The sequence below is a fragment of the Sceloporus occidentalis genome, unplaced genomic scaffold (assembly GCF_023333645.1).
Source record: "Sceloporus occidentalis isolate IW3139 unplaced genomic scaffold, rSceOcc1.0.p SCAF_220, whole genome shotgun sequence".
Classification (NCBI taxonomy): domain Eukaryota; kingdom Metazoa; phylum Chordata; class Lepidosauria; order Squamata; family Phrynosomatidae; genus Sceloporus; species Sceloporus occidentalis.
In genome coordinates, this window is record NW_028317200.1 from 299435 (window position 1) to 583377 (window position 283943).

General features: G+C 42.8%; 74 non-coding genes across 74 annotated transcripts; all 74 read left to right on the plus strand.

Moving 5' to 3' along the window:
• The first annotated feature begins 23488 nt into the window (after positions 1–23488).
• LOC149277048 (U5 spliceosomal RNA) lies at positions 23489–23603 on the plus strand. Its single transcript, XR_016279190.1, has one exon. It is a non-coding gene; the product is annotated as a U5 spliceosomal RNA (small nuclear RNA).
• Positions 23604–25214: 1611 nt separating this feature from the next.
• On the plus strand, positions 25215–25329 carry LOC149277049 (U5 spliceosomal RNA). The gene has a single exon (XR_016279175.1). It is a non-coding gene; the product is annotated as a U5 spliceosomal RNA (small nuclear RNA).
• A 1593-nt stretch (positions 25330–26922) lies between these two features.
• LOC149277050 (U5 spliceosomal RNA) lies at positions 26923–27037 on the plus strand. The gene has a single exon (XR_016279201.1). It is a non-coding gene; the product is annotated as a U5 spliceosomal RNA (small nuclear RNA).
• Positions 27038–28648: 1611 nt separating this feature from the next.
• LOC149277051 (U5 spliceosomal RNA) lies at positions 28649–28763 on the plus strand. Its single transcript, XR_016279264.1, has one exon. It is a non-coding gene; the product is annotated as a U5 spliceosomal RNA (small nuclear RNA).
• Positions 28764–30374: 1611 nt separating this feature from the next.
• On the plus strand, positions 30375–30489 carry LOC149277052 (U5 spliceosomal RNA). Its single transcript, XR_016279275.1, has one exon. It is a non-coding gene; the product is annotated as a U5 spliceosomal RNA (small nuclear RNA).
• A 1611-nt stretch (positions 30490–32100) lies between these two features.
• On the plus strand, positions 32101–32215 carry LOC149277053 (U5 spliceosomal RNA). The gene has a single exon (XR_016279191.1). It is a non-coding gene; the product is annotated as a U5 spliceosomal RNA (small nuclear RNA).
• Positions 32216–33826: 1611 nt separating this feature from the next.
• On the plus strand, positions 33827–33941 carry LOC149277054 (U5 spliceosomal RNA). The gene has a single exon (XR_016279285.1). It is a non-coding gene; the product is annotated as a U5 spliceosomal RNA (small nuclear RNA).
• Positions 33942–35552: 1611 nt separating this feature from the next.
• On the plus strand, positions 35553–35667 carry LOC149277055 (U5 spliceosomal RNA). Its single transcript, XR_016279287.1, has one exon. It is a non-coding gene; the product is annotated as a U5 spliceosomal RNA (small nuclear RNA).
• A 1611-nt stretch (positions 35668–37278) lies between these two features.
• LOC149277056 (U5 spliceosomal RNA) lies at positions 37279–37393 on the plus strand. The gene has a single exon (XR_016279157.1). It is a non-coding gene; the product is annotated as a U5 spliceosomal RNA (small nuclear RNA).
• A 1593-nt stretch (positions 37394–38986) lies between these two features.
• Positions 38987–39101, plus strand: LOC149277057 (U5 spliceosomal RNA). Its single transcript, XR_016279288.1, has one exon. It is a non-coding gene; the product is annotated as a U5 spliceosomal RNA (small nuclear RNA).
• A 1611-nt stretch (positions 39102–40712) lies between these two features.
• LOC149277058 (U5 spliceosomal RNA) lies at positions 40713–40827 on the plus strand. The gene has a single exon (XR_016279289.1). It is a non-coding gene; the product is annotated as a U5 spliceosomal RNA (small nuclear RNA).
• A 1611-nt stretch (positions 40828–42438) lies between these two features.
• On the plus strand, positions 42439–42553 carry LOC149277059 (U5 spliceosomal RNA). The gene has a single exon (XR_016279290.1). It is a non-coding gene; the product is annotated as a U5 spliceosomal RNA (small nuclear RNA).
• A 1611-nt stretch (positions 42554–44164) lies between these two features.
• LOC149277060 (U5 spliceosomal RNA) lies at positions 44165–44279 on the plus strand. Its single transcript, XR_016279140.1, has one exon. It is a non-coding gene; the product is annotated as a U5 spliceosomal RNA (small nuclear RNA).
• Positions 44280–45890: 1611 nt separating this feature from the next.
• Positions 45891–46005, plus strand: LOC149277061 (U5 spliceosomal RNA). Its single transcript, XR_016279291.1, has one exon. It is a non-coding gene; the product is annotated as a U5 spliceosomal RNA (small nuclear RNA).
• Positions 46006–47616: 1611 nt separating this feature from the next.
• On the plus strand, positions 47617–47731 carry LOC149277062 (U5 spliceosomal RNA). The gene has a single exon (XR_016279238.1). It is a non-coding gene; the product is annotated as a U5 spliceosomal RNA (small nuclear RNA).
• Positions 47732–49342: 1611 nt separating this feature from the next.
• On the plus strand, positions 49343–49457 carry LOC149277063 (U5 spliceosomal RNA). The gene has a single exon (XR_016279239.1). It is a non-coding gene; the product is annotated as a U5 spliceosomal RNA (small nuclear RNA).
• A 1611-nt stretch (positions 49458–51068) lies between these two features.
• LOC149277064 (U5 spliceosomal RNA) lies at positions 51069–51183 on the plus strand. Its single transcript, XR_016279279.1, has one exon. It is a non-coding gene; the product is annotated as a U5 spliceosomal RNA (small nuclear RNA).
• Positions 51184–52794: 1611 nt separating this feature from the next.
• On the plus strand, positions 52795–52909 carry LOC149277065 (U5 spliceosomal RNA). Its single transcript, XR_016279292.1, has one exon. It is a non-coding gene; the product is annotated as a U5 spliceosomal RNA (small nuclear RNA).
• A 1611-nt stretch (positions 52910–54520) lies between these two features.
• On the plus strand, positions 54521–54635 carry LOC149277066 (U5 spliceosomal RNA). The gene has a single exon (XR_016279154.1). It is a non-coding gene; the product is annotated as a U5 spliceosomal RNA (small nuclear RNA).
• A 1611-nt stretch (positions 54636–56246) lies between these two features.
• LOC149277067 (U5 spliceosomal RNA) lies at positions 56247–56361 on the plus strand. The gene has a single exon (XR_016279158.1). It is a non-coding gene; the product is annotated as a U5 spliceosomal RNA (small nuclear RNA).
• A 1611-nt stretch (positions 56362–57972) lies between these two features.
• LOC149277068 (U5 spliceosomal RNA) lies at positions 57973–58087 on the plus strand. The gene has a single exon (XR_016279293.1). It is a non-coding gene; the product is annotated as a U5 spliceosomal RNA (small nuclear RNA).
• A 1611-nt stretch (positions 58088–59698) lies between these two features.
• Positions 59699–59813, plus strand: LOC149277069 (U5 spliceosomal RNA). The gene has a single exon (XR_016279197.1). It is a non-coding gene; the product is annotated as a U5 spliceosomal RNA (small nuclear RNA).
• Positions 59814–61270: 1457 nt separating this feature from the next.
• On the plus strand, positions 61271–61385 carry LOC149277070 (U5 spliceosomal RNA). The gene has a single exon (XR_016279259.1). It is a non-coding gene; the product is annotated as a U5 spliceosomal RNA (small nuclear RNA).
• Positions 61386–62996: 1611 nt separating this feature from the next.
• LOC149277071 (U5 spliceosomal RNA) lies at positions 62997–63111 on the plus strand. Its single transcript, XR_016279159.1, has one exon. It is a non-coding gene; the product is annotated as a U5 spliceosomal RNA (small nuclear RNA).
• Positions 63112–64722: 1611 nt separating this feature from the next.
• On the plus strand, positions 64723–64837 carry LOC149277072 (U5 spliceosomal RNA). Its single transcript, XR_016279294.1, has one exon. It is a non-coding gene; the product is annotated as a U5 spliceosomal RNA (small nuclear RNA).
• A 1582-nt stretch (positions 64838–66419) lies between these two features.
• LOC149277073 (U5 spliceosomal RNA) lies at positions 66420–66534 on the plus strand. The gene has a single exon (XR_016279278.1). It is a non-coding gene; the product is annotated as a U5 spliceosomal RNA (small nuclear RNA).
• A 1611-nt stretch (positions 66535–68145) lies between these two features.
• Positions 68146–68260, plus strand: LOC149277074 (U5 spliceosomal RNA). The gene has a single exon (XR_016279160.1). It is a non-coding gene; the product is annotated as a U5 spliceosomal RNA (small nuclear RNA).
• Positions 68261–69871: 1611 nt separating this feature from the next.
• LOC149277075 (U5 spliceosomal RNA) lies at positions 69872–69986 on the plus strand. Its single transcript, XR_016279202.1, has one exon. It is a non-coding gene; the product is annotated as a U5 spliceosomal RNA (small nuclear RNA).
• A 1611-nt stretch (positions 69987–71597) lies between these two features.
• On the plus strand, positions 71598–71712 carry LOC149277076 (U5 spliceosomal RNA). Its single transcript, XR_016279295.1, has one exon. It is a non-coding gene; the product is annotated as a U5 spliceosomal RNA (small nuclear RNA).
• Positions 71713–73323: 1611 nt separating this feature from the next.
• On the plus strand, positions 73324–73438 carry LOC149277077 (U5 spliceosomal RNA). Its single transcript, XR_016279296.1, has one exon. It is a non-coding gene; the product is annotated as a U5 spliceosomal RNA (small nuclear RNA).
• A 1582-nt stretch (positions 73439–75020) lies between these two features.
• On the plus strand, positions 75021–75135 carry LOC149277078 (U5 spliceosomal RNA). Its single transcript, XR_016279161.1, has one exon. It is a non-coding gene; the product is annotated as a U5 spliceosomal RNA (small nuclear RNA).
• A 1611-nt stretch (positions 75136–76746) lies between these two features.
• LOC149277079 (U5 spliceosomal RNA) lies at positions 76747–76861 on the plus strand. Its single transcript, XR_016279237.1, has one exon. It is a non-coding gene; the product is annotated as a U5 spliceosomal RNA (small nuclear RNA).
• A 1611-nt stretch (positions 76862–78472) lies between these two features.
• Positions 78473–78587, plus strand: LOC149277080 (U5 spliceosomal RNA). Its single transcript, XR_016279203.1, has one exon. It is a non-coding gene; the product is annotated as a U5 spliceosomal RNA (small nuclear RNA).
• A 1611-nt stretch (positions 78588–80198) lies between these two features.
• LOC149277081 (U5 spliceosomal RNA) lies at positions 80199–80313 on the plus strand. Its single transcript, XR_016279204.1, has one exon. It is a non-coding gene; the product is annotated as a U5 spliceosomal RNA (small nuclear RNA).
• Positions 80314–81924: 1611 nt separating this feature from the next.
• On the plus strand, positions 81925–82039 carry LOC149277082 (U5 spliceosomal RNA). The gene has a single exon (XR_016279148.1). It is a non-coding gene; the product is annotated as a U5 spliceosomal RNA (small nuclear RNA).
• Positions 82040–83650: 1611 nt separating this feature from the next.
• Positions 83651–83765, plus strand: LOC149277083 (U5 spliceosomal RNA). Its single transcript, XR_016279205.1, has one exon. It is a non-coding gene; the product is annotated as a U5 spliceosomal RNA (small nuclear RNA).
• Positions 83766–85376: 1611 nt separating this feature from the next.
• On the plus strand, positions 85377–85491 carry LOC149277084 (U5 spliceosomal RNA). The gene has a single exon (XR_016279298.1). It is a non-coding gene; the product is annotated as a U5 spliceosomal RNA (small nuclear RNA).
• Positions 85492–87102: 1611 nt separating this feature from the next.
• On the plus strand, positions 87103–87217 carry LOC149277085 (U5 spliceosomal RNA). The gene has a single exon (XR_016279299.1). It is a non-coding gene; the product is annotated as a U5 spliceosomal RNA (small nuclear RNA).
• Positions 87218–88810: 1593 nt separating this feature from the next.
• On the plus strand, positions 88811–88925 carry LOC149277086 (U5 spliceosomal RNA). Its single transcript, XR_016279206.1, has one exon. It is a non-coding gene; the product is annotated as a U5 spliceosomal RNA (small nuclear RNA).
• Positions 88926–90536: 1611 nt separating this feature from the next.
• LOC149277087 (U5 spliceosomal RNA) lies at positions 90537–90651 on the plus strand. The gene has a single exon (XR_016279300.1). It is a non-coding gene; the product is annotated as a U5 spliceosomal RNA (small nuclear RNA).
• A 1611-nt stretch (positions 90652–92262) lies between these two features.
• LOC149277088 (U5 spliceosomal RNA) lies at positions 92263–92377 on the plus strand. The gene has a single exon (XR_016279301.1). It is a non-coding gene; the product is annotated as a U5 spliceosomal RNA (small nuclear RNA).
• Positions 92378–93988: 1611 nt separating this feature from the next.
• On the plus strand, positions 93989–94103 carry LOC149277089 (U5 spliceosomal RNA). Its single transcript, XR_016279176.1, has one exon. It is a non-coding gene; the product is annotated as a U5 spliceosomal RNA (small nuclear RNA).
• Positions 94104–95696: 1593 nt separating this feature from the next.
• On the plus strand, positions 95697–95811 carry LOC149277090 (U5 spliceosomal RNA). Its single transcript, XR_016279207.1, has one exon. It is a non-coding gene; the product is annotated as a U5 spliceosomal RNA (small nuclear RNA).
• A 1611-nt stretch (positions 95812–97422) lies between these two features.
• On the plus strand, positions 97423–97537 carry LOC149277091 (U5 spliceosomal RNA). Its single transcript, XR_016279149.1, has one exon. It is a non-coding gene; the product is annotated as a U5 spliceosomal RNA (small nuclear RNA).
• Positions 97538–99148: 1611 nt separating this feature from the next.
• LOC149277092 (U5 spliceosomal RNA) lies at positions 99149–99263 on the plus strand. Its single transcript, XR_016279210.1, has one exon. It is a non-coding gene; the product is annotated as a U5 spliceosomal RNA (small nuclear RNA).
• Positions 99264–100874: 1611 nt separating this feature from the next.
• On the plus strand, positions 100875–100989 carry LOC149277093 (U5 spliceosomal RNA). Its single transcript, XR_016279150.1, has one exon. It is a non-coding gene; the product is annotated as a U5 spliceosomal RNA (small nuclear RNA).
• A 1611-nt stretch (positions 100990–102600) lies between these two features.
• Positions 102601–102715, plus strand: LOC149277094 (U5 spliceosomal RNA). Its single transcript, XR_016279211.1, has one exon. It is a non-coding gene; the product is annotated as a U5 spliceosomal RNA (small nuclear RNA).
• Positions 102716–104326: 1611 nt separating this feature from the next.
• Positions 104327–104441, plus strand: LOC149277095 (U5 spliceosomal RNA). Its single transcript, XR_016279302.1, has one exon. It is a non-coding gene; the product is annotated as a U5 spliceosomal RNA (small nuclear RNA).
• Positions 104442–106052: 1611 nt separating this feature from the next.
• LOC149277096 (U5 spliceosomal RNA) lies at positions 106053–106167 on the plus strand. The gene has a single exon (XR_016279183.1). It is a non-coding gene; the product is annotated as a U5 spliceosomal RNA (small nuclear RNA).
• Positions 106168–107778: 1611 nt separating this feature from the next.
• On the plus strand, positions 107779–107893 carry LOC149277097 (U5 spliceosomal RNA). The gene has a single exon (XR_016279303.1). It is a non-coding gene; the product is annotated as a U5 spliceosomal RNA (small nuclear RNA).
• Positions 107894–116975: 9082 nt separating this feature from the next.
• Positions 116976–117090, plus strand: LOC149277098 (U5 spliceosomal RNA). The gene has a single exon (XR_016279240.1). It is a non-coding gene; the product is annotated as a U5 spliceosomal RNA (small nuclear RNA).
• A 1611-nt stretch (positions 117091–118701) lies between these two features.
• On the plus strand, positions 118702–118816 carry LOC149277099 (U5 spliceosomal RNA). Its single transcript, XR_016279069.1, has one exon. It is a non-coding gene; the product is annotated as a U5 spliceosomal RNA (small nuclear RNA).
• A 1611-nt stretch (positions 118817–120427) lies between these two features.
• LOC149277100 (U5 spliceosomal RNA) lies at positions 120428–120542 on the plus strand. The gene has a single exon (XR_016279241.1). It is a non-coding gene; the product is annotated as a U5 spliceosomal RNA (small nuclear RNA).
• A 1611-nt stretch (positions 120543–122153) lies between these two features.
• Positions 122154–122268, plus strand: LOC149277101 (U5 spliceosomal RNA). The gene has a single exon (XR_016279304.1). It is a non-coding gene; the product is annotated as a U5 spliceosomal RNA (small nuclear RNA).
• A 1611-nt stretch (positions 122269–123879) lies between these two features.
• LOC149277102 (U5 spliceosomal RNA) lies at positions 123880–123994 on the plus strand. The gene has a single exon (XR_016279305.1). It is a non-coding gene; the product is annotated as a U5 spliceosomal RNA (small nuclear RNA).
• A 1611-nt stretch (positions 123995–125605) lies between these two features.
• Positions 125606–125720, plus strand: LOC149277103 (U5 spliceosomal RNA). Its single transcript, XR_016279261.1, has one exon. It is a non-coding gene; the product is annotated as a U5 spliceosomal RNA (small nuclear RNA).
• A 1611-nt stretch (positions 125721–127331) lies between these two features.
• Positions 127332–127446, plus strand: LOC149277104 (U5 spliceosomal RNA). Its single transcript, XR_016279306.1, has one exon. It is a non-coding gene; the product is annotated as a U5 spliceosomal RNA (small nuclear RNA).
• A 1611-nt stretch (positions 127447–129057) lies between these two features.
• On the plus strand, positions 129058–129172 carry LOC149277105 (U5 spliceosomal RNA). The gene has a single exon (XR_016279270.1). It is a non-coding gene; the product is annotated as a U5 spliceosomal RNA (small nuclear RNA).
• A 1610-nt stretch (positions 129173–130782) lies between these two features.
• LOC149277106 (U5 spliceosomal RNA) lies at positions 130783–130897 on the plus strand. The gene has a single exon (XR_016279188.1). It is a non-coding gene; the product is annotated as a U5 spliceosomal RNA (small nuclear RNA).
• A 1612-nt stretch (positions 130898–132509) lies between these two features.
• On the plus strand, positions 132510–132624 carry LOC149277107 (U5 spliceosomal RNA). The gene has a single exon (XR_016279108.1). It is a non-coding gene; the product is annotated as a U5 spliceosomal RNA (small nuclear RNA).
• Positions 132625–134236: 1612 nt separating this feature from the next.
• LOC149277108 (U5 spliceosomal RNA) lies at positions 134237–134351 on the plus strand. The gene has a single exon (XR_016279280.1). It is a non-coding gene; the product is annotated as a U5 spliceosomal RNA (small nuclear RNA).
• A 1611-nt stretch (positions 134352–135962) lies between these two features.
• Positions 135963–136077, plus strand: LOC149277109 (U5 spliceosomal RNA). The gene has a single exon (XR_016279307.1). It is a non-coding gene; the product is annotated as a U5 spliceosomal RNA (small nuclear RNA).
• A 1612-nt stretch (positions 136078–137689) lies between these two features.
• On the plus strand, positions 137690–137804 carry LOC149277110 (U5 spliceosomal RNA). The gene has a single exon (XR_016279281.1). It is a non-coding gene; the product is annotated as a U5 spliceosomal RNA (small nuclear RNA).
• Positions 137805–139415: 1611 nt separating this feature from the next.
• On the plus strand, positions 139416–139530 carry LOC149277111 (U5 spliceosomal RNA). The gene has a single exon (XR_016279309.1). It is a non-coding gene; the product is annotated as a U5 spliceosomal RNA (small nuclear RNA).
• Positions 139531–141142: 1612 nt separating this feature from the next.
• LOC149277112 (U5 spliceosomal RNA) lies at positions 141143–141257 on the plus strand. The gene has a single exon (XR_016279195.1). It is a non-coding gene; the product is annotated as a U5 spliceosomal RNA (small nuclear RNA).
• Positions 141258–142879: 1622 nt separating this feature from the next.
• Positions 142880–142994, plus strand: LOC149277113 (U5 spliceosomal RNA). Its single transcript, XR_016279310.1, has one exon. It is a non-coding gene; the product is annotated as a U5 spliceosomal RNA (small nuclear RNA).
• A 1612-nt stretch (positions 142995–144606) lies between these two features.
• On the plus strand, positions 144607–144721 carry LOC149277114 (U5 spliceosomal RNA). The gene has a single exon (XR_016279311.1). It is a non-coding gene; the product is annotated as a U5 spliceosomal RNA (small nuclear RNA).
• Positions 144722–146336: 1615 nt separating this feature from the next.
• LOC149277115 (U5 spliceosomal RNA) lies at positions 146337–146451 on the plus strand. Its single transcript, XR_016279196.1, has one exon. It is a non-coding gene; the product is annotated as a U5 spliceosomal RNA (small nuclear RNA).
• A 1612-nt stretch (positions 146452–148063) lies between these two features.
• LOC149277116 (U5 spliceosomal RNA) lies at positions 148064–148178 on the plus strand. The gene has a single exon (XR_016279198.1). It is a non-coding gene; the product is annotated as a U5 spliceosomal RNA (small nuclear RNA).
• A 1612-nt stretch (positions 148179–149790) lies between these two features.
• On the plus strand, positions 149791–149905 carry LOC149277117 (U5 spliceosomal RNA). Its single transcript, XR_016279199.1, has one exon. It is a non-coding gene; the product is annotated as a U5 spliceosomal RNA (small nuclear RNA).
• Positions 149906–151517: 1612 nt separating this feature from the next.
• On the plus strand, positions 151518–151632 carry LOC149277118 (U5 spliceosomal RNA). Its single transcript, XR_016279119.1, has one exon. It is a non-coding gene; the product is annotated as a U5 spliceosomal RNA (small nuclear RNA).
• Positions 151633–153244: 1612 nt separating this feature from the next.
• On the plus strand, positions 153245–153359 carry LOC149277119 (U5 spliceosomal RNA). The gene has a single exon (XR_016279312.1). It is a non-coding gene; the product is annotated as a U5 spliceosomal RNA (small nuclear RNA).
• Positions 153360–154970: 1611 nt separating this feature from the next.
• LOC149277120 (U5 spliceosomal RNA) lies at positions 154971–155085 on the plus strand. The gene has a single exon (XR_016279313.1). It is a non-coding gene; the product is annotated as a U5 spliceosomal RNA (small nuclear RNA).
• Positions 155086–156698: 1613 nt separating this feature from the next.
• On the plus strand, positions 156699–156813 carry LOC149277121 (U5 spliceosomal RNA). The gene has a single exon (XR_016279174.1). It is a non-coding gene; the product is annotated as a U5 spliceosomal RNA (small nuclear RNA).
• Positions 156814–283943: the final 127130 nt, after the last annotated feature.

The window sequence follows — 283943 nt, forward strand, 5'->3', positions numbered from 1 at the left end:
AGTCAGGACCGGACTGACTGGGCCTATATGGCCGCATTAAGGCAGAGCCCCTTAAGCCCGCCGCAACTGCAACCGGGTCCGCCACTCTAAGGCAGAGCCGGCCTTAGGTGTTCTGGCGCCCTGTGCGGACTACTCCTCTGGTGCCCCCCCATCCCAAAAAAAGAAAGGAATAAAAACTTGTAACAAAACTCCCCTTTCTCACTATCTATCCCCCTGTATCACTATCTACCACCTCTGCCTCTTCTCACTGTTATCATTATATACTGAGGCAGACATTGACGGTGGTACAGCATAATACTTATCACTATATACTGAGGCAGAAATTGACGGTGGTACAGCATAACACCTACCACTATATACTGAGGCAGACAATGACGGTGGTACAGCATAACACCTATTACTATATACTGAGGCACACATTGACAGTGGTACAGCGTAATCCCTATCACTATACATTGAGCCAGACATTGACAATAGTGCAGCATAACCCCAATCACTATATACTACGCCAAACATTGTTGTGGTGTAGGCCTACCACTTCATTGTCTGGCTTAGTAGTAGGGATGCACCGAAACGAATTCTGGACTGAAACCGAAAATGCAGCATTTACCTGTCCGAAACCGAATATGACCTCCCCACACCATAAAAAAACCCTTTTATTTAAAGTAAGTAACACACCAAAATAGGACAAAACAATTAAAAAACAATATTATATGTATATATATATGATTGTTAACAGCAATCACATTCCTATCATGCCCAGGCATACCCAGATTCCAGGATGTACTCGCAGACTTGGCATGATAGGAGTATGATTGCCCTATCTACCCCTTCTCACTCCCTTCTGCCCCATCTACCCCTTCTCACTCCCTTCTCCCCTATCTACCCCCTTTCCCCCTATCTATCCCCTTTCCCCCGTCTCACACCCTTCTCCCTATCTACCCCCTCCTAACTATCTACCCTCTCCCTCTTTGAAGTTCACTTACCTTTCAGGAGTCCTGCGGTGAGGGTGCAAGGCCTCTGCCTCCCAGCTCTGCCACTGTATGGAACAGTATAGAGTGATGGGAGTTATGATGTACTTTTAGAGCATAATTAGATCATGAAAAAGACATTGGAAATGGTACAGCATAACACCCATCACTCTCACACACTTACCAATCCACACATATATACCAATCCACACATATATACCAATCCACACACATATACCAATCCACACACATATACCAATCCACACGTATATACCAATCCACACGTATACCAATCCACACGTATATACCAATCCACACGTATATACCAATCCACACGTATACCAATCCACACGTATATACCAATCCACACGTATATACCAATCCACACACATATACCAATCCACACCTATATACCAATCCACACGTATTTACCAATCCACACACATATACCAATCCACACACATATACCAATCCACACGAATATACCAATCCACACGTATACCAATCCACACGTATATACCAATCCACACGTATATACCAATCCACACGTATATACCAATCCACACGTATATACCAATCCACACGTATATACCAATCCACACATATATACCAATCCACACATACACCAATCCACACATATATACCAATCCACACATATATACTAATCCACTCTCACTGAATATTTTCCTACCTTTCCTCTTTTCTCCTTACAGCTCCTTTTCCTCCTCTTCGCTCCTCTTCTTCAGTTCTTCTGTCTTCTCTGTCTTCTTCCGGTTCAGAGGGCACGGACAGCGGTGGGCGCGGCTTCAGTGTTGTGCGCCGGGATCTAACAACAAACCCCGGCGCACAGCAGCTGTTGCCGCGCGGATCACAAGGGAGCGGTATCGGAGGTCTTTAGCAGACCTCCGGCTCCCTTGAGTGATTTTAAGCCGGGTTGAACCCGGCTTAAAATCACTCAAGGGAACCGGAGGTCTGTTAAAGACCTCCGATACCGCTCCCTTGCGAGCCTGCTCCTCCAGCGGCGGACATTACTGTCCGTCTCTGGAGGGGTGCCGGGTGCCGCAAGTTGGCACCCCCTGATGAGCGGCACCCGGTGCGGACCGCCCCCTAGAGTGTGACGCCCTGTGCGGTCGCACACCCCAAAGGCCGGTCCTGCTCTAAGGGGCCGGGAAGCCCCCACCAGGGCCGGCCTTAGGGGTTTGCGGCCGCACAGGGTTTAAATTAAAACATCGGGGGTTTTTTTCAACTTTATTTAACATCCTCCATGTTAAATAAAGTTAAAAAAAACTTTATTTAACATGGAGGATGTTAAGTAAAGTTAAAAAAACCCCGATGTTTTAATTTAAACCGTAAGGCCGGCCTTGGTGGGGACTTCCCTGCGTTAATGCGGCCGTAGGTAGGGTAGGGGCCTGGAGCTGCAGCTCCATCAGCCCCTAAGTCAATGCGGCCCTGCCGTGGCCCGGGTGGTTATCAATTACATTTGATGCCTTCAAAAGGGTCTGGATATTTTTTTAGAAAGACATGACATACAGGGCTATAAATTAATAAATTAATATTTTAGAGCTTCTTGATCCAAGGAGAAATCCAATTGTCTTTTGGAGTGAAAACTGATTTTTTTTCCCCTGATGACAGAATTGGAGGTAGCTTAATTAGGGGTATTTTCACCTTCTTTGGATCAAGAATAGAAGGGTTGAACTTGATGGACGTAGGTCTTTTTTCAATCTTAAGTACTATGTAACTATGTAATTTGAATTGGCCAGCTTTGAAGATGTCCCAAATATGACATGAGTGCGGGATGCGACAGATGTAAAAATTCTGAGTTGAAAAACTAAATTGTGCATGTCCCAAAATTGGCCTTTTAGTCCCCAAACAACCCGACAAACGCATGCTTGGCTATTAGCACTGTACATGGGAGATGTTGCTGAACACATTTTAGGTGTTGTTTGGAAGTGACATATACCAGGAGCTGCAAATTCATATTGAAAGTAAAGTGTGTGCTTTAGCTGCTGGGGGCGCTGCCATATTATATATATAAGGCATATAGCCTTTTAATATGGTCAATACAGTCGGTTCCAAGAGTGGTCTAAGGAACCCCTAAATTTTTTGGTGTTTGCAGCAACACCAGCTGAGCAAAGAAAGCAATTATTGGTTGCTCGCTCTGCTCGTTTAACCCCATGACATACCAGGCACGTCAATTGTCATTAAGGGGATGCATTTCCGTGACGTGCCTGGCATCTCCATTGTTGTTAGGTTAAAAGCCCCACCTTAGTACACATATAATGTATATCTAAACCCCAAAAACATGACTTTCCACATTGTTTCTCCATATATGTCAAATCAAAAGCAAAAAAAACATATTACATCCCCTTATTACACGTATCTCATATATTTAGTGGTACATAAAGCCAAAAGAAACAAAATATAGGTAGAAAATAAACATTTCTACAAGTGTGATTATTTGAAATGTGGTGCATCCAATTTAAAAAGATTTAGGCTGAGGATAATAGGAGTAGAAAACAAAACTAATCGGCCCATCTTAAAAGTTAAAGTAAAAGTAAAGCCGCCACTTTTATGCATGGTGTCCCCTCGAAATGTCAAATAGATTCATGTATTTGCCCCATAACCTTTTGTGGGGTTGTGTGAGCTCTAAGGGCACAAATGACTGCATGTGATCAGAAAATACCGGCAGACAATTTGCATTCTTCCGCGTGAAAGCTGCGCATGGGATGCTCCTGGACTTTCCAACATGACAATGGCCCTGAGCACAAGCGCCAATACACAGTGTCAAGAACTAACGCTATGCAGACTTTTGAACGGGGAGGGGGGTATTTTATTTCTGTCTTTGTTGCTGCTAAGTTTTATGTCTCTGACGTTCCGTTATAACTTCCAGCCGAATATGAATCCCATAAAAATAAAAGAAATGTATTGTTTTGCTCACTCATGTATTCTTTAAATATAGTACATATATTACCAATTATCCACAACCTTTGATCACAACTGCAAATCTCTTCTCATTGTTAAATGTGCAAGAGGGACCAGCGACCAATCAGGATGCAGAAAGGGCAACCGTTTCATTATAATGAATGTCTATAATTTAATGAAATCAGATCAATACGTAACGCGCTCAACAAAGCAAAGAGCAGAACCTGAATATCCATCCAGTGCTTTGTAAGATATTTGCAACCAAATATCTGAACCTCCATACTGTGCAACTTAGTTTCCTTGGGACACAATCGGGAACTTGATATTCTGTGTCTGTTTTCTTGGAAACAGAATCACTTTCATAATATACAGAAAATCAAATGGATTTGCAAAAATATCAAGAAAAACTCAAAAAGGGGAATTTTATCGGCTAAAGTGTAAATCAGTAGCAAGCGGCTCAACTACATTAATGGCACAATTTAGATAAACGAAGGAGATTGTTGGTGATCTGGTCAGTGAAGATCAGGAGAAGGCAGACATTCTAAATATTTTTTCTTGGTATTTACCAATAATTCACGCACAGCTGCAGGTTTGCTAATTCATTCTACAGAAAAGCTGGCAGCAAACATATGATTGGCTGAAAGAGGACAAAGTGCCAGATCTGCTAAATAAATAAAGTAGAACAGATAATGCCCCGGGGCCGGATGGTATATACCCTCTGGTACTTAAACACTTGGCGTAAAGCAGAAGCGCTAACAATACAGACCAAAATCTCAGCCGGGTGGTTATAGACCCAGCAGTAGCGGGGACATTTTGGAAGCCGGTTAAGGGATAATATTTAAAAAAAAAAAACCTATTTATTATTATTTAACTCGGGTTTATGAAGCAGAGATCGTGCCGGACGAACTTAATTGCTTTCTATGAAGTGTTGAGTAAAACCCAGAACAGAGAGTTTCAGTGGATGTGATTTATTCAGATTGTGTGAAAGCAGGCGATACGGATCCACATACAAGGTTATTGAGCGAATGGAAGGAGGTCGGCTTAGGGAGCGCTGCTGGGATAGAAAACTCTCCAAATGATAGCAGTCCGAGAGTTCATGGAGAATTATCCAACGGGAGAAAGGGGGTGAATGAAGTGAAATGAAGAGTTCATGGAGAATTATCCAACGGGAGAAAGGGGGTGAATGAAGTGGAATGAAGAGTTCATGGAGAATTATCCAACGGGAGAAAGGGGGTGAATGAAGTGAAATGAAGAGTTCATGGAGAATTATCCAACGGGAGAAAGGGGGTGAATGAAGTGAAATGAAGAGTTCATGGAGAATTATCCAACGGGAGAAAGGGGGTGAATGACGTGAAATGAAGAGTTCATGGAGAATTATCCAACGGGAGAAAGGGGGTGAATGAAGTGAAATGAAGAGTTGGCATGTGGGCCGGGCATCATTAAAACGAGATTCTGGCTTCCTTGATGATTAGGAAACCATAGTCAAGTTTAGAGTCTGTTTGCTTTGCCCTCCATGACTTTCATTTCCTAAATTTTTTCAGTTTTTTTGCGATGTTCAATTTAGGTTTCTTCATTTTCTTCATTTTCTTAATTTTCAATTTTGCCTTTGACTTCAATTTCCGCTGTTCGCGTTGAAGTTTGGCTTTGGCTTTCTTAGATTCTGCTTTCACCTTATGTCGCATCTTTTTGATCTCTTTGATGCTTTTTTCTTTAAGATCTTTTTTCCTTTTCTTCATTCGCTCCTTTCTCTCCTTTTTCTCCCTTTTTTTCTTTTCCTCCATTGTATGTTTTTTCTCCCTTTTCTCTTTTTTCTTCACTTCCTTCTTTTTCTCCATTTGCTCCTTTCTCTCCTTTTTCTCCTTTTCCTTCTTTTCCTCCATTTTCTTCTTTTTCTCCTTTCTCTCTTTTTCCTTCATTTCCTTCTTTTTGTCCTTTCCCTCCCTTTTCTCCTTTTTTTCCTTTTCCTTCTTCTCCTTCTTTTTATCCCTTCTCTCCTTTTTCTCCTTTTCCTTCTTTTCCTCCTTCTTATCCTTTCTCTCCCATTTCTCCTTTTCCTTCTTTTCCTCCTTTTCATCTTTTCTCTCCCTTTCCTCCCTTTTCCTCCCGTACTTCTTTTCCTCCTTTTCATCTTTTCTCTTCCATTTTTCCTTTTCCTTCCTGTCCTTCTTTTCCTCTTTTCTCTCCCTTTTCTCCCTTTTCTTCCTCTCCTTTTCTGTCTCCATTCTCTCACATTCCTCATTTTCTTTATAGTCCTCCTTTTCCTTATAGTACTTCTTTCTCTTCATTCTCTCCCATTCCTCCTCTTCACTCTCCTCTCCACCCTTCTCTTCATCATAAATCTTCTTTTTCCTTCTGTCAGTGTGGTCTCTTCCTGACGATGCCATCAAGTTCCGAAAGAAACTGCTGGATGTTTTAGGTTTCCTTTCAATTCTTTCTTCACTCTCCTGTTCTTGGAGACTGGAAATTGATGGACTTACTAAAAAAAATAAAAAAAAATAAAAGAAAGCAAATCGGTTAATATGTTACGGATCGTCCCTCGACAACGTGTACATAAAAAACGTAAAAACCCTATGATTCCCAAGCTTCAAAGAAATGTTTCCTATAATGTGACTTTCAACCTTATTTTTCATTTTTTTTAACAGTAGCAAATAATTGATATTCTATTTATATTGGGAAATCATTCCTTTTTAAGACGGGTGAGTTAAGTTCCAGCAATGAATTTTAAAAGTCCAAGTTTGATGACATCATACGGTCAAAATGAACGTATACTCTTTCTATTATTCATTATTGTTAATATATGTTACCCAAGGAAGTTAAGAAGCGGAGGGACTCTTCATCCGGTGGTCTCAGTCCAGTTTCTCCTGCATACCGTTCAGAAATGTTTTTTTGTTGTCTACAACGGCGAAACCTGAAATAAGAATAATAAACCCGTTAAGGAAGAAATGGATTCCAGCAGCATCGGAGTGTTTCTCCCCGTATATAGTATACATGCTGTTTGGTCATTTTTTATATAGTGCGTTGCGTTGGATGTCTCTCCGCAGCATTTGAATTTCCAACAATTTGTATAACTTACTGTACGAAGAAATAGACCCCCAGTCCGGTTGCCATCGCGCATATAACACAGATGAATGCGTTCTGCACGATCCTCAACACCGGTCGTGAATGAACTGTAGAGAGAGCAAAAATATTTCTTAGCACAAGAAGAATGTGGAGATAAATACATATTTATATATTAAAGCTTAAAGAAAAATAGGATCTGCTACTAAATGAGATACGAGAAAATTGTCATTTCTGTCCTCTTCTGAAAGTAGGACACATTGTCGCTTCCAGACCTTCCTCTCCCCGAAGGCATTAACAGAACATGTCTTTTATCTCTAACGTTGTGCTTCTATCTTAGTGTAGAGGAGTTAGAAATGACACGTTTCTTTTTCCGGGTCCAGTTACTCCACTATGAGGGCATTTTCTATTATTGTGTAGTTTGCTATTCCATACGGTTATCATTAATGTTAAAAGAAAACACATAGCGTACCTGATTGTGCCATTCGTGTAATCAGTGAACGGAATCCTCCGATCGCCAGAGATCCTTTGTGAGATAAACAGGAAAAAGGAATGTTAGCTGCATGTTCTCTATACAATATCTTTCTATTATCCCCGAGTTACAGATAAAGCCAGCCCCAAATGACAGTTACATGAGGAGCGGATACTGTAACCTCTCTTATCTAATATTCAACATTTCATCTTTCTTACGGGTAATGAAATCATGCGTGTGCATTGTACACATACACACATAACACGGATCACACGCTTCTGAAGCATGGATGCCCATCTGAGAGACGTCTATATCTTACCATTAGATGTTGGGTTGGATTCTCGTGGCTGGAAATTCCCGTCGGCCCCTGCAAAAAAAAAAACAACAGCGGAGTCATCAACGGCCAACAAACTTCTTCATTCATAGGAACCTTAAGGTTTTTGTGTTTAGGAAATGCAGGAATATCATTTGACTTTTTGGGTATAGACTTTCTGGATTGCACGAATATTAAGGCAGGACCGCGTTCCCGCAGGCAGATTAGCTTCCTTCTCATAAAATGAATCAGATGTACTATAGATGCAGATCCTATCAGCGGACTTACTGGATCTCATTCTTTTGTGGGTTTTAGTGTTTTAAAGCTGATAATAAATCCTACGAATAACCGAAAGAAATCACGCGGTTTCAGTGCAGTCAGGAAGAGACGCGCAATTCCTTTGTGCCCTAAAAACATTTCTAAATATCATATGTTGCCCATTGTAAGGTGAAGAGCCCTGTTTTCATTGGATTTGTAACGGATTTAACTGATATTTTTTCTACCAAACCGCCTCGAGTGCAGCTGCAGGGCAGCGATTCCGGCAGCTGCCGATACAAAGAGAATTATACCACTGTTTTTACTCAACAATATAACCCGCTATCAAGAAATAGTTCATGGAAACATTTGCCGCTGATCTGCTGCGGTCACCGGGAGCGATTCAAATCTAACCCAGAAAGCCGATATTCCCCAGTTTTATCCGGATCTCGAGTTATTCGGATTCTTTACCTTTCGGGCGCGGAACAGGAAAAGTCTCAGAAGTCAAACAGCAAATAGCAAATAGCAAAGCTACTACGATCCGCATCTTCTCTGTTAGGAGGCTACAGTAGAAGTGTCCTTCTGCTCTCTGATGTGCTGTATCTGTGTACTGCACCTGTGATGTCACAATGAAGACATGACATCATCGTGTTCCGTGATCTCAAGGTAATGAAACGATAGAGGTTTTGTACGTTTGCAATGTTACAAAAACACTTTTGATACAAAATAAAAATCTAGTAAAGATAGAAGAAACCTTTAAGGTTTTTTCCGGCCGGATCAGAGTCTATTGCTGGGCGCTGTGAGGATTATTATTTTCTTGTTATTTGTCCGTTTGCAGGGAATTAGGGAGCCGATCCGTTTATTGTTCAGTTAATTGTTGTTAAAGTTAATTCTCCCAAGATGTAGTATTTGAGGTGTCCTGATTTGGGAAGCAGCTGATACTCAGGAGACGGAATTCTATTCTCTTTCTGGCAGTAATGGGGCAAACATTACGAGGGATACATTGTTACTCGCTGCTTTTTTTGCAGGTTTTATGGTTATTTTGCTGATTTGAAACGGTAATGATGACCGCTGGAAACATTTATCACCCAAACAGATATATATTTCTGGAAAGCAGACTGCCCGGGGGGTTTCACTGGGATTCCTGGGCAATCAGGGGGCAGCTATTTGGCAGCCAATCTCTATAAATTTAGCCAAAACGTGATTTTTGGGGCTTCTTCCACCAACGCATTGCTCTGTATTTTTTCTGTAGGTTTTTGTGCAGAAATGTATACACTTTTTTCAGCTTTTCTTCCAGCGTAGATAGATTATTAAAGTATTTTGGAAGTTATTTGCTACAGTTTTCCACCATTTCATAAAAGAATAATGTTAGCCGGCCGCAGGATATATTCATTATAATTACACCAAACTGAGAATGAAGGGAAGGATGTGTGATATAACTGATTGATATATACTGATTGATATAGCGCCATCATATACTGCAGCGCTGTACAATGTTCTTTTTCATGTAAATAGCGCCATTATATGCTGCAGCTCTGTACAGTGTCTGATGTTACTGATTTATATAGCGCCATAATATACTACAGCGCTGTACAATTTCTGATATTACTGATTGATATATACTGATTGATATAGCGCCATCATATACTGTAGCGCTGTACAATGTGTTTTTCATTTACATAGCGCCATCATATACTGCAGCGCTGTACAATGTGTTCTTATTAATTTCAATAGCACCATCATATACTGCAGCGCTGTACAATGTATGATATTACTGATTGATATATACTGATTGATATAGCGCCATCATATACTGCAGCACTGTACAATGTGTGATATTACTGATTCATATAGCGCCATCATATACTGCAGTGCAGTAAAACGTGTGACATTACTGATTTATAAAGCACCATCATATGCTGCAGCGCAGTTCAAGGTGTGATGTTACTGATTTATATAGCGCCATGATATACTACAGCGCTGTACAATTTGTGATATTACTGTTTTATATCGCGCCATCATATGCTGAAGCGAAGTACAATGTGTGATATTACTGATTGATATATACTGATTGATATAGCGCCATCATATGCTGCAGCGCTGTACAATGTGTGATGTTACTGATTTATATAGCGCCATCAAATGCTGCGGCGCGGTACAAAGTGTGATCTTACTAATTGATATATACTGATTGATATAGCACCATCATATACTGCGGTGCTGGACAATGTGTGATGTTACCGATTTATATAGCGCCATAATATGCTACAGCACTGTACAATGTGTTGCTTTTCATTTAAAATGCGCCATCCTATGCTGCAGCGCTGTACAATGTGTGATATTACTGAGTGATATATATATATATAGCGCCATCATATACTGCAACGCTGTACAATGTGTTGTTTTTCATTTAAATAGCGCCATCATATATTGCAATGCTGTAAAATGTGTGATATTACTGATTTATATAGCACCAACATATGGTACAGCGCTGTACAATGTGTTCTTATTAATTTAAATAGCTACATCATATACTACAGCGCAGTACAATGTGTGATATTACTGAGTGATATATATATATAGCGCCATCATATGCTGCAGGGCTGGACAATGTGTGCTGTTACTGATTTATATAGCGCCATCATATGGTGCAGCGCTGTACAACGTGTGATATTACTGAGTGATATATATATATAGCGCCATCATATGCTGCAGCGCTGTACAATGTGTGATATTACTGATTTATATGGCACCATCATATGCTGCGGCGCAGTACAATGTGTTCTTATTAATTTCAATAGCACCATCATATATTGCAGCGCTGTACAATGTATGATATTACTGATTGATATATACTTATTGATATAGCGCCATCATATACTGCAGCGCAGTACAATGTGATCTTATTAATTTAAATAGCGCCATCATATGGTGCAGCGCTGTACAATGTGTGATATTACTGAGTGATATATATATATATATATATATAGCGCCATCATATGCTGCAGCGCTGTGCAATGTGTGATATTACTGAGTGATATATATATATATATATATATATAGCGCCATCATATACTGCAGCACTGTGCAATGTGTGATATTACTGATTGATATATACTGATTGATATAGCGCCATCATATACTGCAGCGTCGTGCAATGTGCGATGTTACTGATTTATATAGCGCCATCATATACTACAGCGCAGTACAATGTGATCTTATTAATTTAAATAGCGCCATCATATGGTGCAGCGCTGTACAATGTGTGATATTACTGAGTGATATATATATATATATATATATATATATAGCGCCATCATATGCTGCAGCGCTGTGCAATGTGTGATATTACTGATTGATATATACTGATTGATATAGCGCCATCATATACTGCAGCGTTGTGCAATGCGCGATGTTACTGATTTATATAGCGCCATCATATACTACAGCGCAGTACAATGTGTTCTTATTAATTTAAATAGCACCCTCATATATTGCAGCGCTGTACAATGTGTTTTTATTAATTTAAATAGCTACATCATATACTACAGCCCGGTACAATGCGTGATATTACTGAATGATATAGCGCCATCATATACTGCAGTGCAGTACAATGTGATCTTATTAATTTAAATAGCGCCATCATTTGGTGCAGCGCTGTACAATGTGTGATATTACTGAGTGATATATATAGCGCCATCATATGCTGCAGTGGTGTACAATGTGTGATATTACTGATTTATATAGCGTCATCATATACTGCGGCATCATGCAGACAAACAGCAGCCTGGAACGTGTTTGTAGACAGAGCGACAAATCCTGTATTTGCAGGCATACAATAATAATGTATGGAAACAGAGCATCGCAGGTAAAGAGCAACAGAATAACACACAAACCCAGCAATGCAGGTATAGATCACCCCCTCTCACTATCTACCCCCTCACCCTCCCTTCTCACTTTCTACACCCTCTCCCCCACTTCTCACTAGCTACCCCACTTTCTACCCCTCTCCCTCCCCTTTCACTATCTACCCCCGCTCCCCCAGTTCTTGAAAATTGAAGTAGCCGGCTGCAAAGATGTCCCAAATAGGACATGGGGCAGGATGGCCACTTTGGAAAATAGAGTTTTGAAATAGCGATATGCTATTGCTAAAAAAACAAAACATTAGATATTTCCAAACATTAGAATCTATTTTGAAGTTTTTTCAGATGAGTAAAAGATTTTAAAAATAAAATAAATGTATATAGTGATTTGATGATGACTATACTGTGAGGGAGATGATGACTGATTGAGGAAGTGAGCAATAAACATAATCTTTCCATCATGGAGTAAATGTAATATTAGCTGCTTGCTTGACAAAGACCCTGTTTGGCCGAAACGTTGCTTTTTTGCTTTCTCTATATAAAGTATCCTAAAGATTGGAAGCCGTTTGGAGTGCTGGGATTCGTTTTCTTTGTGTGCTTCAAGAGGGTTTATGCTGCCCCTGTTTTTCCTGCTAGCACCCAGCTTCCTGCGAGTTGAGTGCAGAACCATTTTTTCTTTTTTTACGTTAAATGTAATATTATGGTAGTCGGACGTCATGACATAACCACGCATGTTTGGGGCGGGTCGGAGGGTTGGAGGCGTGTGACGCGGCGAGAAACGAGCATGCACTTTGGAACGGACTGAACGGGCCGAAACTTACCATGCGCCGGTACGAATTTATCCTCCCGGTTTATTTATCCTCGAGGCCTCTCTATTATCGGCTTTATTGCCGTTGCTCAGATTTATAATTTCAACTGCCTGACTTCAGCTCGGCTCCTACGGCTCCTATGGTGATTCGAGAACCCTGATTACAAACTGCGATTTTTATATTATCTGCTCTGTCTTGGTCTGCTCTTGCCACTTGCAACTGCTACTAGAGAGTAAACTTCTTGGACTACCTATGGAGAGAATTTCTCTTTTTACAAACGACCTATGAAGCAAGACAGAAGCAGTATATACATATATATATATATACATACAATTATTATTATTATTATTATTTATTTATTTTTTTCCAACTCTGAATAATGAAATTGAATACTGAATACGCCTCACATATATATACATAAGCTTTCTTATGTTCTGAGATTAAAGGATTTATATGATTGTAATGCTTACAGGTCTAATACAATAAAAATTATGGCGCCAAAAGGTGATAAAGATGATAAAGGAGATAAAGATGATAAAGACAAAGAAGAAAAATCAAAAAATGCTACATTTAGACAGAGTTAGGGGCTCGGCGTGCAGGTGGCAGATGAGGTTCAACATAGAGAAATGCAAAGTTACGCATTATGGTAAAATAATAACAATGCGACCTATTCTTTAATTGGAATATCCTTGGGGGAAACTACCAATGAGAATGAATTAGGAATAACGGTTGACAACAGACTTGGTAACAGTGCCCAATGCCAGGGGGCAGCTGCGAGGGCCAATAAGGTTTTGGCATGTATATAACGGGGTATTGATTCACGGGAGGAGGATATTATCCGCCTCTTTACAGGTCATTGCTAAGACCTCACCCTGAATATGCGATAAAATTCTGGGCACCGGTCCTTAAAAAGGACATTATGGAATTAGAAAAAGTGCAAAGGAAGGGAATAAAATTAATAAGGGGATTGGGAGATACTCGTTATGGAGAGAGACTAAAAAAGTTAAAATTATATACACTAGAAAAACGGCGTTTCAGAGGGGGTATGATAACAAATAAATATATATGCGGGGCGATATAAATTATATAAATATACACGGGGCCGATATACATTATATAAATATACGCGGGGCCGATATACATTATATAAATATACGCGGGGGCCGATATACATTATATAAATATACGCGGGGCCGATATACATTATACAAATATACGCGGGGCTGATATACATTATATAAATACATACATGGCCAATATACATTATATAAATAAATGTGGGGCCGATATACATTATATAAATAGATGTGGGGCTGATATACATTATATAAATATACGCGGGGCTGATATACATTATATAAACATTCGCAGGGTACTGACAGCTTGGTAAGCGAAAACCGCTCGGCTCCCCTTTCTCTTTCGCTTTAAAAAAAAAAACAAAAGGGCTTGGGGTGGCAAAGTGTCGCCCCTTCAAAAGTGCCGTCTGGAGCGGGGCCGATATACATTATATAAATATATACGAGGCCAATATACATTATATAAATATACGCGGGGCCGATATACATTATATAAATATACGCGGGGCCGATATACATTATATAAATATATACGGGGCCAATATACATTATATAAATATACTCTGGCCGATGTACAATATATAAATTTACGCGGGGCCGATATACATTATATAAATATACGCGGGGCTGATATACAATCTATAAATATATAAGGGACTGATATACATTATATAAATATACACGGGGCCGATATACATTATATAAATATATACATTATATAAATATACGCGGGGCCGATATACAATATATAAATATATGCCGGGCCGATATACAATCTATAAATATATAAGGGACTGATATACATTATATAAATATACGCGGGGCCGATATACATTATATAAACATACGCAAGGCTGATATACATTATATAAATATACGCAGGGCCGATATACAATATATAAATATACGCGGGGCAGATATACATTATATAAATATAAACGGGCCGATATACAATATATAAATATACGCAGGGCCGATATACATTATATAAATATACGCGGGGCCGATACACATTATATAAATATACGTGGGACCGATATACATTATATAAATATACGCGGGGCCGATATACATTATATAAATATACTCTGGCCGATGTACAATATATAAATTTACGCGGGGCCGATATACATTATATAAATATACGCGGGGCTGATATACATTATATAAATATACGCGGGGCCGATATACAATCTATAAATATACGCGGGGCCGATATACATTATATACATATATACGGGACCAATATACATTATATAAATATACACGGGGCCGATATACATTATATAAATATACGCGGGGCCGATATACAATATATAAATATATGCGGGGCCGATATACAATCTATAAATATATAAGGGACTGATATACATTATATAAATATACGCGGGGCCGATATACAATCTATAAATATATAAGGGACTGATATACATTATATAAATATAGACGGGGCCGATATACATTATATAAATATATACATTATATAAATATACGTGGGGCCGATATACAATATATAAATATATGCCGGGACGATATACATTATATAAATATATGCGGGGCCGATATACATTATATAAATATATGCGGGGCCGATATACATTATATAAATAAATGCGGGCCGATATACATTATATAAACATACGCAGGGCCGATATACATTATATAAATATATGCGGGGCCGATATACGTTATATAAATATATGCGGGGCCAATATACATTATATAAATATATACGGGGCCGATATAAAGAGCTCTTCAGTGAACTGTTCATTAACAGAAATGTACAAAGAACAAGAGGTCGCCCTCTGAGACTGGAAGAGCGGAGATTTCATAGACGACAAAGAAAGGGATTCTTTACAGTGAGGACAATAAAGGTATGGAATGCACAGCCAAGAGAGGTGGTTATCAATTACATTTGATGCCTTCAAAAGGGTCTAGATATTATATCATGACATACAGGGCTATAAATTAATTAATTTATATTTTAGAGCTTCTTGATCCAAGGAGAAATCCAATTGTCTTTTGGAGTGAAAACTGATTTTTTTTCCCCTGATGACAGAATTCGAGGTAGCTTAATTAGGGGTATTTTCGTCTTCTTTGGATCAAGAATAGAAGGGTTGAACTTGATGGACTTAGGTCTTTTTTCAATCTTAAGTACTATGTAACTATGTAATTTGAATTGGCCAGCTTTGAAGATGTCCCAAAAATGACATGAGTGCGGGATGCGGCATGTCCCAAAATTGGCCTTTTAGTCCCCAAACAACCCGACAAACGCATTCTTGGCTATTAGCACTGTACATGGGAGATGTTGCTGAACACCTTTTAGGTGTTGTTTGGAAGTGAGATATACCACGAGCTGCAAATTCATATTGAAAGTAAAGTGTGTGCTTTAGCTGCTGGGGGCGCTGCCATATTATATATATAAGGCATATAGCCTTTTAATATGGTCAATACAGTCGGTTCCAAGAGTGGTCTAAGGAACCCCTAAATTTTTTGGTGTTTGCAGCAACACCAGCTGAGCAAAGAAAGCAATTATTGGTTGCTCGCTCTGCTCGTTTAACCACATGACATACCAGGTATGTCAATTGTCATTAAGGGGATGCATTTCCGTGACGTGCCTGGCATCTCCATTGTTGTTAGGTTAAAAGCCCCACCTTAGTACACATATAATGTATATCTAAACCCCAAAAACATGACTTTCCACATTGTTTCTCCATATATGTCAAATCAAAAGCAAAAAAAACATCTTACATCCCCTTATTACACGTATCTCGTATATTTAGTGGTACATAAAGCCAAAAGAAACAAAATATAGGTAGAAAATAAACATTTCTACAAGTGTGATTATTTGAAATGTGGTGCATCCAATTTAAAAAGATTTAGGCTGAGGATAATAGGAGTAGAAAACAAAACTAATCGGCCCATCTTAAACGTTAAAGTAAAAGTAAAGCCGACCACTTTTATGCATGGTGTCCCCTTGAAATGTCAAATAGATTCATGTATTTGCCCCATAACCTTTTGTGGGGTTGTGTGAGCTCTAAGGGCACAAATGACTGCATGTGATCAGAAAATACCGGCAGACAATTTGCATTCTTCCGCGTGAAAGCTGCGCATGGGATGCTCCTGGACTTTCCAACATGACAATGGCCCTGAGCACAAGCGGCAATACACAGTGTCAAGAACTAACGCTATGCAGACTTTTGAACGGGGAGGGGGGTATTTTATTTCTGTCTTTGTTGCTGCTAAGTTTTATGTTTCTGACGTTCCGTTATAACTTCCAGCCGAATATGAATCCCATAAAAATAAAAGAAATGTATTGTTTTGCTCACTCATGTATTCTTTAAATATAGTACATATATTACCAATTATCCACAACCTTTGATCACAACTGCAAATCTCTTCTCATTGTTAAATGTGCAAGAGGGGACCAGCGACCAATCAGGATGCAGAAAGGGCAACGGTTTCATTATAATGAATGTCTATAATTTAATGAAATCAGATCAATACGTAACGCGCTCAACAAAGCAAAGAGCAGAACCTGAATATCCATCCAGTGCTTTGTAAGATATTTGCAACCAAATATCTGAACCTCCATACTGTGCAACTTAGTTTCCTTGGGACACAATCGGGAACTTGATATTCTGTGTCTGTTTTCTTGGAAACAGAATCACTTTCATAATATACAGAAAATCAAATGGATTTGCAAAAATATCAAGAAAAACTCAAAAAGGGGAATTTTATCGGCTAAAGTGTAAATCAGTAGCAAGCGGCTCAACTACATTAATGGCAACAATTTAGATAAACGAAGGAGATTGTTGGTGATCTGGTCAGTGAAGATCAGGAGAAGGCAGACATTCTAAATATTTTTTCTTGGTATTTACCAATAATTCACTCACGGCTGCAGGTTTGCTAATTCATTCTACAGAAAAGCTGGCAGCAAACATATGATTGGCTGAAAGAGGACAAAGTGCCAGATCTGCTAAATAAATAAAGTAGAACAGATAATGCCCCGGGGCCGGATGGTATATACCCTCTGGTACTTAAACACTTGGCGTAAAGCAGAAGCGCTAACAATACAGACCAAAATCTCAGCCGGGTGGTTATAGACCCAGCAGTAGCGGGGACATTTTGGAAGCCGGTTAAGGGATAATATTAAAAAAACCCAACTATTTATTATTATTTAACTCGGGTTTATGAAGCAGAGATCGTGCCGGACGAACTTAATTGCTTTCTATGAAGTGTTGAGTAAAACCCAGAACAGAGAGTTTCAGTGGATGTGATTTATTCAGATTGTGTGAAAGCAGGCGATACGGATCCACATACAAGGTTATTGAGCGAATGGAAGGAGGTCGGCTTAGGGAGCGCTGCTGGGATAGAAAACTCTCCAAATGATAGCAGTCCAAGAGTTCATGGAGAATTATCCAACGGGAGAAAGGGGGTGAATGAAGTGAAATGAAGAGTTCATGGAGAATTATCCAACGGGAGAAAGGGGGTGAATGACGTGAAATGAAGAGTTCATGGAGAATTATCCAACGGGAGAAAGGGGGTGAATGAAGTGGAATGAAGAGTTCATGGAGAATTATCCAACGGGAGAAAGGGGGTGAATGACGTGAAATGAAGAGTTCATGGAGAATTATCCAACGGGAGAAAGGGGGTGAATGAAGTGAAATGAAGAGTTGGCATGTGGGCCGGGCATCATTAAAACGAGATTCTGGCTTCCTTGATGATTAGGAAACCATAGTCAAGTTTAGAGTCTGTTTGCTTTGCCCTCCATGACTTTCATTTCCTAAATTTTTTCAGTTTTTTTGCGATGTTCAATTTAGGTTTCTTCATTTTCTTCATTTTCTTAATTTTCAATTTTGCCTTTGACTTCAATTTCCGCTGTTCGCGTTGAAGTTTGGCTTTGGCTTTCTTAGATTCTGCTTTCACCTTATGTCGCATCTTTTTGATCTCTTTGATGCTTTTTTCTTTAAGATCTTTTTTCCTTTTCTTCATTCGCTCCTTTCTCTCCTTTTTCTCCCTTTTTTTCTTTTCCTCCATTGTATGTTTTTTCTCCCTTTTCTCTTTTTTCTTCACTTCCTTCTTTTTCTCCATTTGCTCCTTTCTCTCCTTTTTCTCCTTTTCCTTCTTTTCCTCCATTTTCTTCTTTTTCTCCTTTCTCTCTTTTTCCTTCATTTCCTTCTTTTTGTCCTTTCCCTCCCTTTTCTCCTTTTTTTCCTTTTCCTTCTTCTCCTTCTTTTTATCCCTTCTCTCCTTTTTCTCCTTTTCCTTCTTTTCCTCCTTCTTATCCTTTCTCTCCCATTTCTCCTTTTCCTTCTTTTCCTCCTTTTCATCTTTTCTCTCCCTTTCCTCCCTTTTCCTCCCGTACTTCTTTTCCTCCTTTTCATCTTTTCTCTTCCATTTTTCCCTTTCCTTCCTGTCCTCCTTTTCCTCTTTTCTCTCCCTTTTCTCCCTTTTCTTCCTCTCCTTTTCTGTCTCCTTTCTCTCACATTCCTCATTTTCTTTATAGTCCTCCTTTTCCTTATAGTACTTCTTTCTCTTCATTCTCTCCCATTCCTCCTCTTCACTCTCCTCTCCACCCTTCTCTTCATCATAAATCTTCTTTTTCCTTCTGTCAGTGTGGTCTCTTCCTGACGATGCCATCAAGTTCCGAAAGAAACTGCTGGATGTTTTAGGTTTCCTTTCAATTCTTTCTTCACTCTCCTGTTCTTGGAGACTGGAAATTGATGGACTTACTAAAAAAAATAAAAAAAAATAAAAGAAAGCAAATCGGTTAATATGTTACGGATCGTCCCTCGACAACGTGTACATAAAAAACGTAAAAACCCTATGATTCCCAAGCTTCAAAGAAATGTTTCCTATAATGTGACTTTCAACCTTATTTTTCATTTTTTTTAACAGTAGCAAATAATTGATATTCTATTTATATTGGGAAATCATTCCTTTTTAAGACGGGTGAGTTAAGTTCCAGCAATGAATTTTAAAAGTCCAAGTTTGATGACATCATACGGTCAAAATAAACGTATACTCTTTCTATTATTCATTATTGTTAATATATGTTACCCAAGGAAGTTAAGAAGCGGAGGGACTCTTCATCCGGTGGTCTCAGTCCAGTTTCTCCTGCATACCGTTCAGAAATGTTTTTTTGTTGTCTACAACGGCGAAACCTGAAATAAGAATAATAAACCCGTTAAGGAAGAAATGGATTCCAGCAGCATCGGAGTGTTTCTCCCCGTGTATAGTATACATGCTGTTTGGTCATTTTTTATATAGTGCGTTACGTTGGATGTCTCTCCGCAGCATTTGAATTTCCAACAATTTGTATAACTTACTGTACGAAGAAATAGACCCCCAGTCCGGTTGCCATCGCGCATATAACACAGATGAATGCATTCTGCACGATCCTCAACACCGGTCGTGAATGAACTGTAGAGAGAGCAAAAATATTTCTTAGCACAAGAAGAATGTGGAGATAAATACATATTTATATATTAAAGCTTAAAGAAAAATAGGATCTGCTACTAAATGAGATACGAGAAAATTGTCATTTCTGTCCTCTTCTGAAAGTAGGACACATTGTCGCTTCCAGACCTTCCCCTCCCCGAAGGCATTAATAGAACATGTCTTTTATCTCTAACGTTGTGCTTCTATCTTAGTGTAGAGGAGTTAGAAATGACACGTTTCTTTTTCCGGGTCCAGTTACTCCACTATGAGGGCATTTTCTATTATTGTGTAGTTTGCTATTCCATACGGTTATCATTAATGTTAAAAGAAAACACATAGCGTACCTGATTGTGCCATTCGTGTAATCAGTGAACGGAATCCTCCGATCGCCAGAGATCCTTTGTGAGATAAACAGGAAAAAGGAATGTTAGCTGCATGTTCTCTATACAATATCTTTCTATTATCCCCGAGTTACAGAAAAAGCCAGCCCCAAATTACAGTTACATGAGGAGCGGATACTGTAACCTCTCTTATCTAATATTCAACATTTCATCTTTCTTACGGGTAATGAAATCATGCGTGTGCATTGTACACATACACACATAACACGGATCACACGCTTCTGAAGCATGGATGCCCATCTGAGAGACGTCTATATCTTACCATTAGATGTTGGGTTGGATTCTCGTGGCTGGAAATTCCCGTCGGCCCCTGCAAAAAAAACAACAACACCGGAGTCATCAACGGCCAACAAACTTCTTCATTCATAGGAACCTTAAGGTTTTTGTGTTTAGGAAATGCAGGAATATCATTTGACTTTTTGGGTATAGACTTTCTGGATTGCATGAATATTAAGGCAGGACCGCGTTCCCGCAGGCAGATTAGCTTCCTTCTCATAAAATGAATTCGATGTACTATAGATGCAGATCCTATCAGCGGATTTACTGGATCTCATTCTTTTGTGGGTTTTAGTGTTTTAAAGCTGATAATAAATCCTACGAATAACCGAAATATGTTGCCCGTTGTAAGGTGAAGAGCCCTGTTTTCATTGGATTTGTAACGGATTTAACTGATATTTTTTCTACCAAACCACCTCGAGTGCAGCTGCAGGGCAGCGATTCCGGCAGCTACCGATACAAAGAGAATTATACCGCTGTTTTTACTCAACAATATAACCCGCTATGAAGAAATAGTTCATGGAAACATTTGCCGCTGATCTGCTGCGGTCACCGGGAGCGATTCAAATCTAACCCAGAAAGCCGATATTCCCCAGTTTTATCCGGATCTCGAGTTATTCGGATTCTTTACCTTTCGGGCGCGGAACAGGAAAAGTCTCAGAAGTCAAACAGCAAATAGCAAATAGCAAAGCTACTACGATCCGCATCTTCTCTGTTAGGAGGCTACAGTAGAAGTGTCCTTCTGCTCTCTGATGTGCTGTATCTGTGTACTGCACCTGTGATGTCACAATGAAGACATGACATCATCGTGTTCCGTGATCTCAAGGTAATGAAACAATTTTGTACGTTTGCAATGTTACAAAAACACTTTTGATACAAAATAAAAATCTAGTAAAGATAGAAGAAACCTTTAAGGTCTTTTCCGGCCGGATCAGAGTCTATTGCTGGGCGCTGTGAGGATTATTATTTTCTTGTTATTTGTTCGTTTGCAGGGAATTAGGGAGCCGATCCGTTTATTGTTCAGTTAATTGTTGTTAAAGTTAATTCTCCCAAGATGTAGTATTTGAGGTGTCCTGATTTGGGAAGCACCTGATACTCAGGAGACGGAATTCTATTCTCTTTCTGGCAGTAATGGGGCAAACATTACGAGGGATACATTGTTACTCGCTGCTTTTTTTGCAGGTTTTATGGTTATTTTGCTGATTTGAAACGGTAATGATGACCGCTGGAAACATTTATCACCCAAACAGATATATATTTCTGGAAAGCAGACTGCCCGGGGGGTTTCATTGGGATCGCTGGGCAACCGGGAGGCAGCTATTTGGCAGCCAATCTCTATAAATTTAGCCAAAACATGATTTTTTGGGCTTCTTCTACCAACGCATTGCTCTGTATTTTTTCTGTAGGTTTTTGTGCAGGGAAGGATGTGTGATATTACTGATTGATGTAGCGCCATCATATGCTGCAGCGCTGTACAATGTGTTCTTATTAGTTTAAATAGTACTGTCATATGATGCACAATGTGTGATGTTACTGATTTATATAGCGCCATCAAATGCTACGGAGCTGTACAATGTGTTCTTTTTCATTTAAATAGCGCCTTCATATACTGCGGCGCAGGACAATGTGTGATATTACTGATTTATATAGCGCCATCATATGCTGCAGCGCTGTACAATGTCGGATGTTAGGGATATATATAGCAACATCATATACTGTAGCGCTGTACAATTTGTGATATTACTGATTGATATATACTGATTGATATAGCGCCATCATATACTACAGCGCTGTACAATTTGTGATATTACTGATTGATATATACTGATTGATATAGCGCCATCATATGCTGCGGCGCTGTACAATGTGTGATATTACTGATTTATATAGCGCCATCATATGCTGCAGCGCTGTACAATGTGTGATATTACTGATTTATATAGCACCATCATATGCTGCAGCGCTGTACAATGCCATCATATACTGCGGAGCTGGACAATGTGTGATGTTACTGATTTATATAGCGCCATCATATACTACAGTGCAGTAGTTAGAAAGATTTGATTTGTGGAAAAGATATATTTGCTTTCAAAGGAAACAGCATCAGGCAACTTGGTATTTGTGAAGCCGATGGGTTCAGCACGCCACCATTGGGGAAAAAGAGTAGTAATCAGATTCCATCCCGAAGCCTTACCCCTAACCTTGTAACACAGCCCAAAGCATGTGTGCCAGGAACTTCTGGTGGCTGCAGCGGAAGGGGAAGTTGCGGGCCCCCGTAGGCAAAGCGGTGGGGGAGGAACAATCTTCAGCTTTTCTTTTCTTAAAGCAAACAAAATTGTTTCAGAGAAGCAAGCTCGCGCCCCGGTCACTAAGACTGCTGGAAGGTTTGTTTGAGCTGCCGCCTCATTTGAATACCCATGATGCACTGGGAAACGCCCCACCTTATTGTTAGTTTAATAAGACTTTAAAGCAGCCCAATATTAAATGGTTCCAATCCCTTTGCAATCGTGTTTTGCATGTGTTAAAGGTTCCAATGATCAGGCAAGAGCTGGGTGGGATTAATTAAACACACCTTAACCTCGAGGAGCACTGCCTGTGTCCGGGCCGTTGCCCTGCGGCATGTTTGGGTATACTCTGGTTTCTCTTCAGACCGAATAAATCTTTCGCCTTTTACTAAAGATTTCCGTGGGGAGGAATGACCATGAGTCGTAACCAATTTTTTGATGCCTGGCGTTTGCTGGGCTTCTTTGCTGTTGTTAACGATGGATCAAAAAGATTGCTTGCTCTAGTCGCAAGCTTTCCCCTGGCTGAGGACTGTGTCGCACCCAGAAGCGCAAAATATCCTGCCTGTGTCATGCTATGTACTGTTTGGGGTTGTAGAAATGCTTTAAGGAGGCAGGGTTAGACCACGCCCTCCAGACTCTATGCAAATAAGCCTGTGCATACGCTTTCAAACATGTTCCCAATTGTTCTTTATCGTAATACACAAACCAAACAACAAAAAACTGCCCTTAAATGTTTAACATTGAGATCTCTGTTCCTCACATGTGCAGTTGTATTATTCATTTCCTCAAATAGCAACAGTGAAACATCTGGAAAAAGCACTCACCACGTGCTTAAGGGGCCGCTTTTCAGCATGGAAAAGACTAATGCGCTCTTTGTAGGTTCAGTGATCATAGCTTTTTTGCTGTTTGTTTAAAAGCTTTCCGACACGAGTCGGGAAGCTCTATGCGTGTGGAAAGATCAGGTTGCAGACTTCGTTTTTGGCAAAATGTCTAGTGTGCTGCGTTTGGGTTGAGTTTTGCCGCTCCAATGCCGCGCTGCGCTCCTTCTTTGTGGCGGTGCTGGGGAGTCCGGTCGTCCGTGCGCTGCCGCTAGTGAGCCTTTCGCTCGTTCGTCGCGAGGCATACAGACAGGTGAACTGTCCGAGATTTTGTGCGGTTTTAAAACGGAAACAATTTTGCTAGGTACTTTTTATAATCTTAGGTGCAAAATGTTGGCACTGGCGATGCTGCTTAAGACAAAAAGAAATTGAAGGCAATCAGGCTTTTTTGGTGTTTGGGAAAAGGATGGGCTAAACACGCCACAATGGGGAAGGATTCTAAGCCTTACCTAACCCTAAACTGTCAACCGTAAACCATTAACAGTACTCCGACGCTAACTGTAACTGTGCCTCTTCAAAGCCATGAGCTTAACCCGCCCCTAACCCAAGCTCTATCACCAAACCTTTCCATGCTTAAGCGTTTCTAAGCGCTAACTTTGGAAAGGTGGTTTAATTAGAAAGATTTGATTTGTGGAAAAGATATATTTGCTTTCAAAGGAAACAGCATCAGGCAACTTGGTATTTGTGAAGCCGATGGGTTCAGCACGCCACCATTGGGGAAAAAGAGTAGTAATCAGATTCCATCCCGAAGCCTTACCCCTAACCTTGTAACACAGCCCAAAGCATGTGTGCCAGGAACTTCTGGTGGCTGCAGCGGAAGGGGAAGTTGCGGGCCCCCGTAGGCAAAGCGGTGGGGGAGGTACAGTCTTCAGCTTTTCTTTTCTTAAAGCAAACAAAATTGTTTCAGAGAAGCAAGCTCGCGCCCCGGTCACTAAGACTGCTGGAAGGTTTGTTTGAGCTGCCGCCTCATTTGAATACCCATGATGCACTGGGAAACGCCCCACCTTATTGTTAGTTTAATAAGACTTTAAAGCAGCCCAATATTAAATAGTTCCAATCCCTTTGCAATCGTGTTTTGCATGTGTTAAAGGTTCCAATGATCAGGCAAGAGCTGGGTGGGATTAATTAAACACACCTTAACCTCGAGGAGCACTGCCTGTGTCCGGGCCGTTGCCCTGCGGCATGTTTGGGCATACTCTGGTTTCTCTTCAGATCGAATAAATCTTTCGCCTTTTACTAAAGATTTCCGTGGGGAGGAATGACCATGAGTCGTAACCAATTTTTTGATGCCTGGCGTTTGCTGGGCTTCTTTGCTGTTGTTAACGATAGATCAAAAAGATTGCTTGCTCTAGTCGCAAGATTTGCCCTGGCTGAGGACTGTGTTGCACCCAGAAGCGCAAAATATCCTGCCTGTGTCATGCTATGTACTGTTTGGGGTTGTAGAAATGCTTTAAGGAGGCAGGGTTAGACCACGCCCTCCAGACTCTATGCAAATAAGCCTGTGCATACGCTTTCAAACATGTTCCCAATTGTTCTTTATCGTAATACACAAACCAAACAACAAAAAACTGCCCTTAAATGTTTAACATTGAGGTCTCTGTTCCTCACATGTGCAGTTGTATTATTCATTTCCTCAAATAGCAACAGTGAAACATCTGGAAAAAGCACTCACCACGTGCTTAAGGGGCCGCTTTTCAGCATGGAAAAGACTAATGCGCCCTTTGTAGGTTCAGTGATCATAGCTTTTTTGCTATTTGTTTAAAAGCTTTCCGACACGAGTTGGGAAGCTCTATGCGTGTGGAAAGATCAGGTTGCAGACTTCGTTTTTGGCAAAATGTCTAGTCTGCTGCGTTTGGGTTGACTTTTGCCGCTCCAATGCCGCGCTGCGCTCCTTCTTTGTGGCGGTGCTGGGGAGTCCGGTTGTCCGTGCGCTGCCGCTAGGGAGCCTTTCGCTCGTTCGTCGCGAGGCATACAGACAGGTGAACTGTCCGAGATTTTGTGCGGTTTTAAAACGGAAACAATTTTGCTAGGTACTTTTTATAATCTTAGGTGCAAAATGTTGGCACTGGCGATGCTGCTTAAGACAAAAAGAAATTGAAGGCAATCAGGCTTTTTTGGTCTAAACACGCCACAATGGGGAAGGATTCTAAGCCTTACCTAACCCTAAACTGTCAACCGTAAACCATTAACAGTACTCCGACGCTAACTGTAACTGTGCCTCTTCAAAGCCATGAGCTTAACCCGCCCCTAACCCAAGCTCTATCACCAAACCTTTCCATGCTTAAGCGTTTCTAAGCGCTAACTTTGGAAAGGTGGTTTAATTAGAAAGATTTGATTTGTGGAAAAGATATATTTGCTTTCAAAGGAAACAGCATCAGGCAACTTGGTATTTGTGAAGCCGATGGGTTCAGCACGCCACCATTGGGGAAAAAGAGTAGTAATCAGATTCCATCCCGAAGCCTTACCCCTAACCTTGTAACACAGCCCAAAGCATGTGTGCCAGGAACTTCTGGTGGCTGCAGCGGAAGGGGAAGTTGCGGGCCCCCGTAGGCAAAGCGGTGGGGGAGGAACAATCTTCAGCTTTTCTTTTCTTAAAGCAAACAAAATTGTTTCAGAGAAGCAAGCTCGCGCCCCGGTCACTAAGACTGCTGGAAGGTTTGTTTGAGCTGCCGCCTCATTTGAATACCCATGATGCACTGGGAAACGCCCCACCTTATTGTTAGTTTAATAAGACTTTAAAGCAGCCCAATATTAAATGGTTCCAATCCCTTTGCAATCGTGTTTTGCATGTGTTAAAGGTTCCAATGATCAGGCAAGAGCTGGGTGGGATTAATTAAACACACCTTAACCTCGAGGAGCACTGCCTGTGTCCGGGCCGTTGCCCTGCGGCATGTTTGGGTATACTCTGGTTTCTCTTCAGACCGAATAAATCTTTCGCCTTTTACTAAAGATTTCCGTGGGGAGGAACGACCATGAGTCGTAACCAATTTCTTGATGCCTGGCGTTTGCTGGGCTTCTTTGCTGTTGTTAACGATAGATCAAAAAGATTGCTTGCTCTAGTCGCAAGCTTTGCCCTGGCTGAGGACTGTGTCGCACCCAGAAGCGCAAAATATCCTGCCTGTGTCATGCTATGTACTGTTTGGGGTTGTAGAAATGCTTTAAGGAGGCAGGGTTAGACCACGCCCTCCAGACTCTATGCAAATAAGCCTGTGCATACGCTTTCAAACATGTTCCCAATTGTTCTTTATCATAATACACAAACCAAACAACAAAAAACTGCCCTTAAATGTTTAACATTGAGATCTCTGTTCCTCACATGTGCAGTTGTATTATTCATTTCCTCAAATAGCAACAGTGAAACATCTGGAAAAAGCACTCACCACGTGCTTAAGGGGCCGCTTTTCAGCATGGAAAAGACTAATGCGCCCTTTGTAGGTTCAGTGATCATAGCTTTTTTGCTATTTGTTTAAAAGCTTTCCGACACGAGTTGGGAAGCTCTATGCGTGTGGAAAGATCAGGTTGCAGACTTCGTTTTTGGCAAAATGTCTAGTCTGCTGCGTTTGGGTTGACTTTTGCCGCTCCAATGCCGCGCTGCGCTCCTTCTTTGTGGCGGTGCTGGGGAGTCCGGTTGTCCGTGCGCTGCCGCTAGTGAGCCTTTCGCACGTTCGTCGCGAGGCATACAGACAGGTGAACTGTCCGAGATTTTGTGCGGTTTTAAAACGGAAACAATTTTGCTAGGTACTTTTTATAATCTTAGGTGCAAAATGTTGGCACTGGCGATGCTGCTTAAGACAAAAAGAAATTGAAGGCAATCAGGCTTTTTTGGTGTTTGGGAAAAGGATGGGCTAAACACGCCACAATGGGGAAGGATTCTAAGCCTTACCTAACCCTAAACTGTCAACCGTAAACCATTAACAGTACTCCGACGCTAACTGTAACTGTGCCTCTTCAAAGCCATGAGCTTAACCCGCCCCTAACCCAAGCTCTATCACCAAACCTTTCCATGCTTAAGCGTTTCTAAGCGCTAACTTTGGAAAGGTGGTTTAATTAGAAAGATTTGATTTGTGGAAAAGATATATTTGCTTTCAAAGGAAACAGCATCAGGCAACTTGGTATTTGTGAAGCCGATGGGTTCAGCACGCCACCATTGGGGAAAAAGAGTAGTAATCAGATTCCATCCCGAAGCCTTACCCCTAACCTTGTAACACAGCCCAAAGCATGTGTGCCAGGAACTTCTGGTGGCTGCAGCGGAAGGGGAAGTTGCGGGCCCCCGTAGGCAAAGCGGTGGGGGAGGAACAATCTTCAGCTTTTCTTTTCTTAAAGCAAACAAAATTGTTTCAGAGAAGCAAGCTCGCGCCCCGGTCACTAAGACTGCTGGAAGGTTTGTTTGAGCTGCCGCCTCATTTGAATACCCATGATGCACTGGGAAACGCCCCACCTTATTGTTAGTTTAATAAGACTTTAAAGCAGCCCAATATTAAATGGTTCCAATCCCTTTGCAATCGTGTTTTGCATGTGTTAAAGGTTCCAATGATCAGGCAAGAGCTGGGTGGGATTAATTAAACACACCTTAACCTCGAGGAGCACTGCCTGTGTCCGGGCCGTTGCCCTGCGGCATGTTTGGGTATACTCTGGTTTCTCTTCAGACCGAATAAATCTTTCGCCTTTTACTAAAGATTTCCGTGGGGAGGAACGACCATGAGTCGTAACCAATTTTTTGATGCCTGGCGTTTGCTGGGCTTCTTTGCTGTTGTTAACGATAGATCAAAAAGATTGCTTGCTCTAGTCGCAAGCTTTGCCCTGGCTGAGGACTGTGTCGCACCCAGAAGCGCAAAATATCCTGCCTGTGTCATGCTATGTACTGTTTGGGGTTGTAGAAATGCTTTAAGGAGGCAGGGTTAGACCACGCCCTCCAGACTCTATGCAAATAAGCCTGTGCATACGCTTTCAAACATGTTCCCAATTGTTCTTTATCGTAATACACAAACCAAACAACAAAAAACTGCCCTTAAATGTTTAACATTGAGATCTCTGTTCCTCACATGTGCAGTTGTATTATTCATTTCCTCAAATAGCAACAGTGAAACATCTGGAAAAAGCACTCACCACGTGCTTAAGGGGCCGCTTTTCAGCATGGAAAAGACTAATGCGCCCTTTGTAGGTTCAGTGATCATAGCTTTTTTGCTGTTTGTTTCAAAGCTTTCCGACACGAGTTGGGAAGCTCTATGCGTGTGGAAAGATCAGGTTGCAGACTTCGTTTTTGGCAAAATGTCTAGTCTGCTGCGTTTGGGTTGACTTTTGCCGCTCCAATGCCGCGCTGCGCTCCTTCTTTGTGGCGGTGCTGGGGAGTCCGGTCGTCCGTGCGCTGCCGCTAGTGAGCCTTTCGCTCGTTCGTCGCGAGGCATACAGACAGGTGAACTGTCCGAGATTTTGTGCGGTTTTAAAACGGAAACAATTTTGCTAGGTACTTTTTATAATCTTAGGTGCAAAATGTTGGCACTGGCGATGCTGCTTAAGACAAAAAGAAATTGAAGGCAATCAGGCTTTTTTGGTGTTTGGGAAAAGGATGGGCTAAACACGCCACAATGGGGAAGGATTCTAAGCCTTACCTAACCCTAAACTGTCAACCGTAAACCATTAACAGTACTCCGACGCTAACTGTAACTGTGCCTCTTCAAAGCCATGAGCTTAACCCGCCCCTAACCCAAGCTCTATCACCAAACCTTTCCATGCTTAAGCGTTTCTAACCGCTAACTTTGGAAAGGTGGTTTAATTAGAAAGATTTGATTTGTGGAAAAGATATATTTGCTTTCAAAGGAAACAGCATCAGGCAACTTGGTATTTGTGAAGCCGATGGGTTCAGCACGCCACCATTGGGGAAAAAGAGTAGTAATCAGATTCCATCCCGAAGCCTTACCCCTAACCTTGTAACACAGCCCAAAGCATGTGTGCCAGGAACTTCTGGTGGCTGCAGCGGAAGGGGAAGTTGCGGGCCCCCGTAGGCAAAGCGGTGGGGGAGGAACAATCTTCAGCTTTTCTTTTCTTAAAGCAAACAAAATTGTTTCAGAGAAGCAAGCTCGCGCCCCGGTCACTAAGACTGCTGGAAGGTTTGTTTGAGCTGCCGCCTCATTTGAATACCCATGATGCACTGGGAAACGCCCCACCTTATTGTTAGTTTAATAAGACTTTAAAGCAGCCCAATATTAAATGGTTCCAATCCCTTTGCAATCGTGTTTTGCATGTGTTAAAGGTTCCAATGATCAGGCAAGAGCTGGGTGGGATTAATTAAACACACCTTAACATCGAGGAGCACTGCCTGTGTCCGGGCCGTTGCCCTGCGGCATGTTTGGGTATACTCTGGTTTCTCTTCAGACCGAATAAATCTTTCGCCTTTTACTAAAGATTTCCGTGGGGAGGAACGACCATGAGTCGTAACCAATTTTTTGATGCCTGGCGTTTGCTGGGCTTCTTTGCTGTTGTTAACGATGGATCAAAAAGATTGCTTGCTCTAGTCGCAAGCTTTCCCCTGGCTGAGGACTGTGTCGCACCCAGAAGCGCAAAATATCCTGCCTGTGTCATGCTATGTACTGTTTGGGGTTGTAGAAATGCTTTAAGGAGGCAGGGTTAGACCACGCCCTCCAGACTCTATGCAAATAAGCCTGTGCATACGCTTTCAAACATGTTCCCAATTGTTCTTTATCATAATACACAAACCAAACAACAAAAAACTGCCCTTAAATGTTTAACATTGAGATCTCTGTTCCTCACATGTGCAGTTGTATTATTCATTTCCTCAAATAGCAACAGTGAAACATCTGGAAAAAGCACTCACCACGTGCTTAAGGGGCCGCTTTTCAGCATGGAAAAGACTAATGCGCCCTTTGTAGGTTCAGTGATCATAGCTTTTTTGCTATTTGTTTAAAAGCTTTCCGACACGAGTTGGGAAGCTCTATGCGTGTGGAAAGATCAGGTTGCAGACTTCGTTTTTGGCAAAATGTCTAGTGTGCTGCGTTTGGGTTGAGTTTTGCCGCTCCAATGCCGCGCTGCGCTCCTTCTTTGTGGCGGTGCTGGGGAGTCCGGTCGTCCGTGCGCTGCCGCTAGTGAGCCTTTCGCTCGTTCGTCGCGAGGCATACAGACAGGTGAACTGTCCGAGATTTTGTGCGGTTTTAAAACGGAAACAATTTTGCTAGGTACTTTTTATAATCTTAGGTGCAAAATGTTGGCACTGGCGATGCTGCTTAAGACAAAAAGAAATTGAAGGCAATCAGGCTTTTTTGGTGTTTGGGAAAAGGATGGGCTAAACACGCCACAATGGGGAAGGATTCTAAGCCTTACCTAACCCTAAACTGTCAACCGTAAACCATTAACAGTACTCCGACGCTAACTGTAACTGTGCCTCTTCAAAGCCATGAGCTTAACCCGCCCCTAACCCAAGCTCTATCACCAAACCTTTCCATGCTTAAGCGTTTCTAAGCGCTAACTTTGGAAAGGTGGTTTAATTAGAAAGATTTGATTTGTGGAAAAGATATATTTGCTTTCAAAGGAAACAGCATCAGGCAACTTGGTATTTGTGAAGCCGATGGGTTCAGCACGCCACCATTGGGGAAAAAGAGTAGTAATCAGATTCCATCCCGAAGCCTTACCCCTAACCTTGTAACACAGCCCAAAGCATGTGTGCCAGGAACTTCTGGTGGCTGCAGCGGAAGGGGAAGTTGCGGGCCCCCGTAGGCAAAGCGGTGGGGGAGGAACAATCTTCAGCTTTTCTTTTCTTAAAGCAAACAAAATTGTTTCAGAGAAGCAAGCTCGCGCCCCGGTCACTAAGACTGCTGGAAGGTTTGTTTGAGCTGCCGCCTCATTTGAATACCCATGATGCACTGGGAAACGCCCCACCTTATTGTTAGTTTAATAAGACTTTAAAGCAGCCCAATATTAAATGGTTCCAATCCCTTTGCAATCGTGTTTTGCATGTGTTAAAGGTTCCAATGATCAGGCAAGAGCTGGGTGGGATTAATTAAACACACCTTAACCTCGAGGAGCACTGCCTGTGTCCGGGCCGTTGCCCTGCGGCATGTTTGGGTATACTCTGGTTTCTCTTCAGACCGAATAAATCTTTCGCCTTTTACTAAAGATTTCCGTGGGGAGGAATGACCATGAGTCGTAACCAATTTTTTGATGCCTGGCGTTTGCTGGGCTTCTTTGCTGTTGTTAACGATAGATCAAAAAGATTGCTTGCTCTAGTCGCAAGCTTTGCCCTGGCTGAGGACTGTGTCGCACCCAGAAGCGCAAAATATCCTGCCTGTGTCATGCTATGTACTGTTTGGGGTTGTAGAAATGCTTTAAGGAGGCAGGGTTAGACCACGCCCTCCAGACTCTATGCAAATAAGCCTGTGCATACGCTTTCAAACATGTTCCCAATTGTTCTTTATCGTAATACACAAACCAAACAACAAAAAACTGCCCTTAAATGTTTAACATTGAGATCTCTGTTCCTCACATGTGCAGTTGTATTATTCATTTCCTCAAATAGCAACAGTGAAACATCTGGAAAAAGCACTCACCACGTGCTTAAGGGGCCGCTTTTCAGCATGGAAAAGACTAATGCGCCCTTTGTAGGTTCAGTGATCATAGCTTTTTTGCTGTTTGTTTCAAAGCTTTCCGACACGAGTTGGGAAGCTCTATGCGTGTGGAAAGATCAGGTTGCAGACTTCGTTTTTGGCAAAATGTCTAGTCTGCTGCGTTTGGGTTGACTTTTGCCGCTCCAATGCCGCGCTGCGCTCCTTCTTTGTGGCGGTGCTGGGGAGTCCGGTCGTCCGTGCGCTGCCGCTAGTGAGCCTTTCGCTCGTTCGTCGCGAGGCATACAGACAGGTGAACTGTCCGAGATTTTGTGCGGTTTTAAAACGGAAACAATTTTGCTAGGTACTTTTTATAATCTTAGGTGCAAAATGTTGGCACTGGCGATGCTGCTTAAGACAAAAAGAAATTGAAGGCAATCAGGCTTTTTTGGTGTTTGGGAAAAGGATGGGCTAAACACGCCACAATGGGGAAGGATTCTAAGCCTTACCTAACCCTAAACTGTCAACCGTAAACCATTAACAGTACTCCGACGCTAACTGTAACTGTGCCTCTTCAAAGCCATGAGCTTAACCCGCCCCTAACCCAAGCTCTATCACCAAACCTTTCCATGCTTAAGCGTTTCTAAGCGCTAACTTTGGAAAGGTGGTTTAATTAGAAAGATTTGATTTGTGGAAAAGATATATTTGCTTTCAAAGGAAACAGCATCAGGCAACTTGGTATTTGTGAAGCCGATGGGTTCAGCACGCCACCATTGGGGAAAAAGAGTAGTAATCAGATTCCATCCCGAAGCCTTACCCCTAACCTTGTAACACAGCCCAAAGCATGTGTGCCAGGAACTTCTGGTGGCTGCAGCGGAAGGGGAAGTTGCGGGCCCCCGTAGGCAAAGCGGTGGGGGAGGAACAATCTTCAGCTTTTCTTTTCTTAAAGCAAACAAAATTGTTTCAGAGAAGCAAGCTCGCGCCCCGGTCACTAAGACTGCTGGAAGGTTTGTTTGAGCTGCCGCCTCATTTGAATACCCATGATGCACTGGGAAACGCCCCACCTTATTGTTAGTTTAATAAGACTTTAAAGCAGCCCAATATTAAATGGTTCCAATCCCTTTGCAATCGTGTTTTGCATGTGTTAAAGGTTCCAATGATCAGGCAAGAGCTGGGTGGGATTAATTAAACACACCTTAACATCGAGGAGCACTGCCTGTGTCCGGGCCGTTGCCCTGCGGCATGTTTGGGTATACTCTGGTTTCTCTTCAGACCGAATAAATCTTTCGCCTTTTACTAAAGATTTCCGTGGGGAGGAACGACCATGAGTCGTAACCAATTTTTTGATGCCTGGCGTTTGCTGGGCTTCTTTGCTGTTGTTAACGATGGATCAAAAAGATTGCTTGCTCTAGTCGCAAGCTTTCCCCTGGCTGAGGACTGTGTCGCACCCAGAAGCGCAAAATATCCTGCCTGTGTCATGCTATGTACTGTTTGGGGTTGTAGAAATGCTTTAAGGAGGCAGGGTTAGACCACGCCCTCCAGACTCTATGCAAATAAGCCTGTGCATACGCTTTCAAACATGTTCCCAATTGTTCTTTATCATAATACACAAACCAAACAACAAAAAACTGCCCTTAAATGTTTAACATTGAGATCTCTGTTCCTCACATGTGCAGTTGTATTATTCATTTCCTCAAATAGCAACAGTGAAACATCTGGAAAAAGCACTCACCACGTGCTTAAGGGGCCGCTTTTCAGCATGGAAAAGACTAATGCGCCCTTTGTAGGTTCAGTGATCATAGCTTTTTTGCTATTTGTTTAAAAGCTTTCCGACACGAGTTGGGAAGCTCTATGCGTGTGGAAAGATCAGGTTGCAGACTTCGTTTTTGGCAAAATGTCTAGTGTGCTGCGTTTGGGTTGAGTTTTGCCGCTCCAATGCCGCGCTGCGCTCCTTCTTTGTGGCGGTGCTGGGGAGTCCGGTCGTCCGTGCGCTGCCGCTAGTGAGCCTTTCGCTCGTTCGTCGCGAGGCATACAGACAGGTGAACTGTCCGAGATTTTGTGCGGTTTTAAAACGGAAACAATTTTGCTAGGTACTTTTTATAATCTTAGGTGCAAAATGTTGGCACTGGCGATGCTGCTTAAGACAAAAAGAAATTGAAGGCAATCAGGCTTTTTTGGTGTTTGGGAAAAGGATGGGCTAAACACGCCACAATGGGGAAGGATTCTAAGCCTTACCTAACCCTAAACTGTCAACCGTAAACCATTAACAGTACTCCGACGCTAACTGTAACTGTGCCTCTTCAAAGCCATGAGCTTAACCCGCCCCTAACCCAAGCTCTATCACCAAACCTTTCCATGCTTAAGCGTTTCTAACCGCTAACTTTGGAAAGGTGGTTTAATTAGAAAGATTTGATTTGTGGAAAAGATATATTTGCTTTCAAAGGAAACAGCATCAGGCAACTTGGTATTTGTGAAGCCGATGGGTTCAGCACGCCACCATTGGGGAAAAAGAGTAGTAATCAGATTCCATCCCGAAGCCTTACCCCTAACCTTGTAACACAGCCCAAAGCATGTGTGCCAGGAACTTCTGGTGGCTGCAGCGGAAGGGGAAGTTGCGGGCCCCCGTAGGCAAAGCGGTGGGGGAGGAACAATCTTCAGCTTTTCTTTTCTTAAAGCAAACAAAATTGTTTCAGAGAAGCAAGCTCGCGCCCCGGTCACTAAGACTGCTGGAAGGTTTGTTTGAGCTGCCGCCTCATTTGAATACCCATGATGCACTGGGAAACGCCCCACCTTATTGTTAGTTTAATAAGACTTTAAAGCAGCCCAATATTAAATGGTTCCAATCCCTTTGCAATCGTGTTTTGCATGTGTTAAAGGTTCCAATGATCAGGCAAGAGCTGGGTGGGATTAATTAAACACACCTTAACATCGAGGAGCACTGCCTGTGTCCGGGCCGTTGCCCTGCGGCATGTTTGGGTATACTCTGGTTTCTCTTCAGACCGAATAAATCTTTCGCCTTTTACTAAAGATTTCCGTGGGGAGGAACGACCATGAGTCGTAACCAATTTTTTGATGCCTGGCGTTTGCTGGGCTTCTTTGCTGTTGTTAAAGATAGATCAAAAAGATTGCTTGCTCTAGTCGCAAGCTTTGCCCTGGTTGAGGACTGTGTCGCACTCAGAAGCGCAAAATATCCTGCCTGTGTCATGCTATGTACTGTTTGGGGTTGTAGAAATGCTTTAAGGAGGCAGGGTTAGACCACGCCCTCCAGACTCTATGCAAATAAGCCTGTGCATACGCTTTCAAACATGTTCCCAATTGTTCTTTATCATAATACACAAACCAAACAACAAAAAACTGCCCTTAAATGTTTAACATTGAGATCTCTGTTCCTCACATGTGCAGTTGTATTATTCATTTCCTCAAATAGCAACAGTGAAACATCTGGAAAAAGCACTCACCACGTGCTTAAGGGGCCGCTTTTCAGCATGGAAAAGACTAATGCGCCCTTTGTAGGTTCAGTGATCATAGCTTTTTTGCTGTTTGTTTCAAAGCTTTCCGACACGAGTTGGGAAGCTCTATGCGTGTGGAAAGATCAGGTTGCAGACTTCGTTTTTGGCAAAATGTCTAGTCTGCTGCGTTTGGGTTGACTTTTGCCGCTCCAATGCCGCGCTGCGCTCCTTCTTTGTGGCGGTGCTGGGGAGTCCGGTCGTCCGTGCGCTGCCGCTAGTGAGCCTTTCGCTCGTTCGTCGCGAGGCATACAGACAGGTGAACTGTCCGAGATTTTGTGCGGTTTTAAAACGGAAACAATTTTGCTAGGTACTTTTTATAATCTTAGGTGCAAAATGTTGGCACTGGCGATGCTGCTTAAGACAAAAAGAAATTGAAGGCAATCAGGCTTTTTTGGTGTTTGGGAAAAGGATGGGCTAAACACGCCACAATGGGGAAGGATTCTAAGCCTTACCTAACCCTAAACTGTCAACCGTAAACCATTAACAGTACTCCGACGCTAACTGTAACTGTGCCTCTTCAAAGCCATGAGCTTAACCCGCCCCTAACCCAAGCTCTATCACCAAACCTTTCCATGCTTAAGCGTTTCTAACCGCTAACTTTGGAAAGGTGGTTTAATTAGAAAGATTTGATTTGTGGAAAAGATATATTTGCTTTCAAAGGAAACAGCATCAGGCAACTTGGTATTTGTGAAGCCGATGGGTTCAGCACGCCACCATTGGGGAAAAAGAGTAGTAATCAGATTCCATCCCGAAGCCTTACCCCTAACCTTGTAACACAGCCCAAAGCATGTGTGCCAGGAACTTCTGGTGGCTGCAGCGGAAGGGGAAGTTGCGGGCCCCCGTAGGCAAAGCGGTGGGGGAGGTACAGTCTTCAGCTTTTCTTTTCTTAAAGCAAACAAAATTGTTTCAGAGAAGCAAGCTCGCGCCCCGGTCACTAAGACTGCTGGAAGGTTTGTTTGAGCTGCCGCCTCATTTGAATACCCATGATGCACTGGGAAACGCCCCACCTTATTGTTAGTTTAATAAGACTTTAAAGCAGCCCAATATTAAATAGTTCCAATCCCTTTGCAATCGTGTTTTGCATGTGTTAAAGGTTCCAATGATCAGGCAAGAGCTGGGTGGGATTAATTAAACACACCTTAACCTCGAGGAGCACTGCCTGTGTCCGGGCCGTTGCCCTGCGGCATGTTTGGGCATACTCTGGTTTCTCTTCAGATCGAATAAATCTTTCGCCTTTTACTAAAGATTTCCGTGGGGAGGAATGACCATGAGTCATAACCAATTTTTTGATGCCTGGCGTTTGCTGGGCTTCTTTGCTGTTGTTAACGATAGATCAAAAAGATTGCTTGCTCTAGTCGCAAGATTTGCCCTGGCTGAGGACTGTGTTGCACCCAGAAGCGCAAAATATCCTGCCTGTGTCATGCTATGTACTGTTTGGGGTTGTAGAAATGCTTTAAGGAGGCAGGGTTAGACCACGCCCTCCAGACTCTATGCAAATAAGCCTGTGCATACGCTTTCAAACATGTTCCCAATTGTTCTTTATCGTAATACACAAACCAAACAACAAAAAACTGCCCTTAAATGTTTAACATTGAGGTCTCTGTTCCTCACATGTGCAGTTGTATTATTCATTTCCTCAAATAGCAACAGTGAAACATCTGGAAAAAGCACTCACCACGTGCTTAAGGGGCCGCTTTTCAGCATGGAAAAGACTAATGCGCCCTTTGTAGGTTCAGTGATCATAGCTTTTTTGCTATTTGTTTAAAAGCTTTCCGACACGAGTTGGGAAGCTCTATGCGTGTGGAAAGATCAGGTTGCAGACTTCGTTTTTGGCAAAATGTCTAGTCTGCTGCGTTTGGGTTGACTTTTGCCGCTCCAATGCCGCGCTGCGCTCCTTCTTTGTGGCGGTGCTGGGGAGTCCGGTTGTCCGTGCGCTGCCGCTAGGGAGCCTTTCGCTCGTTCGTCGCGAGGCATACAGACAGGTGAACTGTCCGAGATTTTGTGCGGTTTTAAAACGGAAACAATTTTGCTAGGTACTTTTTATAATCTTAGGTGCAAAATGTTGGCACTGGCGATGCTGCTTAAGACAAAAAGAAATTGAAGGCAATCAGGCTTTTTTGGTCTAAACACGCCACAATGGGGAAGGATTCTAAGCCTTACCTAACCCTAAACTGTCAACCGTAAACCATTAACAGTACTCCGACGCTAACTGTAACTGTGCCTCTTCAAAGCCATGAGCTTAACCCGCCCCTAACCCAAGCTCTATCACCAAACCTTTCCATGCTTAAGCGTTTCTAACCGCTAACTTTGGAAAGGTGGTTTAATTAGAAAGATTTGATTTGTGGAAAAGATATATTTGCTTTCAAAGGAAACAGCATCAGGCAACTTGGTATTTGTGAAGCCGATGGGTTCAGCACGCCACCATTGGGGAAAAAGAGTAGTAATCAGATTCCATCCCGAAGCCTTACCCCTAACCTTGTAACACAGCCCAAAGCATGTGTGCCAGGAACTTCTGGTGGCTGCAGCGGAAGGGGAAGTTGCGGGCCCCCGTAGGCAAAGCGGTGGGGGAGGAACAATCTTCAGCTTTTCTTTTCTTAAAGCAAACAAAATTGTTTCAGAGAAGCAAGCTCGCGCCCCGGTCACTAAGACTGCTGGAAGGTTTGTTTGAGCTGCCGCCTCATTTGAATACCCATGATGCACTGGGAAACGCCCCACCTTATTGTTAGTTTAATAAGACTTTAAAGCAGCCCAATATTAAATGGTTCCAATCCCTTTGCAATCGTGTTTTGCATGTGTTAAAGGTTCCAATGATCAGGCAAGAGCTGGGTGGGATTAATTAAACACACCTTAACATCGAGGAGCACTGCCTGTGTCCGGGCCGTTGCCCTGCGGCATGTTTGGGTATACTCTGGTTTCTCTTCAGACCGAATAAATCTTTCGCCTTTTACTAAAGATTTCCGTGGGGAGGAACGACCATGAGTCGTAACCAATTTTTTGATGCCTGGCGTTTGCTGGGCTTCTTTGCTGTTGTTAACGATGGATCAAAAAGATTGCTTGCTCTAGTCGCAAGCTTTCCCCTGGCTGAGGACTGTGTCGCACCCAGAAGCGCAAAATATCCTGCCTGTGTCATGCTATGTACTGTTTGGGGTTGTAGAAATGCTTTAAGGAGGCAGGGTTAGACCACGCCCTCCAGACTCTATGCAAATAAGCCTGTGCATACGCTTTCAAACATGTTCCCAATTGTTCTTTATCATAATACACAAACCAAACAACAAAAAACTGCCCTTAAATGTTTAACATTGAGATCTCTGTTCCTCACATGTGCAGTTGTATTATTCATTTCCTCAAATAGCAACAGTGAAACATCTGGAAAAAGCACTCACCACGTGCTTAAGGGGCCGCTTTTCAGCATGGAAAAGACTAATGCGCCCTTTGTAGGTTCAGTGATCATAGCTTTTTTGCTATTTGTTTAAAAGCTTTCCGACACGAGTTGGGAAGCTCTATGCGTGTGGAAAGATCAGGTTGCAGACTTCGTTTTTGGCAAAATGTGTAGTGTGCTGCGTTTGGGTTGAGTTTTGCCGCTCCAATGCCGCGCTGCGCTCCTTCTTTGTGGCGGTGCTGGGGAGTCCGGTCGTCCGTGCGCTGCCGCTAGTGAGCCTTTCGCTCGTTCGTCGCGAGGCATACAGACAGGTGAACTGTCCGAGATTTTGTGCGGTTTTAAAACGGAAACAATTTTGCTAGGTACTTTTTATAATCTTAGGTGCAAAATGTTGGCACTGGCGATGCTGCTTAAGACAAAAAGAAATTGAAGGCAATCAGGCTTTTTTGGTGTTTGGGAAAAGGATGGGCTAAACACGCCACAATGGGGAAGGATTCTAAGCCTTACCTAACCCTAAACTGTCAACCGTAAACCATTAACAGTACTCCGACGCTAACTGTAACTGTGCCTCTTCAAAGCCATGAGCTTAACCCGCCCCTAACCCAAGCTCTATCACCAAACCTTTCCATGCTTAAGCGTTTCTAAGCGCTAACTTTGGAAAGGTGGTTTAATTAGAAAGATTTGATTTGTGGAAAAGATATATTTGCTTTCAAAGGAAACAGCATCAGGCAACTTGGTATTTGTGAAGCCGATGGGTTCAGCACGCCACCATTGGGGAAAAAGAGTAGTAATCAGATTCCATCCCGAAGCCTTACCCCTAACCTTGTAACACAGCCCAAAGCATGTGTGCCAGGAACTTCTGGTGGCTGCAGCGGAAGGGGAAGTTGCGGGCCCCCGTAGGCAAAGCGGTGGGGGAGGAACAATCTTCAGCTTTTCTTTTCTTAAAGCAAACAAAATTGTTTCAGAGAAGCAAGCTCGCGCCCCGGTCACTAAGACTGCTGGAAGGTTTGTTTGAGCTGCCGCCTCATTTGAATACCCATGATGCACTGGGAAACGCCCCACCTTATTGTTAGTTTAATAAGACTTTAAAGCAGCCCAATATTAAATGGTTCCAATCCCTTTGCAATCGTGTTTTGCATGTGTTAAAGGTTCCAATGATCAGGCAAGAGCTGGGTGGGATTAATTAAACACACCTTAACCTCGAGGAGCACTGCCTGTGTCCGGGCCGTTGCCCTGCGGCATGTTTGGGTATACTCTGGTTTCTCTTCAGACCGAATAAATCTTTCGCCTTTTACTAAAGATTTCCGTGGGGAGGAACGACCATGAGTCGTAACCAATTTTTTGATGCCTGGCGTTTGCTGGGCTTCTTTGCTGTTGTTAACGATAGATCAAAAAGATTGCTTGCTCTAGTCGCAAGCTTTGCCCTGGCTGAGGACTGTGTCGCACCCAGAAGCGCAAAATATCCTGCCTGTGTCATGCTATGTACTGTTTGGGGTTGTAGAAATGCTTTAAGGAGGCAGGGTTAGACCACGCCCTCCAGACTCTATGCAAATAAGCCTGTGCATACGCTTTCAAACATGTTCCCAATTGTTCTTTATCGTAATACACAAACCAAACAACAAAAAACTGCCCTTAAATGTTTAACATTGAGATCTCTGTTCCTCACATGTGCAGTTGTATTATTCATTTCCTCAAATAGCAACAGTGAAACATCTGGAAAAAGCACTCACCACGTGCTTAAGGGGCCGCTTTTCAGCATGGAAAAGACTAATGCGCCCTTTGTAGGTTCAGTGATCATAGCTTTTTTGCTGTTTGTTTCAAAGCTTTCCGACACGAGTTGGGAAGCTCTATGCGTGTGGAAAGATCAGGTTGCAGACTTCGTTTTTGGCAAAATGTCTAGTCTGCTGCGTTTGGGTTGACTTTTGCCGCTCCAATGCCGCGCTGCGCTCCTTCTTTGTGGCGGTGCTGGGGAGTCCGGTCGTCCGTGCGCTGCCGCTAGTGAGCCTTTCGCTCGTTCGTCGCGAGGCATACAGACAGGTGAACTGTCCGAGATTTTGTGCGGTTTTAAAACGGAAACAATTTTGCTAGGTACTTTTTATAATCTTAGGTGCAAAATGTTGGCACTGGCGATGCTGCTTAAGACAAAAAGAAATTGAAGGCAATCAGGCTTTTTTGGTGTTTGGGAAAAGGATGGGCTAAACACGCCACAATGGGGAAGGATTCTAAGCCTTACCTAACCCTAAACTGTCAACCGTAAACCATTAACAGTACTCCGACGCTAACTGTAACTGTGCCTCTTCAAAGCCATGAGCTTAACCCGCCCCTAACCCAAGCTCTATCACCAAACCTTTCCATGCTTAAGCGTTTCTAACCGCTAACTTTGGAAAGGTGGTTTAATTAGAAAGATTTGATTTGTGGAAAAGATATATTTGCTTTCAAAGGAAACAGCATCAGGCAACTTGGTATTTGTGAAGCCGATGGGTTCAGCACGCCACCATTGGGGAAAAAGAGTAGTAATCAGATTCCATCCCGAAGCCTTACCCCTAACCTTGTAACACAGCCCAAAGCATGTGTGCCAGGAACTTCTGGTGGCTGCAGCGGAAGGGGAAGTTGCGGGCCCCCGTAGGCAAAGCGGTGGGGGAGGAACAATCTTCAGCTTTTCTTTTCTTAAAGCAAACAAAATTGTTTCAGAGAAGCAAGCTCGCGCCCCGGTCACTAAGACTGCTGGAAGGTTTGTTTGAGCTGCCGCCTCATTTGAATACCCATGATGCACTGGGAAACGCCCCACCTTATTGTTAGTTTAATAAGACTTTAAAGCAGCCCAATATTAAATGGTTCCAATCCCTTTGCAATCGTGTTTTGCATGTGTTAAAGGTTCCAATGATCAGGCAAGAGCTGGGTGGGATTAATTAAACACACCTTAACATCGAGGAGCACTGCCTGTGTCCGGGCCGTTGCCCTGCGGCATGTTTGGGTATACTCTGGTTTCTCTTCAGACCGAATAAATCTTTCGCCTTTTACTAAAGATTTCCGTGGGGAGGAACGACCATGAGTCGTAACCAATTTTTTGATGCCTGGCGTTTGCTGGGCTTCTTTGCTGTTGTTAACGATGGATCAAAAAGATTGCTTGCTCTAGTCGCAAGCTTTCCCCTGGCTGAGGACTGTGTCGCACCCAGAAGCGCAAAATATCCTGCCTGTGTCATGCTATGTACTGTTTGGGGTTGTAGAAATGCTTTAAGGAGGCAGGGTTAGACCACGCCCTCCAGACTCTATGCAAATAAGCCTGTGCATACGCTTTCAAACATGTTCCCAATTGTTCTTTATCATAATACACAAACCAAACAACAAAAAACTGCCCTTAAATGTTTAACATTGAGATCTCTGTTCCTCACATGTGCAGTTGTATTATTCATTTCCTCAAATAGCAACAGTGAAACATCTGGAAAAAGCACTCACCACGTGCTTAAGGGGCCGCTTTTCAGCATGGAAAAGACTAATGCGCCCTTTGTAGGTTCAGTGATCATAGCTTTTTTGCTATTTGTTTAAAAGCTTTCCGACACGAGTTGGGAAGCTCTATGCGTGTGGAAAGATCAGGTTGCAGACTTCGTTTTTGGCAAAATGTCTAGTGTGCTGCGTTTGGGTTGAGTTTTGCCGCTCCAATGCCGCGCTGCGCTCCTTCTTTGTGGCGGTGCTGGGGAGTCCGGTCGTCCGTGCGCTGCCGCTAGTGAGCCTTTCGCTCGTTCGTCGCGAGGCATACAGACAGGTGAACTGTCCGAGATTTTGTGCGGTTTTAAAACGGAAACAATTTTGCTAGGTACTTTTTATAATCTTAGGTGCAAAATGTTGGCACTGGCGATGCTGCTTAAGACAAAAAGAAATTGAAGGCAATCAGGCTTTTTTGGTGTTTGGGAAAAGGATGGGCTAAACACGCCACAATGGGGAAGGATTCTAAGCCTTACCTAACCCTAAACTGTCAACCGTAAACCATTAACAGTACTCCGACGCTAACTGTAACTGTGCCTCTTCAAAGCCATGAGCTTAACCCGCCCCTAACCCAAGCTCTATCACCAAACCTTTCCATGCTTAAGCGTTTCTAACCGCTAACTTTGGAAAGGTGGTTTAATTAGAAAGATTTGATTTGTGGAAAAGATATATTTGCTTTCAAAGGAAACAGCATCAGGCAACTTGGTATTTGTGAAGCCGATGGGTTCAGCACGCCACCATTGGGGAAAAAGAGTAGTAATCAGATTCCATCCCGAAGCCTTACCCCTAACCTTGTAACACAGCCCAAAGCATGTGTGCCAGGAACTTCTGGTGGCTGCAGCGGAAGGGGAAGTTGCGGGCCCCCGTAGGCAAAGCGGTGGGGGAGGAACAATCTTCAGCTTTTCTTTTCTTAAAGCAAACAAAATTGTTTCAGAGAAGCAAGCTCGCGCCCCGGTCACTAAGACTGCTGGAAGGTTTGTTTGAGCTGCCGCCTCATTTGAATACCCATGATGCACTGGGAAACGCCCCACCTTATTGTTAGTTTAATAAGACTTTAAAGCAGCCCAATATTAAATGGTTCCAATCCCTTTGCAATCGTGTTTTGCATGTGTTAAAGGTTCCAATGATCAGGCAAGAGCTGGGTGGGATTAATTAAACACACCTTAACATCGAGGAGCACTGCCTGTGTCCGGGCCGTTGCCCTGCGGCATGTTTGGGTATACTCTGGTTTCTCTTCAGACCGAATAAATCTTTTGCCTTTTACTAAAGATTTCCGTGGGGAGGAACGACCATGAGTCGTAACCAATTTTTTGATGCCTGGCGTTTGCTGGGCTTCTTTGCTGTTGTTAACGATAGATCAAAAAGATTGCTTGCTCTAGTCGCAAGCTTTGCCCTGGTTGAGGACTGTGTCGCACTCAGAAGCGCAAAATATCCTGCCTGTGTCATGCTATGTACTGTTTGGGGTTGTAGAAATGCTTTAAGGAGGCAGGGTTAGACCACGCCCTCCAGACTCTATGCAAATAAGCCTGTGCATACGCTTTCAAACATGTTCCCAATTGTTCTTTATCATAATACACAAACCAAACAACAAAAAACTGCCCTTAAATGTTTAACATTGAGATCTCTGTTCCTCACATGTGCAGTTGTATTATTCATTTCCTCAAATAGCAACAGTGAAACATCTGGAAAAAGCACTCACCACGTGCTTAAGGGGCCGCTTTTCAGCATGGAAAAGACTAATGCGCCCTTTGTAGGTTCAGTGATCATAGCTTTTTTGCTGTTTGTTTCAAAGCTTTCCGACACGAGTTGGGAAGCTCTATGCGTGTGGAAAGATCAGGTTGCAGACTTCGTTTTTGGCAAAATGTCTAGTCTGCTGCGTTTGGGTTGACTTTTGCCGCTCCAATGCCGCGCTGCGCTCCTTCTTTGTGGCGGTGCTGGGGAGTCCGGTCGTCCGTGCGCTGCCGCTAGTGAGCCTTTCGCTCGTTCGTCGCGAGGCATACAGACAGGTGAACTGTCCGAGATTTTGTGCGGTTTTAAAACGGAAACAATTTTGCTAGGTACTTTTTATAATCTTAGGTGCAAAATGTTGGCACTGGCGATGCTGCTTAAGACAAAAAGAAATTGAAGGCAATCAGGCTTTTTTGGTGTTTGGGAAAAGGATGGGCTAAACACGCCACAATGGGGAAGGATTCTAAGCCTTACCTAACCCTAAACTGTCAACCGTAAACCATTAACAGTACTCCGACGCTAACTGTAACTGTGCCTCTTCAAAGCCATGAGCTTAACCCGCCCCTAACCCAAGCTCTATCACCAAACCTTTCCATGCTTAAGCGTTTCTAAGCGCTAACTTTGGAAAGGTGGTTTAATTAGAAAGATTTGATTTGTGGAAAAGATATATTTGCTTTCAAAGGAAACAGCATCAGGCAACTTGGTATTTGTGAAGCCGATGGGTTCAGCACGCCACCATTGGGGAAAAAGAGTAGTAATCAGATTCCATCCCGAAGCCTTACCCCTAACCTTGTAACACAGCCCAAAGCATGTGTGCCAGGAACTTCTGGTGGCTGCAGCGGAAGGGGAAGTTGCGGGCCCCCGTAGGCAAAGCGGTGGGGGAGGAACAATCTTCAGCTTTTCTTTTCTTAAAGCAAACAAAATTGTTTCAGAGAAGCAAGCTCGCGCCCCGGTCACTAAGACTGCTGGAAGGTTTGTTTGAGCTGCCGCCTCATTTGAATACCCATGATGCACTGGGAAACGCCCCACCTTATTGTTAGTTTAATAAGACTTTAAAGCAGCCCAATATTAAATGGTTCCAATCCCTTTGCAATCGTGTTTTGCATGTGTTAAAGGTTCCAATGATCAGGCAAGAGCTGGGTGGGATTAATTAAACACACCTTAACCTCGAGGAGCACTGCCTGTGTCCGGGCCGTTGCCCTGCGGCATGTTTGGGTATACTCTGGTTTCTCTTCAGACCGAATAAATCTTTCGCCTTTTACTAAAGATTTCCGTGGGGAGGAACGACCATGAGTCGTAACCAATTTTTTGATGCCTGGCGTTTGCTGGGCTTCTTTGCTGTTGTTAACGATAGATCAAAAAGATTGCTTGCTCTAGTCGCAAGCTTTGCCCTGGCTGAGGACTGTGTCGCACCCAGAAGCGCAAAATATCCTGCCTGTGTCATGCTATGTACTGTTTGGGGTTGTAGAAATGCTTTAAGGAGGCAGGGTTAGACCACGCCCTCCAGACTCTATGCAAATAAGCCTGTGCATACGCTTTCAAACATGTTCCCAATTGTTCTTTATCGTAATACACAAACCAAACAACAAAAAACTGCCCTTAAATGTTTAACATTGAGATCTCTGTTCCTCACATGTGCAGTTGTATTATTCATTTCCTCAAATAGCAACAGTGAAACATCTGGAAAAAGCACTCACCACGTGCTTAAGGGGCCGCTTTTCAGCATGGAAAAGACTAATGCGCCCTTTGTAGGTTCAGTGATCATAGCTTTTTTGCTGTTTGTTTCAAAGCTTTCCGACACGAGTTGGGAAGCTCTATGCGTGTGGAAAGATCAGGTTGCAGACTTCGTTTTTGGCAAAATGTCTAGTCTGCTGCGTTTGGGTTGACTTTTGCCGCTCCAATGCCGCGCTGCGCTCCTTCTTTGTGGCGGTGCTGGGGAGTCCGGTCGTCCGTGCGCTGCCGCTAGTGAGCCTTTCGCTCGTTCGTCGCGAGGCATACAGACAGGTGAACTGTCCGAGATTTTGTGCGGTTTTAAAACGGAAACAATTTTGCTAGGTACTTTTTATAATCTTAGGTGCAAAATGTTGGCACTGGCGATGCTGCTTAAGACAAAAAGAAATTGAAGGCAATCAGGCTTTTTTGGTGTTTGGGAAAAGGATGGGCTAAACACGCCACAATGGGGAAGGATTCTAAGCCTTACCTAACCCTAAACTGTCAACCGTAAACCATTAACAGTACTCCGACGCTAACTGTAACTGTGCCTCTTCAAAGCCATGAGCTTAACCCGCCCCTAACCCAAGCTCTATCACCAAACCTTTCCATGCTTAAGCGTTTCTAACCGCTAACTTTGGAAAGGTGGTTTAATTAGAAAGATTTGATTTGTGGAAAAGATATATTTGCTTTCAAAGGAAACAGCATCAGGCAACTTGGTATTTGTGAAGCCGATGGGTTCAGCACGCCACCATTGGGGAAAAAGAGTAGTAATCAGATTCCATCCCGAAGCCTTACCCCTAACCTTGTAACACAGCCCAAAGCATGTGTGCCAGGAACTTCTGGTGGCTGCAGCGGAAGGGGAAGTTGCGGGCCCCCGTAGGCAAAGCGGTGGGGGAGGTACAATCTTCAGCTTTTCTTTTCTTAAAGCAAACAAAATTGTTTCAGAGAAGCAAGCTCGCGCCCCGGTCACTAAGACTGCTGGAAGGTTTGTTTGAGCTGCCGCCTCATTTGAATACCCATGATGCACTGGGAAACGCCCCACCTTATTGTTAGTTTAATAAGACTTTAAAGCAGCCCAATATTAAATAGTTCCAATCCCTTTGCAATCGTGTTTTGCATGTGTTAAAGGTTCCAATGATCAGGCAAGAGCTGGGTGGGATTAATTAAACACACCTTAACCTCGAGGAGCACTGCCTGTGTCCGGGCCGTTGCCCTGCGGCATGTTTGGGTATACTCTGGTTTCTCATCAGACAGAATAAATCTTTCGCCTTTTACTAAAGATTTCCGTGGGGAGGAACGACCATGAGTCGTAACCAATTTTTTGATGCCTGGCGTTTGCTGGGCTTCTTTGCTGTTGTTAACGATAGATCAAAAAGATTGCTTGCTCTAGTCGCAAGCTTTGCCCTGGCTGAGGACTGTGTCGCACCCAGAAGCGCAAAATATCCTGCCTGTGTCATGCTATGTACTGTTTGGGGTTGTAGAAATGCTTTAAGGAGGCAGGGTTAGACCACGCCCTCCAGACTCTATGCAAATAAGCCTGTGCATACGCTTTCAAACATGTTCCCAATTGTTCTTTATCGTAATACACAAACCAAACAACAAAAAACTGCCCTTAAATGTTTAACATTGAGGTCTCTGTTCCTCACATGTGCAGTTGTATTATTCATTTCCTCAAATAGCAACAGTGAAACATCTGGAAAAAGCACTCACCACGTGCTTAAGGGGCCGCTTTTCAGCATGGAAAAGACTAATGCGCCCTTTGTAGGTTCAGTGATCATAGCTTTTTTGCTATTTGTTTAAAAGCTTTCCGACACGAGTCGGGAAGCTCTATGCGTGTGGAAAGATCAGGTTGCAGACTTCGTTTTTGGCAAAATGTCTAGTCTGCTGCGTTTGGGTTGACTTTTGCCGCTCCAATGCCGCGCTGCGCTCCTTCTTTGTGGCGGTGCTGGGGAGTCCGGTCGTCCGTGCGCTGCCGCTAGTGAGCCTTTCGCTCGTTCGTCGCGAGGCATACAGACAGGTGAACTGTCCGAGATTTTGTGCGGTTTTAAAACGGAAACAATTTTGCTAGGTACTTTTTATAATCTTAGGTGCAAAATGTTGGCACTGGCGATGCTGCTTAAGACAAAAAGAAATTGAAGGCAATCAGGCTTTTTTGGTGTTTGGGAAAAGGATGGGCTAAACACGCCACAATGGGGAAGGATTCTAAGCCTTACCTAACCCTAAACTGTCAACCGTAAACCATTAACAGTACTCCGACGCTAACTGTAACTGTGCCTCTTCAAAGCCATGAGCTTAACCCGCCCCTAACCCAAGCTCTATCACCAAACCTTTCCATGCTTAAGCGTTTCTAACCGCTAACTTTGGAAAGGTGGTTTAATTAGAAAGATTTGATTTGTGGAAAAGATATATTTGCTTTCAAAGGAAACAGCATCAGGCAACTTGGTATTTGTGAAGCCGATGGGTTCAGCACGCCACCATTGGGGAAAAAGAGTAGTAATCAGATTCCATCCCGAAGCCTTACCCCTAACCTTGTAACACAGCCCAAAGCATGTGTGCCAGGAACTTCTGGTGGCTGCAGCGGAAGGGGAAGTTGCGGGCCCCCGTAGGCAAAGCGGTGGGGGAGGTACAATCTTCAGCTTTTCTTTTCTTAAAGCAAACAAAATTGTTTCAGAGAAGCAAGCTCGCGCCCCGGTCACTAAGACTGCTGGAAGGTTTGTTTGAGCTGCCGCCTCATTTGAATACCCATGATGCACTGGGAAACGCCCCACCTTATTGTTAGTTTAATAAGACTTTAAAGCAGCCCAATATTAAATAGTTCCAATCCCTTTGCAATCGTGTTTTGCATGTGTTAAAGGTTCCAATGATCAGGCAAGAGCTGGGTGGGATTAATTAAACACACCTTAACCTCGAGGAGCACTGCCTGTGTCCGGGCCGTTGCCCTGCGGCATGTTTGGGCATACTCTGGTTTCTCTTCAGACCGAATAAATCTTTCGCCTTTTACTAAAGATTTCCGTGGGGAGGAACGACCATGAGTCGTAACTAATTTCTTGATGCCTGGCGTTTGCTGGGCTTCTTTGCTGTTGTTAACGATAGATCAAAAAGATTGCTTGCTCTAGTCGCAAGCTTTGCCCTGGCTGAGGACTGTGTCGCACCCAGAAGCGCAAAATATCCTGCCTGTGTCATGCTATGTACTGTTTGGGGTTGTAGAAATGCTTTAAGGAGGCAGGGTTAGACCACGCCCTCCAGACTCTATGCAAATAAGCCTGTGCATACGCTTTCAAACATGTTCCCAATTGTTCTTTATCATAATACACAAACCAAACAACAAAAAACTGCCCTTAAATGTTTAACATTGAGATCTCTGTTCCTCACATGTGCAGTTGTATTATTCATTTCCTCAAATAGCAACAGTGAAACATCTGGAAAAAGCACTCACCACGTGCTTAAGGGGCCGCTTTTCAGCATGGAAAAGACTAATGCGCCCTTTGTAGGTTCAGTGATCATAGCTTTTTTGCTATTTGTTTAAAAGCTTTCCGACACGAGTCGGGAAGCTCTATGCGTGTGGAAAGATCAGGTTGCAGACTTCGTTTTTGGCAAAATGTCTAGTCTGCTGCGTTTGGGTTGACTTTTGCCGCTCCAATGCCGCGCTGCGCTCCTTCTTTGTGGCGGTGCTGGGGAGTCCGGTCGTCCGTGCGCTGCCGCTAGTGAGCCTTTCGCTCGTTCGTCGCGAGGCATACAGACAGGTGAACTGTCCGAGATTTTGTGCGGTTTTAAAACGGAAACAATTTTGCTAGGTACTTTTTATAATCTTAGGTGCAAAATGTTGGCACTGGCGATGCTGCTTAAGACAAAAAGAAATTGAAGGCAATCAGGCTTTTTTGGTGTTTGGGAAAAGGATGGGCTAAACACGCCACAATGGGGAAGGATTCTAAGCCTTACCTAACCCTAAACTGTCAACCGTAAACCATTAACAGTACTCCGACGCTAACTGTAACTGTGCCTCTTCAAAGCCATGAGCTTAACCCGCCCCTAACCCAAGCTCTATCACCAAACCTTTCCATGCTTAAGCGTTTCTAACCGCTAACTTTGGAAAGGTGGTTTAATTAGAAAGATTTGATTTGTGGAAAAGATATATTTGCTTTCAAAGGAAACAGCATCAGGCAACTTGGTATTTGTGAAGCCGATGGGTTCAGCACGCCACCATTGGGGAAAAAGAGTAGTAATCAGATTCCATCCCGAAGCCTTACCCCTAACCTTGTAACACAGCCCAAAGCATGTGTGCCAGGAACTTCTGGTGGCTGCAGCGGAAGGGGAAGTTGCGGGCCCCCGTAGGCAAAGCGGTGGGGGAGGTACAATCTTCAGCTTTTCTTTTCTTAAAGCAAACAAAATTGTTTCAGAGAAGCAAGCTCGCGCCCCGGTCACTAAGACTGCTGGAAGGTTTGTTTGAGCTGCCGCCTCATTTGAATACCCATGATGCACTGGGAAACGCCCCACCTTATTGTTAGTTTAATAAGACTTTAAAGCAGCCCAATATTAAATAGTTCCAATCCCTTTGCAATCGTGTTTTGCATGTGTTAAAGGTTCCAATGATCAGGCAAGAGCTGGGTGGGATTAATTAAACACACCTTAACCTCGAGGAGCACTGCCTGTGTCCGGGCCGTTGCCCTGCGGCATGTTTGGGTATACTCTGGTTTCTCTTCAGACTGAATAAATCTTTCGCCTTTTACTAAAGATTTCTGTGGGGAGGAATGACCATGAGTCGTAACCAATTTTTTGATGCCTGGCGTTTGCTGGGCTTCTTTGCTGTTGTTAACGATAGATCAAAAAGATTGCTTGCTCTAGTCGCAAGCTTTGCCCTGGCTGAGGACTGTGTCGCACCCAGAAGCGCAAAATATCCTGCCTGTGTCATGCTATGTACTGTTTCGGGTTGTAGAAATGCTTTAAGGAGGCAGGGTTAGACCACGCCCTCCAGATTCTATGCAAATAAGCCTGTGCATACGCTTTCAAACATGTTCCCAATTGTTCTTTATCGTAATACACAAACCAAACAACAAAAAACTGCCCTTAAATGTTTAACATTGAGGTCTCTGTTCCTCACATGTGCAGTTGTATTATTCATTTCCTCAAATAGCAACAGTGAAACATCTGGAAAAAGCACTCACCACGTGCTTAAGGGGCCGCTTTTCAGCATGGAAAAGACTAATGCGCCCTTTGTAGGTTCAGTGATCATAGCTTTTTTGCTATTTGTTTAAAAGCTTTCCGACACGAGTTGGGAAGCTCTATGCGTGTGGAAAGATCAGGTTGCAGACTTCGTTTTTGGCAAAATGTCTAGTCTGCTGCGTTTGGGTTGACTTTTGCCGCTCCAATGCCGCGCTGCGCTACTTCTTTGTGGCGGTGCTGGGGAGTCCGGTCGTCCGTGCGCTGCCGCTAGTGAGCCTTTCGCTCGTTCGTCGCGAGGCATACAGACAGGTGAACTGTCCGAGATTTTGTGCGGTTTTAAAACGGAAACAATTTTGCTAGGTACTTTTTATAATCTTAGGTGCAAAATGTTGGCACTGGCGATGCTGCTTAAGACAAAAAGAAATTGAAGGCAATCAGGCTTTTTTGGTGTTTGGGAAAAGGATGGGCTAAACACGCCACAATGGGGAAGGATTCTAAGCCTTACCTAACCCTAAACTGTCAACCGTAAACCATTAACAGTACTCCGACGCTAACTGTAACTGTGCCTCTTCAAAGCCATGAGCTTAACCCGCCCCTAACCCAAGCTCTATCACCAAACCTTTCCATGCTTAAGCGTTTCTAACCGCTAACTTTGGAAAGGTGGTTTAATTAGAAAGATTTGATTTGTGGAAAAGATATATTTGCTTTCAAAGGAAACAGCATCAGGCAACTTGGTATTTGTGAAGCCGATGGGTTCAGCACGCCACCATTGGGGAAAAAGAGTAGTAATCAGATTCCATCCCGAAGCCTTACCCCTAACCTTGTAACACAGCCCAAAGCATGTGTGCCAGGAACTTCTGGTGGCTGCAGCGGAAGGGGAAGTTGCGGGCCCCCGTAGGCAAAGCGGTGGGGGAGGAACAATCTTCAGCTTTTCTTTTCTTAAAGCAAACAAAATTGTTTCAGAGAAGCAAGCTCGCGCCCCGGTCACTAAGACTGCTGGAAGGTTTGTTTGAGCTGCCGCCTCATTTGAATACCCATGATGCACTGGGAAACGCCCCACCTTATTGTTAGTTTAATAAGACTTTAAAGCAGCCCAATATTAAATGGTTCCAATCCCTTTGCAATCGTGTTTTGCATGTGTTAAAGGTTCCAATGATCAGGCAAGAGCTGGGTGGGATTAATTAAACACACCTTAACATCGAGGAGCACTGCCTGTGTCCGGGCCGTTGCCCTGCGGCATGTTTGGGTATACTCTGGTTTCTCTTCAGACCGAATAAATCTTTCGCCTTTTACTAAAGATTTCCGTGGGGAGGAACGACCATGAGTCGTAACCAATTTTTTGATGCCTGGCGTTTGCTGGGCTTCTTTGCTGTTGTTAACGATAGATCAAAAAGATTGCTTGCTCTAGTCGCAAGCTTTGCCCTGGCTGAGGACTGTGTCGCACTCAGAAGCGCAAAATATCCTGCCTGTGTCATGCTATGTACTGTTTGGGGTTGTAGAAATGCTTTAAGGAGGCAGGGTTAGACCACGCCCTCCAGACTCTATGCAAATAAGCCTGTGCATACGCTTTCAAACATGTTCCCAATTGTTCTTTATCGTAATACACAAACCAAACAACAAAAAACTGCCCTTAAATGTTTAACATTGAGATCTCTGTTCCTCACATGTGCAGTTGTATTATTCATTTCCTCAAATAGCAACAGTGAAACATCTGGAAAAAGCACTCACCACGTGCTTAAGGGGCCGCTTTTCAGCATGGAAAAGACTAATGCGCCCTTTGTAGGTTCAGTGATCATAGCTTTTTTGCTGTTTGTTTCAAAGCTTTCCGACACGAGTTGGGAAGCTCTATGCGTGTGGAAAGATCAGGTTGCAGACTTCGTTTTTGGCAAAATGTCTAGTCTGCTGCGTTTGGGTTGACTTTTGCCGCTCCAATGCCGCGCTGCGCTCCTTCTTTGTGGCGGTGCTGGGGAGTCCAGTCGTCCGTGCGCTGCCGCTAGTGAGCCTTTCGCTCGTTCGTCGCGAGGCATACAGACAGGTGAACTGTCCGAGATTTTGTGCGGTTTTAAAACGGAAACAATTTTGCTAGGTACTTTTTATAATCTTAGGTGCAAAATGTTGGCACTGGCGATGCTGCTTAAGACAAAAAGAAATTGAAGGCAATCAGGCTTTTTTGGTGTTTGGGAAAAGGATGGGCTAAACACGCCACAATGGGGAAGGATTCTAAGCCTTACCTAACCCTAAACTGTCAACCGTAAACCATTAACAGTACTCCGACGCTAACTGTAACTGTGCCTCTTCAAAGCCATGAGCTTAACCCGCCCCTAACCCAAGCTCTATCACCAAACCTTTCCATGCTTAAGCGTTTCTAACCGCTAACTTTGGAAAGGTGGTTTAATTAGAAAGATTTGATTTGTGGAAAAGATATATTTGCTTTCAAAGGAAACAGCATCAGGCAACTTGGTATTTGTGAAGCCGATGGGTTCAGCACGCCACCATTGGGGAAAAAGAGTAGTAATCAGATTCCATCCCGAAGCCTTACCCCTAACCTTGTAACACAGCCCAAAGCATGTGTGCCAGGAACTTCTGGTGGCTGCAGCGGAAGGGGAAGTTGCGGGCCCCCGTAGGCAAAGCGGTGGGGGAGGAACAATCTTCAGCTTTTCTTTTCTTAAAGCAAACAAAATTGTTTCAGAGAAGCAAGCTCGCGCCCCGGTCACTAAGACTGCTGGAAGGTTTGTTTGAGCTGCCGCCTCATTTGAATACCCATGATGCACTGGGAAACGCCCCACCTTATTGTTAGTTTAATAAGACTTTAAAGCAGCCCAATATTAAATGGTTCCAATCCCTTTGCAATCGTGTTTTGCATGTGTTAAAGGTTCCAATGATCAGGCAAGAGCTGGGTGGGATTAATTAAACACACCTTAACATCGAGGAGCACTGCCTGTGTCCGGGCCGTTGCCCTGCGGCATGTTTGGGTATACTCTGGTTTCTCTTCAGACCGAATAAATCTTTCGCCTTTTACTAAAGATTTCCGTGGGGAGGAACGACCATGAGTCGTAACCAATTTTTTGATGCCTGGCGTTCGCTGGGCTTCTTTGCTGTTGTTAACGATAGATCAAAAAGATTGCTTGCTCTAGTCGCAAGCTTTCCCCTGGCTGAGGACTGTGTCGCACCCAGAAGCGCAAAATATCCTGCCTGTGTCATGCTATGTACTGTTTGGGGTTGTAGAAATGCTTTAAGGAGGCAGGGTTAGACCACGCCCTCCAGACTCTATGCAAATAAGCCTGTGCATACGCTTTCAAACATGTTCCCAATTGTTCTTTATCATAATACACAAACCAAACAACAAAAAACTGCCCTTAAATGTTTAACATTGAGATCTCTGTTCCTCACATGTGCAGTTGTATTATTCATTTCCTCAAATAGCAACAGTGAAACATCTGGAAAAAGCACTCACCACGTGCTTAAGGGGCCGCTTTTCAGCATGGAAAAGACTAATGCGCCCTTTGTAGGTTCAGTGATCATAGCTTTTTTGCTATTTGTTTAAAAGCTTTCCGACACGAGTCGGGAAGCTCTATGCGTGTGGAAAGATCAGGTTGCAGACTTCGTTTTTGGCAAAATGTCTAGTCTGCTGCGTTTGGGTTGACTTTTGCCGCTCCAATGCCGCGCTGCGCTCCTTCTTTGTGGCGGTGCTGGGGAGTCCGGTCGTCCGTGCGCTGCCGCTAGTGAGCCTTTCGCACGTTCGTCGCGAGGCATACAGACAGGTGAACTGTCTGAGATTTTGTGCGGTTTTAAAACGGAAACAATTTTGCTAGGTACTTTTTATAATCTTAGGTGCAAAATGTTGGCACTGGCGATGCTGCTTAAGACAAAAAGAAATTGAAGGCAATCAGGCTTTTTTGGTGTTTGGGAAAAGGATGGGCTAAACACGCCACAATGGGGAAGGATTCTAAGCCTTACCTAACCCTAAACTGTCAACCGTAAACCATTAACAGTACTCCGACGCTAACTGTAACTGTGCCTCTTCAAAGCCATGAGCTTAACCCGCCCCTAACCCAAGCTCTATCACCAAACCTTTCCATGCTTAAGCGTTTCTAAGCGCTAACTTTGGAAAGGTGGTTTAATTAGAAAGATTTGATTTGTGGAAAAGATATATTTGCTTTCAAAGGAAACAGCATCAGGCAACTTGGTATTTGTGAAGCCGATGGGTTCAGCACGCCACCATTGGGGAAAAAGAGTAGTAATCAGATTCCATCCCGAAGCCTTACCCCTAACCTTGTAACACAGCCCAAAGCATGTGTGCCAGGAACTTCTGGTGGCTGCAGCGGAAGGGGAAGTTGCGGGCCCCCGTAGGCAAAGCGGTGGGGGAGGAACAATCTTCAGCTTTTCTTTTCTTAAAGCAAACAAAATTGTTTCAGAGAAGCAAGCTCGCGCCCCGGTCACTAAGACTGCTGGAAGGTTTGTTTGAGCTGCCGCCTCATTTGAATACCCATGATGCACTGGGAAACGCCCCACCTTATTGTTAGTTTAATAAGACTTTAAAGCAGCCCAATATTAAATAGTTCCAATCCCTTTGCAATCGTGTTTTGCATGTGTTAAAGGTTCCAATGATCAGGCAAGAGCTGGGTGGGATTAATTAAACACACCTTAACCTCGAGGAGCACTGCCTGTGGCCGGGCCGTTGCCCTGCGGCATGTTTGGGTATACTCTGGTTTCTCATCAGACCGAATAAATCTTTCGCCTTTTACTAAAGATTTCCGTGGGGAGGAACGACCATGAGTCGTAACCAATTTTTTGATGCCTGGCGTTTGCTGGGCTTCTTTGCTGTTGTTAACGATAGATCAAAAAGATTGCTTGCTCTAGTCGCAAGCTTTGCCCTGGCTGAGGACTGTGTCGCACCCAGAAGCGCAAAATATCCTGCCTGTGTCATGCTATGTACTGTTTGGGGTTGTAGAAATGCTTTAAGGAGGCAGGGTTAGACCACGCCCTCCAGACTCTATGCAAATAAGCCTGTGCATACGCTTTCAAACATGTTCCCAATTGTTCTTTATCGTAATACACAAACCAAACAACAAAAAACTGCCCTTAAATGTTTAACATTGAGGTCTCTGTTCCTCACATGTGCAGTTGTATTATTCATTTCCTCAAATAGCAACAGTGAAACATCTGGAAAAAGCACTCACCACGTGCTTAAGGGGCCGCTTTTCAGCATGGAAAAGACTAATGCGCCCTTTGTAGGTTCAGTGATCATAGCTTTTTTGCTATTTGTTTAAAAGCTTTCCGACACGAGTTGGGAAGCTCTATGCGTGTGGGAAGATCAGGTTGCAGACTTCGTTTTTGGCAAAATGTCTAGTCTGCTGCGTTTGGGTTGACTTTTGCCGCTCCAATGCCGCGCTGCGCTCCTTCTTTGTGGCGGTGCTGGGGAGTCCGGTCGTCCGTGCGCTGCCGCTAGTGAGCCTTTCGCTCGTTCGTCGCGAGGCATACAGACAGGTGAACTGTCCGAGATTTTGTGCGGTTTTAAAACGGAAACAATTTTGCTAGGTACTTTTTATAATCTTAGGTGCAAAATGTTGGCACTGGCGATGCTGCTTAAGACAAAAAGAAATTGAAGGCAATCAGGCTTTTTTGGTGTTTGGGAAAAGGATGGGCTAAACACGCCACAATGGGGAAGGATTCTAAGCCTTACCTAACCCTAAACTGTCAACCGTAAACCATTAACAGTACTCCGACGCTAACTGTAACTGTGCCTCTTCAAAGCCATGAGCTTAACCCGCCCCTAACCCAAGCTCTATCACCAAACCTTTCCATGCTTAAGCGTTTCTAACCGCTAACTTTGGAAAGGTGGTTTAATTAGAAAGATTTGATTTGTGGAAAAGATATATTTGCTTTCAAAGGAAACAGCATCAGGCAACTTGGTATTTGTGAAGCCGATGGGTTCAGCACGCCACCATTGGGGAAAAAGAGTAGTAATCAGATTCCATCCCGAAGCCTTACCCCTAACCTTGTAACACAGCCCAAAGCATGTGTGCCAGGAACTTCTGGTGGCTGCAGCGGAAGGGGAAGTTGCGGGCCCCCGTAGGCAAAGCGGTGGGGGAGGAACAATCTTCAGCTTTTCTTTTCTTAAAGCAAACAAAATTGTTTCAGAGAAGCAAGCTCGCGCCCCGGTCACTAAGACTGCTGGAAGGTTTGTTTGAGCTGCCGCCTCATTTGAATACCCATGATGCACTGGGAAACGCCCCACCTTATTGTTAGTTTAATAAGACTTTAAAGCAGCCCAATATTAAATGGTTCCAATCCCTTTGCAATCGTGTTTTGCATGTGTTAAAGGTTCCAATGATCAGGCAAGAGCTGGGTGGGATTAATTAAACACACCTTAACCTCGAGGAGCACTGCCTGTGGCCGGGCCGTTGCCCTGCGGCATGTTTGGGTATACTCTGGTTTCTCTTCAGACCGAATAAATCTTTCGCCTTTTACTAAAGATTTCCGTGGGGAGGAACGACCATGAGTCGTAACCAATTTTTTGATGCCTGGCGTTTGCTGGGCTTCTTTGCTGTTGTTAACGATAGATCAAAAAGATTGCTTGCTCTAGTCGCAAGCTTTGCCCTGGCTGAGGACTGTGTCGCACCCAGAAGCGCAAAATATCCTGCCTGTGTCATGCTATGTACTGTTTGGGGTTGTAGAAATGCTTTAAGGAGGCAGGGTTAGACCACGCCCTCCAGACTCTATGCAAATAAGCCTGTGCATACGCTTTCAAACATGTTCCCAATTGTTCTTTATCATAATACACAAACCAAACAACAAAAAACTGCCCTTAAATGTTTAACATTGAGATCTCTGTTCCTCACATGTGCAGTTGTATTATTCATTTCCTCAAATAGCAACAGTGAAACATCTGGAAAAAGCACTCACCACGTGCTTAAGGGGCCGCTTTTCAGCATGGAAAAGACTAATGCGCCCTTTGTAGGTTCAGTGATCATAGCTTTTTTGCTATTTGTTTAAAAGCTTTCCGACACGAGTCGGGAAGCTCTATGCGTGTGGAAAGATCAGGTTGCAGACTTTGTTTTTGGCAAAATGTCTAGACTGCTGCGTTTGGGTTGACTTTTGCCGCTCCAATGCCGCGCTGCGCTCCTTCTTTGTGGCGGTGCTGGGGAGTCCGGTCGTCCGTGCGCTGCCGCTAGTGAGCCTTTCGCTCGTTCGTCGCGAGGCATACAGACAGGTGAACTGTCCGAGATTTTGTGCGGTTTTAAAACGGAAACAATTTTGCTAGGTACTTTTTATAATCTTAGGTGCAAAATGTTGGCACTGGCGATGCTGCTTAAGACAAAAAGAAATTGAAGGCAATCAGGCTTTTTTGGTGTTTGGGAAAAGGATGGGCTAAACACGCCACAATGGGGAAGGATTCTAAGCCTTACCTAACCCTAAACTGTCAACCGTAAACCATTAACAGTACTCCGACGCTAACTGTAACTGTGCCTCTTCAAAGCCATGAGCTTAACCCGCCCCTAACCCAAGCTCTATCACCAAACCTTTCCATGCTTAAGCGTTTCTAACCGCTAACTTTGGAAAGGTGGTTTAATTAGAAAGATTTGATTTGTGGAAAAGATATATTTGCTTTCAAAGGAAACAGCATCAGGCAACTTGGTATTTGTGAAGCCGATGGGTTCAGCACGCCACCATTGGGGAAAAAGAGTAGTAATCAGATTCCATCCCGAAGCCTTACCCCTAACCTTGTAACACAGCCCAAAGCATGTGTGCCAGGAACTTCTGGTGGCTGCAGCGGAAGGGGAAGTTGCGGGCCCCCGTAGGCAAAGCGGTGGGGGAGGTACAATCTTCAGCTTTTCTTTTCTTAAAGCAAACAAAATTGTTTCAGAGAAGCAAGCTCGCGCCCCGGTCACTAAGACTGCTGGAAGGTTTGTTTGAGCTGCCGCCTCATTTGAATACCCATGATGCACTGGGAAACGCCCCACCTTATTGTTAGTTTAATAAGACTTTAAAGCAGCCCAATATTAAATAGTTCCAATCCCTTTGCAATCGTGTTTTGCATGTGTTAAAGGTTCCAATGATCAGGCAAGAGCTGGGTGGGATTAATTAAACACACCTTAACCTCGAGGAGCACTGCCTGTGGCCGGGCCGTTGCCCTGCGGCATGTTTGGGTATACTCTGGTTTCTCATCAGACCGAATAAATCTTTCGCCTTTTACTAAAGATTTCCGTGGGGAGGAACAACCATGAGTCGTAACCAATTTTTTGATGCCTGGCGTTTGCTGGGCTTCTTTGCTGTTGTTAACGATAGATCAAAAAGATTGCTTGCTCTAGTCGCAAGCTTTGCCCTGGCTGAGGACTGTGTCGCACCCAGAAGCGCAAAATATCCTGCCTGTGTCATGCTATGTACTGTTTGGGGTTGTAGAAATGCTTTAAGGAGGCAGGGTTAGACCACGCCCTCCAGACTCTATGCAAATAAGCCTGTGCATACGCTTTCAAACATGTTCCCAATTGTTCTTTATCATAATACACAAACCAAACAACAAAAAACTGCCCTTAAATGTTTAACATTGAGATCTCTGTTCCTCACATGTGCAGTTGTATTATTCATTTCCTCAAATAGCAACAGTGAAACATCTGGAAAAAGCACTCACCACGTGCTTAAGGGGCCGCTTTTCAGCATGGAAAAGACTAATGCGCCCTTTGTAGGTTCAGTGATCATAGCTTTTTTGCTATTTGTTTAAAAGCTTTCCGACACGAGTCGGGAAGCTCTATGCGTGTGGAAAGATCAGGTTGCAGACTTCGTTTTTGGCAAAATGTCTAGTCTGCTGCGTTTGGGTTGACTTTTGCCGCTCCAATGCCGCGCTGCGCTCCTTCTTTGTGGCGGTGCTGGGGAGTCCGGTCGTCCGTGCGCTGCCGCTAGTGAGCCTTTCGCTCGTTCGTCGCGAGGCATACAGACAGGTGAACTGTCCGAGATTTTGTGCGGTTTTAAAACGGAAACAATTTTGCTAGGTACTTTTTATAATCTTAGGTGCAAAATGTTGGCACTGGCGATGCTGCTTAAGACAAAAAGAAATTGAAGGCAATCAGGCTTTTTTGGTGTTTGGGAAAAGGATGGGCTAAACACGCCACAATGGGGAAGGATTCTAAGCCTTACCTAACCCTAAACTGTCAACCGTAAACCATTAACAGTACTCCGACGCTAACTGTAACTGTGCCTCTTCAAAGCCATGAGCTTAACCCGCCCCTAACCCAAGCTCTATCACCAAACCTTTCCATGCTTAAGCGTTTCTAAGCGCTAACTTTGGAAAGGTGGTTTAATTAGAAAGATTTGATTTGTGGAAAAGATATATTTGCTTTCAAAGGAAACAGCATCAGGCAACTTGGTATTTGTGAAGCCGATGGGTTCAGCACGCCACCATTGGGGAAAAAGAGTAGTAATCAGATTCCATCCCGAAGCCTTACCCCTAACCTTGTAACACAGCCCAAAGCATGTGTGCCAGGAACTTCTGGTGGCTGCAGCGGAAGGGGAAGTTGCGGGCCCCCGCAACGCCCCACCTTATTGTTAGTTTAATAAGACTTTAAAGCAGCCCAATATTAAATAGTTCCAATCCCTTTGCAATCGTGTTTTGCATGTGTTAAAGGTTCCAATGATCAGGCAAGAGCTGGGTGGGATTAATTAAACACACCTTAACCTCGAGGAGCACTGCCTGTGGCCGGGCCGTTGCCCTGCGGCATGTTTGGGTATACTCTGGTTTCTCTTCAGACCGAATAAATCTTTCGCATTTTACTAAAGATTTCCGTGGGGAGGAACGACCATGAGTCGTAACCAATTTTTTGATGCCTGGCGTTTGCTGGGCTTCTTTGCTGTTGTTAACGATAGATCAAAAAGATTGCTTGCTCTAGTCGCAAGCTTTGCCCTGGCTGAGGACTGTGTCGCACCCAGAAGCGCAAAATATCCTGCCTGTGTCATGCTATGTACTGTTTGGGGTTGTAGAAATGCTTTAAGGAGGCAGGGTTAGACCACGCCCTCCAGACTCTATGCAAATAAGCCTGTGCATACGCTTTCAAACATGTTCCCAATTGTTCTTTATCATAATACACAAACCAAACAACAAAAAACTGCCCTTAAATGTTTAACATTGAGATCTCTGTTCCTCACATGTGCAGTTGTATTATTCATTTCCTCAAATAGCAACAGTGAAACATCTGGAAAAAGCACTCACCACGTGCTTAAGGGGCCGCTTTTCAGCATGGAAAAGACTAATGCGCCCTTTGTAGGTTCAGTGATCATAGCTTTTTTGCTATTTGTTTAAAAGCTTTCCGACACGAGTCGGGAAGCTCTATGCGTGTGGAAAGATCAGGTTGCAGACTTTGTTTTTGGCAAAATGTCTAGTCTGCTGCGTTTGGGTTGACTTTTGCCGCTCCAATGCCGCGCTGCGCTCCTTCTTTGTGGCGGTGCTGGGGAGTCCGGTCGTCCGTGCGCTGCCGCTAGTGAGCCTTTCGCTCGTTCGTCGCGAGGCATACAGACAGGTGAACTGTCCGAGATTTTGTGCGGTTTTAAAACGGAAACAATTTTGCTAGGTACTTTTTATAATCTTAGGTGCAAAATGTTGGCACTGGCGATGCTGCTTAAGACAAAAAGAAATTGAAGGCAATCAGGCTTTTTTGGTGTTTGGGAAAAGGATGGGCTAAACACGCCACAATGGGGAAGGATTCTAAGCCTTACCTAACCCTAAACTGTCAACCGTAAACCATTAACAGTACTCCGACGCTAACTGTAACTGTGCCTCTTCAAAGCCATGAGCTTAACCCGCCCCTAACCCAAGCTCTATCACCAAACCTTTCCATGCTTAAGCGTTTCTAACCGCTAACTTTGGAAAGGTGGTTTAATTAGAAAGATTTGATTTGTGGAAAAGATATATTTGCTTTCAAAGGAAACAGCATCAGGCAACTTGGTATTTGTGAAGCCGATGGGTTCAGCACGCCACCATTGGGGAAAAAGAGTAGTAATCAGATTCCATCCCGAAGCCTTACCCCTAACCTTGTAACACAGCCCAAAGCATGTGTGCCAGGAACTTCTGGTGGCTGCAGCGGAAGGGGAAGTTGCGGGCCCCCGTAGGCAAAGCGGTGGGGGAGGTACAATCTTCAGCTTTTCTTTTCTTAAAGCAAACAAAATTGTTTCAGAGAAGCAAGCTCGCGCCCCGGTCACTAAGACTGCTGGAAGGTTTGTTTGAGCTGCCGCCTCATTTGAATACCCATGATGCACTGGGAAACGCCCCACCTTATTGTTAGTTTAATAAGACTTTAAAGCAGCCCAATATTAAATAGTTCCAATCCCTTTGCAATCGTGTTTTGCATGTGTTAAAGGTTCCAATGATCAGGCAAGAGCTGGGTGGGATTAATTAAACACACCTTAACCTCGAGGAGCACTGCCTGTGGCCGGGCCGTTGCCCTGCGGCATGTTTGGGTATACTCTGGTTTCTCATCAGACCGAATAAATCTTTCGCCTTTTACTAAAGATTTCCGTGGGGAGGAACGACCATGAGTCGTAACCAATTTTTTGATGCCTGGCGTTTGCTGGGCTTCTTTGCTGTTGTTAACGATAGATCAAAAAGATTGCTTGCTCTAGTCGCAAGCTTTGCCCTGGCTGAGGACTGTGTCGCACCCAGAAGCGCAAAATATCCTGCCTGTGTCATGCTATGTACTGTTTGGGGTTGTAGAAATGCTTTAAGGAGGCAGGGTTAGACCACGCCCTCCAGACTCTATGCAAATAAGCCTGTGCATACGCTTTCAAACATGTTCCCAATTGTTCTTTATCGTAATACACAAACCAAACAACAAAAAACTGCCCTTAAATGTTTAACATTGAGGTCTCTGTTCCTCACATGTGCAGTTGTATTATTCATTTCCTCAAATAGCAACAGTGAAACATCTGGAAAAAGCACTCACCACGTGCTTAAGGGGCCGCTTTTCAGCATGGAAAAGACTAATGCGCCCTTTGTAGGTTCAGTGATCATAGCTTTTTTGCTATTTGTTTAAAAGCTTTCCGACACGAGTTGGGAAGCTCTATGCGTGTGGGAAGATCAGGTTGCAGACTTCGTTTTTGGCAAAATGTCTAGTCTGCTGCGTTTGGGTTGACTTTTGCCGCTCCAATGCCGCGCTGCGCTCCTTCTTTGTGGCGGTGCTGGGGAGTCCGGTCGTCCGTGCGCTGCCGCTAGTGAGCCTTTCGCTCGTTCGTCGCGAGGCATACAGACAGGTGAACTGTCCGAGATTTTGTGCGGTTTTAAAACGGAAACAATTTTGCTAGGTACTTTTTATAATCTTAGGTGCAAAATGTTGGCACTGGCGATGCTGCTTAAGACAAAAAGAAATTGAAGGCAATCAGGCTTTTTTGGTGTTTGGGAAAAGGATGGGCTAAACACGCCACAATGGGGAAGGATTCTAAGCCTTACCTAACCCTAAACTGTCAACCGTAAACCATTAACAGTACTCCGACGCTAACTGTAACTGTGCCTCTTCAAAGCCATGAGCTTAACCCGCCCCTAACCCAAGCTCTATCACCAAACCTTTCCATGCTTAAGCGTTTCTAACCGCTAACTTTGGAAAGGTGGTTTAATTAGAAAGATTTGATTTGTGGAAAAGATATATTTGCTTTCAAAGGAAACAGCATCAGGCAACTTGGTATTTGTGAAGCCGATGGGTTCAGCACGCCACCATTGGGGAAAAAGAGTAGTAATCAGATTCCATCCCGAAGCCTTACCCCTAACCTTGTAACACAGCCCAAAGCATGTGTGCCAGGAACTTCTGGTGGCTGCAGCGGAAGGGGAAGTTGCGGGCCCCCGTAGGCAAAGCGGTGGGGGAGGAACAATCTTCAGCTTTTCTTTTCTTAAAGCAAACAAAATTGTTTCAGAGAAGCAAGCTCGCGCCCCGGTCACTAAGACTGCTGGAAGGTTTGTTTGAGCTGCCGCCTCATTTGAATACCCATGATGCACTGGGAAACGCCCCACCTTATTGTTAGTTTAATAAGACTTTAAAGCAGCCCAATATTAAATGGTTCCAATCCCTTTGCAATCGTGTTTTGCATGTGTTAAAGGTTCCAATGATCAGGCAAGAGCTGGGTGGGATTAATTAAACACACCTTAACCTCGAGGAGCACTGCCTGTGGCCGGGCCGTTGCCCTGCGGCATGTTTGGGTATACTCTGGTTTCTCTTCAGACCGAATAAATCTTTCGCCTTTTACTAAAGATTTCCGTGGGGAGGAACGACCATGAGTCGTAACCAATTTTTTGATGCCTGGCGTTTGCTGGGCTTCTTTGCTGTTGTTAACGATAGATCAAAAAGATTGCTTGCTCTAGTCGCAAGCTTTGCCCTGGCTGAGGACTGTGTCGCACCCAGAAGCGCAAAATATCCTGCCTGTGTCATGCTATGTACTGTTTGGGGTTGTAGAAATGCTTTAAGGAGGCAGGGTTAGACCACGCCCTCCAGACTCTATGCAAATAAGCCTGTGCATACGCTTTCAAACATGTTCCCAATTGTTCTTTATCATAATACACAAACCAAACAACAAAAAACTGCCCTTAAATGTTTAACATTGAGATCTCTGTTCCTCACATGTGCAGTTGTATTATTCATTTCCTCAAATAGCAACAGTGAAACATCTGGAAAAAGCACTCACCACGTGCTTAAGGGGCCGCTTTTCAGCATGGAAAAGACTAATGCGCCCTTTGTAGGTTCAGTGATCATAGCTTTTTTGCTATTTGTTTAAAAGCTTTCCGACACGAGTCGGGAAGCTCTATGCGTGTGGAAAGATCAGGTTGCAGACTTTGTTTTTGGCAAAATGTCTAGTCTGCTGCGTTTGGGTTGACTTTTGCCGCTCCAATGCCGCGCTGCGCTCCTTCTTTGTGGCGGTGCTGGGGAGTCCGGTCGTCCGTGCGCTGCCGCTAGTGAGCCTTTCGCTCGTTCGTCGCGAGGCATACAGACAGGTGAACTGTCCGAGATTTTGTGCGGTTTTAAAACGGAAACAATTTTGCTAGGTACTTTTTATAATCTTAGGTGCAAAATGTTGGCACTGGCGATGCTGCTTAAGACAAAAAGAAATTGAAGGCAATCAGGCTTTTTTGGTGTTTGGGAAAAGGATTCTAAGCCTTACCTAACCCTAAACTGTCAACCGTAAACCATTAACAGTACTCCGACGCTAACTGTAACTGTGCCTCTTCAAAGCCATGAGCTTAACCCGCCCCTAACCCAAGCTCTATCACCAAACCTTTCCATGCTTAAGCGTTTCTAACCGCTAACTTTGGAAAGGTGGTTTAATTAGAAAGATTTGATTTGTGGAAAAGATATATTTGCTTTCAAAGGAAACAGCATCAGGCAACTTGGTATTTGTGAAGCCGATGGGTTCAGCACGCCACCATTGGGGAAAAAGAGTAGTAATCAGATTCCATCCCGAAGCCTTACCCCTAACCTTGTAACACAGCCCAAAGCATGTGTGCCAGGAACTTCTGGTGGCTGCAGCGGAAGGGGAAGTTGCGGGCCCCCGTAGGCAAAGCGGTGGGGGAGGTACAATCTTCAGCTTTTCTTTTCTTAAAGCAAACAAAATTGTTTCAGAGAAGCAAGCTCGCGCCCCGGTCACTAAGACTGCTGGAAGGTTTGTTTGAGCTGCCGCCTCATTTGAATACCCATGATGCACTGGGAAACGCCCCACCTTATTGTTAGTTTAATAAGACTTTAAAGCAGCCCAATATTAAATAGTTCCAATCCCTTTGCAATCGTGTTTTGCATGTGTTAAAGGTTCCAATGATCAGGCAAGAGCTGGGTGGGATTAATTAAACACACCTTAACCTCGAGGAGCACTGCCTGTGGCCGGGCCGTTGCCCTGCGGCATGTTTGGGTATACTCTGGTTTATCATCAGACCGAATAAATCTTTCGCCTTTTACTAAAGATTTCCGTGGGGAGGAACGACCATGAGTCGTAACCAATTTTTTGATGCCTGGCGTTTGCTGGGCTTCTTTGCTGTTGTTAACGATAGATCAAAAAGATTGCTTGCTCTAGTCGCAAGCTTTGCCCTGGCTGAGGACTGTGTCGCACCCAGAAGCGCAAAATATCCTGCCTGTGTCATGCTATGTACTGTTTGGGGTTGTAGAAATGCTTTAAGGAGGCAGGGTTAGACCACGCCCTCCAGACTCTATGCAAATAAGCCTGTGCATACGCTTTCAAACATGTTCCCAATTGTTCTTTATCATAATACACAAACCAAACAACAAAAAACTGCCCTTAAATGTTTAACATTGAGATCTCTGTTCCTCACATGTGCAGTTGTATTATTCATTTCCTCAAATAGCAACAGTGAAACATCTGGAAAAAGCACTCACCACGTGCTTAAGGGGCCGCTTTTCAGCATGGAAAAGACTAATGCGCCCTTTGTAGGTTCAGTGATCATAGCTTTTTTGCTATTTGTTTAAAAGCTTTCCGACACGAGTCGGGAAGCTCTATGCGTGTGGAAAGATCAGGTTGCAGACTTCGTTTTTGGCAAAATGTCTAGTCTGCTGCGTTTGGGTTGACTTTTGCCGCTCCAATGCCGCGCTGCGCTCCTTCTTTGTGGTGGTGCTGGGGAGTCCGGTCGTCCGTGCGCTGCCGCTAGTGAGCCTTTCGCTCGTTCGTCGCGAGGCATACAGACAGGTGAACTGTCCGAGATTTTGTGCGGTTTTAAAACGGAAACAATTTTGCTAGGTACTTTTTATAATCTTAGGTGCAAAATGTTGGCACTGGCGATGCTGCTTAAGACAAAAAGAAATTGAAGGCAATCAGGCTTTTTTGGTGTTTGGGAAAAGGATGGGCTAAACACGCCACAATGGGGAAGGATTCTAAGCCTTACCTAACCCTAAACTGTCAACCGTAAACCATTAACAGTACTCCGACGCTAACTGTAACTGTGCCTCTTCAAAGCCATGAGCTTAACCCGCCCCTAACCCAAGCTCTATCACCAAACCTTTCCATGCTTAAGCGTTTCTAACCGCTAACTTTGGAAAGGTGGTTTAATTAGAAAGATTTGATTTGTGGAAAAGATATATTTGCTTTCAAAGGAAACAGCATCAGGCAACTTGGTATTTGTGAAGCCGATGGGTTCAGCACGCCACCATTGGGGAAAAAGAGTAGTAATCAGATTCCATCCCGAAGCCTTACCCCTAACCTTGTAACACAGCCCAAAGCATGTGTGCCAGGAACTTCTGGTGGCTGCAGCGGAAGGGGAAGTTGCGGGCCCCCGTAGGCAAAGCGGTGGGGGAGGTACAATCTTCAGCTTTTCTTTTCTTAAAGCAAACAAAATTGTTTCAGAGAAGCAAGCTCGCGCCCCGGTCACTAAGACTGCTGGAAGGTTTGTTTGAGCTGCCGCCTCATTTGAATACCCATGATGCACTGGGAAACGCCCCACCTTATTGTTAGTTTAATAAGACTTTAAAGCAGCCCAATATTAAATAGTTCCAATCCCTTTGCAATCGTGTTTTGCATGTGTTAAAGGTTCCAATGATCAGGCAAGAGCTGGGTGGGATTAATTAAACACACCTTAACCTCGAGGAGCACTGCCTGTGGCCGGGCCGTTGCCCTGCGGCATGTTTGGGTATACTCTGGTTTCTCATCAGACCGAATAAATCTTTCGCCTTTTACTAAAGATTTCCGTGGGGAGGAACGACCATGAGTCGTAACCAATTTTTTGATGCCTGGCGTTTGCTGGGCTTCTTTGCTGTTGTTAACGATAGATCAAAAAGATTGCTTGCTCTAGTCGCAAGCTTTGCCCTGGCTGAGGACTGTGTCGCACCCAGAAGCGCAAAATATCCTGCCTGTGTCATGCTATGTACTGTTTGGGGTTGTAGAAATGCTTTAAGGAGGCAGGGTTAGACCACGCCCTCCAGACTCTATGCAAATAAGCCTGTGCATACGCTTTCAAACATGTTCCCAATTGTTCTTTATCGTAATACACAAACCAAACAACAAAAAACTGCCCTTAAATGTTTAACATTGAGGTCTCTGTTCCTCACATGTGCAGTTGTATTATTCATTTCCTCAAATAGCAACAGTGAAACATCTGGAAAAAGCACTCACCACGTGCTTAAGGGGCCGCTTTTCAGCATGGAAAAGACTAATGCGCCCTTTGTAGGTTCAGTGATCATAGCTTTTTTGCTATTTGTTTAAAAGCTTTCCGACACGAGTCGGGAAGCTCTATGCGTGTGGAAAGATCAGGTTGCAGACTTCGTTTTTGGCAAAATGTCTAGTCTGCTGCGTTTGGGTTGACTTTTGCCGCTCCAATGCCGCGCTGCGCTCCTTCTTTGTGGCGGTGCTGGGGAGTCCGGTCGTCCGTGCGCTGCCGCTAGTGAGCCTTTCGCTCGTTCGTCGCGAGGCATACAGACAGGTGAACTGTCCGAGATTTTGTGCGGTTTTAAAACGGAAACAATTTTGCTAGGTACTTTTTATAATCTTAGGTGCAAAATGTTGGCACTGGCGATGCTGCTTAAGACAAAAAGAAATTGAAGGCAATCAGGCTTTTTTGGTGTTTGGGAAAAGGATGGGCTAAACACGCCACAATGGGGAAGGATTCTAAGCCTTACCTAACCCTAAACTGTCAACCGTAAACCATTAACAGTACTCCGACGCTAACTGTAACTGTGCCTCTTCAAAGCCATGAGCTTAACCCGCCCCTAACCCAAGCTCTATCACCAAACCTTTCCATGCTTAAGCGTTTCTAACCGCTAACTTTGGAAAGGTGGTTTAATTAGAAAGATTTGATTTGTGGAAAAGATATATTTGCTTTCAAAGGAAACAGCATCAGGCAACTTGGTATTTGTGAAGCCGATGGGTTCAGCACGCCACCATTGGGGAAAAAGAGTAGTAATCAGATTCCATCCCGAAGCCTTACCCCTAACCTTGTAACACAGCCCAAAGCATGTGTGCCAGGAACTTCTGGTGGCTGCAGCGGAAGGGGAAGTTGCGGGCCCCCGTAGGCAAAGCGGTGGGGGAGGAACAATCTTCAGCTTTTCTTTTCTTAAAGCAAACAAAATTGTTTCAGAGAAGCAAGCTCGCGCCCCGGTCATTAAGACTGCTGGAAGGTTTGTTTGAGCTGCCGCCTCATTTGAATACCCATGATGCACTGGGAAACGCCCCACCTTATTGTTAGTTTAATAAGACTTTAAAGCAGCCCAATATTAAATGGTTCCAATCCCTTTGCAATCGTGTTTTGCATGTGTTAAAGGTTCCAATGATCAGGCAAGAGCTGGGTGGGATTAATTAAACACACCTTAACATCGAGGAGCACTGCCTGTGTCCGGGCCGTTGCCCTGCGGCATGTTTGGGTATACTCTGGTTTCTCTTCAGACCGAATAAATCTTTCGCCTTTTACTAAAGATTTCCGTGGGGAGGAACGACCATGAGTCGTAACCAATTTCTTGATGCCTGGCGTTTGCTGGGCTTCTTTGCTGTTGTTAACGATAGATCAAAAAGATTGCTTGCTCTAGTCGCAAGCTTTGCCCTGGCTGAGGACTGTGTCGCACCCAGAAGCGCAAAATATCCTGCCTGTGTCATGCTATGTACTGTTTGGGGTTGTAGAAATGCTTTAAGGAGGCAGGGTTAGACCACGCCCTCCAGACTCTATGCAAATAAGCCTGTGCATACGCTTTCAAACATGTTCCCAATTGTTCTTTATCATAATACACAAACCAAACAACAAAAAACTGCCCTTAAATGTTTAACATTGAGGTCTCTGTTCCTCACATGTGCAGTTGTATTATTCATTTCCTCAAATAGCAACAGTGAAACATCTGGAAAAAGCACTCACCACGTGCTTAAGGGGCCGCTTTTCAGCATGGAAAAGACTAATGCGCCCTTTGTAGGTTCAGTGATCATAGCTTTTTTGCTATTTGTTTAAAAGCTTTCCGACACGAGTTGGGAAGCTCTATGCGTGTGGGAAGATCAGGTTGCAGACTTCGTTTTTGGCAAAATGTCTAGTCTGCTGCGTTTGGGTTGACTTTTGCCGCTCCAATGCCGCGCTGCGCTCCTTCTTTGTGGCGGTGCTGGGGAGTCCGGTCGTCCGTGCGCTGCCGCTAGTGAGCCTTTCGCTCGTTCGTCGCGAGGCATACAGACAGGTGAACTGTCCGAGATTTTGTGCGGTTTTAAAACGGAAACAATTTTGCTAGGTACTTTTTATAATCTTAGGTGCAAAATGTTGGCACTGGCGATGCTGCTTAAGACAAAAAGAAATTGAAGGCAATCAGGCTTTTTTGGTGTTTGGGAAAAGGATGGGCTAAACACGCCACAATGGGGAAGGATTCTAAGCCTTACCTAACCCTAAACTGTCAACCGTAAACCATTAACAGTACTCCGACGCTAACTGTAACTGTGCCTCTTCAAAGCCATGAGCTTAACCCGCCCCTAACCCAAGCTCTATCACCAAACCTTTCCATGCTTAAGCGTTTCTAAGCGCTAACTTTGGAAAGGTGGTTTAATTAGAAAGATTTGATTTGTGGAAAAGATATATTTGCTTTCAAAGGAAACAGCATCAGGCAACTTGGTATTTGTGAAGCCGATGGGTTCAGCACGCCACCATTGGGGAAAAAGAGTAGTAATCAGATTCCATCCCGAAGCCTTACCCCTAACCTTGTAACACAGCCCAAAGCATGTGTGCCAGGAACTTCTGGTGGCTGCAGCGGAAGGGGAAGTTGCGGGCCCCCGTAGGCAAAGCGGTGGGGGAGGAACAATCTTCAGCTTTTCTTTTCTTAAAGCAAACAAAATTGTTTCAGAGAAGCAAGCTCGCGCCCCGGTCACTAAGACTGCTGGAAGGTTTGTTTGAGCTGCCGCCTCATTTGAATACCCATGATGCACTGGGAAACGCCCCACCTTATTGTTAGTTTAATAAGACTTTAAAGCAGCCCAATATTAAATGGTTCCAATCCCTTTGCAATCGTGTTTTGCATGTGTTAAAGGTTCCAATGATCAGGCAAGAGCTGGGTGGGATTAATTAAACACACCTTAACCTCGAGGAGCACTGCCTGTGGCCGGGCCGTTGCCCTGCGGCATGTTTGGGTATACTCTGGTTTCTCTTCAGACCGAATAAATCTTTCGCCTTTTACTAAAGATTTCCGTGGGGAGGAACGACCATGAGTCGTAACCAATTTTTTGATGCCTGGCGTTTGCTGGGCTTCTTTGCTGTTGTTAACAATAGATCAAAAAGATTGCTTGCTCTAGTCGCAAGCTTTGCCCTGGCTGAGGACTGTGTCGCACCCAGAAGCGCAAAATATCCTGCCTGTGTCATGCTATGTACTGTTTGGGGTTGTAGAAATGCTTTAAGGAGGCAGGGTTAGACCACGCCCTCCAGACTCTATGCAAATAAGCCTGTGCATACGCTTTCAAACATGTTCCCAATTGTTCTTTATCGTAATACACAAACCAAACAACAAAAAACTGCCCTTAAATGTTTAACATTGAGATCTCTGTTCCTCACATGTGCAGTTGTATTATTCATTTCCTCAAATAGCAACAGTGAAACATCTGGAAAAAGCACTCACCACGTGCTTAAGGGGCCGCTTTTCAGCATGGAAAAGACTAATGCGCCCTTTGTAGGTTCAGTGATCATAGCTTTTTTGCTGTTTGTTTCAAAGCTTTCCGACATGAGTTGGGAAGCTCTATGCGTGTGGAAAGATCAGGTTGCAGACTTCGTTTTTGGCAAAATGTCTAGTCTGCTGCGTTTGGGTTGACTTTTGCCGCTCCAATGCCGCGCTGCGCTCCTTCTTTGTGGCGGTGCTGGGGAGTCCGGTCGTCCGTGCGCTGCCGCTAGTGAGCCTTTCGCTCGTTCGTCGCGAGGCATACAGACAGGTGAACTGTCCGAGATTTTGTGCGGTTTTAAAACGGAAACAATTTTGCTAGGTACTTTTTATAATCTTAGGTGCAAAATGTTGGCACTGGCGATGCTGCTTAAGACAAAAAGAAATTGAAGGCAATCAGGCTTTTTTGGTGTTTGGGAAAAGGATGGGCTAAACACGCCACAATGGGGAAGGATTCTAAGCCTTACCTAACCCTAAACTGTCAACCGTAAACCATTAACAGTACTCCGACGCTAACTGTAACTGTGCCTCTTCAAAGCCATGAGCTTAACCCGCCCCTAACCCAAGCTCTATCACCAAACCTTTCCATGCTTAAGCGTTTCTAACCGCTAACTTTGGAAAGGTGGTTTAATTAGAAAGATTTGATTTGTGGAAAAGATATATTTGCTTTCAAAGGAAACAGCATCAGGCAACTTGGTATTTGTGAAGCCGATGGGTTCAGCACGCCACCATTGGGGAAAAAGAGTAGTAATCAGATTCCATCCCGAAGCCTTACCCCTAACCTTGTAACACAGCCCAAAGCATGTGTGCCAGGAACTTCTGGTGGCTGCAGCGGAAGGGGAAGTTGCGGGCCCCCGTAGGCAAAGCGGTGGGGGAGGAACAATCTTCAGCTTTTCTTTTCTTAAAGCAAACAAAATTGTTTCAGAGAAGCAAGCTCGCGCCCCGGTCACTAAGACTGCTGGAAGGTTTGTTTGAGCTGCCGCCTCATTTGAATACCCATGATGCACTGGGAAACGCCCCACCTTATTGTTAGTTTAATAAGACTTTAAAGCAGCCCAATATTAAATGGTTCCAATCCCTTTGCAATCGTGTTTTGCATGTGTTAAAGGTTCCAATGATCAGGCAAGAGCTGGGTGGGATTAATTAAACACACCTTAACCTCGAGGAGCACTGCCTGTGGCCGGGCCGTTGCCCTGCGGCATGTTTGGGTATACTCTGGTTTCTCTTCAGACCGAATAAATCTTTCGCCTTTTACTAAAGATTTCCGTGGGGAGGAACGACCATGAGTCGTAACCAATTTTTTGATGCCTGGCGTTTGCTGGGCTTCTTTGCTGTTGTTAACGATAGATCAAAAAGATTGCTTGCTCTAGTCGCAAGCTTTGCCCTGGCTGAGGACTGTGTCGCACCCAGAAGCGCAAAATATCCTGCCTGTGTCATGCTATGTACTGTTTGGGGTTGTAGAAATGCTTTAAGGAGGCAGGGTTAGACCACGCCCTCCAGACTCTATGCAAATAAGCCTGTGCATACGCTTTCAAACATGTTCCCAATTGTTCTTTATCATAATACACAAACCAAACAACAAAAAACTGCCCTTAAATGTTTAACATTGAGATCTCTGTTCCTCACATGTGCAGTTGTATTATTCATTTCCTCAAATAGCAACAGTGAAACATCTGGAAAAAGCACTCACCACGTGCTTAAGGGGCCGCTTTTCAGCATGGAAAAGACTAATGCGCCCTTTGTAGGTTCAGTGATCATAGCTTTTTTGCTATTTGTTTAAAAGCTTTCCGACACGAGTCGGGAAGCTCTATGCGTGTGGAAAGATCAGGTTGCAGACTTTGTTTTTGGCAAAATGTCTAGTCTGCTGCGTTTGGGTTGACTTTTGCCGCTCCAATGCCGCGCTGCGCTCCTTCTTTGTGGCGGTGCTGGGGAGTCCGGTCGTCCGTGCGCTGCCGCTAGTGAGCCTTTCGCTCGTTCGTCGCGAGGCATACAGACAGGTGAACTGTCCGAGATTTTGTGCGGTTTTAAAACGGAAACAATTTTGCTAGGTACTTTTTATAATCTTAGGTGCAAAATGTTGGCACTGGCGATGCTGCTTAAGACAAAAAGAAATTGAAGGCAATCAGGCTTTTTTGGTGTTTGGGAAAAGGATTCTAAGCCTTACCTAACCCTAAACTGTCAACCGTAAACCATTAACAGTACTCCGACGCTAACTGTAACTGTGCCTCTTCAAAGCCATGAGCTTAACCCGCCCCTAACCCAAGCTCTATCACCAAACCTTTCCATGCTTAAGCGTTTCTAACCGCTAACTTTGGAAAGGTGGTTTAATTAGAAAGATTTGATTTGTGGAAAAGATATATTTGCTTTCAAAGGAAACAGCATCAGGCAACTTGGTATTTGTGAAGCCGATGGGTTCAGCACGCCACCATTGGGGAAAAAGAGTAGTAATCAGATTCCATCCCGAAGCCTTACCCCTAACCTTGTAACACAGCCCAAAGCATGTGTGCCAGGAACTTCTGGTGGCTGCAGCGGAAGGGGAAGTTGCGGGCCCCCGTAGGCAAAGCGGTGGGGGAGGTACAATCTTCAGCTTTTCTTTTCTTAAAGCAAACAAAATTGTTTCAGAGAAGCAAGCTCGCGCCCCGGTCACTAAGACTGCTGGAAGGTTTGTTTGAGCTGCCGCCTCATTTGAATACCCATGATGCACTGGGAAACGCCCCACCTTATTGTTAGTTTAATAAGACTTTAAAGCAGCCCAATATTAAATAGTTCCAATCCCTTTGCAATCGTGTTTTGCATGTGTTAAAGGTTCCAATGATCAGGCAAGAGCTGGGTGGGATTAATTAAACACACCTTAACCTCGAGGAGCACTGCCTGTGGCCGGGCCGTTGCCCTGCGGCATGTTTGGGTATACTCTGGTTTCTCATCAGACCGAATAAATCTTTCGCCTTTTACTAAAGATTTCCGTGGGGAGGAACGACCATGAGTCGTAACCAATTTTTTGATGCCTGGCGTTTGCTGGGCTTCTTTGCTGTTGTTAACGATAGATCAAAAAGATTGCTTGCTCTAGTCGCAAGCTTTGCCCTGGCTGAGGACTGTGTCGCACCCAGAAGCGCAAAATATCCTGCCTGTGTCATGCTATGTACTGTTTGGGGTTGTAGAAATGCTTTAAGGAGGCAGGGTTAGACCACGCCCTCCAGACTCTATGCAAATAAGCCTGTGCATACGCTTTCAAACATGTTCCCAATTGTTCTTTATCATAATACACAAACCAAACAACAAAAAACTGCCCTTAAATGTTTAACATTGAGATCTCTGTTCCTCACATGTGCAGTTGTATTATTCATTTCCTCAAATAGCAACAGTGAAACATCTGGAAAAAGCACTCACCACGTGCTTAAGGGGCCGCTTTTCAGCATGGAAAAGACTAATGCGCCCTTTGTAGGTTCAGTGATCATAGCTTTTTTGCTATTTGTTTAAAAGCTTTCCGACACGAGTCGGGAAGCTCTATGCGTGTGGAAAGATCAGGTTGCAGACTTCGTTTTTGGCAAAATGTCTAGTCTGCTGCGTTTGGGTTGACTTTTGCCGCTCCAATGCCGCGCTGCGCTCCTTCTTTGTGGTGGTGCTGGGGAGTCCGGTCGTCCGTGCGCTGCCGCTAGTGAGCCTTTCGCTCGTTCGTCGCGAGGCATACAGACAGGTGAACTGTCCGAGATTTTGTGCGGTTTTAAAACGGAAACAATTTTGCTAGGTACTTTTTATAATCTTAGGTGCAAAATGTTGGCACTGGCGATGCTGCTTAAGACAAAAAGAAATTGAAGGCAATCAGGCTTTTTTGGTGTTTGGGAAAAGGATGGGCTAAACACGCCACAATGGGGAAGGATTCTAAGCCTTACCTAACCCTAAACTGTCAACCGTAAACCATTAACAGTACTCCGACGCTAACTGTAACTGTGCCTCTTCAAAGCCATGAGCTTAACCCGCCCCTAACCCAAGCTCTATCACCAAACCTTTCCATGCTTAAGCGTTTCTAACCGCTAACTTTGGAAAGGTGGTTTAATTAGAAAGATTTGATTTGTGGAAAAGATATATTTGCTTTCAAAGGAAACAGCATCAGGCAACTTGGTATTTGTGAAGCCGATGGGTTCAGCACGCCACCATTGGGGAAAAAGAGTAGTAATCAGATTCCATCCCGAAGCCTTACCCCTAACCTTGTAACACAGCCCAAAGCATGTGTGCCAGGAACTTCTGGTGGCTGCAGCGGAAGGGGAAGTTGCGGGCCCCCGTAGGCAAAGCGGTGGGGGAGGTACAATCTTCAGCTTTTCTTTTCTTAAAGCAAACAAAATTGTTTCAGAGAAGCAAGCTCGCGCCCCGGTCACTAAGACTGCTGGAAGGTTTGTTTGAGCTGCCGCCTCATTTGAATACCCATGATGCACTGGGAAACGCCCCACCTTATTGTTAGTTTAATAAGACTTTAAAGCAGCCCAATATTAAATAGTTCCAATCCCTTTGCAATCGTGTTTTGCATGTGTTAAAGGTTCCAATGATCAGGCAAGAGCTGGGTGGGATTAATTAAACACACCTTAACCTCGAGGAGCACTGCCTGTGGCCGGGCCGTTGCCCTGCGGCATGTTTGGGTATACTCTGGTTTCTCATCAGACTGAATAAATCTTTCGCCTTTTACTAAAGATTTCCGTGGGGAGGAACGACCATGAGTCGTAACCAATTTTTTGATGCCTGGCGTTTGCTGGGCTTCTTTGCTGTTGTTAACGATAGATCAAAAAGATTGCTTGCTCTAGTCGCAAGCTTTGCCCTGGCTGAGGACTGTGTCGCACCCAGAAGCGCAAAATATCCTGCCTGTGTCATGCTATGTACTGTTTGGGGTTGTAGAAATGCTTTAAGGAGGCAGGGTTAGACCACGCCCTCCAGACTCTATGCAAATAAGCCTGTGCATACGCTTTCAAACATGTTCCCAATTGTTCTTTATCGTAATACACAAACCAAACAACAAAAAACTGCCCTTAAATGTTTAACATTGAGGTCTCTGTTCCTCACATGTGCAGTTGTATTATTCATTTCCTCAAATAGCAACAGTGAAACATCTGGAAAAAGCACTCACCACGTGCTTAAGGGGCCGCTTTTCAGCATGGAAAAGACTAATGCGCCCTTTGTAGGTTCAGTGATCATAGCTTTTTTGCTATTTGTTTAAAAGCTTTCCGACACGAGTCGGGAAGCTCTATGCGTGTGGAAAGATCAGGTTGCAGACTTCGTTTTTGGCAAAATGTCTAGTCTGCTGCGTTTGGGTTGACTTTTGCCGCTCCAATGCCGCGCTGCGCTCCTTCTTTGTGGCGGTGCTGGGGAGTCCGGTCGTCCGTGCGCTGCCGCTAGTGAGCCTTTCGCTCGTTCGTCGCGAGGCATACAGACAGGTGAACTGTCCGAGATTTTGTGCGGTTTTAAAACGGAAACAATTTTGCTAGGTACTTTTTATAATCTTAGGTGCAAAATGTTGGCACTGGCGATGCTGCTTAAGACAAAAAGAAATTGAAGGCAATCAGGCTTTTTTGGTGTTTGGGAAAAGGATGGGCTAAACACGCCACAATGGGGAAGGATTCTAAGCCTTACCTAACCCTAAACTGTCAACCGTAAACCATTAACAGTACTCCGACGCTAACTGTAACTGTGCCTCTTCAAAGCCATGAGCTTAACCCGCCCCTAACCCAAGCTCTATCACCAAACCTTTCCATGCTTAAGCGTTTCTAACCGCTAACTTTGGAAAGGTGGTTTAATTAGAAAGATTTGATTTGTGGAAAAGATATATTTGCTTTCAAAGGAAACAGCATCAGGCAACTTGGTATTTGTGAAGCCGATGGGTTCAGCACGCCACCATTGGGGAAAAAGAGTAGTAATCAGATTCCATCCCGAAGCCTTACCCCTAACCTTGTAACACAGCCCAAAGCATGTGTGCCAGGAACTTCTGGTGGCTGCAGCGGAAGGGGAAGTTGCGGGCCCCCGTAGGCAAAGCGGTGGGGGAGGAACAATCTTCAGCTTTTCTTTTCTTAAAGCAAACAAAATTGTTTCAGAGAAGCAAGCTCGCGCCCCGGTCATTAAGACTGCTGGAAGGTTTGTTTGAGCTGCCGCCTCATTTGAATACCCATGATGCACTGGGAAACGCCCCACCTTATTGTTAGTTTAATAAGACTTTAAAGCAGCCCAATATTAAATGGTTCCAATCCCTTTGCAATCGTGTTTTGCATGTGTTAAAGGTTCCAATGATCAGGCAAGAGCTGGGTGGGATTAATTAAACACACCTTAACATCGAGGAGCACTGCCTGTGTCCGGGCCGTTGCCCTGCGGCATGTTTGGGTATACTCTGGTTTCTCTTCAGACCGAATAAATCTTTCGCCTTTTACTAAAGATTTCCGTGGGGAGGAACGACCATGAGTCGTAACCAATTTCTTGATGCCTGGCGTTTGCTGGGCTTCTTTGCTGTTGTTAACGATAGATCAAAAAGATTGCTTGCTCTAGTCGCAAGCTTTGCCCTGGCTGAGGACTGTGTCGCACCCAGAAGCGCAAAATATCCTGCCTGTGTCATGCTATGTACTGTTTGGGGTTGTAGAAATGCTTTAAGGAGGCAGGGTTAGACCACGCCCTCCAGACTCTATGCAAATAAGCCTGTGCATACGCTTTCAAACATGTTCCCAATTGTTCTTTATCATAATACACAAACCAAACAACAAAAAACTGCCCTTAAATGTTTAACATTGAGGTCTCTGTTCCTCACATGTGCAGTTGTATTATTCATTTCCTCAAATAGCAACAGTGAAACATCTGGAAAAAGCACTCACCACGTGCTTAAGGGGCCGCTTTTCAGCATGGAAAAGACTAATGCGCCCTTTGTAGGTTCAGTGATCATAGCTTTTTTGCTATTTGTTTAAAAGCTTTCCGACACGAGTTGGGAAGCTCTATGCGTGTGGGAAGATCAGGTTGCAGACTTCGTTTTTGGCAAAATGTCTAGTCTGCTGCGTTTGGGTTGACTTTTGCCGCTCCAATGCCGCGCTGCGCTCCTTCTTTGTGGCGGTGCTGGGGAGTCCGGTCGTCCGTGCGCTGCCGCTAGTGAGCCTTTCGCTCGTTCGTCGCGAGGCATACAGACAGGTGAACTGTCCGAGATTTTGTGCGGTTTTAAAACGGAAACAATTTTGCTAGGTACTTTTTATAATCTTAGGTGCAAAATGTTGGCACTGGCGATGCTGCTTAAGACAAAAAGAAATTGAAGGCAATCAGGCTTTTTTGGTGTTTGGGAAAAGGATGGGCTAAACACGCCACAATGGGGAAGGATTCTAAGCCTTACCTAACCCTAAACTGTCAACCGTAAACCATTAACAGTACTCCGACGCTAACTGTAACTGTGCCTCTTCAAAGCCATGAGCTTAACCCGCCCCTAACCCAAGCTCTATCACCAAACCTTTCCATGCTTAAGCGTTTCTAAGCGCTAACTTTGGAAAGGTGGTTTAATTAGAAAGATTTGATTTGTGGAAAAGATATATTTGCTTTCAAAGGAAACAGCATCAGGCAACTTGGTATTTGTGAAGCCGATGGGTTCAGCACGCCACCATTGGGGAAAAAGAGTAGTAATCAGATTCCATCCCGAAGCCTTACCCCTAACCTTGTAACACAGCCCAAAGCATGTGTGCCAGGAACTTCTGGTGGCTGCAGCGGAAGGGGAAGTTGCGGGCCCCCGTAGGCAAAGCGGTGGGGGAGGAACAATCTTCAGCTTTTCTTTTCTTAAAGCAAACAAAATTGTTTCAGAGAAGCAAGCTCGCGCCCCGGTCACTAAGACTGCTGGAAGGTTTGTTTGAGCTGCCGCCTCATTTGAATACCCATGATGCACTGGGAAACGCCCCACCTTATTGTTAGTTTAATAAGACTTTAAAGCAGCCCAATATTAAATGGTTCCAATCCCTTTGCAATCGTGTTTTGCATGTGTTAAAGGTTCCAATGATCAGGCAAGAGCTGGGTGGGATTAATTAAACACACCTTAACCTCGAGGAGCACTGCCTGTGTCCGGGCCGTTGCCCTGCGGCATGTTTGGGTATACTCTGGTTTCTCTTCAGACCGAATAAATCTTTCGCCTTTTACTAAAGATTTCCGTGGGGAGGAACGACCATGAGTCGTAACCAATTTCTTGATGCCTGGCGTTTGCTGGGCTTCTTTGCTGTTGTTAACGATAGATCAAAAAGATTGCTTGCTCTAGTCGCAAGCTTTGCCCTGGCTGAGGACTGTGTCGCACCCAGAAGCGCAAAATATCCTGCCTGTGTCATGCTATGTACTGTTTGGGGTTGTAGAAATGCTTTAAGGAGGCAGGGTTAGACCACGCCCTCCAGACTCTATGCAAATAAGCCTGTGCATACGCTTTCAAACATGTTCCCAATTGTTCTTTATCATAATACACAAACCAAACAACAAAAAACTGCCCTTAAATGTTTAACATTGAGATCTCTGTTCCTCACATGTGCAGTTGTATTATTCATTTCCTCAAATAGCAACAGTGAAACATCTGGAAAAAGCACTCACCACGTGCTTAAGGGGCCGCTTTTCAGCATGGAAAAGACTAATGCGCCCTTTGTAGGTTCAGTGATCATAGCTTTTTTGCTATTTGTTTAAAAGCTTTCCGACACGAGTTGGGAAGCTCTATGCGTGTGGAAAGATCAGGTTGCAGACTTCGTTTTTGGCAAAATGTCTAGTCTGCTGCGTTTGGGTTGACTTTTGCCGCTCCAATGCCGCGCTGCGCTCCTTCTTTGTGGCGGTGCTGGGGAGTCCGGTCGTCCGTGCGCTGCCGCTAGTGAGCCTTTCGCACGTTCGTCGCGAGGCATACAGACAGGTGAACTGTCCGAGATTTTGTGCGGTTTTAAAACGGAAACAATTTTGCTAGGTACTTTTTATAATCTTAGGTGCAAAATGTTGGCACTGGCGATGCTGCTTAAGACAAAAAGAAATTGAAGGCAATCAGGCTTTTTTGGTGTTTGGGAAAAGGATGGGCTAAACACGCCACAATGGGGAAGGATTCTAAGCCTTACCTAACCCTAAACTGTCAACCGTAAACCATTAACAGTACTCCGACGCTAACTGTAACTGTGCCTCTTCAAAGCCATGAGCTTAACCCGCCCCTAACCCAAGCTCTATCACCAAACCTTTCCATGCTTAAGCGTTTCTAAGCGCTAACTTTGGAAAGGTGGTTTAATTAGAAAGATTTGATTTGTGGAAAAGATATATTTGCTTTCAAAGGAAACAGCATCAGGCAACTTGGTATTTGTGAAGCCGATGGGTTCAGCACGCCACCATTGGGGAAAAAGAGTAGTAATCAGATTCCATCCCGAAGCCTTACCCCTAACCTTGTAACACAGCCCAAAGCATGTGTGCCAGGAACTTCTGGTGGCTGCAGCGGAAGGGGAAGTTGCGGGCCCCCGTAGGCAAAGCGGTGGGGGAGGTACAATCTTCAGCTTTTCTTTTCTTAAAGCAAACAAAATTGTTTCAGAGAAGCAAGCTCGCGCCCCGGTCACTAAGACTGCTGGAAGGTTTGTTTGAGCTGCCGCCTCATTTGAATACCCATGATGCACTGGGAAACGCCCCACCTTATTGTTAGTTTAATAAGACTTTAAAGCAGCCCAATATTAAATGGTTCCAATCCCTTTGCAATCGTGTTTTGCATGTGTTAAAGGTTCCAATGATCAGGCAAGAGCTGGGTGGGATTAATTAAACACACCTTAACCTCGAGGAGCACTGCCTGTGGCCGGGCCGTTGCCCTGCGGCATGTTTGGGTATACTCTGGTTTCTCTTCAGACCGAATAAATCTTTCGCCTTTTACTAAAGATTTCCGTGGGGAGGAACGACCATGAGTCGTCACCAATTTTTTGATGCCTGGCGTTTGCTGGGCTTCTTTGCTGTTGTTAACGATAGATCAAAAAGATTGCTTGCTCTAGTCGCAAGCTTTGCCCTGGCTGAGGACTGTGTCGCACCCAGAAGCGCAAAATATCCTGCCTGTGTCATGCTATGTACTGTTTGGGGTTGTAGAAATGCTTTAAGGAGGCAGGGTTAGACCACGCCCTCCAGACTCTATGCAAATAAGCCTGTGCATACGCTTTCAAACATGTTCCCAATTGTTCTTTATCATAATACACAAACCAAACAACAAAAAACTGCCCTTAAATGTTTAACATTGAGATCTCTGTTCCTCACATGTGCAGTTGTATTATTCATTTCCTCAAATAGCAACAGTGAAACATCTGGAAAAAGCACTCACCACGTGCTTAAGGGGCCGCTTTTCAGCATGGAAAAGACTAATGCGCCCTTTGTAGGTTCAGTGATCATAGCTTTTTTGCTATTTGTTTAAAAGCTTTCCGACACGAGTCGGGAAGCTCTATGCGTGTGGAAAGATCAGGTTGCAGACTTCGTTTTTGGCAAAATGTCTAGTCTGCTGCGTTTGGGTTGACTTTTGCCGCTCCAATGCCGCGCTGCGCTCCTTCTTTGTGGCGGTGCTGGGGAGTCCGGTCGTCCGTGCGCTGCCGCTAGTGAGCCTTTCGCTCGTTCGTCGCGAGGCATACAGACAGGTGAACTGTCCGAGATTTTGTGCGGTTTTAAAACGGAAACAATTTTGCTAGGTACTTTTTATAATCTTAGGTGCAAAATGTTGGCACTGGCGATGCTGCTTAAGACAAAAAGAAATTGAAGGCAATCAGGCTTTTTTGGTGTTTGGGAAAAGGATGGGCTAAACACGCCACAATGGGGAAGGATTCTAAGCCTTACCTAACCCTAAACTGTCAACCGTAAACCATTAACAGTACTCCGACGCTAACTGTAACTGTGCCTCTTCAAAGCCATGAGCTTAACCCGCCCCTAACCCAAGCTCTATCACCAAACCTTTCCATGCTTAAGCGTTTCTAACCGCTAACTTTGGAAAGGTGGTTTAATTAGAAAGATTTGATTTGTGGAAAAGATATATTTGCTTTCAAAGGAAACAGCATCAGGCAACTTGGTATTTGTGAAGCCGATGGGTTCAGCACGCCACCATTGGGGAAAAAGAGTAGTAATCAGATTCCATCCCGAAGCCTTACCCCTAACCTTGTAACACAGCCCAAAGCATGTGTGCCAGGAACTTCTGGTGGCTGCAGCGGAAGGGGAAGTTGCGGGCCCCCGTAGGCAAAGCGGTGGGGGAGGAACAATCTTCAGCTTTTCTTTTCTTAAAGCAAACAAAATTGTTTCAGAGAAGCAAGCTCGCGCCCCGGTCATTAAGACTGCTGGAAGGTTTGTTTGAGCTGCCGCCTCATTTGAATACCCATGATGCACTGGGAAACGCCCCACCTTATTGTTAGTTTAATAAGACTTTAAAGCAGCCCAATATTAAATGGTTCCAATCCCTTTGCAATCGTGTTTTGCATGTGTTAAAGGTTCCAATGATCAGGCAAGAGCTGGGTGGGATTAATTAAACACACCTTAACATCGAGGAGCACTGCCTGTGTCCGGGCCGTTGCCCTGCGGCATGTTTGGGTATACTCTGGTTTCTCTTCAGACCGAATAAATCTTTCGCCTTTTACTAAAGATTTCCGTGGGGAGGAACGACCATGAGTCGTAACCAATTTCTTGATGCCTGGCGTTTGCTGGGCTTCTTTGCTGTTGTTAACGATAGATCAAAAAGATTGCTTGCTCTAGTCGCAAGCTTTGCCCTGGCTGAGGACTGTGTCGCACCCAGAAGCGCAAAATATCCTGCCTGTGTCATGCTATGTACTGTTTGGGGTTGTAGAAATGCTTTAAGGAGGCAGGGTTAGACCACGCCCTCCAGACTCTATGCAAATAAGCCTGTGCATACGCTTTCAAACATGTTCCCAATTGTTCTTTATCATAATACACAAACCAAACAACAAAAAACTGCCCTTAAATGTTTAACATTGAGGTCTCTGTTCCTCACATGTGCAGTTGTATTATTCATTTCCTCAAATAGCAACAGTGAAACATCTGGAAAAAGCACTCACCACGTGCTTAAGGGGCCGCTTTTCAGCATGGAAAAGACTAATGCGCCCTTTGTAGGTTCAGTGATCATAGCTTTTTTGCTATTTGTTTAAAAGCTTTCCGACACGAGTTGGGAAGCTCTATGCGTGTGGGAAGATCAGGTTGCAGACTTCGTTTTTGGCAAAATGTCTAGTCTGCTGCGTTTGGGTTGACTTTTGCCGCTCCAATGCCGCGCTGCGCTCCTTCTTTATGGCGGTGCTGGGGAGTCCGGTCGTCCGTGCGCTGCCGCTAGTGAGCCTTTCGCTCGTTCGTCGCGAGGCATACAGACAGGTGAACTGTCCGAGATTTTGTGCGGTTTTAAAACGGAAACAATTTTGCTAGGTACTTTTTATAATCTTAGGTGCAAAATGTTGGCACTGGCGATGCTGCTTAAGACAAAAAGAAATTGAAGGCAATCAGGCTTTTTTGGTGTTTGGGAAAAGGATGGGCTAAACACGCCACAATGGGGAAGGATTCTAAGCCTTACCTAACCCTAAACTGTCAACCGTAAACCATTAACAGTACTCCGACGCTAACTGTAACTGTGCCTCTTCAAAGCCATGAGCTTAACCCGCCCCTAACCCAAGCTCTATCACCAAACCTTTCCATGCTTAAGCGTTTCTAAGCGCTAACTTTGGAAAGGTGGTTTAATTAGAAAGATTTGATTTGTGGAAAAGATATATTTGCTTTCAAAGGAAACAGCATCAGGCAACTTGGTATTTGTGAAGCCGATGGGTTCAGCACGCCACCATTGGGGAAAAAGAGTAGTAATCAGATTCCATCCCGAAGCCTTACCCCTAACCTTGTAACACAGCCCAAAGCATGTGTGCCAGGAACTTCTGGTGGCTGCAGCGGAAGGGGAAGTTGCGGGCCCCCGTAGGCAAAGCGGTGGGGGAGGAACAATCTTCAGCTTTTCTTTTCTTAAAGCAAACAAAATTGTTTCAGAGAAGCAAGCTCGCGCCCCGGTCACTAAGACTGCTGGAAGGTTTGTTTGAGCTGCCGCCTCATTTGAATACCCATGATGCACTGGGAAACGCCCCACCTTATTGTTAGTTTAATAAGACTTTAAAGCAGCCCAATATTAAATGGTTCCAATCCCTTTGCAATCGTGTTTTGCATGTGTTAAAGGTTCCAATGATCAGGCAAGAGCTGGGTGGGATTAATTAAACACACCTTAACCTCGAGGAGCACTGCCTGTGTCCGGGCCGTTGCCCTGCGGCATGTTTGGGTATACTCTGGTTTCTCTTCAGACCGAATAAATCTTTCGCCTTTTACTAAAGATTTCCGTGGGGAGGAACGACCATGAGTCGTAACCAATTTTTTGATGCCTGGCGTTTGCTGGGCTTCTTTGCTGTTGTTAACGATAGATCAAAAAGATTGCTTGCTCTAGTCGCAAGCTTTGCCCTGGCTGAGGACTGTGTCGCACCCAGAAGCGCAAAATATCCTGCCTGTGTCATGCTATGTACTGTTTGGGGTTGTAGAAATGCTTTAAGGAGGCAGGGTTAGACCACGCCCTCCAGACTCTATGCAAATAAGCCTGTGCATACGCTTTCAAACATGTTCCCAATTGTTCTTTATCGTAATACACAAACCAAACAACAAAAAACTGCCCTTAAATGTTTAACATTGAGATCTCTGTTCCTCACATGTGCAGTTGTATTATTCATTTCCTCAAATAGCAACAGTGAAACATCTGGAAAAAGCACTCACCACGTGCTTAAGGGGCCGCTTTTCAGCATGGAAAAGACTAATGCGCCCTTTGTAGGTTCAGTGATCATAGCTTTTTTGCTGTTTGTTTCAAAGCTTTCCGACACGAGTTGGGAAGCTCTATGCGTGTGGAAAGATCAGGTTGCAGACTTCGTTTTTGGCAAAATGTCTAGTCTGCTGCGTTTGGGTTGACTTTTGCCGCTCCAATGCCGCGCTGCGCTCCTTCTTTGTGGCGGTGCTGGGGAGTCCGGTCGTCCGTGCGCTGCCGCTAGTGAGCCTTTCGCTCGTTCGTCGCGAGGCATACAGACAGGTGAACTGTCCGAGATTTTGTGCGGTTTTAAAACGGAAACAATTTTGCTAGGTACTTTTTATAATCTTAGGTGCAAAATGTTGGCACTGGCGATGCTGCTTAAGACAAAAAGAAATTGAAGGCAATCAGGCTTTTTTGGTGTTTGGGAAAAGGATGGGCTAAACACGCCACAATGGGGAAGGATTCTAAGCCTTACCTAACCCTAAACTGTCAACCGTAAACCATTAACAGTACTCCGACGCTAACTGTAACTGTGCCTCTTCAAAGCCATGAGCTTAACCCGCCCCTAACCCAAGCTCTATCACCAAACCTTTCCATGCTTAAGCGTTTCTAACCGCTAACTTTGGAAAGGTGGTTTAATTAGAAAGATTTGATTTGTGGAAAAGATATATTTGCTTTCAAAGGAAACAGCATCAGGCAACTTGGTATTTGTGAAGCCGATGGGTTCAGCACGCCACCATTGGGGAAAAAGAGTAGTAATCAGATTCCATCCCGAAGCCTTACCCCTAACCTTGTAACACAGCCCAAAGCATGTGTGCCAGGAACTTCTGGTGGCTGCAGCGGAAGGGGAAGTTGCGGGCCCCCATAGGCAAAGCGGTGGGGGAGGAACAATCTTCAGCTTTTCTTTTCTTAAAGCAAACAAAATTGTTTCAGAGAAGCAAGCTCGCGCCCCGGTCACTAAGACTGCTGGAAGGTTTGTTTGAGCTGCCGCCTCATTTGAATACCCATGATGCACTGGGAAACGCCCCACCTTATTGTTAGTTTAATAAGACTTTAAAGCAGCCCAATATTAAATGGTTCCAATCCCTTTGCAATCGTGTTTTGCATGTGTTAAAGGTTCCAATGATCAGGCAAGAGCTGGGTGGGATTAATTAAACACACCTTAACCTCGAGGAGCACTGCCTGTGTCCGGGCCGTTGCCCTGCGGCATGTTTGGGTATACTCTGGTTTCTCTTCAGACCGAATAAATCTTTCGCCTTTTACTAAAGATTTCCGTGGGGAGGAACGACCATGAGTCGTAACCAATTTTTTGATGCCTGGCGTTTGCTGGGCTTCTTTGCTGTTGTTAACGATGGATCAAAAAGATTGCTTGCTCTAGTCGCAAGCTTTCCCCTGGCTGAGGACTGTGTCGCACCCAGAAGCGCAAAATATCCTGCCTGTGTCATGCTATGTACTGTTTGGGGTTGTAGAAATGCTTTAAGGAGGCAGGGTTAGACCACGCCCTCCAGACTCTATGCAAATAAGCCTGTGCATACGCTTTCAAACATGTTCCCAATTGTTCTTTATCGTAATACACAAATCAAACAACAAAAAACTGCCCTTAAATGTTTAACATTGAGGTCTCTGTTCCTCACATGTGCAGTTGTATTATTCATTTCCTCAAATAGCAACAGTGAAACATCTGGAAAAAGCACTCACCACGTGCTTAAGGGGCCGCTTTTCAGCATGGAAAAGACTAATGCGCCCTTTGTAGGTTCAGTGATCATAGCTTTTTTGCTATTTGTTTAAAAGCTTTCCGACACGAGTTGGGAAGCTCTATGCGTGTGGAAAGATCAGGTTGCAGACTTCGTTTTTGGCAAAATGTCTAGTCTGCTGCGTTTGGGTTGACTTTTGCCGCTCCAATGCCGCGCTGCGCTCCTTCTTTGTGGCGGTGCTGGGGAGTCCGGTTGTCCGTGCGCTGCCGCTAGGGAGCCTTTCGCTCGTTCGTCGCGAGGCATACAGACAGGTGAACTGTCCGAGATTTTGTGCGGTTTTAAAACGGAAACAATTTTGCTAGGTACTTTTTATAATCTTAGGTGCAAAATGTTGGCACTGGCGATGCTGCTTAAGACAAAAAGAAATTGAAGGCAATCAGGCTTTTTTGGTCTAAACACGCCACAATGGGGAAGGATTCTAAGCCTTACCTAACCCTAAACTGTCAACCGTAAACCATTAACAGTACTCCGACGCTAACTGTAACTGTGCCTCTTCAAAGCCATGAGCTTAACCCGCCCCTAACCCAAGCTCTATCACCAAACCTTTCCATGCTTAAGCGTTTCTAAGCGCTAACTTTGGAAAGGTGGTTTAATTAGAAAGATTTGATTTGTGGAAAAGATATATTTGCTTTCAAAGGAAACAGCATCAGGCAACTTGGTATTTGTGAAGCCGATGGGTTCAGCACGCCACCATTGGGGAAAAAGAGTAGTAATCAGATTCCATCCCGAAGCCTTACCCCTAACCTTGTAACACAGCCCAAAGCATGTGTGCCAGGAACTTCTGGTGGCTGCAGCGGAAGGGGAAGTTGCGGGCCCCCGTAGGCAAAGCGGTGGGGGAGGAACAATCTTCAGCTTTTCTTTTCTTAAAGCAAACAAAATTGTTTCAGAGAAGCAAGCTCGCGCCCCGGTCACTAAGACTGCTGGAAGGTTTGTTTGAGCTGCCGCCTCATTTGAATACCCATGATGCACTGGGAAACGCCCCACCTTATTGTTAGTTTAATAAGACTTTAAAGCAGCCCAATATTAAATGGTTCCAATCCCTTTGCAATCGTGTTTTGCATGTGTTAAAGGTTCCAATGATCAGGCAAGAGCTGGGTGGGATTAATTAAACACACCTTAACCTCGAGGAGCACTGCCTGTGTCCGGGCCGTTGCCCTGCGGCATGTTTGGGTATACTCTGGTTTCTCTTCAGACCGAATAAATCTTTCGCCTTTTACTAAAGATTTCCGTGGGGAGGAACGACCATGAGTCGTAACCAATTTCTTGATGCCTGGCGTTTGCTGGGCTTCTTTGCTGTTGTTAACGATAGATCAAAAAGATTGCTTGCTCTAGTCGCAAGCTTTGCCCTGGCTGAGGACTGTGTCGCACCCAGAAGCGCAAAATATCCTGCCTGTGTCATGCTATGTACTGTTTGGGGTTGTAGAAATGCTTTAAGGAGGCAGGGTTAGACCACGCCCTCCAGACTCTATGCAAATAAGCCTGTGCATACGCTTTCAAACATGTTCCCAATTGTTCTTTATCATAATACACAAACCAAACAACAAAAAACTGCCCTTAAATGTTTAACATTGAGATCTCTGTTCCTCACATGTGCAGTTGTATTATTCATTTCCTCAAATAGCAACAGTGAAACATCTGGAAAAAGCACTCACCACGTGCTTAAGGGGCCGCTTTTCAGCATGGAAAAGACTAATGCGCCCTTTGTAGGTTCAGTGATCATAGCTTTTTTGCTATTTGTTTAAAAGCTTTCCGACACGAGTTGGGAAGCTCTATGCGTGTGGAAAGATCAGGTTGCAGACTTCGTTTTTGGCAAAATGTCTAGTCTGCTGCGTTTGGGTTGACTTTTGCCGCTCCAATGCCGCGCTGCGCTCCTTCTTTGTGGCGGTGCTGGGGAGTCCGGTCGTCCGTGCGCTGCCGCTAGTGAGCCTTTCGCACGTTCGTCGCGAGGCATACAGACAGGTGAACTGTCCGAGATTTTGTGCGGTTTTAAAACGGAAACAATTTTGCTAGGTACTTTTTATAATCTTAGGTGCAAAATGTTGGCACTGGCGATGCTGCTTAAGACAAAAAGAAATTGAAGGCAATCAGGCTTTTTTGGTGTTTGGGAAAAGGATGGGCTAAACACGCCACAATGGGGAAGGATTCTAAGCCTTACCTAACCCTAAACTGTCAACCGTAAACCATTAACAGTACTCCGACGCTAACTGTAACTGTGCCTCTTCAAAGCCATGAGCTTAACCCGCCCCTAACCCAAGCTCTATCACCAAACCTTTCCATGCTTAAGCGTTTCTAAGCGCTAACTTTGGAAAGGTGGTTTAATTAGAAAGATTTGATTTGTGGAAAAGATATATTTGCTTTCAAAGGAAACAGCATCAGGCAACTTGGTATTTGTGAAGCCGATGGGTTCAGCACGCCACCATTGGGGAAAAAGAGTAGTAATCAGATTCCATCCCGAAGCCTTACCCCTAACCTTGTAACACAGCCCAAAGCATGTGTGCCAGGAACTTCTGGTGGCTGCAGCGGAAGGGGAAGTTGCGGGCCCCCGTAGGCAAAGCGGTGGGGGAGGAACAATCTTCAGCTTTTCTTTTCTTAAAGCAAACAAAATTGTTTCAGAGAAGCAAGCTCGCGCCCCGGTCACTAAGACTGCTGGAAGGTTTGTTTGAGCTGCCGCCTCATTTGAATACCCATGATGCACTGGGAAACGCCCCACCTTATTGTTAGTTTAATAAGACTTTAAAGCAGCCCAATATTAAATGGTTCCAATCCCTTTGCAATCGTGTTTTGCATGTGTTAAAGGTTCCAATGATCAGGCAAGAGCTGGGTGGGATTAATTAAACACACCTTAACCTCGAGGAGCACTGCCTGTGTCCGGGCCGTTGCCCTGCGGCGTGTTTGGGTATACTCTGGTTTCTCTTCAGACCGAATAAATCTTTCGCCTTTTACTAAAGATTTCCGTGGGGAGGAACGACCATGAGTCGTAACCAATTTTTTGATGCCTGGCGTTTGCTGGGCTTCTTTGCTGTTGTTAACGATAGATCAAAAAGATTGCTTGCTCTAGTCGCAAGCTTTGCCCTGGCTGAGGACTGTGTCGCACCCAGAAGCGCAAAATATCCTGCCTGTGTCATGCTATGTACTGTTTGGGGTTGTAGAAATGCTTTAAGGAGGCAGGGTTAGACCACGCCCTCCAGACTCTATGCAAATAAGCCTGTGCATACGCTTTCAAACATGTTCCCAATTGTTCTTTATCGTAATACACAAACCAAACAACAAAAAACTGCCCTTAAATGTTTAACATTGAGATCTCTGTTCCTCACATGTGCAGTTGTATTATTCATTTCCTCAAATAGCAACAGTGAAACATCTGGAAAAAGCACTCACCACGTGCTTAAGGGGCCGCTTTTCAGCATGGAAAAGACTAATGCGCCCTTTGTAGGTTCAGTGATCATAGCTTTTTTGCTGTTTGTTTCAAAGCTTTCCGACACGAGTTGGGAAGCTCTATGCGTGTGGAAAGATCAGGTTGCAGACTTCGTTTTTGGCAAAATGTCTAGTCTGCTGCGTTTGGGTTGACTTTTGCCGCTCCAATGCCGCGCTGCGCTCCTTCTTTGTGGCGGTGCTGGGGAGTCCGGTCGTCCGTGCGCTGCCGCTAGTGAGCCTTTCGCTCGTTCGTCGCGAGGCATACAGACAGGTGAACTGTCCGAGATTTTGTGCGGTTTTAAAACGGAAACAATTTTGCTAGGTACTTTTTATAATCTTAGGTGCAAAATGTTGGCACTGGCGATGCTGCTTAAGACAAAAAGAAATTGAAGGCAATCAGGCTTTTTTGGTGTTTGGGAAAAGGATGGGCTAAACACGCCACAATGGGGAAGGATTCTAAGCCTTACCTAACCCTAAACTGTCAACCGTAAACCATTAACAGTACTCCGACGCTAACTGTAACTGTGCCTCTTCAAAGCCATGAGCTTAACCCGCCCCTAACCCAAGCTCTATCACCAAACCTTTCCATGCTTAAGCGTTTCTAACCGCTAACTTTGGAAAGGTGGTTTAATTAGAAAGATTTGATTTGTGGAAAAGATATATTTGCTTTCAAAGGAAACAGCATCAGGCAACTTGGTATTTGTGAAGCCGATGGGTTCAGCACGCCACCATTGGGGAAAAAGAGTAGTAATCAGATTCCATCCCGAAGCCTTACCCCTAACCTTGTAACACAGCCCAAAGCATGTGTGCCAGGAACTTCTGGTGGCTGCAGCGGAAGGGGAAGTTGCGGGCCCCCGTAGGCAAAGCGGTGGGGGAGGAACAATCTTCAGCTTTTCTTTTCTTAAAGCAAACAAAATTGTTTCAGAGAAGCAAGCTCGCGCCCCGGTCACTAAGACTGCTGGAAGGTTTGTTTGAGCTGCCGCCTCATTTGAATACCCATGATGCACTGGGAAACGCCCCACCTTATTGTTAGTTTAATAAGACTTTAAAGCAGCCCAATATTAAATGGTTCCAATCCCTTTGCAATCGTGTTTTGCATGTGTTAAAGGTTCCAATGATCAGGCAAGAGCTGGGTGGGATTAATTAAACACACCTTAACATCGAGGAGCACTGCCTGTGTCCGGGCCGTTGCCCTGCGGCATGTTTGGGTATACTCTGGTTTCTCTTCAGACCGAATAAATCTTTCGCCTTTTACTAAAGATTTCCGTGGGGAGGAACGACCATGAGTCGTAACCAATTTTTTGATGCCTGGCGTTTGCTGGGCTTCTTTGCTGTTGTTAACGATGGATCAAAAAGATTGCTTGCTCTAGTCGCAAGCTTTCCCCTGGCTGAGGACTGTGTCGCACCCAGAAGCGCAAAATATCCTGCCTGTGTCATGCTATGTACTGTTTGGGGTTGTAGAAATGCTTTAAGGAGGCAGGGTTAGACCACGCCCTCCAGACTCTATGCAAATAAGCCTGTGCATACGCTTTCAAACATGTTCCCAATTGTTCTTTATCATAATACACAAACCAAACAACAAAAAACTGCCCTTAAATGTTTAACATTGAGATCTCTGTTCCTCACATGTGCAGTTGTATTATTCATTTCCTCAAATAGCAACAGTGAAACATCTGGAAAAAGCACTCACCACGTGCTTAAGGGGCCGCTTTTCAGCATGGAAAAGACTAATGCGCCCTTTGTAGGTTCAGTGATCATAGCTTTTTTGCTATTTGTTTAAAAGCTTTCCGACACGAGTTGGGAAGCTCTATGCGTGTGGAAAGATCAGGTTGCAGACTTCGTTTTTGGCAAAATGTCTAGTGTGCTGCGTTTGGGTTGAGTTTTGCCGCTCCAATGCCGCGCTGCGCTCCTTCTTTGTGGCGGTGCTGGGGAGTCCGGTCGTCCGTGCGCTGCCGCTAGTGAGCCTTTCGCTCGTTCGTCGCGAGGCATACAGACAGGTGAACTGTCCGAGATTTTGTGCGGTTTTAAAACGGAAACAATTTTGCTAGGTACTTTTTATAATCTTAGGTGCAAAATGTTGGCACTGGCGATGCTGCTTAAGACAAAAAGAAATTGAAGGCAATCAGGCTTTTTTGGTGTTTGGGAAAAGGATGGGCTAAACACGCCACAATGGGGAAGGATTCTAAGCCTTACCTAACCCTAAACTGTCAACCGTAAACCATTAACAGTACTCCGACGCTAACTGTAACTGTGCCTCTTCAAAGCCATGAGCTTAACCCGCCCCTAACCCAAGCTCTATCACCAAACCTTTCCATGCTTAAGCGTTTCTAAGCGCTAACTTTGGAAAGGTGGTTTAATTAGAAAGATTTGATTTGTGGAAAAGATATATTTGCTTTCAAAGGAAACAGCATCAGGCAACTTGGTATTTGTGAAGCCGATGGGTTCAGCACGCCACCATTGGGGAAAAAGAGTAGTAATCAGATTCCATCCCGAAGCCTTACCCCTAACCTTGTAACACAGCCCAAAGCATGTGTGCCAGGAACTTCTGGTGGCTGCAGCGGAAGGGGAAGTTGCGGGCCCCCGTAGGCAAAGCGGTGGGGGAGGTACAGTCTTCAGCTTTTCTTTTCTTAAAGCAAACAAAATTGTTTCAGAGAAGCAAGCTCGCGCCCCGGTCACTAAGACTGCTGGAAGGTTTGTTTGAGCTGCCGCCTCATTTGAATACCCATGATGCACTGGGAAACGCCCCACCTTATTGTTAGTTTAATAAGACTTTAAAGCAGCCCAATATTAAATAGTTCCAATCCCTTTGCAATCGTGTTTTGCATGTGTTAAAGGTTCCAATGATCAGGCAAGAGCTGGGTGGGATTAATTAAACACACCTTAACCTCGAGGAGCACTGCCTGTGTCCGGGCCGTTGCCCTGCGGCATGTTTGGGCATACTCTGGTTTCTCTTCAGATCGAATAAATCTTTCGCCTTTTACTAAAGATTTCCGTGGGGAGGAATGACCATGAGTCGTAACCAATTTTTTGATGCCTGGCGTTTGCTGGGCTTCTTTGCTGTTGTTAACGATAGATCAAAAAGATTGCTTGCTCTAGTCGCAAGATTTGCCCTGGCTGAGGACTGTGTTGCACCCAGAAGCGCAAAATATCCTGCCTGTGTCATGCTATGTACTGTTTGGGGTTGTAGAAATGCTTTAAGGAGGCAGGGTTAGACCACGCCCTCCAGACTCTATGCAAATAAGCCTGTGCATACGCTTTCAAACATGTTCCCAATTGTTCTTTATCGTAATACACAAACCAAACAACAAAAAACTGCCCTTAAATGTTTAACATTGAGGTCTCTGTTCCTCACATGTGCAGTTGTATTATTCATTTCCTCAAATAGCAACAGTGAAACATCTGGAAAAAGCACTCACCACGTGCTTAAGGGGCCGCTTTTCAGCATGGAAAAGACTAATGCGCCCTTTGTAGGTTCAGTGATCATAGCTTTTTTGCTATTTGTTTAAAAGCTTTCCGACACGAGTTGGGAAGCTCTATGCGTGTGGAAAGATCAGGTTGCAGACTTCGTTTTTGGCAAAATGTCTAGTCTGCTGCGTTTGGGTTGACTTTTGCCGCTCCAATGCCGCGCTGCGCTCCTTCTTTGTGGCGGTGCTGGGGAGTCCGGTTGTCCGTGCGCTGCCGCTAGGGAGCCTTTCGCTCGTTCGTCGCGAGGCATACAGACAGGTGAACTGTCCGAGATTTTGTGCGGTTTTAAAACGGAAACAATTTTGCTAGGTACTTTTTATAATCTTAGGTGCAAAATGTTGGCACTGGCGATGCTGCTTAAGACAAAAAGAAATTGAAGGCAATCAGGCTTTTTTGGTCTAAACACGCCACAATGGGGAAGGATTCTAAGCCTTACCTAACCCTAAACTGTCAACCGTAAACCATTAACAGTACTCCGACGCTAACTGTAACTGTGCCTCTTCAAAGCCATGAGCTTAACCCGCCCCTAACCCAAGCTCTATCACCAAACCTTTCCATGCTTAAGCGTTTCTAAGCGCTAACTTTGGAAAGGTGGTTTAATTAGAAAGATTTGATTTGTGGAAAAGATATATTTGCTTTCAAAGGAAACAGCATCAGGCAACTTGGTATTTGTGAAGCCGATGGGTTCAGCACGCCACCATTGGGGAAAAAGAGTAGTAATCAGATTCCATCCCGAAGCCTTACCCCTAACCTTGTAACACAGCCCAAAGCATGTGTGCCAGGAACTTCTGGTGGCTGCAGCGGAAGGGGAAGTTGCGGGCCCCCGTAGGCAAAGCGGTGGGGGAGGAACAATCTTCAGCTTTTCTTTTCTTAAAGCAAACAAAATTGTTTCAGAGAAGCAAGCTCGCGCCCCGGTCACTAAGACTGCTGGAAGGTTTGTTTGAGCTGCCGCCTCATTTGAATACCCATGATGCACTGGGAAACGCCCCACCTTATTGTTAGTTTAATAAGACTTTAAAGCAGCCCAATATTAAATGGTTCCAATCCCTTTGCAATCGTGTTTTGCATGTGTTAAAGGTTCCAATGATCAGGCAAGAGCTGGGTGGGATTAATTAAACACACCTTAACCTCGAGGAGCACTGCCTGTGTCCGGGCCGTTGCCCTGCGGCATGTTTCGGTATACTCTGGTTTCTCTTCAGACCGAATAAATCTTTCGCCTTTTACTAAAGATTTCCGTGGGGAGGAACGACCATGAGTCGTAACCAATTTCTTGATGCCTGGCGTTTGCTGGGCTTCTTTGCTGTTGTTAACGATAGATCAAAAAGATTGCTTGCTCTAGTCGCAAGCTTTGCCCTGGCTGAGGACTGTGTCGCACCCAGAAGCGCAAAATATCCTGCCTGTGTCATGCTATGTACTGTTTGGGGTTGTAGAAATGCTTTAAGGAGGCAGGGTTAGACCACGCCCTCCAGACTCTATGCAAATAAGCCTGTGCATACGCTTTCAAACATGTTCCCAATTGTTCTTTATCGTAATACACAAACCAAACAACAAAAAACTGCCCTTAAATGTTTAACATTGAGATCTCTGTTCCTCACATGTGCAGTTGTATTATTCATTTCCTCAAATAGCAACAGTGAAACATCTGGAAAAAGCACTCACCACGTGCTTAAGGGGCCGCTTTTCAGCATGGAAAAGACTAATGCGCCCTTTGTAGGTTCAGTGATCATAGCTTTTTTGCTGTTTGTTTCAAAGCTTTCCGACACGAGTTGGGAAGCTCTATGCGTGTGGAAAGATCAGGTTGCAGACTTCGTTTTTGGCAAAATGTCTAGTCTGCTGCGTTTGGGTTGACTTTTGGCGCTCCAATGCCGCGCTGCGCTCCTTCTTTGTGGCGGTGCTGGGGAGTCCGGTCGTCCGTGCGCTGCCGCTAGTGAGCCTTTCGCTCGTTCGTCGCGAGGCATACAGACAGGTGAACTGTCCGAGATTTTGTGCGGTTTTAAAACGGAAACAATTTTGCTAGGTACTTTTTATAATCTTAGGTGCAAAATGTTGGCACTGGCGATGCTGCTTAAGACAAAAAGAAATTGAAGGCAATCAGGCTTTTTTGGTGTTTGGGAAAAGGATGGGCTAAACACGCCACAATGGGGAAGGATTCTAAGCCTTACCTAACCCTAAACTGTCAACCGTAAACCATTAACAGTACTCCGACGCTAACTGTAACTGTGCCTCTTCAAAGCCATGAGCTTAACCCGCCCCTAACCCAAGCTCTATCACCAAACCTTTCCATGCTTAAGCGTTTCTAAGCGCTAACTTTGGAAAGGTGGTTTAATTAGAAAGATTTGATTTGTGGAAAAGATATATTTGCTTTCAAAGGAAACAGCATCAGGCAACTTGGTATTTGTGAAGCCGATGGGTTCAGCACGCCACCATTGGGGAAAAAGAGTAGTAATCAGATTCCATCCCGAAGCCTTACCCCTAACCTTGTAACACAGCCCAAAGCATGTGTGCCAGGAACTTCTGGTGGCTGCAGCGGAAGGGGAAGTTGCGGGCCCCCGTAGGCAAAGCGGTGGGGGAGGAACAATCTTCAGCTTTTCTTTTCTTAAAGCAAACAAAATTGTTTCAGAGAAGCAAGCACGCGCCCCGGTCACTAAGACTGCTGGAAGGTTTGTTTGAGCTGCCGCCTCATTTGAATACCCATGATGCACTGGGAAACGCCCCACCTTATTGTTAGTTTAATAAGACTTTAAAGCAGCCCAATATTAAATGGTTCCAATCCCTTTGCAATCGTGTTTTGCATGTGTTAAAGGTTCCAATGATCAGGCAAGAGCTGGGTGGGATTAATTAAACACACCTTAACATCGAGGAGCACTGCCTGTGTCCGGGCCGTTGCCCTGCGGCATGTTTGGGTACACTCTGGTTTCTCTTCAGACCGAATAAATCTTTCGCCTTTTACTAAAGATTTCCGTGGGGAGGAACGACCATGAGTCGTAACCAATTTTTTGATGCCTGGCGTTTGCTGGGCTTCTTTGCTGTTGTTAACGATAGATCAAAAAGATTGCTTGCTCTAGTCGCAAGCTTTCCCCTGGCTGAGGACTGTGTCGCACCCAGAAGCGCAAAATATCCTGCCTGTGTCATGCTATGTACTGTTTGGGGTTGTAGAAATGCTTTAAGGAGGCAGGGTTAGACCACGCCCTCCAGACTCTATGCAAATAAGCCTGTGCATACGCTTTCAAACATGTTCCCAATTGTTCTTTATCATAATACACAAACCAAACAACAAAAAACTGCCCTTAAATGTTTAACATTGAGATCTCTGTTCCTCACATGTGCAGTTGTATTATTCATTTCCTCAAATAGCAACAGTGAAACATCTGGAAAAAGCACTCACCACGTGCTTAAGGGGCCGCTTTTCAGCATGGAAAAGACTAATGCGCCCTTTGTAGGTTCAGTGATCATAGCTTTTTTGCTATTTGTTTAAAAGCTTTCCGACACGAGTCGGGAAGCTCTATGCGTGTGGAAAGATCAGGTTGCAGACTTCGTTTTTGGCAAAATGTCTAGTCTGCTGCGTTTGGGTTGACTTTTGCCGCTCCAATGCCGCGCTGCGCTCCTTCTTTGTGGCGGTGCTGGGGAGTCCGGTCGTCCGTGCGCTGCCGCTAGTGAGCCTTTCGCTCGTTCGTCGCGAGGCATACAGACAGGTGAACTGTCCGAGATTTTGTGCGGTTTTAAAACGGAAACAATTTTGCTAGGTACTTTTTATAATCTTAGGTGCAAAATGTTGGCACTGGCGATGCTGCTTAAGACAAAAAGAAATTGAAGGCAATCAGGCTTTTTTGGTGTTTGGGAAAAGGATGGGCTAAACACGCCACAATGGGGAAGGATTCTAAGCCTTACCTAACCCTAAACTGTCAACCGTAAACCATTAACAGTACTCCGACGCTAACTGTAACTGTGCCTCTTCAAAGCCATGAGCTTAACCCGCCCCTAACCCAAGCTCTATCACCAAACCTTTCCATGCTTAAGCGTTTCTAAGCGCTAACTTTGGAAAGGTGGTTTAATTAGAAAGATTTGATTTGTGGAAAAGATATATTTGCTTTCAAAGGAAACAGCATCAGGCAACTTGGTATTTGTGAAGCCGATGGGTTCAGCACGCCACCATTGGGGAAAAAGAGTAGTAATCAGATTCCATCCCGAAGCCTTACCCCTAACCTTGTAACACAGCCCAAAGCATGTGTGCCAGGAACTTCTGGTGGCTGCAGCGGAAGGGGAAGTTGCGGGCCCCCGTAGGCAAAGCGGTGGGGGAGGAACAATCTTCAGCTTTTCTTTTCTTAAAGCAAACAAAATTGTTTCAGAGAAGCAAGCTCGCGCCCCGGTCACTAAGACTGCTGGAAGGTTTGTTTGAGCTGCCGCCTCATTTGAATACCCATGATGCACTGGGAAACGCCCCACCTTATTGTTAGTTTAATAAGACTTTAAAGCAGCCCAATATTAAATGGTTCCAATCCCTTTGCAATCGTGTTTTGCATGTGTTAAAGGTTCCAATGATCAGGCAAGAGCTGGGTGGGATTAATTAAACACACCTTAACCTCGAGGAGCACTGCCTGTGTCCGGGCCGTTGCCCTGCGGCATGTTTCGGTATACTCTGGTTTCTCTTCAGACCGAATAAATCTTTCGCCTTTTACTAAAGATTTCCGTGGGGAGGAACGACCATGAGTCGTAACCAATTTCTTGATGCCTGGCGTTTGCTGGGCTTCTTTGCTGTTGTTAACGATAGATCAAAAAGATTGCTTGCTCTAGTCGCAAGCTTTGCCCTGGCTGAGGACTGTGTCGCACCCAGAAGCGCAAAATATCCTGCCTGTGTCATGCTATGTACTGTTTGGGGTTGTAGAAATGCTTTAAGGAGGCAGGGTTAGACCACGCCCTCCAGACTCTATGCAAATAAGCCTGTGCATACGCTTTCAAACATGTTCCCAATTGTTCTTTATCGTAATACACAAACCAAACAACAAAAAACTGCCCTTAAATGTTTAACATTGAGATCTCTGTTCCTCACATGTGCAGTTGTATTATTCATTTCCTCAAATAGCAACAGTGAAACATCTGGAAAAAGCACTCACCACGTGCTTAAGGGGCCGCTTTTCAGCATGGAAAAGACTAATGCGCCCTTTGTAGGTTCAGTGATCATAGCTTTTTTGCTGTTTGTTTCAAAGCTTTCCGACACGAGTTGGGAAGCTCTATGCGTGTGGAAAGATCAGGTTGCAGACTTCGTTTTTGGCAAAATGTCTAGTCTGCTGCGTTTGGGTTGACTTTTGGCGCTCCAATGCCGCGCTGCGCTCCTTCTTTGTGGCGGTGCTGGGGAGTCCGGTCGTCCGTGCGCTGCCGCTAGTGAGCCTTTCGCTCGTTCGTCGCGAGGCATACAGACAGGTGAACTGTCCGAGATTTTGTGCGGTTTTAAAACGGAAACAATTTTGCTAGGTACTTTTTATAATCTTAGGTGCAAAATGTTGGCACTGGCGATGCTGCTTAAGACAAAAAGAAATTGAAGGCAATCAGGCTTTTTTGGTGTTTGGGAAAAGGATGGGCTAAACACGCCACAATGGGGAAGGATTCTAAGCCTTACCTAACCCTAAACTGTCAACCGTAAACCATTAACAGTACTCCGACGCTAACTGTAACTGTGCCTCTTCAAAGCCATGAGCTTAACCCGCCCCTAACCCAAGCTCTATCACCAAACCTTTCCATGCTTAAGCGTTTCTAAGCGCTAACTTTGGAAAGGTGGTTTAATTAGAAAGATTTGATTTGTGGAAAAGATATATTTGCTTTCAAAGGAAACAGCATCAGGCAACTTGGTATTTGTGAAGCCGATGGGTTCAGCACGCCACCATTGGGGAAAAAGAGTAGTAATCAGATTCCATCCCGAAGCCTTACCCCTAACCTTGTAACACAGCCCAAAGCATGTGTGCCAGGAACTTCTGGTGGCTGCAGCGGAAGGGGAAGTTGCGGGCCCCCGTAGGCAAAGCGGTGGGGGAGGAACAATCTTCAGCTTTTCTTTTCTTAAAGCAAACAAAATTGTTTCAGAGAAGCAAGCACGCGCCCCGGTCACTAAGACTGCTGGAAGGTTTGTTTGAGCTGCCGCCTCATTTGAATACCCATGATGCACTGGGAAACGCCCCACCTTATTGTTAGTTTAATAAGACTTTAAAGCAGCCCAATATTAAATGGTTCCAATCCCTTTGCAATCGTGTTTTGCATGTGTTAAAGGTTCCAATGATCAGGCAAGAGCTGGGTGGGATTAATTAAACACACCTTAACATCGAGGAGCACTGCCTGTGTCCGGGCCGTTGCCCTGCGGCATGTTTGGGTACACTCTGGTTTCTCTTCAGACCGAATAAATCTTTCGCCTTTTACTAAAGATTTCCGTGGGGAGGAACGACCATGAGTCGTAACCAATTTTTTGATGCCTGGCGTTTGCTGGGCTTCTTTGCTGTTGTTAACGATAGATCAAAAAGATTGCTTGCTCTAGTCGCAAGCTTTCCCCTGGCTGAGGACTGTGTCGCACCCAGAAGCGCAAAATATCCTGCCTGTGTCATGCTATGTACTGTTTGGGGTTGTAGAAATGCTTTAAGGAGGCAGGGTTAGACCACGCCCTCCAGACTCTATGCAAATAAGCCTGTGCATACGCTTTCAAACATGTTCCCAATTGTTCTTTATCATAATACACAAACCAAACAACAAAAAACTGCCCTTAAATGTTTAACATTGAGATCTCTGTTCCTCACATGTGCAGTTGTATTATTCATTTCCTCAAATAGCAACAGTGAAACATCTGGAAAAAGCACTCACCACGTGCTTAAGGGGCCGCTTTTCAGCATGGAAAAGACTAATGCGCCCTTTGTAGGTTCAGTGATCATAGCTTTTTTGCTATTTGTTTAAAAGCTTTCCGACACGAGTCGGGAAGCTCTATGCGTGTGGAAAGATCAGGTTGCAGACTTCGTTTTTGGCAAAATGTCTAGTCTGCTGCGTTTGGGTTGACTTTTGCCGCTCCAATGCCGCGCTGCGCTCCTTCTTTGTGGCGGTGCTGGGGAGTCCGGTCGTCCGTGCGCTGCCGCTAGTGAGCCTTTCGCTCGTTCGTCGCGAGGCATACAGACAGGTGAACTGTCCGAGATTTTGTGCGGTTTTAAAACGGAAACAATTTTGCTAGGTACTTTTTATAATCTTAGGTGCAAAATGTTGGCACTGGCGATGCTGCTTAAGACAAAAAGAAATTGAAGGCAATCAGGCTTTTTTGGTGTTTGGGAAAAGGATGGGCTAAACACGCCACAATGGGGAAGGATTCTAAGCCTTACCTAACCCTAAACTGTCAACCGTAAACCATTAACAGTACTCCGACGCTAACTGTAACTGTGCCTCTTCAAAGCCATGAGCTTAACCCGCCCCTAACCCAAGCTCTATCACCAAACCTTTCCATGCTTAAGCGTTTCTAAGCGCTAACTTTGGAAAGGTGGTTTAATTAGAAAGATTTGATTTGTGGAAAAGATATATTTGCTTTCAAAGGAAACAGCATCAGGCAACTTGGTATTTGTGAAGCCGATGGGTTCAGCACGCCACCATTGGGGAAAAAGAGTAGTAATCAGATTCCATCCCGAAGCCTTACCCCTAACCTTGTAACACAGCCCAAAGCATGTGTGCCAGGAACTTCTGGTGGCTGCAGCGGAAGGGGAAGTTGCGGGCCCCCGTAGGCAAAGCGGTGGGGGAGGTACAATCTTCAGCTTTTCTTTTCTTAAAGCAAACAAAATTGTTTCAGAGAAGCAAGCTCGCGCCCCGGTCACTAAGACTGCTGGAAGGTTTGTTTGAGCTGCCGCCTCATTTGAATACCCATGATGCACTGGGAAACGCCCCACCTTATTGTTAGTTTAATAAGACTTTAAAGCAGCCCAATATTAAATGGTTCCAATCCCTTTGCAATCGTGTTTTGCATGTGTTAAAGGTTCCAATGATCAGGCAAGAGCTGGGTGGGATTAATTAAACACACCTTAACCTCGAGGAGCACTGCCTGTGTCCGGGCCGTTGCCCTGCGGCATGTTTGGGTATACTCTGGTTTCTCTTCAGACCGAATAAATCTTTCGCCTTTTACTAAAGATTTCCGTGGGGAGGAACGACCATGAGTCGTAACCAATTTCTTGATGCCTGGCGTTTGCTGGGCTTCTTTGCTGTTGTTAACGATAGATCAAAAAGATTGCTTGCTCTAGTCGCAAGCTTTGCCCTGGCTGAGGACTGTGTCGCACCCAGAAGCGCAAAATATCCTGCCTGTGTCATGCTATGTACTGTTTGGGGTTGTAGAAATGCTTTAAGGAGGCAGGGTTAGACCACGCCCTCCAGACTCTATGCAAATAAGCCTGTGCATACGCTTTCAAACATGTTCCCAATTGTTCTTTATCGTAATACACAAACCAAACAACAAAAAACTGCCCTTAAATGTTTAACATTGAGATCTCTGTTCCTCACATGTGCAGTTGTATTATTCATTTCCTCAAATAGCAACAGTGAAACATCTGGAAAAAGCACTCACCACGTGCTTAAGGGGCCGCTTTTCAGCATGGAAAAGACTAATGCGCCCTTTGTAGGTTCAGTGATCATAGCTTTTTTGCTGTTTGTTTCAAAGCTTTCCGACACGAGTTGGGAAGCTCTATGCGTGTGGGAAGATCAGGTTGCAGACTTCGTTTTTGGCAAAATGTCTAGTCTGCTGCGTTTGGGTTGACTTTTGCCGCTCCAATGCCGCGCTGCGCTCCTTCTTTGTGGCGGTGCTGGGGAGTCCGGTCGTCCGTGCGCTGCCGCTAGTGAGCCTTTCGCTCGTTCGTCGCGAGGCATACAGACAGGTGAACTGTCCGAGATTTTGTGCGGTTTTAAAACGGAAACAATTTTGCTAGGTACTTTTTATAATCTTAGGTGCAAAATGTTGGCACTGGCGATGCTGCTTAAGACAAAAAGAAATTGAAGGCAATCAGGCTTTTTTGGTGTTTGGGAAAAGGATGGGCTAAACACGCCACAATGGGGAAGGATTCTAAGCCTTACCTAACCCTAAACTGTCAACCGTAAACCATTAACAGTACTCCGACGCTAACTGTAACTGTGCCTCTTCAAAGCCATGAGCTTAACCCGCCCCTAACCCAAGCTCTATCACCAAACCTTTCCATGCTTAAGCGTTTCTAAGCGCTAACTTTGGAAAGGTGGTTTAATTAGAAAGATTTGATTTGTGGAAAAGATATATTTGCTTTCAAAGGAAACAGCATCAGGCAACTTGGTATTTGTGAAGCCGATGGGTTCAGCACGCCACCATTGGGGAAAAAGAGTAGTAATCAGATTCCATCCCGAAGCCTTACCCCTAACCTTGTAACACAGCCCAAAGCATGTGTGCCAGGAACTTCTGGTGGCTGCAGCGGAAGGGGAAGTTGCGGGCCCCCGTAGGCAAAGCGGTGGGGGAGGTACAATCTTCAGCTTTTCTTTTCTTAAAGCAAACAAAATTGTTTCAGAGAAGCAAGCTCGCGCCCCGGTCACTAAGACTGCTGGAAGGTTTGTTTGAGCTGCCGCCTCATTTGAATACCCATGATGCACTGGGAAACGCCCCACCTTATTGTTAGTTTAATAAGACTTTAAAGCAGCCCAATATTAAATGGTTCCAATCCCTTTGCAATCGTGTTTTGCATGTGTTAAAGGTTCCAATGATCAGGCAAGAGCTGGGTGGGATTAATTAAACACACCTTAACATCGAGGAGCACTGCCTGTGTCCGGGCCGTTGCCCTGCGGCATGTTTGGGTATACTCTGGTTTCTCTTCAGACCGAATAAATCTTTCGCCTTTTACTAAAGATTTCCGTGGGGAGGAACGACCATGAGTCGTAACCAATTTTTTGATGCCTGGCGTTTGCTGGGCTTCTTTGCTGTTGTTAACGATAGATCAAAAAGATTGCTTGCTCTAGTCGCAAGCTTTGCCCTGGCTGAGGACTGTGTCGCACCCAGAAGCGCAAAATATCCTGCCTGTGTCATGCTATGTACTGTTTGGGGTTGTAGAAATGCTTTAAGGAGGCAGGGTTAGACCACGCCCTCCAGACTCTATGCAAATAAGCCTGTGCATACGCTTTCAAACATGTTCCCAATTGTTCTTTATCATAATACACAAACCAAACAACAAAAAACTGCCCTTAAATGTTTAACATTGAGATCTCTGTTCCTCACATGTGCAGTTGTATTATTCATTTCCTCAAATAGCAACAGTGAAACATCTGGAAAAAGCACTCACCACGTGCTTAAGGGGCCGCTTTTCAGCATGGAAAAGACTAATGCGCCCTTTGTAGGTTCAGTGATCATAGCTTTTTTGCTATTTGTTTAAAAGCTTTCCGACACGAGTTGGGAAGCTCTATGCGTGTGGAAAGATCAGGTTGCAGACTTCGTTTTTGGCAAAATGTCTAGTCTGCTGCGTTTGGGTTGACTTTTGCCGCTCCAATGCCGCGCTGCGCTCCTTCTTTGTGGCGGTGCTGGGGAGTCCGGTTGTCCGTGCGCTGCCGCTAGGGAGCCTTTCGCTCGTTCGTCGCGAGGCATACAGACAGGTGAACTGTCCGAGATTTTGTGCGGTTTTAAAACGGAAACAATTTTGCTAGGTACTTTTTATAATCTTAGGTGCAAAATGTTGGCACTGGCGATGCTGCTTAAGACAAAAAGAAATTGAAGGCAATCAGGCTTTTTTGGTGTTTGGGAAAAGGATGGGCTAAACACGCCACAATGGGGAAGGATTCTAAGCCTTACCTAACCCTAAACTGTCAACCGTAAACCATTAACAGTACTCCGACGCTAACTGTAACTGTGCCTCTTCAAAGCCATGAGCTTAACCCGCCCCTAACCCAAGCTCTATCACCAAACCTTTCCATGCTTAAGCGTTTCTAAGCGCTAACTTTGGAAAGGTGGTTTAATTAGAAAGATTTGATTTGTGGAAAAGATATATTTGCTTTCAAAGGAAACAGCATCAGGCAACTTGGTATTTGTGAAGCCGATGGGTTCAGCACGCCACCATTGGGGAAAAAGAGTAGTAATCAGATTCCATCCCGAAGCCTTACCCCTAACCTTGTAACACAGCCCAAAGCATGTGTGCCAGGAACTTCTGGTGGCTGCAGCGGAAGGGGAAGTTGCGGGCCCCCGTAGGCAAAGCGGTGGGGGAGGAACAATCTTCAGCTTTTCTTTTCTTAAAGCAAACAAAATTGTTTCAGAGAAGCAAGCTCGCGCCCCGGTCACTAAGACTGCTGGAAGGTTTGTTTGAGCTGCCGCCTCATTTGAATACCCATGATGCACTGGGAAACGCCCCACCTTATTGTTAGTTTAATAAGACTTTAAAGCAGCCCAATATTAAATGGTTCCAATCCCTTTGCAATCGTGTTTTGCATGTGTTAAAGGTTCCAATGATCAGGCAAGAGCTGGGTGGGATTAATTAAACACACCTTAACCTCGAGGAGCACTGCCTGTGTCCGGGCCGTTGCCCTGCGGCATGTTTGGGTATACTCTGGTTTCTCTTCAGACCGAATAAATCTTTCGCCTTTTACTAAAGATTTCCGTGGGGAGGAACAACCATGAGTCGTAACCAATTTCTTGATGCCTGGCGTTTGCTGGGCTTCTTTGCTGTTGTTAACGATAGATCAAAAAGATTGCTTGCTCTAGTCGCAAGCTTTGCCCTGGCTGAGGACTGTGTCGCACCCAGAAGCGCAAAATATCCTGCCTGTGTCATGCTATGTACTGTTTGGGGTTGTAGAAATGCTTTAAGGAGGCAGGGTTAGACCACGCCCTCCAGACTCTATGCAAATAAGCCTGTGCATACGCTTTCAAACATGTTCCCAATTGTTCTTTATCATAATACACAAACCAAACAACAAAAAACTGCCCTTAAATGTTTAACATTGAGGTCTCTGTTCCTCACATGTGCAGTTGTATTATTCATTTCCTCAAATAGCAACAGTGAAACATCTGGAAAAAGCACTCACCACGTGCTTAAGGGGCCGCTTTTCAGCATGGAAAAGACTAATGCGCCCTTTGTAGGTTCAGTGATCATAGCTTTTTTGCTATTTGTTTAAAAGCTTTCCGACACGAGTTGGGAAGCTCTATGCGTGTGGGAAGATCAGGTTGCAGACTTCGTTTTTGGCAAAATGTCTAGTCTGCTGCGTTTGGGTTGACTTTTGCCGCTCCAATGCCGCGCTGCGCTCCTTCTTTGTGGCGGTGCTGGGGAGTCCGGTCGTCCGTGCGCTGCCGCTAGTGAGCCTTTCGCTCGTTCGTCGCGAGGCATACAGACAGGTGAACTGTCCGAGATTTTGTGCGGTTTTAAAACGGAAACAATTTTGCTAGGTACTTTTTATAATCTTAGGTGCAAAATGTTGGCACTGGCGATGCTGCTTAAGACAAAAAGAAATTGAAGGCAATCAGGCTTTTTTGGTGTTTGGGAAAAGGATGGGCTAAACACGCCACAATGGGGAAGGATTCTAAGCCTTACCTAACCCTAAACTGTCAACCGTAAACCATTAACAGTACTCCGACGCTAACTGTAACTGTGCCTCTTCAAAGCCATGAGCTTAACCCGCCCCTAACCCAAGCTCTATCACCAAACCTTTCCATGCTTAAGCGTTTCTAAGCGCTAACTTTGGAAAGGTGGTTTAATTAGAAAGATTTGATTTGTGGAAAAGATATATTTGCTTTCAAAGGAAACAGCATCAGGCAACTTGGTATTTGTGAAGCCGATGGGTTCAGCACGCCACCATTGGGGAAAAAGAGTAGTAATCAGATTCCATCCCGAAGCCTTACCCCTAACCTTGTAACACAGCCCAAAGCATGTGTGCCAGGAACTTCTGGTGGCTGCAGCGGAAGGGGAAGTTGCGGGCCCCCGTAGGCAAAGCGGTGGGGGAGGAACAATCTTCAGCTTTTCTTTTCTTAAAGCAAACAAAATTGTTTCAGAGAAGCAAGCTCGCGCCCCGGTCACTAAGACTGCTGGAAGGTTTGTTTGAGCTGCCGCCTCATTTGAATACCCATGATGCACTGGGAAACGCCCCACCTTATTGTTAGTTTAATAAGACTTTAAAGCAGCCCAATATTAAATAGTTCCAATCCCTTTGCAATCGTGTTTTGCATGTGTTAAAGGTTCCAATGATCAGGCAAGAGCTGGGTGGGATTAATTAAACACACCTTAACATCGAGGAGCACTGCCTGTGTCCGGGCCGTTGCCCTGCGGCATGTTTGGGTATACTCTGGTTTCTCTTCAGACCGAATAAATCTTTCGCCTTTTACTAAAGATTTCCGTGGGGAGGAACGACCATGAGTCGTAACCAATTTTTTGATGCCTGGCGTTTGCTGGGCTTCTTTGCTGTTGTTAACGATAGATCAAAAAGATTGCTTGCTCTAGTCGCAAGCTTTGCCCTGGCTGAGGACTGTGTCGCACCCAGAAGCGCAAAATATCCTGCCTGTGTCATGCTATGTACTGTTTGGGGTTGTAGAAATGCTTTAAGGAGGCAGGGTTAGACCACGCCCTCCAGACTCTATGCAAATAAGCCTGTGCATACGCTTTCAAACATGTTCCCAATTGTTCTTTATCATAATACACAAACCAAACAACAAAAAACTGCCCTTAAATGTTTAACATTGAGATCTCTGTTCCTCACATGTGCAGTTGTATTATTCATTTCCTCAAATAGCAACAGTGAAACATCTGGAAAAAGCACTCACCACGTGCTTAAGGGGCCGCTTTTCAGCATGGAAAAGACTAATGCGGTGCTCATAAATCTCCAGCTGGAGGGATGAAATCCAGAATTTCGTCGGAGAGGACGTGATGGTGTGACGTGACGTGACGGCGTGGTGCCGAGTGCCGAGTGCAGGAGGGGAGCGATGGAGATCTTTGAGCGGACGAGAGGTCGGAGGGTTGATGCCCCGAATCTAACCGTGCCGGGACCTTATTCGCGGTCATCGGGATGATTGCGAGATCCCTTCTCCCCCTGTCCCACTGTCCCTCCTCGGAAGCGTTTTCTGTTGCGTCGGCGAGGAGTTGACGAGATCGGAGGAGGCGGAGTCCCTGCGTCGCTGTGTGGCTGCGTCTGGCAGTAGAATGAAGCCGGGGAACAGGAGGAACAGGAGGAGAGAAAAAAAGGGGAAAAAAAAAACATGAAATGAGGATTCATAATCGGGGCTCGATTGCTTCGATCCGAAAGCCGCTCAATTTAATTCAATTAAATTCAACTTACGCCTCTCACCACCCTCCTTTTTTTTTTTTTTTTACATCCGAGGCTGGGCTGGGCTATATAAGGAGATAAACGTATAAAATACATGTGGTTGAGCGTTAGGAACCACTGAAAATCTCCAAAGGAGAAATAAGAAGCGGGAATTAAAGAAAAAATAAAGAAGAAATAATTAACCAACAATCAACAAACTTTATACTAACTTCTAAACCGTGAGTAACACTAAAAAAAAAATTTTTTATATTTTTTTTTTCTAATATAAGTGATCATTTATCATGTAAAGAAAAACTTACTCACGGTAATATATAAAAGAGATCTGGATATATTAAATGATTTATTTTGGCTTATATTTGCCTAGATAAGGAGATGATGAAATGTGTATATATATATATATATATACATGGGATACATATAATAGTTGGAGGGGTGGTGAGGTGGCACTGATCTCTTTTAAAGGCTACATTTATTCTGAATTATATCATAATAAATTCAACGACAAGTTTTATAGAAAAGAATATGGAGGATCATAGGAGGATACATGAAAATTAAGTGTTAAAGAACTCATACATTGGACTTTGAATAAAATAAGAGACTGATAACCGCTATCCAGAGCATGTAATGAACTATTTTTATTATATTTGCAACATTAATCTTGTTATTGCTTGGAATATAAAGGAACTCATTATAAGATTAGTAATGATTACACTTTTTTCACATGACAGATACAATCTTAAATTATATTGAATAAAACACCCGGAAGGAATTAGCCGATTTTCCCTCTAATTCAATAAAGCGGAAAACAGTGATGGGTCCAAAAAAAGAAAAGGAGAAGGAAAAGAAACAAGATAAAAATAAACCGATTAATGATTTCTATTCTCCCAAGTCACTTAATACTGATTGCACTCCAATTAATAGAAGATTAACCCTGGAGGGACGCAGAGAATCAACCCAATTGGGTAAAGATTCAATTCAAAGCATTGAGGAGGAGACACTCCCAGAATTAATTAACAATCTGTATAAGAAAATTAAATCAGATATTGAAGATAGTAGCCATCAAATCAAAGAAGATGTTACTAAAATATTTGAGCTATTAAAAACACAAGATGACGCAATTACAAAGATAAAGGAAGATCAGAAAAACTTATATGCTGAAAATAACCAATTAAATATGAAGATTAAAACTTTGGAAACAAAATTGCTTGATCAAGAAGATAAATACCGCAGAAATAACATCAGAATCAGAGGAATATCGGAATCCGTATCTCAAGAAAACTTAGATATTTATCTATTGGATTTAATACATGAGGTTATCCCCAATCAAGAATTTAAGTATTCTCCAATGGAATTATACTACAGAATAAAAAAACCAAGTCAAATAAATCAAGACTCTCCTAGAGATGTTCTTGTAAGATTTTCAAGTTCATATATAAAAGAAAGATTTAACAAAGGTTTACGAAACAATATGACATTGAATGATAAATTTAAACATCTTAAGTTCTATTCAGATATATCTTCAACGATAAGGAAAGAGAGAAAACAATTTGATGAACTTACTACAATTCTAAGACAAAAAAAAATAGAATATAAATGGGGATTCCCCACTAGCATTAAATTAGTATATGAAGGTACCTCTGTGAATATTAAAAATATAGAAACTGGAAGACAAAAATTTAAAATATGGGGATTTCTATGAGATAAGGAATACACAAATTGTATGTTAAACTATACTAAATATATATATAGATATTAGGAATATCTAGAGTCTTCTGAATGTATTTAAGAGTTATTCTATACATATATTGGAGGGTAAATGTTTTTTGTTTTTTTTTTTTTTGTTTGTTTTTTTTCCTTTCTCTCACTACACTTTGAGAGTGGAATAAAACACAATATTTACATTCATGTAATTATATTTATAAACCTAGAGGATCTGTAATACGTTCCACATACACTTATTACACTTATTATCACTATTACACTATATAACACATAGAGAAATTTTAGAGAAATTTCATCTATAATAATAATGCACATAAACAACTCCTATTTTTTTTTTTTTTTTTTTTTTTTTTTTTTTTTCTCAACCACAATATTTATTTATTTATAATGCACTTGCGATTTTTGTAAATATATTTTTATATATGAGGAAGCGCACTATGCTTCACACATATATTTACTTTTATACTACACAATGTTATATTACATTATAACACTAGAGGAAGTCTCCTCTATAAAAATAATACACTTAATAACACCTTTTTTTTTTTTTTTTTTTTTTTTTTTTTTTCTTTCTTTTCTGCTCTTTTTCCTCTCTTTTTTCTATACTATAAACAATAATAATAACTTTTGATTATAGGAAGTCATCCCTTTGATTGGATTACAGGATGTTATTCCTTTGATCATGAATAGCTTTCTCCCGTTGAAATTTTTTTTAATGAATAATGCACCGAGATGATACTGGATATTATATATGAATATGAACGCTGCTATGTAACTTTAATTTTCATCTATGTCTTTTTTTATGAATTTATGAATCTGTTTATACTCTCTTCTTTTTTGATACTGAAATATTATATATGAATATGAATATTGCTATGTAATTTTAATTTTTATTTTTTGAATTTATGAATTTGTTTACATTCTCCTCTTTTTCCATCTACTTAAATCCATAGGGTTATAGACTAGAGGGAGAGATAAGAATAGGTTTACTAAACAGAATAATGTAGCCAATAAACATTGCACCCCCTCGCCAGGCAATACCTGTACTTAGACAGGACGAATTTTGAGAAAGAGATTCTTAAAATTGGAATTTTTGTATTTTTATGTAGAATGAATGTTATGAATGTTGTTAGTAATAAAAAGAATTATAAGGTATCTCTAATAATCTATAAAAAAAGAGAACTATGGGTACTTCCCTGATATTAGCCTCAATTAATGCGCAAGGATTAAATTCCCCTCAAAAAAGGTATCATCTATATAATTTGATGTTACAGGAAAAAGTCGATATTATAATGATTCAGGAAACACACTGGATAACAAATCCCCAAAAACTTTGGAAATATAGTCTATATCCTGAAGTATATTTTTCAAATTTAGAAGGGAACAATAAAAAAAGAGGAACAGCAATTATAATTACTAACAAAGTTAAATTCGAATTAATATATCATGAAGATGATAAACAAGGTAGATCACAAATATTAATATGTAAAATTAATGATATATTATACACATTGGTGAATATATATGCTCCTAATAAAAACCCTTCTAAATTTGTGAAAATTTTTTTTACTAGAGTACAACAAATAAAGAAAGGAATATTATATATGGGGGGTGACTTTAATTGTATAGTGGATCCGAAAAAGGATAAAAAAATATCTATAACATCAATATTAGACCCCTATATAATAACAGAAGCAAGAAATATATCCGCCTTTATAGAAAATAACCAACTGTATGATATTTGGAGAATCTTACACCCTAATGAAACAGATTTTACCTTTTTCTCCCAATCACATAGATCCTATTCTAGAATCGATTATATATTAACGGAACCAGACAACCTAAAATCAATAATAAGTTCTAATATAGGGCAAATTACATGGTCAGATCATGCACCGATTTTTATTAAATTTAAGAATAACCAAAATTATAGAACACATTGGAGATGGAGATTAGATGACACATTATTAAACAACATGGAAATATCAGAGGAACTAAAGAAACAAGCTAATATGTTTATTGAAACAAATAACAATGGGGAAGTAACAAATTTAACATTGTGGAATACGTTTAAATGTTATATGCGAGGATGCCTAATAAAAATAGCTTCTAATATTAGGAAGAAATCAGCACAAAGTTTAGCAGATCTATATATTGAATTAGCAAAAAAAGAAAGATTAAATAAAGACAATCTTAATATAACAAATACACTAGAACTTAATAAAATAAGAACAGAAATTAACATAAAACTAGATGAAAGGGTGGAGAGGGGACTCTTAAAAATGAAACAAAGATGGTATTACGGTAGCAATCGAGTAGGTAAATATTTAACTAATAAATTGAAATATGAAAAGAAAAAAAATATGATAAAAAAGATTATAGTTGGAAACGAAACCCATTTAAACCCAACAGAAATTGCTAAATGTTTCGAGAATTATTATAAATCATTATATAATTTAGAAGGCCCTTTAAAATCACAAATCGAAATTAGAAGATATTTGCAATCTCTTAATCTACCGAAGTTAAAAGAACAACATTTTGAAACATTAGTTGCTCCAATATCTGAGGAAGAAATTAAAACATGTATAGAAAATTTAGAAAAGAAAAAAGCTCCAGGGCCCGATGGGTATACAGCGACATTCTATCTAGCATTTAAAGATATAATTATTCCATTATTATCCAAGTCCTTTAGAGAAATAGCAAATGGTTTGGATTTTCCTTCTGAAATGTTATTAGCCTCTATATGTCCAATATTGAAACCCAATAAAGATGCAAGTAATGTATCTAATTATAGGCCTATCTCATTAATCAATATAGATATTAAAATCTATTCAAAAATTTTAGCAGAAAGATTGAAGATCTATCTTCCAGAATTAATCCACCCGGATCAAGCAGGGTTTATTATAGGCAGACATTTATCTGATAACACTCGTAAGATAATAAACCTGATGGATATAGTTAATAAAAGATCAACATATACAGCTTTTCTTGCATTAGATGCAGAAAAAGCTTTTGACCGAGTGGACTGGAAATTCTTGTCTGAAACCTTAGAAATCTTCGGCTTACCCAGCGAATTTAACAGACAGATTTTAGCATTATATAAAAATACTACTGCTCAAATTACAGGATTAATGACAACATCAGATAGCTTTAAAATAAATAATGGAACAAGGCAAGGATGCCCTTTGGCACCATTACTTTATGCTCTCTCAATTGAGCCTTTAGCTCAATCTATAAGAAATTCTAGTGGGATAACAGGCATCAAAATAAATCAATACGAATTTAAAATTACACTGTTTGCAGACGATATTATTTTAACACTATCAAATCCGGATAAATCAATAAAATACGTGCTGGAAATAATAGAAAAATATGGTAAATTTTCCAACTATAAATTAAACATTAATAAAACTCAAATTATTGCTATTAACCAAACTAAAGAACAAGCAGCATTGATGAGAACATATATAAATGTAGCTTGGAATATCGATATATTAGAGTACCTAGGAATAAAAATCAAATTTAACCTCAAAGAAATGGTAAGAGAAAATTATTATATATTAATAAAGAAAATGGAAATAAAATTGAAAAAATGGAAAGATCTTGAAATCTCCTGGTTAGGGAGAATAAATGCTTTTAACGCATATTACTTACCAAAAATACTATACTTATTAAGAGCGATCCCGTTAAGAGTCCCCTACTCTATCCTTTCTCAAATCCAAAAGCTGATATCAAATTATATTTGGCAAAACAAACTTCCAAGAATCCCCTTTAATAGATTAACTAAAAAAATTCAAGCAGGAGGTCTCTCGGTTCCTGATATTAAAGATCTCCATGAAACTTGTATGATGTATCATCTACTCCTTGTGGATAGACCTGAGCATGATAAAACTGCATGGTTTATAATTGAAAAAGGAACTATAAATCTTTTAAGATTTTCAGATATTATCTGGATGATATACGAAACAGATACATATATTAAGACCGAAAGCTCAATTATTAAGGATTTAATTATAACAATAGACAAAATGAAAAAAATAATGAACATAACAAAAGGATTGCTATCCACCACACCAATAGAGATCTTAACAAACTATATAAGGGATCTGGACCTAACCAAATGGAAATATACAAATATTAAATGTATTTCCGATCTATATAATATACGATCCCTTTTATCCTGGTTCTCTATTCAATCGAAGGGGGAGCTCCCCAATTCAGAATTATTTAATTATATTAGGATAAAGCATTTCCTTAAAACAGTTGACTATATAAACCTTCCAATACTTGAAGAATTCTTAAAAAAACATCATAAAACTAGATTAATCCATCGATTAACTATGTTAAAATACAACTTAGAAGCAGATAACAGCATCTCTATTAAAGAAAAATGGGAACAGGATACTGGAGAGATTTATTCAAAAGAAAAATGGTTACATGCTTATACAGAAATTAAGAAATACTCACACTGTTTAGGGATGCATGAACTCCATTATAAAATTATTCATAGATGGTATAGAACACCAGTTCAAATCTCTAAATATGACAAACAAACCTCTAAACTTTGTTGGAGGTGTGGTAAAGAAAACGGTACAATTTTTCATATGTGGTGGGGATGTGAAGAAGTGAGAAAAATAGTAGAAACTCTCTTCAAAGTAATTAATGAATTAGTTGGCTGCAAAATTGAGCCTTCCCCTCAAATTTTTATTCTACATATGGATCTCACGAAATTTAATAAAATACATAGAAACTTTATAATACAACTATTATTAGCCTGCAAATTAGTTATCGCAAAGAATTGGAAAAAGAGTGGGGGAATATCCTGGGATGAGATCCAAGCTCAGATCCACTTTCAATGTAAAATGGAGAAAGGCTACTATGGAAGCATAGCTAAAAATAATAAATATAGAGATATATGGAAACCCTGGATAATCCATAATTAATATGGCGCTAAATAAAGGGAAAAAACAAAAAATAAACAAAATTATAATACTTAAATAAGAGATATCCTTATATTTGTACAAGGAATGTGTGTTATTAGGAATTTGCAATAATCTAACTAATATATAAATTTTTGCCTGCAATTAAAAGATTACGTCTAAATAACATGAGAAAGGGACATTATATATATTTTATTCCTATGTAATGTGCAATATGTTTGTATGTGGAAGTCCTCCGTGGAATTGTGAAATTGTATGTATATTTATGTATATTTATTATGTATGAGTCTATTTTTGTAGTTATATAAACTAATAAAAATTAAAATTTAAAAAAAAAAGGAAAAGACTAATGCGCCCTTTGTAGGTTCAGTGATCATAGCTTTTTTGCTATTTGTTTAAAAGCTTTCCGACACGAGTTGGGAAGCTCTATGCGTGTGGGAAGATCAGGTTGCAGACTTCGTTTTTGGCAAAATGTCTAGTCTGCTGCGTTTGGGTTGACTTTTGCCGCTCCAATGCCGCGCTGCGCTCCTTCTTTGTGGCGGTGCTGGGGAGTCCGGTCGTCCGTGCGCTGCCGCTAGTGAGCCTTTCGCTCGTTCGTCGCGAGGCATACAGACAGGTGAACTGTCCGAGATTTTGTGCGGTTTTAAAACGGAAACAATTTTGCTAGGTACTTTTTATAATCTTAGGTGCAAAATGTTGGCACTGGCGATGCTGCTTAAGACAAAAAGAAATTGAAGGCAATCAGGCTTTTTTGGTGTTTGGGAAAAGGATGGGCTAAACACGCCACAATGGGGAAGGATTCTAAGCCTTACCTAACCCTAAACTGTCAACCGTAAACCATTAACAGTACTCCGACGCTAACTGTAACTGTGCCTCTTCAAAGCCATGAGCTTAACCCGCCCCTAACCCAAGCTCTATCACCAAACCTTTCCATGCTTAAGCGTTTCTAAGCGCTAACTTTGGAAAGGTGGTTTAATTAGAAAGATTTCATTTGTGGAAAAGATATATTTGCTTTCAAAGGAAACAGCATCAGGCAACTTGGTATTTGTGAAGCCGATGGGTTCAGCACGCCACCATTGGGGAAAAAGAGTAGTAATCAGATTCCATCCCGAAGCCTTACCCCTAACCTTGTAACACAGCCCAAAGCATGTGTGCCAGGAACTTCTGGTGGCTGCAGCGGAAGGGGAAGTTGCGGGCCCCCGTAGGCAAAGCGGTGGGGGAGGTACAATCTTCAGCTTTTCTTTTCTTAAAGCAAACAAAATTGTTTCAGAGAAGCAAGCTCGCGCCCCGGTCACTAAGACTGCTGGAAGGTTTGTTTGAGCTGCCGCCTCATTTGAATACCCATGATGCACTGGGAAACGCCCCACCTTATTGTTAGTTTAATAAGACTTTAAAGCAGCCCAATATTAAATAGTTCCAATCCCTTTGCAATCGTGTTTTGCATGTGTTAAAGGTTCCAATGATCAGGCAAGAGCTGGGTGGGATTAATTAAACACACCTTAACCTCGAGGAGCACTGCCTGTGTCCGGGCCGTTGCCCTGCGGCATGTTTGGGCATACTCTGGTTTCTCTTCAGACCGAATAAATCTTTCGCCTTTTACTAAAGATTTCCGTGGGGAGGAACGACCATGAGTCGTAACTAATTTCTTGATGCCTGGCGTTTGCTGGGCTTCTTTGCTGTTGTTAACGATAGATCAAAAAGATTGCTTGCTCTAGTCGCAAGCTTTGCCCTGGCTGAGGACTGTGTCGCACCCAGAAGCGCAAAATATCCTGCCTGTGTCATGCTATGTACTGTTTGGGGTTGTAGAAATGCTTTAAGGAGGCAGGGTTAGACCACGCCCTCCAGACTCTATGCAAATAAGCCTGTGCATACGCTTTCAAACATGTTCCCAATTGTTCTTTATCGTAATACACAAACCAAACAACAAAAAACTGCCCTTAAATGTTTAACATTGAGATCTCTGTTCCTCACATGTGCAGTTGTATTATTCATTTCCTCAAATAGCAACAGTGAAACATCTGGAAAAAGCACTCACCACGTGCTTAAGGGGCCGCTTTTCAGCATGGAAAAGACTAATGCGCCCTTTGTAGGTTCAGTGATCATAGCTTTTTTGCTGTTTGTTTAAAAGCTTTCCGACACGAGTTGGGAAGCTCTATGCGTGTGGAAAGATCAGGTTGCAGACTTCGTTTTTGGCAAAATGTCTAGTCTGCTGCGTTTGGGTTGACTTTTGCCGCTCCAATGCCGCGCTGCGCTCCTTCTTTGTGGCGGTGCTGGGGAGTCCGGTCGTCCGTGCGCTGCCGCTAGTGAGCCTTTCGCTCGTTCGTCGCGAGGCATACAGACAGGTGAACTGTCCGAGATTTTGTGCGGTTTTAAAACGGAAACAATTTTGCTAGGTACTTTTTATAATCTTAGGTGCAAAATGTTGGCACTGGCGATGCTGCTTAAGACAAAAAGAAATTGAAGGCAATCAGGCTTTTTTGGTGTTTGGGAAAAGGATGGGCTAAACACGCCACAATGGGGAAGGATTCTAAGCCTTACCTAACCCTAAACTGTCAACCGTAAACCATTAACAGTACTCCGACGCTAACTGTAACTGTGCCTCTTCAAAGCCATGAGCTTAACCCGCCCCTAACCCAAGCTCTATCACCAAACCTTTCCATGCTTAAGCGTTTCTAACCGCTAACTTTGGAAAGGTGGTTTAATTAGAAAGATTTGATTTGTGGAAAAGATATATTTGCTTTCAAAGGAAACAGCATCAGGCAACTTGGTATTTGTGAAGCCGATGGGTTCAGCACGCCACCATTGGGGAAAAAGAGTAGTAATCAGATTCCATCCCGAAGCCTTACCCCTAACCTTGTAACACAGCCCAAAGCATGTGTGCCAGGAACTTCTGGTGGCTGCAGCGGAAGGGGAAGTTGCGGGCCCCCGTAGGCAAAGCGGTGGGGGAGGAACAATCTTCAGCTTTTCTTTTCTTAAAGCAAACAAAATTGTTTCAGAGAAGCAAGCTCGCGCCCCGGTCACTAAGACTGCTGGAAGGTTTGTTTGAGCTGCCGCCTCATTTGAATACCCATGATGCACTGGGAAACGCCCCACCTTATTGTTAGTTTAATAAGACTTTAAAGCAGCCCAATATTAAATGGTTCCAATCCCTTTGCAATCGTGTTTTGCATGTGTTAAAGGTTCCAATGATCAGGCAAGAGCTGGGTGGGATTAATTAAACACACCTTAACATCGAGGAGCACTGCCTGTGTCCGGGCCGTTGCCCTGCGGCATGTTTGGGTATACTCTGGTTTCTCTTCAGACCGAATAAATCTTTCGCCTTTTACTAAAGATTTCCGTGGGGAGGAACAACCATGAGTCGTAACCAATTTTTTGATGCCTGGCGTTTGCTGGGCTTCTTTGCTGTTGTTAACGATAGATCAAAAAGATTGCTTGCTCTAGTCGCAAGCTTTCCCCTGGCTGAGGACTGTGTCGCACCCAGAAGCGCAAAATATCCTGCCTGTGTCATGCTATGTACTGTTTGGGGTTGTAGAAATGCTTTAAGGAGGCAGGGTTAGACCACGCCCTCCAGACTCTATGCAAATAAGCCTGTGCATACGCTTTCAAACATGTTCCCAATTGTTCTTTATCATAATACACAAACCAAACAACAAAAAACTGCCCTTAAATGTTTAACATTGAGATCTCTGTTCCTCACATGTGCAGTTGTATTATTCATTTCCTCAAATAGCAACAGTGAAACATCTGGAAAAAGCACTCACCACGTGCTTAAGGGGCCGCTTTTCAGCATGGAAAAGACTAATGCGCCCTTTGTAGGTTCAGTGATCATAGCTTTTTTGCTATTTGTTTAAAAGCTTTCCGACACGAGTTGGGAAGCTCTATGCGTGTGGAAATATCAGGTTGCAGACTTCGTTTTTGGCAAAATGTCTAGTCTGCTGCGTTTGGGTTGACTTTTGCCGCTCCAATGCCGCGCTGCGCTCCTTCTTTGTGGCGGTGCTGGGGAGTCCGGTCGTCCGTGCGCTGCCGCTAGTGAGCCTTTCGCTCGTTCGTCGCGAGGCATACAGACAGGTGAACTGTCCGAGATTTTGTGCGGTTTTAAAACGGAAACAATTTTGCTAGGTACTTTTTATAATCTTAGGTGCAAAATGTTGGCACTGGCGATGCTGCTTAAGACAAAAAGAAATTGAAGGCAATCAGGCTTTTTTGGTGTTTGGGAAAAGGATGGGCTAAACACGCCACAATGGGGAAGGATTCTAAGCCTTACCTAACCCTAAACTGTCAACCGTAAACCATTAACAGTACTCCGACGCTAACTGTAACTGTGCCTCTTCAAAGCCATGAGCTTAACCCGCCCCTAACCCAAGCTCTATCACCAAACCTTTCCATGCTTAAGCGTTTCTAAGCGCTAACTTTGGAAAGGTGGTTTAATTAGAAAGATTTGATTTGTGGAAAAGATATATTTGCTTTCAAAGGAAACAGCATCAGGCAACTTGGTATTTGTGAAGCCGATGGGTTCAGCACGCCACCATTGGGGAAAAAGAGTAGTAATCAGATTCCATCCCGAAGCCTTACCCCTAACCTTGTAACACAGCCCAAAGCATGTGTGCCAGGAACTTCTGGTGGCTGCAGCGGAAGGGGAAGTTGCGGGCCCCCGTAGGCAAAGCGGTGGGGGAGGAACAATCTTCAGCTTTTCTTTTCTTAAAGCAAACAAAATTGTTTCAGAGAAGCAAGCTCGCGCCCCGGTCACTAAGACTGCTGGAAGGTTTGTTTGAGCTGCCGCCTCATTTGAATACCCATGATGCACTGGGAAACGCCCCACCTTATTGTTAGTTTAATAAGACTTTAAAGCAGCCCAATATTAAATAGTTCCAATCCCTTTGCAATCGTGTTTTGCATGTGTTAAAGGTTCCAATGATCAGGCAAGAGCTGGGTGGGATTAATTAAACACACCTTAACCTCGAGGAGCACTGCCTGTGTCCGGGCCGTTGCCCTGTGGCATGTTTGGGCATACTCTGGTTTCTCTTCAGACCGAATAAATCTTTCGCCTTTTACTAAAGATTTCCGTGGGGAGGAACGACCATGAGTCGTAACTAATTTCTTGATGCCTGGCGTTTGCTGGGCTTCTTTGCTGTTGTTAACGATAGATCAAAAAGATTGCTTGCTCTAGTCGCAAGCTTTGCCCTGGCTGAGGACTGTGTCGCACCCAGAAGCGCAAAATATCCTGCCTGTGTCATGCTATGTACTGTTTGGGGTTGTAGAAATGCTTTAAGGAGGCAGGGTTAGACCACGCCCTCCAGACTCTATGCAAATAAGCCTGTGCATACGCTTTCAAACATGTTCCCAATTGTTCTTTATCGTAATACACAAACCAAACAACAAAAAACTGCCCTTAAATGTTTAACATTGAGATCTCTGTTCCTCACATGTGCAGTTGTATTATTCATTTCCTCAAATAGCAACAGTGAAACATCTGGAAAAAGCACTCACCACGTGCTTAAGGGGCCGCTTTTCAGCATGGAAAAGACTAATGCGCCCTTTGTAGGTTCAGTGATCATAGCTTTTTTGCTGTTTGTTTCAAAGCTTTCCGACACGAGTTGGGAAGCTCTATGCGTGTGGAAAGATCAGGTTGCAGACTTCGTTTTTGGCAAAATGTCTAGTCTGCTGCGTTTGGGTTGACTTTTGCCGCTCTAATGCCGCGCTGCGCTCCTTCTTTGTGGCGGTGCTGGGGAGTCCGGTCGTCCGTGCGCTGCCGCTAGTGAGCCTTTCGCTCGTTCGTCGCGAGGCATACAGACAGGTGAACTGTCCGAGATTTTGTGCGGTTTTAAAACGGAAACAATTTTGCTAGGTACTTTTTATAATCTTAGGTGCAAAATGTTGGCACTGGCGATGCTGCTTAAGACAAAAAGAAATTGAAGGCAATCAGGCTTTTTTGGTGTTTGGGAAAAGGATGGGCTAAACACGCCACAATGGGGAAGGATTCTAAGCCTTACCTAACCCTAAACTGTCAACCGTAAACCATTAACAGTACTCCGACGCTAACTGTAACTGTGCCTCTTCAAAGCCATGAGCTTAACCCGCCCCTAACCCAAGCTCTATCACCAAACCTTTCCATGCTTAAGCGTTTCTAACCGCTAACTTTGGAAAGGTGGTTTAATTAGAAAGATTTGATTTGTGGAAAAGATATATTTGCTTTCAAAGGAAACAGCATCAGGCAACTTGGTATTTGTGAAGCCGATGGGTTCAGCACGCCACCATTGGGGAAAAAGAGTAGTAATCAGATTCCATCCCGAAGCCTTACCCCTAACCTTGTAACACAGCCCAAAGCATGTGTGCCAGGAACTTCTGGTGGCTGCAGCGGAAGGGGAAGTTGCGGGCCCCCGTAGGCAAAGCGGTGGGGGAGGAACAATCTTCAGCTTTTCTTTTCTTAAAGCAAACAAAATTGTTTCAGAGAAGCAAGCTCGCGCCCCGGTCACTAAGACTGCTGGAAGGTTTGTTTGAGCTGCCGCCTCATTTGAATACCCATGATGCACTGGGAAACGCCCCACCTTATTGTTAGTTTAATAAGACTTTAAAGCAGCCCAATATTAAATGGTTCCAATCCCTTTGCAATCGTGTTTTGCATGTGTTAAAGGTTCCAATGATCAGGCAAGAGCTGGGTGGGATTAATTAAACACACCTTAACATCGAGGAGCACTGCCTGTGTCCGGGCCGTTGCCCTGCGGCATGTTTGGGTATACTCTGGTTTCTCTTCAGACCGAATAAATCTTTCGCCTTTTACTAAAGATTTCCGTGGGGAGGAACGACCATGAGTCGTAACCAATTTTTTGATGCCTGGCGTTTGCTGGGCTTCTTTGCTGTTGTTAACGATAGATCAAAAAGATTGCTTGCTCTAGTCGCAAGCTTTGCCCTGGCTGAGGACTGTGTCGCACCCAGAAGCGCAAAATATCCTGCCTGTGTCATGCTATGTACTGTTTGGGGTTGTAGAAATGCTTTAAGGAGGCAGGGTTAGACCACGCCCTCCAGACTCTATGCAAATAAGCCTGTGCATACGCTTTCAAACATGTTCCCAATTGTTCTTTATCGTAATACACAAACCAAACAACAAAAAACTGCCCTTAAATGTTTAACATTGAGATCTCTGTTCCTCACATGTGCAGTTGTATTATTCATTTCCTCAAATAGCAACAGTGAAACATCTGGAAAAAGCACTCACCACGTGCTTAAGGGGCCGCTTTTCAGCATGGAAAAGACTAATGCGCCCTTTGTAGGTTCAGTGATCATAGCTTTTTTGCTATTTGTTTAAAAGCTTTCCGACACGAGTTGGGAAGCTCTATGCGTGTGGAAAGATCAGGTTGCAGACTTCGTTTTTGGCAAAATGTCTAGTCTGCTGCGTTTGGGTTGACTTTTGCCGCTCCAATGCCGCGCTGCGCTCCTTCTTTGTGGCGGTGCTGGGGAGTCCGGTCGTCCGTGCGCTGCCGCTAGTGAGCCTTTCGCTCGTTCGTCGCGAGGCATACAGACAGGTGAACTGTCCGAGATTTTGTGCGGTTTTAAAACGGAAACAATTTTGCTAGGTACTTTTTATAATCTTAGGTGCAAAATGTTGGCACTGGCGATGCTGCTTAAGACAAAAAGAAATTGAAGGCAATCAGGCTTTTTTGGTGTTTGGGAAAAGGATGGGCTAAACACGCCACAATGGGGAAGGATTCTAAGCCTTACCTAACCCTAAACTGTCAACCGTAAACCATTAACAGTACTCCGACGCTAACTGTAACTGTGCCTCTTCAAAGCCATGAGCTTAACCCGCCCCTAACCCAAGCTCTATCACCAAACCTTTCCATGCTTAAGCGTTTCTAAGCGCTAACTTTGGAAAGGTGGTTTAATTAGAAAGATTTGATTTGTGGAAAAGATATATTTGCTTTCAAAGGAAACAGCATCAGGCAACTTGGTATTTGTGAAGCCGATGGGTTCAGCACGCCACCATTGGGGAAAAAGAGTAGTAATCAGATTCCATCCCGAAGCCTTACCCCTAACCTTGTAACACAGCCCAAAGCATGTGTGCCAGGAACTTCTGGTGGCTGCAGCGGAAGGGGAAGTTGCGGGCCCCCGTAGGCAAAGCGGTGGGGGAGGAACAATCTTCAGCTTTTCTTTTCTTAAAGCAAACAAAATTGTTTCAGAGAAGCAAGCTCGCGCCCCGGTCACTAAGACTGCTGGAAGGTTTGTTTGAGCTGCCGCCTCATTTGAATACCCATGATGCACTGGGAAACGCCCCACCTTATTGTTAGTTTAATAAGACTTTAAAGCAGCCCAATATTAAATAGTTCCAATCCCTTTGCAATCGTGTTTTGCATGTGTTAAAGGTTCCAATGATCAGGCAAGAGCTGGGTGGGATTAATTAAACACACCTTAACCTCGAGGAGCACTGCCTGTGTCCGGGACGTTGCCCTGCGGCATGCTTGGGCATACTCTGGTTTCTCTTCAGACCGAATAAATCTTTCGCCTTTTACTAAAGATTTCCGTGGGGAGGAACGACCATGAGTCGTAACCAATTTTTTGATGCCTGGCGTTTGCTGGGCTTCTTTGCTGTTGTTAACGATAGATCAAAAAGATTGCTTGCTCTAGTCGCAAGCTTTGCCCTGGCTGAGGACTGTGTCGCACCCAGAAGCGCAAAATATCCTGCCTGTGTCATGCTATGTACTGTTTGGGGTTGTAGAAATGCTTTAAGGAGGCAGGGTTAGACCACGCCCTCCAGACTCTATGCAAATAAGCCTGTGCATACGCTTTCAAACATGTTCCCAATTGTTCTTTATCATAATACACAAACCAAACAACAAAAAACTGCCCTTAAATGTTTAACATTGAGATCTCTGTTCCTCACATGTGCAGTTGTATTATTCATTTCCTCAAATAGCAACAGTGAAACATCTGGAAAAAGCACTCACCACGTGCTTAAGGGGCCGCTTTTCAGCATGGAAAAGACTAATGCGCCCTTTGTAGGTTCAGTGATCATAGCTTTTTTGCTATTTGTTTAAAAGCTTTCCGACACGAGTTGGGAAGCTCTATGCGTGTGGAAAGATCAGGTTGCAGACTTCGTTTTTGGCAAAATGTCTAGTCTGCTGCGTTTGGGTTGACTTTTGCCGCTCCAATGCCGCGCTGCGCTCCTTCTTTGTGGCGGTGCTGGGGAGTCCGGTCGTCCGTGCGCTGCCGCTAGTGAGCCTTTCGCTCGTTCGTCGCGAGGCATACAGACAGGTGAACTGTCCGAGATTTTGTGCGGTTTTAAAACGGAAACAATTTTGCTAGGTACTTTTTATAATCTTAGGTGCAAAATGTTGGCACTGGCGATGCTGCTTAAGACAAAAAGAAATTGAAGGCAATCAGGCTTTTTTGGTGTTTGGGAAAAGGATGGGCTAAACACGCCACAATGGGGAAGGATTCTAAGCCTTACCTAACCCTAAACTGTCAACCGTAAACCATTAACAGTACTCCGACGCTAACTGTAACTGTGCCTCTTCAAAGCCATGAGCTTAACCCGCCCCTAACCCAAGCTCTATCACCAAACCTTTCCATGCTTAAGCGTTTCTAACCGCTAACTTTGGAAAGGTGGCTTAATTAGAAAGATTTGATTTGTGGAAAAGATATATTTGCTTTCAAAGGAAACAGCATCAGGCAACTTGGTATTTGTGAAGCCGATGGGTTCAGCACGCCACCATTGGGGAAAAAGAGTAGTAATCAGATTCCATCCCGAAGCCTTACCCCTAACCTTGTAACACAGCCCAAAGCATGTGTGCCAGGAACTTCTGGTGGCTGCAGCGGAAGGGGAAGTTGCGGGCCCCCGTAGGCAAAGCGGTGGGGGAGGAACAATCTTCAGCTTTTCTTTTCTTAAAGCAAACAAAATTGTTTCAGAGAAGCAAGCTCGCGCCCCGGTCACTAAGACTGCTGGAAGGTTTGTTTGAGCTGCCGCCTCATTTGAATACCCATGATGCACTGGGAAACGCCCCACCTTATTGTTAGTTTAATAAGACTTTAAAGCAGCCCAATATTAAATGGTTCCAATCCCTTTGCAATCGTGTTTTGCATGTGTTAAAGGTTCCAATGATCAGGCAAGAGCTGGGTGGGATTAATTAAACACACCTTAACATCGAGGAGCACTGCCTGTGTCCGGGCCGTTGCCCTGCGGCATGTTTGGGTATACTCTGGTTTCTCTTCAGACCGAATAAATCTTTCGCCTTTTACTAAAGATTTCCTTGGGGAGGAACGACCATGAGTCGTAACCAATTTTTTGATGCCTGGCGTTTGCTGGGCTTCTTTGCTGTTGTTAACGATAGATCAAAAAGATTGCTTGCTCTAGTCGCAAGCTTTCCCCTGGCTGAGGACTGTGTCGCACCCAGAAGCGCAAAATATCCTGCCTGTGTCATGCTATGTACTGTTTGGGGTTGTAGAAATGCTTTAAGGAGGCAGGGTTAGACCACGCCCTCCAGACTCTATGCAAATAAGCCTGTGCATACGCTTTCAAACATGTTCCCAATTGTTCTTTATCGTAATACACAAACCAAACAACAAAAAACTGCCCTTAAATGTTTAACATTGAGATCTCTGTTCCTCACATGTGCAGTTGTATTATTCATTTCCTCAAATAGCAACAGTGAAACATCTGGAAAAAGCACTCACCACGTGCTTAAGGGGCCGCTTTTCAGCATGGAAAAGACTAATGCGCCCTTTGTAGGTTCAGTGATCATAGCTTTTTTGCTATTTGTTTAAAAGCTTTCCGACACGAGTCGGGAAGCTCTATGCGTGTGGAAAGATCAGGTTGCAGACTTCGTTTTTGGCAAAATGTCTAGTCTGCTGCGTTTGGGTTGACTTTTGCCGCTCCAATGCCGCGCTGCGCTCCTTCTTTGTGGCGGTGCTGGGGAGTCCGGTCGTCCGTGCGCTGCCGCTAGTGAGCCTTTCGCTCGTTCGTCGCGAGGCATACAGACAGGTGAACTGTCCGAGATTTTGTGCGGTTTTAAAACGGAAACAATTTTGCTAGGTACTTTTTATAATCTTAGGTGCAAAATGTTGGCACTGGCGATGCTGCTTAAGACAAAAAGAAATTGAAGGCAATCAGGCTTTTTTGGTGTTTGGGAAAAGGATGGGCTAAACACGCCACAATGGGGAAGGATTCTAAGCCTTACCTAACCCTAAACTGTCAACCGTAAACCATTAACAGTACTCCGACGCTAACTGTAACTGTGCCTCTTCAAAGCCATGAGCTTAACCCGCCCCTAACCCAAGCTCTATCACCAAACCTTTCCATGCTTAAGCGTTTCTAACCGCTAACTTTGGAAAGGTGGTTTAATTAGAAAGATTTGATTTGTGGAAAAGATATATTTGCTTTCAAAGGAAACAGCATCAGGCAACTTGGTATTTGTGAAGCCGATGGGTTCAGCACGCCACCATTGGGGAAAAAGAGTAGTAATCAGATTCCATCCCGAAGCCTTACCCCTAACCTTGTAACACAGCCCAAAGCATGTGTGCCAGGAACTTCTGGTGGCTGCAGCGGAAGGGGAAGTTGCGGGCCCCCGTAGGCAAAGCGGTGGGGGAGGTACAATCTTCAGCTTTTCTTTTCTTAAAGCAAACAAAATTGTTTCAGAGAAGCAAGCTCGCGCCCCGGTCACTAAGACTGCTGGAAGGTTTGTTTGAGCTGCTGCCTCATTTGAATACCCATGATGCACTGGGAAACGCCCCACCTTATTGTTAGTTTAATAAGACTTTAAAGCAGCCCAATATTAAATAGTTCCAATCCCTTTGCAATCGTGTTTTGCATGTGTTAAAGGTTCCAATGATCAGGCAAGAGCTGGGTGGGATTAATTAAACACACCTTAACCTCGAGGAGCACTGCCTGTGGCCGGGCCTTTGCCCTGCGGCATGTTTGGGTATACTCTGGTTTCTCTTCAGACCGAATAAATCTTTCGCCTTTTACTAAAGATTTCCGTGGGGAGGAACGACCATGAGTCGTAACCAATTTTTTGATGCCTGGCGTTTGCTGGGCTTCTTTGCTGTTGTTAACGATAGATCAAAAAGATTGCTTGCTCTAGTCGCAAGCTTTGCCCTGGCTGAGGACTGTGTCGCACCCAGAAGCGCAAAATATCCTGCCTGTGTCATGCTATGTACTGTTTGGGGTTGTAGAAATGCTTTAAGGAGGCAGGGTTAGACCACGCCCTCCAGACTCTATGCAAATAAGCCTGTGCATACGCTTTCAAACATGTTCCCAATTGTTCTTTATCGTAATACACAAACCAAACAACAAAAAACTGCCCTTAAATGTTTAACATTGAGATCTCTGTTCCTCACATGTGCAGTTGTATTATTCATTTCCTCAAATAGCAACAGTGAAACATCTGGAAAAAGCACTCACCACGTGCTTAAGGGGCCGCTTTTCAGCATGGAAAAGACTAATGCGCCCTTTGTAGGTTCAGTGATCATAGCTTTTTTGCTATTTGTTTCAAAGCTTTCCGACACGAGTTGGGAAGCTCTATGCGTGTGGAAAGATCAGGTTGCAGACTTCGTTTTTGGCAAAATGTCTAGTCTGCTGCGTTTGGGTTGACTTTTGCCGCTCCAATGCCGCGCTGCGCTCCTTCTTTGTGGCGGTGCTGGGGAGTCCGGTCGTCCGTGCGCTGCCGCTAGTGAGTCTTTCGCTCGTTCGTCGCGAGGCATACAGACAGGTGAACTGTCCGAGATTTTGTGCGGTTTTAAAACGGAAACAATTTTGCTAGGTACTTTTTATAATCTTAGGTGCAAAATGTTGGCACTGGCGATGCTGCTTAAGACAAAAAGAAATTGAAGGCAATCAGGCTTTTTTGGTGTTTGGGAAAAGGATGGGCTAAACACGCCACAATGGGGAAGGATTCTAAGCCTTACCTAACCCTAAACTGTCAACCGTAAACCATTAACAGTACTCCGACGCTAACTGTAACTGTGCCTCTTCAAAGCCATGAGCTTAACCCGCCCCTAACCCAAGCTCTATCACCAAACCTTTCCATGCTTAAGCGTTTCTAACCGCTAACTTTGGAAAGGTGGTTTAATTAGAAAGATTTGATTTGTGGAAAAGATATATTTGCTTTCAAAGGAAACAGCATCAGGCAACTTGGTATTTGTGAAGCCGATGGGTTCAGCACGCCACCATTGGGGAAAAAGAGTAGTAATCAGATTCCATCCCGAAGCCTTACCCCTAACCTTGTAACACAGCCCAAAGCATGTGTGCCAGGAACTTCTGGTGGCTGCAGCGGAAGGGGAAGTTGCGGGCCCCCGTAGGCAAAGCGGTGGGGGAGGTACAATCTTCAGCTTTTCTTTTCTTAAAGCAAACAAAATTGTTTCAGAGAAGCAAGCTCGCGCCCCGGTCACTAAGACCGCTGGAAGGTTTGTTTGAGCTGCCGCCTCATTTGAATACCCATGATGCACTGGGAAACGCCCCACCTTATTGTTAGTTTAATAAGACTTTAAAGCAGCCCAATATTAAATGGTTCCAATCCCTTTGCAATCGTGTTTTGCATGTGTTAAAGGTTCCAATGATCAGGCAAGAGCTGGGTGGGATTAATTAAACACACCTTAACCTCGAGGAGCACTGCCTGTGTCCGGGCCGTTGCCCTGCGGCATGTTTGGGTATAGTCTGGTTTCTCTTCAGACCGAATAAATCTTTCGCCTTTTACTAAAGATTTCCGTGGGGAGGAACGACCATGAGTCGTAACCAATTTTTTGATGCCTGGCGTTTGCTGGGCTTCTTTGCTGTTGTTAACGATAGATCAAAAAGATTGCTTGCTCTAGTCGCAAGCTTTCCCCTGGCTGAGGACTGTGTCGCACCCAGAAGCGCAAAATATCCTGCCTGTGTCATGCTATGTACTGTTTGGGGTTGTAGAAATGCTTTAAGGAGGCAGGGTTAGACCACGCCCTCCAGACTCTATGCAAATAAGCCTGTGCATACGCTTTCAAACATGTTCCCAATTGTTCTTTATCGTAATACACAAACCAAACAACAAAAAACTGCCCTTAAATGTTTAACATTGAGATCTCTGTTCCTCACATGTGCAGTTGTATTATTCATTTCCTCAAATAGCAACAGTGAAACATCTGGAAAAAGCACTCACCACGTGCTTAAGGGGCCGCTTTTCAGCATGGAAAAGACTAATGCGCCCTTTGTAGGTTCAGTGATCATAGCTTTTTTGCTGTTTGTTTAAAAGCTTTCCGACACGAGTTGGGAAGCTCTATGCGTGTGGAAAGATCAGGTTGCAGACTTCGTTTTTGGCAAAATGTCTAGTCTGCTGCGTTTGGGTTGACTTTTGCCGCTCCAATGCCGCGCTGCGCTCCTTCTTTGTGGCGGTGCTGGGGAGTCCGGTCGAGGTGCGCTGCCGCTAGTGAGCCTTTCGCTCGTTCGTCGCGAGGCATACAGACAGGTGAACTGTCCGAGATTTTGTGCGGTTTTAAAACGGAAACAATTTTGCTAGGTACTTTTTATAATCTTAGGTGCAAAATGTTGGCACTGGCGATGCTGCTTAAGACAAAAAGAAATTGAAGGCAATCAGGCTTTTTTGGTGTTTGGGAAAAGGATGGGCTAAACACGCCACAATGGGGAAGGATTCTAAGCCTTACCTAACCCTAAACTGTCAACCGTAAACCATTAACAGTACTCCGACGCTAACTGTAACTGTGCCTCTTCAAAGCCATGAGCTTAACCCGCCCCTAACCCAAGCTCTATCACCAAACCTTTCCATGCTTAAGCGTTTCTAACCGCTAACTTTGGAAAGGTGGTTTAATTAGAAAGATTTGATTTGTGGAAAAGATATATTTGCTTTCAAAGGAAACAGCATCAGGCAACTTGGTATTTGTGAAGCCGATGGGTTCAGCACGCCACCATTGGGGAAAAAGAGTAGTAATCAGATTCCATCCCGAAGCCTTACCCCTAACCTTGTAACACAGCCCAAAGCATGTGTGCCAGGAACTTCTGGTGGCTGCAGCGGAAGGGGAAGTTGCGGGCCCCCGTAGGCAAAGCGGTGGGGGAGGTACAATCTTCAGCTTTTCTTTTCTTAAAGCAAACAAAATTGTTTCAGAGAAGCAAGCTCGCGCCCCGGTCACTAAGACCGCTGGAAGGTTTGTTTGAGCTGCCGCCTCATTTGAATACCCATGATGCACTGGGAAACGCCCCACCTTATTGTTAGTTTAATAAGACTTTAAAGCAGCCCAATATTAAATGGTTCCAATCCCTTTGCAATCGTGTTTTGCATGTGTTAAAGGTTCCAATGATCAGGCAAGAGCTGGGTGGGATTAATTAAACACACCTTAACCTCGAGGAGCACTGCCTGTGTCCGGGCCGTTGCCCTGCGGCATGTTTGGGCATACTTTGGTTTCTCTTCAGACCGAATAAATCTTTCGCCTTTTACTAAAGATTTCCGTGGGGAGGAACGACCATGAGTCGTAACCAATTTTTTGATGCCTGGCGTTTGCTGGGCTTCTTTGCTGTTGTTAACGATAGATCAAAAAGATTGCTTGCTCTAGTCGCAAGCTTTGCCCTGGCTGAGGACTGTGTCGCACCCAGAAGCGCAAAATATCCTGCCTGTGTCATGCTATGTACTGTTTGGGGTTGTAGAAATGCTTTAAGGAGGCAGGGTTAGACCACGCCCTCCAGACTCTATGCAAATAAGCCTGTGCATACGCTTTCAAACATGTTCCCAATTGTTCTTTATCGTAATACACAAACCAAACAACAAAAAACTGCCCTTAAATGTTTAACATTGAGATCTCTGTTCCTCACATGTGCAGTTGTATTATTCATTTCCTCAAATAGCAACAGTGAAACATCTGGGAAAAAGCACTCACCACGTGCTTAAGGGGCCGCTTTTCAGCATGGAAAAGACTAATGCGCCCTTTGTAGGTTCAGTGATCATAACTTTTTTGCTGTTTGTTTAAAAGCTTTCCGACACGAGTTGGGAAGCTCTATGCGTGTGGAAAGATCAGGTTGCAGACTTCGTTTTTGGCAAAATGTCTAGTCTGCTGCGTTTGGGTTGACTTTTGCCGCTCCAATGCCGCGCTGCGCTCCTTCTTTGTGGCGGTGCTGGGGAGTCCGGTCGTCCGTGCGCTGCCGCTAGTGAGCCTTTCGCTCGTTCGTCGCGAGGCATACAGACAGGTGAACTGTCCGAGATTTTGTGCGGTTTTAAAACGGAAACAATTTTGCTAGGTACTTTTTATAATCTTAGGTGCAAAATGTTGGCACTGGCGATGCTGCTTAAGACAAAAAGAAATTGAAGGCAATCAGGCTTTTTTGGTGTTTGGGAAAAGGATGGGCTAAACACGCCACAATGGGGAAGGATTCTAAGCCTTACCTAACCCTAAACTGTCAACCGTAAACCATTAACAGTACTCCGACGCTAACTGTAACTGTGCCTCTTCAAAGCCATGAGCTTAACCCGCCCCTAACCCAAGCTCTATCACCAAACCTTTCCATGCTTAAGCGTTTCTAACCGCTAACTTTGGAAAGGTGGTTTAATTAGAAAGATTTGATTTGTGGAAAAGATATATTTGCTTTCAAAGGAAACAGCATCAGGCAACTTGGTATTTGTGAAGCCGATGGGTTCAGCACGCCACCATTGGGGAAAAAGAGTAGTAATCAGATTCCATCCCGAAGCCTTACCCCTAACCTTGTAACACAGCCCAAAGCATGTGTGCCAGGAACTTCTGGTGGCTGCAGCGGAAGGGGAAGTTGCGGGCCCCCGTAGGCAAAGCGGTGGGGGAGGTACAATCTTCAGCTTTTCTTTTCTTAAAGCAAACAAAATTGTTTCAGAGAAGCAAGCTCGCGCCCCGGTCACTAAGACCGCTGGAAGGTTTGTTTGAGCTGCCGCCTCATTTGAATACCCATGATGCACTGGGAAACGCCCCACCTTATTGTTAGTTTAATAAGACTTTAAAGCAGCCCAATATTAAATGGTTCCAATCCCTTTGCAATCGTGTTTTGCATGTGTTAAAGGTTCCAATGATCAGGCAAGAGCTGGGTGGGATTAATTAAACACACCTTAACCTCGAGGAGCACTGCCTGTGTCCGGGCCGTTGCCCTGCGGCATGTTTGGGTATACTCTGGTTTCTCTTCAGACCGAATAAATCTTTCGCCTTTTACTAAAGATTTCCGTGGGGAGGAACGACCATGAGTCGTAACCAATTTTTTGATGCCTGGCGTTTGCCGGGCTTCTTTGCTGTTGTTAACGATAGATCAAAAAGATTGCTTGCTCTAGTCGCAAGCTTTGCCCTGGCTGAGGACTGTGTCGCACCCAGAAGCGCAAAATATCCTGCCTGTGTCATGCTATGTACTGTTTGGGGTTGTAGAAATGCTTTAAGGAGGCAGGGTTAGACCACGCCCTCCAGACTCTATGCAAATAAGCCTGTGCATACGCTTTCAAACATGTTCCCAATTGTTCTTTATCGTAATACACAAACCAAACAACAAAAAACTGCCCTTAAATGTTTAACATTGAGATCTCTGTTCCTCACATGTGCAGTTGTATTATTCATTTCCTCAAATAGCAACAGTGAAACATCTGGGGAAAAGCACTCACCACGTGCTTAAGGGGCCGCTTTTCAGCATGGAAAAGACTAATGCGCCCTTTGTAGGTTCAGTGATCATAGCTTTTTTGCTGTTTGTTTAAAAGCTTTCCGACACGAGTTGGGAAGCTCTATGCGTGTGGAAAGATCAGGTTGCAGACTTCGTTTTTGGCAAAATGTCTAGTCTGCTGCGTTTGGGTTGACTTTTGCCGCTCCAATGCCGCGCTGCGCTCCTTCTTTGTGGCGGTGCTGGGGAGTCCGGTCGTCCGTGCGCTGCCGCTAGTGAGCCTTTCGCTCGTTCGTCGCGAGGCATACAGACAGGTGAACTGTCCGAGATTTTGTGCGGTTTTAAAACGGAAACAATTTTGCTAGGTACTTTTTATAATCTTAGGTGCAAAATGTTGGCACTGGCGATGCTGCTTAAGACAAAAAGAAATTGAAGGCAATCAGGCTTTTTTGGTGTTTGGGAAAAGGATGGGCTAAACACGCCACAATGGGGAAGGATTCTAAGCCTTACCTAACCCTAAACTGTCAACCGTAAACCATTAACAGTACTCCGACGCTAACTGTAACTGTGCCTCTTCAAAGCCATGAGCTTAACCCGCCCCTAACCCAAGCTCTATCACCAAACCTTTCCATGCTTAAGCGTTTCTAACCGCTAACTTTGGAAAGGTGGTTTAATTAGAAAGATTTGATTTGTGGAAAAGATATATTTGCTTTCAAAGGAAACAGCATCAGGCAACTTGGTATTTGTGAAGCCGATGGGTTCAGCACGCCACCATTGGGGAAAAAGAGTAGTAATCAGATTCCATCCCGAAGCCTTACCCCTAACCTTGTAACACAGCCCAAAGCATGTGTGCCAGGAACTTCTGGTGGCTGCAGCGGAAGGGGAAGTTGCGGGCCCCCGTAGGCAAAGCGGTGGGGGAGGTACAATCTTCAGCTTTTCTTTTCTTAAAGCAAACAAAATTGTTTCAGAGAAGCAAGCTCGCGCCCCGGTCACTAAGACTGCTGGAAGGTTTGTTTGAGCTGCCGCCTCATTTGAATACCCATGATGCACTGGGAAACGCCCCACCTTATTGTTAGTTTAATAAGACTTTAAAGCAGCCCAATATTAAATAGTTCCAATCCCTTTGCAATCGTGTTTTGCATGTGTTAAAGGTTCCAATGATCAGGCAAGAGCTGGGTGGGATTAATTAAACACACCTTAACCTCGAGGAGCACTGCCTGTGTCCGGGCCGTTGCCCTGCGGCATGTTTGGGTATACTCTGGTTTGTCTTCAGACTGAATAAATCTTTCGCCTTTTACTAAAGATTTCCGTGGGGAGGAACGACCATGAGTCGTAACCAATTTTTTGATGCCTGGCGTTTGCTGGGCTTCTTTGCTGTTGTTAACGATAGATCAAAAAGATTGCTTGCTCTAGTCGCAAGCTTTGCCCTGGCTGAGGACTGTGTCGCACCCAGAAGCGCAAAATATCCTGCCTGTGTCATGCTATGTACTGTTTGGGGTTGTAGAAATGCTTTAAGGAGGCAGGGTTAGACCACGCCCTCCAGACTCTATGCAAATAAGCCTGTGCATACGCTTTCAAACATGTTCCCAATTGTTCTTTATCGTAATACACAAACCAAACAACAAAAAACTGCCCTTAAATGTTTAACATTGAGGTCTCTGTTCCTCACATGTGCAGTTGTATTATTCATTTCCTCAAATAGCAACAGTGAAACATCTGGAAAAAGCACTCACCACGTGCTTAAGGGGCCGCTTTTCAGCATGGAAAAGACTAATGCGCCCTTTGTAGGTTCAGTGATCATAGCTTTTTTGCTATTTGTTTAAAAGCTTTCCGACACGAGTTGGGAAGCTCTATGCGTGTGGGAAGATCAGGTTGCAGACTTCGTTTTTGGCAAAATGTCTAGTCTGCTGCGTTTGGGTTGACTTTTGCCGCTCCAATGCCGCGCTGCGCTCCTTCTTTGTGGCGGTGCTGGGGAGTCCGGTCGTCCGTGCGCTGCCGCTAGTGAGCCTTTCGCTCGTTCGTCGCGAGGCATACAGACAGGTGAACTGTCCGAGATTTTGTGCGGTTTTAAAACGGAAACAATTTTGCTAGGTACTTTTTATAATCTTAGGTGCAAAATGTTGGCACTGGCGATGCTGCTTAAGACAAAAAGAAATTGAAGGCAATCAGGCTTTTTTGGTGTTTGGGAAAAGGATGGGCTAAACACGCCACAATGGGGAAGGATTCTAAGCCTTACCTAACCCTAAACTGTCAACCGTAAACCATTAACAGTACTCCGACGCTAACTGTAACTGTGCCTCTTCAAAGCCATGAGCTTAACCCGCCCCTAACCCAAGCTCTATCACCAAACCTTTCCATGCTTAAGCGTTTCTAAGCGCTAACTTTGGAAAGGTGGTTTAATTAGAAAGATTTGATTTGTGGAAAAGATATATTTGCTTTCAAAGGAAACAGCATCAGGCAACTTGGTATTTGTGAAGCCGATGGGTTCAGCACGCCACCATTGGGGAAAAAGAGTAGTAATCAGATTCCATCCCGAAGCCTTACCCCTAACCTTGTAACACAGCCCAAAGCATGTGTGCCAGGAACTTCTGGTGGCTGCAGCGGAAGGGGAAGTTGCGGGCCCCCGTAGGCAAAGCGGTGGGGGAGGTACAATCTTCAGCTTTTCTTTTCTTAAAGCAAACAAAATTGTTTCAGAGAAGCAAGCTCGCGCCCCGGTCACTAAGACTGCTGGAAGGTTTGTTTGAGCTGCTGCCTCATTTGAATACCCATGATGCACTGGGAAACGCCCCACCTTATTGTTAGTTTAATAAGACTTTAAAGCAGCCCAATATTAAATGGTTCCAATCCCTTTGCAATCGTGTTTTGCATGTGTTAAAGGTTCCAATGATCAGGCAAGAGCTGGGTGGGATTAATTAAACACACCTTAACCTCGAGGAGCACTGCCTGTGTCCGGGCCGTTGCCCTGCGGCATGTTTGGGTATACTCTGGTTTCTCTTCAGACCGAATAAATCTTTCGCCTTTTACTAAAGATTTCCGTGGGGAGGAACGACCATGAGTCGTAACCAATTTTTTGATGCCTGGCGTTTGCTGGGCTTCTTTGCTGTTGTTAACGATAGATCAAAAAGATTGCTTGCTCTAGTCGCAAGCTTTGCCCTGGCTGAGGACTGTGTCGCACCCAGAAGCGCAAAATATCCTGCCTGTGTCATGCTATGTACTGTTTGGGGTTGTAGAAATGCTTTAAGGAGGCAGGGTTAGACCACGCCCTCCAGACTCTATGCAAATAAGCCTGTGCATACGCTTTCAAACATGTTCCCAATTGTTCTTTATCGTAATACACAAACCAAACAACAAAAAACTGCCCTTAAATGTTTAACATTGAGATCTCTGTTCCTCACATGTGCAGTTGTATTATTCATTTCCTCAAATAGCAACAGTGAAACATCTGGGAAAAAGCACTCACCACGTGCTTAAGGGGCCGCTTTTCAGCATGGAAAAGACTAATGCGCCCTTTGTAGGTTCAGCGATCATAGCTTTTTTGCTGTTTGTTTAAAAGCTTTCCGACACGAGTTGGGAAGCTCTATGCGTGTGGAAAGATCAGGTTGCAGACTTCGTTTTTGGCAAAATGTCTAGTCTGCTGCGTTTGGGTTGACTTTTGCCGCTCCAATGCCGCGCTGCGCTCCTTCTTTGTGGCGGTGCTGGGGAGTCCGGTCGTCCGTGCGCTGCCGCTAGTGAGCCTTTCGCTCGTTCGTCGCGAGGCATACAGACAGGTGAACTGTCCGAGATTTTGTGCGGTTTTAAAACGGAAACAATTTTGCTAGGTACTTTTTATAATCTTAGGTGCAAAATGTTGGCACTGGCGATGCTGCTTAAGACAAAAAGAAATTGAAGGCAATCAGGCTTTTTTGGTGTTTGGGAAAAGGATGGGCTAAACACGCCACAATGGGGAAGGATTCTAAGCCTTACCTAACCCTAAACTGTCAACCGTAAACCATTAACAGTACTCCGACGCTAACTGTAACTGTGCCTCTTCAAAGCCATGAGCTTAACCCGCCCCTAACCCAAGCTCTATCACCAAACCTTTCCATGCTTAAGCGTTTCTAACCGCTAACTTTGGAAAGGTGGTTTAATTAGAAAGATTTGATTTGTGGAAAAGATATATTTGCTTTCAAAGGAAACAGCATCAGGCAACTTGGTATTTGTGAAGCCGATGGGTTCAGCACGCCACCATTGGGGAAAAAGAGTAGTAATCAGATTCCATCCCGAAGCCTTACCCCTAACCTTGTAACACAGCCCAAAGCATGTGTGCCAGGAACTTCTGGTGGCTGCAGCGGAAGGGGAAGTTGCGGGCCCCCGTAGGCAAAGCGGTGGGGGAGGTACAATCTTCAGCTTTTCTTTTCTTAAAGCAAACAAAATTGTTTCAGAGAAGCAAGCTCGCGCCCCGGTCACTAAGACTGCTGGAAGGTTTGTTTGAGCTGCCGCCTCATTTGAATACCCATGATGCACTGGGAAACGCCCCACCTTATTGTTAGTTTAATAAGACTTTAAAGCAGCCCAATATTAAATAGTTCCAATCCCTTTGCAATCGTGTTTTGCATGTGTTAAAGGTTCCAATGATCAGGCAAGAGCTGGGTGGGATTAATTAAACACACCTTAACCTCGAGGAGCACTGCCTGTGTCCGGGCCGTTGCCCTGCGGCATGTTTGGGTATACTCTGGTTTGTCTTCAGACTGAATAAATCTTTCGCCTTTTACTAAAGATTTCCGTGGGGAGGAACGACCATGAGTCGTAACCAATTTTTTGATGCCTGGCGTTTGCTGGGCTTCTTTGCTGTTGTTAACGATAGATCAAAAAGATTGCTTGCTCTAGTCGCAAGCTTTGCCCTGGCTGAGGACTGTGTCGCACCCAGAAGCGCAAAATATCCTGCCTGTGTCATGCTATGTACTGTTTGGGGTTGTAGAAATGCTTTAAGGAGGCAGGGTTAGACCACGCCCTCCAGACTCTATGCAAATAAGCCTGTGCATACGCTTTCAAACATGTTCCCAATTGTTCTTTATCGTAATACACAAACCAAACAACAAAAAACTGCCCTTAAATGTTTAACATTGAGGTCTCTGTTCCTCACATGTGCAGTTGTATTATTCATTTCCTCAAATAGCAACAGTGAAACATCTGGAAAAAGCACTCACCACGTGCTTAAGGGGCCGCTTTTCAGCATGGAAAAGACTAATGCGCCCTTTGTAGGTTCAGTGATCATAGCTTTTTTGCTATTTGTTTAAAAGCTTTCCGACACGAGTTGGGAAGCTCTATGCGTGTGGGAAGATCAGGTTGCAGACTTCGTTTTTGGCAAAATGTCTAGTCTGCTGCGTTTGGGTTGACTTTTGCCGCTCCAATGCCGCGCTGCGCTCCTTCTTTGTGGCGGTGCTGGGGAGTCCGGTCGTCCGTGCGCTGCCGCTAGTGAGCCTTTCGCTCGTTCGTCGCGAGGCATACAGACAGGTGAACTGTCCGAGATTTTGTGCGGTTTTAAAACGGAAACAATTTTGCTAGGTACTTTTTATAATCTTAGGTGCAAAATGTTGGCACTGGCGATGCTGCTTAAGACAAAAAGAAATTGAAGGCAATCAGGCTTTTTTGGTGTTTGGGAAAAGGATGGGCTAAACACGCCACAATGGGGAAGGATTCTAAGCCTTACCTAACCCTAAACTGTCAACCGTAAACCATTAACAGTACTCCGACGCTAACTGTAACTGTGCCTCTTCAAAGCCATGAGCTTAACCCGCCCCTAACCCAAGCTCTATCACCAAACCTTTCCATGCTTAAGCGTTTCTAAGCGCTAACTTTGGAAAGGTGGTTTAATTAGAAAGATTTGATTTGTGGAAAAGATATATTTGCTTTCAAAGGAAACAGCATCAGGCAACTTGGTATTTGTGAAGCCGATGGGTTCAGCACGCCACCATTGGGGAAAAAGAGTAGTAATCAGATTCCATCCCGAAGCCTTACCCCTAACCTTGTAACACAGCCCAAAGCATGTGTGCCAGGAACTTCTGGTGGCTGCAGCGGAAGGGGAAGTTGCGGGCCCCCGTAGGCAAAGCGGTGGGGGAGGTACAATCTTCAGCTTTTCTTTTCTTAAAGCAAACAAAATTGTTTCAGAGAAGCAAGCTCGCGCCCCGGTCACTAAGACTGCTGGAAGGTTTGTTTGAGCTGCTGCCTCATTTGAATACCCATGATGCACTGGGAAACGCCCCACCTTATTGTTAGTTTAATAAGACTTTAAAGCAGCCCAATATTAAATGGTTCCAATCCCTTTGCAATCGTGTTTTGCATGTGTTAAAGGTTCCAATGATCAGGCAAGAGCTGGGTGGGATTAATTAAACACACCTTAACCTCGAGGAGCACTGCCTGTGTCCGGGCCGTTGCCCTGCGGCATGTTTGGGTATACTCTGGTTTCTCTTCAGACCGAATAAATCTTTCGCCTTTTACTAAAGATTTCCGTGGGGAGGAACGACCATGAGTCGTAACCAATTTTTTGATGCCTGGCGTTTGCTGGGCTTCTTTGCTGTTGTTAACGATAGATCAAAAAGATTGCTTGCTCTAGTCGCAAGCTTTGCCCTGGCTGAGGACTGTGTCGCACCCAGAAGCGCAAAATATCCTGCCTGTGTCATGCTATGTACTGTTTGGGGTTGTAGAAATGCTTTAAGGAGGCAGGGTTAGACCACGCCCTCCAGACTCTATGCAAATAAGCCTGTGCATACGCTTTCAAACATGTTCCCAATTGTTCTTTATCGTAATACACAAACCAAACAACAAAAAACTGCCCTTAAATGTTTAACATTGAGATCTCTGTTCCTCACATGTGCAGTTGTATTATTCATTTCCTCAAATAGCAACAGTGAAACATCTGGGAAAAAGCACTCACCACGTGCTTAAGGGGCCGCTTTTCAGCATGGAAAAGACTAATGCGCCCTTTGTAGGTTCAGCGATCATAGCTTTTTTGCTGTTTGTTTAAAAGCTTTCCGACACGAGTTGGGAAGCTCTATGCGTGTGGAAAGATCAGGTTGCAGACTTCGTTTTTGGCAAAATGTCTAGTCTGCTGCGTTTGGGTTGACTTTTGCCGCTCCAATGCCGCGCTGCGCTCCTTCTTTGTGGCGGTGCTGGGGAGTCCGGTCGTCCGTGCGCTGCCGCTAGTGAGCCTTTCGCTCGTTCGTCGCGAGGCATACAGACAGGTGAACTGTCCGAGATTTTGTGCGGTTTTAAAACGGAAACAATTTTGCTAGGTACTTTTTATAATCTTAGGTGCAAAATGTTGGCACTGGCGATGCTGCTTAAGACAAAAAGAAATTGAAGGCAATCAGGCTTTTTTGGTGTTTGGGAAAAGGATGGGCTAAACACGCCACAATGGGGAAGGATTCTAAGCCTTACCTAACCCTAAACTGTCAACCGTAAACCATTAACAGTACTCCGACGCTAACTGTAACTGTGCCTCTTCAAAGCCATGAGCTTAACCCGCCCCTAACCCAAGCTCTATCACCAAACCTTTCCATGCTTAAGCGTTTCTAACCGCTAACTTTGGAAAGGTGGTTTAATTAGAAAGATTTGATTTGTGGAAAAGATATATTTGCTTTCAAAGGAAACAGCATCAGGCAACTTGGTATTTGTGAAGCCGATGGGTTCAGCACGCCACCATTGGGGAAAAAGAGTAGTAATCAGATTCCATCCCGAAGCCTTACCCCTAACCTTGTAACACAGCCCAAAGCATGTGTGCCAGGAACTTCTGGTGGCTGCAGCGGAAGGGGAAGTTGCGGGCCCCCGTAGGCAAAGCGGTGGGGGAGGTACAATCTTCAGCTTTTCTTTTCTTAAAGCAAACAAAATTGTTTCAGAGAAGCAAGCTCGCGCCCTGGTCACTAAGACCGCTGGAAGGTTTGTTTGAGCTGCCGCCTCATTTGAATACCCATGATGCACTGGGAAACGCCCCACCTTATTGTTAGTTTAATAAGACTTTAAAGCAGCCCAATATTAAATGGTTCCAATCCCTTTGCAATCGTGTTTTGCATGTGTTAAAGGTTCCAATGATCAGGCAAGAGCTGGGTGGGATTAATTAAACACACCTTAACCTCGAGGAGCACTGCCTGTGTCCGGGCCGTTGCCCTGCGGCATGTTTGGGCATACTCTGGTTTCTCTTCAGACCGAATAAATCTTTCGCCTTTTACTAAAGATTTCCGTGGGGAGGAACGACCATGAGTCGTAACCAATTTTTTGATGCCTGGCGTTTGCCGTGCTTCTTTGCTGTTGTTAACGATAGATCAAAAAGATTGCTTGCTCTAGTCGCAAGCTTTGCCCTGGCTGAGGACTGTGTCGCACCCAGAAGCGCAAAATATCCTGCCTGTGTCATGCTATGTCATGCTATGTACTGTTTGGGGTTGTAGAAATGCTTTAAGGAGGCAGGGTTAGACCACGCCCTCCAGACTCTATGCAAATAAGCCTGTGCATACGCTTTCAAACATGTTCCCAATTGTTCTTTATCGTAATACACAAACCAAACAACAAAAAACTGCCCTTAAATGTTTAACATTGAGATCTCTGTTCCTCACATGTGCAGTTGTATTATTCATTTCCTCAAATAGCAACAGTGAAACATCTGGGAAAAAGCACTCACCACGTGCTTAAGGGGCCGCTTTTCAGCATGGAAAAGACTAATGCGCCCTTTGTAGGTTCAGTGATCATAGCTTTTTTGCTGTTTGTTTAAAAGCTTTCCGACACGAGTTGGGAAGCTCTATGCGTGTGGAAAGATCAGGTTGCAGACTTCGTTTTTGGCAAAATGTCTAGTCTGCTGCGTTTGGGTTGACTTTTGCCGCTCCAATGCCGCGCTGCGCTCCTTCTTTGTGGCGGTGCTGGGGAGTCCGGTCGTCTGTGCGCTGCCGCTAGTGAGCCTTTCGCTCGTTCGTCGCGAGGCATACAGACAGGTGAACTGTCCGAGATTTTGTGCGGTTTTAAAACGGAAACAATTTTGCTAGGTACTTTTTATAATCTTAGGTGCAAAATGTTGGCACTGGCGATGCTGCTTAAGACAAAAAGAAATTGAAGGCAATCAGGCTTTTTTGGTGTTTGGGAAAAGGATGGGCTAAACACGCCACAATGGGGAAGGATTCTAAGCCTTACCTAACCCTAAACTGTCAACCGTAAACCATTAACAGTACTCCGACGCTAACTGTAACTGTGCCTCTTCAAAGCCATGAGCTTAACCCGCCCCTAACCCAAGCTCTATCACCAAACCTTTCCATGCTTAAGCGTTTCTAACCGCTAACTTTGGAAAGGTGGTTTAATTAGAAAGATTTGATTTGTGGAAAAGATATATTTGCTTTCAAAGGAAACAGCATCAGGCAACTTGGTATTTGTGAAGCCGATGGGTTCAGCACGCCACCATTGGGGAAAAAGAGTAGTAATCAGATTCCATCCCGAAGCCTTACCCCTAACCTTGTAACACAGCCCAAAGCATGTGTGCCAGGAACTTCTGGTGGCTGCAGCGGAAGGGGAAGTTGCGGGCCCCCGTAGGCAAAGCGGTGGGGGAGGTACAATCTTCAGCTTTTCTTTTCTTAAAGCAAACAAAATTGTTTCAGAGAAGCAAGCTCGCGCCCCGGTCACTAAGACTGCTGGAAGGTTTGTTTGAGCTGCCGCCTCATTTGAATACCCATGATGCACTGGGAAACGCCCCACCTTATTGTTAGTTTAATAAGACTTTAAAGCAGCCCAATATTAAATGGTTCCAATCCCTTTGCAATCGTGTTTTGCATGTGTTAAAGGTTCCAATGATCAGGCAAGAGCTGGGTGGGATTAATTAAACACACCTTAACCTCGAGGAGCACTGCCTGTGTCCGGGCCGTTGCCCTGCGGCATGTTTGGGTATACTCTGGTTTCTCTTCAGACCGAATAAATCTTTCGCCTTTTACTAAAGATTTCCGTGGGGAGGAACGACCATGAGTCGTAACCAATTTTTTGATGCCTGGCGTTTGCTGGGCTTCTTTGCTGTTGTTAACGATAGATCAAAAAGATTGCTTGCTCTAGTCGCAAGCTTTGCCCTGGCTGAGGACTGTGTCGCACCCAGAAGCGCAAAATATCCTGCCTGTGTCATGCTATGTACTGTTTGGGGTTGTAGAAATGCTTTAAGGAGGCAGGGTTAGACCACGCCCTCCAGACTCTATGCAAATAAGCCTGTGCATACGCTTTCAAACATGTTCCCAATTGTTCTTTATCGTAATACACAAACCAAACAACAAAAAACTGCCCTTAAATGTTTAACATTGAGATCTCTGTTCCTCACATGTGCAGTTGTATTATTCATTTCCTCAAATAGCAACAGTGAAACATCTGGGAAAAAGCACTCACCACGTGCTTAAGGGGCCGCTTTTCAGCATGGAAAAGACTAATGCGCCCTTTGTAGGTTCAGCGATCATAGCTTTTTTGCTGTTTGTTTAAAAGCTTTCCGACACGAGTTGGGAAGCTCTATGCGTGTGGAAAGATCAGGTTGCAGACTTCGTTTTTGGCAAAATGTCTAGTCTGCTGCGTTTGGGTTGACTTTTGCCGCTCCAATGCCGCGCTGCGCTCCTTCTTTGTGGCGGTGCTGGGGAGTCCGGTCGTCCGTGCGCTGCCGCTAGTGAGCCTTTCGCTCGTTTGTCGCGAGGCATACAGACAGGTGAACTGTCCGAGATTTTGTGCGGTTTTAAAACGGAAACAATTTTGCTAGGTACTTTTTATAATCTTAGGTGCAAAATGTTGGCACTGGCGATGCTGCTTAAGACAAAAAGAAATTGAAGGCAATCAGGCTTTTTTGGTGTTTGGGAAAAGGATGGGCTAAACACGCCACAATGGGGAAGGATTCTAAGCCTTACCTAACCCTAAACTGTCAACCGTAAACCATTAACAGTACTCCGACGCTAACTGTAACTGTGCCTCTTCAAAGCCATGAGCTTAACCCGCCCCTAACCCAAGCTCTATCACCAAACCTTTCCATGCTTAAGCGTTTCTAAGCGCTAACTTTGGAAAGGTGGTTTAATTAGAAAGATTTGATTTGTGGAAAAGATATATTTGCTTTCAAAGGAAACAGCATCAGGCAACTTGGTATTTGTGAAGCCGATGGGTTCAGCACGCCACCATTGGGGAAAAAGAGTAGTAATCAGATTCCATCCCGAAGCCTTACCCCTAACCTTGTAACACAGCCCAAAGCATGTGTGCCAGGAACTTCTGGTGGCTGCAGCGGAAGGGGAAGTTGCGGGCCCCCGTAGGCAAAGCGGTGGGGGAGGTACAATCTTCAGCTTTTCTTTTCTTAAAGCAAACAAAATTGTTTCAGAGAAGCAAGCTCGCGCCCCGGTCACTAAGACTGCTGGAAGGTTTGTTTGAGCTGCCGCCTCATTTGAATACCCATGATGCACTGGGAAACGCCCCACCTTATTGTTAGTTTAATAAGACTTTAAAGCAGCCCAATATTAAATAGTTCCAATCCCTTTGCAATCGTGTTTTGCATGTGTTAAAGGTTCCAATGATCAGGCAAGAGCTGGGTGGGATTAATTAAACACACCTTAACCTCGAGGAGCACTGCCTGTGGCCGGGCCGTTGCCCTGCGGCATGTTTGGGTATACTCTGGTTTCTCTTCAGACCGAATAAATCTTTCGCCTTTTACTAAAGATTTCCGTGGGGAGGAACGACCATGAGTCGTAACCAATTTTTTGATGCCTGGCGTTTGCTGGGCTTCTTTGCTGTTGTTAACGATAGATCAAAAAGATTGCTTGCTCTAGTCGCGAGCTTCGCCCTGGCTGGGGACTGCGTCGCACCCAGAAGCGCAAAATATCCTGCCTGTTGTGTCATGCTGTGTACTGTTTGGGGTTGTAGAAATGCTTTAAGGAGGCAGGGTTAGACCACGCCCTCCAGACTCTATGCAAATAAGCCTGTGCATACGCTTTCAAACATGTTCCCAATTGTTCTTTATCGTAATACACAAACCAAACAACAAAAAACTGCCCTTAAATGTTTAACATTGAGATCTCTGTTCCTCACATGTGCAGTTGTATTATTCATTTCCTCAAATAGCAACAGTGAAACATCTGGGGAAAAGCACTCACCACGTGCTTAAGGGGCCGCTTTTCAGCATGGAAAAGACTAATGCGCCCTTTGTAGGTTCAGTGATCATAGCTTTTTTGCTGTTTGTTTAAAAGCTTTCCGACACGAGTTGGGAAGCTCTATGCGTGTGGAAAGATCAGGTTGCAGACTTCGTTTTTGGCAAAATGTCTAGTCTGCTGCGTTTGGGTTGACTTTTGCCGCTCCAATGCCGCGCTGCGCTCCTTCTTTGTGGCGGTGCTGGGGAGTCCGGTCGTCCGTGCGCTGCCGCTAGTGAGCCTTTCGCTCGTTCGTCGCGAGGCATACAGACAGGTGAACTGTCCGAGATTTTGTGCGGTTTTAAAACGGAAACAATTTTGCTAGGTACTTTTTATAATCTTAGGTGCAAAATGTTGGCACTGGCGATGCTGCTTAAGACAAAAAGAAATTGAAGGCAATCAGGCTTTTTTGGTGTTTGGGAAAAGGATGGGCTAAACACGCCACAATGGGGAAGGATTCTAAGCCTTACCTAACCCTAAACTGTCAACCGTAAACCATTAACAGTACTCCGACGCTAACTGTAACTGTGCCTCTTCAAAGCCATGAGCTTAACCCGCCCCTAACCCAAGCTCTATCACCAAACCTTTCCATGCTTAAGCGTTTCTAACCGCTAACTTTGGAAAGGTGGTTTAATTAGAAAGATTTGATTTGTGGAAAAGATATATTTGCTTTCAAAGGAAACAGCATCAGGCAACTTGGTATTTGTGAAGCCGATGGGTTCAGCACGCCACCATTGGGGAAAAAGAGTAGTAATCAGATTCCATCCCGAAGCCTTACCCCTAACCTTGTAACACAGCCCAAAGCATGTGTGCCAGGAACTTCTGGTGGCTGCAGCGGAAGGGGAAGTTGCGGGCCCCCGTAGGCAAAGCGGTGGGGGAGGTACAATCTTCAGCTTTTCTTTTCTTAAAGCAAACAAAATTGTTTCAGAGAAGCAAGCTCGCGCCCCGGTCACTAAGACCGCTGGAAGGTTTGTTTGAGCTGCCGCCTCATTTGAATACCCATGATGCACTGGGAAACGCCCCACCTTATTGTTAGTTTAATAAGACTTTAAAGCAGCCCAATATTAAATGGTTCCAATCCCTTTGCAATCGTGTTTTGCATGTGTTAAAGGTTCCAATGATCAGGCAAGAGCTGGGTGGGATTAATTAAACACACCTTAACCTCGAGGAGCACTGCCTGTGTCCGGGCCGTTGCCCTGCGGCATGTTTGGGCATACTCTGGTTTCTCTTCAGACCGAATAAATCTTTCGCCTTTTACTAAAGATTTCCGTGGGGAGGAACGACCATGAGTCGTAACCAATTTTTTGATGCCTGGCGTTTGCCGTGCTTCTTTGCTGTTGTTAACGATAGATCAAAAAGATTGCTTGCTCTAGTCGCAAGCTTTGCCCTGGCTGAGGACTGTGTCGCACCCAGAAGCGCAAAATATCCTGCCTGTGTCATGCTATGTACTGTTTGGGGTTGTAGAAATGCTTTAAGGAGGCAGGGTTAGACCACGCCCTCCAGACTCTATGCAAATAAGCCTGTGCATACGCTTTCAAACATGTTCCCAATTGTTCTTTATCGTAATACACAAACCAAACAACAAAAAACTGCCCTTAAATGTTTAACATTGAGATCTCTGTTCCTCACATGTGCAGTTGTATTATTCATTTCCTCAAATAGCAACAGTGAAACATCTGGGGAAAAGCACTCACCACGTGCTTAAGGGGCCGCTTTTCAGCATGGAAAAGACTAATGCGCCCTTTGTAGGTTCAGTGATCATAGCTTTTTTGCTGTTTGTTTAAAAGCTTTCCGACACGAGTTGGGAAGCTCTATGCGTGTGGAAAGATCAGGTTGCAGACTTCGTTTTTGGCAAAATGTCTAGTCTGCTGCGTTTGGGTTGACTTTTGCCGCTCCAATGCCGCGCTGCGCTCCTTCTTTGTGGCGGTGCTGGGGAGTCCGGTCGTCCGTGCGCTGCCGCTAGTGAGCCTTTCGCTCGTTCGTCGCGAGGCATACAGACAGGTGAACTGTCCGAGATTTTGTGCGGTTTTAAAACGGAAACAATTTTGCTAGGTACTTTTTATAATCTTAGGTGCAAAATGTTGGCACTGGCGATGCTGCTTAAGACAAAAAGAAATTGAAGGCAATCAGGCTTTTTTGGTGTTTGGGAAAAGGATGGGCTAAACACGCCACAATGGGGAAGGATTCTAAGCCTTACCTAACCCTAAACTGTCAACCGTAAACCATTAACAGTACTCCGACGCTAACTGTAACTGTGCCTCTTCAAAGCCATGAGCTTAACCCGCCCCTAACCCAAGCTCTATCACCAAACCTTTCCATGCTTAAGCGTTTCTAACCGCTAACTTTGGAAAGGTGGTTTAATTAGAAAGATTTGATTTGTGGAAAAGATATATTTGCTTTCAAAGGAAACAGCATCAGGCAACTTGGTATTTGTGAAGCCGATGGGTTCAGCACGCCACCATTGGGGAAAAAGAGTAGTAATCAGATTCCATCCCGAAGCCTTACCCCTAACCTTGTAACACAGCCCAAAGCATGTGTGCCAGGAACTTCTGGTGGCTGCAGCGGAAGGGGAAGTTGCGGGCCCCCGTAGGCAAAGCGGTGGGGGAGGTACAATCTTCAGCTTTTCTTTTCTTAAAGCAAACAAAATTGTTTCAGAGAAGCAAGCTCGCGCCCCGGTCACTAAGACCGCTGGAAGGTTTGTTTGAGCTGCCGCCTCATTTGAATACCCATGATGCACTGGGAAACGCCCCACCTTATTGTTAGTTTAATAAGACTTTAAAGCAGCCCAATATTAAATGGTTCCAATCCCTTTGCAATCGTGTTTTGCATGTGTTAAAGGTTCCAATGATCAGGCAAGAGCTGGGTGGGATTAATTAAACACACCTTAACCTCGAGGAGCACTGCCTGTGTCCGGGCCGTTGCCCTGCGGCATGTTTGGGCATACTCTGGTTTCTCTTCAGACCGAATAAATCTTTCGCCTTTTACTAAAGATTTCCGTGGGGAGGAACGACCATGAGTCGTAACCAATTTTTTGATGCCTGGCGTTTGCCGTGCTTCTTTGCTGTTGTTAACGATAGATCAAAAAGATTGCTTGCTCTAGTCGCAAGCTTTGCCCTGGCTGAGGACTGTGTCGCACCCAGAAGCGCAAAATATCCTGCCTGTGTCATGCTATGTACTGTTTGGGGTTGTAGAAATGCTTTAAGGAGGCAGGGTTAGACCACGCCCTCCAGACTCTATGCAAATAAGCCTGTGCATACGCTTTCAAACATGTTCCCAATTGTTCTTTATCGTAATACACAAACCAAACAACAAAAAACTGCCCTTAAATGTTTAACATTGAGATCTCTGTTCCTCACATGTGCAGTTGTATTATTCATTTCCTCAAATAGCAACAGTGAAACATCTGGGGAAAAGCACTCACCACGTGCTTAAGGGGCCGCTTTTCAGCATGGAAAAGACTAATGCGCCCTTTGTAGGTTCAGTGATCATAGCTTTTTTGCTGTTTGTTTAAAAGCTTTCCGACACGAGTTGGGAAGCTCTATGCGTGTGGAAAGATCAGGTTGCAGACTTCGTTTTTGGCAAAATGTCTAGTCTGCTGCGTTTGGGTTGACTTTTGCCGCTCCAATGCCGCGCTGCGCTCCTTCTTTGTGGCGGTGCTGGGGAGTCCGGTCGTCCGTGCGCTGCCGCTAGTGAGCCTTTCGCTCGTTCGTCGCGAGGCATACAGACAGGTGAACTGTCCGAGATTTTGTGCGGTTTTAAAACGGAAACAATTTTGCTAGGTACTTTTTATAATCTTAGGTGCAAAATGTTGGCACTGGCGATGCTGCTTAAGACAAAAAGAAATTGAAGGCAATCAGGCTTTTTTGGTGTTTGGGAAAAGGATGGGCTAAACACGCCACAATGGGGAAGGATTCTAAGCCTTACCTAACCCTAAACTGTCAACCGTAAACCATTAACAGTACTCCGACGCTAACTGTAACTGTGCCTCTTCAAAGCCATGAGCTTAACCCGCCCCTAACCCAAGCTCTATCACCAAACCTTTCCATGCTTAAGCGTTTCTAACCGCTAACTTTGGAAAGGTGGTTTAATTAGAAAGATTTGATTTGTGGAAAAGATATATTTGCTTTCAAAGGAAACAGCATCAGGCAACTTGGTATTTGTGAAGCCGATGGGTTCAGCACGCCACCATTGGGGAAAAAGAGTAGTAATCAGATTCCATCCCGAAGCCTTACCCCTAACCTTGTAACACAGCCCAAAGCATGTGTGCCAGGAACTTCTGGTGGCTGCAGCGGAAGGGGAAGTTGCGGGCCCCCGTAGGCAAAGCGGTGGGGGAGGTACAATCTTCAGCTTTTCTTTTCTTAAAGCAAACAAAATTGTTTCAGAGAAGCAAGCTCGCGCCCCGGTCACTAAGACCGCTGGAAGGTTTGTTTGAGCTGCCGCCTCATTTGAATACCCATGATGCACTGGGAAACGCCCCACCTTATTGTTAGTTTAATAAGACTTTAAAGCAGCCCAATATTAAATGGTTCCAATCCCTTTGCAATCGTGTTTTGCATGTGTTAAAGGTTCCAATGATCAGGCAAGAGCTGGGTGGGATTAATTAAACACACCTTAACCTCGAGGAGCACTGCCTGTGTCCGGGCCGTTGCCCTGCGGCATGTTTGGGCATACTCTGGTTTCTCTTCAGACCGAATAAATCTTTCGCCTTTTACTAAAGATTTCCGTGGGGAGGAACGACCATGAGTCGTAACCAATTTTTTGATGCCTGGCGTTTGCCGTGCTTCTTTGCTGTTGTTAACGATAGATCAAAAAGATTGCTTGCTCTAGTCGCAAGCTTTGCCCTGGCTGAGGACTGTGTCGCACCCAGAAGCGCAAAATATCCTGCCTGTGTCATGCTATGTACTGTTTGGGGTTGTAGAAATGCTTTAAGGAGGCAGGGTTAGACCACGCCCTCCAGACTCTATGCAAATAAGCCTGTGCATACGCTTTCAAACATGTTCCCAATTGTTCTTTATCGTAATACACAAACCAAACAACAAAAAACTGCCCTTAAATGTTTAACATTGAGATCTCTGTTCCTCACATGTGCAGTTGTATTATTCATTTCCTCAAATAGCAACAGTGAAACATCTGGGAAAAAGCACTCACCACGTGCTTAAGGGGCCGCTTTTCAGCATGGAAAAGACTAATGCGCCCTTTGTAGGTTCAGTGATCATAGCTTTTTTGCTGTTTGTTTAAAAGCTTTCCGACACGGGTTGGGAAGCTCTATGCGTGTGGAAAGATCAGGTTGCAGACTTCGTTTTTGGCAAAATGTCTAGTCTGCTGCGTTTGGGTTGACTTTTGCCGCTCCAATGCCGCGCTGCGCTCCTTCTTTGTGGCGGTGCTGGGGAGTCTGGTCGTCCGTGCGCTGCCGCTAGTGAGCCTTTCGCTCGTTCGTCGCGAGGCATACAGACAGGTGAACTGTCCGAGATTTTGTGCGGTTTTAAAACGGAAACAATTTTGCTAGGTACTTTTTATAATCTTAGGTGCAAAATGTTGGCACTGGCGATGCTGCTTAAGACAAAAAGAAATTGAAGGCAATCAGGCTTTTTTGGTGTTTGGGAAAAGGATGGGCTAAACACGCCACAATGGGGAAGGATTCTAAGCCTTACCTAACCCTAAACTGTCAACCGTAAACCATTAACAGTACTCCGACGCTAACTGTAACTGTGCCTCTTCAAAGCCATGAGCTTAACCCGCCCCTAACCCAAGCTCTATCACCAAACCTTTCCATGCTTAAGCGTTTCTAACCGCTAACTTTGGAAAGGTGGTTTAATTAGAAAGATTTGATTTGTGGAAAAGATATATTTGCTTTCAAAGGAAACAGCATCAGGCAACTTGGTATTTGTGAAGCCGATGGGTTCAGCACGCCACCATTGGGGAAAAAGAGTAGTAATCAGATTCCATCCCGAAGCCTTACCCCTAACCTTGTAACACAGCCCAAAGCATGTGTGCCAGGAACTTCTGGTGGCTGCAGCGGAAGGGGAAGTTGCGGGCCCCCGTAGGCAAAGCGGTGGGGGAGGTACAATCTTCAGCTTTTCTTTTCTTAAAGCAAACAAAATTGTTTCAGAGAAGCAAGCTCGCGCCCCGGTCACTAAGACCGCTGGAAGGTTTGTTTGAGCTGCCGCCTCATTTGAATACCCATGATGCACTGGGAAACGCCCCACCTTATTGTTAGTTTAATAAGACTTTAAAGCAGCCCAATATTAAATAGTTCCAATCCCTTTGCAATCGTGTTTTGCATGTGTTAAAGGTTCCAATGATCAGGCAAGAGCTGGGTGGGATTAATTAAACACACCTTAACCTCGAGGAGCACTGCCTGTGTCCGGGCCGTTGCCCTGCGGCATGTTTGGGCATACTCTGGTTTCTCTTCAGACCGAATAAATCTTTCGCCTTTTACTAAAGATTTCCGTGGGGAGGAACGACCATGAGTCGTAACCAATTTTTTGATGCCTGGCGTTTGCCGGGCTTCTTTGCTGTTGTTAACGATAGATCAAAAAGATTGCTTGCTCTAGTCGCAAGCTTTGCCCTGGCTGAGGACTGTGTCGCACCCAGAAGCGCAAAATATCCTGCCTGTGTCATGCTATGTACTGTTTGGGGTTGTAGAAATGCTTTAAGGAGGCAGGGTTAGACCACGCCCTCCAGACTCTATGCAAATAAGCCTGTGCATACGCTTTCAAACATGTTCCCAATTGTTCTTTATCGTAATACACAAACCAAACAACAAAAAACTGCCCTTAAATGTTTAACATTGAGATCTCTGTTCCTCACATGTGCAGTTGTATTATTCATTTCCTCAAATAGCAACAGTGAAACATCTGGGAAAAAGCACTCACCACGTGCTTAAGGGGCCGCTTTTCAGCATGGAAAAGACTAATGCGCCCTTTGTAGGTTCAGTGATCATAGCTTTTTTGCTGTTTGTTTAAAAGCTTTCCGACACGAGTTGGGAAGCTCTATGCGTGTGGAAAGATCAGGTTGCAGACTTCGTTTTTGGCAAAATGTCTAGTCTGCTGCGTTTGGGTTGACTTTTGCCGCTCCAATGCCGCGCTGCGCTCCTTCTTTGTGGCGGTGCTGGGGAGTCCGGTCGTCCGTGCGCTGCCGCTAGTGAGCCTTTCGCTCGTTCGTCGCGAGGCATACAGACAGGTGAACTGTCCGAGATTTTGTGCGGTTTTAAAACGGAAACAATTTTGCTAGGTACTTTTTATAATCTTAGGTGCAAAATGTTGGCACTGGCGATGCTGCTTAAGACAAAAAGAAATTGAAGGCAATCAGGCTTTTTTGGTGTTTGGGAAAAGGATGGGCTAAACACGCCACAATGGGGAAGGATTCTAAGCCTTACCTAACCCTAAACTGTCAACCGTAAACCATTAACAGTACTCCGACGCTAACTGTAACTGTGCCTCTTCAAAGCCATGAGCTTAACCCGCCCCTAACCCAAGCTCTATCACCAAACCTTTCCATGCTTAAGCGTTTCTAAGCGCTAACTTTGGAAAGGTGGTTTAATTAGAAAGATTTGATTTGTGGAAAAGATATATTTGCTTTCAAAGGAAACAGCATCAGGCAACTTGGTATTTGTGAAGCCGATGGGTTCAGCACGCCACCATTGGGGAAAAAGAGTAGTAATCAGATTCCATCCCGAAGCCTTACCCCTAACCTTGTAACACAGCCCAAAGCATGTGTGCCAGGAACTTCTGGTGGCTGCAGCGGAAGGGGAAGTTGCGGGCCCCCGTAGGCAAAGCGGTGGGGGAGGTACAATCTTCAGCTTTTCTTTTCTTAAAGCAAACAAAATTGTTTCAGAGAAGCAAGCTCGCGCCCCGGTCACTAAGACTGCTGGAAGGTTTGTTTGAGCTGCCGCCTCATTTGAATACCCATGATGCACTGGGAAACGCCCCACCTTATTGTTAGTTTAATAAGACTTTAAAGCAGCCCAATATTAAATAGTTCCAATCCCTTTGCAATCGTGTTTTGCATGTGTTAAAGGTTCCAATGATCAGGCAAGAGCTGGGTGGGATTAATTAAACACACCTTAACCTCGAGGAGCACTGCCTGTGGCCGGGCCGTTGCCCTGCGGCATGTTTGGGTATACTCTGGTTTCTCTTCAGACCGAATAAATCTTTCGCCTTTTACTAAAGATTTCCGTGGGGAGGAACGACCATGAGTCGTAACCAATTTTTTGATGCCTGGCGTTTGCTGGGCTTCTTTGCTGTTGTTAACGATAGATCAAAAAGATTGCTTGCTCTAGTCGCAAGCTTTGCCCTGGCTGAGGACTGTGTCGCACCCAGAAGCGCAAAATATCCTGCCTGTGTCATGCTATGTACTGTTTGGGGTTGTAGAAATGCTTTAAGGAGGCAGGGTTAGACCACGCCCTCCAGACTCTATGCAAATAAGCCTGTGCATACGCTTTCAAACATGTTCCCAATTGTTCTTTATCATAATACACAAACCAAACAACAAAAAACTGCCCTTAAATGTTTAACATTGAGGTCTCTGTTCCTCACATGTGCAGTTGTATTATTCATTTCCTCAAATAGCAACAGTGAAACATCTGGAAAAAGCACTCACCACGTGCTTAAGGGGCCGCTTTTCAGCATGGAAAAGACTAATGCGCCCTTTGTAGGTTCAGTGATCATAGCTTTTTTGCTATTTGTTTAAAAGCTTTCCGACACGAGTTGGGAAGCTCTATGCGTGTGGAAAGATCAGGTTGCAGACTTCGTTTTTGGCAAAATGTCTAGTCTGCTGCGTTTGGGTTGACTTTTGCCGCTCCAATGCCGCGCTGCGCTACTTCTTTGTGGCGGTGCTGGGGAGTCCGGTCGTCCGTGCGCTGCCGCTAGTGAGCCTTTCGCTCGTTCGTCGCGAGGCATACAGACAGGTGAACTGTCCGAGATTTTGTGCGGTTTTAAAACGGAAACAATTTTGCTAGGTACTTTTTATAATCTTAGGTGCAAAATGTTGGCACTGGCGATGCTGCTTAAGACAAAAAGAAATTGAAGGCAATCAGGCTTTTTTGGTGTTTGGGAAAAGGATGGGCTAAACACGCCACAATGGGGAAGGATTCTAAGCCTTACCTAACCCTAAACTGTCAACCGTAAACCATTAACAGTACTCCGACGCTAACTGTAACTGTGCCTCTTCAAAGCCATGAGCTTAACCCGCCCCTAACCCAAGCTCTATCACCAAACCTTTCCATGCTTAAGCGTTTCTAACCGCTAACTTTGGAAAGGTGGTTTAATTAGAAAGATTTGATTTGTGGAAAAGATATATTTGCTTTCAAAGGAAACAGCATCAGGCAACTTGGTATTTGTGAAGCCGATGGGTTCAGCACGCCACCATTGGGGAAAAAGAGTAGTAATCAGATTCCATCCCGAAGCCTTACCCCTAACCTTGTAACACAGCCCAAAGCATGTGTGCCAGGAACTTCTGGTGGCTGCAGCGGAAGGGGAAGTTGCGGGCCCCCGTAGGCAAAGCGGTGGGGGAGGAACAATCTTCAGCTTTTCTTTTCTTAAAGCAAACAAAATTGTTTCAGAGAAGCAAGCTCGCGCCCCGGTCACTAAGACTGCTGGAAGGTTTGTTTGAGCTGCCGCCTCATTTGAATACCCATGATGCACTGGGAAACGCCCCACCTTATTGTTAGTTTAATAAGACTTTAAAGCAGCCCAATATTAAATGGTTCCAATCCCTTTGCAATCGTGTTTTGCATGTGTTAAAGGTTCCAATGATCAGGCAAGAGCTGGGTGGGATTAATTAAACACACCTTAACATCGAGGAGCACTGCCTGTGTCCGGGCCGTTGCCCTGCGGCATGTTTGGGTATACTCTGGTTTCTCTTCAGACCGAATAAATCTTTCGCCTTTTACTAAAGATTTCCGTGGGGAGGAACGACCATGAGTCGTAACCAATTTTTTGATGCCTGGCGTTTGCTGGGCTTCTTTGCTGTTGTTAACGATAGATCAAAAAGATTGCTTGCTCTAGTCGCAAGCTTTGCCCTGGCTGAGGACTGTGTCGCACCCAGAAGCGCAAAATATCCTGCCTGTGTCATGCTATGTACTGTTTGGGGTTGTAGAAATGCTTTAAGGAGGCAGGGTTAGACCACGCCCTCCAGACTCTATGCAAATAAGCCTGTGCATACGCTTTCAAACATGTTCCCAATTGTTCTTTATCGTAATACACAAACCAAACAACAAAAAACTGCCCTTAAATGTTTAACATTGAGGTCTCTGTTCCTCACATGTGCAGTTGTATTATTCATTTCCTCAAATAGCAACAGTGAAACATCTGGAAAAAGCACTCACCACGTGCTTAAGGGGCCGCTTTTCAGCATGGAAAAGACTAATGCGCCCTTTGTAGGTTCAGTGATCATAGCTTTTTTGCTATTTGTTTAAAAGCTTTCCGACACGAGTTGGGAAGCTCTATGCGTGTGGAAAGATCAGGTTGCAGACTTCGTTTTTGGCAAAATGTCTAGTCTGCTGCGTTTGGGTTGACTTTTGCCGCTCCAATGCCGCGCTGCGCTCCTTCTTTGTGGCGGTGCTGGGGAGTCCGGTCGTCCGTGCGCTGCCGCTAGTGAGCCTTTCGCTCGTTCGTCGCGAGGCATACAGACAGGTGAACTGTCCGAGATTTTGTGCGGTTTTAAAACGGAAACAATTTTGCTAGGTACTTTTTATAATCTTAGGTGCAAAATGTTGGCACTGGCGATGCTGCTTAAGACAAAAAGAAATTGAAGGCAATCAGGCTTTTTTGGTGTTTGGGAAAAGGATGGGCTAAACACGCCACAATGGGGAAGGATTCTAAGCCTTACCTAACCCTAAACTGTCAACCGTAAACCATTAACAGTACTCCGACGCTAACTGTAACTGTGCCTCTTCAAAGCCATGAGCTTAACCCGCCCCTAACCCAAGCTCTATCACCAAACCTTTCCATGCTTAAGCGTTTCTAACCGCTAACTTTGGAAAGGTGGTTTAATTAGAAAGATTTGATTTGTGGAAAAGATATATTTGCTTTCAAAGGAAACAGCATCAGGCAACTTGGTATTTGTGAAGCCGATGGGTTCAGCACGCCACCATTGGGGAAAAAAGAGTAGTAATCAGATTCCATCCCGAAGCCTTACCCCTAACCTTGTAACACAGCCCAAAGCATGTGTGCCAGGAACTTCTGGTGGCTGCAGCGGAAGGGGAAGATGCGGGCCCCCGTAGGCAAAGCGGTGGGGGAGGTACAATCTTCAGCTTTTCTTTTCTTAAAGCAAACAAAATTGTTTCAGAGAAGCAAGCTCGCGCCCCGGTCACTACGACTGCTGGAAGGTTTGTTTGAGCTGCCGCCTCATTTGAATACCCATGATGCACTGGGAAACGCCCCGCCTTATTGTTAGTTTAATAAGACTTTAAAACAGCATAAATATTAAATAGTTCCAATCCCTTTGCAATCGTGTTTTGCATGTGTTAAAGGTTCCAATGATCAGGCAAGAGCTGGGTGGGATTAATTAAACACACCTTAACCTCGAGGAGCACTGCCTGTGGCCGGGCCGTTGCCCTGCGGCATGTTTGGGTATACTCTGGTTTCTCTTCAGACCGAATAAATCTTTCGCCTTTTACTAAAGATTTCCGTGGGGAGGAACAACCATGAGTTGTAATCAATTTTTTGATGCCTGGAGTTTGCTGGGCTTCTTGGCTGTTGTTAACGATAGATCAAAAAGATTGCTTGCTCTAGTCGCGAGCTTCGCCCTGGCTGGGGACTGCGTCGCACCCAGAAGCGCAAAATATCCTGCCTGTTGTGTCATGCTGTGTACTGTTTGGGGTTGTAGAAATGCTTTAAGGAGGCAGGGTTAGACCACGCCCTCCAGACTCTATGCAAATAAGTCTGTGCATACGCTTTCAAACATGTTCCCAATTGTTCTTTATCATAATACACAAACCAAACAACAAAAAACTGCCCTTAAATGTTTAACATTGAGATCTCTGTTCCTCACATGTGCAGTTGTATTATTCATTTCCTCAAATAGCAACAGTGAAACATCTGGAAAAAGCACTCACCACGTGCTTAAGGGGCCGCTCTTCAGCATGGAAAAGACTAATGCGCCTTTTGTACGTTCAGTGATCGTAGCTTTTTTGCTATTTGTTTAAAAGCTTTCCGACACGAGTTGGGAAGCTCTATGCGTGTGGAAAGATCAGGTTGCAGACTTCGTTTTTGGCAAAATGTCTAGTCTGCTGCGTTTGGGTTGACTTTTGCCGCTCCAATGCCGCGCTGCGCTCCTTCTTTGTGGCGGCGCTGGGGAGTCCGGTCGTCCGTGCGCTGCCGCTAGTGGGCCTTTCGCTCGTTCGTCGCGAGGCATACAGGCAGGTGAACTGTCCGAGATTTTGTGCGTTTTCTTCCCGCCGCGGTTTTAAAACAGAAACAATTTTGCTAGGTACTTTTTATAATCTTAGGTGCAAAATGTTGGCACTGGCGATGCTGCTTAAGACAAAAAGAAATTGAAGGCAATCAGGCTTTTTTGGTGTTTGGGAAAAGGATGGGCTAAACACGCCACAATGGGGAAGGATTCTAAGCCTTACCTAACCCTAAACTGTCAACCGTAAACCATTAACAGTACTCCGACGCTAACTGTAACTGCTGCGTTTGGGTTGACTTTTGCCGCTCCAATGCCGCGCTGCGCTCCTTCTTTGTGGCGGTGCTGGGGAGTCCGGTCGTCCGTGCGCTTCCGCTAGTGAGCCTTTTGCTCGTTCGTCGCGAGGCATACTAACCTTCCTTTCTTCCCAGCAGTGTGATGTATATATGCTGCAGGAATGTGCTTTACCCTTCTTTTGTTCTTATCGCCATCTATGCAGGGAATGGTCTCACGGCCCGTCCTTTTGGTCCGGCGGGAACGGCTGCAAGTCGGCTGGGGTTGCTATCCTGATCCGAAAAGCCAACTTCACGGTGGACGTTGTCCAGGAGATGGTCTGCGGCAGACTTCTAGTCATGGACGGATCCTGGGTGGGGGAGCCTGTGAGGCTCATCACCGTGTACGCCTCCCCGGAAAAGAAGCAACGCCTGGAGTTACTCCAGAACCTGCGGACCCAGCTGACCACCACCAGGACCATAGTGATGGGCGGGGACTTCAACTGCCCGATCGAAGAAGGAGGGCGCACTTCCACCCATGCAACAATCCTGGACGTGACTTCGAAACTGCTCAGAGAGATTGTTACAGAGGCATCCTTAAAGGACGCTATGGGCTCCATCGGGACCAGCTCCGTGAACTATTCTTGGAGCCGGCCGGATGGCTCTGTGCTTTCCCGGATATACTTTGTGTTCACCTCTCGAGCGGTAGAGCATCAGCAGTGCTCCATGGTTCCCTGCTACTTCTCCGACCACTGGGCTGTTCGGCTCCAGTGTGCCCTGGGAAAGGGTTTCCTCCCGGTCCAGGCTCCTGGAAGCTGAACTGTGCCCTGTTAGTGAGGCAGGAAATCGTGGATGAGCTGCGTAATGTATTTTCTGATTGTGTCTGTACCAAGTATCTGTTCCCCACTGTAGCCCAGTGGTGGGAGTTTACTAAAGTAAAGCTGCGCTCTTTCTTTCAGGCTAAAGGAAGACTCCAGGCGTGTGAGAGGAAGAGGAAATTCAGACGGCTGCAACGCAAGCTGCAGTCCCTGTTGGACCTCCAACAGTGCGGATGGGACGTGGACGAGGAGCTGGAGGAGACCAAGGAGGGCCTGAAAAGGCACTTTGAGGAGGAATCCAAGCAAATCGTCTTCTGTTCCAAGGTGGAGAACCTGGAGAAGGGTGAGAAATGTGACTTTCTTTTTCAAGAAGCTCCACTCCACCCACACGCCCCTGACGTAAATGAGAGACAGCGAAGGCGTGGTATGACAGGGGAAGGAGGAGGTCCAGAAAGACACAGACCCGGAGGCTGCTGAACGGTTCCTGTCAGGTATCACTAACACCATTGATCCCGCAGGTCGTGCAGCCATGGACGCCCCCTTGATGCTGGAGGAGCTGCACTCTGCCGCCAAATCCTTCAGGAAGGGCAGGACACCGGGCAGTGACGGTCTCCCAGCTGAGTTGTACACAACGCTGTGGGACCTCATCGGCCCGGACCTCCTCGACCTGTATGAGGAGATGGTGGTGGAGGGCAGGATGCCCCCCACGCTGAGAGAGGGAATGATCACAATCCTGTATAAGCGGAAGGGGGAGAGATGTGACCTGAAAAATTGGCGTCCCATCTCTCTCTCTCCTGAACGTGGACTACAAGATCCTCGCCAAGGTACTAGCCACCAGGTTGAAGAAAGTCATCGGGCAGATCGTCCACCCCGACCAGACCTGCGGCATCCCAGGGCGCCGGATCGCGGACAGCCTGGCCCTCATCAGGGACACGATCTACTACATCAAGGACCGTAACGTCCGTGCCGCTCTGGTCACCCTCGACCAAGAGAAGGCATTTGATCGACTGTCTCATGGTTTTATGGGTCAGGTACTGCGGAGGTTTGGGCTGGGGGGAGATGTTCTGTTCTTACGCTAACCTGATGTACCTTGATATCCGCAGCTCGGTGCTGGTGAACGGCTGGAAGACTGACCCCTTCCCTGTCCTCTCTGGGGTCAGACAAGGCTGCCCTCTCTCACCTCTTCTTTTTGTCTGTTGTATAGAGCTCTTCGCCGAGTGCATCAGACGGAATCCAGAAATCAGAGGGATCACCGCGCCGGGCAGAGACAAGAAGGAGATAAAGTGTTCGCTCTACATGGACGACGTGACCATCTTCTGCGCGGATTGCCGGTGGGTGAGAGCGCTCGTCCAGACGTGCGAGGACTTCAGCCGAGCTTCAGGCGCAAAGGTCAACTGCGGGAAGTCGGAGACCATGCTGTTCGGGCAGTGGGACCTGACTTCTGAGCCAATCCTGTTTCCCGTCAAAACCGACTTCCTAAAGATCCTGGGAGTCTGGTTCGGCAGAGACGGCGCAGCCCTGAAAAGCTGGGAGGAGAGACTCAACAAAGTAAAGCAGAAATTTGGGCTGTGGAGCCTCAGAGACCTTACCATCGAAGGGAAAGTGCTGGTGCTACGCAACGAGATTCTTCCCGTGCTGCAGTACGTGGCTCAGGCTTGGCCCTTGCTGGTCACCATTCACCGAGCCATCAACCGAGCAGTTTTCCCACTTCATCTGGGGCTCCAAAATGGACAGAGTAAAGCGCGCAGTGATGTACAAGGAACCCGGCAAGGGAGGCAAAGGAGTTCCTGACATCCCTACCATGCTGAGGACCTTCTTTGTGTGCAACTGCGTGCGCAGGACTCTCAGAGACGTAGTGAAAAGCTCTGCTGGAAACTCCATGTCTCGCTTCTTCCTGCTGCCCCTGTGGAGGCAGCTCAAGTGGGAAAAGTGGGACAGCTCCGTCCCTTACAATTGGACTATGCCCTGGTTCTACTTGGACGTGGGCAAATTTGTAAGGGAGCACAAACTGGAGGGAGTTAAACCAGATTTGTGGTTACCCCGTGTGATCCACAAGCTCATCAGAGCCAAAGACACTATCGAGAACATCCCAGGGCTCCCCGACGCCACAGCCAAGACTGTCTGGGCTAACGTGTCGTCGAGCAGGCTAACCAACAGGCATAAAGACATTGCATGGATGGCCATTCAGGGAGGCCTCCCCCTAAGGACATTTATGCATGCCAGGGGGCTGTGCAGATATAGACACTGCCCACAGTGCATTGTGGAGGAGGAGACTTCCCTTCACTTGTTCTGGCAGTGCCCGTTTGCACAGGCTTTGTTCAGAGCCCTGGAGCTGGATCTCAAGGACTCTATCGAGAGAAAGTACCTGTCCTACCATTCGGTACTTTACGGACTGTTTCCAGGAACACACACGGAGAGCGCCATTGAGGATGCTTGGCGTCTCATGTGCTGTGTAAAGGACGCTCTATGGTTTGCCAGGAACCGCCTGGTGCTGAGGAGGGAGCAGGTCACAGTCCGTGACTGCCGCAGGCTTATCCACAGCCTGCTGAGAGACTACTCTCTCAAGGACAGTCTAGAGGCTGAAGACTAGCCCCATTCTCCTCGGCCCCCTTTCCCCCCCCATTTCCCCAGGTTATGTTCCACTAAAGTGCTAACCATATGTGCCATGTCTGGGAATGTAATTGTACACTGCTGCTACTGAGCTTTCCGTAACTGAAGTCGTACTGTAACGTGTATTGCCCTGCGCTGCGTCGCAGTACTGCTTATCGTCTATCTGTACCAATATTATGTATGTATTCCTGCTAAAACAGGTTGATGTCTGTTTTATCATAATCAGTTTTGTATAATAAACTTAAATACAGCCTTATACAGGAGATCACTATAACTGATCTATGTATTCTTGCTAAAACAGGTTGATGTCTGTTCTATCATAATCAGTTTTGTATAATAAACCTAAATACAAAATGGAGATCTTGGCCAGGAGGGAGACTGGAGCAGGAGCCTGGATGTTGCGGAATCCGTAGAGGATATAGTGATGGACTCAGGGGAAGGTAGCTCCGGTAAAAGATTACGGGAGGAGGGTGTCCCCCCCCGGAGCCTCCATACATTTATGATAGTAGCGGAAGTGATGGTGGAGCCTTTCCTGTTTCTATCATTTCGGAAGATCTGAGTCCACAGGACGGTGTTTTTGCTAGGAGAGTTGCGGATGCTGCTAGGAGTGTGACTGATGTAGAGACCAGCAAATCATCCGAATAAAAGCTAGGACTGGGACTTGAGAGCATGTGATGAGGTTATTTTTTTCCTCTGATGTTACTGACAGTATCATCACTTAATGTGCGTAGTATCAAGAGTGATGCCCGAAGGGTGATGGTATTTCAGGCTTTGACAGCATTAAATGCTGATATTTATTGTTTACAAGAATGTCATCTTACCGAACAATTGAAAAACGATTATTGGTCAGTAGGACCATCGGTGTTTTCAGTGAGTGGAAGAAGGAGCTCTGGGGTGGCGGTATTATTTAGGAGTTTTGATTTTTAAATTAGTAGGTTGGAGGAAATAGAGTGTGGTAGGGCGGTGGTGTTTAGATATGGGGGTAGGATTTTTAAAATCATTCATGTTTATGCTTCGGTGGGGAGTGTGGAGAGGGTTGGTTTGTTTAAAAAAATTAAGTTATTTATACCAGGGAGGGAATTTTTGTTTTTGGTGGGGGATTTTAATTGTATAATAAGAAGGGAAAACAGAGTGAGTGGAAGGCATGGTGCGAGTTTGGATGGTTCGAGTAGAGAGTTGGTGCAAATGGTTGAAGATTTTAGGTTGATTGATTCGGTGGTGTTGAATAAGTTGTCTGATTCCTTTTTTTCTTTTTTTTAGTGAGGATGGAAAAGTAAGATCGAGAATGGATTATATTTTTTTTTCCCAAGGGATGACAGGTTTTTAAGATGAAAGGTGAGTATGGTGTTCGCGGATCATGTGTGTCTTATGTGTACGGTGGATGTAGTGGGTATGATGAAGTTCGGCCGTGGTCAGTGGAAATTGAACGTATCATTGTTAAAGGATGAGTGGGTGGTGAAGTGTTTTTCAGATTTTTTTGAAAGATTAAGGAGAAAGAAAAGGTGTTTCGGTAGTATGGTGTGTTGGTGGGAGATTGTTAAAGTGGAACTGAAAGTTTTTTAGGAGAATGGGTAAATGTGTGGCAAGGAAGGAAAGAAGTGAATGGAATGCATGGCAGAAACGGTTTGAATTTTTACACAGAGTAAGAGTGGGGGTGGGTTGTGAAAGAGGAATTGATGGATGCAAGGGAGAAACTGAATGATTTTATGGAGAGGAAAGGGAAGAAAATAATGTTTAAAAGTAAGGCAAGAGTGATGGAGGACGATGAAAAATGCACAAGATTTTTTTTTAAAAAAGTGTATGGAAGGAAAGAAATGATGGAGGAGGTGTTGGATAAGAATGGAAGAGGTGTGGGAGGTGCTGAAATGATGAAAGTTGTGGTGGATTTTTATAGAGATCTGTATGCAGAGAAAGGGAGGGATGTGTTGGTGGAACAAGAGATTCTGAATGGGATAGAGGTTATGATTGATAGAATGGATGGATTGGATTTAGAAAGAGAAATAGAGAAGGTTGAGATTGAAGGAGTTGTGAAGAGTATGAAGAAGGGGAAGACGCCTGGTTGTGATGGTTTGCCTGTTGAGTTTTTTTTGTAAATTTTGGGATATAATTGGTGAGGATTTTGTGGATGTGTGCAAGGAGGTGTTAAGGGAGAATAAATTGGCTGATTCTATGAAAGAGGGTGTGATTGTATTACTGTTTAAAAAAGGAATGAAAAAGGATTTGAAAGATTGGAGACCGATAACTTTATTAAATGTAGATTATAAAATAACTGCAAAGGTTTTGGCAAATAGATTACGGGAGATTGTAGAGCGTATGGTAGGTGAGGAGCAAGTGTGTGCTGTACCGGGGAGACAGATTAGGGATAGTTTGATTGTGCTGTGGTTTTGTATGGAAAGAAAGCTGGAGGTGGCTGTGGCGTCAATTGATTTTGAGAAGGCGTACGATAGGGTAGCGCATGGTTTTTTGTTTAAAGTGTTAGAGTATTTGGGTGTACCAAGGAGAATGATGGGATGGTTAAAGATGATGTATGAAGGGATTGGAAGTAGAGTGTTAGTTAATGGGTGTTTGTCGGAGAGATTCTGGGTTAGATCAGGTGTAAGACAGGGTTGTCCATTGTCATTGATTTTGTTTATTTGTATGATTGAGCCGTTGTTAAGAATGATTAGGAAGGATAAAGTGGTGAGAGGAGTTGAAGTGCCTGGGAGTAACGGAAGAGTTTTAAAAGTATTGGGTTTATGGACGATGTGACAGTGGTTTGTAGGACGCAGGCGGGATTGAGAAGGGTGAAGTTGGAGTGTTTTTGTGCTGGAAGTGGGTTTCGTGTGAATTGGCAGAAGTGTGTGTGTAAGGCTTTTGGTGGGTGGAGAGAGTTAGAATTGTGTGGTTGACCGGTAATGGGAGGTGCGATTGAAGTTTTGGACTTGAGGTTTGATGAAAAGTTGGATGGGAGTGAGAGTTGGGAGAAAGTAGCGGGGAGGGTGGGACACAAATTAGGTTTTTGGTCTATGAGGACTTTGTCATTCACGAGTGTTGGTTGTGAAAGCTGTGATTCTGCCATTATTGTTGTATTTGAATGCTGTGTTTCCGATAAATGATAGAGTGTTGCGTAAGCTTGTGAGGCGGTTGTTTGTTGTTTTTTTTTGAATTCACGAATGGAAAAATTGGAGAGAGAAGGTGTGTTTGAAGAGAGAGAATGGGGTTATGGATATGCCGGATGTGGAACGTTTTTTGAATGTGCAGTATATAAGAATGTATGTTCGATTGAGTAAGAAGGAGACGATGGTAGGATGTATGATGAGGTATGTGGCAGGTGGGTTGTTACGGAAGTATGGATTATATGAGATAGATAGAAAGAAGCTTTCACTATGTTTTAGTGCACCTTGGTTTTATGAAAGGATTGAGAAAGGTTTGAAAAAATATGAATTGGAGAAGGTGAGTGTAGGTATGTGGGGTGAAAGAAGACGGGTGATGCAGATGATTAGAGAACGGGAGTTGATGGTGCGAATAGGTGGGTTGTCTGAAGGTGTAAGTGGGTGTGGAAGATGTTAATGGACACAGAAATTGTGAATAGGCAGAAGGATGTTGGATGGATGGCAGTGCATGGATGTTTGCTGACGAGAGAGTTTCAGAGAGTGAGGAAATTATGTGTCAGAGAGGTGTCCGAGAGATAGATTTGGTGCAGTGGAAAATGTGGTGCATGTTTTTTGCAGTTGTGAGTATGCAGTAAGAGTGTGGCATAAGATGGGTGGAATGTTGAAGGAATTGGTGGGTGTGAGTAATTTGAGGTTTGAAGGGGTGTTTTATGGTTTATGTGGGTTGAATAAGAGAGAAATGCGTTTGTTTTGGACGGCGATAAATTGTGTGAGAGAATCTTTGTGGGATGTTAGGAATGTGTTGATTTTTAAGAAAGCTGATGTTGATGTGGAAGGATGTGCGAGGATGATCCGTGGACGGATGTATGTATATTTTTTGAGAGATTTGAAGAGAATGGGTGAGGTTGATGTGGGATGGGTAAAGTTTTGTTTTGGGTTGATTATGGGAGGGCATGTTGGTTTGTGTGGGAGGTGGGTGGTTATGTCTCCTGTTTTTCTAGGGAGAGAGCGAGGGAGAGTGTTGAGGGAGAGGAATAGGGACAGTATTGTAGGGACAGTGTGAGGGCTTAGTGGGTGTGGTGAAGGTTAGAGATAGGGTGTGGGTGTGAGGGTGAGTTGTAGGGTGGTGGTTTTAGGGTTTGGTTAGGGATAGTGGTTTTCTGTGTATTTTGTTTTTTCTTGAATGTGAATATTGCAGTTATTGGTATGTATATAAATAAATATTTGTAATCTATTTTTTCACTTTGGGTGTGTAAAAAGAAAATTACCATGAGGATGTTGTTTATTGCCATCCAGTATTTCATCTTGTGGGGAGTGGTATGCCGGAGAAAATAAATAAATAAATAGCTTCTCTGCCTTTTGGCTAAGATCGAGTGTATTTATACAAGAGATCTTGGCCATGAGGTCCTGGTGTCAGCGGGGTACGGCCCTCGCGGCATCGGCCCCTTCAGTGGGGTCTTAAGCCGGGTGCTGCTATTGGGGGTTCTGTCAGAGCTGGCATCAGGAACGAGAAGTGATCGACAGGATGGCGGTACTGAATTTCCCAAATACGGTGCGGATGTGCATTGAAGACGAGGAGCGTCGCAGGTTCATTTCGTTACAAGAAGTGCAGGTGGAGATCATTGAAGGTTTGTTGAAGATGCCCCGGGAAGATATTTTTTTGTTTGCAAGACTTTGGTTATAGAGGTTTTGTTGATATTACCTTCACGACGGTTTGGGGTACGCGGAATATCATGGAACGCTGTATGTCTCATGCGGATCATGCTTTGTTGCAAGGAATCATTTTTCGGCCGTGGGTTGCAGTAAGAAAAGTTTGTATTACGGTGCATGTTTATAACCCGTTTGTGCCGGATGAGGCTATCTGCACATTTCTTAGGATTCTCCACATTTTATGCATACCGACTGAGTATGTGCGAAACCCTTTTGGTGTTTATAATGGACGGCGGAGGTTTTGGGTGACCTTAAAACCCGATGAGAAAGGCTTTGGAGGCATGATGCATCCGCCACAATTTTTCTATAGGGGGGAATCAGGGGTATCTCTTTTACCCGAATAGTCCCACGTATTGCCGTAAGTGTTTCCGCTTTGGGCACACTAGTGACCATTGTATTGAGGAGCAGAAATTTTGCAGGAATTGTGGTCAGAAGGGGCATGTGGCCTTTGAGTGTCCTAAGCCCCGTAAATGTGATTTATGCGGAGACGTGGGTCACGGGGCGTGGTCGTGCCCTGTGCTGAAGGAACAGAGGAAGATGGCAGCTGATAGAAAGATGGCAGCTGATAAGAGGATGGAAGCCAATAGAAAAGCCCAAGCGGATAGGTTAGTGGGACAAGGAGCTCCTGTGTCCAGAGTATCTGTCGGGCCGTCACCTGAGGAAAGGCCCTTGGTTCCTGTAGTGAGTAGTAAGTTAGGTGATGACGTTATAGTGGGTCCGGTGCACAGTGGACCTACCGTGGATGGTTGTGTACCTTTGAAATCTAAAGGGGAAACCGTGGAGCAGGTAGAAGTTTCATTGGCGGAGGCACAGAAGGATCCCTTGGACACCGAGGAGAAGGTGTCAGAATTACTGGACATTGGGAGTATGGAACAGGAACCAGGGCAGGTGGAATTGGCATCCGTAGAAGATGTGATGATGGATACAGGGGAAAGTGGGAGTGTGGAGAAAAGAGTTCGAGAGGAGGAGAGTGGTTCCCTGTCAGATTCCCCCCGGGTATGCGAGTTGGTGGAGAGTGAAGGGAGTTTTTCCCCGCTCTCAGTGTGCCCCGAAGACTTGGGTTCGCAAAGTGGCGTTTTTAGCCGACGGGTTGCGGAGCCCGTGAAGAGTTTGTCGGGATTATTGGAGGAGACACCAGTGGAGAAAGGGGCGAACAAATTTCGATCTGGGACGTGATGTGTGCGGTGGTGAGGGTGCTGATGATTTTTAGCTATGAGGTCCCTCTGTGTTGCGTCCCTTAATGTGAGAAGCATTAAAGGGGTGGCAAGGCGAGTGGTGGTTTTTCAGACTCTGGCTGGACAGAAGGCAGATGTTTTTTGTCTGCAAGAGTGTAATTTGTCTGAGCCAGTAAAGAGTCAGACTTGGACCTTGGGTCCTTCTGTATTCTCCTTTTGTGCTAGAAGAAACTGTGGGGTAGAGGTTCTGTTTCGGAACTTCAACTTTCATGTCGTTAGGGTGGTTGAGATAGAGTGTGGAAGGGTGGTAGTCTTTTTTTATGTATGGGGGGGTTGGATTTAAGTTGATTAACGTATACGCACCTGTTGATAGGAAGGAAACTTTATTTCAACATATTAAATTGTGGTTACCGGGGAGGGAATTTTTGTTTTTGGTAGGTGATTTCAATTGTGTGATTAAAAATGAGGATAGGGTGGGTGGTAGAAGAGGTGCTAATCTGGATGGGTCTAGTAGAGAGTTGGTGAGCATGGTGGAAGATTTTGGCCTGATCGATTCAGTTATGTTTAATAAGTCGTCTGAGAAGTTTTTTTCCTTTTTTAGTGAAGAGGGGAGTGTGTGTTCGAGAATTGATTTTATTTTATTTTCGAAAAATATGAAAGGGGTGAGGATGACAGGTGTGTTGGCTTTTACTGATCATGCTTGTGTATTGTGTACGGTGGAGCTTGTGGTGGAAGTTGTGATAGGACGTGGTCAATGGAAATTAAATGTGTCGTTGATGGATGATGAATGGGTGGCCAAGTGTTTTGAGAGATTCTTCCTGGGTCTGCGGAGAAAGAAACGTTTTATGACGATTGGTAAGTGGTGGGAGTTTGTCAAGGTACAGGTGAAGCTGTTTTTTTGTGAGAATAGGGAAAGCTAGGGCTAAGAATGAAAGGAAAGAATGGATGTTATGGCAAAAGCGATTGGAGTATTTGAGGAAATTGATGGGGTTTGGTTTGGATGAAAGAATGATTTGATTGAAGCAAGACAACAAGTGAATCAGTATGTGGAGAGGAAAGGTAAGAAAATAATGTTTCAGACGAGGTTGAAAGTATTAGAGGAAGATGAGAAATGTACAAGATTTTTTTTCAAGAAAGCGTTTGGTTGTAAGAGTTTGATGGAAAGTGTGTTGAATAAGGATAGGGTGGTTGTGCAGGGGTCAGGAGTGTTGGATGTTGTGTTGGATTTTTATAGGGATTTGTATGTAGAGAAAGCAAGAGTTTGGAAGGTGGAAGAGGAGATTTTGGATAGTGTGGAAGTGGTTGTGGATAGTCTGGATGCAGAGGATTTGGTGAGGGAAGTGACAAAAGATGGGTTGGAAAGGGTGGTGAAAAGTATGTCTAAAGGTAAGACGCCAGGGTGTGATGGTCTGCCTGTTGAGTTTTATTGTAAGTTCTGGGATTTGATTGGAGATGATTTTACGGAGGTTTGTGTGGAGGTGTTGCGTAAGAATGAGTTGATTGGTTCTATGAAAGAGGGTGTGATTGTGTTTAAGGTGACAAAAAAGATCTGAAGAATTGAAGGCTGATAACGTTACTGAATGTGGATTATGAAGTGATAGCGAAAGTGTTGGCGAATCGTTTGAGGTTGATTGTACATAGTTTGGTTGGGGAAGAGCAAGTGTGTGCTGTTCCTGGTAGGCAGATTGGTGACAGTTTACTTGTGTTGCGTGGTGTGTTGTGGTATTGTATGGATAGAAAGTTGGAAGTGGCGATTGCAACAATTGACTTTGAGAAAGCGTATGATAGGGTGGCGCATGGTTTTATGTTTAGGGTTTTAGAGAAGTTGGGGATACCTGTGGGGATGTTGACGTGGTTGAGGATTCTGTACGAAGGGATTAGTAGTAGAGTGATGGTGAATGGTTGTTTGACTGAGAGCTTTTGTATAAGGTCGGGAGTGAGACAAGGATGTCCGTTGTCACCGATTTTGTTTATATGTGTGATAGAACCTTTGTTACGGATGATTAGGTGTGATAAAGTAGTGAGAGGAGTGGAGATACCAGGAAGCGGTGGTAGGAGTTTGAAAGTGTAAGGGTATATAGATGATGTGACAGTGGTGTGTAGAACGCAAGCTGGGTTAAGGAGAGTGACGTTGTTGGTTGATGGATTTTGTATGGGAAGTGGTTTTAGAGTGAATTGGGGTAAATGTGCTTGTAAAGCTTTTGGTGCTTGGAGAGAATTAGAGTTGTGTGGATGGCCAGTTAGAAGTGAAGCGATTGAGGTGTTGGGGGTTAAATTCGATGAGAAATTGGATGGATGTGATAGTTGGGATAAGGTGGTAGGAAAGGTGACTCAGAAGTTGGGGTTTTGGTCTTCTAGGACTTTTGAGGTATTAGGTGGTGATAGGGAGAGGTGAGGGGTAAGGCTTGCGGATTTTGTGGGGTGTTAGTGTGAGGGTCTAGTGGGTGTGGTCATAGGTTAGAGTTAGGTGTGGGGTAAGGGTTAGCGGTGAGGGTTTGAGATAGGGTTGCAGAGGGATGATTTCGGTGTTTTGGGCTTTAGTTGAGTTGGTGCGTATTTTGATGGGTGGTTTTGTGCATATATGTATATATGATTTTATGGTTCACTATGTGGTGTGGGATTATGACGAGAAAGTGTGCCATGAGGATGTTATATATAATGCCGTCCGGATTGTCATCTTGAGGATGTGCGATATGACTGAGTGGTAAAATACAAGAAAAAAAAAAATAATAAAAAAAAATAAATATATATATATATATATATATATATATATACACACACACACACACACATATATATATATATATATACACACATATACACATATACATATATACATACACAGGACATCTTGGTCAGGAGGTCCTGGTGTCTGGAGTACGGCCCTCGGCCTCCCGGCATCGGCCTCTTAAGTGGGGTCTTAAGCCGTGTGCTGCTATTGGGGGTCCCGTCGGAGCTGACACCAGGAACGGGAAGGGATAATGGAGGGCGCTTTTGGGAGCTAAGAGTAGCGAACACAGTTCGGCTGCTGGTTGCTGACAAGGAGTGGCGGGAGGACATTGCAGTACATCGTGGAAGACATCGGGGTGAAGTTGTTGGGGCTACCTAAAGAAGAAATTTTTTGCTTACAAGACCATCCGCAGCTTGGAATTTACAACTTTACCATGAAGCAATATAGAGCAGTTACCTTCTTGGCAGAGAATTTTAGGAAGCAGGTCGGAAACCCTTTGCTTAAAGGTATCAAATGTTTTTCAACTAGTAAAGAGGCGTGTGGGAATTACCATACACATGTATAACCCCTTTGTGCCAGATGATGTGCTTTATGCCTTTCTCAGTAGGTAATGTGGCAAGTTAATGGAGTCTGTATGTCAGTAGCAGGTTAGAACGCTCATTATTCCCAGCATGAAGGGATTAATTGCTGGGAGGTCAGCAGGTGGGACCAATTAACCTGCACTCAGGTGTTTAAAGGGCGGTCGTTAAAGGCATTAGTTGTCTGAAAACAGGGAGAGAGGCAGTCAAGCCAGAGGCCCTCAGACTTTATAAAGGTACGGCCCAAAAATACTGTGTTGTGCTACTACTACTTTTATGACTGGGACTGGATTAGCTGGCCGGTTAGTTAGTGAGGTAAGAACCTTGTATAGTTAGTCTCCAAGATGGAGTAGGATTTGTTTTTTGTTTTGGTTTGTTTATGTATCCTGTCAAGTGCAACACTGTTACATTTTGCTTTTATTCCGCTGGTGTTTGGAGTGTTTTGCAATAGGTCACTTGGTCAAAGACTGTAAAGTGGAAGTCCGATAAAGACATGTAGAAATTGTCAAAAGGAAGGACACTTGCTGGCCCAATGTAAGGAGTTGCGAAAATGTGATCTCTGTGGGGCTGAGAGCCACTTTGCTCTACAATGTCATTTGGTACTCGAAGGAAGACATTTAATGAATATAAGTGAGAAAGCACCAGGGGCCCAGGGTAGGTCTGTATCCGGAACATCTGTCAGTAGGATACCGGAGGGTCATGTGGCTCCTGTGGTCCAAAAGCCCTATAGTGAGGTGGTGACGGATGGGTTGACAAGAGCAGAAATCACTCCCCCGGAAGCAACGGAGCATAGGGCGCTGCAGGAGGTTATGCCTCCTGCAGGCGGTCCAAGTGGCTCTGAAGTGGAAGGGGTGTCAAACCTGCCAGATATAGGAAGACTGGAGCAGGAGCCTGGACCAAGTGCCAAAGATACCGTAGAGGATGTGGTGATGGATACAGGGGAAGGTAGCTCCTTAAAAAGTGTGGAAGTGAAGGAGGTGTATGCCCAGCTTCAATAATATCGGAGGATCTAAGTCCACAAGACTATGGGTTTACTAGGAAGGTGGCAGATACTGCAAGGAATGTGACTGAAGCTAGGCTGAAGAAAGCTGCCAAAAGGTAGTACAAAGAGGGCAAAGCCTGGGACCTGAATGCATGTGATGAGGTCAATTAATTACCTCTGATGTATCTAACTATTGTATCACTAAATGTGAGAAGTATTAGGGCCAATGATCGAAGAATGATGATCTTGAAGGCATTGGAAGGATTAAAAGCAGACATTTTGTGTTTACAAGAATGTAATCTTGTAGAATGCTTAAAAAATAATGAATGGGGATTGGGTTCAATTGTATGTTCGGTGAGTGGGAGGAGGAATTGTGGGGTGGTGGTTTTGTTTAAAAGTTTTAGCTTTCAAATACTAAAGGTGGAGGAAATAGAGGGTGGTCGTGGGGCGATGGTGGTTTTTAGATATGGGGGTGGGTTGTTCAAAATGATTAATGTTTACGCGCCGGTTGGGGGGGGGGTAGGGTTAAGTTGTTGCAAAAAAATCAGTTGTTTCTACCGGGGAGGGAATTGGTGTTTCCGGTGGGGGATTTTAGTTGTATCATTAGACGTGAAGATAGAGTGGGTGAGAGGCAGGGTGTGTTTGGGAGTGCAGGTGATTGAGGATTTTGGATTGTGTGATTCTGTAGAGGTATATAAGGAGTCTAAGTCTGTTTTTTAGTGAGAATGTGAAGGTAAAGTTGCAAATTGATTTTATCTTTTTCTCTAAAAGGATGTCAGGTATAAGAATGGAGGGGGTGAGAATGCCGTTCACGGATCATGTGTGTCTTATATGTACGGTGGAGGTAGTGGACACGGTGAGTTTTGGACATGGATTGTGGAAATTGAATGTATCGTTATTAGAGGATGAAAGCGTTTTATTTTCAAAGAGTGAGGAGAGAGAAAAGGTGTTTTAGTAGTTTGGTGGGAATTTGTAATTTTTTTTTTTTATTTTTTTTTAGGAGAATGGGTAGAAGTGTGGCTAGGAGAGAAAGGAGTGAATGGAATGCATGGAAAAAGATTTGAATTTTTACATAGAGCGAGAGTGGGGATGGGATGTGAAAGAGGATTTGATGGAAGCAAGTGAGAGGTTGAATGATTATATGGAAAGGAAAGGGAAGAAGATTATGTTTAAAAGTAAGTTGAGAGTGATGGAAGAGGAAGAGAAGTGTACGAGGTTTTTTTAAGAAAGTGTTTGGAACGAAAGAGGTGATGGAGGAAGTTTTGGATAAGAATGGAAGAGGTGTGGGAGGTGAGGATATGTTAAGACTGTGGTAGAATTTTATAGTGATCTGTATGCTGATAAAGTGAGGGATATGTTGGTGGAACGTGAGATTTTAAATGGGATTGAAGTTATGGTAGATAGAATGGATGGGTTGGATTTAGAAAATTATAAAATAATTGCAAAAGTGTTGGCTAATAGATTAAGAGAGATTATAGAGAGTATGGTAGGTGAAGAGCAAGTGTGTGCAGTGCCTGGGAGACAGATTGGGGATAGTTTGATTGTGTTAAGAGATGTGCTGTGGTTCTGTATGGATAGAAAGTTGGAGGTGGCTGTGGCGACAATTGATTTTGAGAAAGCGTACGATAGGGTGGCGCATGGCTTTTTGTTTGAGGTTTTGAAGCATTTGGGAGTATTGGGGAGAATGATGGGATTGCTGAAAAAAAGGGCTTAGTGGGTGTGGTGAAGGTTAGAGATAGGGTTTAGGTGTGAGGGTGAGGTGTAGGGTTGTGGTTTTAGGGTTTTGTTAGGGATAGTGTTTTTCTGTGTATTTTTGATTTTTTTCTTGGATGTGAGTATTGCAGTTATTGGTTTATATCTATATATGTAAATATTTTTTAATCCTTTTTTTCCCACTATGGGTGTTTAAAAAGAAAATTACCATGAGGATGTTGTTCATTGCCATCCAGTATTCCATCTTGAGGGTGTGCAGTTTGACTGAGTGGAGGAGCTAAACTGAGACCTGTAGGTCTCTGCTTCAGGCGGAATTCGGCCTTCTTGTATCTTCATCCTCGGATGTCTTAAGATGCTGCTATAGGTGGTCCCGATAGAGCCTGTTGGAGACTGGGTCTTGGTACCAAGGCAAGGTAGAATGCCAGCGACCATCAAGTTTCCTTCCATGAAGGAAGGAAGACTTCGAAATTCATTTCGTATTAAAGTACCTGATGCAGACCGGGAGGAGAAGAACTTAAAGTTTGTTGTGGAGGTCGTGTTGAAGGACGGTTCTTGGAGTCCAGTATGCTGACATCTTTTGCCTTCAAGATCCGGTGAAGGGGATTTTTACTAGACTTGCGCATTCGTCTTCGGGCGAACATGAAAACGAGCACGAAGAGGCCGTTTTTTTGTTCGTTCCGAAGACACGCCGAAGAGAATACAGTGCCGGCAAAACGTAGGAGAAGACGAAGACTCCCAACCATGAAGAATCGAAGATTCTTCGTGATTGTCTTTGTTTTTGCCGCGCAGCCGCCAAAATTTCAAACAGGAGTGAGCTGATCTCGTCTGTCCAATCAGCTCACTCTTGTGACGTCACGCTAAGGGTCTCGTCCAATGCCTGAGCTGCTGTTTTTTGAATTCTGAAGGCGCCTTTATAAGACCAGAGCTTGCCTGAGAGATCCATTCATTTTTCGCTGTGACTGCTTTGGCAACACTGCTGTGCTGCATCCGAGCGTTACAGAGAGAGATTGTTCTGTTCTGTGTGAGACTGGTAAGCCTTAGCCTGCCATTTCTCACAGTGTACTTCATCCTCACTTCAGTGCTACTTAATATAATTAATAATAATAATTTGATTAATTTTTTTATTTTTTTATTTAATTTGTAATCAACTGCAGTGTAAGTGCTGTTGAGTTGACAGTGCACCCAGTGTCTCAGTGGCACTGGGGTGCCCTTGCCCTGGGCTGGCACTAGTGCCTATTGCCTGTCCTGCTTAAATAAATTAAATAGAATTTATAAATAATAATTTAATAGAATCTATAATTTAATAGTTCATTATAATATTATATATATATATATATATATATATATATTTGTCAGTCATATATATACTATAGTATACTAGTGTAGAGTGTACTGTAGACATTCATCTACTAGTGTCTAATTTAAAATCAGTAATATTAATATAAGTAATTGAATTCATTATAAAATTATATATATATATATTTGTCAGTTATAGTTAGTAATAGTATACTAGTGTAGAGTGTACTGTAGACATTCAAGACATCTACTAGTGTCTAATCTAAAATCAGTAATATCAATAATTCTATAATTCTTTCTTATCTTAATAGTTAATTAAATTAGCTATAAATAAAAGTAATAATATTAATTAATTACTACTAGCGTATAGTTCAGCTAATCTTATTAGTACTGGTGCTGCAGCTCTATAGTTTGTGCTTTGTTTTAGCAACAGCAAGAGACCAAGTCAATTTTTCTTAATTAATAATCTTTCATTTTATTTCATTTGTTTTGCTCACCTCAGTCCATCAGTGAAGTGAACTTGTTGGGCTAGTGAGTGCAGCCGCATAAGTGCTGTGTGTTTTTGTTCAGCAAGCAGTGAAGCTAACTGTTTTGCTGTGACATTTTATTTTATTTCTAATTCTTTTCAAGAAAAATTGACTGTGACGAGCTGTACTAAGCAAAGCTTCAAGCTACTAGCTGTAGTACTAAAATAATTCTAATCTTCTTTAATCTTAATCTATAATATATTATAAATAATATATAATAATATAAATTCTAATTCATAATCTATAATATAAGTAATTCTAATTCTAAATTCTAATTCATAATCTATATTCTTCTATCTATAATACATAATATATAAGTAAATTATTTCTAATCTATTAATATTATATAACTTAATATTAATTAATAAATCATACTGAATCTGATTTAACCTCACTTTAGCTTAGTGGGTTTGAGAGCGTCTGCCTAGAGGTAGACTTATAGTAAGGAAATATAGCTTTAGGCTAGCATAGTAGTAGGCTAAGCTCTTTGGCCCGTGTAAATTCAAATTAAAAATAAAATACTGCTAGTTATTAAATAGTTAATCTTGAGTTAATAATTTAAATAACTTTAGCACTTTGCCAGATTGCACACAACAGCACAGTGCAGTAGTGCATAGTTTTACTTTTTAAGCAGTAGCACTGAAGAGAACTTCCTCTAATTTTTTTGTCTTTAATTCGTTTTTCCTTTTTTTAATTTTTTTTAAATTTTTTATTTTTTTATAGTTTTTTTTAAACACTACACTACACTACACGCACAACACAAAATTTGAAATGGATCCTCCTTTTGGGACTAAGGAGGGACAAGCTCCATCTACCACCACCACTACCAGCACCACCACCAGTTCTAAGATGCAGCCTTTGCGTCAGTCTAGTCGGCCAAGTAGGCCAAGCTCTCGCTTATCATTTGGGGAAGCATTGCTTGAAGGATCATCAAGTAAAGGAAAGGCACCAAAAGCAGGCAGTAGTAGTGCGGCTAGGCCCACAAGCTCTATGGTTTTTTACGGAAAGCCTAAAGCACCAGAAGCACGTTCAAAGTTAAAGGGTAGCACAAGTAGTACCAGCCCAGTGACTAAAAAGAAGTGCCTTTTTCCCCAAGCAGCATCTTCCCCATCCACAAGCAGCATGCAAGGTACCAAGCAGAGCCAAATTAGCAGCAAGACTCAGAGGGGTCCCAAACAAAAGCGATCTCATTCCTTTGTAGGGAAAACCACCACCACCACCACCCCCACCGCCTCTACCACCACTAGTGCTGCGCCTACTGTTCCCACTGGTACCGCCACGCCATGTCCTCCTAGTACCTCTAGCAAGCCACCAAGTCCTTACAAAATTTTTGTAAAGACAGTTAGAGAGAGGGCTACACATAGTGGAACTCCACCTAGCGAGGTAGCAGAGGAGCCTGAGACTGAGAGGCCAAGTGCAGAGTCTATTCTTCCTGCTCGCACTACTACTAGTCACGAGTCTCACGACGATATATCAGTCTTAGCTCCAGCCTAGCAGGAATTCCATTCGATCTGGCTAATGAAGAGCTAGACTATGAGCCAGAGGAAGTAGAGGAGATGAGTGGTCAGGAATCAGATTCCTCAGGGAGCAGTGTCCAAATGACTAGTGCACAATTTTCCCCTGAGCCTCCACCTTCTCCGCTACGATTATCACCATCACCATCACCACCACCACCAGCAGCAGCAAAACCTAGCAAATCTAAAGCATTTAGCAGTCCCACTATGGCCAGTACTGTTACCACCAGTCCCACCACCACTAGTTCTGCCTCTGTTCATCCACCCCGAGCAGTAGGAGCAGCACCCAAGGCACACTCCAAGGCTATGCGCGCCCCAATTTGGGAGCACTTTGAAAATGTTGAAGAAGGGCGCTATGGAAAGTGCAAACATTGTGGGAAGCTAATAAGCAGAGGGAAAGTGTCTGGCCATTTTACCAGTGCTAGCATGAAGCATCACCTCAGCACTCAACACAACGCTGTGCTATTGGGGAAAGATGCAGAAGTAAAACTTAGTGCAGGCAGCATAGCTGGTGGCCGTGGAAAAACCCCAACAGCTGCTTCTTCTGAGCCAATAGCAGCAGCAGCAGCAGCAGCAGCAGCTAGTGCTGGCAGCCAGAGACCAAGGCAGGTTGGAGCACTGCATGTCCAGCCCACCCTGGAACAATTTGTGGCATTCCAATCCAAAAGGTCAATGCCCAAACAGCAGGCCAATAAAGTAACGCGACTGATTGGTCAGTTCATTGCTGTTGGAGGGGCATCCTTCTCTATGATCGAAGGGGAGCCTTTCAAACAATTGATGGCGGCTGTGGCTCCGCAATATACACTTCCGTCACGTTCCACTTTCAGCAGGAACATTGTCCCCTCATTGTATCGGTCCTGTGTTGCAGCAGTGAAAGAGGAGCTTTCCAAGGCTGCTGGTCAGTGTGTTCATTTCACTACAGATTTGTGGAGTGCACCTAGCGGCCAGCATGCCTTTCTTTCTTTGACAGCACACTGGTGGCAGCCCGGTGTGTCTAAGGAAGCTGCTGCAGCAGGCTACCGATCTTTCCTTCTCCATGCAGAAGTGATGGATGAAAAGCACACTTCCCAAAATATTCTGCATGCAATGAGGAAAATGTTTAGCCTTTGGGTGGGAGCAGAGGCGGGCACCAATGTTGAAGTTGGTTTTATGGTAACTGACGGAGGTGCCAATATGGTGAAAGCGCTGCGAGATGGTCATATTGTTGGTGTGCGCTGTGCAGCCCACATCATCCATCTTGTAGTGAAGGCAGCAAAGTCAGAAGGAACTAATGTGGCAGCAGTAGTTCTGTGCCGCTGCAGAAAGATCGCTGGGCACTTTCACCATAGTGTTAAGGCTAGCCAACTTTTGAGGGAAGAGCAAGAGAGGTCAGGTCTTCCCGTACACTGCCTACGTCAGGATGTCAGTACACGGTGGAACTCCACGTTAGACATGCTGGAGAGGATTTTGGAGCAGCAGAGGGCAATCCATAATCTTGCCTCAGAGCACAATATTGGGATTACCTCTCCATTGAATAGGGAGGATTGGACAGTGATCGCCCAGCTAGTGGCAGTCCTTAAACCATTCAGGGATGCCACAAAAAAATTTAAGCTCAAACACTGCCAGTCTGGCCCAGGTAATCCCAGTGTTCTCCCATCTAGGCAGCAAGATGGATGTGTTCCTTGGAAACCGTGAGGCTGTTCAAGGTGGCACTCTACATCCTGACGTAGCAGCCATAGCCAGGAAGCTGAAGGATCTGCTAAAAGTACACCTTCGCAAACGAATGGAAGAGAGTCCCGAAATGATGCTAGCGTGCCTTTGCGATCCAAGAATTAAGGGAAAGCTAGCTTTGAAATTTAATGTTCTCAGTAGCTACCGGGAGCAATTGGTCAACAAGGTGCGTGACTGGCAGCGTAAAATGGGAATGCTGTCCGAGGAGGGAGAGGTGCAGGAGGAGGAAGAGATGATGTGGTCTGCTACTCCTAGCAGCAGCAGTGCCACAAGCAGCACAACACAGCTGAGTGGAGCAGCTGCGTTTTGGGAAGAGGCACTTGGGAGTATAGTTGGACCATCTGACAGAGCTAGCAGCAGAAAGGAGAGTAGTGCTGCTGAAATGGTCAAACTTTACCTCTGTGAAGTTCCTTCTGCGCCTAATGTTGATCCTCTTAGCTACTGGGATGAAAAGAAGAGTGTGTGGCCTGCACTCTCATGGGTTGCACAGCAGCTACTATCATGTCCGCCAACCACTGTTCAAAGTGAGCGCGTGTTTTCTATGACTGGAAACATACTGAGTCCACAGCGCTCACGCATGGCACCTCATCTGATGGAGCAGATTGCCTTTCTTACATTCAATCTGCCCAAGTTGGGTTACCCAGCTCTTAGCTTGGAAAGTTAATTTTTTTTCTCTGTAATGTTTAAGGTAGTTTCTCCCCCTGGTTGCACGTGTTTGTGGTGTGGCAACGTCTGCTACCTCCGCCGGTGTAGCCAATTTACGCTAGGGCCTAGTGTCTGAGTTCTGGAAGTCCGCTCCCAAACGCCAAGGACTGACAGTCTTTGGATGCTTTGCCCTGGGGTGAAACAGGTGAGCGGGTCGTCAATTGCCCACTCATTCACCTTTTTCCGTTTCCAACGCTGCTGCTGGTGGTGGTGCCAGTATCTTTTGCCAGTTCGCTTCCTGGCTGAAATCATGCCTCAAATGTCCCTAATGGAGAGGGTAGTTTCTCCCCCTGGTTGCACTTGCTGCGGTGTGGCAATGCCTGCCACCTCCGCCGGTGTAGCCAATTTACGCTAGGGCCTAGTGTCTGAGTTCTGGAAGTCTGCTCCTAAACGCCAAGGACTGACAGTCTTTGGATGCTTTGCCCTGGGGTGAAACAGGTGAGCGGGTCGCCAATTGCCCACTCATTCGCCTTTCCCAATGCTGCTGCTGCTGCTGGTGGTGGTGGTGCCAGCGTCTCTTCTCTGCCAGTTCGCTTCCTGGCTAGTGTCATGCCTTAAATGTCCCTAATGGAGAGGGTAGTTTCTCCCCCCTGGCTGCGTCTGTTTGCAGTGTGGCAACGCCTGCTACCTCCGCCAGTGTAGCCAGCTTACGCTAGGGCCTTGTGTCTGAGTTCTGGAAGTCCGCTCCCAAACGCCAAGGACTGACAGTGTTTGGATGCTTTGCCCTGGGGTGAAACAGGTGAGTGGGTCGCCAATTGCCCACTCATTCGCCTTTCCCAATTCTGCTGCTGCTGCTGGTGGTGCCAGCGTCTCTTCAATGCCAGTTCGCTTCCTGGCTAGTGTCATGCCTCAAATGTCCCTAATGGTAAGGGCAGTTTCTCCCCCCTGGTTGCACTTGCTGCGGAGTGGCAACGCCTGCTACCTCCGCCAGTGTAGCCAGCTTACGCTAGGGCCTTGTGTCTGAGTTCTGGAAGTCCGCTCCCAAACGCCAAGGACTGACAGTGTTTGGATGCTTTGCCCTGGGGTGAAACAGGTGAGCGGGTCGTCAATTGCCCACTCATTCACCTTTTTCCGTTTCCAACGCTGCTGCTGGTGGTGGTGCCAGTATCTTTTGCCAGTTCGCTTCCTGGCTGAAATCATGCCTCAAATGTCCCTAATGGAGAGGGTAGTTTCTCCCCCTGGTTGCAGTTGCTGCGGTGTGGCAATGCCTGCCACCTCCGCCGGTGTAGCCAATTTACGCTAGGGCCTAGTGTCTGAGTTCTGGAAGTCTGCTCCTAAACGCCAAGGACTGACAGTCTTTGGATGCTTTGCCCTGGGGTGAAACAGGTGAGCGGGTCGCCAATTGCCCACTCATTCGCCTTTCCCAATGCTGCTGCTGCTGCTGGTGGTGGTGGTGCCAGCGTCTCTTCTCTGCCAGTTCGCTTCCTGGCTAGTGTCATGCCTTAAATGTCCCTAATGGAGAGGGTAGTTTCTCCCCCCTGGCTGCGTCTGTTTGCGGTGTGGCAACGCCTGCTACCTCCGCCAGTGTAGCCAGCTTACGCTAGGGCCTTGTGTCTGAGTTCTGGAAGTCCGCTCCCAAACGCCAAGGACTGACAGTGTTTGGATGCTTTGCCCTGGGGTGAAACAGGTGAGTGGGTCGCCAATTGCCCACTCATTCGCCTTTCCCAATTCTGCTGCTGCTGCTGGTGGTGCCAGCGTCTCTTCAATGCCAGTTCGCTTCCTGGCTAGAGTCATGCCCAAAATGTCCCTAATGGAGAGGGTAGTTTCTCCCCCCTGGCTGCGTCTGTTTGCGGTGTGGCAACGCCTGCTACCTCCGCCGGAGTGGCCAGCTTACGCTAGGGCCTAGTGTCTGAGCTCTGGAAGTCTGCTGCCAAACGTCTAAGACTGACAGTGTTTGGGTGCTTTGCCCTGGGGTGAAACAGGTGAGTGGGTCGCCAATTGCCCACTCATTCGCCTTTCCCATTTTTCACTGCTGCTGGTGGTGGTGGTGGTGCCAGCATCTCTTCCGTGCCAGTTTGCTTCCTGGCTAGAGTCATGCCCAAAATGTCCCTAACGGTAAGGGCAGTTTCTCCCCCCTGGCTGCCTCTGTCTGCGGTGTGGCAACGCCTGCTACCTCCGCCGGAGTGGCCAGCTTACGCTAGGGCCTAGTGTCTGAGCTCTGGAAGTCTGCTGCCAAACGTCTAAGACTGACAGTGTTTGGGTGCTTTGCCCTGGGGTGAAACAGGTGAGTGGGTCGCCAATTGCCCACTCATTCGCCTTTCCCATTTTTCACTGCTGCTGCTGCTGGTGGTGGTGCCAGCATCTCTTCTCTGCCAGTTCGCTTCCTGGCTAGAGTCATGCCCAAAATGTCCCTAATGGTAAGGGCAGTTTCTCCCCCCTGGCTGCGTCTGTTTGCGGTGTGGCAACGCCTGCTACCTCCGCCGGAGTGGCCAGCTTACGCTAGGGCCTAGTGTCTGAGCTCTGGAAGTCTGCTGCCAAACGTCTAAGACTGACAGTGTTTGGGTGCTTTGCCCTGGGGTGAAACAGGTGAGTGAGTCGCCAATTGCCCACTCATTCGCCTTTCCCATTTTTCAATGCTGCTGCTGGTGGTGGTGGTGGTGGTTGTGGTGGTGCCAGCATCTCTTCTGTGCCAGTTTGCTTCCTGGCTAGAGTCATGCCCAAAATGTCCCTAATGGTAAGGGCAGTTTCTCCCCCCTGGCTGCGTCTGGACCGTCAAAGGTCATTTAGTGACCTTCTTGTTATGACGGTCCTGAACCGGCAAAGGTCGCGAAGGGGTTAAACATCTATGGATGTGTGACTGTGTATGATAAACGGAAGCCAAGTTCCTTGGAGCATTTGTCTCTAGGTCATTTTGTGTACAGTACACCTCAGTACGTGTGTGCAACTCTATTGGTCGTTTCGGCAGGGGGCTGGCCTGCCATCAACGAATGAAGTGCGTTCTGGAATTCACTTGTTGATGCCAGACCAGCCCCCTGCCGAAACGACCAATAGAGTTGCACACACGTTCCTTCACGGCAGCTGCTGCTGCTCCGATGTGTTGTTAACCCCGTATTAACCCCTGCTAGGCAACCGGGAAGGAAACGAAGATTAAACGAGCACGAAGAATGTCCGCGAATATTCGCCCGAAGAGAAGACAGGAACGGGCGAATATTCGCGGAATACGAAGGTTTTTTTCCCCCCGAAGACGAGCACGAAGACGAACACGAAGAGCCCCCTGGTGCCCAAGTCTAATTTTTACAGTGACGCTGGACTCTATTGGAAAATGTCATCAGTTCTTCAAGACCTTGAAAGATCATATCAACGATCCACGATTAGACAGCCTCGTTTTTATTATGTTATACGGAGGTGAGGAAATACCCATTACAGTTCATATGTTTAATCCGTTTGTTCCAGAAGAAGCTGTGACTATGTGGCTTATGGGGTTTTGCACCTCTGTTACTGGAGCAAAGAGAGTCACTAATGACTTTGGAATCTGGACTGGCAAACGTAGATTTTTCGTTAAATTCAAAGAACACCCTGAGGGAATTGGAGGGATTATGCATCCTCCTTCCAGTTTTTCTATAGGGAGCTATTGGGGTTATTGTTTTTATCCAGGGATGCCCTTTGTATGTAGGAGATGTGGAGGTTACGGCCACACCTAGGCAAAATGTACAGCCGACCCCCGCCCTTTATGTAGGAATTGTGGTCAGAGGGGGTCATTTAATAACAGACCGTGATAAACCTACAATGTGCAATGGGTATGGCCAGGCTGGTCACATGTACCGTGACTGCCCCACAAAGCCTCAACAGTCGTGGACTGCCTTGGTTGCAGACGGGCCTGTAGCAAAGGAGCCGGCTGAAGCTCCTGCGGGTATCCCACCTACTTCAACTCGTGCTATGCGGCTCTCAGAAGACCCAGCGGCTAAAAAAAAAAACAAAAAAAAGGTTGCTGCTTTGGGTCCAACGGATCCCTCACTGGTGGCGGATCCCACGGATCCCAATAATGTTTCTTTAAGTCCCACTTTAAATCCATCTCTGGAGGCTGCTGTTCCTGAAAGCGTGGAGTCTGAGTCTCGGGAAGTCCGATCCTCCCCTCCAGCACAGATTGTTCCATCGTCCATGGCGGCTGCAGTTCCGGTTCCAGAAAAGACAGACTCTGCTCAGTACGAAAGAGATATGGTCGGAGAGGTCCTGCTGATTGGGGAATCTCATGTGGCATCCGTAAGGGGCTTGCATTTTCTAAGTGACTTGCTTTCTGTAAGTGACCAGTTTGTGCACCGCAGCAGTTCGTGCAACACAAGAGTGTAAGAGAAAGGAGGGTAAGTGACAAAGCAATTGTTGAAATTCTGTAAGTGCTCATGTCCCTTCATAAAGTATGAGCAAGCTTGGAGATTTCATTCAGTGCACATCATGCCATATGTATGCATGCTTGGAACAGCAGTTCCTGGGTCCATGTCGCTGTGGCAAGTGTGATCAATTGGTCTCTCTGGAAGCTGAGGTTGGTGCTCTGAAGAGGCACATTGTCAATCTCTTTGTGTTTCAATCTTGAGAGGAGTCGCTTGCTCACTGAGCAAAGTTTAGATGGGGCCCCCTAGCAATGAGGGAGGAGATCAGGCAGAAGGGAGTCAGGCAAATAGCTGGGTAACAGTAAGATGTGGTTGCAGTGGGGGAGGGAAGCCAGCCCAGAGTTTCTCAATCCCAACAAATTTGCCCTTTTAAGTGAGAACGTTGGGGAGGCAGACTCAGAGGTAGGCTTTCCGGAAAAAGCTGTTCTCTCTAACAGCCGGGAGAGCAGCTCATCCAATGTGCAGGGGATCCGAAAGGAAGGAAAGCCCAGGCAGGTTGTGGTGGTAGGGGATTCAATAATTAGGAAAAAACAGACAGGGTAATCTGTAGCTCTGATCGCAGCAACCAAATGGTTTGCTGTCTCCCGGGTGCCTGGGTTCGGCATGTTGCGGACAGAGTGGATAGATTATTGGGAGGGGCTGGCGAGGATCCAGCTGTCTTGGTGCACATTGGCACCAATGACATAGTAAGAGGAATACGGAGTGTCCTAAAAGGTAATTTTAGGGATTTAGGTAGTAAGGTTAAGAAAAGGACCTCCAAGGTAGTATTCTCAGAGAATATGCGCTACACCAGAAAGGCAGCGGGAGATTAGGCAGCTAAATGCATGGCTGAAGTCTTGGTGTAAGAAGGAGGGCTTTGGGTTTTTAGAGCACTGGGCCGATTTTGCTTTGGGGTACAATCTCTATAGTCGTGATGGATTGCACCTAAATGCAAGAGGGTCCAATGTGCTTGGGGAGAGAATGGCCAGATGGTTGGAGGAGATTTTAAACTAGGAATGGGGGGGGGGATAAATACCGGGCTAGACAGTATAGAAAGGGAAAGAGATTTACTTAGTAACCAGGTGGGTGGATCTGGGGGCTTGGTCTATACAGATAATAGGGAGAAGCATATATTTTGCCCCCCAAAGCAAGGACAGAAAGCGATTGCAGCTAAAGGTCATGTCTACAAATGCTCGCAGTTTAGGGAATAAGATCCATGAACTTGTAACAGTTGTGGCAACTGAGAATGTTGATATAGTGGCTGTTACTGAGACATGGTATAATGAGAAAAATGACTGGGACATATCAATACCGGGGTACTCTTTATGTAGAAAAGACAGAAAGGGGAAGGGGTGGCCCTATATGTGAAAAATAACATAAAATCTAACTTAATACAAGTTGGTGAGGAGAACTTCGAGTCGGTTTGGGTTACAGTACAATTTGGCAAAAGTAAAGTAACTCGCATAGGTGTGATTTAGACCCCCAGGACAAGTAGAAGAACTGGATAATCTGCTAGTGGAGGAAATAGCTAGAATGACAGTGAAGGGGGATGTTATAATCATGGGTGACTTTAATCTTCCTGATATGAACTGGAAAACGAAAGTAGCTGGTTGTACCCGGAGTGCGGATATTCTAAACTCCCTACTGGGATTATCTTTAAAACAGGTAGTTGAGGAACCAACTCGTAAGGAGGCCATATTGGATTTAGTGTCACAAATGGAGATTTGTTAACAGATATTTCTGTAGGTGAAAGTTTGGGATCTGGTGATCATCCGTCTGCGTGGTTTAATATACGAACAGTGACGGAGTCACACCACACAAAAACAAAAGTTTTAGATTTTAGAAAAGCTGACTTTTCTAAAATGAGACTATGTATAGAGGAGTCATTATCAGACTAGGACAATTTAAATGGCGTTCAGGAGAAATGGGATTTTGTAAAAGCTGTATTATTGAAGATAACAGAAAATTGTATTAGGCTGGTCAGGAAGAGTAAAAAATGAAAGAAACCGCTGTGGTACTCTGCAGAAATGGTTAAAAGAAGACAAGAAGTTAGCCTTTAGTAGATACAAAAATACCCAAAGTGAGGAAGATAGACAGATCTATAAAATTAGGCAGAAAGAGGCAAAGAAAGTTATAAGATCTGCCAAATCACATGCAGAAGAGCGAACTGCCCTCTCAGTAAAAAATGGAGATAAAACATTTTTTAGATATATAAACGAGAAAAGGAAAGTTAAACAAGGATTAGTTAGACGAAAAACAAAAGGAATGTATGTAGAAGAGGATAAAGGTTTAGCTGACTGCCTCAATGAATATTTCTGTTCAGTTTTTACAGATGAAAATGAGGGAATGGGACCTCAGCTGGGAAAAAAGACTGAATCATTTGAAATATGTGAGTTTATCGAGGCGGAGGTTCTACTTCAGCTGTCTAAGGTAAAGACAAATAAGTCGATGGGGCCTGATGGGATACACCCCGAGTTATTAAAAGAGCTTGGGGGTGTACTAGCAAAACCGTTAACTGATATATTTAACGAATCATTGGTAACGGGAGTTGTCCCTGGGGATTGGAAAGTAGCGAATGTTGTGCCCATTCACAAAAAAGGCAGTAGGGAGGAGTCGGGCAACTACAGGCCGGTGAGTCTTACATCTGTAGTAGGGAAATTACTTGAATGAAGTAGCGTCCAGTTTCGGTACCTCTTTTACAAATAAAACAAGAAACACTTCTTTATTTCAAATTTTTTATTAAACGTCAGATATGGAATTATTTGTCCGCGGTGCGGACTAAAAATAACTTCAGCACCGCGACACTAAACTTTTATTATATGTTACACAGTGTCAAATATTATTAACCCAACAAATTTGACACAATAAAATCAATAATTTATTGTAAAATGAAAGCAAACATAACCAATTGTAACCATTTAATAACCACTTAATAACCGAATAAACAAATCAGTAACCTGCTGGTATGGGCGTGACCACCTGTATCCCTGCTGGAACTGCCGGCGTCCCCAGCGCGGCAGTCACATGACCATACGATTCACAGGGGCGCATGCCCCTGGAGTGTCCTGCACTTACACCTCTGTGCACCACAAATAACCATACCTAGATGGTTAACTCCTGCACCGTACCAGCTTAAAACCAGAATACCCGGCAAAATGCCAAAAACAGGGGAGGGATGGGTGGGAAAATTTTTCTGAAAATGGTTGCCACTATAGGCCACGACCCTTCCTTATATACCCCCCTAGGGAGGGTAATTAACTAATTACCCCCTCCCCCTCTGGCCCTGCATGTGCCACCAAATACCTCAGCTTTTTCAGCGGCAAAATTTTGCTTAGTCATGCCTTAACCCTTTAAACAGGCTTGACCAAGGGTACCTCGTCCGCACGCATTCATGTGGCCCCTTTGTCCAATTCTTTCCCTCCGGGGCTGTTCTGGAAACGATGTTAAAGGAAAGGATTGTTGAACATCTGAAGTTGCATGGGTTTCAAGATCAAAAACAACATGGGTTTTCCTCAAGAAGATCTTGCCTAAAAAATCTTATTGATTTTTTTGATTGGGTGACTAAAGTAATTGATCAAGGTGGTGCAGTAGACATTGCGTATCTATTATAAATAAACTGCAATCTCTGGGTTTAGATCCCAATGTTGTTGAATGGATTAAGGAGCGGCTGAGTGACAGACAACAGAGGGTTGTAGTGAATGGCATATATTCAGAACAAGGTCTTGTTACCAGTGGGGTACCTCAGGGATCTGTACTTGGGCCCATTCTCTTTAATATTTTTATTAGTGATATTGCAGATGGACTTGATGGAAAGGTATGTTTATTTGCTGATGACACAAAAATTTGCAACAGGGTTGATGTTCCTGGAGGAAGAAGCAAAATGGCAAACGATCTAGGAAAACTGGAAAAATGGTCAGAGCTGTGGCAATTGGCATTTAATGTAGATAAATGCAAAGTAATGCACCTGGGGCATAAAAACCCAAGGGCAGAGTATAGAATATTTGATACGGTCCTAACCCCAACGTGTGAGGAAAGGGATTTAGGGGTAATTATTTCTGAGGATTTAAAGGTAAGCAGACAATGCAGTAGAGCAGCAGGTAATGCTAGCAGAATGCTTGGTTGTATAGCGAGAGGTATTAGCAGTAGATAGAGGGAAGAGCTCATGCCGTTGTACAGAGCACTGCTGAGACCTCACTTGGAGTATTGTGGACAGTACTGGAGACCGGATCTCCACAAGGATATAGAAATGTTGGAGAAAGTGCAGAGAAGGGCTACTAAAATGGTTTATGGATTACAAGATAAACCTAACCAGGACAGGTTAAAGGATCTTAACCTATATAGCCTGGAAAAAAGACGCGACAGGGGGGATATGATAGAAACATTTAAATACTTAAAGGGAATCAACAAGGTAAAGGAAAAGAGTTTATTTAAAAGGAGAAATACTACCACAACAAGAGGACATAACCATAAACTAGAGGGGCAAAGGTTTAATGGCAACATCAGAAAATATTACTTTACGGAAACTGTAGTGGACGCATGTAATAGCCTTCCAGCAGAAGTGGTAGATGTTAATACAGTAAAGTCTTTTAAGCAAGCATGGGATAGGCATAAGGCCAAGCTAGATATAGGATAAGGGCAGGTACTAAAGGAAAGTACTCAGAGGTTGGGCAGACTGGATGGGCCTACTGGTTCTTATCTGCCATCACTTTCTATGTTTCTATGTATCCGACCTTTTCCGTGTGGCCCGGGGTGATGACACGGAGGGGAGACCCGAAGTGCAGTCTGAATCGGGCCGCGGCGGTGGATGTCTTGCATCTGTGGAATTGATGTCTGAGCAGAGGATGGAATCTAATCCAGCTCCTGGATGGGGCTGTGGAAGGAACCTGGTCTGTGGCTGCTGAGGCTGGGGATTTGCCTATTCTTGGGTCCCAGCTGATTATGGACATCTCAAGTTCAGAGGAGGAATTATCCTTTTTACCATCAATATCGGATACCACGGACTCAGACGGTGGAGGGCTGCATAGGAAGAGTTGTTGACTATTTTACTATGGCAAATATTTCTGTTGCCTCGCTAAATGTGAGAGGTTTTAAAAAATCCAGCAAGAAGAGTCGCGTTATTTACGTATTTATTGACTTTGAACATCGATGTGTTTCTTTTACAAGAATGTGGGCTATCCCATGGCCATATGCTATACATGCCCTTAATGACAAAGCCCGTACATGTACGGGCTAAAAATGCATTGTTTTCAATGGGTTTAGGGACCGCCCATTGTCCTTAAGGGGTTAAGAGGGACTGGACCGCGGGTCCCTCTTATTGGTCTGGGTCCAATGAGAACAAGAATGCTGGAGTTGGGATCCTTTTTAAGACTCACGATGTTCTTTTAAATTCTATTACTGAAGTGGCTCCTGGCAGAGCACTTAACGGACATTGATTTTAAAGGTTTTAACATACGTTTTATAAATGTTTATGCTCCGTCAGTTAAAAAGGAACGCAGTGCCCTTTTTGATACGGTCTCTCTCTTTGCTACAGGTGCGTCCCCGCTGATTATGGGAGGTGATTTTAATTGCATTCTGTTGGGAGAAGCTAGGCGTGGTGGGGATGCTAATAGGAAGCACGACAAAACCTCTTATCAGCTGAACCATTTTATTACTGATTTTAATTTACGCGACGCTTGGAGGAAAATACACGCTACTGAGCCTGGTTTTACGTGGTCGAGCTTCCAAGTGAGCTCGCGTATTGATTTTATCTTCTCTTCCCCCTGTTTTAATTTGCAAAATGCTGTTTTAGAGGCTAATATTTTTTCTGATCACTGTATGTTGCAAGTTTTTATGAGGGCTCCGGTTGAAGCTAGATCACACAGGACTTTCTGGAAACTGAACACGCTTTTATTAGAAGACGAGGCCATAAGATTGCAATTTCTAAACTGTTAAAGAAACCCTGGAGTCATAGGCGTAAGGGGAACATGACCCTGCCAGCACTACAGGACGGTGCACATGGTATTAGGGCAGGAAAGGGTTAACCCAGCAAGGGTTAACACGAGGTGAGAATGCACAGGGAACGAGGGGGAAGTCACAAGGAACGTGACTGTAGGGGGAAGGGGACAGGGCTATAAAGCCCCTCTAAGCACAAGTGCAAGGGGCAATTACTGAACACCACAGGAGCAGTTTCCCGCCCACCCTCCCCCTTTTTTGTCTTTTGGCTGTGTGTTTGTGTGTCGGCTTTGTGTGTTTTTTCTTTCCCCCTTTCCCTCTTTCTTTTTGCAGGTTCTGTTTTCTTTGCTGATGGCGGAGGAGTTCCCGGGAGAAGTTTGAAGGATAATCGGAGTGGCGAGTTGATGGTTTTGGTTAGAGGTTAGAGTTAATGCCCTCCCTGTACAGGATTAACCAAAGCGTTAAGGTGGAGCTCCCCTATCCGACCCGCGGTCGCTTGGGCGATTGTGGTATCCGGCGGAAGGGGTAGTGTGAAGCCATTGTTTTGTGTTTAGGTTGGGAACCCTCAGCTGTTTGTACACAGGTGTACAGAAGACTGTATACTATTTATACAGAAGTTTATTATTAAAGTGTTTTTACAACAATTTATAAAATGTTAAATAAAGTTATGTCGAGACATTTGTTAAATAAATGTCTTGGCCTTTTCTAAATCCAATCCTGCTGGTGTCTGTCTTTTATTTCGGGTTTGGGAAATGGGGAACCTCCTGGGTATGGGCAGTGCAAGGGTCATGTTTTTGATTGTCAATCGGTTACAAATGTGTATATAAAGAAGTGAGAATAACTTGGAATGTGGTACTAACTTTGATAATAAGACACATGAGCTTAAATTGAAGATTACATTTTCCTGTAATTAAAGTTTGATATTAATACCCGACTGACAAATATCTATACTAACCATATTCTTTATCTTTCTGTAAAAAAACAAAAGCAGATTATTTATGTTTAGTAAGAGGAAGCAAAGAGAGAGACAGAGGGTTTGTAAGTGTTAACAATTTTTTAAGCTACAGGAAGCGGGGGTGGCTGATATAGAGCCATTAATTAGTGCATTAAAAAGACAAATAAAGAAGTTTTTAATAGCTAAATGCAAAAGTATTATTTTTAATTCTCGTGTCCGGCATGTGGAGGAAGGAGAGAAGTGCACTCGGTACTTCTTCCGTCAGCTGGCACGAAAGAAAGAGCTTGTTCAGTCTGTGGACGGCAAGGTAGATATGCACGAGATTTTATCAGTCACCCACGATTTTTATCAGAAGCTTTTTAATGAGAAACATATAGACCGCTCTGTTTTACCTGTTGTCTTGGGGAATTTGTCTTCTGTATTGGAAGAGGAGGACAAGGCTGGTCTGAGTATGGAAGTCACTCTCATGGAGGTAGATCAGGCTGCTAAGAGTCTTTCCAGAGGCAAGTCTCCAGGTGCTGATGGGCTCCCTATTGAGTTTTATAATTGTTTTTGGAGTATTTTACGGGGCGATGCTTTTAATGTTTTTACCGAAGCTTTGCAGGTTTCTGAACTCCCTCCTTCATGGAGAGGAGGTGTGATTTCTTTGCTTTTCAAGAAGGACAATTTGGAGAATTGGAGGCCGATCACCCTCCTTAATGTCGATTATAAAATTTTAGCAAATAGAATGAAAAGCATTATTGATAAAAATTGTGCATCCTGATCAGGACTGCGGTGTTCCCGGAAGGGCAATCTGGGAGCACCTGGGAGTTATTAGGGACCTGATGTGGTACCAGCAGGAGAGGAAGCAGAGCTTGGCAATTTTATCACTGGATTTTATTAAATCTTCCATGGTAGAGAGGACACCAACACCACAGAGCAACATCATAGTACCCAGGTTCCCACAAAAAGATCCACTTGGAGTCCAAAACCAGGCAGAAACCCTACACTGGACAGGTACATAGAGAGCTTCAGAAACAGAGCCACTGTGGAAATACTGGAGAAACGGGGTGACCCAACACCCAGCCTGACACACAAAGAACAGAAACCCATTCAATCCCTTTCAATTCAATCCCTGCCAGGATATTATTATTAAACTGGCGGACAAGGGGGGTGCTGTTATTAACACTACTGACTATATACATGAGGCAAAATAGACAACTGTCAGATGAAAGGAATTTACTAAACAACTCAATAGGATAATGAAAAAAATGCCATACACCATTAAAAGACCAGCTAAAACCACTAATACCTGAAGATCCAAAATTGGGCTCCTCTTACATGCTACCCAAAATACACAAAGAAGGCAACCCAGGGAGACCCATCATCTCAGGAATTGGTACACTGACATAGAATGTATCTGGCTGGATAGAAAACACCCAGCTTCCTTCAGGACACCACAGACCTCTTAAAACAAACTGGCTGACCTGGGCCCACTCCCACAGAACACTCTCCTGGCCACCATGGACGTTGAATCCCTATATACCAACATCCCACACAGAGATGGCATAGCAGCATGCCAGGAATACCTGAACCGACACAACATGGACACCGAATCAGTTACACAGCTCATTCAATTTATACTTAACCACAACTATTTCAGGTTTGGACAGGACCTCTACATCCAGAAAACTGGGACTGCGATGGGTACTCGAATGGCGCCACAATACGCCAACCTTTTTATGGCAAAATTAGAAGATTTCATATCCACCTGCCAAACAAAACCCCTGGTGTACCTTTGCTATATAGATGATATTCTAATCATCTGGACCACCAGCAAAGAGGAACTTCTCACGTTCCACGAGAACTACAATCAGCCACTCACCCACAGAAATAAAACTTCCTGGACACCACCATCAGCATTAGGAAGAATACCATCCACACATCCCTGTATCGCAAACCAACAGACAGACCGACTTACCTTAAAAACAACAGCTTCCACCCTAAACATACAAAAAACTATCATATACAGCCAGGCCATAAGATACAACCGCATCTGTCCCGATACAGCAGATCGCGACAAACAGCTCCAGAAACTAAGGGGAGACTTTATGAACCAGGGCTACAATGCCAGGATTATTGACAACCAGATACAGAAAGCCACCAACATTCCCAGAAAAAAAATAACTAAAGTACAAAGAACATCGTACTGGAACCCGTGTGCCGCTGGTGGTCACTTACCACCCCCAAGTAGAAGCTCTGCGCAAAATATCTAAAGAACTTCAAGCAACACTACACACCGATGACAGACTCCCCTACTTTCCATCAGACAGCCCCCCAGTATTAAACAACTGATAACCAGGGCAGTCCTGAACAAGTCCACAAAAGATGGCACTTCCCCTGCCTACAAGGAAGGTGTAAAACATGCGCACACATCTTTCCACACTGTGGACACGGTGCTGATACTAAATTCAAATACACATCATACGATCAATGGTGCCTTCTCCTGCAAATCTAATGTGGTATACATTTTATTATGTGTGCAAAGTGCCCAACAGCCCTCTATGTGGGTAAAACAGGCCAACTATTGGATAAAAAGGTTTAAATTCACACAGATTCAGCATCAACAACAAGAGAGCAGAGACACCAGTGGGAGAACATTTTTGCCAAAATGGACATAGCATCAGTGACATCAGACTGGCTGTATTAATGGGACTGTTCAAAACTCAGAGGGAGAGAAATATATGGGAGGTTAAATTAATACTCAAATTTAACTCTTTAAATGCTGGCCTCAACTGGGATAGGGAATTTGTATCCCATTATCACTTTGTAGATTAACAAACCAGACATGCACACAACCTGACCCCATTAGAGTTGCGAATACCTCCCGACACCTCCTTTTATGACCCCAATCCACCTCTGATTTTAACACTATTGACTGTTTAAAGAACCTTGCCTTAGACATTCTGATGTTATCTGCTTCCCATTCTTAATGTTATTTGACCGATACTTAAATAGAGGTCTTTCACATTGTTGTACAACATGCCTGATGAAGGGACCTGAGAGATCTTGAAAGCTTGCAATCTATATTTACTCAGATAGCCAATAAAGGTATCATTCAAACTCCAATTGTCTCTCATGAAAGCCTTTGACAGAGTGCCCCATGATTTACTGTTTTAAAGGTGATGGGGTTCCCAGATGGTTTTATTCGAAACTTACAGGTTTTATATCATGGCTCTTTTAGTCAGGTTTCTATCGATTGTTTTTTTAACTAAAAAAGGTGGAACTATGTTCAGGAGTTAAGCAGGGATGTCCTTTGTCTCCACTCCTTTTTATTTGTGCCATTGAGCCTCTTTTAGCCTCTTTACGAGCAGATACGTTTTTACGGGGTGTCCCTACCCCAGGTGGAGCGGGAGCTCAAGTTAAGGCTCTGGGGTATATGGACGACGTGAGTGTGTATTGCACAACCCCGGAGTCCGTTAGGAGAGCTATGAAAGTCACAGAAGGTTTTTGCTGTGTGTCTGGTTTTAAACTTAATTTGCAGAAATGTGAGACTGTTTATCATGGGTGATTGGGACTGCAGCCAAATAACTGCAGTCCCGACACAAAGGGACCATGTTAAAATTTTCTATTTATTTTCTTATTTTATTTTTATGGTTTTAAGGAAACTGTCATTCCCAGAAAGTTTTATCCAGAGAATCAGTCTTTTATATAAACTCTTAGAGTGAAGTTTGAATCAATGGCTTTCTTGACAGGGGTGAAACAAGGATGTCCTTTATCACCACTACTTTGAGCCCCTTTTAGGGAAAGACAAGTTTATCTGCGGGGTCCCGCTCACGGGGGGGCAGAGGGCTACAGGTAAAGGCTCTGGGTTATATGGATGGCATAGTGTTTATCGTCCCACCCCACAGTCTCTTAACAATTAGACAGACAGAATACTTCAGTTTAAACCCAGAGGCACAGCTGAACTTAAACAAGTGTGATTGTTTTACGGTTGGCAATTGGGCTAGTGGCCAGACACCCGCTGTCCCAATCCAGAAGGACCAAATAAAAAAAATTCTGGGAGTCACATTTGATGAAGCTAATAATGGGATTAGGTCTTGGGACCTTGGTTTTCCTCCATCCGAACTTTACACTAGAAATTAATGAGGATATGTTATGCTTTTTTTCTGGAGTTCAAAAATAGAAAAAATTTAAAAGAGGAATTACTTGCAAACAAAGTAAATGGAGGGAAAGGTATACCCGATAAACGCTTTTTATATATAAAGTTTTTTCGATGTGTTAAGAAGTTTAATAGAGATTGTACCTTTGCTTTCTTTTTACGTTATGTGCAGGTCATATTTTCAGAAGGCACAGATTTTATCAACCGTCTCTTAATTATCCCGTCCTGTTAAATCCGCCCAAGCATTAGGTTGTTTTAGAAAAGGCTGTTATATATATCAGCTCCAGGATTTTAGCCCTGACATTTTATCGTATCAAAAGAAATTGACGGCTGCTATTAAAAAAAAGAACAAATGGAGCAGGGGCTACATTTTTCTTATTCCTGGTCAAAGAGTTTGGCAGAATGTAATGCAGTCCTACCTAGCCAACGCTCAGAAGGATCTGGCCTGGCAGATCGCTCACGAATGTTTTGGAATGCTAGTACTAAGTGCCCGAGAGAGCAATGCTCACAGAACAAAACAGTTTTTGGAATTGTGTTTATGCCCAAGAAGTGTAGCACAAGGCCGGGCTACTTTTAAAATGGATTTCTGGGTTAAGATGTTTAACCCATGAGGTTGTTTTATACAGACTTTTTTCTTGCCCCAGTCACGAATTCTATAGTTAATGATAGATTGTATTAAGGAAGCAATGTGGAAAACCAGAAACATTTTGTGTAAACGAGATTTTATTGACTCTGATAATTGTCTGAACATGGCTTTAAAGAGACATGTAAGTGCATTTTTTAAGGTATTGTAATCATATCGGCAAAGTAAAAGCCAAAAAGATTGTGGTGCCTAAATACGTGGAACACATACATAAGAGGCAATTAAAGAATTTAAATTTTATGCATTTTTAGTTGGAACTTTCAATTCATTCATGTATATTATCCATATATTATGTATATTTACTTAGATAGATCAAGAGAGCGCTTGTTTTGATCTGAAGCTTCACCACAGCTAAGAAATGCGTCGCATCCAGCAGTACAAAAAATCCTGCCTGTATCATGCTTGGGTTTCGCTTCTCGGCCGTTTGGCTAAGATAGAGTGCATTTATGCAGGAGATTTTGGCCAGGAGGTCCTGGTGTCTGGCGGAGTACGGCCCTCGGCCTCCCGGCATTGGCCCCTTTAGCCTGGTGCTGCTATTGGGGGGCCTGTCGGAGCTGACACCAGGAACGAGGAGGGATTGTGGCGGATGTCTTTGGAGAGCCTCAAGTGATAAACACAGTTTGGCTGGTGATTGTGGATCAGAAGAAACGAGAGGAAAGCACTCTTCAGTTCATCGTTGTAACCACCTTACCTATGGCTACGGCAACCTCCCGCAGATGCCGTCGGACCTTGCGCATGCGCAGGCCACTCCAATGATAGCCGACCATTTACTCCTGTGGCAGTATACGCATGTGCAGGCCATTTCCCCATCTATTTGTGCACTTGGCTTGGGGCGGGGTTATCTGCCTGGGGCCTATTTTAGGGCTCCTTAGCTGTCCACTGGCTGCCTGTCAAAGAGATTCATTGCTTGTTCTCTGGGCTCTGCTCGTGCTTCTCAGTTATCCTGTTTGTTCTGGTTTTGACCTCGGCTACGTCTCACGGCTATCCTGACTTCTCCAATCCTTGACCTCGGCTTCGTTTGTGGACTGCTATACCCGTGTCCCAGACGCCTGTTCTGGTTCGTGTCTGGGTTCTGCACTGTGGATCCTCAGTTACTGATCCTGACCATTCCCGGCCGTTACAATCGTGGAGAAGATAGTGGTAGAATTGTTGGAGCTTCCAACAGAGGAAATTGTTTGTTTTCAAGATTACCCCAGTGAAGGTGTTTATGACTTTACAATGAAACAATTTAGCGCTGTATCCTTTTTGGTAGATAACTTCATGAAGAAGGCGGGTGACCCATTGTTGAAAGGGATTTTGTGCTACCAGATGGAAAAGAGGAGACGGCTAGGTATTACAATTCACATGTACAATCCGTTTGTGCCAGATGAGGTACTGCATGCCTTTCTCAGTAGGTATGCGGTAGATATCACTGGGCCGGAGAAATTGACCAATCCCTTGGGGATTTATAATAGAAAGCGGAAGTTTTGGGTCGTGCTACGGGCAGACCCTAGAGGAAATAGAGGCGTTATGCATCCCCCCCGGAATTTTTCTTAAGGGGGGAATAGGGGCTACCTTTTCTACCCTGGGCAACCCTTTTATTGTAAAAAATGTGTGCCAACCCTTTGCCAGATGGCTACAAAAAGAAATATTGTAAATGCCTGCTCAGCAGAGTTTGCAGCAAAAGACAAGCAAAAGGACATGCGGTCTTTCTTGGGGTGGTTTTAAGACAACCTTGCACAGACTTTGAAACGTTTAAGGCAGCCTCTGTTCACCCTGCAGAACCCAAGAGGAATAAATCTCGTAAGACGGAGAAAGACTTACTCTTCGTCCGAATCTGACTTGTCCTCTGGAGAGATATCTGGTTCTTCTAATACAGTTTGTTCAGTGAGGATTCGGAAGATGAGACCATGTTTCCACCCCACCAACTGCCTAAATTTAGCAAAGAGGTTTCAAAGCTTTTCAAGACATGACCCTAGGTAGTCACCCTAAGGGGTTTCCTATGCTTCCAAAGCTTCAAGATCTCACGTAGAGAGAATGGAGCAATCTGGGCATGAGGGCCTTTATTTCCAAACATTTTAAACAGCTTTTTCGGCTTTAAGGGGGGAAGAGAAATGGGAAGACATTCCTAAAGTGGATGTGCAGATAGCACAGCTCTCCAAAAAAACCACGATTCCCATTGGTGACGTCTCGGGTCTCAAAGACCCTATGGATAAAAGAGCGGAGACTTCCTGTAGACATATGTTTCAATTTTCTGGTTTTCAATGCAAGGTAGCATTATCTGCTGTGCGCAGGGCCCAGAATGTCTTGTTACAGGCCTTAGAGAACGGCATGTGTGCCGGTATGGATGAAGATTTGTCTAAGCTGTTGAAGAATCTTAGATTGGCCAACAGCTTTCTAGTGGAAGCTAAACGAAGAGATGTTAAAATTATCGGCTTGAAATATGGGTTTATCTTCTGTGGCCAGAAGAGCCTTATGGTTGCGCTTGTGGACGGCAGACTCCGCTTCCAAATCAGCATTGCGTGATTTGCCTTTTGCAAGAAGCAAACTATTTGGGACTCCCTTAGGAAGGACTTAATCAAGCATATGTCAGACACTAAGAGAGCGCTTCCTCCAGATAAGAAAGGCAGGTGGAACAGATATCCATATAGGCCTTCCAGGCCTTTTCAGCCATCCTTTAAAATACAAAATTTTGCAAACTCGTGTCTTGGTACTTACTGGAGGTAGGTGGTCTGGTGGGCTTTTATGGGTAAGGGAGGAGGAGTCAGGGATAGGGTCTCTTTAACCTTTTATTTTCTAGGTCCTTGTCCCTAGGAGGAACGGCACCCCACGGTACTCCCACTATATTAAGGGAAAAAAAATGTTTACGGTAAGAATTTGTTTTTTGTAAGAATGGGTTCATGTACGGCAAGGAGAGAAAAGAGGGAATGGTTAGCATGGCAGAAAAGGTTTGAATATTTGCATAAATTGAGAGGATACGGATGGGATGTGAAAGATTAATTAATGGTTGCAAGGGGCAGAATGGATTATTTCATGGAAAGAAAATATTTAAAACTAAATTGAAAGTTATACTTCACCGCTTCAATCCATCCTCAACACTGCAGCTAGATTAATCTCTCTGCCGCCGCTCCTCATCCGCTGCCCCACTGTGACAATCACTTCATTGGCTCCCCATACCCTTTAGGATCAAATTTAAACTTCTAACCCTGACCTATAGAGCCCTCAACAACTCGACACCCCCTTACATCTCTATCCTCCTATCCAGATACACCCCTACCCACCCTCTTCGGTCCTCACGACCTGTGGTTTTCTTCTACTGTTACCTCTTCCCACTCCCGAATTCAGGATTTCACCCACGCTGCTCCCCTCTTGTGGAATTCCCTTCCCTGTTCAGTCAGACTTTCTGCCTCGTAAGCGACTTTCAAAACCTCTCTGAAAACCACTTGTTCAGGGCACCGTACAACATTGCTTTCCAGCGCTCCCAACCATCGTCCTAATCAAAGCCATCGGAACAAACGGCTTCAACACGTCAACCAGATCAACTCATCCCCATCCAAGCTGTCCTCTCCTATTGTCTCACTCCCCTCAACCACCAACTAGATCGCAAGAGCAGGGCCCTCTTCTCCTTTGGGCCAGTTTGTTATCGTATGTGTTTATAAATTGTTCCAATGAATGTAACAGCGCTGCGGAATCGGCCGGCGCTTTATAAATAAATGTAAAGGCGTACAAGGTTCTTTTTTAAGAAAGTGTTCGGAGGCAGATAATTGATGGAGAAGGTTTTGAATGAAGACGGAGTAGTTGTAGGTGGATTGGATATGATGAATGTTGTGACTGATTTTTTTTAAAGAGTTGGATGCGGAGAAAGCTAGGGATTTGTTGGTAGAAAAGGATATTTGGGAAGGTGTGGATGCTGTGATAGACGACATGGATGTGGTTGATTTAGAAAGGGATGTGGATAAGGTGGAGTTAGCGGTTGTTATTAAGGGTATGAAGAAAAGTAAGACGCCTGGTTGTGATGGATTGCCTGTTGAGTTTTATTGTAAGTTTTGGGATGTGATTGGGGATGATTTTGTGGAAGTTTGTATGGAGGTATTTAGATGGAATGAATTAACAGAAAGGATGAAAGAAGGGGTGATTGTATTATGGTTTAAAAAAAGGAGAGAAACAAGACCTTAAAAACTGGAGACCAATCACATTGTTAAATGCAATTATTTTATAAATCGCTAAAGTGTTAGCTAATCAATTGCGGAGAGAATGGTGGGTGAGGAGCATGTGTGTGCAGTACCGGGGAGACAAATTGGTGGTAGTTTGATGGTATTAAGAGATGTTTTGTGGTATTGTATGGAGAGAAAGCTGGAAGTGGCTGTGGAGACTATAGATTTTGAGAAAGCATATAAGGTTGCGCATGATTTTTTTGTTTAAAGTATTAGAGAAATTGGGTGTACCACAGGAGGATGTTGGGATGGCTGCAGATTTTGTATGGAGAGATTAGAAGTAGAGTATTAGTGAATGGGTGTTTCTCAGAAAGATTTGTAATACAATCAGGTGTGAGACAAGGATGTCCTTTGTCACCAATTTTATTCATTTGAGTGATTGAGCTTTGAGAATGATTAGGAATGATAAAGTAGTGAAAGGAGTAGATATACCTGGAAGTGATGGAAGAAGTCTGAAGGTATTGGGATATACGGATTATGTTTTTGTATGGGGAGTGGATTTCGAGGGAATTGGCAGAAATGTATTTGTAACGCATTTGGTGCATGGTGTGAGTTAGAATTGTGTGGTTGGCCGACAATGAACAGTCCGATTGAAGTATTGGGGGTGAAATTTGATGAACGGTTGGATGGGTATGAGAGTTAGGAGTTGCGGGGAGGGTGTTGCCTTTGTTATTGTATTTGAATGCGGTGTTTCCGGTGAATGATATGAGTATTGCGAAAGCTTGTGAGACATCTGTTTTTGTTCTTTTGGAATTCGAGAATAGAAAAGTTGAAGAGGGAGAAGGTGTGTTTGAGGAGAGAGAATGGAGGGATGGATATGCCTTGATGTTGAACGGTTTCTGGTGGTGCATAACGAGCTGTGTGAAAGAATCATTATGGGACGCAAGGAATTTGTTAATTTTTAAAAAGGATGTTATAGATGTGTGAGGATGGTCCGTGGACGGATGTATGTATATTTTTTTTGAGAGATTTGAAGAGAATGGGAGAGTTTGATGCTGAGGGTATATGGAACACAAAAAAAAAAAAAAAAAAAAAAAAAAAAAAAATGGTGTGTGGGATGAGGTAGGGTACAGTGTATATTGCGGTTTATGTATAAAATGGGAATGTGTGCTGTTTCTTTGGGTGGAAGTTCTCTTTTGTCTTATTTTGTTTTCTCATGTTTCTTTTTTTTGGATGGTTTTTTTATGGAGGATAGTGATTAGGGACAGGAGTAGGGAGAGTTTTTAGGGACAGTGAGGGCTTAGCGGGTGTGGTGAAGGTTAGCGATAGGGTCTTGGTGTGAGGGTTAGCGATAGGGTTGTGATTTAGGTTTTTAGGGATAGTTTGCTTGGGTTTTGCCATTGGATTGTGATTATGGCAATATGTATATATTAGTTTCTTTTTCTTCACTATGGGTGTCGAAAATATAAAAGTTACCATGAGGATGTTTTTTGGCATCCGGAATTCCATCTTGAGGGTGCACACTATGACTGAGTGGTGTAATATATATATATATATATATATATATATATGTTTGTAGAGTCCTCCGAAGGTCCGTGACGACTGGTTGTTAGACCTCGGCCTTTCTGCTTATGCATACATGCTGCTATTGGGGTTGTAACTGATGCCTTTCTGAATGGAACTAGTTTCGATCATTGGCTGCATTCACTCCTCAGCCTTCGTGCCTGCAGACCCTAGGAAATCGGTTGTGGACTCCCCATCACCGAGTGGATGCATGCTGGAGTAATCCTAACACTCGTGAGGCTTGAGCGCACGGACTAACTTTTGGTGCTGGGAAGAACTCCCCTTTTTTTGAGGACAACTTCTTTTGGCCTTTTTTAGTGCCTTTTCTGGACTTTTTTTAGTGCCTTTTTTTCCCTAAAAGGGATGTCCTACGTAATATATTCATTTCGGCGGCTGTCTGCAAGAGGTTGTGGGAAGCCTTCAGGTCAGCGAAACCAGAGCAGGTTCTCTCCTGCTTTTATGGGAACAGCACCATCTACAGGGAGGAGAGACCTGTGACGGTCTCGATGTGGAACCCCCACACCCCAGGAAAAGACATGGTAACTGTCTTGGGAAGGTACTGCCACATCATACGTTAACCGACCAAGATCCTCACCCCAGTACGGCTTCTGGACAGAAAGGTGGTCCATCGTGATTCGTCTGAGGCCAGACTCCACCTCACCAGATGCGCTACAGCACCTGCCACATAGTTTTACCTTGGGAAACTCTACAGGCATGCTCTTCTACCCCGGCCAGCCCACAACCAGCAGATGATGCAGCCAACTGGGCCACAGGGCAGAGGAATGCCAACTGAAGTCCTGCAGGTACTGCAAAGTGGTAGGGCACGAAACCAAAAAGACTGTCCACGAAAGAAGACCTGTAACCTGTGCCGCGATCCTGACCACATCTACAAGGATTGCCCCCAGAAGATCAAGGTCCTACACAGCAGTAGCAGCAGCAGCCGCCAAGGTCCCCGACAGGGCCCTGACCAAGGTTCGAGCCAAGGCGCCGACACCACAGACAAACCCTCTGGCAACCTCTGAAAGCGGCCCCCAGGAAAGGTAAGAAAGCAACACCCCCCTGCCAAGACCGTCATGGCCCTGCCAGCTGTCAAGGCCCCCCCCCCTGACGCAGCACCATTCCTCCCCTGTGTTGCTTCTGACCCTCCCTGCTTCCCTCTTCTGGCAGCAGCACTAACCCCCTCCCCAGCTGCTGCAGACCCCGACCCTTTCTCCCCTCTTGTATCCGCTGCAGGAAACCCCCTGGAGAAGCCGCAGGAGGGAGATGGAGCCAGAAAAAGAGTCCAGAGATCAGAGGGATCACCGCACCGGGCAGAGACAAGAAGGAGATAAAGTGCTTGCTCTTCATGGACGACGTGACCATCTTCTGCGCAGATCGCCGGCCGGTATTGAAGTACCTGATGTGGACCAGGAGGAGAAGAACTTAAAGTTTGTCGTGGAGGTCATGTTGGAGACTGTTCTTGGAGTCCAGTATGCTGACATCTTTTGCCTTCAAGATCCGGTGATTTTATGGTGACGCTAGACTCCATTGGAAAATGCAACCAGTTCTTCAAGAGCTTGAAAGATCGTAACAGTGACCCATGACTGGACGGCCTCATTTTTATTATGCTACATGGAGGTGAGGAAGTTCCCATCACGGTTCATATGCTTCATCCTTTTGTTCCAGAAGATGCTGTGACCATGTGGTTAATGCGGTTTTGCACCTCCGTTATTGGAGCAGAAAGAGTTACTAACGACTTTGAAATTTAGACTGGCAAATGGAGATTTTTCATTAAGTTCAAAGAACACCCTGAGGGAATTGGAGGGATTATGTATCCCCCTTCCAGTTTTTCTATAGGTAACCATTGGGGTTATTTCCAGGGATGCCCTTTTTATGTAGGAGATGTGGAGTATACACCACACCCAGGCGAAATGTACAGCTGACCCCCGCCCTTTATGCAGGAATTGTGGTCAGAGGGGTCATTTGACAATGGACTATGATAAACCTACAAAGTATAATGGGTGTGGCCAGGCTGGTCACATGTATCGTGACCGCACCACAAAGCCGTCGTGGGCTGCCTTGGTTGCTCCTGCTCCCATCTACCCCGACTCCTGCTATGCGGCCTTCAGAAGATCCACCTGTGGTGGGTCCTGCGGATCCTAATGTTTCTTTTCGTCCCACTATAGGTTTGTCTCTGGTGTTTGCCGTTCCTGACAGCGTGGAGTCTGAGTCCCGGGAAGTCCAATCCTCCTCTAACATGAGATTGTTCCATCATCCATGGCGGCTGCAGTTCCAGTTACTGTACAGACAGACTCTGCGCGGGATGACAGATGTGGTCGGATAGGTCCTGCCAGTTGGGAACCTGGCGTGGCGTTCATCTCCCCCCCCTTTCCATGTGGCCCGGAGCGATGGCACAGAGGGGAGACCCGATATGCAGTCTGAATAAGGCCGTGATGGTGGATTTAAAGCTTCTACAGAGTTGGTACCTGAGCAGAGGATGGAACCTGATCTAGTTCCTGGAGGGGCTATGGAAGGAACCTGGTCTGTGGCTGCTGAGGCTGGGGATTAACCTATCCTTAGTTCCCAGTTGATTATGGATGTCTCGAGTTCAGAAGAGGAATTATCTTTTTTAGCATATCTTTTTTAGCATAACTACAGACTGACGGTGGAAGGATGCATTGAAACAGTTGCAGATTCTTTTTACTATGGCGAACACTTCACTTGCCTCACTGAATGTGAGAAATCTGAAGGGTCGCTTTGTTTTCGTATTTATTGACTTTGAACATTGATGATTTTCATTTACAAGAATGTAAGACTATCCCATGGACTTCCGTATGGCCATATTAAGAGGGACTGGACCGCGGGTCTCTCTTTTTGGTCCGGGTCCAATGAGAATTAGAGTTGGGATCCTTTTTAAGACTCATGATATTCTTTTAAACTCGACGATCTTTTTAATGTTTTTACTGAAGCTCTGTAGGTTCCGGAACGCGCTCCTTCATGGAGAAGAGGTGCAATTTCCTTAGTGTTTAAGTAGCGTGACAGACAATATGGAAAATTATAGCCGATCACTCTCCTTAATGTTGATTACAAGAGTTTAGCGAATAGAATGAAAAGCTAAAAAACCCGATCAGGTCTGTGTTTTTCCTGGAAGGGCAATCTGGGAGCACCTGGGAGTTATTAGAGATCTGATCTGGTACCAGCAGGAGGGGAAGCAGAGCTTGGCAATTTTATCACTGGATTTTATGAAAGCTATTGACAGTGTCCCATGATTTCCTCTTTATAGTTTTAAAGGTTATGGGGTTCCCGGATGGTTTTATTCGCAATGTGCAGGTTTTATATCATGGCTCTTTTAGTCAGGTTTCCATCAATGGTTTTCTAACTCATAAGGTGGAACTATATTCTGGAGCGGGGACAAAAGACATCCTTGCTTATCTGTGCCATCGAGCCCCTATTGGCTTTGCTAAGAGCAGATACGTTTTTACGGGGTGTCCCTATCCCAGGTGGAGCGGGGAAACAAGTTAAGGCTCTGGGGTATATGAACAACGTAAGCATGTATTGCACAACCCCGGAGTCCGTTAAGAAGTCACAGAAGTTTTTTTGCCGTGCGTCTGGTTTTAAGCTTAATTTGCAGAAACGTGATTGTTTTATTTTGGGTGATTGGGACTGCAGCCAGGTAACTGCACTCCCACCACAGAGGGCACACACATTTTTTTAGGAATCATTTTTGACAAAAAGAATGGACATATATCATGGGAGCACGTCATAAACAAACTTAATCAGAAAGTGGCACTGTGGGCATCCCAACAATCCTTACAATGGAGGGTAAAATTTTAATTGTTAAATCGATTTTATTACCGGTTACGTCTTATTTGGCTTTGAATTACCCTCTTACGGAATTTTATGTTAACGTAATACAGATATGTTTTGTTTTTATGGAATTCCCTACACCCATACAACAGAACTGAAATCCTGCCGTTAAAACTTTTAATGTTGTTATTAAAAAGCACAATGTAATAAACTGTATCTGAATTGTTGCAGTCTGTAAGCTACAGGCAGGCCATCAACGGCAGTTTAAATGTAAAACGCCTCCTCCATGGACTGCAGGTCTGTATCACATCTAATCCAAATGAAAAATTCTCCCCCAGAAACGGGGACTAGCCAGCAGCCGACAGAAAGTGAAGGAATCTAGGTCTGATCTAGGTCTGATCTAGGTCTGATCTAGGTCTGATCTAGGTCTGATCTAGGTCTGATCTAGGTCTGATCTAGGTCTGATCTAGGTCTGATCTAGGTCTGATCTAGGTCTGATCTAGGTCTGATCTAGGTCTGATCTAGGTCTCTGCCTCACTTGATAAAGATTGTAAGACTGCCTAATAACAGAAACACACATTTCTATATAGCATTCACTACACTTTGGTTACAGGATTAATGACACGGGAGCCTCCAAACAGCTTTATATAGCCCGTGCCAAGCATTGATTGGACAAGCGCACTACACCCTCATCCGTTAATTTATTAACTCCTAAACTACCAGTGGAGCCACCAGCAGGGGGCTAAGCATCATACTGCTTTACCACAGGTATCTTAAAGCAGGGATTAACCCCACAACTCCCACACACCAAATTACCCAAGGTGTTACTTGATTGAGACTCCAGATCACATTCCCAATATTCATCTTGAACCTAAGCATTAACCGTATCAATTTTCCATTGTTCATTGTTCAGTCTCAAAAAAAATTTGGTGTGCTTACGTTCCCTAAGGGAGCGACAAAAGTTGTTTAATTGATGCTGCAATTTATGCGCCATACTGTTAAATTCCTGATCACCCTTAACCCTTTAATGACAAAGCCCGTACATGTACAGGCTCAAAATGCATTGTTTTCAATGGGTTTAGGGACCGCCCATTGTCCTTGAGGGGTTACATTTCTGAATGGTGTATCAATCCTCACATTAAGGTGATTCAAATTTGTTTCCTCTGCTTCCTTAATTAATTTCATCAGTTAATGAGAGCATTATTTTAATATATCATTCCATTTCATGTGAAAAGTTTCATCCAAGATGTGTCTAGGAGGTAATAAGTTAATTCCCAAACCACGAGGACTCATGCCCTGTGTTAAATAGTTGTCAATTGATGAAATCTCCCACCATATTGAGCAGAGAGTGCTTTTGGATTTATAAGTTACAGACCCTCTCCCCCAATGGGCTGAATGAGGGTTTTTCTTTTACTCCATTCATTGAATAATGATTAAAAAGAATAAGACATTTGATTTTCATAACATATGTGTGGTTTTTTTTCTCCTCCCCACCTCCCCTCAAGTATATTATTATTAAAAGGAATACGTCATTTTATTCATGTATGGGCTAGATCGTATATCTGCTGTATTTAGGCATATTAATCAATGAACAATGGAAAACTGATATGGTTAATGCTCAGGTTCAAAACTAATAATGGGAATGTGATCTCGAGTCTCAATTAAGTAACACTGTGGGTAATCTGTTATGTGGGATTCGTGGGGTTAATCCCCGCTTTAAGACACCTGTGGTAAAGTAGTATGATGCTTAGCCCCCCCCCCACCCCCTGCTGGTGGCTCCACTGGGAGTTCAGGAGTTAATAAATTAACGAATGAGGGTGTGGTGCGGTTGACAATCAATGCTTGGCACGGGCTATATAAAGCTGTTTGGAGGCTCCTGTATCCACAATCCCCTGATGAAAATGTTGTGAACATTATGTGGAAATGTGTGTTGGGTTTTATTATTTTTTTTTTTTATTTATATTTATTTTATAGTTATTATTTTATATTTATTTCCTTTTCTGTTATTAGGCAGTCTTAGAATCTTTCACAGGTGAGGCAGATCATTAGATTAGAGTCCTTCGCTTTCTGTCGGCTGCTGGCTAGTCCCCGTTTCTGGGGGGGGAATTTTTCATTTGGATTAGATGTGATACAGACCCGCAGTCCATGGAGGAGGCGTTTTACATTTAAACTGCCGTTGATGGCCTGCCTGCAACTTACAGACTGCAACAATTCAGATACAGTTTATTACATTGTGCTTTTTTTTTAATAACAATATTAAAAGTTTTAATGGCAGGATTTCAGTTCTGTTGTATGGCTGTAGTTAATATGTAGGTTTGACAACCTTGGAGAATCCTGTAACTATTTGGATTCATTTGGAGCTTTTCCTATACTGGGGTTTTTTTTTTTGTTTTGTTTTAACAAGTGATTTCCAGAGCAGACGGTCTTAAATTCGCCATCAGTTGTACGCATATTTTATTTTTTTTATATGATTGCAAATGGATGGGATGTCCAAGCGCTATGACACATGGAATTAAAAAAAGTGGAATTTTATGCTGTCTTTTTATGAACATTATTTTATGCTGGTTTTGTAGCTTTTATGTTATGTATTTTAATCTTTGTCCACTGTGTTGGTTTGAACTTGTTCTTTTAATGTAACCCGCTGTGTTTATTTGTAAAGTTATGATAATAAAAGAGCCTTTTACTAAAGATTTCCGTGGGGAGGAACGACCATGAGTCGTAACCAATTTTTTGATGCCTGGCGTTTGCTGGGCTTCTTTGCTGTTGTTAACGATAGATCAAAAAGATTGCTTGCTCTAGTCGCGAGCTTCGCCCTGGCTGAGGACTGCGTCGCACCCAGAAGCGCAAAATATCCTGCCTGTTGTGTCATGCTGTGTACTGTTTGGGGTTGTAGAAATGCTTTAACCCCTTCAGGACCGGGATTTTTAAGCTAGGGTGTCGCTAAAGGACCGGAGCCGTTTTTGTGTTTTTGCCATGTCTTTCTTCAACTGTAATTTTTCTCTTATCAAGTGGTGCACCCACACAAATCATATATTGTTTTTTTCAGCACAAGTAGGGCTTTCATTTGAAACCATATTAAGCTGGGTAGTACATTGTTTTATTTGAAATAAACTGGAAAAAGTGGGGAAAAAATGAAAAAAACGCATTTTTTTACAGTTTTGTATACATACAAATTGTACACACATTGAACCAATGGGAAAAAATTATCCCAAATATATTCATTAAGTTGTCCTGATTTGGAAACCACCCAACATGGCCAGGATTTTTATCTATTTTGACCAGTATAGGGGAAAATATTGCAAGGCATGCATTACGTTTTTGAAATGTAATTTTTTTCAAATTTGGCATGGTAGTCTAATAACTGCAATAGTTGTCACAGATACTGATTATCCCCCCAAAATTATATGTTTATGAACAGTAGATAAGTCAAGGTGTACAACTAGGGTCATTTTGACACTTTTCAAACAGGGATTTTATCGCCAATTGCTGCCAAATTTTGAGGTATTTTTATATTTTTTGTTTTTTTTTTTGCATATGATGCAATGTTGCTTTAGATTTTATATTATATTTTGTAAAGAATATGTGCAACTGCAGAAAAAAACACCAAATTGTGTTCACCAACATCCCCCGGTTCCAACAAGGCCTCACATGCATGGTTCATGCAATTTTTGAGGAAGCTATGAGGGCAAAACTGGAACATGCGCATTTTCGTTTTCACATTTGGAATTTTCAGAAATTGGTTTCCTGGGCCCATATCCCATTTGGGAGATTTTGGAAGCCCCCCAATGTAAATTACCCCATAAAAGTATATATTTATGAACAGTAGACAAGTCAAGGTGTTCAACTAGGGTAGTTTTGACAGTTTTCAGTTAGCCCTTTCTTCACTGATGTCTGCCAAACTTCACAGGGAGATTATTTTATTGCGTTTTTAACGCATACATTTCAATGTTGTACTGAATTTCTTGCACACCATAAGTGCAACAGTGGAAGAAAGCACCACATTTTGTTCACCAACATCCCATGAGTCCAACAAGGCCTCACATGCATGGTTCATGCATTATTTGAGGAAGCTATGAGGGCAAAACTGGAACATGTGCATTTACATTTTTTTAAATATTTTTTTTCATCAGATTACTTGTAAGTGACAGGTTTAGGCCGCTGACATCAATCAGGGAGACCGATCAATAATCAGCGACTTAAAATGTCACCGACAAGTGATCAGGTAATAATTATGATTTTTTCATTTATTAATAATTTGTGTTTTTTCATAATTACCCTAGATGACCCCTCTCTCTTTGTAGAGCAGGGTCATCCGTGGGCTGCCATAATGATCCGATCACTCCTATTGGCCAGGAGCGATCTGATCAGCCCATCATTTGACCTGGAAGCACCCTGGACTTTCAGGCCAGTGCTGTTATTTTTTTTATTATTATTATTATTATTTTATTAATTTTTTTAAATTAATTTATTTTTTATTTTTTTTTTATTATTATTTTTTACATTTTTTTTTTTAACTCTTTCAATGCTGATGCTCCATTGAAGCACAGCATTGACTGGTATTTAGTCCCCACAAGCTTGTGGGGACTAATATTAACCCTTGCAATGCTGCGATGGGGGTCATACACAATCGCAGCATTGAAGGGGTTAATTGAGGAAGAGGGGGGTAGGGGTTAACTGAGGAAGGGTGAGGGTGGGGGGGCTGGTCTCCACACTCATGTGGAGACCAAAGAACCCTGTCTCCCTGTCCCTGAAGCTGCCTCTGGCAGCTGGGACACAATCTCCAATAGACTGGAGATTGTAGGGGAGGAGTCTCTCTGATCAGTCCTACAGGACTGATCAGAGGACTTCTGGGGCTTCGTTTTTGCTGTTGCTGGTCTGCCTGGGCTTCCAGGCAGACCACCAGCAGCAGAGCCCCCTACAAAACGGGAATTAACCCCTTCAATGCCGCGATCGCTGCACTTGTGTGGGGACCCATTCAACACCCCCCACCCTTCCCTGAAGCTGCCTGTGGCAGCTGAAACCGCGATTGCAGATCTTTCTGCAATCGCTGTTTCTGCCTACAAAATCACTCCGTGGGAGTGATCGTAGGCTTGGGGGCGGGTTTAGAGAGGCTGTGCTGTCTGCCCAGGACTCCTGGGCAGACAGTAGCAGCAGCGCCTCCACGATCACCGCGATCGTGGTGATGTGGGGGGCGTTTTTTGGAGGAGACGTACCTGGTACGTCCCGGTCTACCGGTGACCAGTAACCAGGAAGTACCAGGTACGTCCCGGTGCTGAAGGGGTTAAGGAGGCAGGGTTAGACCACGCCCTCCAGACTCTATGCAAATAAGCCTGTGCATACGCTTTCAAACATGTTCCCAATTGTTCTTTATCATAATAAACCAAAAAAAACTCTCCTGAAATGTTTAAAATAAATCACATCCGTTGAAACTCTTCACTTCATTCACCCCTTTCTCCAGTTGGATAATTCTCCATGAACTCTTCATTTCACGTCATTCACCCCCTTTCTCCCGTTGGATAATTCTCCATGAACTCTTCATTCCACTTCATTCACCCCCTTTCTCCCGTTGGATAATTCTCCATGAACTCTTCATTTCACTTCATTCACCCCCTTTCTCCAGTTGGATAATTCTCCATGAACTCTTCATTTCACGTCATTCACCCCCTTTCTCCCGTTGGATAATTCTCCATGAACTCTTCATTTCACGTCATTCACCCCCTTTCTCCAGTTGGATAATTCTCCATGAACTCTTCATTTCACGTCATTCACCCCCTTTCTCCCGTTGGATAATTCTCCATGAACTCTTCATTTCACGTCATTCACCCCCTTTCTCCCGTTGGATAATTCTCCATGAACTCTTCATTTCACGTCATTCACCCCCTTTCTCCCGTTGGATAATTCTCCATGAACTCTCGGACTGCTATCATTTGGAGAGTTTTCTATCCCAGCAGCGCTCCCTAAGCCGACCTCCTTCCATTCGCTCAATAACCTTGTATGTGGATCCGTATCGCCTGCTTTCACACAATCTGAATAAATCACATCCACTGAAACTCTCTGTTCTGGGTTTTACTCAACACTTCATAGAAAGCAATTAAGTTCGTGCGGCACGATCTCTGCTTCATAAACCTGAGTTAAATAATAATAAATAGTTGGTTTTTTTAATATTATCCCTTAACCGGCTTCCAAAATGTCCCCGCTACTGCTGGGTCTATAACCACCCGGCTGAGATTTTGGTCTGTATTGTTAGCGCTTCTGCTTTACGCCAAGTGTTTAAGTACCAGAGGGTATATACCATCCGGCCCCGGGGCATTATCTGTTCTACTTTATTTATTTAGCAGATCTGGCACTTTGTCCTCTTTCAGCCAATCATATGTTTGCTGCCAGCTTTTCTGTAGAATGAATCAGCAAACCTGCAGCCGTGCGTGAATTATTGGTAAATACCAAGAAAAAATATTTAGAATGTCTGCCTTCTCCTGATCTTCACTGATCAGATCACCAACAATCTCCTTCGTTTATCTAAATTGTGCCATTGATGTAGTTGAGCCGCTTGCTATTGATTTACACTTTATCCGATAAAATTCCCCTTTTTGAGTTTTTCTTGATATTTTTGCAAATCCATTTGATTTTCTGTATATTATGAAAGTGATTCTGTTTCCAAGAAAACAGACACAGAATATCAAGTTCCCGATTGTGTCCCAAGGAAACTAAGTTGCACAGTATGGAGGTTCAGATATTTGGTTGCAGATATCTTACAAAGCACTGGATGGATATTCAGGTTCTGCTCTTTGCTTTGTTGAGCGCGTTACGTATTGATCTGATTTCATTAAATTATAGACATTCATTATAATGAAACGGTTGCCCTTTCTGCATCCTGATTGGTCGCTGGTCCCCTCTTGCACATTTAACAATGAGAAGAGATTTGCAGTTGTGATCAAAGGTTGTGGATAATTGGTAATATATGTACTATATTTAAAGAATACATGAGTGAGCAAAACAATACATTTCTTTTATTTTTATGGGATTCATATTCGGCTGGAAGTTATAACGGAACGTCAGAATCATAAAACTTAGCAGCAACAAAGACAGAAATAAAATACCCCCCTCCCCGTTCAAAAGTCTGCATAGCGTTAGTTCTTGACACTGTGTATTGCCGCTTGTGCTCAGGGCCATTGTCATGTTGGAAAGTCCAGGAGCATCCCATGCGCAGCTTTCACGCGGAAGAATGCAAATTGTCTGCCGGTATTTTCTGATCACATGCAGTCATTTGTGCCCTTAGAGCTCACACAACCCCACAAAAGGTTATGGGGCAAATACATGAATCTATTTGACATTTCGAGGGGACACCATGCATAAAAGTGGTCGGCTTTACTTTTACTTTAACTTTTAAGATGGGCCGATTAGTTTTGTTTTCTACTCCTATTATCCTCAGCCTAAATCTTTTTAAATTGGATGCACCACATTTCAAATAATCACACTTGTAGACATGTTTATTTTCTACCTATATTTTGTTTCTTTTGGCTTTATGTACCACTAAATATACGAGATACGTGTAATAAGGGGATGTAAGATGTTTTTTTTGCTTTTGATTTGACATATATGGAGAAACAATGTGGAAAGTCATGTTTTTGGGGTTTAGATATACATTATATGTGTACTAAGGTAGGGCTTTTAACCTAACAACAATGGAGATGCCAGGCACGTCACGGAAATGCATCCCCTTAATGACAATTGACATACCTGGTATGTCATGTGGTTAAACGAGCAGAGCGAGCAACCAATAATTGCTTTCTTTGCTCAGCTGGTGTTGCTGCAAACACCAAAAAATTTAGGGGTTCCTTAGACCACTCTTGGAACCGACTGTATTGACCATATTAAAAGGCTATATGCCTTATATATATAATATGGCAGCGCCCCCAGCAGCTAAAGCACACACTTTACTTTCAATATGAATTTGCAGCTCGTGGTATATCTCACTTCCAAACAACACCTAAAAGGTGTTCAGCAACATCTCCCATGTACAGTGCTAATAGCCAAGAATGCGTTTGTCGGGTTGTTTGGGGACTAAAAGGCCAATTTTGGGACATGCCGCATCCCGCACTCATGTCATTTTTGGGACATCTTCAAAGCTGGCCAATTCAAATTACATAGTTACATAGTACTTAAGATTGAAAAAAGACCTAAGTCCATCAAGTTCAACCCTTCTATTCTTGATCCAAAGAAGACGAAAATACCCCTAATTAAGCTACCTCCAATTCTGTCATCAGGGGAAAAAAAATCAGTTTTCACTCCAAAAGACAATTGGATTTCTCCTTGGATCAAGAAGCTCTAAAATATAAATTAATTAATTTATAGCCCTGTATGTCATGATATAATATCTAGACCCTTTTGAAGGCATCAAATGTAATTGATAACCACCTCTCTTGGCTGTGCATTCCATACCTTTATTGTCCTCACTGTAAAGAATCCCTTTCTTTGTCGTCTATGAAATCTCCGCTCTTCCAGTCTCAGAGGGCGACCTCTTGTTCTTTGTACATTTCTGTTAATGAACAGTTCACTGAAGAGCTCTTTATATCGGCCCCGTATATATTTATATAATGTATATTGGCCCCGCATATATTTATATAACGTATATCGGCCCCGCATATATTTATATAATGTATATCGGCCCTGCGTATGTTTATATAATGTATATCGGCCCGCATTTATTTATATAATGTATATCGGCCCCGCATATATTTATATAATGTATATCGGCCCCGCATATATTTATATAATGTATATCGTCCCGGCATATATTTATATATTGTATATCGGCCCCACGTATATTTATATAATGTATATATTTATATAATGTATATCGGCCCCGTCTATATTTATATAATGTATATCAGTCCCTTATATATTTATAGATTGTATATCGGCCCCGCGTATATTTATATAATGTATATCAGTCCCTTATATATTTATAGATTGTATATCGGCCCCGCATATATTTATATATTGTATATCGGCCCCGCGTATATTTATATAATGTATATCGGCCCCGTGTATATTTATATAATGTATATTGGTCCCGTATATATGTATATAATGTATATCGGCCCCGCGTATATTTATAGATTGTATATCGGCCCCGCGTATATTTATATAATGTATATCAGCCCCGCGTATATTTATATAATGTATATCGGCCCCGCGTAAATTTATATATTGTACATCGGCCAGAGTATATTTATATAATGTATATCGGCCCCGCGTATATTTATATAATGTATATCGGTCCCACGTATATTTATATAATGTGTATCGGCCCCGCGTATATTTATATAATGTATATCGGCCCTGCGTATATTTATATATTGTATATCGGCCCGTTTATATTTATATAATGTATATCTGCCCCGCGTATATTTATATATTGTATATCGGCCCTGCGTATATTTATATAATGTATATCAGCCTTGCGTATGTTTATATAATGTATATCGGCCCCGCGTATATTTATATAATGTATATCAGTCCCTTATATATTTATAGATTGTATATCGGCCCGGCATATATTTATATATTGTATATCGGCCCCGCGTATATTTATATAATGTATATATTTATATAATGTATATCGGCCCCGTGTATATTTATATAATGTATATCAGTCCCTTATATATTTATAGATTGTATATCAGCCCCGCGTATATTTATATAATGTATATCGGCCCCGCGTAAATTTATATATTGTACATCGGCCAGAGTATATTTATATAATGTATATTGGCCCCGTATATATTTATATAATGTATATCGGCCCCGCGTATATTTATATAATGTATATCGGCCCCGCGTATATTTATATAATGTATATTGGCCTCGTATATATTTATATAATGTATATCGGCCCCGCTCCAGACGGCACTTTTGAAGGGGCGACACTTTGCCACCCCAAGCCCTTTTGTTTTTTTTTTTAAAGCGAAAGAGAAAGGGGAGCCGAGCGGTTTTCGCTTACCAAGCTGTCAGTACCCTGCGAATGTTTATATAATGTATATCAGCCCCGCGTATATTTATATAATGTATATCAGCCCCACATCTATTTATATAATGTATATCGGCCCCACATTTATTTATATAATGTATATTGGCCATGTATGTATTTATATAATGTATATCAGCCCCGCGTATATTTGTATAATGTATATCGGCCCCGCGTATATTTATATAATGTATATCGGCCCCCGCGTATATTTATATAATGTATATCGGCCCCGCGTATATTTATATAATGTATATCGGCCCCGTGTATATTTATATAATTTATATCGCCCCGCATATATATTTATTTGTTATCATACCCCCTCTGAAACGCCGTTTTTCTAGTGTATATAATTTTAACTTTTTTAGTCTCTCTCCATAACGAGTATCTCCCAATCCCCTTATTAATTTTATTCCCTTCCTTTGCACTTTTTCTAATTCCATAATGTCCTTTTTAAGGACCGGTGCCCAGAATTTTATCGCATATTCAGGGTGAGGTCTTAGCAATGACCTGTAAAGAGGCGGATAATATCCTCCTCCCGTGAATCAATACCCCGTTATATACATGCCAAAACCTTATTGGCCCTCGCAGCTGCCCCCTGGCATTGGGCACTGTTACCAAGTCTGTTGTCAACCGTTATTCCTAATTCATTCTCATTGGTAGTTTCCCCCAAGGATATTCCAATTAAAGAATAGGTCGCATTGTTATTATTTTACCATAATGCGTAACTTTGCATTTCTCTATGTTGAACCTCATCTGCCACCTGCACGCCGAGCCCCTAACTCTGTCTAAATGTAGCATTTTTTGATTTTTCTTCTTTGTCTTTATCATCTTTATCTCCTTTATCATCTTTATCACCTTTTGGCGCCATAATTTTTATTGTATTAGACCTGTAAGCATTACAATCATATAAGTCCTTTAATCTCAGAACATAATGTATAGAAAGTAAAAGAGTGAAACCCAATATCAAAAAAGTAACAAAACCGAAATACTTTCCTTTCTTGCGGACGGGTCTATAGCAGCAGCCCTACAAAACACTCTCCACGGAATGTTGGAAAAGGAAATGCAAAAATGACTTCTGTCTAGGGGCGCTTAAAACCGCGGTCTCGAATAGTTCATATACCGATGTAGAAAAAGGAAAAAGAAAAACTATATAGTGTAGTACAATAAAAACAATTTAACTCCGGCACTGAATTTCAATGAATGCACTCACAATGTGGATAAACTTTTAGCGCGTATATCACAACCACTCCTCTGTGTGTATATGGATTCCTTGGCTCCACGTATATGCAAGAGAAGAAAATCTAATAGGGTGATACCATTACCCTCAATATGTGTGCTGTGTGGTAGTGCACTCACATTTAGTCGAAGTATATCAAGCTCATCTGATTTGTCGTCCTGCAGTGGAGTCAATCCTTTAATGAGGTTCCTAGGAGGTCGTGCTGGTTTCCACCAAACGAAGTTTTCTTCAATACTCCGGTATAAGTGTAAATAAAGTGCAAGAGCTTATAATAAATAGTGGGTGTTCATTGGATATGTGCCGCAGATAAATCCAAAAAGCGGGATGAAATGAATAAATAAATAATTTAATGTGGGACTGAGCCCTTACCGCACACTGGTCGGTAACTATACCATATAGGTGTTTACAGAGATATGCTAAAAAAGTACTTAAACAATGGTAAAAAAGAAAAATTTAAATATATCTAAAAAAAGTAAAAGAAGCAAATCGAGTCCAAAATATACAATCCTCAACGCGTTTCGCCGTTTGGAGGCTTCCTCAGGAGGTATAATTGTGGCCGAGTCATGTTCTTCCTTTTTATGTCCCCCCGATTGCATCGTCTGTGTTCTTTTCGTTCCGTTTGTCTATTGCCGTTACGTCATCACGTATTCATTCTGCCGCGTGCGTGCATGCTGTATGTCCCATTTGCGTGTGTATTTTCTTGCTCCGTTTCTTCCTTCCCATACAGTATATCGGGTATGTGTTTCTTCTTGAGTCTACATACAGTGAGGGATTACATATCCCAGGAAAAAAATAAAAGATTAAATATGTCGATATGTTTATTTTGTTTAAAAACTCGGAGGGACGGATTTCAAGGGGGTTCTTCATATGTATAGCAAGATCGGCTGGTAGAAAAAAGTGGGGAGATCCAGGGATAAAGGGTCTAAAAATTATGGGGAGATCCAGGGATAAAGGGATATAGGATATATAATATACTATTTAGGTGATCAGCATAGTTTAGTTTGTACTGTTCACATAAATCAATCCAATATTATAAGTAGAGACTTATAAAGAAAAGAAATGGATGGAGGTAATAAAATATACATAAAATATGGAATGGGACTCACGATATATGTGAGTTTCATAAGCCCATAAGAAGGTAATATCTTTTTATATATGAAAAATGTACAAAAAAAAAAAAAAAAAAAAAAAAGTAAATATCATCATCAAGTGCAGTGCCCAAGTGAGTGAATGTTTCATCATCTGTTAATATTTCTATATATTTTTTATTTGTTTATTTGTCTATAATCTTATATTGTAATGCATAAATGAAGGTCTGTGTATTTCTAATTTCATTTTTGTGTATGTGCGGTTTTTTCATTATTATTATAGTTTGTGATTATATATTACTGAGTTTTTCTCAATTGTGTAGAGTAAACCTATTTCGTTAGAATGAATTCTTTAAATCTTGATCGTGTCTTATCATGTATTCTGGTGATTTGTCCATAGAGTTAATTATTTATGCGCAAACATCTTAACATAGAATCCAATGATGAAAGTGGGGACGTAGTTAATGTTAATGTTCCTACAAGAAGTTAATGTTCCTACAAGAAAGACACAATGTTAATGTTCCTACAAGAAAGACACAATGTCTATTTCTAAATTCAGACCGCCCTTTTTGTATGTCTTTAATTTGAAAATCCATTCGGTTTCTTTTTTCGATAGATATTCTATATTGTTGCCCCCTCTCCAATTCGGAGGCACCCAATCTATACCCATGATTTTTAATGTCTCTATGGAGAAGCGTGGACAAGAATTACAGTGTTTGGGTACACTGTGTTTAATGTTTTGGTTCCTTATGTTACCCATATGTTCCAAAATACGTTCCTTTAGTGGTCTAATGGTCCTTCCGACGTATTGTAGCCCACATGGGCATTCTAAAAGGTATACCACATTTTTGGAGTTGCAATTTATAAAATGTTTGATATTATATGTATTCCCTGTGTTATTGCCTATAAAGCTCTCCGTTTTTTTAGGTAAATATGTACACATTTTGCAATGGCCACATGTGAAGAAGCCTTTGGGTTTTGTGCTTAAGAAATTGCCCCTATTTTGTGGTTTGGTGTTCTTAGGGAGTACGCTCGGTGCTAGTATAGTTTTTAAAGTGTCCGCTTTTTTGTAAATAATTTGTGGCTTGTCTGGGAGTAACTTCCCTAAGACGCAGTCGTTTTTTAATATGTGCCAATGGTTTCCCATAATCTTTTTTATCTTATGTGCTTGTGAATTATATTTTGTGAAGAAAGAAAAACTAAAGTCTTTATCTTTTGCGGTTGTGTCCTGTTTATTTCCCTCTAACAGCTTGATATACTTCGACTAAATGTGAGTGCACTACCACACAGCACACATATTGAGGGTAATGGTATCACCCTATTAGATTTTCTTCTCTTGCATATACGTGGAGCCAAGGAATCCATATACACACAGAGGAGTGGTTGTGATATACGCGCTAAAAGTTTATCCACATTGTGAGTGCATTCATTGAAATTCAGTGCCGGAGTTAAATTGTTTTTATTGTACTACACTATATAGTTTTTCTTTTTCCTTTTTCTACATCGGTATATGAACTATTCGAGACCGCGGTTTTAAGCGCCCCTAGACAGAAGTCATTTTTGCATCTCAGAACATAAGAAAGCTTATGTATATATATGTGAGGCGTATTCAGTATTCAATTTCATTATTCAGAGTTGGAAAAAAATAAATAAATAATAATAATAATAATAATTGTATGTATATATATATATATATGTATATACTGCTTCTGTCTTGCTTCATAGGTCGTTTGTAAAAAGAGAAATTCTCTCCATAGGTAGTCCAAGAAGTTTACTCTCTAGTAGCAGTTGCAAGTGGCAAGAGCAGACCAAGACAGAGCAGATAATATAAAAATCGCAGTTTGTAATCAGGGTTCTCGAATCACCATAGGAGCCGTAGGAGCCGAGCTGAAGTCAGGCAGTTGAAATTATAAATCTGAGCAACGGCAATAAAGCCGATAATAGAGAGGCCTCGAGGATAAATAAACCGGGAGGATAAATTCGTACCGGCGCATGGTAAGTTTCGGCCCGTTCAGTCCGTTCCAAAGTGCATGCTCGTTTCTCGCCGCGTCACACGCCTCCAACCCTCCGACCCGCCCCAAACATGCGTGGTTATGTCATGACGTCCGACTACCATAATATTACATTTAACGTAAAAAAAGAAAAAATGGTTCTGCACTCAACTCGCAGGAAGCTGGGTGCTAGCAGGAAAAACAGGGGCAGCATAAACCCTCTTGAAGCACACAAAGAAAACGAATCCCAGCACTCCAAACGGCTTCCAATCTTTAGGATACTTTATATAGAGAAAGCAAAAAAGCAACGTTTCGGCCAAACAGGGTCTTTGTCAAGCAAGCAGCTAATATTACATTTACTCCATGATGGAAAGATTATGTTTATTGCTCACTTCCTCAATCAGTCATCATCTCCCTCACAGTATAGTCATCATCAAATCACTATATACATTTATTTTATTTTTAAAATCTTTTACTCATCTGAAAAAACTTCAAAATAGATTCTAATGTTTGGAAATATCTAATGTTTTGTTTTTTTAGCAATAGCATATCGCTATTTCAAAACTCTATTTTCCAAAGTGGCCATCCTGCCCCATGTCCTATTTGGGACATCTTTGCAGCCGGCTACTTCAATTTTCAAGAACTGGGGGAGCGGGGGTAGATAGTGAAAGGGGAGGGAGAGGGGTAGAAAGTGGGGTAGCTAGTGAGAAGTGGGGGAGAGGGTGTAGAAAGTGAGAAGGGTTGCTGGGTTTGTGTGTTATTCTGTTGCTCTTTACCTGCGATGCTCTGTTTCCATACATTATTATTGTATGCCTGCAAATACAGGATTTGTCGCTCTGTCTACAAACACGTTCCAGGCTGCTGTTTGTCTGCATGATGCCGCAGTATATGATGACGCTATATAAATCAGTAATATCACACATTGTACACCACTGCAGCATATGATGGCGCTATATATATCACTCAGTAATATCACACATTGTACAGCGCTGCACCAAATGATGGCGCTATTTAAATTAATAAGATCACATTGTACTGCACTGCAGTATATGATGGCGCTATATCATTCAGTAATATCACGCATTGTACCGGGCTGTAGTATATGATGTAGCTATTTAAATTAATAAAAACACATTGTACAGCGCTGCAATATATGAGGGTGCTATTTAAATTAATAAGAACACATTGTACTGCGCTGTAGTATATGATGGCGCTATATAAATCAGTAACATCGCGCATTGCACAACGCTGCAGTATATGATGGCGCTATATCAATCAGTATATATCAATCAGTAATATCACACATTGCACAGCGCTGCAGCATATGATGGCGCTATATATATATATATATATATATATATATATATATCACTCAGTAATATCACACATTGTACAGCGCTGCACCATATGATGGCGCTATTTAAATTAATAAGATCACATTGTACTGCGCTGTAGTATATGATGGCGCTATATAAATCAGTAACATCGCACATTGCACGACGCTGCAGTATATGATGGCGCTATATCAATCAGTATATATCAATCAGTAATATCACACATTGCACAGTGCTGCAGTATATGATGGCGCTATATATATATATATATATATATATCACTCAGTAATATCACACATTGCACAGCGCTGCAGCATATGATGGCGCTATATATATATATATATATCACTCAGTAATATCACACATTGTACAGCGCTGCACCATATGATGGCGCTATTTAAATTAATAAGATCACATTGTACTGCGCTGCAGTATATGATGGCGCTATATCAATAAGTATATATCAATCAGTAATATCATACATTGTACAGCGCTGCAATATATGATGGTGCTATTGAAATTAATAAGAACACATTGTACTGCGCCGCAGCATATGATGGTGCCATATAAATCAGTAATATCACACATTGTACAGCGCTGCAGCATATGATGGCGCTATATATATATATCACTCAGTAATATCACACGTTGTACAGCGCTGCACCATATGATGGCGCTATATAAATCAGTAACAGCACACATTGTCCAGCCCTGCAGCATATGATGGCGCTATATATATATATCACTCAGTAATATCACACATTGTACTGCGCTGTAGTATATGATGTAGCTATTTAAATTAATAAGAACACATTGTACAGCGCTGTACCATATGTTGGTGCTATATAAATCAGTAATATCACACATTTTACAGCATTGCAATATATGATGGCGCTATTTAAATGAAAAACAACACATTGTACAGCGCTGCAGCATAGGATGGCGCATTTTAAATGAAAAGCAACACATTGTACAGTGCTGTAGCATATTATGGCGCTATATAAATCGGTAACATCACACATTGTCCAGCACCGCAGTATATGATGGTGCTATATCAATCAGTATATATCAATTAGTAAGATCACACTTTGTACCGCGCCGCAGCATTTGATGGCGCTATATAAATCAGTAACATCACACATTGTACAGCGCTGCAGCATATGATGGCGCTATATCAATCAGTATATATCAATCAGTAATATCACACATTGTACTTCGCTTCAGCATATGATGGCGCGATATAAAACAGTAATATCACAAATTGTACAGCGCTGTAGTATATCATGGCGCTATATAAATCAGTAACATCACACCTTGAACTGCGCTGCAGCATATGATGGTGCTTTATAAATCAGTAATGTCACACGTTTTACTGCACTGCAGTATATGATGGCGCTATATGAATCAGTAATATCACACATTGTACAGTGCTGCAGTATATGATGGCGCTATATCAATCAGTATATATCAATCAGTAATATCATACATTGTACAGCGCTGCAGTATATGATGGTGCTATTGAAATTAATAAGAACACATTGTACAGCGCTGCAGTATATGATGGCGCTATGTAAATGAAAAACACATTGTACAGCGCTACAGTATATGATGGCGCTATATCAATCAGTATATATCAATCAGTAATATCAGAAATTGTACAGCGCTGTAGTATATTATGGCGCTATATAAATCAGTAACATCAGACACTGTACAGAGCTGCAGCATATAATGGCGCTATTTACATGAAAAAGAACATTGTACAGCGCTGCAGTATATGATGGCGCTATATCAATCAGTATATATCAATCAGTTATATCACACATCCTTCCCTTCATTCTCAGTTTGGTGTAATTATAATGAATATATCCTGCGGCCGGCTAACATTATTCTTTTATGAAATGGTGGAAAACTGTAGCAAATAACTTCCAAAATACTTCAATAATCTATCTACGCTGGAAGAAAAGCTGAAAAAAGTGTATACATTTCTGCACAAAAACCTACAGAAAAAATACAGAGCAATGCGTTGGTGGAAGAAGCCCCAAAAATCACGTTTTGGCTAAATTTATAGAGATTGGCTGCCAAATAGCTGCCCCCTGATTGCCCAGGAATCCCAGTGAAACCCCCCGGGCTGTCTGCTTTCCAGAAATATATATCTGTTTGGGTGATAAATGTTTCCAGCGGTCATCATTACCGTTTCAAATCAGCAAAATAACCATAAAACCTGCAAAAAAAGCAGCGAGTAACAATGTATCCCTCGTAATGTTTGCCCCATTACTGCCAGAAAGAGAATAGAATTCCGTCTCCTGAGTATCAGCTGCTTCCCAAATCAGGACACCTCAAATACTACATCTTGGGAGAATTAACTTTAACAACAATTAACTGAACAATAAACGGATCGGCTCCCTAATTCCCTGCAAACGAACAAATAACAAGAAAATAATAATCCTCACAGCGCCCAGCAATAGACTCTGATCCGGCCGGAAAAAACCTTAAAGGTTTCTTCTATCTTTACTAGATTTTTATTTTGTATCAAAAGTGTTTTTGTAACATTGCAAACGTACAAAACCTCTATCGTTTCATTACCTTGAGATCACGGAACACGATGATGTCATGTCTTCATTGTGACATCACAGGTGCAGTACACAGATAGAGCACATCAGAGAGCAGAAGGACACTTCTACTGTAGCCTCCTAACAGAGAAGATGCGGATCGTAGTAGCTTTGCTATTTGCTATTTGCTGTTTGACTTCTGAGACTTTTCCTGTTCCGCGCCCGAAAGGTAAAGAATCCGAATAACTCGAGATTCGGATAAAACTGGGGAATATCGGCTTTCTGGGTTAGATTTGAATCGCTCCCGGTGACCGCAGCAGATCAGCGGCAAATGTTTCCATGAACTATTTCTTGATAGCGGGTTATATTGTTGAGTAAAAACAGCGGTATAATTCTCTTTGTATCGGTAGCTGCCGGAATCGCTGCCCTGCAGCTGCACTCGAGGTGGTTTGGTAGAAAAAATATCAGTTAAATCCGTTACAAATCCAATGAAAACAGGGCTCTTCACCTTACAACGGGCAACATATGATATTTAGAAATGTTTTTGGGACACAAAGGAATTGCGCGTCTCTTCCTGACTGCACTGAAACCGCGGGATTTCTTTCGGTTATTCGTAGGATTTGTTATCAGCTTTAAAACACTAAAACCCACAAAAGAATGAGATCCAGTAAATCCGCTGATAGGATCTGCATCTATAGTACATCTGATTCATTTTATGAGAAGGAAGCTAATCTGCCTGCGGGAACGCGGTCCTGCCTTAATATTCATGCAATCCAGAAAGTCTATACCCAAAAAGTCAAATGATATTCCTGCATTTCCTAAACACAAAAACCTTAAGGTTCCTATGAATGAAGAAGTTTGTTGGCCGTTGATGACTCCGCTGTTGTTGTTTTTTTTGCAGGGGCCGACGGGAATTTCCAGCCACGAGAATCCAACCCAACATCTAATGGTAAGATATAGACGTCTCTCAGATGGGCATCCATGCTTCAGAAGCGTGTGATCCGTGTTATGTGTGTATGTGTACAATGCACACGCATGATTTCATTACCCGTAAGAAAGATGAAATGTTGAATATTAGATAAGAGAGGTTACAGTATCCGCTCCTCATGTAACTGTCATTTGGGGCTGGCTTTATCTGTAACTCGGGGATAATAGAAAGATATTGTATAGAGAACATGCAGCTAACATTCCTTTTTCCTGTTTATCTCACAAAGGATCTCTGGCGATCGGAGGATTCCGTTCACTGATTACACGAATGGCACAATCAGGTACGCTATGTGTTTTCTTTTAACATTAATGATAACCGTATGGAATAGCAAACTACACAATAATAGAAAATGCCCTCATAGTGGAGTAACTGGACCCGGAAAAAGAAACGTGTCATTTCTAACTCCTCTACACTAAGATAGAAGCACAACGTTAGAGATAAAAGACATGTTCTATTAATGCCTTCGGGGAGGGGAAGGTCTGGAAGCGACAATGTGTCCTACTTTCAGAAGAGGACAGAAATGACAATTTTCTCGTATCTCATTTAGTAGCAGATCCTATTTTTCTTTAAGCTTTAATATATAAATATGTATTTATCTCCACATTCTTCTTGTGCTAAGAAATATTTTTGCTCTCTCTACAGTTCATTCACGACCGGTGTTGAGGATCGTGCAGAACGCATTCATCTGTGTTATATGCGCGATGGCAACCGGACTGGGGGTCTATTTCTTCGTACAGTAAGTTATACAAATTGTTGGAAATTCAAATGCTGCGGAGAGACATCCAACGTAACGCACTATATAAAAAATGACCAAACAGCATGTATACTATACACGGGGAGAAACACTCCGATGCTGCTGGAATCCATTTCTTCCTTAACGGGTTTATTATTCTTATTTCAGGTTTCGCCGTTGTAGACAACAAAAAAACATTTCTGAACGGTATGCAGGAGAAACTGGACTGAGACCACCGGATGAAGAGTCCCTCCGCTTCTTAACTTCCTTGGGTAACATATATTAACAATAATGAATAATAGAAAGAGTATACGTTTATTTTGACCGTATGATGTCATCAAACTTGGACTTTTTAAATTCATTGCTGGAACTTAACTCACCCGTCTTAAAAAGGAATGATTTCCCAATATAAATAGAATATCAATTATTTGCTACTGTTAAAAAAAATGAAAAATAAGGTTGAAAGTCACATTATAGGAAACATTTCTTTGAAGCTTGGGAATCATAGGGTTTTTACGTTTTTTATGTACACGTTGTCGAGGGACGATCCGTAACATATTAACCGATTTGCTTTCTTTTATTTTTTTTATTTTTTTTTAGTAAGTCCATCAATTTCCAGTCTCCAAGAACAGGAGAGTGAAGAAAGAATTGAAAGGAAACCTAAAACATCCAGCAGTTTCTTTCGCAACTTGATGGCATCGTCAGGAAGAGACCACACTGACAGAAGGAAAAAGAAGATTTATGATGAAGAGAAGGGTGGAGAGGAGAGTGAAGAGGAGGAATGGGAGAGAATGAAGAGAAAGAAGTACTATAAGGAAAAGGAGGACTATAAAGAAAATGAGGAATGTGAGAGAAAGGAGACAGAAAAGGAGAGGAAGAAAAGGGAGAAAAGGGAGAGAAAAGAGGAAAAGGAGGACAGGAAGGAAAGGGAAAAATGGAAGAGAAAAGATGAAAAGGAGGAAAAGAAGTACGGGAGGAAAAGGGAGGAAAGGGAGAGAAAAGATGAAAAGGAGGAAAAGAAGGAAAAGGAGAAATGGGAGAGAAAGGATAAGAAGGAGGAAAAGAAGGAAAAGGAGAAAAAGGAGAGAAGGGATAAAAAGAAGGAGAAGAAGGAAAAGGAAAAAAAGGAGAAAAGGGAGGGAAAGGACAAAAAGAAGGAAATGAAGGAAAAAGAGAGAAAGGAGAAAAAGAAGAAAATGGAGGAAAAGAAGGAAAAGGAGAAAAAGGAGAGAAAGGAGCAAATGGAGAAAAAGAAGGAAGTGAAGAAAAAAGAGAAAAGGGAGAAAAAACATACAATGGAGGAAAAGAAAAAAAGGGAGAAAAAGGAGAGAAAGGAGCGAATGGAGAAAAGGAAAAAAGATCTTAAAGAAAAAAGCATCAAAGAGATCAAAAAGATGCGACATAAGGTGAAAGCAGAATCTAAGAAAGCCAAAGCCAAACTTCAACGCGAACAGCGGAAATTGAAGTCAAAGGCAAAATTGAAAATTAAGAAAATGAAGAAAATGAAGAAACCTAAATTGAACATCGCAAAAAAACTGAAAAAATTTAGGAAATGAAAGTCATGGAGGGCAAAGCAAACAGACTCTAAACTTGACTATGGTTTCCTAATCATCAAGGAAGCCAGAATCTCGTTTTAATGATGCCCGGCCCACATGCCAACTCTTCATTTCACTTCATTCACCCCCTTTCTCCCGTTGGATAATTCTCCATGAACTCTTCATTTCACTTCATTCACCCCCTTTCTCCCGTTGGATAATTCTCCATGAACTCTTCATTTCACGTCATTCACCCCCTTTCTCCCGTTGGATAATTCTCCATGAACTCTTCATTCCACTTCATTCACCCCCTTTCTCCCGTTGGATAATTCTCCATGAACTCTTCATTTCACGTCATTCACCCCCTTTCTCCCGTTGGATAATTCTCCATGAACTCTTGGACTGCTATCATTTGGAGAGTTTTCTATCCCAGCAGCGCTCCCTAAGCCGACCTCCTTCCATTCTCTCGATAACCTTGTATGTGGATCCGTATCGCCTGCTTTCACACAATCTGAATAAATCACATCCACTGAAACTCTCTGTTCTGGGTTTTACTCAACACTTCATAGAAAGCAATTAAGTTCGTCCGGCACGATCTCTGCTTCATAAACCCGAGTTAAATAATAATAAATAGGTTTTTTTTTTTTAAATATTATCCCTTAACCGGCTTCCAAAATGTCCCCGCTACTGCTGGGTCTATAACCACCCGGCTGAGATTTTGGTCTGTATTGTTAGCGCTTCTGCTTTACGCCAAGTGTTTAAGTACCAGAGGGTATATACCATCCGGCCCCGGGGCATTATCTGTTCTACTTTATTTATTTAGCAGATCTGGCACTTTGTCCTCTTTCAGCCAATCATATGTTTGCTGCCAGCTTTTCTGTAGAATGAATTAGCAAACCTGCAGCTGTGCGTGAATTATTGGTAAATACCAAGAAAAAATATTTAGAATGTCTGCCTTCTCCTGATCTTCACTGACCAGATCACCAACAATCTCCTTCGTTTATCTAAATTGTTGCCATTGATGTAGTTGAGCCGCTTGCTACTGATTTACACTTTATCCGATAAAATTCCCCTTTTTGAGTTTTTCTTGATATTTTTGCAAATCCATTTGATTTTCTGTATATTATGAAAGTGATTCTGTTTCCAAGAAAACAGACACAGAATATCAAGTTCCCGATTGTGTCCCAAGGAAACTAAGTTGCACAGTATGGAGGGTCAGATATTTGGTTGCAAATATCTTACAAAGCACTGGATGGATATTCAGGTTCTGCTCTTTGCTTTGTTGAGCGCGTTACGTATTGATCTGATTTCATTAAATTATAGACATTCATTATAATGAAACGGTTGCCCTTTCTGCATCCTGATTGGTCGCTGGTCCCCTCTTGCACATTTAACAATGAGAAGAGATTTGCAGTTGTGATCAAAGGTTGTGGATAATTGGTAATATATGTACTATATTTAAAGAATACATGAGTGAGCAAAACAATACATTTCTTTTATTTTTATGGGATTCATATTCGGCTGGAAGTTATAACGGAACGTCAGAAACATAAAACTTAGCAGCAACAAAGACAGAAATAAAATACCCCCCTCCCCGTTCAAAAGTCTGCATAGCGTTAGTTCTTGACACTGTGTATTGCCGCTTGTCCTTGTGCTCAGGGCCATTGTCATGTTGGAAAGTCCAGGAGCATCCCATGCGCAGCTTTCACGCGGAAGAATGCAAATTGTCTGCCGGTATTTTCTGATCACATGCAGTCATTTGTGCCCTTAGAGCTCACACAACCCCACAAAAGGTTATGGGGCAAATACATGAATCTATTTGACATTTCAAGGGGACACCATGCATAAAAGTGGTCGGCTTTACTTTTACTTTAACTTTTAAGATGGGCCGATTAGTTTTGTTTTCTACTCCTATTATCCTCAGCCTAAATCTTTTTAAATTGGATGCACCACATTTCAAATAATCACACTTGTAGAAATGTTTATTTTCTACCTATATTTTGTTTCTTTTGGCTTTATGTACCACTAAATATACGAGATACGTGTAATAAGGGGATGTAAGATGTTTTTTTTGCTTTTGATTTGACATATATGGAGAAACAATGTGGAAAGTCATGTTTTTGGGGTTTAGATATACATTATATGTGTACTAAGGTAGGGCTTTTAACCTAACAACAATGGAGATGCCAGGCACGTCACGGAAATGCATCCCCTTAATGACAATTGACATACCTGGTATGTCATGTGGTTAAACGAGCAGAGCGAGCAACCAATAATTGCTTTCTTTGCTCAGCTGGTGTTGCTGCAAACACCAAAAAATTTAGGGGTTCCTTAGACCACTCTTGGAACCGACTGTATTGACCATATTAAAAGGCTATATGCCTTATATATATAATATGGCAGCGCCCCCAGCAGCTAAAGCACACACTTTACTTTCAATATGAATTTGCAGCTCGTGGTATATGTCACTTCCAAACAACACCTAAAATGTGTTCAGCAACATCTCCCATGTACAGTGCTAATAGCCAAGCATGCGTTTGTCGGGTTGTTTGGGGACTAAAAGGCCAATTTTGGGACATGCCGCATCCCGCACTCATGTCATTTTTGGGACATCTTCAAAGCTGGCCAATTCAAATTACATAGTTACATAGTACTTAAGATTGAAAAAAGACCTAAGTCCATCAAGTTCAACCCTTCTATTCTTGATCCAAAGAAGACGAAAATACCCCTAATTAAGCTACCTCCAATTCTGTCATCAGGGGAAAAAAAATCAGTTTTCACTCCAAAAGACAATTGGATTTCTCCTTGGATCAAGAAGCTCTAAAATATTAATTTATTAATTTATAGCCCTGTATGTCATGATATAATATCTAGACCCTTTTGAAGGCATCAAATGTAATTGATAACCACCTCTCTTGGCTGTGCATTCCATACCTTTATTGTCCTCACTGTAATGAGATCTCCGCTCTTCCAGTCTCAGAGGGCGACCTCTTGTTCTTTGTACATTTCTGTTAATGAACGGGACACTGAAGAGCTCTTTATATCGGCCCCGCATATATTTATATAATGTATATTGGCCCTGCATATATTTATATAACGTATATCGGCCCCGCATATATTTATATAATGTACATCGGCCCCGTATATATTTATATAATGTACATCGGCCCGCATATATTTATATAATGTATATCGGCCCCGCATATATTTATATAATGTATATCGGCCCTGCGTATGTTTATATAATGTATATCGGCCCCGCGTATATTTATATAATGTATATTGGCCCTGTATATATTTATATAATGTATATCGGCCCCGCGTATATTTATATAATGTATATTGGCCCTGTATATATTTATATAATGTATATCGGCCCCGCTCCAGACGGCACTTTTGAAGGGGCGACACTTTGCCACCCCAAGCCCTTTTGTTTTTTGTTTTGTTTTTTAAAGCGAAAGAGAAAGGGGAGCCGAGCGGTTTTCGCTTACCAAGCTGTCAGTACCCTGCGAATGTTTATATAATGTATATCAGCCCCGCGTATATTTATATAATGTATATCGGCCTCGCATTTATTTATATAATGTATATTGGCCATGTATGTATTTATATAATGTATATCAGCCCCGCGTATATTTATATAATGTATATCGGCCTCGCATTTATTTATATAATGTATATTGGCCATGTATGTATTTATATAATGTATATCAGCCCCGCGTATATTTATATAATGTATATCGGCCTCGCATATAGTTATATAATGTATATCGACAATGCGTATATTTATATAATGTATATCAGCCCCGCGTATATTTATATAATGTATATCAGCCCCACATCTATTTATATAATGTATATCGGCCCCACATTTATTTATATAATGTATATTGGCCATGTATGTATTTATATAATGTATATCAGCCCCGCGTATATTTGTATAATGTATATCGGCCCCGCGTATATTTATATAATGTATATCGGCCCCGTGTATATTTATATAATGTATATCGCCCCGCGTATATATTTATTTGTTATCATACCCCCTCTGAAACGCCGTTTTTCTAGTGTATATAATTTTAACTTTTAGTCTCTCTCCATAACGAGTATCTCCCAATCCCCTTATTAATTTTATTCCCTTCTTTTGCACTTTTTCTAATTCCATAATGTCCTTTTTAAGGACCGGTGCCCAGAATTGTATCGCGTATTCAAGGTGAGGTCTTAGCAATGACCTGTAAAGAGGCGGATAATATCCTCCTCCCGTGAATCAATACCCCGTTATATACATGCCAAAACCTTATTGGCCCTCGCAGCTGCCCCCTGGCATTGGGCACTGTTACCAAGTCTGTTGTCAACCGTTATTCCTAATTCATTCTCATTGGTAGTTTCCCGCAAGGATATTCCAATAAAAGAATAGGTCGCATTGTTATTATTTTACCATAATGCGTAACTTTGCATTTCTCTATGTTGAACCTCATCTGCCACCTGCACGCCGAGCCCCTAACTCTGTCTAAATGTAGCATTTTTTGATTTTTCTTCTTTGTCTTTATCATCTTTATCTCCTTTATCATCTTTATCACCTTTTGGCGCCATAATTTTTATTGTATTAGACCTGTAAGCATTACAATCATATAAGTCCTTTAATCTCAGAACATAAGAAAGCTTATGTATATATATGTGAGGCGTATTCAGTATTCAATTTCATTATTCAGAGTTGGAAAAAAATAAATAAATAATAATAATAATAATAATTGTATGTATATATATATATATGTATATACTGCTTCTGTCTTGCTTCATAGGTCGTTTGTAAAAAGAGAAATTCTCTCCATAGGTAGTCCAAGAAGTTTACTCTCTAGTAGCAGTTGCAAGTGGCAAGAGCAGACCAAGACAGAGCAGATAATATAAAAATCGCAGTTTGTAATCAGGGTTCTCGAATCACCATAGGAGCCATAGGAGCCGAGCTGAAGTCAGGCAGTTGAAATTATAAATCTGAGCAACGGCAATAAAGCCGATAATAGAGAGGCCTCGAGGATAAATAAACCGGGAGGATAAATTCGTACCGGCGCATGGTAAGTTTCGGCCCGTTCAGTCCGTTCCAAAGTGCATGCTCGTTTCTCGCCGCGTCACACGCCTCCAACCCTCCGACCCGCCCCAAACATGCGTGGTTATGTCATGACGTCCGACTACCATAATATTACATTTAACGTAAAAAAAGAAAAAATGGTTCTGCACTCAACTCGCAGGAAGCTGGGTGCTAGCAGGAAAAACAGGGGCAGCATAAACCCTCTTGAAGCACACAAAGAAAACGAATCCCAGCACTCCAAACGGCTTCCAATCTTTAGGATACTTTATATAGAGAAAGCAAAAAAGCAACGTTTCGGCCAAACAGGGTCTTTGTCAAGCAAGCAGCTAATATTACATTTACTCCATGATGGAAAGATTATGTTTATTGCTCACTTCCTCAATCAGTCATCATCTCCCTCACAGTATAGTCATCATCAAATCACTATATACATTTATTTTATTTTTAAAATCTTTTACTCATCTGAAAAAACTTCAAAATAGATTCTAATGTTTGGAAATATCTAATGTTTTGTTTTTTTAGCAATAGCATATCGCTATTTCAAAACTCTATTTTCCAAAGTGGCCATCCTGCCCCATGTCCTATTTGGGACATCTTTGCAGCCGGCTACTTCAATTTTCAAGAACTGGGGGAGCGGGGGTAGATAGTGAAAGGGGAGGGAGAGGGGTAGAAAGTGGGGTAGCTAGTGAGAAGTGGGGGAGAGGGTGTAGAAAGTGAGAAGGGAGGGTGAGGGGGTAGATAGTGAGAGGGGGTGATCTATACCTGCATTGCTGGGTTTGTGTGTTATTCTGTTGCTCTTTACCTGCGATGCTCTGTTTCCATACATTATTATTGTATGCCTGCAAATACAGGATTTGTCGCTCTGTCTACAAACACGTTCCAGGCTGCTGTTTGTCTGCATGATGCCGCAGTATATGATGACGCTATATAAATCAGTAATATCACACATTGTACACCACTGCAGCATATGATGGCGCTATATATATCACTCAGTAATATCACACATTGTACAGCGCTGCACCAAATGATGGCGCTATTTAAATTAATAAGATCACATTGTACTGCACTGCAGTATATGATGGCGCTATATCATTCAGTAATATCACGCATTGTACCGGGCTGTAGTATATGATGTAGCTATTTAAATTAATAAAAACACATTGTACAGCGCTGCAATATATGAGGGTGCTATTTAAATTAATAAGAACACATTGTACTGCGCTGTAGTATATGATGGCGCTATATAAATCAGTAACATCGCGCATTGCACAACGCTGCAGTATATGATGGCGCTATATCAATCAGTATATATCAATCAGTAATATCACACATTGCACAGCGCTGCAGCATATGATGGCGCTATATATATATATATATATATATATCACTCAGTAATATCACACATTGTACAGCGCTGCACCATATGATGGCGCTATTTAAATTAATAAGATCACATTGTACTGCGCTGTAGTATATGATGGCGCTATATAAATCAGTAACATCGCACATTGCACGACGCTGCAGTATATGATGGCGCTATATCAATCAGTATATATCAATCAGTAATATCACACATTGCACAGTGCTGCAGTATATGATGGCGCTATATATATATATATATATATATATATCACTCAGTAATATCACACATTGCACAGCGCTGCAGCATATGATGGCGCTATATATATATATATATATATATCACTCAGTAATATCACACATTGTACAGCGCTGCACCATATGATGGCGCTATTTAAATTAATAAGATCACATTGTACTGCGCTGCAGTATATGATGGCGCTATATCAATAAGTATATATCAATCAGTAATATCATACATTGTACAGCGCTGCAATATATGATGGTGCTATTGAAATTAATAAGAACACATTGTACTGCGCCGCAGCATATGATGGTGCCATATAAATCAGTAATATCACACATTGTACAGCGCTGCAGCATATGATGGCGCTATATATATATATCACTCAGTAATATCACACGTTGTACAGCGCTGCACCATATGATGGCGCTATATAAATCAGTAACAGCACACATTGTCCAGCCCTGCAGCATATGATGGCGCTATATATATATATCACTCAGTAATATCACACATTGTACTGCGCTGTAGTATATGATGTAGCTATTTAAATTAATAAGAACACATTGTACAGCGCTGTACCATATGTTGGTGCTATATAAATCAGTAATATCACACATTTTACAGCATTGCAATATATGATGGCGCTATTTAAATGAAAAACAACACATTGTACAGCGTTGCAGTATATGATGGCGCTATATATATATATATCACTCAGTAATATCACACATTGTACAGCGCTGCAGCATAGGATGGCGCATTTTAAATGAAAAGCAACACATTGTACAGTGCTGTAGCATATTATGGCGCTATATAAATCGGTAACATCACACATTGTCCAGCACCGCAGTATATGATGGTGCTATATCAATCAGTATATATCAATTAGTAAGATCACACTTTGTACCGCGCCGCAGCATTTGATGGCGCTATATAAATCAGTAACATCACACATTGTACAGCGCTGCAGCATATGATGGCGCTATATCAATCAGTATATATCAATCAGTAATATCACACATTGTACTTCGCTTCAGCATATGATGGCGCGATATAAAACAGTAATATCACAAATTGTACAGCGCTGTAGTATATCATGGCGCTATATAAATCAGTAACATCACACCTTGAACTGCGCTGCAGCATATGATGGTGCTTTATAAATCAGTAATGTCACACGTTTTACTGCACTGCAGTATATGATGGCGCTATATGAATCAGTAATATCACACATTGTACAGTGCTGCAGTATATGATGGCGCTATATCAATCAGTATATATCAATCAGTAATATCATACATTGTACAGCGCTGCAGTATATGATGGTGCTATTGAAATTAATAAGAACACATTGTACAGCGCTGCAGTATATGATGGCGCTATGTAAATGAAAAACACATTGTACAGCGCTACAGTATATGATGGCGCTATATCAATCAGTATATATCAATCAGTAATATCAGAAATTGTACAGCGCTGTAGTATATTATGGCGCTATATAAATCAGTAACATCAGACACTGTACAGAGCTGCAGCATATAATGGCGCTATTTACATGAAAAAGAACATTGTACAGCGCTGCAGTATATGATGGCGCTATATCAATCAGTATATATCAATCAGTTATATCACACATCCTTCCCTTCATTCTCAGTTTGGTGTAATTATAATGAATATATCCTGCGGCCGGCTAACATTATTCTTTTATGAAATGGTGGAAAACTGTAGCAAATAACTTCCAAAATACTTCAATAATCTATCTACGCTGGAAGAAAAGCTGAAAAAAGTGTATACATTTCTGCACAAAAACCTACAGAAAAAATACAGAGCAATGCGTTGGTGGAAGAAGCCCCAAAAATCACGTTTTGGCTAAATTTATAGAGATTGGCTGCCAAATAGCTGCCCCCTGATTGCCCAGGAATCCCAGTGAAACCCCCCGGGCAGTCTGCTTTCCAGAAATATATATCTGTTTGGGTGATAAATGTTTCCAGCGGTCATCATTACCGTTTCAAATCAGCAAAATAACCATAAAACCTGCAAAAAAAGCAGCGAGTAACAATGTATCCCTCGTAATGTTTGCCCCATTACTGCCAGAAAGAGAATAGAATTCCGTCTCCTGAGTATCAGCTGCTTCCCAAATCAGGACACCTCAAATACTACATCTTGGGAGAATTAACTTTAACAACAATTAACTGAACAATAAACGGATCGGCTCCCTAATTCCCTGCAAACGAACAAATAACAAGAAAATAATAATCCTCACAGCGCCCAGCAATAGACTCTGATCCGGCCGGAAAAAACCTTAAAGGTTTCTTCTATCTTTACTAGATTTTTATTTTGTATCAAAAGTGTTTTTGTAACATTGCAAACGTACAAAACCTCTATCGTTTCATTACCTTGAGATCACGGAACACGATGATGTCATGTCTTCATTGTGACATCACAGGTGCAGTACACAGATACAGCACATCAGAGAGCAGAAGGACACTTCTACTGTAGCCTCCTAACAGAGAAGATGCGGATCGTAGTAGCTTTGCTATTTGCTATTTGCTGTTTGACTTCTGAGACTTTTCCTGTTCCGCGCCCGAAAGGTAAAGAATCCGAATAACTCGAGATCCGGATAAAACTGGGGAATATCGGCTTTCTGGGTTAGATTTGAATCGCTCCCGGTGACCGCAGCAGATCAGCGGCAAATGTTTCCATGAACTATTTCTTGATAGCGGGTTATATTGTTGAGTAAAAACAGCGGTATAATTCTCTTTGTATCGGCAGCTGCCGGAATCGCTGCCCTGCAGCTGCACTCGAGGCGGTTTGGTAGAAAAAATATCAGTTAAATCCGTTACAAATCCAATGAAAACAGGGCTCTTCACCTTACAATGGGCAACATATGATATTTAGAAATGTTTTTAGGGCACAAAGGAATTGCGCGTCTCTTCCTGACTGCACTGAAACCGCGTGATTTCTTTCGGTTATTCGTAGGATTTGTTATCAGCTTTAAAACACTAAAACCCACAAAAGAATGAGATCCAGTAAATCCGCTGATAGGATCTGCATCTATAGTACATCTGATTCATTTTATGAGAAGGAAGCTAATCTGCCTGCGGGAACGCAGTCCTGCCTTAATATTCATGCAATCCAGAAAGTCTATACCCAAAAAGTCAAATGATATTCCTGCATTTCCTAAACACAAAAACCTTAAGGTTCCTATGAATGAAGAAGTTTGTTGGCCGTTGATGACTCCGGTGTTGTTTTTTTTTTTGCAGGGGCCGACGGGAATTTCCAGCCACGAGAATCCAACCCAACATCTAATGGTAAGATATAGACGTCTCTCAGATGGGCATCCATGCTTCAGAAGCGTGTGATCCGTGTTATGTGTGTATGTGTACAATGCACACGCATGATTTCATTACCCGTAAGAAAGATGAAATGTTGAATATTAGATAAGAGAGGTTACAGTATCCGCTCCTCATGTAACTGTCATTTGGGGCTGGCTTTATCTGTAACTCGGGGATAATAGAAAGATATTGTATAGAGAACATGCAGCTAACATTCCTTTTTCCTGTTTATCTCACAAAGGATCTCTGGCGATCGGAGGATTCCGTTCACTGATTACACGAATGGCACAATCAGGTACGCTATGTGTTTTCTTTTAACATTAATGATAACCGTATGGAATAGCAAACTACACAATAATAGAAAATGCCCTCATAGTGGAGTAACTGGACCCGGAAAAAGAAACGTGTCATTTCTAACTCCTCTACACTAAGATAGAAGCACAACGTTAGAGATAAAAGACATGTTCTGTTAATGCCTTCGGGGAGAGGAAGGTCTGGAAGCGACAATGTGTCCTACTTTCAGAAGAGGACAGAAATGACAATTTTCTCGTATCTCATTTAGTAGCAGATCCTATTTTTCTTTAAGCTTTAATATATAAATATGTATTTATCTCCACATTCTTCTTGTGCTAAGAAATATTTTTGCTCTCTCTACAGTTCATTCACGACCGGTGTTGAGGATCGTGCAGAACGCATTCATCTGTGTTATATGCGCGATGGCAACCGGACTGGGGGTCTATTTCTTCGTACAGTAAGTTATACAAATTGTTGGAAATTCAAATGCTGCGGAGAGACATCCAACGCAGCGCACTATATAAAAAATGACCAAACAGCATGTATACTATACACGGGGAGAAACACTCCGATGCTGCTGGAATCCATTTCTTCCTTAACGGGTTTATTATTCTTATTTCAGGTTTCGCCGTTGTAGACAACAAAAAAACATTTCTGAACGGTATGCAGGAGAAACTGGACTGAGACCACCGGATGAAGAGTCCCTCCGCTTCTTAACTTCCTTGGGTAACATATATTAACAATAATGAATAATAGAAAGAGTATACGTTTATTTTGACCGTATGATGTCATCAAACTTGGACTTTTAAAATTCATTGCTGGAACTTAACTCACCCGTCTTAAAAAGGAATGATTTCCCAATATAAATAGAATATCAATTATTTGCTACTGTTAAAAAAAATGAAAAATAAGGTTGAAAGTCACATTATAGGAAACATTTCTTTGAAGCTTGGGAATCATAGGGTTTTTACGTTTTTTATGTACACGTTGTCGAGGGACGATCCGTAACATATTAACCGATTTGCTTTCTTTTATTTTTTTTTATTTTTTTTAGTAAGTCCATCAATTTCCAGTCTCCAAGAACAGGAGAGTGAAGAAAGAATTGAAAGGAAACCTAAAACATCCAGCAGTTTCTTTCGGAACTTGATGGCATCGTCAGGAAGAGACCACACTGACAGAAGGAAAAAGAAGATTTATGATGAAGAGAAGGGTGGAGAGGAGAGTGAAGAGGAGGAATGGGAGAGAATGAAGAGAAAGAAGTACTATAAGGAAAAGGAGGACTATAAAGAAAATGAGGAATGTGAGAGAATGGAGACAGAAAAGGAGAGGAAGAAAAGGGAGAAAAGGGAGAGAAAAGAGGAAAAGAAGGACAGGAAGGAAAAGGAAAAATGGAAGAGAAAAGATGAAAAGGAGGAAAAGAAGTACGGGAGGAAAAGGGAGGAAAGGGAGAGAAAAGATGAAAAGGAGGAAAAGAAGGAAAAGGAGAAATGGGAGAGAAAGGATAAGAAGGAGGAAAAGAAGGAAAAGGAGAAAAAGGAGAGAAGGGATAAAAAGAAGGAGAAGAAGGAAAAGGAAAAAAAGGAGAAAAGGGAGGGAAAGGACAAAAAGAAGGAAATGAAGGAAAAAGAGAGAAAGGAGAAAAAGAAGAAAATGGAGGAAAAGAAGGAAAAGGAGAAAAAGGAGAGAAAGGAGCAAATGGAGAAAAAGAAGGAAGTGAAGAAAAAAGAGAAAAGGGAGAAAAAACATACAATGGAGGAAAAGAAAAAAAGGGAGAAAAAGGAGAGAAAGGAGCGAATGAAGAAAAGGAAAAAAGATCTTAAAGAAAAAAGCATCAAAGAGATCAAAAAGATGCGACATAAGGTGAAAGCAGAATCTAAGAAAGCCAAAGCCAAACTTCAACGCGAACAGCGGAAATTGAAGTCAAAGGCAAAATTGAAAATTAAGAAAATGAAGAAAATGAAGAAACCTAAATTGAACATCGCAAAAAAACTGAAAAAATTTAGGAAATGAAAGTCATGGAGGGCAAAGCAAACAGACTCTAAACTTGACTATGGTTTCCTAATCATCAAGGAAGCCAGAATCTCGTTTTAATGATGCCCGGCCCACATGCCAACTCTTCATTTCACTTCATTCACCCCCTTTCTCCCGTTGGATAATTCTCCATGAACTCTTCATTTCACGTCATTCACCCCCTTTCTCCCGTTGGATAATTCTCCATGAACTCTTCATTTCACTTCATTCACCCCCTTTCTCCCGTTGGATAATTCTCCATGAACTCTTCATTTCACTTCATTCACCCCCTTTCTCCCGTTGGATAATTCTCCATGAACTCTTCATTCCACTTCATTCACCCCCTTTCTCCCGTTGGATAATTCTCCATGAACTCTTCATTTCACTTCATTCACCCCCTTTCTCCCGTTGGATAATTCTCCATGAACTCTCGGACTGCTATCATTTGGAGAGTTTTCTATCCCAGCAGCGCTCCCTAAGCCGACCTCCTTCCATTCGCTCAATAACCTTGTATGTGGATCCGTATCGCCTGCTTTCACACAATCTGAATAAATCACATCCACTGAAACTCTCTGTTCTGGGTTTTACTCAACACTTCATAGAAAGCAATTAAGTTCGTCCGGCACGATCTCTGCTTCATAAACCCGAGTTAAATAATAATAAATAGGTTTTTTTTTTTTAAATATTATCCCTTAACCGGCTTCCAAAATGTCCCCGCTACTGCTGGGTCTATAACCACCCGGCTGAGATTTTGGTCTGTATTGTTAGCGCTTCTGCTTTACGCCAAGTGTTTAAGTACCAGAGGGTATATACCATCCGGCCCCGGGGCATTATCTGTTCTACTTTATTTATTTAGCAGATCTGGCACTTTGTCCTCTTTCAGCCAATCATATGTTTGCTGCCAGCTTTTCTGTAGAATGAATTAGCAAACCTGCAGCTGTGCGTGAATTATTGGTAAATACCAAGAAAAAATATTTAGAATGTCTGCCTTCTCCTGATCTTCACTGACCAGATCACCAACAATCTCCTTCGTTTATCTAAATTGTGCCATTGATGTAGTTGAGCCGCTTGCTACTGATTTACACTTTATCCGATAAAATTCCCCTTTTTGAGTTTTTCTTGATATTTTTGCAAATCCATTTGATTTTCTGTATATTATGAAAGTGATTCTGTTTCCAAGAAAACAGACACAGAATATCAAGTTCCCGATTGTGTCCCAGGAAACTAAGTTGCACAGTATGGAGGTTCAGATATTTGGTTGCAGATATCTTACAAAGCACTGGATGGATATTCAGGTTCTGCTCTTTGCTTTGTTGAGCGCGTTACGTATTGATCTGATTTCATTAAATTATAGACATTCATTATAATGAAACGGTTGCCCTTTCTGCATCCTGATTGGTCGCTGGTCCCCTCTTGCACATTTAACAATGAGAAGAGATTTGCAGTTGTGATCAAAGGTTGTGGATAATTGGTAATATATGTACTATATTTAAAGAATACATGAGTGAGCAAAACAATACATTTCTTTTATTTTTATGGGATTCATATTCGGCTGGAAGTTATAACGGAACGTCAGAATCATAAAACTTAGCAGCAACAAAGACAGAAATAAAATACCCCCCTCCCCGTTCAAAAGTCTGCATAGCGTTAGTTCTTGACACTGTGTATTGCCGCTTGTGCTCAGGGCCATTGTCATGTTGGAAAGTCCAGGAGCATCCCATGCGCAGCTTTCACGCGGAAGAATGCAAATTGTCTGCCGGTATTTTCTGATCACATGCAGTCATTTGTGCCCTTAGAGCTCACACAACCCCACAAAAGGTTATGGGGCAAATACATGAATCTATTTGACATTTCGAGGGGACACCATGCATAAAAGTGGCAGCTTTACTTTTACTTTAACTTTTAAGATGGGCCGATTAGTTTTGTTTTCTACTCCTATTATCCTCAGCCTAAATCTTTTTAAATTGGATGCACCACATTTCAAATAATCACACTTGTAGAAATGTTTATTTTCTACCTATATTTTGTTTCTTTTGGCTTTATGTACCACTAAATATATGAGATACGTGTAATAAGGGGATGTAATATGTTTTTTTTGCTTTTGATTTGACATATATGGAGAAACAATGTGGAAAGTCATGTTTTTGGGGTTTAGATATACATTATATGTGTACTAAGGTGGGGCTTTTAACCTAACAACAATGGAGATGCCAGGCACGTCACGGAAATGCATCCCCTTAATGACAATTGACGTGCCTGGTATGTCATGGGGTTAAACGAGCAGAGCGAGCAACCAATAATTGCTTTCTTTGCTCAGCTGGTGTTGCTGCAAACACCAAAAAATTTAGGGGTTCCTTAGACCACTCTTGGAACCGACTGTATTGACCATATTAAAAGGCTATATGCCTTATATATATAATATGGCAGCGCCCCCAGCAGCTAAAGCACACACTTTACTTTCAATATGAATTTGCAGCTCCTGGTATATGTCACTTCCAAACAACACCTAAAATGTGTTCAGCAACATCTCCCATGTACAGTGCTAATAGCCAAGCATGCGTTTGTCGGGTTGTTTGGGGACTAAAAGGCCAATTTTGGGACATGCACAATTTAGTTTTTCAACTCAGAATTTTTACATCTGTCGCATCCCGCACTCATGTCATATTTGGGACATCTTCAAAGCTGGCCAATTCAAATTACATAGTTACATAGTACTTAAGATTGAAAAAAGACCTACGTCCATCAAGTTCAACCCTTCTATTCTTGATCCAAAGAAGGTGAAAATACCCCTAATTAAGCTACCTCCAATTCTGTCATCAGGGGAAAAAAAATCAGTTTTCACTCCAAAAGACAATTGGATTTCTCCTTGGATCAAGAAGCTCTAAAATATTAATTTATTAATTTATAGCCCTGTATGTCATGTCTTTCTAAAAAAATATCCAGACCCTTTTGAAGGCATCAAATGTAATTGATAACCACCCAGGCCCGGACTGGCCATCGGGCACACCGGGCGTTTGCCCGGTGGGCCGGGCCACGGCAGGGCCGCATTGACTTAGGGGCTGATGGAGCTGCAGCTCCAGGCCCCTACCCTACCTACGGCCGCATTAACGCAGGGAAGTCCCCACCAAGGCCGGCCTTACGGTTTAAATTAAAACATCGGGGTTTTTTTAACTTTACTTAACATCCTCCATGTTAAATAAAGTTTTTTTTAACTTTATTTAACATGGAGGATGTTAAATAAAGTTGAAAAAAACCCCCGATGTTTTAATTTAAACCCTGTGCGGCCGCAAACCCCTAAGGCCGGCCCTGGTGGGGGCTTCCCGGCCCCTTAGAGCAGGACCGGCCTTTGGGGTGTGCGACCGCACAGGGCGTCACACTCTAGGGGGCGGTCCGCACCGGGTGCCGCTCATCAGGGGGTGCCAACTTGCGGCACCCGGCACCCCTCCAGAGACGGACAGTAATGTCCGCCGCTGGAGGAGCAGGCTCGCAAGGGAGCGGTATCGGAGGTCTTTAACAGACCTCCGGTTCCCTTGAGTGATTTTAAGCCGGGTTGAACCCGGCTTAAAATCACTCAAGGGAGCCGGAGGTCTGCTAAAGACCTCCGATACCGCTCCCTTGTGATCCGCGCGGCAACAGCTGCTGTGCGCCGGGGTTTGTTGTTAGATCCCGGCGCACAACACTGAAGCCGCGCCCACCGCTGTCCGTGCCCTCTGAACCGGAAGAAGACAGAGAAGACAGAAGAACTGAAGAAGAGGAGCGAAGAGGAGGAAAAGGAGCTGTAAGGAGAAAAGAGGAAAGGTAGGAAAATATTCAGTGAGAGTGGATTAGTATATATGTGTGGATTGGTATATATGTGTGGATTGGTGTATGTGTGGATTGGTATATATGTGTGGATTGGTATATACGTGTGGATTGGTATATACGTGTGGATTGGTATATACGTGTGGATTGGTATATACGTGTGGATTGGTATATACGTGTGGATTGGTATACGTGTGGATTGGTATATAGGTGTGGATTGGTATATGTGTGTGGATTGGTATATACGTGTGGATTGGTATATACGTGTGGATTGGTATACGTGTGGATTGGTATATACGTGTGGATTGGTATATACGTGTGGATTGGTATACGTGTGGATTGGTATATACGTGTGGATTGATATATGTGTGTGGATTGGTATATGTGTGTGGATTGGTATATATGTGTGGATTGGTATATATGTGTGGATTGGTAAGTGTGTGAGAGTGATGGGTGTTATGCTGTACCATTTCCAATGTCTTTTTCATGATCTAATTATGCTCTAAAAGTACATCATAACTCCCATCACTCTATACTGTTCCATACAGTGGCAGAGCTGGGAGGCAGAGGCCTTGCACCCTCACCGCAGGACTCCTGAAAGGTAAGTGAACTTCAAAGAGGGAGAGGGTAGATAGTTAGGAGGGGGTAGATAGGGAGAAGGGTGTGAGACGGGGGAAAGGGGATAGATAGGGGGAAAGGGGGTAGATAGGGGAGAAGGGAGTGAGAAGGGGTAGATGGGGCAGAAGGGAGTGAGAAGGGGTAGATAGGGCAATCATACTCCTATCATGCCAAGTCTGCGAGTACATCCTGGAATCTGGGTATGCCTGGGCATGATAGGAATGTGATTGCTGTTAACAATCATATATATATACATATAATATTGTTTTTTAATTGTTTTGTCCTATTTTGGTGTGTTACTTACTTTAAATAAAAGGGTTTTTTTATGGTGTGGGGAGGTCATATTCGGTTTCGGACAGGTAAATGCTGCATTTTCGGTTTCAGTCCAGAATTCGTTTCGGTGCATCCCTACTACTAAGCCAGACAATGAAGTGGTAGGCCTACACCACAACAATGTTTGGCGTAGTATATAGTGATTGGGGTTATGCTGCACTATTGTCAATGTCTGGCTCAATGTATAGTGATAGGGATTACGCTGTACCACTGTCAATGTGTGCCTCAGTATATAGTAATAGGTGTTATGCTGTACCACCGTCATTGTCTGCCTCAGTATATAGTGGTAGGTGTTATGCTGTACCACCGTCAATTTCTGCCTCAGTATATAGTGATAAGTATTATGCTGTACCACCGTCAATGTCTGCCTCAGTATATAATGATAACAGTGAGAAGAGGCAGAGGTGGTAGATAGTGATACAGGGGGATAGATAGTGAGAAAGGGGAGTTTTGTTACAAGTTTTTATTCCTTTCTTTTTTTGGGATGGGGGGGCACCAGAGGAGTAGTCCGCACAGGGCGCCAGAACACCTAAGGCCGGCTCTGCCTTAGAGTGGCGGACCCGGTTGCAGTTGCGGCGGGCTTAAGGGGCTCTGCCTTAATGCGGCCATATAGGCCCAGTCAGTCCGGTCCTGACTGGGCCTATTTTAAGGTAGGAGCCTGGAGCTGCAGCTCCATCAGCCCCTAAGTCAATCCTGCCCTGCCACAGGCGCGGTCGCAGTTGCTGCTTGCTCTGGCAACAAGGTAAATAGGGTGAGGGAAGGGGCTGCAGTGAGAAGGGGCAGAGGGGGGTTAGGTAGTGAGAAAGGGGGAGAGGGGATAGATAGAGGCGGTACATATTGAGAAGTGGGGAAGGGGGTTACATAGTGAAAAGGGGGAACATAGTGAGAAGGGGCAGATAAGATGATGAGAGGGGGTAGTGTGAATGCGTATGAGAATGAATGAATAAATGTGTGGATGAATTATGTGAATGCGTATGACAATTAATGAATTCATGTGTGGATGAATTGCTTGAATGATTTGTGAGACTGCATTAATGAATGTGTTAATGATTTGTGTGAATGATTAAATGCAAAGATGGTACATGAAGGGTGGGCTTTAACAATAAATAAATAAATAAATATGGGCTGCTCAGGCTTAAATGCCCGGGCCTATTTTTTGTCCCAGTCCGGGCCTGTAACCACCTCTCTTGGCTGTGCATTCCATATCTTTATTGTCCTCACTGTAAAGAATCCCTTTCTTTGTCGTCTATGAAATCTCCACTCTTCCAGTCTCAGAGGGCAACCTCTTGTTCTTTGTACATTTCTGTTAATGAACAGTTCACTGAAGAGCTCTCTATATCGGCCCCGCATATATTTATATAATGTATATTGGCCCCGCATATATTTATATAACGTATATCGGCCCCGCATATATTTATATAATGTATATCGGCCCTGCGTATGTTTATATAATGTATATCGGCCCGTATATATTTATATAATGTATATCGGCCCCGCATATATTTATATAATGTATATCGGCCCCGCGTATATTTATATAATGTATATCGGCCCCACATATATTTATATAATGTGTATCGGCCCCGCGTATATTTATATATTGTATATCGGCCCGCGTATATTTATATAATGTATATCGGCCCCGCGTAAATTTATATAATGTATATCGGCCCCGTGTATATTTATATAATGTATATCAGTCCCTTATATATTTATATATTGTATATCGGCCCCGTGTATATTTATATAATGTATATCAGTCCCTTATATATTTATATATTGTATATCGGCCCCGTGTATATTTATATAATGTATATCAGTCCCTTATATATTTATATATTGTATATCGGCCCCGCGTATATTTATATATTGTATATCGGCCCCGCGTATATTTATATAATGTATATCGGCCCCGCGTATATTTATATAATGTATATCGGCCCCGCGTATATTTATATAATGTATATCAGTCCCTTATATATTTATATAATGTATATTGGCCCCGTATATATTTATATAATGTATATCGGCCCCGTGTATATTTATATAATGTATATCGGCCCCGTGTATATTTATATAATGTATATCAGCCCCGCGTATGTTTATATAATGTATATCGGCCCCGTGTATATTTATATAATGTATATCGGCCCCGCATATATTTATATAATGTATATCGGCCCCGCTCCAGACGGCACTTTTGAAGGGGCGGCACTTTGCCACCCCAAGCCCTTTTTTTTTTTTTTTTTTTTTTTTAAAGCGAAAGAGAAAGGGGAGCCGAGCGGTTTTCGCTTACCAAGCTGTCAGTACCCTGCGAATGTTTATATAATGTATATCAGCCTCGCATATAGTTATATAATGTATATCGACAATGCGTATATTTATATAATGTATATCGGCCCCGCGTATATTTATATATTGTATATCGGCCCTGCGTATATTTATATATTGTATATCGGCCCCGCGTATATTTAAATAATGTATATCGGCCCCGCGTATATTTATATAATGTATATCGGCCCCGCGTATATTTATATAATGTATATCGGCCCCGCATATATTTATATATTGTATATCGGCCCCGCGTATATATTTATAGATTGTGTATCGGCCCCGCATATATTTATAGATTGCATATCGGCCCCGTGTATATTTATATATTGTATATCGGCCCTGCGTATATTTATATAATGTATATCAGCCTCGCGTATGTTTATATAATGTATATCGGCCCCGCGTATATTTATATAATGTATATATTTATATAATGTATATCGGCCCCGTGTATATTTATATAATGTATATCAGTCCCTTATATATTTATAGATTGTATATCGGCCCCGCATATATTTATATATTGTATATCGGCCCCGCGTATATTTGTAGATTGTATATCGGCCCCGCGTATATTTATATAATGTATATATTTATATAATGTATATCGGCCCCGTGTATATTTATATAATGTATATCAGTCCCTTATATATTTATAGATTGTATATCGGCCCCGCATATATTTATATATTGTATATCGGCCCCGCGTATATTTGTAGATTGTATATCGGCCCCGCATATATTTATATATTGTATATCGGCCCCGCGTATATTTATATAATGTATATATTTATATAATGTATATTGGCCCCGTGTATATTTATATAATGTATATCAGTCCCTTATATATTTATATATTGTATATCGGCCCCGCGTATATTTATATAATGTATATCGGCCCGGCGTAAATTTATATAATGTATATCGGCCCGGCGTAAATTTATATAATGTATATCGGCCCCGCGTATATTTATATAATGTATATTGGCCCCGTATATATTTATATAATGTATATCGGCCCCGCATAAATTTATATAATGTATATCGGCCCCGTGTATATTTATATAATGTATATCGGCCCCGCGTATATTTATATAATGTATACATTTATATAATGTATATCGGCCCCGTGTATATTTATATAATGTATATCAGTCCCTTATATATTTATATATTGTATATCGGCCCCGCGTATATTTATATAATGTATATCTGCCCCGTGTATATTTATATAATGTATATCGGCCCCGCGTATATTTATATAATGTATATATTTATATAATGTATATCGGCCCCGTGTATATTTATATAATGTATATCAGTCCCTTATATATTTATATAATGTATATCGGCCCCGCGTATATTTATATAATGTATATCGGCCCCGCGTATATTTATATAATGTATATCGGCCCCGTGTATATTTATATAATGTATATCAGTCCCTTATATATTTATATAATGTATATTGGCCCCGTATATATTTATATAATGTATATCAGCCCCGCGTAAATTTATAGAATGTATATCGGCCCCGCGTAAATTTATATAATGTATATCGGCCCCGCGTATATTTATATAACGTATATTGGCCCCGTATATATTTATATAATGTATATCGGCCCCGTGTATATTTATATAATGTATATCAGTCCCGCTCCAGACGGCACTTTTGAAGGGGCGGCACTTTGCCACCCCAAGCCCCGAAAGAGAAAGGGGAGCCGAGCGGTTTTCGCTTACCAAGCTGTCAGTACCCTGCGAATGTTTATATAATGTATATCAGCCTCGCATATAGTTATATAATGTATATCGACAATGCGTATATTTATATAATGTATATCGGCCCCACATTTATTTATATAATGTATATTGGCCATGTATGTATTTATATAATGTATATTGGCCCCGCATTTATTTATATAATGTATATTGGCCATGCATGTATTTATATAATGTATATCAGCCCCGCGTATATTTGTTTAATGTATATCGGCCCCGCGTATATTTATATAATGTATATCGGCCCCGTATGTATTTATGTTATCATACCCCCTTTCTAGTGTATATAATTTTAACTTTTAGTCTCTCTCCATAACGAGTATCTCCCAATCCCCTTTTTAATTTTATTCCCTTCCTTTGCACTTTTTCTAATTCCATAATGTCCTTTTTAAGGACCGGTGCCCAGAATTGTATGGCATATTCAGGGTGAGGTCTTAGCAATGACCTGTAAAGAGGCGGATAATATCCTCCTCCCGTGAATCAATACCCCGTTATATACATGCCAAAACCTTATTGGCCCTCGCAGCTGCCCCCTGGCATTGGGCACTGTTACCAAGTCTGTTGTCAACAGTTATTCCTAATTCATTCTCATTGGTAGTTTCCCGCAAGGATATTCCAATAAAAGAATAGGTCGCATTGTTATTATTTTACCATAATGCGTAACTTTGCATTTCTCTATGTTGAACCTCATCTGCCACCTGCACGCCGAGCCCCTAACTCTGTCTAAATGTAGCATTTTTTGATTTTTCTTCTTTGTCTTTATCATCTTTATCTCCTTTATCATCTTTATCACCTTTTGGCGCCATAATTTTTATTGTATTAGACCTGTAAGCATTACAATCATATAAGTCCTTTAATCTCAGAACATAAGAAAGCTTATGTATATATATGTGAGGCGTATTCAGTATTCAATTTCATTATTCAGAGTTGGAAAAAAATAAATAAATAATAATAATAATAATAATTGTATGTATATATATATGTATATACTGCTTCTGTCTTGCTTCATAGGTCGTTTGTAAAAAGAGAAATTCTCTCCATAGGTAGTCCAAGAAGTTTACTCTCTAGTAGCAGTTGCAAGTGGCAAGAGCAGACCAAGACAGAGCAGATAATATAAAAATCGCAGTTTGTAATCAGGGTTCTCGAATCACCATAGGAGCCGTAGGAGCCGAGCTGAAGTCAGGCAGTTGAAATTATAAATCTGAGCAACGGCAATAAAGCCGATAATAGAGAGGCCTCGAGGATAAATAAACCGGGAGGATAAATTCGTACCGGCGCATGGTAAGTTTCGGCCCGTTCAGTCCGTTCCAAAGTGCATGCTCGTTTCTCGCCGCGTCACACGCCTCCAACCCTCCGACCCGCCCCAAACATGCGTGGTTATGTCATGACGTCCGACTACCATAATATTACATTTAACGTAAAAAAAGAAAAAATGGTTCTGCACTCAACTCGCAGGAAGCTGGGTGCTAGCAGGAAAAACAGGGGCAGCATAAACCCTCTTGAAGCACACAAAGAAAACGAATCCCAGCACTCCAAACGGCTTCCAATCTTTAGGATACTTTATATAGAGAAAGCAAAAAAGCAACGTTTCGGCCAAACAGGGTCTTTGTCAAGCAAGCAGCTAATATTACATTTACTCCATGATGGAAAGATTATGTTTATTGCTCACTTCCTCAATCAGTCATCATCTCCCTCACAGTATAGTCATCATCAAATCACTATATACATTTATTTTATTTTTAAAATCTTTTACTCATCTGAAAAAACTTCAAAATAGATTCTAATGTTTGGAAATATCTAATGTTTTGTTTTTTTAGCAATAGCATATCGCTATTTCAAAACTCTATTTTCCAAAGTGGCCATCCTGCCCCATGTCCTATTTGGGACATCTTTGCAGCCGGCTACTTCAATTTTCAAGAACTGGGGGAGCGGGGGTAGATAGTGAAAGGGGAGGGAGAGGGGTAGAAAGTGGGGTAGCTAGTGAGAAGTGGGGGAGAGGGTGTAGAAAGTGAGAAGGGAGGGTGAGGGGGTAGATAGTGAGAGGGGGTGATCTATACCTGCATTGCTGGGTTTGTGTGTTATTCTGTTGCTCTTTACCTGCGATGCTCTGTTTCCATACATTATTATTGTATGCCTGCAAATACAGGATTTGTCGCTCTGTCTACAAACACGTTCCAGGCTGCTGTTTGTCTGCATGATGCCGCAGTATATGATGACGCTATATAAATCAGTAATATCACACATTGTACACCACTGCAGCATATGATGGCGCTATATATATCACTCAGTAATATCACACATTGTACAGCGCTGCACCAAATGATGGCGCTATTTAAATTAATAAGATCACATTGTACTGCACTGCAGTATATGATGGCGCTATATCATTCAGTAATATCACGCATTGTACCGGGCTGTAGTATATGATGTAGCTATTTAAATTAATAAAAACACATTGTACAGCGCTGCAATATATGAGGGTGCTATTTAAATTAATAAGAACACATTGTACTGCGCTGTAGTATATGATGGCGCTATATAAATCAGTAACATCGCGCATTGCACAACGCTGCAGTATATGATGGCGCTATATCAATCAGTATATATCAATCAGTAATATCACACATTGCACAGCGCTGCAGCATATGATGGCGCTATATATATATATATATATATATATATATCACTCAGTAATATCACACATTGTACAGCGCTGCACCATATGATGGCGCTATTTAAATTAATAAGATCACATTGTACTGCGCTGTAGTATATGATGGCGCTATATAAATCAGTAACATCGCACATTGCACGACGCTGCAGTATATGATGGCGCTATATCAATCAGTATATATCAATCAGTAATATCACACATTGCACAGTGCTGCAGTATATGATGGCGCTATATATATATATATATATATATATATCACTCAGTAATATCACACATTGCACAGCGCTGCAGCATATGATGGCGCTATATATATATATATATATCACTCAGTAATATCACACATTGTACAGCGCTGCACCATATGATGGCGCTATTTAAATTAATAAGATCACATTGTACTGCGCTGCAGTATATGATGGCGCTATATCAATAAGTATATATCAATCAGTAATATCATACATTGTACAGCGCTGCAATATATGATGGTGCTATTGAAATTAATAAGAACACATTGTACTGCGCCGCAGCATATGATGGTGCCATATAAATCAGTAATATCACACATTGTACAGCGCTGCAGCATATGATGGCGCTATATATATATATCACTCAGTAATATCACACGTTGTACAGCGCTGCACCATATGATGGCGCTATATAAATCAGTAACAGCACACATTGTCCAGCCCTGCAGCATATGATGGCGCTATATATATATATCACTCAGTAATATCACACATTGTACTGCGCTGTAGTATATGATGTAGCTATTTAAATTAATAAGAACACATTGTACAGCGCTGTACCATATGTTGGTGCTATATAAATCAGTAATATCACACATTTTACAGCATTGCAATATATGATGGCGCTATTTAAATGAAAAACAACACATTGTACAGCGTTGCAGTATATGATGGCGCTATATATATATATATCACTCAGTAATATCACACATTGTACAGCGCTGCAGCATAGGATGGCGCATTTTAAATGAAAAGCAACACATTGTACAGTGCTGTAGCATATTATGGCGCTATATAAATCGGTAACATCACACATTGTCCAGCACCGCAGTATATGATGGTGCTATATCAATCAGTATATATCAATTAGTAAGATCACACTTTGTACCGCGCCGCAGCATTTGATGGCGCTATATAAATCAGTAACATCACACATTGTACAGCGCTGCAGCATATGATGGCGCTATATCAATCAGTATATATCAATCAGTAATATCACACATTGTACTTCGCTTCAGCATATGATGGCGCGATATAAAACAGTAATATCACAAATTGTACAGCGCTGTAGTATATCATGGCGCTATATAAATCAGTAACATCACACCTTGAACTGCGCTGCAGCATATGATGGTGCTTTATAAATCAGTAATGTCACACGTTTTACTGCACTGCAGTATATGATGGCGCTATATGAATCAGTAATATCACACATTGTACAGTGCTGCAGTATATGATGGCGCTATATCAATCAGTATATATCAATCAGTAATATCATACATTGTACAGCGCTGCAGTATATGATGGTGCTATTGAAATTAATAAGAACACATTGTACAGCGCTGCAGTATATGATGGCGCTATGTAAATGAAAAACACATTGTACAGCGCTACAGTATATGATGGCGCTATATCAATCAGTATATATCAATCAGTAATATCAGAAATTGTACAGCGCTGTAGTATATTATGGCGCTATATAAATCAGTAACATCAGACACTGTACAGAGCTGCAGCATATAATGGCGCTATTTACATGAAAAAGAACATTGTACAGCGCTGCAGTATATGATGGCGCTATATCAATCAGTATATATCAATCAGTTATATCACACATCCTTCCCTTCATTCTCAGTTTGGTGTAATTATAATGAATATATCCTGCGGCCGGCTAACATTATTCTTTTATGAAATGGTGGAAAACTGTAGCAAATAACTTCCAAAATACTTTAATAATCTATCTACGCTGGAAGAAAAGCTGAAAAAAGTGTATACATTTCTGCACAAAAACCTACAGAAAAAATACAGAGCAATGCGTTGGTGGAAGAAGCCCCAAAAATCACGTTTTGGCTAAATTTATAGAGATTGGCTGCCAAATAGCTGCCCCCTGATTGCCCAGGAATCCCAGTGAAACCCCCCGGGCAGTCTGCTTTCCAGAAATATATATCTGTTTGGGTGATAAATGTTTCCAGCGGTCATCATTACCGTTTCAAATCAGCAAAATAACCATAAAACCTGCAAAAAAAGCAGCGAGTAACAATGTATCCCTCGTAATGTTTGCCCCATTACTGCCAGAAAGAGAATAGAATTCCGTCTCCTGAGTATCAGCTGCTTCCCAAATCAGGACACCTCAAATACTACATCTTGGGAGAATTAACTTTAACAACAATTAACTGAACAATAAACGGATCGGCTCCCTAATTCCCTGCAAACGAACAAATAACAAGAAAATAATAATCCTCACAGCGCCCAGCAATAGACTCTGATCCGGCCGGAAAAAACCTTAAAGGTTTCTTCTATCTTTACTAGATTTTTATTTTGTATCAAAAGTGTTTTTGTAACATTGCAAACGTACAAAACCTCTATCGTTTCATTACCTTGAGATCACGGAACACGATGATGTCATGTCTTCATTGTGACATCACAGGTGCAGTACACAGATACAGCACATCAGAGAGCAGAAGGACACTTCTACTGTAGCCTCCTAACAGAGAAGATGCGGATCGTAGTAGCTTTGCTATTTGCTATTTGCTGTTTGACTTCTGAGACTTTTCCTGTTCCGCGCCCGAAAGGTAAAGAATCCGAATAACTCGAGATCCGGATAAAACTGGGGAATATCGGCTTTCTGGGTTAGATTTGAATCGCTCCCGGTGACCGCAGCAGATCAGCGGCAAATGTTTCCATGAACTATTTCTTCATAGCGGGTTATATTGTTGAGTAAAAACAGCGGTATAATTCTCTTTGTATCGGTAGCTGCCGGAATCGCTGCCCTGCAGCTGCACTCGAGGTGGTTTGGTAGAAAAAATATCAGTTAAATCCGTTACAAATCCAATGAAAACAGGGCTCTTCACCTTACAACGGGCAACATATTTCGGTTATTCGTAGGATTTATTATCAGCTTTAAAACACTAAAACCCACAAAAGAATGAGATCCAGTAAATCCGCTGATAGGATCTGCATCTATAGTACATCGAATTCATTTTATGAGAAGGAAGCTAATCTGCCTGCGGGAACGCGGTCCTGCCTTAATATTCATGCAATCCAGAAAGTCTATACCCAAAAAGTCAAATGATATTCCTGCATTTCCTAAACACAAAAACCTTAAGGTTCCTATGAATGAAGAAGTTTGTTGGCCGTTGATGACTCCGGTGTTGTTTTTTTTTTTGCAGGGGCCGACGGGAATTTCCAGCCACGAGAATCCAACCCAACATCTAATGGTAAGATATAGACGTCTCTCAGATGGGCATCCATGCTTCAGAAGCGTGTGATCCGTGTTATGTGTGTATGTGTACAATGCACACGCATGATTTCATTACCCGTAAGAAAGATGAAATGTTGAATATTAGATAAGAGAGGTTACAGTATCCGCTCCTCATGTAACTGTCATTTGGGGCTGGCTTTATCTGTAACTCGGGGATAATAGAAAGATATTGTATAGAGAACATGCAGCTAACATTCCTTTTTCCTGTTTATCTCACAAAGGATCTCTGGCGATCGGAGGATTCCGTTCACTGATTACACGAATGGCACAATCAGGTACGCTATGTGTTTTCTTTTAACATTAATGATAACCGTATGGAATAGCAAACTACACAATAATAGAAAATGCCCTCATAGTGGAGTAACTGGACCCGGAAAAAGAAACGTGTCATTTCTAACTCCTCTACACTAAGATAGAAGCACAACGTTAGAGATAAAAGACATGTTCTATTAATGCCTTCGGGGAGGGGAAGGTCTGGAAGCGACAATGTGTCCTACTTTCAGAAGAGGACAGAAATGACAATTTTCTCGTATCTCATTTAGTAGCAGATCCTATTTTTCTTTAAGCTTTAATATATAAATATGTATTTATCTCCACATTCTTCTTGTGCTAAGAAATATTTTTGCTCTCTCTACAGTTCATTCACGACCGGTGTTGAGGATCGTGCAGAACGCATTCATCTGTGTTATATGCGCGATGGCAACCGGACTGGGGGTCTATTTCTTCGTACAGTAAGTTATACAAATTGTTGGAAATTCAAATGCTGCGGAGAGACATCCAACGTAACGCACTATATAAAAAATGACCAAACAGCATGTATACTATACACGGGGAGAAACACTCCGATGCTGGAATCCATTTCTTCCTTAACGGGTTTATTATTCTTATTTCAGGTTTCGCCGTTGTAGACAACAAAAAAACATTTCTGAACGGTATGCAGGAGAAACTGGACTGAGACCACCGGATGAAGAGTCCCTCCGCTTCTTAACTTCCTTGGGTAACATATATTAACAATAATGAATAATAGAAAGAGTATACGTTTATTTTGACCGTATGATGTCATCAAACTTGGACTTTTTAAATTCATTGCTGGAACTTAACTCACCCGTCTTAAAAAGGAATGATTTCCCAATATAAATAGAATATCAATTATTTGCTACTGTTAAAAAAAATGAAAAATAAGGTTGAAAGTCACATTATAGGAAACATTTCTTTGAAGCTTGGGAATCATAGGGTTTTTACGTTTTTTATGTACACGTTGTCGAGGGACGATCCGTAACATATTAACCGATTTGCTTTCTTTTATTTTTTTTTATTTTTTTTAGTAAGTCCATCAATTTCCAGTCTCCAAGAACAGGAGAGTGAAGAAAGAATTGAAAGGAAACCTAAAACATCCAGCAGTTTCTTTCGCAACTTGATGGCATCGTCAGGAAGAGACCACACTGACAGAAGGAAAAAGAAGATTTATGATGAAGAGAAGGGTGGAGAGGAGAGTGAAGAGGAGGAATGGGAGAGAATGAAGAGAAAGAAGTACTATAAGGAAAAGGAGGACTATAAAGAAAATGAGGAATGTGAGAGAAAGGAGACAGAAAAGGAGAGGAAGAAAAGGGAGAAAAGGGAGAGAAAAGAGGAAAAGGAGGACAGGAAGGAAAGGGAAAAATGGAAGAGAAAAGATGAAAAGGAGGAAAAGAAGTACGGGAGGAAAAGGGAGGAAAGGGAGAGAAAAGATGAAAAGGAGGAAAAGAAGGAAAAGGAGAAATGGGAGAGAAAGGATAAGAAGGAGGAAAAGAAGGAAAAGGAGAAAAAGGAGAGAAGGGATAAAAAGAAGGAGAAGAAGGAAAAGGAAAAAAAGGAGAAAAGGGAGGGAAAGGACAAAAAGAAGGAAATGAAGGAAAAAGAGAGAAAGGAGAAAAAGAAGAAAATGGAGGAAAAGAAGGAAAAGGAGAAAAAGGAGAGAAAGGAGCAAATGGAGAAAAAGAAGGAAGTGAAGAAAAAAGAGAAAAGGGAGAAAAAACATACAATGGAGGAAAAGAAAAAAAGGGAGAAAAAGGAGAGAAAGGAGCGAATGAAGAAAAGGAAAAAAGATCTTAAAGAAAAAAGCATCAAAGAGATCAAAAAGATGCGACATAAGGTGAAAGCAGAATCTAAGAAAGCCAAAGCCAAACTTCAACGCGAACAGCGAAAATTGAAGTCAAAGGCAAAATTGAAAATTAAGAAAATGAAGAAAATGAAGAAACCTAAATTGAACATCGCAAAAAAACTGAAAAAATTTAGGAAATGAAAGTCATGGAGGGCAAAGCAAACAGACTCTAAACTTGACTATGGTTTCCTAATCATCAAGGAAGCCAGAATCTCGTTTTAATGATGCCCGGCCCACATGCCAACTCTTCATTTCACTTCATTCACCCCCTTTCTCCCGTTGGATAATTCTCCATGAACTCTTCATTTCACTTCATTCACCCCCTTTCTCCCGTTGGATAATTCTCCATGAACTCTTCATTTCACGTCATTCACCCCCTTTCTCCCGTTGGATAATTCTCCATGAACTCTTCATTCCACTTCATTCACCCCCTTTCTCCCGTTGGATAATTCTCCATGAACTCTTCATTTCACGTCATTCACCCCCTTTCTCCCGTTGGATAATTCTCCATGAACTCTTGGACTGCTATCATTTGGAGAGTTTTCTATCCCAGCAGCGCTCCCTAAGCCGACCTCCTTCCATTCTCTCGATAACCTTGTATGTGGATCCGTATCGCCTGCTTTCACACAATCTGAATAAATCACATCCACTGAAACTCTCTGTTCTGGGTTTTACTCAACACTTCATAGAAAGCAATTAAGTTCGTCCGGCACGATCTCTGCTTCATAAACCCGAGTTAAATAATAATAAATAGGTTTTTTTTTTTTAAATATTATCCCTTAACCGGCTTCCAAAATGTCCCCGCTACTGCTGGGTCTATAACCACCCGGCTGAGATTTTGGTCTGTATTGTTAGCGCTTCTGCTTTACGCCAAGTGTTTAAGTACCAGAGGGTATATACCATCCGGCCCCGGGGCATTATCTGTTCTACTTTATTTATTTAGCAGATCTGGCACTTTGTCCTCTTTCAGCCAATCATATGTTTGCTGCCAGCTTTTCTGTAGAATGAATTAGCAAACCTGCAGCTGTGCGTGAATTATTGGTAAATACCAAGAAAAAATATTTAGAATGTCTGCCTTCTCCTGATCTTCACTGACCAGATCACCAACAATCTCCTTCGTTTATCTAAATTGTTGCCATTGATGTAGTTGAGCCGCTTGCTACTGATTTACACTTTATCCGATAAAATTCCCCTTTTTGAGTTTTTCTTGATATTTTTGCAAATCCATTTGATTTTCTGTATATTATGAAAGTGATTCTGTTTCCAAGAAAACAGACACAGAATATCAAGTTCCCGATTGTGTCCCAGGAAACTAAGTTGCACAGTATGGAGGTTCAGATATTTGGTTGCAGATATCTTACAAAGCACTGGATGGATATTCAGGTTCTGCTCTTTGCTTTGTTGAGCGCGTTACGTATTGATCTGATTTCATTAAATTATAGACATTCATTATAATGAAACGGTTGCCCTTTCTGCATCCTGATTGGTCGCTGGTCCCCTCTTGCACATTTAACAATGAGAAGAGATTTGCAGTTGTGATCAAAGGTTGTGGATAATTGGTAATATATGTACTATATTTAAAGAATACATGAGTGAGCAAAACAATACATTTCTTTTATTTTTATGGGATTCATATTCGGCTGGAAGTTATAACGGAACGTCAGAAACATAAAACTTAGCAGCAACAAAGACAGAAATAAAATACCCCCCTCCCCGTTCAAAAGTCTGCATAGCGTTAGTTCTTGACACTGTGTATTGCCGCTTGTCCTTGTGCTCAGGGCCATTGTCATGTTGGAAAGTCCAGGAGCATCCCATGCGCAGCTTTCACGCGGAAGAATGCAAATTGTCTGCCGGTATTTTCTGATCACATGCAGTCATTTGTGCCCTTAGAGCTCACACAACCCCACAAAAGGTTATGGGGCAAATACATGAATCTATTTGACATTTCGAGGGGACACCATGCATAAAAGTGGTCGGCTTTACTTTTACTTTAACTTTTAAGATGGGCCGATTAGTTTTGTTTTCTACTCCTATTATCCTCAGCCTAAATCTTTTTAAATTGGATGCACCACATTTCAAATAATCACACTTGTAGAAATGTTTATTTTCTACCTATATTTTGTTTCTTTTGGCTTTATGTACCACTAAATATACGAGATACGTGTAATAAGGGGATGTAAGATGTTTTTTTTGCTTTTGATTTGACATATATGGAGAAACAATGTGGAAAGTCATGTTTTTGGGGTTTAGATATACATTATATGTGTACTAAGGTAGGGCTTTTAACCTAACAACAATGGAGATGCCAGGCACGTCACGGAAATGCATCCCCTTAATGACAATTGACATACCTGGTATGTCATGTGGTTAAACGAGCAGAGCGAGCAACCAATAATTGCTTTCTTTGCTCAGCTGGTGTTGCTGCAAACACCAAAAAATTTAGGGGTTCCTTAGACCACTCTTGGAACCGACTGTATTGACCATATTAAAAGGCTATATGCCTTATATATATAATATGGCAGCGCCCCCAGCAGCTAAAGCACACACTTTACTTTCAATATGAATTTGCAGCTCGTGGTATATGTCACTTCCAAACAACACCTAAAATGTGTTCAGCAACATCTCCCATGTACAGTGCTAATAGCCAAGAATGCGTTTGTCGGGTTGTTTGGGGACTAAAAGGCCAATTTTGGGACATGCCGCATCCCGCACTCATGTCATTTTTGGGACATCTTCAAAGCTGGCCAATTCAAATTACATAGTTACATAGTACTTAAGATTGAAAAAAGACCTAAGTCCATCAAGTTCAACCCTTCTATTCTTGATCCAAAGAAGACGAAAATACCCCTAATTAAGCTACCTCCAATTCTGTCATCAGGGGAAAAAAAATCAGTTTTCACTCCAAAAGACAATTGGATTTCTCCTTGGATCAAGAAGCTCTAAAATATTAATTTATTAATTTATAGCCCTGTATGTCATGATATAATATCTAGACCCTTTTGAAGGCATCAAATGTAATTGATAACCACCTCTCTTGGCTGTGCATTCCATACCTTTATTTTCCTCACTGTAAAGAATCCCTTTCTTTGTCGTCTATGAAATCTCCGCTCTTCCAGTCTCAGAGGGCGACCTCTTGTTCTTTGTACATTTCTGTTAATGAACGGGACACTGAAGAGCTCTTTATATCGGCCCCGCATATATTTATATAATGTATATTGGCCCTGCATATATTTATATAACGTATATCGGCCCCGCATATATTTATATAATGTACATCGGCCCCGTATATATTTATATAATGTACATCGGCCCGCATATATTTATATAATGTATATCGGCCCCGCATATATTTATATAATGTATATCGGCCCTGCGTATGTTTATATAATGTATATCGGCCCCGCGTATATTTATATAATGTATATTGGCCCTGTATATATTTATATAATGTATATCGGCCCCGCGTATATTTATATAATGTATATTGGCCCTGTATATATTTATATAATGTATATCGGCCCCGCTCCAGACGGCACTTTTGAAGGGGCGACACTTTGCCACCCCAAGCCCTTTTGTTTTTTGTTTTGTTTTTTAAAGCGAAAGAGAAAGGGGAGCCGAGCGGTTTTCGCTTACCAAGCTGTCAGTACCCTGCGAATGTTTATATAATGTATATCAGCCCCGCGTATATTTATATAATGTATATCGGCCTCGCATTTATTTATATAATGTATATTGGCCATGTATGTATTTATATAATGTATATCAGCCCCGCGTATATTTATATAATGTATATCGGCCTCGCATTTATTTATATAATGTATATTGGCCATGTATGTATTTATATAATGTATATCAGCCCCGCGTATATTTATATAATGTATATCGGCCTCGCATATAGTTATATAATGTATATCGACAATGCGTATATTTATATAATGTATATCAGCCCCGCGTATATTTATATAATGTATATCAGCCCCACATCTATTTATATAATGTATATCGGCCCCACATTTATTTATATAATGTATATTGGCCATGTATGTATTTATATAATGTATATCAGCCCCGCGTATATTTGTATAATGTATATCGGCCCCGCGTATATTTATATAATGTATATCGGCCCCGTGTATATTTATATAATGTATATCGCCCCGCGTATATATTTATTTGTTATCATACCCCCTCTGAAACGCCGTTTTTCTAGTGTATATAATTTTAACTTTTAGTCTCTCTCCATAACGAGTATCTCCCAATCCCCTTATTAATTTTATTCCCTTCTTTTGCACTTTTTCTAATTCCATAATGTCCTTTTTAAGGACCGGTGCCCAGAATTGTATCGCGTATTCAAGGTGAGGTCTTAGCAATGACCTGTAAAGAGGCGGATAATATCCTCCTCCCGTGAATCAATACCCCGTTATATACATGCCAAAACCTTATTGGCCCTCGCAGCTGCCCCCTGGCATTGGGCACTGTTACCAAGTCTGTTGTCAACCGTTATTCCTAATTCATTCTCATTGGTAGTTTCCCGCAAGGATATTCCAATAAAAGAATAGGTCGCATTGTTATTATTTTACCATAATGCGTAACTTTGCATTTCTCTATGTTGAACCTCATCTGCCACCTGCACGCCGAGCCCCTAACTCTGTCTAAATGTAGCATTTTTTGATTTTTCTTCTTTGTCTTTATCATCTTTATCTCCTTTATCATCTTTATCACCTTTTGGCGCCATAATTTTTATTGTATTAGACCTGTAAGCATTACAATCATATAAGTCCTTTAATCTCAGAACATAAGAAAGCTTATGTATATATATGTGAGGCGTATTCAGTATTCAATTTCATTATTCAGAGTTGGAAAAAAATAAATAAATAATAATAATAATAATAATTGTATGTATATATATATATATGTATATACTGCTTCTGTCTTGCTTCATAGGTCGTTTGTAAAAAGAGAAATTCTCTCCATAGGTAGTCCAAGAAGTTTACTCTCTAGTAGCAGTTGCAAGTGGCAAGAGCAGACCAAGACAGAGCAGATAATATAAAAATCGCAGTTTGTAATCAGGGTTCTCGAATCACCATAGGAGCCGTAGGAGCCGAGCTGAAGTCAGGCAGTTGAAATTATAAATCTGAGCAACGGCAATAAAGCCGATAATAGAGAGGCCTCGAGGATAAATAAACCGGGAGGATAAATTCGTACCGGCGCATGGTAAGTTTCGGCCCGTTCAGTCCGTTCCAAAGTGCATGCTCGTTTCTCGCCGCGTCACACGCCTCCAACCCTCCGACCCGCCCCAAACATGCGTGGTTATGTCATGACGTCCGACTACCATAATATTACATTTAACGTAAAAAAAGAAAAAATGGTTCTGCACTCAACTCGCAGGAAGCTGGGTGCTAGCAGGAAAAACAGGGGCAGCATAAACCCTCTTGAAGCACACAAAGAAAACGAATCCCAGCACTCCAAACGGCTTCCAATCTTTAGGATACTTTATATAGAGAAAGCAAAAAAGCAACGTTTCGGCCAAACAGGGTCTTTGTCAAGCAAGCAGCTAATATTACATTTACTCCATGATGGAAAGATTATGTTTATTGCTCACTTCCTCAATCAGTCATCATCTCCCTCACAGTATAGTCATCATCAAATCACTATATACATTTATTTTATTTTTAAAATCTTTTACTCATCTGAAAAAACTTCAAAATAGATTCTAATGTTTGGAAATATCTAATGTTTTGTTTTTTTAGCAATAGCATATCGCTATTTCAAAACTCTATTTTCCAAAGTGGCCATCCTGCCCCATGTCCTATTTGGGACATCTTTGCAGCCGGCTACTTCAATTTTCAAGAACTGGGGGAGCGGGGGTAGATAGTGAAAGGGGAGGGAGAGGGGTAGAAAGTGGGGTAGCTAGTGAGAAGTGGGGGAGAGGGTGTAGAAAGTGAGAAGGGAGGGTGAGGGGGTAGATAGTGAGAGGGGGTGATCTATACCTGCATTGCTGGGTTTGTGTGTTATTCTGTTGCTCTTTACCTGCGATGCTCTGTTTCCATACATTATTATTGTATGCCTGCAAATACAGGATTTGTCGCTCTGTCTACAAACACGTTCCAGGCTGCTGTTTGTCTGCATGATGCCGCAGTATATGATGACGCTATATAAATCAGTAATATCACACATTGTACACCACTGCAGCATATGATGGCGCTATATATATCACTCAGTAATATCACACATTGTACAGCGCTGCACCAAATGATGGCGCTATTTAAATTAATAAGATCACATTGTACTGCACTGCAGTATATGATGGCGCTATATCATTCAGTAATATCACGCATTGTACCGGGCTGTAGTATATGATGTAGCTATTTAAATTAATAAAAACACATTGTACAGCGCTGCAATATATGAGGGTGCTATTTAAATTAATAAGAACACATTGTACTGCGCTGTAGTATATGATGGCGCTATATAAATCAGTAACATCGCGCATTGCACAACGCTGCAGTATATGATGGCGCTATATCAATCAGTATATATCAATCAGTAATATCACACATTGCACAGCGCTGCAGCATATGATGGCGCTATATATATATATATATATATATATATATCACTCAGTAATATCACACATTGTACAGCGCTGCACCATATGATGGCGCTATTTAAATTAATAAGATCACATTGTACTGCGCTGTAGTATATGATGGCGCTATATAAATCAGTAACATCGCACATTGCACGACGCTGCAGTATATGATGGCGCTATATCAATCAGTATATATCAATCAGTAATATCACACATTGCACAGTGCTGCAGTATATGATGGCGCTATATATATATATATATATATATATATCACTCAGTAATATCACACATTGCACAGCGCTGCAGCATATGATGGCGCTATATATATATATATATATCACTCAGTAATATCACACATTGTACAGCGCTGCACCATATGATGGCGCTATTTAAATTAATAAGATCACATTGTACTGCGCTGCAGTATATGATGGCGCTATATCAATAAGTATATATCAATCAGTAATATCATACATTGTACAGCGCTGCAATATATGATGGTGCTATTGAAATTAATAAGAACACATTGTACTGCGCCGCAGCATATGATGGTGCCATATAAATCAGTAATATCACACATTGTACAGCGCTGCAGCATATGATGGCGCTATATATATATATCACTCAGTAATATCACACGTTGTACAGCGCTGCACCATATGATGGCGCTATATAAATCAGTAACAGCACACATTGTCCAGCCCTGCAGCATATGATGGCGCTATATATATATATCACTCAGTAATATCACACATTGTACTGCGCTGTAGTATATGATGTAGCTATTTAAATTAATAAGAACACATTGTACAGCGCTGTACCATATGTTGGTGCTATATAAATCAGTAATATCACACATTTTACAGCATTGCAATATATGATGGCGCTATTTAAATGAAAAACAACACATTGTACAGCGTTGCAGTATATGATGGCGCTATATATATATATATCACTCAGTAATATCACACATTGTACAGCGCTGCAGCATAGGATGGCGCATTTTAAATGAAAAGCAACACATTGTACAGTGCTGTAGCATATTATGGCGCTATATAAATCGGTAACATCACACATTGTCCAGCACCGCAGTATATGATGGTGCTATATCAATCAGTATATATCAATTAGTAAGATCACACTTTGTACCGCGCCGCAGCATTTGATGGCGCTATATAAATCAGTAACATCACACATTGTACAGCGCTGCAGCATATGATGGCGCTATATCAATCAGTATATATCAATCAGTAATATCACACATTGTACTTCGCTTCAGCATATGATGGCGCGATATAAAACAGTAATATCACAAATTGTACAGCGCTGTAGTATATCATGGCGCTATATAAATCAGTAACATCACACCTTGAACTGCGCTGCAGCATATGATGGTGCTTTATAAATCAGTAATGTCACACGTTTTACTGCACTGCAGTATATGATGGCGCTATATGAATCAGTAATATCACACATTGTACAGTGCTGCAGTATATGATGGCGCTATATCAATCAGTATATATCAATCAGTAATATCATACATTGTACAGCGCTGCAGTATATGATGGTGCTATTGAAATTAATAAGAACACATTGTACAGCGCTGCAGTATATGATGGCGCTATGTAAATGAAAAACACATTGTACAGCGCTACAGTATATGATGGCGCTATATCAATCAGTATATATCAATCAGTAATATCAGAAATTGTACAGCGCTGTAGTATATTATGGCGCTATATAAATCAGTAACATCAGACACTGTACAGAGCTGCAGCATATAATGGCGCTATTTACATGAAAAAGAACATTGTACAGCGCTGCAGTATATGATGGCGCTATATCAATCAGTATATATCAATCAGTTATATCACACATCCTTCCCTTCATTCTCAGTTTGGTGTAATTATAATGAATATATCCTGCGGCCGGCTAACATTATTCTTTTATGAAATGGTGGAAAACTGTAGCAAATAACTTCCAAAATACTTCAATAATCTATCTACGCTGGAAGAAAAGCTGAAAAAAGTGTATACATTTCTGCACAAAAACCTACAGAAAAAATACAGAGCAATGCGTTGGTGGAAGAAGCCCCAAAAATCACGTTTTGGCTAAATTTATAGAGATTGGCTGCCAAATAGCTGCCCCCTGATTGCCCAGGAATCCCAGTGAAACCCCCCGGGCAGTCTGCTTTCCAGAAATATATATCTGTTTGGGTGATAAATGTTTCCAGCGGTCATCATTACCGTTTCAAATCAGCAAAATAACCATAAAACCTGCAAAAAAAGCAGCGAGTAACAATGTATCCCTCGTAATGTTTGCCCCATTACTGCCAGAAAGAGAATAGAATTCCGTCTCCTGAGTATCAGCTGCTTCCCAAATCAGGACACCTCAAATACTACATCTTGGGAGAATTAACTTTAACAACAATTAACTGAACAATAAACGGATCGGCTCCCTAATTCCCTGCAAACGAACAAATAACAAGAAAATAATAATCCTCACAGCGCCCAGCAATAGACTCTGATCCGGCCGGAAAAAACCTTAAAGGTTTCTTCTATCTTTACTAGATTTTTATTTTGTATCAAAAGTGTTTTTGTAACATTGCAAACGTACAAAACCTCTATCGTTTCATTACCTTGAGATCACGGAACACGATGATGTCATGTCTTCATTGTGACATCACAGGTGCAGTACACAGATACAGCACATCAGAGAGCAGAAGGACACTTCTACTGTAGCCTCCTAACAGAGAAGATGCGGATCGTAGTAGCTTTGCTATTTGCTATTTGCTGTTTGACTTCTGAGACTTTTCCTGTTCCGCGCCCGAAAGGTAAAGAATCCGAATAACTCGAGATCCGGATAAAACTGGGGAATATCGGCTTTCTGGGTTAGATTTGAATCGCTCCCGGTGACCGCAGCAGATCAGCGGCAAATGTTTCCATGAACTATTTCTTGATAGCGGGTTATATTGTTGAGTAAAAACAGCGGTATAATTCTCTTTGTATCGGCAGCTGCCGGAATCGCTGCCCTGCAGCTGCACTCGAGGCGGTTTGGTAGAAAAAATATCAGTTAAATCCGTTACAAATCCAATGAAAACAGGGCTCTTCACCTTACAATGGGCAACATATGATATTTAGAAATGTTTTTAGGGCACAAAGGAATTGCGCGTCTCTTCCTGACTGCACTGAAACCGCGTGATTTCTTTCGGTTATTCGTAGGATTTGTTATCAGCTTTAAAACACTAAAACCCACAAAAGAATGAGATCCAGTAAATCCGCTGATAGGATCTGCATCTATAGTACATCTGATTCATTTTATGAGAAGGAAGCTAATCTGCCTGCGGGAACGCGGTCCTGCCTTAATATTCATGCAATCCAGAAAGTCTATACCCAAAAAGTCAAATGATATTCCTGCATTTCCTAAACACAAAAACCTTAAGGTTCCTATGAATGAAGAAGTTTGTTGGCCGTTGATGACTCCGGTGTTGTTTTTTTTTTTGCAGGGGCCGACGGGAATTTCCAGCCACGAGAATCCAACCCAACATCTAATGGTAAGATATAGACGTCTCTCAGATGGGCATCCATGCTTCAGAAGCGTGTGATCCGTGTTATGTGTGTATGTGTACAATGCACACGCATGATTTCATTACCCGTAAGAAAGATGAAATGTTGAATATTAGATAAGAGAGGTTACAGTATCCGCTCCTCATGTAACTGTCATTTGGGGCTGGCTTTATCTGTAACTCGGGGATAATAGAAAGATATTGTATAGAGAACATGCAGCTAACATTCCTTTTTCCTGTTTATCTCACAAAGGATCTCTGGCGATCGGAGGATTCCGTTCACTGATTACACGAATGGCACAATCAGGTACGCTATGTGTTTTCTTTTAACATTAATGATAACCGTATGGAATAGCAAACTACACAATAATAGAAAATGCCCTCATAGTGGAGTAACTGGACCCGGAAAAAGAAACGTGTCATTTCTAACTCCTCTACACTAAGATAGAAGCACAACGTTAGAGATAAAAGACATGTTCTGTTAATGCCTTCGGGGAGAGGAAGGTCTGGAAGCGACAATGTGTCCTACTTTCAGAAGAGGACAGAAATGACAATTTTCTCGTATCTCATTTAGTAGCAGATCCTATTTTTCTTTAAGCTTTAATATATAAATATGTATTTATCTCCACATTCTTCTTGTGCTAAGAAATATTTTTGCTCTCTCTACAGTTCATTCACGACCGGTGTTGAGGATCGTGCAGAACGCATTCATCTGTGTTATATGCGCGATGGCAACCGGACTGGGGGTCTATTTCTTCGTACAGTAAGTTATACAAATTGTTGGAAATTCAAATGCTGCGGAGAGACATCCAACGCAGCGCACTATATAAAAAATGACCAAACAGCATGTATACTATACACGGGGAGAAACACTCCGATGCTGCTGGAATCCATTTCTTCCTTAACGGGTTTATTATTCTTATTTCAGGTTTCGCCGTTGTAGACAACAAAAAAACATTTCTGAACGGTATGCAGGAGAAACTGGACTGAGACCACCGGATGAAGAGTCCCTCCGCTTCTTAACTTCCTTGGGTAACATATATTAACAATAATGAATAATAGAAAGAGTATACGTTTATTTTGACCGTATGATGTCATCAAACTTGGACTTTTAAAATTCATTGCTGGAACTTAACTCACCCGTCTTAAAAAGGAATGATTTCCCAATATAAATAGAATATCAATTATTTGCTACTGTTAAAAAAAATGAAAAATAAGGTTGAAAGTCACATTATAGGAAACATTTCTTTGAAGCTTGGGAATCATAGGGTTTTTACGTTTTTTATGTACACGTTGTCGAGGGACGATCCGTAACATATTAACCGATTTGCTTTCTTTTATTTTTTTTTATTTTTTTTAGTAAGTCCATCAATTTCCAGTCTCCAAGAACAGGAGAGTGAAGAAAGAATTGAAAGGAAACCTAAAACATCCAGCAGTTTCTTTCGGAACTTGATGGCATCGTCAGGAAGAGACCACACTGACAGAAGGAAAAAGAAGATTTATGATGAAGAGAAGGGTGGAGAGGAGAGTGAAGAGGAGGAATGGGAGAGAATGAAGAGAAAGAAGTACTATAAGGAAAAGGAGGACTATAAAGAAAATGAGGAATGTGAGAGAATGGAGACAGAAAAGGAGAGGAAGAAAAGGGAGAAAAGGGAGAGAAAAGAGGAAAAGAAGGACAGGAAGGAAAAGGAAAAATGGAAGAGAAAAGATGAAAAGGAGGAAAAGAAGTACGGGAGGAAAAGGGAGGAAAGGGAGAGAAAAGATGAAAAGGAGGAAAAGAAGGAAAAGGAGAAATGGGAGAGAAAGGATAAGAAGGAGGAAAAGAAGGAAAAGGAGAAAAAGGAGAGAAGGGATAAAAAGAAGGAGAAGAAGGAAAAGGAAAAAAAGGAGAAAAGGGAGGGAAAGGACAAAAAGAAGGAAATGAAGGAAAAAGAGAGAAAGGAGAAAAAGAAGAAAATGGAGGAAAAGAAGGAAAAGGAGAAAAAGGAGAGAAAGGAGCAAATGGAGAAAAAGAAGGAAGTGAAGAAAAAAGAGAAAAGGGAGAAAAAACATACAATGGAGGAAAAGAAAAAAAGGGAGAAAAAGGAGAGAAAGGAGCGAATGAAGAAAAGGAAAAAAGATCTTAAAGAAAAAAGCATCAAAGAGATCAAAAAGATGCGACATAAGGTGAAAGCAGAATCTAAGAAAGCCAAAGCCAAACTTCAACGCGAACAGCGAAAATTGAAGTCAAAGGCAAAATTGAAAATTAAGAAAATGAAGAAAATGAAGAAACCTAAATTGAACATCGCAAAAAAACTGAAAAAATTTAGGAAATGAAAGTCATGGAGGGCAAAGCAAACAGACTCTAAACTTGACTATGGTTTCCTAATCATCAAGGAAGCCAGAATCTCGTTTTAATGATGCCCGGCCCACATGCCAACTCTTCATTTCACTTCATTCACCCCCTTTCTCCCGTTGGATAATTCTCCATGAACTCTTCATTTCACGTCATTCACCCCCTTTCTCCCGTTGGATAATTCTCCATGAACTCTTCATTTCACTTCATTCACCCCCTTTCTCCCGTTGGATAATTCTCCATGAACTCTTCATTTCACTTCATTCACCCCCTTTCTCCCGTTGGATAATTCTCCATGAACTCTTCATTCCACTTCATTCACCCCCTTTCTCCCGTTGGATAATTCTCCATGAACTCTTCATTTCACTTCATTCACCCCCTTTCTCCCGTTGGATAATTCTCCATGAACTCTCGGACTGCTATCATTTGGAGAGTTTTCTATCCCAGCAGCGCTCCCTAAGCCGACCTCCTTCCATTCGCTCAATAACCTTGTATGTGGATCCGTATCGCCTGCTTTCACACAATCTGAATAAATCACATCCACTGAAACTCTCTGTTCTGGGTTTTACTCAACACTTCATAGAAAGCAATTAAGTTCGTCCGGCACGATCTCTGCTTCATAAACCCGAGTTAAATAATAATAAATAGGTTTTTTTTTTTTAAATATTATCCCTTAACCGGCTTCCAAAATGTCCCCGCTACTGCTGGGTCTATAACCACCCGGCTGAGATTTTGGTCTGTATTGTTAGCGCTTCTGCTTTACGCCAAGTGTTTAAGTACCAGAGGGTATATACCATCCGGCCCCGGGGCATTATCTGTTCTACTTTATTTATTTAGCAGATCTGGCACTTTGTCCTCTTTCAGCCAATCATATGTTTGCTGCCAGCTTTTCTGTAGAATGAATTAGCAAACCTGCAGCTGTGCGTGAATTATTGGTAAATACCAAGAAAAAATATTTAGAATGTCTGCCTTCTCCTGATCTTCACTGACCAGATCACCAACAATCTCCTTCGTTTATCTAAATTGTGCCATTGATGTAGTTGAGCCGCTTGCTATTGATTTACACTTTATCCGATAAAATTCCCCTTTTTGAGTTTTTCTTGATATTTTTGCAAATCCATTTGATTTTCTGTATATTATGAAAGTGATTCTGTTTCCAAGAAAACAGACACAGAATATCAAGTTCCCGATTGTGTCCCAAGGAAACTAAGTTGCACAGTATGGAGGTTCAGATATTTGGTTGCAGATATCTTACAAAGCACTGGATGGATATTCAGGTTCTGCTCTTTGCTTTGTTGAGCGCGTTACGTATTGATCTGATTTCATTAAATTATAGACATTCATTATAATGAAACGGTTGCCCTTTCTGCATCCTGATTGGTCGCTGGTCCCCTCTTGCACATTTAACAATGAGAAGAGATTTGCAGTTGTGATCAAAGGTTGTGGATAATTGGTAATATATGTACTATATTTAAAGAATACATGAGTGAGCAAAACAATACATTTCTTTTATTTTTATGGGATTCATATTCGGCTGGAAGTTATAACGGAACGTCAGAATCATAAAACTTAGCAGCAACAAAGACAGAAATAAAATACCCCCCTCCCCGTTCAAAAGTCTGCATAGCGTTAGTTCTTGACACTGTGTATTGCCGCTTGTGCTCAGGGCCATTGTCATGTTGGAAAGTCCAGGAGCATCCCATGCGCAGCTTTCACGCGGAAGAATGCAAATTGTCTGCCGGTATTTTCTGATCACATGCAGTCATTTGTGCCCTTAGAGCTCACACAACCCCACAAAAGGTTATGGGGCAAATACATGAATCTATTTGACATTTCGAGGGGACACCATGCATAAAAGTGGCGGCTTTACTTTTACTTTAACTTTTAAGATGGGCCGATTAGTTTTGTTTTCTACTCCTATTATCCTCAGCCTAAATCTTTTTAAATTGGATGCACCACATTTCAAATAATCACACTTGTAGAAATGTTTATTTTCTACCTATATTTTGTTTCTTTTGGCTTTATGTACCACTAAATATATGAGATACGTGTAATAAGGGGATGTAATATGTTTTTTTTGCTTTTGATTTGACATATATGGAGAAACAATGTGGAAAGTCATGTTTTTGGGGTTTAGATATACATTATATGTGTACTAAGGTGGGGCTTTTAACCTAACAACAATGGAGATGCCAGGCACGTCACGGAAATGCATCCCCTTAATGACAATTGACGTGCCTGGTATGTCATGGGGTTAAACGAGCAGAGCGAGCAACCAATAATTGCTTTCTTTGCTCAGCTGGTGTTGCTGCAAACACCAAAAAATTTAGGGGTTCCTTAGACCACTCTTGGAACCGACTGTATTGACCATATTAAAAGGCTATATGCCTTATATATATAATATGGCAGCGCCCCCAGCAGCTAAAGCACACACTTTACTTTCAATATGAATTTGCAGCTCCTGGTATATGTCACTTCCAAACAACACCTAAAATGTGTTCAGCAACATCTCCCATGTACAGTGCTAATAGCCAAGCATGCGTTTGTCGGGTTGTTTGGGGACTAAAAGGCCAATTTTGGGACATGCACAATTTAGTTTTTCAACTCAGAATTTTTACATCTGTCGCATCCCGCACTCATGTCATATTTGGGACATCTTCAAAGCTGGCCAATTCAAATTACATAGTTACATAGTACTTAAGATTGAAAAAAGACCTACGTCCATCAAGTTCAACCCTTCTATTCTTGATCCAAAGAAGGTGAAAATACCCCTAATTAAGCTACCTCCAATTCTGTCATCAGGGGAAAAAAAATCAGTTTTCACTCCAAAAGACAATTGGATTTCTCCTTGGATCAAGAAGCTCTAAAATATTAATTTATTAATTTATAGCCCTGTATGTCATGTCTTTCTAAAAAAATATCCAGACCCTTTTGAAGGCATCAAATGTAATTGATAACCACCCGGGCCACGGCAGGGCCGCATTGACTTAGGGGCTGATGGAGCTGCAGCTCCAGGCCCCTACCCTACCTACGGCCGCATTAACGCAGGGAAGTCCCCACCAAGGCCGGCCTTACGGTTTAAATTAAAACATCGGGGTTTTTTTAACTTTACTTAACATCCTCCATGTTAAATAAAGTTTTTTTTAACTTTATTTAACATGGAGGATGTTAAATAAAGTTGAAAAAAACCCCCGATGTTTTAATTTAAACCCTGTGCGGCCGCAAACCCCTAAGGCCGGCCCTGGTGGGGGCTTCCCGGCCCCTTAGAGCAGGACCGGCCTTTGGGGTGTGCGACCGCACAGGGCGTCACACTCTAGGGGGCGGTCCGCACCGGGTGCCGCTCATCAGGGGGTGCCAACTTGCGGCACCCGGCACCCCTCCAGAGACGGACAGTAATGTCCGCCGCTGGAGGAGCAGGCTCGCAAGGGAGCGGTATCGGAGGTCTTTAACAGACCTCCGGTTCCCTTGAGTGATTTTAAGCCGGGTTCAACCCGGCTTAAAATCACTCAAGGGAGCCGGAGGTCTGCTAAAGACCTCCGATACCGCTCCCTTGTGATCCGCGCGGCAACAGCTGCTGTGCGCCGGGGTTTGTTGTTAGATCCCGGCGCACAACACTGAAGCCGCGCCCACCGCTGTCCGTGCCCTCTGAACCGGAAGAAGACAGAGAAGACAGAAGAACTGAAGAAGAGGAGCGAAGAGGAGGAAAAGGAGCTGTAAGGAGAAAAGAGGAAAGGTAGGAAAATATTCAGTGAGAGTGGATTAGTATATATGTGTGGATTGGTATATATGTGTGGATTGGTGTATGTGTGGATTGGTATATATGTGTGGATTGGTATATACGTGTGGATTGGTATATACGTGTGGATTGGTATATACGTGTGGATTGGTATATACGTGTGGATTGGTATATACGTGTGGATTGGTATACGTGTGGATTGGTATATTCGTGTGGATTGGTATATGTGTGTGGATTGGTATATGTGTGTGGATTGGTAAATACGTGTGGATTGGTATATAGGTGTGGATTGGTATATGTGTGTGGATTGGTATATACGTGTGGATTGGTATATACGTGTGGATTGGTATACGTGTGGATTGGTATATACGTGTGGATTGGTATATACGTGTGGATTGGTATACGTGTGGATTGGTATATACGTGTGGATTGGTATATGTGTGTGGATTGGTATATGTGTGTGGATTGGTATATATGTGTGGATTGGTATATATGTGTGGATTGGTAAGTGTGTGAGAGTGATGGGTGTTATGCTGTACCATTTCCAATGTCTTTTTCATGATCTAATTATGCTCTAAAAGTACATCATAACTCCCATCACTCTATACTGTTCCATACAGTGGCAGAGCTGGGAGGCAGAGGCCTTGCACCCTCACCGCAGGACTCCTGAAAGGTAAGTGAACTTCAAAGAGGGAGAGGGTAGATAGTTAGGAGGGGGTAGATAGGGAGAAGGGTGTGAGACGGGGGAAAGGGGATAGATAGGGGGAAAGGGGGTAGATAGGGGAGAAGGGAGTGAGAAGGGGTAGATGGGGCAGAAGGGAGTGAGAAGGGGTAGATAGGGCAATCATACTCCTATCATGCCAAGTCTGCGAGTACATCCTGGAATCTGGGTATGCCTGGGCATGATAGGAATGTGATTGCTGTTAACAATCATATATATATACATATAATATTGTTTTTTAATTGTTTTGTCCTATTTTGGTGTGTTACTTACTTTAAATAAAAGGGTTTTTTTATGGTGTGGGGAGGTCATATTCGGTTTCGGACAGGTAAATGCTGCATTTTCGGTTTCAGTCCAGAATTCGTTTCGGTGCATCCCTACTACTAAGCCAGACAATGAAGTGGTAGGCCTACACCACAACAATGTTTGGCGTAGTATATAGTGATTGGGGTTATGCTGCACTATTGTCAATGTCTGGCTCAATGTATAGTGATAGGGATTACGCTGTACCACTGTCAATGTGTGCCTCAGTATATAGTAATAGGTGTTATGCTGTACCACCGTCATTGTCTGCCTCAGTATATAGTGGTAGGTGTTATGCTGTACCACCGTCAATTTCTGCCTCAGTATATAGTGATAAGTATTATGCTGTACCACCGTCAATGTCTGCCTCAGTATATAATGATAACAGTGAGAAGAGGCAGAGGTGGTAGATAGTGATACAGGGGGATAGATAGTGAGAAAGGGGAGTTTTGTTACAAGTTTTTATTCCTTTCTTTTTTTGGGATGGGGGGGCACCAGAGGAGTAGTCCGCACAGGGCGCCAGAACACCTAAGGCCGGCTCTGCCTTAGAGTGGCGGACCCGGTTGCAGTTGCGGCGGGCTTAAGGGGCTCTGCCTTAATGCGGCCATATAGGCCCAGTCAGTCCGGTCCTGACTGGGCCTATTTTAAGGTAGGAGCCTGGAGCTGCAGCTCCATCAGCCCCTAAGTCAATCCTGCCCTGCCACAGGCGCGGTCGCAGTTGCTGCTTGCTCTGGCAACAAGGTAAATAGGGTGAGGGAAGGGGCTGCAGTGAGAAGGGGCAGAGGGGGGTTAGGTAGTGAGAAAGGGGGAGAGGGGATAGATAGAGGCGGTACATATTGAGAAGTGGGGAAGGGGGTTACATAGTGAAAAGGGGGAACATAGTGAGAAGGGGCAGATAAGATGATGAGAGGGGGTAGTGTGAATGCGTATGAGAATGAATGAATAAATGTGTGGATGAATTATGTGAATGCGTATGACAATTAATGAATTCATGTGTGGATGAATTGCTTGAATGATTTGTGAGACTGCATTAATGAATGTGTTAATGATTTGTGTGAATGATTAAATGCAAAGATGGTACATGAAGGGTGGGCTTTAACAATAAATAAATAAATAAATATGGGCTGCTCAGGCTTAAATGCCCGGGCCTATTTTTTGTCCCAGTCCGGGCCTGTAACCACCTCTCTTGGCTGTGCATTCCATATCTTTATTGTCCTCACTGTAAAGAATCCCTTTCTTTGTCGTCTATGATATCTCCACTCTTCCAGTCTCAGAGGGCAACCTCTTGTTCTTTGTACATTTCTGTTAATGAACAGTTCACTGAAGAGCTCTCTATATCGGCCCCGCATATATTTATATAATGTATATTGGCCCCGCATATATTTATATAACGTATATCGGCCCCGCATATATTTATATAATGTATATCGGCCCTGCGTATGTTTATATAATGTATATCGGCCCGTATATATTTATATAATGTATATCGGCCCCGCATATATTTATATAATGTATATCGGCCCCGCGTATATTTATATAATGTATATCGGCCCCACATATATTTATATAATGTGTATCGGCCCCGCGTATATTTATATATTGTATATCGGCCCGCGTATATTTATATAATGTATATCGGCCCCGCGTAAATTTATATAATGTATATCGGCCCCGTGTATATTTATATAATGTATATCAGTCCCTTATATATTTATATATTGTATATCGGCCCCGTGTATATTTATATAATGTATATCAGTCCCTTATATATTTATATATTGTATATCGGCCCCGCGTATATTTATATATTGTATATCGGCCCCGCGTATATTTATATAATGTATATCGGCCCCGCGTATATTTATATAATGTATATCGGCCCCGCGTATATTTATATAATGTATATCAGTCCCTTATATATTTATATAATGTATATTGGCCCCGTATATATTTATATAATGTATATCGGCCCCGTGTATATTTATATAATGTATATCGGCCCCGTGTATATTTATATAATGTATATCAGCCCCGCGTATGTTTATATAATGTATATCGGCCCCGTGTATATTTATTTAATGTATATCGGCCCCGCATATATTTATATAATGTATATCGGCCCCGCATATATTTATATAATGTATATCGGCCCCGCTCCAGACGGCACTTTTGAAGGGGCGGCACTTTGCCACCCCAAGCCCTTTTTTTTTTTTTTTTTTTTTTTTTTAAAGCGAAAGAGAAAGGGGAGCCGAGCGGTTTTCGCTTACCAAGCTGTCAGTACCCTGCGAATGTTTATATAATGTATATCAGCCTCGCATATAGTTATATAATGTATATCGACAATGCGTATATTTATATAATGTATATCGGCCCCGCGTATATTTATATATTGTATATCGGCCCTGCGTATATTTATATATTGTATATCGGCCCCGCGTATATTTAAATAATGTATATCGGCCCCGCGTATATTTATATAATGTATATCGGCCCCGCGTATATTTATATAATGTATATCGGCCCCGCATATATTTATATATTGTATATCGGCCCCGCGTATATATTTATAGATTGTGTATCGGCCCCGCATATATTTATAGATTGCATATCGGCCCCGTGTATATTTATATATTGTATATCGGCCCTGCGTATATTTATATAATGTATATCAGCCTCGCGTATGTTTATATAATGTATATCGGCCCCGCGTATATTTATATAATGTATATATTTATATAATGTATATCGGCCCCGTGTATATTTATATAATGTATATCAGTCCCTTATATATTTATAGATTGTATATCGGCCCCGCATATATTTATATATTGTATATCGGCCCCGCGTATATTTGTAGATTGTATATCGGCCCCGCGTATATTTATATAATGTATATATTTATATAATGTATATCGGCCCCGTGTATATTTATATAATGTATATCAGTCCCTTATATATTTATAGATTGTATATCGGCCCCGCATATATTTATATATTGTATATCGGCCCCGCGTATATTTGTAGATTGTATATCGGCCCCGCATATATTTATATATTGTATATCGGCCCCGCGTATATTTATATAATGTATATATTTATATAATGTATATTGGCCCCGTGTATATTTATATAATGTATATCAGTCCCTTATATATTTATATATTGTATATCGGCCCCGCGTATATTTATATAATGTATATCGGCCCGGCGTAAATTTATATAATGTATATCGGCCCGGCGTAAATTTATATAATGTATATCGGCCCCGCGTATATTTATATAATGTATATTGGCCCCGTGTATATTTATATAATGTATATCGGCCCCGCATAAATTTATATAATGTATATCGGCCCCGTGTATATTTATATAATGTATATCGGCCCCGCGTATATTTATATAATGTATACATTTATATAATGTATATCGGCCCCGTGTATATTTATATAATGTATATCAGTCCCTTATATATTTATATATTGTATATCGGCCCCGCGTATATTTATATAATGTATATCTGCCCCGTGTATATTTATATAATGTATATCGGCCCCGCGTATATTTATATAATGTATATATTTATATAATGTATATCGGCCCCGTGTATATTTATATAATGTATATCAGTCCCTTATATATTTATATAATGTATATCGGCCCCGCGTATATTTATATAATGTATATCGGCCCCGCGTATATTTATATAATGTATATCGGCCCCGTGTATATTTATATAATGTATATCAGTCCCTTATATATTTATATAATGTATATTGGCCCCGTATATATTTATATAATGTATATCAGCCCCGCGTAAATTTATAGAATGTATATCGGCCCCGCGTAAATTTATATAATGTATATCGGCCCCGCGTATATTTATATAACGTATATTGGCCCCGTATATATTTATATAATGTATATCGGCCCCGTGTATATTTATATAATGTATATCAGTCCCGCTCCAGACGGCACTTTTGAAGGGGCGGCACTTTGCCACCCCAAGCCCCGAAAGAGAAAGGGGAGCCGAGCGGTTTTCGCTTACCAAGCTGTCAGTACCCTGCGAATGTTTATATAATGTATATCAGCCTCGCATATAGTTATATAATGTATATCGACAATGCGTATATTTATATAATGTATATCGGCCCCACATTTATTTATATAATGTATATTGGCCATGTATGTATTTATATAATGTATATTGGCCCCGCATTTATTTATATAATGTATATTGGCCATGCATGTATTTATATAATGTATATCAGCCCCGCGTATATTTGTTTAATGTATATCGGCCCCGCGTATATTTATATAATGTATATCGGCCCCGTATGTATTTATGTTATCATACCCCCTTTCTAGTGTATATAATTTTAACTTTTAGTCTCTCTCCATAACGAGTATCTCCCAATCCCCTTTTTAATTTTATTCCCTTCCTTTGCACTTTTTCTAATTCCATAATGTCCTTTTTAAGGACCGGTGCCCAGAATTGTATGGCATATTCAGGGTGAGGTCTTAGCAATGACCTGTAAAGAGGCGGATAATATCCTCCTCCCGTGAATCAATACCCCGTTATATACATGCCAAAACCTTATTGGCCCTCGCAGCTGCCCCCTGGCATTGGGCACTGTTACCAAGTCTGTTGTCAACAGTTATTCCTAATTCATTCTCATTGGTAGTTTCCCGCAAGGATATTCCAATAAAAGAATAGGTCGCATTGTTATTATTTTACCATAATGCGTAACTTTGCATTTCTCTATGTTGAACCTCATCTGCCACCTGCACGCCGAGCCCCTAACTCTGTCTAAATGTAGCATTTTTTGATTTTTCTTCTTTGTCTTTATCATCTTTATCTCCTTTATCATCTTTATCACCTTTTGGCGCCATAATTTTTATTGTATTAGACCTGTAAGCATTACAATCATATAAGTCCTTTAATCTCAGAACATAAGAAAGCTTATGTATATATATGTGAGGCGTATTCAGTATTCAATTTCATTATTCAGAGTTGGAAAAAAATAAATAAATAATAATAATAATAATAATTGTATGTATATATATATATATATGTATATACTGCTTCTGTCTTGCTTCATAGGTCGTTTGTAAAAAGAGAAATTCTCTCCATAGGTAGTCCAAGAAGTTTACTCTCTAGTAGCAGTTGCAAGTGGCAAGAGCAGACCAAGACAGAGCAGATAATATAAAAATCGCAGTTTGTAATCAGGGTTCTCGAATCACCATAGGAGCCGTAGGAGCCGAGCTGAAGTCAGGCAGTTGAAATTATAAATCTGAGCAACGGCAATAAAGCCGATAATAGAGAGGCCTCGAGGATAAATAAACCGGGAGGATAAATTCGTACCGGCGCATGGTAAGTTTCGGCCCGTTCAGTCCGTTCCAAAGTGCATGCTCGTTTCTCGCCGCGTCACACGCCTCCAACCCTCCGACCCGCCCCAAACATGCGTGGTTATGTCATGACGTCCGACTACCATAATATTACATTTAACGTAAAAAAAGAAAAAATGGTTCTGCACTCAACTCGCAGGAAGCTGGGTGCTAGCAGGAAAAACAGGGGCAGCATAAACCCTCTTGAAGCACACAAAGAAAACGAATCCCAGCACTCCAAACGGCTTCCAATCTTTAGGATACTTTATATAGAGAAAGCAAAAAAGCAACGTTTCGGCCAAACAGGGTCTTTGTCAAGCAAGCAGCTAATATTACATTTACTCCATGATGGAAAGATTATGTTTATTGCTCACTTCCTCAATCAGTCATCATCTCCCTCACAGTATAGTCATCATCAAATCACTATATACATTTATTTTATTTTTAAAATCTTTTACTCATCTGAAAAAACTTCAAAATAGATTCTAATGTTTGGAAATATCTAATGTTTTGTTTTTTTAGCAATAGCATATCGCTATTTCAAAACTCTATTTTCCAAAGTGGCCATCCTGCCCCATGTCCTATTTGGGACATCTTTGCAGCCGGCTACTTCAATTTTCAAGAACTGGGGGAGCGGGGGTAGATAGTGAAAGGGGAGGGAGAGGGGTAGAAAGTGGGGTAGCTAGTGAGAAGTGGGGGAGAGGGTGTAGAAAGTGAGAAGGGAGGGTGAGGGGGTAGATAGTGAGAGGGGGTGATCTATACCTGCATTGCTGGGTTTGTGTGTTATTCTGTTGCTCTTTACCTGCGATGCTCTGTTTCCATACATTATTATTGTATGCCTGCAAATACAGGATTTGTCGCTCTGTCTACAAACACGTTCCAGGCTGCTGTTTGTCTGCATGATGCCGCAGTATATGATGACGCTATATAAATCAGTAATATCACACATTGTACACCACTGCTGTATATGATGGCGCTATATATATCACTCAGTAATATCACACATTGTACAGCGCTGCACCAAATGATGGCGCTATTTAAATTAATAAGATCACATTGTACTGCACTGCAGTATATGATGGCGCTATATCATTCAGTAATATCACGCATTGTACCGGGCTGTAGTATATGATGTAGCTATTTAAATTAATAAAAACACATTGTACAGCGCTGCAATATATGAGGGTGCTATTTAAATTAATAAGAACACATTGTACTGCGCTGTAGTATATGATGGCGCTATATAAATCAGTAACATCGCGCATTGCACAACGCTGCAGTATATGATGGCGCTATATCAATCAGTATATATCAATCAGTAATATCACACATTGCACAGCGCTGCAGCATATGATGGCGCTATATATATATATATATATATATATATATCACTCAGTAATATCACACATTGTACAGCGCTGCACCATATGATGGCGCTATTTAAATTAATAAGATCACATTGTACTGCGCTGTAGTATATGATGGCGCTATATAAATCAGTAACATCGCACATTGCACGACGCTGCAGTATATGATGGCGCTATATCAATCAGTATATATCAATCAGTAATATCACACATTGCACAGTGCTGCAGTATATGATGGCGCTATATATATATATATATATATATATATCACTCAGTAATATCACACATTGCACAGCGCTGCAGCATATGATGGCGCTATATATATATATATATATCACTCAGTAATATCACACATTGTACAGCGCTGCACCATATGATGGCGCTATTTAAATTAATAAGATCACATTGTACTGCGCTGCAGTATATGATGGCGCTATATCAATAAGTATATATCAATCAGTAATATCATACATTGTACAGCGCTGCAATATATGATGGTGCTATTGAAATTAATAAGAACACATTGTACTGCGCCGCAGCATATGATGGTGCCATATAAATCAGTAATATCACACATTGTACAGCGCTGCAGCATATGATGGCGCTATATATATATATCACTCAGTAATATCACACGTTGTACAGCGCTGCACCATATGATGGCGCTATATAAATCAGTAACAGCACACATTGTCCAGCCCTGCAGCATATGATGGCGCTATATATATATATCACTCAGTAATATCACACATTGTACTGCGCTGTAGTATATGATGTAGCTATTTAAATTAATAAGAACACATTGTACAGCGCTGTACCATATGTTGGTGCTATATAAATCAGTAATATCACACATTTTACAGCATTGCAATATATGATGGCGCTATTTAAATGAAAAACAACACATTGTACAGCGTTGCAGTATATGATGGCGCTATATATATATATATCACTCAGTAATATCACACATTGTACAGCGCTGCAGCATAGGATGGCGCATTTTAAATGAAAAGCAACACATTGTACAGTGCTGTAGCATATTATGGCGCTATATAAATCGGTAACATCACACATTGTCCAGCACCGCAGTATATGATGGTGCTATATCAATCAGTATATATCAATTAGTAAGATCACACTTTGTACCGCGCCGCAGCATTTGATGGCGCTATATAAATCAGTAACATCACACATTGTACAGCGCTGCAGCATATGATGGCGCTATATCAATCAGTATATATCAATCAGTAATATCACACATTGTACTTCGCTTCAGCATATGATGGCGCGATATAAAACAGTAATATCACAAATTGTACAGCGCTGTAGTATATCATGGCGCTATATAAATCAGTAACATCACACCTTGAACTGCGCTGCAGCATATGATGGTGCTTTATAAATCAGTAATGTCACACGTTTTACTGCACTGCAGTATATGATGGCGCTATACGAATCAGTAATATCACACATTGTACAGTGCTGCAGTATATGATGGCGCTATATCAATCAGTATATATCAATCAGTAATATCATACATTGTACAGCGCTGCAGTATATGATGGTGCTATTGAAATTAATAAGAACACATTGTACAGCGCTGCAGTATATGATGGCGCTATGTAAATGAAAAACACATTGTACAGCGCTACAGTATATGATGGCGCTATATCAATCAGTATATATCAATCAGTAATATCAGAAATTGTACAGCGCTGTAGTATATTATGGCGCTATATAAATCAGTAACATCAGACACTGTACAGAGCTGCAGCATATAATGGCGCTATTTACATGAAAAAGAACATTGTACAGCGCTGCAGTATATGATGGCGCTATATCAATCAGTATATATCAATCAGTTATATCACACATCCTTCCCTTCATTCTCAGTTTGGTGTAATTATAATGAATATATCCTGCGGCCGGCTAACATTATTCTTTTATGAAATGGTGGAAAACTGTAGCAAATAACTTCCAAAATACTTCAATAATCTATCTACGCTGGAAGAAAAGCTGAAAAAAGTGTATACATTTCTGCACAAAAACCTACAGAAAAAATACAGAGCAATGCGTTGGTGGAAGAAGCCCCAAAAATCACGTTTTGGCTAAATTTATAGAGATTGGCTGCCAAATAGCTGCCCCCTGATTGCCCAGGAATCCCAGTGAAACCCCCCGGGCAGTCTGCTTTCCAGAAATATATATCTGTTTGGGTGATAAATGTTTCCAGCGGTCATCATTACCGTTTCAAATCAGCAAAATAACCATAAAACCTGCAAAAAAAGCAGCGAGTAACAATGTATCCCTCGTAATGTTTGCCCCATTACTGCCAGAAAGAGAATAGAATTCCGTCTCCTGAGTATCAGCTGCTTTCCAAATCAGGACACCTCAAATACTACATCTTGGGAGAATTAACTTTAACAACAATTAACTGAACAATAAACGGATCGGCTCCCTAATTCCCTGCAAACGAACAAATAACAAGAAAATAATAATCCTCACAGCGCCCAGCAATAGACTCTGATCCGGCCGGAAAAGACCTTAAAGGTTTCTTCTATCTTTACTAGATTTTTATTTTGTATCAAAAGTGTTTTTGTAACATTGCAAACGTACAAAACCTCTATCGTTTCATTACCTTGAGATCACGGAACACGATGATGTCATGTCTTCATTGTGACATCACAGGTGCAGTACACAGATACAGCACATCAGAGAGCAGAAGGACACTTCTACTGTAGCCTCCTAACAGAGAAGATGCGGATCGTAGTAGCTTTGCTATTTGCTATTTGCTGTTTGACTTCTGAGACTTTTCCTGTTCCGCGCCCGAAAGGTAAAGAATCCGAATAACTCGAGATTCGGATAAAACTGGGGAATATCGGCTTTCTGGGTTAGATTTGAATCGCTCCCGGTGACCGCAGCAGATCAGCGGCAAATGTTTCCATGAACTATTTCTTCATAGCGGGTTATATTGTTGAGTAAAAACAGCGGTATAATTCTCTTTGTATCGGTAGCTGCCGGAATCGCTGCCCTGCAGCTGCACTCGAGGTGGTTTGGTAGAAAAAATATCAGTTAAATCCGTTACAAATCCAATGAAAACAGGGCTCTTCACCTTACAATGGGCAACATATGATATTTAGAAATGTTTTTGGGACACAAAGGAATTGCGCGTCTCTTCCTGACTGCACTGAAACCGCGTGATTTCTTTCGGTTATTCGTAGGATTTGTTATCAGCTTTAAAACACTAAAACCCACAAAAGAATGAGATCCAGTAAGTCCGCTGATAGGATCTGCATCTATAGTACATCTGATTCATTTTATGAGAAGGAAGCTAATCTGCCTGCGGGAACGCGGTCCTGCCTTAATATTCGTGCAATCCAGAAAGTCTATACCCAAAAAGTCAAATGATATTCCTGCATTTCCTAAACACAAAAACCTTAAGGTTCCTATGAATGAAGAAGTTTGTTGGCCGTTGATGACTCCGGTGTTGTTGTTTTTTTTGCAGGGGCCGACGGGAATTTCCAGCCACGAGAATCCAACCCAACATCTAATGGTAAGATATAGACGTCTCTCAGATGGGCATCCATGCTTCAGAAGCGTGTGATCCGTGTTATGTGTGTATGTGTACAATGCACACGCATGATTTCATTACCCGTAAGAAAGATGAAATGTTGAATATTAGATAAGAGAGGTTACAGTATCCGCTCCTCATGTAACTGTCATTTGGGGCTGGCTTTATCTGTAACTCGGGGATAATAGAAAGATATTGTATAGAGAACATGCAGCTAACATTCCTTTTTCCTGTTTATGTCACAAAGGATCTCTGGCGATCGGAGGATTCCGTTCACTGATTACACGAATGGCACAATCAGGTACGCTATGTGTTTTCTTTTAACATTAATGATAACCGTAAGGAATCTCATTTAGTAGCAGATCCTATTTTTCTTTAAGCTTTAATATATAAATATATATTTATCTCCACATTCTTCTTGTGCTAAGAAATATTTTTGCTCTCTCTACAGTTCATTCACGACCGGTGTTGAGGATCGTGCAGAACGCATTCATCTGTGTTATATGCGCGATGGCAACCGGACTGGGGGTCTATTTCTTCGTACAGTAAGTTATACAAATTGTTGGAAATTCAAATGCTGCGGAGAGACATCCAACGCAACGCACTATATAAAAAATGACCAAACAGCATGTATACTATATACGGGGAGAAACACTCCGATGCTGCAGGAATCCATTTCTTCCTTAACGGGTTTATTATTCTTATTTCAGGTTTCGCCGTTGTAGACAACAAAAAAACATTTCTGAACGGTATGCAGGAGAAACTGGACTGAGACCACCGGATGAAGAGTCCCTCCGCTTCTTAACTTCCTTGGGTAACATATATTAACAATAATGAATAATAGAAAGAGTATACGTTTATTTTGACCGTATGATGTCATCAAACTTGGACTTTTAAAATTCATTGCTGGAACTTAACTCACCCGTCTTAAAAAGGAATGATTTCCCAATATAAATAGAATATCAATTATTTGCTACTGTTAAAAAAAATGAAAAATAAGGTTGAA